Genomic DNA, 244,273 nt, shown 5'->3' on the forward strand with positions numbered 1-244,273 from the left:
AGGGAGGGGGAAATGTTTAAACTTCGCACCAGGTGGAAGCTTTCAAAGGTGTCCTCAAGCGCCACATTAAACCTCGACCTGTGTCTGCAAAATGACTAAAATTATACAGCTTATGTTGCATCTAACTTTGGATTACACCTCCCATCATATTGTTTTTCTACAAAAGGCATGATCCCGCAAGCCTGACCTTTAAGACGATATATATCAGGTCCCATGGCACTAAGTCTGATTCCCCTTCGTTTCCTGTGTTAAAGCCATGTGTTGAAGTCACGTCTAGAGGAGTTTTAGCAACTGACAAGCTTTTTCCAGCTTAGACTTCTCTAGGAAATTCTACAAAGTTAATACAAGGCACAAATGCACTGAGAGCATCAAACGATACTGTTGCGTCAGATCTTTTCAACATGTGGAGGAGGCCTCACACCACCTTCATACATCTGCGTTGAACTTGGTTGTTGCTGCAGAGTCCAAAAGAGGATATTTTGCGACAACAGCTAGCACTGGCCTCCAGGAAGTACTTACAAAAGTCTTACCAAGTGAGGCAGGAAGCAGAGAAACACTATCCTTTTTCCAGTTTGTCTCAAGATATTTAGACAATAGAGCTGACCTTCAACCAGTGGAGTGAAAGCTGACATCTCAGTTTTGAAATATAGGCACTAGTGGGGCTGGGGCAGAGATATTTTATGTTACCGCTGGGTTAAGGTTGTTACTGTACGACCTGGGTTGGGTCTAAAGGATGAGAGTGGGGGGGATTTGCTAAGGTGGATTTAAAAAAAGAAATCAAAATGATTTGGATCATGTAGAAGAATGTGAAGTCTGTCGATTCTGAGCCATTTCTGCTGCTGCCAATCTCAGTTCTTTGCCTGATGAAATTGAAAATACTCCATGTATTTTTTGGGGGGGAAGTGATTATCCAAACTGGTACATAAACTGAACAAAAGTAATATCATTTAAATGGCCTTTGCCAAGGCCTTATGCACTGGAATCAAAACGCTGGAGTTCAAATACCTTGTTGACTGCATGGCTAGTGAAGGGGAGACTTTGAATTGTAAAGATGAAGTGCACTAACTTTAATGCATTTGTCTGTTTTCTACTTCATGTGAATGCCCTGTGAAGTCTCACCTCCCATTTAAAAACACTACTTAATATTAGAAGGTAGTAATTAAACTGTATGCAACTTCTATCCCAGTATAAGGTTTAGTTACCAACCATTCCTCTGCTGATGTACAATCCCAAAAACTATCTCACACTTTTTTTATTTTGGTTTTCTGTGATTTGTTTGAAAGCAAGTGTCCTATTGAGGTTTGAGAAAGTATGCTGCATAAAGGCCTCTCCTCCTGCTGGAGTGGGCTTTTTAAGTTTTCAGTGCTTTACAACCCAAAAAACAATACTCTCTTTCTGACGGCACAAGCTGAGGCTACTGAAGCTTGAGCTTTAGTTTGAAAAACCCGGGTCACATTGAAATCTGGCCGTAAAAATATCAGTATTTGCCACGATCAACATTCAGAAGGAGCATAGTCAAAAATGCACAAATGTACAGATCCTGTGGGTGAGCTGTATTACTCTGATGATGTGTGTCAATGCTCGAAAGCCTTGGGGGAGGTGGGGGGGGGGGGGGAGAGGGTGATACTCACAGGCTTGAATGTAAGCTGCCAACGTTTAAGGTCTTTGAAAGATTGTTATGTTTTAAATCTTTCCTGGTTGCTTTTTTACATTTTGAATGACGGGGGAAAAGGTGAGAAGCAGCTTTCATTCAGCGACTGAACCACTGCGTTAGATGTTAGGCATGTTTGTGTGATTGTAAATAGCCTATTGTTGTTTATGTATTATTTACTGCAACCTGTCATCTTTGCTGGTTTTTCAATTGATCGCCATGGAGTTGATTTTTTTGTCTCGGAAGATGGCTGTCGTCTGGAATGTTCCACCTAACGAGGAGGGCGAGGGAGGAATGTGCCACATTGGCAGTTAAACAGGGGGGTTGTGTGGGGGGGGTTTCGGGGGTGGCTCAACAACACATGGACTCCCTCTCTCTCTCTCTACCTCTGGTGAGGACTTCGCTCCACTGTGGCAAATACAGAAGGACCCACTCTGGACTGAGGCCACAGGTGCCAAGAACACATAAGCACTTGTAGCACAACTGTGTCTTGTTTTGCTATTACAGTACAGATAGTTTTGATTTTTTCTACATTTCCTACAAAGAATATGGATAAAGTTTCTCTTTCTCCTGGATTGTATGTATCCCAAGCATATGTACAAGACATGACACCATAATGTATAATTCGTACCACGACCCACGGATAACTCTTGAGGTGGATATTTGCCAAAGGTGACAGTAACTGCTGCATTTTGATTTCTTTTGTGGCTTCTTTTTTTCCAACACCATCCTGTATTACTTGCTATTATTTGGGGAAAAATCCTTGCTACGTGCCATCTAATCAAGCAATAAATACAGACAGAAAAACCACAGAGTAATGGCATACTATCAAGAATGATTTTGTTTAAAACATGAAATGCTGCATTTCTGTTAAATCCCAACACTGTCCCAGTTAGTGGCATCACCACTCATCACATGGAGGCCTGAAGGGGGGTGTCTGATTGTAAAGTGTTTCAGTTTTTTGTATGTTTTCTTTACAAAGAGGTGTCAAAGATGTGTTTTTTTAAAACTTGAGGTTGAAGTACACGGGTGTACCTTTGCATATTTGTAAAGATGTCAATTGGAAAATGACCAGAGGGGGGGATAATGGATGCTAAAAGGTGAGCAGTTCGAGCAGGCGGGGAAAAGATGGCGTTGGCACACTCTGAAAGAGCACTCCGCTGCGAGTCTCTTAACTGAGCTTTTCATTTAAGCACCAAGACTTCCGGTTAACATGCACTGCAACTCCACTACCGCCACTCTGTCAGTACAAATTCAAAATAAATCAATCAAAACTCTCAAGCGTTTTTCTGAAATCTGTAAAGTTGTAAAGTATATTTGACTGTAAATAGCATCCGGGGGTCATTTTTACTCCTTTTGTAACAGAAACTGTGGGTTTAAATGATTGAAAGTATATATTTTCAAGATATTTACAGCACGTATAAAGAGATTCTAAAGTAGCGCAGGTGTCCTCATCTGTATTAACAATCCCGTACTCAGTATTAGCGTCTGCTTTCAGGGGGCTACATGGTCGGCCTCGTCCCCCGCGCCTGCTTGAACTCTCACTCTCAGCGTTTCTCTGTTAGCTCACGGCGCAGCAGCAGCAGCAGCAGCAGCCGTGGCCGTGAATATGAGCAGCTCCGGACTGAGCTATTAGTCAGAGCGAGCTGCTTTAACGCAAAGGGCTCTCTCTGCCCTGGAGCCGTGTCATGGCTGTTGTCTGTTGCCAGGAAACGGACCCGCACAAAGCACAGCAGGGGATTGATATGCAGCAGCACTGAGTAAAGGGGGGGCAGGTCAACCAGCCGTCCATGATAGAGGAATGGCAGAAGGAATTGATAGATAGCTGGGGTTAGGAAGAGTGGGGGGTTAAATCGTGAAACTTTGATAGCCTGGAGCTAGCAGAAGGGGAGGAATCTGAGGCCCTAAGGTATGTAAATAGAGCAGAAAGAAAATAGTGCCAGGGGCCCAATGGGTTATATGAAAGGGACAATTTAAAGGCAGTCATGTACAGTAATAAGGTCAAGCATGGGGCAGATTTTGAGGTTACCGTGGAGACAGTGAGGCATGTCAGTTGTCCGCCCGACCTCGGTGAGGCTGCATCTGTTTTTAATCGGGGTCTATTAGCTGTCCGGTCCCCTCTCTGCCATTCCTTTGAACGACTGCTGTATTACCACACCGGGATTATTATTATTATTATTGTGATTATGAATTTACCCTTTCTTTTATACTGACAAACCCCTGGAACACTGTATAGATGTGAAGATGGGATTTCCTGCATTATGACGACGATTGAAACATGGATGTACATATATTGTATCAATTAAACCTGATGATGCATTAAGCTTTTATACGTTGCCACGGTGAACTGATTCTTTCTTCCAGTGCAAAGGATTACGTATAGGATTCATAAAGGTAATGATTGGATTCAAAGTGATCTAAGTGCTGTGAGGATGTGTGCCGCAGGGTCTACTTACACATCTCACCGTCGCCATGGCAGCAAGGGGGAAGCTCATGCTGTTGCCCTTGACAACTGGAGTCTTCAGAGGGACCCTCGGCTACTGTTGATGGCACAGGTCATCAGTCAGCCAGATGAACATGATCATAAGCTCATTCGGTTCCTGAAAAAGAAACAACAACAACAACAACACAGTAACATTTAGGGAATAGAATGAGGTCATACCACAATGGTTTCCAGTCATGCATTTATTTCCTACCATTTAATATAAAGTAGAGGATGACAGGCATCATGTTACAAGGACCGCTATACCCTTTTAACCGCTGAAATAAACACAAATTGAAATAAAGAAATGCATGTGCGAGTACACTTTGTAGACAATGATGTAAGAGATATTTAATTATTTTACTTCAATGAAAACAGAATTTAAGATTGTTAAAAATACTAACAAGCTAAAACAATAAGATTTTAGCCTTTGCAGAACATTGACATGCACTAAAACCTATATAACACACTGCAGGAAAGGGAAAACCCCAAGGAGCATAATAAGGCCCCTTTAAAAATATATCATAATAATAATAAGCTTTATTTGTATGGCATAATTCATGCACGAGGTGCTTCAACAAGGCACACATTTGTTGGATTTTGTTTTTAATAATCAAATACTACATTAGAAAAAGGAGCGGAGCAAAATGTGCAATAATAGCATCTGAGTTGTAGTGGAGTAGAAGTAGTATAAAATAGATACAGTGCAACATTATTCGTTTTGGTTTAAACTCCATATTTTCTTTGAGCACCACTACTCCAGAGTGCCCTCTAGAATTTGCAAATACCAGTCTCACTCAACCCATCTCAAAAGGGAGGGGGGGGGGTGCACTCTTAAACTACAGAACAATGAGAATAGAGGGCCAGATTTCCATAACACTGTCTGCTTCTCTGGCTCTGCGCTGCTCATACTGACCCGGTGAGAAAAAGCTTCCTTCACATCAGCGCCCGGAGAACACATTGCTGTCAGCTGCTTCCACACAGTGCGACTGAAGGGGAAAAGGTACTAGAAGACTGTGAACACATGAGAACTGTTGGCGGATCCTTTGAATTAACGAGGTGACAATTTAAATACGTAATAGGGTTGAGGCTTTGTTAAACGCGTCACAAGGTGCCTGATTGTGCATAGACACATTTTGTAGTCGTAAAGGGTCTTAATTGGACAGATAAAAGGGGCCGAAAGATTCTCTCTGAGGCTGCCAGAGACAAGGAAACTCGGCCAGTGTGCCTGGAAGCCGGTGACATGAGAGCATTTGTGGAATGTGTGTGTGTGTGTGTGTGTGACAGCTAGGAGTAGACAAAGGGGAGAATGGGCTGGAGCTAAGTGAGTGGATAAAAGATGAGCTGGAGGGAGAGAGGCGCTGGGTGCACATGGCTGAGCAAAATTAGATCCTCTGCTTTGAATCAGCTGAATGCTACTTAACAACAAAAAATGAAGATTATTATTAGAGAAAGAGACCCTGAAAATATTCCAATGGTTTTAAAATAATACAATATCTGTTAAATCCACATAACAAATGTTTTCACTCAGAATTCCTCTTTAATCATTAATTGCCAATAAAGGTTGACAGGATTATAGAAAGGAGTCTATTAATTAAACTCATTTGTAATTAAATTCAATTATGCTGCTTTAATTGTGCTATGAATCAGCTAATACGAGCATCAGCTCTAAAATGCTTTCAAATGTAAAATGCAAATGATTCTGAAGAGTTCATTGAGCATGACTGTTTGATAAAAAAAACCTGCATAAAGGAAACTGGAAGAGGAAAGTCACTGGGTTTAATCGAATGCGAACTTCCTGTCAGAAGGAAGCAATGTTTATTCAGCACAAAGAAAGCATTCAAATAATAAATACAAGATCGTTTCCACAGTAAAGAACACACTACACTATTAAAAATGACATTAACAGCCAATTTTATGAACTTATAAATATCAAGCACCCTCAAACGTAGGGCTTCACCTTGGCAACGAGGCAGAGGAAAGAAAGTGTCGGTCTCAATAAGAGAGTGTGAAAACCGAGGAGGAGGAGAAGAGACATTTTTATTTTTGCAGGATGGAGGAGAGCGATCCAGTCTCCTGCCGTTGCCCCCGGATACGGATAGAGTGAACGCAAGAACTGGGAGCAGGAAAGAGCTGCAGCTGCCTGGTTTCCATAGCGATGTGGATGCAGGACAAGCAAAAAACATTAGGAGAGAGAGAGCCTACGAGAGGGAGATGTGGAACAAGACACTCAGAAAAAGGCAGGCAAGTGTAACGAGAGGGGAAGGGAGCAGAGGGAGACATGGGAATCAGGGCGGTGGGTTCCTCAAAGAGAAGCAGAGGGAGACATAGCAGGGATGTTGAGCTCAGACATGGATCCCCAAGACTTTCCACTGGAGAGCGCCACCTTCAGGGGGACCTGGAAAACACACACACACACACACACACACACACACAAATAGGGAAAGGTGCCAGTGTGTCGATAAACACGTGTAGATGTCGTTCACAGTGACCTATATTGATTTTCACTCACATAATTATCCTTATGGAAGAGCAGCCACACATACAGAGGGTGATTTTTAAACAACTGAGTAACTATCTGTTTTATTGTAAAAGTACTCAGTAGGATTTTGGAGTCTTAAATAAAGAAATCCTGTGTGAGAATGTGATACATTGCACTAGATAAAGCTGTGTTTTCAATCACAATACTTAAAAAAAAGACCCATATCTATTTTCAGAACAGTGTTTATGTGTTATAATAATAAGAATGAAAATGAAAACAGTAGACACCGGTATAAAATATCAGTGAATGATTTTAATTTCATGTTCCATTGTCTCACCTTCAGATGGACTCCTAGATGGTCTATGTGCTGCAGGGACTCCATGGTGTTCCTCACCAGAGCTGCACACAAAGTAAACACATGAATAAATGACTTCAACAGTGTGCATAGCTGTTGAATTGTGGGTAATGTAGGCACAAAAGCATGCAAAACGTAAAAAAAATAAAGATGATTTCTCTGGTTCCGCTGCATCAATGGATATTTAATAAAGTGGTGGACTCCTCTCTAAACTGTTACATTGACATGTGTTTACTAGTTATTTATTCACCTGCAAACTGCTCCACCTGGGCTTCCTCCACTTCATACAGAAGCTCATCATGGAGCTGTGCTACCAGCCTACAAAAAAATACATCAACACAACAATTACTTCAACTATTTCTAATAATGAGGCAACTTCATCAACATGCCACCACGAGGGCTTCAACTAAGTCCTCTAATTTGCATCCTCCACCCTGAGACCCTTTAATTCTTGGCTCCAAGTGTGTTTACTCTGGCTCACTGTTTAGAGTGTTACAGCAGTCACTTGAGAAAACGCTACAAATTGAATTTGGATGGTGAACTAGTGGATGTTGTTTATGTGTTTTGGCATGAGAGACCCAGTCAGTTGTTCTTCATTAACATAGCAATGGCTCTGAGCGGATCCAGAAGTGACCACAGTGTGGATAGCCAGTGTTTACTTTGCTGCTGTAGTCAAGGAAACATGCTAGATATGACATGGTGGTGATGGCTCGTAATGCCAGCGTCTTCGGTCGGTGGCGGCTCGTTGAGGTGGTTGTACCTGGCGGAGAGCGAGCTGGAGGAGGAGACCAGGTTGAAGATTCGGATCATGGCAATCTTACAGAGATCAGCAGCAGAACCTGAAGAAAAACATATCAGGTAAACATCATAGTAAGTATTGCACAGGCCTGGACTCCAGGATACTCTGCAACTTCTATAGGTGCACCATCGAGAGTATCCTGACTGGCTGCATCACCGCCTGGTATGGCAGTTGCACCGCCCTCAACAGTAAGACTCTACAGAGGGTGGTGAAAACTGCTCAGCACATCACCAGGACGGAGCTGCCATCCATGGAGGACCTCTACACCCAGCGGTGTAGGAAGAAGGCCGGTAGGATATTAAAGGACCCCCATCACCCCAGCAACAATCTGATCTGTCTGCTGCCGTCTGGCAGACGGTACCGCGGCATCTGGACCAAGACCAGCAGACTCAGAGACGGTTTTATACCACAGGCTATAAGACTGCTGAACTCCTGAGCTCTGTGATGTCTACTCACATCTGTTTATAGTACATACATATATATATATATATATATATTATACACATCTGCCATACATATCTGTTTATAGTACACATATCTATATATTATACATATCTGCCATATACATCTGTTATACAGTGGGGCAAAAAAGTATTTAGTCAGCCACCAATTGTGCAAGTTCTCCCATTTAAAAAGATGAGAGAGGCCTGTAATTTTTATCATAGGTATACCTCAACTACGAGAGACAGAATGAGAAAAAAAAAATCCAGGAAATCACATTGTAGGATTTTTAATGAATTAATTTTCAAATGATTGTGGAAAATAAGTATTTGGTCAATAACAAAAGTTCATCTCAATACTTTGTTATATACCCTTTGTTGGCAATGACAGAGGTCAAACGTTTTCTGTAAGTCTTCACAAGGTTTTCACACACTGTTGCTGGTATTTTGGCCCATTCCTCCATGCAGATCTCCTCTAAAGCAGTGATGTTTTGGGGCTGTCGCTGGGAAACACGGACTTTCAACTCCCTCCAAAGATTTTCTATGGGGTTGAGATCTGGAGACTGGCTAGGCCACTCCAGGACCTTGAAATGCTTCTTACGAAGCCACTCCTTCGTTGCCCTGGCGGTGTGTTTGTGATCATTGTCATGCTGAAAGACCCAGCCACGCTTCATCTTCAGTGCCCTTGCTGATGGAAGGTTTTCACTCAAAATCTCACGATACATGGCCCCATTCATTCTTTCCTTTACACGGATCAGTCGTCCTGGTCCCTTTGCAGAAAAACAGCCCCAAAGCATGATGTTTCCACCCCCATGCTTCACAGTAGGTATGGTGTTCTTTGGATGCAACTCTGCATTCTTTCTCCTCCAAACACAACGAGTTGAGTTTTTACCAAAAGGTTCTATTTTGGTTTCATCTGACCATATGACATTCTCCCAATCCTCTTCTGGATCATCCAAATGCCCTCTAGCAAACTTCAGACGGTCCTGGACATGTACTGGCTTAAGCAGGGGGACACGTCTGGAACTGCAGGATTTAAGTCCCTGATGGCGTAGTGTGTTACTGATGGTAGCCTCTGTTACTTTGGTCCCAGCTCTCTGCAGGTCATTCACTAGGTCCCCCCGTGTGGTTCTGGGATTTTTGCTCACCGTTCTTGTGATCATTTTGACCCCACGGGGTGAGATCTTGTGTGGAGCCCCAGATCAAGGGAGATTAGCAGTGGTCTTGTATGTCTTCCATTTTCTAATAATTGCTCCCACAGTTGATTTCTTCACACCAAGCTGCTTACCTATTGCGGATTCAGTTTTCCGAGTGGAGGACAGAGGAGCCTCTTAAAGAAGAAGTTACAGGTCTGTGAGAGCCAGAAATCTTGCTTGTTTGTAGGTGACCAAATACTTATTTTACCGAGGAATTTAACAATTAATTCTTTAAAAATCCTACAATGTGATTTCCTGGATTGTTTCTCATATTCTGTCTCTCATAGTTGAAGTGTACCTATGATAAAAATTACAGGCCTCTCTCATCTTTTTAAATGGGAGAACTTGCACAATTGGTGGCTGACTAAATACTTTTTTGCCCCACTGTACGTAATATATGCATCTGTCCATACCTCCTCATTCAACAGTGTAAAGTGTTTAAATACTCTCAATGTATTCCACATATGTATATATTTCACATCCTCAAATCTTTATTGTTGTTACTGTAAATATTCTTCTCTCTTTTTGCACTATTTTATTTCTCTTATTGCACCATGTATGTTGAGTTGTTGGAGGAGCATGGGACATAAGATTTTCATTGCCAACATATACGTTGTATATGCTGTGCATATGACCAATAAAACCTTGAAACCTTGAAACCTGTCAACCATCCTACCTTGGACCACAAAGTTGACAGCCTGCCTCTCAGCCTGCATCCGGATGCCCCAATCCGGGGAATGGACGTTAGGGAGGGTCCGCCGTCGACCCATGATGGAGAGCACGTAGCCTAATCAAGCAAAAATATTAAAAGTCATTATTCTGAGCACTTGTAAAACAATATTAAGAAAATCCATCCTCAACTTCGACATTTTACCATCTTATGTTCGATAAAGTCAGTTAAAGCAGAATGGCAAGCAAAAGCAGACCTCAACGCAACGATACTGATGCCATTGCCGAGGCATTGCTGGAGAAGCAGCGAAGCTACTTCAGAGCCGCGTCTTGCTCGGATTCAACAGGTGGGGATCGACAACGACGAGAAGCTAACTGCTATTCAAACACAGCTAGCATCTCTTACTGCAAGCCTTGGCTCTATCAGGTCTGATGTGGACAACCTAAAAACTACCGTGGAAAGCAACTCAAGCGTACTTGATAGTCATGGCCATGCTTTTCAAGAGCTGGAGGCGAAGCTAGCTGATATGGAGGACAGAAACCGAAGGTGCAATATTCGTGTCATTGGTTTGAAAGAGGGGCTAGAAGGCTCTAATGCTATTCAATATCTTTCGCGCTCCTTGTCTGAGTGGTTCCCACAGCCTTTTTGATAATGGGTGATCTTTCATTTTTAATTTGGAATTGTGGTGGACTGAATGCCCCTCATAAACGAGCAAGCTCTCTGGGCTTACTAAAAAAGAGAAATGTTGACATTGCATTATTACAGGAGACGCATTTGCTACAGACTGACACCGGCCGTTTAGCCAATAGATTCTATCACACAATTGCATCTTCCTCAGCGAGCACAAAAACAAAAGGAGTAGCCATTGTTGTCAAATGAAATCTCCCACTTAAATTTCTGTCCTCTTGGTCGGATGATACAGTCAGGATTGTGATCTCCACCATAGAATTCAATACTAGGAAAATTGCTCTAGTGTCGGCTTATGCGCCTAATGTTTTTGATGCCAACTTCTATAATACGCTCACCAATCAAATGTTGGAGTTAACGGACTACTCTTTTATTGTTGGTGCGGATTTCAATGCTGTTTGGGACCCACAGATTGATCGGTCGAACGCAAAGGCCACAGGGGAGCAGGCTCAGTCCACAAATGCTCTGAAATCATGGGCCAACAGCTTGGGGCTTATAGATATTTGGCGTGTAGTTAACCCCACCTGTAAGGATTACTCCTTTTTCTCAGGTAGACACAAATCTTTTTCTAGAATAGATTTTCTTTTTGCATCCCCTCATTTATTTAACTCAATTGATAAAGCGGTGCTACTCCCAATGGCACTATCTGACCATAAAGGGGTCCTCTGCTCCACCACCCATAGGCTGACTGTCTCGACGTGCTGTGAGATGGCGTTACTCCATCTAAATGATTCTGCTTGCAATTCAATCATCCCTGCTAACATCCCCATTGTTAAACAGTTTAAATACTTAGGTATTGAGGTTTTCAGCAGTCAGCAGTATCTAAATTTATTTGGAATGGCAAACGGCCGAGACTTAAAAAGTCTACTCTGCAGAGGAGGAAAGAGGATGGTGGTCTTTCAGTTCCCAATTTCAAACTTTATTTTTGGTCCTTTGCGTTAAGGCCTCTCCTTACATGGTTCGACCCAGATACCTCTGTGTGCTGGCGTGCTTTAGAAAGTGCTATGACAGAACCATGGTCACTCCATGACGTTCTTTTTGCCAATATCTCTAATAAACAGTGCCAGCTGCGCTTTGGCCCCATTATCTCTCATCTTATCAAAACCTGGAGATTGGTTGAAACATATTGCCATATACCATGCAATTGCGGACACTTTCGCCACTATTCAACAATAAAGCACTCCTGATTGGTGGGAGGCCTATAACAGCGCCACATTGGGAACAGAGCGGGGTTCATTATCTGGCTATGACTGGCTTGTTACCTTTTTCCGATTTACAAAATTCATTCAGTCTACCACGTTCCTCATTTTTCTTTTACCTTCAATTAAGATCAGCACTCAAGGCATATGGTGTCCCCTGGCAGAGATCTTTGCCCATCCATCCTATCCGGAAATTATTTACAATGCAGCAAAAAACCAGGGGTATGGTATCCAAGCTTTATCAGTTTTTGGTGATACCTGGCCGCTTCAGCCTTCCTATTGAGAGGATCTGGGAACGCGATTGCCCAGACCTGGACATTGATCTCGACTGGCATGATGTATGGTCTAACATTCCAGAAATATCACGCAATCCAGACCATCAGCAGATTCACTACAATTTAATTCATAGGACATATCTCACGCCTGTGAAAATGCATCACATGAAAGTAATTACCAGTCCGTTATGCACTTTCTGTCCACTAAAAGCTCAAGGTACATATCTTCACATGTTCTGGGAATGCTCTCCTGTTTGTCAGTTATCTGCCTTGATTAATGATACTGTACCTGTAACTATCAGTGTCTTGATTCTAAATGATTTGTCAGTGCTTCAGCTCTCTAAAATTCAAAAGCGTGCTACATTTCCCGGACTTACAGCCGCTAAGAGAATGATTGCCATCCGTTGGAAACCACCTCATGACTTGTCTATTCGAACATGGACCCTTTCCTTTTTGGATGTCATATATATGGAGATCTCTACAGCTCGTATAAAAGGAGCATCAGAAAAGACTTTGGGCACTTGGCTCAACATTGCAGAGTCTTTGAAAATATGCTGTAGATGTGTGCTATAGCCTTCTTACTTCTATTTGCACATATGGTTGGTCCCTTATGTCTTATTATATGTCTGTTCCTCCGTCAATGTTATTTGTTTGTTTGTTTGTTTATGTGTGTGCTTGTGTATGTCTGTTTCTATATGTCTTATTAGTAAGCTGCAGACATCATTCTTACTGTTGTGTTTTATTATGTCTCCCTCCCCTTTCCTTCTTCCCTCCCTGTGTGTTTTTTGGTCCTGGGACACCTAAAGGGACAACTAAAGGATGACGATCAAATTAAAAAAGTGACTTCCAGTTACCTCTTTCCACCCCATTCTCCCTCCCTCGTTCCAGTGCCGTGAAACAAAGAGTTCTTCTGAAAATCGGGTTTTGAAATGTAACTAAAAAATAAAATACGATCCGATCTGAGGTGTCCCAAGACAGTGATCAGGTGGATTTATTTCATCCTGCTATTTTCTTGCCTAAGACCCGTAATCAAACATACAGATAGATGTGTAAAATCTCCTGTTTCTGAACCATCTCGATCTTTCCAGACACGTGAGTCTTCCATGACGACACGCCGAGCAGAACCAAAGCTGCAGAGAGCCATTTATGAAAAATCATTTGTTGATGCAGCATTATAGGTGGTAGCAGCTTTTACATGAGCAAACACCCACCCATACACGAGGGTCACACACACACACACACACACATTCACATGACTCACTTACAAAAGCAGGAGAGAAACAACCTCACATTCCCCGTACAGTCCCACAAACACACGTTAGAAGAATGCATACACATTATCAAATGAAGGTATGCTAAACACACACACACACACACGCTCCCGCACTTACACACATGGTGGACCAGTACATTCCACCAGCTGGACAATGGAGCGGGCTTTGCGGCTTAATCCCTCTAGTATCCCTTACTATGAGGAACGCCATGAAGCCTGAATGACTCTCTTCCCAGAACACACACACACACACACACACACACACACACACACACACAGAGGAAATGAGCGCAAACACAAAAGCCTCCACTCGAGTTGACCCATGACACGCGTGCGTATGACCTTTTTCCACCAGGAATGTGACCCCCGTCCTGGGGCCCGATGACAGGTGTACTTTGTGTCATGTTGATTCTGCGGACAGGTATGTGACTCCCAGAGGAATGTGGGTGCTTTTCAAACACAGTCATTGACACTGTGGTGTAAAGGCCCGGTGCTTTTCAAGTTCAAACCGTGTAGAGAGTGGAATTTTATTGTGTGCCGGGCAGCAGCTATAGACACTGGGATGGGGAGACAATTAAACTGCGATATTTAAAAAGGTTTGGTGGTGTATCTTGAAATATTTTCCCCAAATTTTTATGTAAAACTAATCAAATGAACCTTTTTTAAACCAATCAGGATTGGGAAACATCTAAATAGAAATGGGATGACAGTTTGGCTCCCAGCTTTTTATTTAAATATGTTTATTTTTTGTAAACTTTAATATTTAAAAGAGGCTGATGTGTACAGGTGGTAAACAATACATTACATATCATCACCTTTTAGGGCTGGAATGGTGCACTTATTGGTAAAAACATCCTTATTTACAGCATTTTATTTAGAGTATGAACTATTTTTATCTCCGTTTTGGTCTCCATCAACTCCTGGTTCCTAACTTCTATTATATAAAAGTAATTTGTAAGATTTGAAACCAAGACATTGAAGGCCTTTGAGTTTGATGATGTAATTCATAACAATACAGTGCAGGGGCTTTTCTAGAAAGATATAGTATGAGGTGATACTGTGGCGCTGATCTTGATCCATCAAGTAGAGAGAAAGTTCATGTATGTCTCAGGAGCCAGGAATGAAAATAAGGAACTATCACTCGCAAATACCCTTAATAAAAATGGTTTTGTCTGAGATGTCCACATGGATCAGTGCTGCTGCCATTTGTGCAGAGCATTCTCCATGACAGAGCATGAGAGGCTACAGCCAAACCAAGCCTGCCAGCACCGCCATGTGCCGTTGAAATATCTACATGCGTGAACCACTTGACAGGATGTGCGAGTGTGTGCACCTCAGATCTAGGCTTCCCTGTGTCTGCTGTGGCCTTCACAAGATGTTGTTATCTGTGTGATTCCCCGTTGTTTAGCCTCCTTGCCTTGTTTTTTTTTAATCCCAGGCAGTCTTCAGAAGTGAAGGTACTGCATTCATCCCGAGAGCTTTGATGAAATGTGCATGACGTTAGGAACCAGGGGACAGGTTAACCCAGAGAGGAGGCTTTATCTCATTGTAATATCAAGCTACAAGCTCAGATTCATAAAAGCGTGGCAAAGTCAGCTATGTCTATGAAGTTATTTATTGTAGTTTGTATAATAACAAATGTTCCTGTTTTAGTCCTTATCTTTGTCCCATTCCTTTCTTTATGACTTCTTCTGCGGTTACATCGTCTTATCTTCGCCCCCTGCTGTTCCACCCACACTCATCCTGACCTCCCCAGCTCTTGTTGCCCTTTCAGATACTTTTCCAACCAAGGTGACAGTAGCTGAGGCTGCACTGCACTGCTCGACTCGTCTCTGCCAGCATCGAGCAACATGAAGAAAATAACTGCTGTATCAGATCTGTAGTCTCAGAGAAGTGCAGAGCCCAGGCGAGTGTTAATCCCTGCTCCCTGAGTCCCTGCCAGGGGATACGGTATTCTGCCTCCCAGCCAACACAGGTTAAAGAGGACTACTTTATCGATCCGCTACTGCACCTTTCTGCTGTGGCATTAGGGGGGGGAGTCTAAAGGAAGATAAATATGAAGACAGTGATTGGACAAGGGAGAGTAATAGGGAGACAGACAGGAGCATGGAAAGAAAGAGAGACAGACTGAAGGACAGCGAGACAAAGAGTGTGGGACAAGCCAGGCAGATAAATCCTGTAGCCGTCTCCAAATGGGAGGATCACCATGGTGATGAGCTGAATTAAAGCAGACTGTGTTGCGCAACATGGCTTCCATGGTGATCAGAGCGCAGAGTTTTGGGGAAAATAAGTCCATTAAAGAGCTCCGATTTTCGAGCAGACACAGGAGAAGGAGTAGGGTGCTTCACCGGTGATAGGTTGCCGTGGATGATACAGCACCTTTCTGTTTTTGGGGTTGAAGGTGTTGCCTCTTACCGGGACCTAAATCTGGCAGCAAAACAATGCTATTTTGCAACACACTTAGTGATGTCAATCGATTAAAAATGTAATGAGCTAGACTCAACTAAATCTGTGATCAACATACAAGATTAAGTATTATGGGGTCGTGATTAACTTGCCCTTCCACTAACATGTAATTAATAGTAACATCTGCACTTGAACTACAGGAGGAAGTTGGGGTGAAACTTGGTAATGCAATGTACTTTTTTTTGTTCAATTGTTAGGGTTTCAAGATTACTGGAGATTGTAACGGGTTCAGGTTGAAAGCCTTACTTATTATACAAGATAAGAGGAATAAAGACATAGTTTAGTATGCAGAAACAGACTGAGAAGGTAGAGTCTGCACACTCCTTAGTGCTGACACGAATGGCTCTTTCTGCTCATTTGTTTGGGGGTGTACACTGTGATCACCAGTTAGCTTTTAAAGTGCTTTCATTAGGGAGGGAAGGATAGATACAGTTAAAATGGGATTAGAAACCAAGAAAAGTCTTACATAGGCCTGAGTCTGACCTCCTCTCATATCCTCCTGTCGACATTGGGCTCATGTACCGAGTGCAGCGAGGGTTAAAGTGCAGACTTTACACTATTTTCTGTGAGCGTGTCGAAGTCTCAGGTGTGCTGCGTTTGCAGATCAGTCTGAATATAAATACACTGTCCCGTCACCCCAGCCCCCCCCCCCCCACATCCACCTCAAGTATTGACCCACGGCAGTTTGTCTCTTTCCTGCCAATTCAAGCACATCTTCTTCTTCTTCCTTCTCCTTGGCAAGACTAATCCATGGAGAGCGTGGGGTATGTGTGTACCCATAACAAAAAAAAATGCAACTACATTTCAAAAGTGCAGGCCCTTAAAGTGACACACACATTTCTTTTATATAATTCTGGTGACATAACATTTGCTTTACATTAACCCCTATTTTCCCTTAACTTAACTCTGACTTTGATACAGTATCTCTCTTACAGTACAGGAGCATTAACACCTTTTTAAGAGTTAATTCTTCTTATGGGAGGCACAGTGGGAATGTGATTGTACACACACCTCGTTTGTGGCACAGCTGGATGGTCCTCTGGATGAAGGCCTGCACTTCTCTGTAGCTCTGCAGGAAACTGTCCTGGAAGCGGCTGGCCTGCTCAGCGCTCACCCCGAGGATCCCTGACAGTCGCTCACGACCTGCGGAGAGCAACATATCACCAACTTATATTTAACTATGCACAGTAACATCAGTTAAAAATGGAGACATTAATACCATACAGATCACAGGAACAGTATGATTCAGTTTCTTTTTTAGCCTCGATGATTCATTGTTCACTTCATATTTTTATACACTCCTCACATTTATTGTCACTAGTGTTACTACAGCTTGCTAAAAAAGTTGGCAATATCTGCTGTATGCTAAAGGCTGAAGGACTAGCGTTCATTTTGGGATTTTATTGACAAAACTTTTGGACATTAACCCTTCGTGACACAGCAATGTCTTGTTCTTTATTGTTAACACTGGTTTAACACTTCAAAATGAGATATTAGATGTGACTAAGTGAGCCTAAGAGGGGCTGGTAGTTACCTGAATCAAGCAAGCTGTTCCCCCTATTTCCACTTTTGTGCTGTGCTAAGCTAGCTGGTGGCTCATGGTAGCTTTTTATTTTCTGTACAGACATGAGTGGCATTTATCGTCACATCCAACTCTCGAAAGTAAGGCGGTCAAGTATAATTTCCCCAAATGTCGAACTTTTCCTTTAATATCAAAGCTCTGTGATGACCTTACTGCTGGAGACCTTGAGCTAACAAAAATAACAAAAGCTCTATTTAAATGGAGCAAACTCCAGCTTCATCATGGCTGATTGGAAGAGTCTAGAACGAGATCAGAGGAGCGACTGGATCAAGGGGGTGAAAGACAGAGAGAAAAAGTAGATCCAAAAGAAGGGTATTAGAGGACAAGATAAAAAGAGGGTGAGGGAAAGGATCAGGGGAAGACTGCAAATGTGTGTGTGTGTGTGTGTGTGTGTGTGTGTGTGTGTGTGTGTGTGTGTGGATGTGTGAAGGTTAGCAGAGGGAATCGTTATGATTACGGCTATGTCAAACAAAATGTTACTCGTGTAGCAACCGAACATCCTTCAGAATTGATGATGGGTTGACCTTTATTTCTCATTTCTAGATGTTGACTTTGGGAATGTCGCCAGATTCATTGGCAGCAGCTTCACCCTTGGAAAGTCAGGCTCACCAAATGTATTCGCGACGGTCAGATCTGTCGCTTTACCTGTCCCTGGAACAAGTCATGACAATCAAGGCCCCTCAGCAATGTGGCTGGTTACGTCTGTTCTTATTCGTGTTGAGCTGGAAGTCACTGAGTTTAAAATGCAAATACTTCATGCAACCGGGACAATGAGGATGATTAGTAGATGCCGGTGAGCACTCCATATGCCATTTGTTCTTGCTGAACGAGGTCAGTTCAGCGAGGGACCTTTAACCTTCATTACTGAAGCTCCCTGCACTCCTCCGACCGTACCCCCATTCATCTCAGCTGTCAGTTAGCCCTCTTTCCTTTCTACTTCTACTACCACTGCAACCCTCGCATCAGTTCTTCACATTTCCTGCACTCGGTCTTCTAAATTAAACATTTCCTTCTTCAAAAAGGCCGCTGGTATTTGTTAAACAGTATCAACAGAATGTGGAAAAGCAACAGCCTGGGCGCCATGTCAAAGAAGTTTCTAGTAACAGAGATTTCTACTGAAATGATGATGAGCTAACTGACTAGCCCAGACCCGTCCTGTTTTGTAAAGTCCCTTGAACTTCAAGAGTGGATTGATTGTCACTGTAGCGCACGTGAGGCAAACATGAAATGCCGGAAATGTGAGTTGCACAGAGGGCTTTGTCAATTGGGCAAGAAGATAAAATTGACAAACATTGCGGTAGCTTTACGTTGCTGGAAACAGCTCTAAGCGAGTTATGCGGTGAGGTTTGCTTTCTTAAATTTGAGAGTGGTGACATCTAATGTTGGCTATTATACAAGACTGATGTTTAGTGAAACTAATTACAAAACCGTACCAAAAACATTCAGTCACGTCTTGGGTTAACCCGGGTGTTTTTTTGCTACTATAATGTTGCTAAAACTGAACCAGGTAAGCTATAGTTTAATCAAAGAGTACAAATTCTTGCCTGCTTTTACAAGTTGGGTTTCTTCTTTAATAATGGATGACCATACATTTGGATTGTATGGACTTAATAGATGAATGCTTCTTTAAGCATTATTAAAAGGTCACTGAAGTCCTAACCTGAATGTGTTTAACCAGATGTAACAAATGAGGAACTTAAGCTAACCTGTCTTTTCTATTTCCTCCTCTTTTTGTTCCCACTGGGGTTTACACCTCCCTCTCTCTCACCTCCTTCATCCTCTCCTCCAACATCATCAGGTTGGTCTTTTTTATTTGTTGACCCATTTGTGTGTGTGTGTGTGTGTGTGTGTGTGTGTTGGTGTGTGCGCGCGCTTGACTCCACAGCCACACCGCTCTGCCCCTCCTCCCTGGCCTGATTATAGTCTTGCCGGAGAAAGCTTCCTTTTTAGTATTTGGTATCCATGGCAACGCATCCACCCACACTGATCAGGAGCTCCCTCCTTTCCTTTCCTCGTTCCTCTCACCAAGCCCCGCCCACTCCTCCCTCTTCCCCTTTCCCCTACATTGCCATCAACTCCCCCACCTCCCCCGTTTTTTTCTTCCTCTCCTCTTAGCCTACATTTCCTGTCTCCGCGTGAGGCTCCTCGTTCACATCTCTGTACTTTCTCTGCATTTTTTACCGACCTTTAGCTTTATGAGTTGACCCCACATGCATCCCATGCCCCCCCTTCTTTCTCATATGGATAGCTTTTATACGTTTGCTGTTGAGGTTATTTGACTCCTTCATCAATGTGTGTCTGACTGCATCTTATGTTTGTTTTCCCCTGCTGAGTCCTGAAGTAGAAATACAGCAGAACAAATCACAACCAGAACGTCCTTAATCAGAATGTTTTCAAGCGATTGCATGAATCAATCTTAAGTGAAAAATGGCAACATGCCCCCATAAACACTTCAGTGTCACTTACTGCTGATTTGTTAATTAAATCCAATGTATTTTCTTCTTCAGGGAGTTAATGTCCTGTTTTTATAACACACCTTGTCGGGGACAGCGTAATGTCAAAAACATAAAGCTGACACGGCAGAATTCATCAGGAGACTTCTCCTCTAACCATGGGATAAACCATATTTAGTATAAGTAATTGATATCTACAACATCGATTCTACATTTATTTATTGCTTAATGCTTGTTAGGGTTTAAATATGGGCTACCTCTAACATCATGGCACTATAAAGACATCAGAACTGATAGTTAGTGCTTTCTTTTAAGCTGTCTACCAGGAATACAGCCCAGCTCCTGATCATTGTTGTAGTAAGTGAACCCTGTTTCCCCGCAGTGAGTGCGATCACTATGTGGGTGACTTCCTGTGACCATATGGTGCCCTGTCCTTACATTTGGCTCAAACACAGTCAAACAATAACAGACACACCTCGGTTATATAAGCTTTGAGAAAACTGCGCATGAAATACAACCAAAGATCCGGTTTCTTAAAGTTTGATAAAACATTAATTTTTACTAAAATAGAAAAATCTGATCTTTTACATTTTTTTAAAAGATGAAACTATTTATAGTTTTTAGATTTCTTTTCATATGAAAATACCAAGCCCTTCATGTACAGCAGAACAGTTCTGTAAAAATCAATACAATATAATGAACTGTAAACAGGCTTTGAACTGATTCTGTATTCTGGTTTAAGAGCAGTTTTGACAAAAGCTGCCAAAGCCAGAAAAAACGTTTAATATACCGCTTACAAACTTTAGTCAGCCCAGCGGCTTTTTCCCACCAGACCAGAGCAGAAGCTGGTGGTGTGTGTTGTGTGAGCCTCTGGACAAAAAGCTAAAACTCTTAATAAGCAATTCAATTGGCCCCTGGCAATACAACCTGCTGGAGAGTGCAGACTTCCAGTAAAACCTCTTTATCAACAAGGGGAAGCACCAATGCTCATGTTAACACGGTCACGTTTATCAGCATTTTAAATCCACTTCAATGATTCGCTATACGAAACATCCACCACACATCCACTGGTGTGTGTGAAACATAAATGGGCCACATGGGTGTATTATACATTCATCTTTCTTGCTCCCTTTTTCTATTTTTATCTTCATTATCTTCCCCCATCCCTGTCCGCGCAGGGGAATCGGGAATGTGGAGCGGCAGCATGAAAGAAATGCTGTCGCAGCAGATATCCTTTTGAGGGAAGACGATGCAAATCTGGTGCAAAAATCACATCCTTCTGATACTGTAATCCCTCCTCCTCCTCCTCTTTCACTTTTGTCTCTAAATGATCTCCTCTGCTAATGCATTTACCCCCTTCACACTATGAGCCGGCCGCTTACTGACAATTAGAGCCATTGTTTTGTCATTTTGAAACACTAGAGGTCAATTGTCCAGTTGATATGGATGGATATCAGTGTGTTCATTATTACCACCCAGTGAGAGTATGCCTGTGTGTGTGTGTGTGTGTGTGTGTGTGTGTGTGTGTGTGTGTGTGTGTGTGTGTGTGTGTGTGTGTGTGTGTGTGTGTGTGTGTGTGTGTGTGTGTGTGTGTGTGTGTGTGTGTGTGTGTGTGTGTGTGTGTGTGTGTGTGTGTGTGTGTGTGTGTGTGTGTGTGCTCACCTGCCCCGTAAACAACAGAGTAGACAATGCGTTTGGTGTGTTCCCGATCCTCAGAAGTCACCTCACCCTCACTCACCCCCTTCCTGTGTGACAAAGATAGAAAGATAGTGTGTGATTCAATACTATCAGGGTCTTGATATTGTTTAAGGGTAAACAAGATGGTGAAGAGATGTGTTTGATGCACTAACATCGGGGTTCGAACCCGGCCTGGGACTATCTGTCTATAAAATAAAGGCACTGGTTGCCCCCAAAAAAACCAAAAATCTGAGAATAAATTGATGGTACATCCAACAAAATTGTGTTTTTAAAGAGGGAAATATCTGAATATGCACCATTTGGTCAATTTTTGATACTGATTAAAGACCCTCTAGCTATTTTTTCTACACACAAATACGACCCTGAGGAATTACAACCAATACAAGTATAATGAGTGGGCATGTGTCCTCTGTTTCCTCTGGATGCTGATCAACTTAAAGAAGGTTTAAGTACAAGGCAGAAAAGTGACAGAGAGGGAGGACAGCAGAAAATTCCTGTTAAGAACAAAAAATGAAGTAAAAAGAAAGCCTGTGAGGAGGTATAAAAGGACATGAAGTAGTAGAAGAGGGACTACAGTAAAGAACAGAGGCAGACAGACAGTTATGTAATGTGACTTGTAGACTGCCGTAGTGCTGGGGGTCAGACTGGGTGGGATCACACGTCTGCACAGAAGCCTTTCTGGAGGGGAACTGCCACTGCCGATCATTGTTCAGAGACATGCTCTCTGAAAAATTACAACTGCTGCTATGAGACTCCAGCTTTTCACTGTGTGTAGACATGAGACTCAGGATAAGGCCTCCTAAACGTGAGGCAATTACACTTTGAATTCCTCCTGTTAAATGACAGGTTGTGGTAAAACACAGGTCATCCTTCACCTCCAGTGGAGGACTCACAGGAAGGTGTTTCCCTCCAGGGTGCATCTGGTTGATGGGTATCAGTACTGGATTTTCACTGCCACCTGCTGGAAAGGCATTCATCTACTGGAGACTTCTTTCTCTTTGTCTTAACCTGCCCACTGTTTTTTGACATGCAACAGTTTGAAATGTCATGCCATGAAAGCTTGAATCAGTCGGAGTAGTCTATGTTCTTTCATGCTAAAAGGTTTTATGAAACAAAGTATAATATTTACAAGAAGGTTTGAAAAAAATGTGAGTATATGATAACATTTTGCCACAGACATCACTTTACCAAAGCTTGTAGGGGAGTAAGCTAAAGCTAAGCTGTTGCAATTAAAGCTTCAAAATAAAGTCTGTGAGTTCTAAAGACCCATCAAGAATAAAGTTTGTAGTAGGCAGACTGTCTCTCGGTTCACAGATCATTAATACATCTGTTTACATTTCTTACACTCTGACCATTTCAAAAGGGTTTCCAACCAGAGTAACAGATGGCAGGGCAATTGGACAAGGAAAGGTGAGGAAAGATGGAGTGGAATACAGTGATGAAAAAGGAGGGGGGAATGGGAATGAGAGGGGAGAACAAGAAAGGGCAAGATAAAACCTATTAACAATTAACAGAAAAGGCAGAAGAATGAAATCTAAGACAATAACAGAGAGAAAGAGGACGTTTTTCTCACAGAGCTCCAGTTAACTGGTTTAAAAGGTGAAAGAGATTTAATGAAAGAGTCACAATGTGAGCCTTCAAAGAGCTGTTAATATGCACCCTATATCCAGGTAATCCACTTAACCAGCTGCCCTCTGACACACACTCGACGGAGATGGATGACAGGAGTAAAGCTGGGACACATCACACACAGGAAAAAACAAGACAGTGTAGTGTGTGTGTACAAACACACTGGCATCAAGAGAAACACTTCAAAAGTGTGACAATGAAACGGACCAACCCAGGGGTGTCTTGCCCATGTAGTCCAGGTAGTCATAGCAACAAGGTTATTAGAGTTTGAAGGGAAGGAGACAGGACAAGGGAGAACGAGAGGGAGGAGAAGAGGAACCCTGCAGAGCATCAACACTCACCTTGGCAAAGAGATCAGGGGGATTGTGTGTGTGTGGGGTGTGTGTGTGTGTGTGTGTGTGTGTGTTTGACCTACCACTGAGAGGCCAACATAGTAAAGACGTCGGCCTGCGGGTCGGTGAAAATGCGGAGCAGCTCGGGGTCGGAGGAGAGGTGGGCCAGGAGGCGCAGCTCCACCTGGCAGAAGTCTGACACACAGAACACACACACATATATATATAAACTACAGGTGGGAATCACATAAGAATCAGAATCCCTTTATCCGTTCCACTGAGGGGAAATTTAAAGCTTGGGTCCCCACGATGCGATACGTTGCGACACTTAAGCCACGATACGCTAGTATTGCGACTCTACGATATGCTAAGTATTGCGATACAATACATTGCGATATGGCGCATTTCCGATTTACTTCTCTGCTGACTCCACTTCTGAAATTCTGAAAAAGTCAAAATTCTGACCTTTGAGTTTTACTGCACAAACACCACGAGGGAATACAATTATAAACACACACCTTTTTGATGACACATTAGTTGAATGTCCCACTAAATGTGTGCTGAGCTAAGCTAATAAGCTAGACGTACAGACATCAAATTAGTTTTCCAATCTTGTAGCTGTCTGCAAGCAACACTGTATCTTCTGCACCTCATTTCCTCTGATCTCCTGCGAATGCATCACGGTGATCGGACAACACGTTCTGACTTACTCTGCTTTTACATTTGCCATAATTTGAATGTAATATGCTGCTTCCGCCTCGCTGTAAGCCCATGCCGCTATTACACTGTGGCATGTAAAGCCGGGTTATAATTGAAAAGTCACGTTCCATGAAAGCACATAACTGCTGGTGTTTAACTTTGATGCGAGTCTTCACAGAGACCTGAGGACAGTGTGAAAGTAAATGTAGCACCTACCGACTAAGCCTCGAGGAATGGTGATACATTTCTTATCCCTTTTACAGAATTCCTACTCAGCCACACAACCGGGTCATTAAAAAAATAAAATAATAACAGTTATTGTCAGCAATTACAGAAATAGGATGCATTTGTTTGTTGATGTTTGTTGGTAACTAAGATTTTTTCTGGGGAACATATATATCCCAAAATGTATGGGTCTATTATGGACTACACACACACACAAGAAAAAATGAAGAGCTGAACTTCTTCTTTAAAATAAATCAAATTCATTCATCTATCCATCCAAAAAACTCAAATAAATGATAAGAGTTAAAACAGCAGAGGTCCAAAGGGACTGCATGGCTGACACAATTTCAGCACAGTAAAGTTGGACAGACAGAAAAACACGGCGTCCAAAGCGGCCTCTGAGACTGTATCATCTTAGAAATTTGCCCGAGGCACTTACATAAGCCGTGAGATAACCAGAGGCTATAAAAGACTAACACTGACCGACAGGAAAGGAAAAACATCTTCAAAATAAGCAGACTCTGTCTCACCTAAGTGCGCATTATAGTACACAGACAGACAGCCGAAGACTCAGATATTGACAGATAGAGAAGATGCACTCTTTCCAGATCTACAATGAAACATCCCTCCATATATAATCACACACACACTCTTATATTCACAGCAGAAGCACATCCCATTATGCCCGTTTCACCCATCTCCTCCTCTGCTCGGCTGCTTCAAAATCAAATTAAATCGGGCAGAACACGAGGAAAAACGACTGCAAATGGACCATGGGAAGTGAGAGGTTTTCTCCCGGTGAGGTTGAAGCTACCGGCTGTAATAGGCATCCACTAATGTGGGAAGAGAGAGAGAGAGAGATGAAGGACTGGATCATGGGATTGTAAGAGGGAAACGGATGCAGTAATATAGCTGTTGTTATGTTTCTATTAATTGAGATAAATCGGGCAATTTACCACAGATTTCAGGGTCTATGATTCAACTAAAAAGGGAAGGAAAGTCCAGTTAATGCAGGTTAGTGAACAGTGAACATTATCTAGCGTTTAACCCAGGACAGAAAAAGAGAGATGGGAAGGTGAGCAATGGCCAAAAAGAGATTTGGTTGTGATGAGGTGAGGAAGGGTGTTTCTAAAGATATCCTCCCATCAATGTTTTATGAGTCAGATCACATTTCCTCCAGGCATGGCTGGCGGCTCAAGAAACATACGGCTGACCAGGAAGTGTGTGTGTGAGAGAGAGAGCTAGATGGTTTTATGCGTGATAGAAATAGAATCCAGGAAGACAGGAAGAAAGATAATGTGTGTGTAATAAAAAGAGAGTAATGATATTGGATTACACATCTGAAATTGAGTTAGCGTGTACTGTGAGCGTGTTCTCAAATGCCACCTTCGAGCAGAGATAGTCTCCGTGATCAGAATAAAACCGGCCACAATCAAGAATCCTTTCATTGATCCATACAGGAATAGCTTCAACCTGCAGTCACTTCCTCTGCAGATTAACCCCTGAGGAGACACACGACAGGTATCGCTTTTCATAGATAGAATAGATAGATAGAATCGGAGGATGAAACCCTCTTTATTAGTCACATACATGCACACAGCAGAGCACACACAGTGAAATTGGTCCTCTGCATTTAACCCATCCTAGTGCTAGGAGCAGTGGGCAGCTATTGTGCAGCGCCCGGGGAGCAATGGGGAGGGGGGATTGGAGATGTCCAGTGCCTTGCTCAAGGGCACCACAGCAGGGCCTAGGAGGTGAACTGGGACCTCTCCAAGTAGCAGTCCACTTTCCATATTTCAAGTCTGTTTGGGGACTTGAACCGGCGACCCTACGATTCCCAGTCCAAGCCCCTACTGACTTGGCCACTGCTGGACAAATACATGATGTCAGTTATGAGTATGGGCTATTTTAACTTCCATAACATGTTTTCCCTCAGGATGGATGGGAGAAATTCACCAAAAGTTTGCTTAAGAAAATGCCCTTTTTCCATATTCAAACAACAGTTTAGAAAAACAAAAACATATTCTTAATAAAAGTAATCATCCGGTTAAGTTTCATGGTGATATACATCTATATATATATTCCCCCCCATTCATCATTAGTGCCCGTTTCACTAGAATTTGTTGGGTTTTCTCTCTGAGCCATAAATATCTACTCACATTAAAAAAACTTTCTAAATGTGTTCCTCTTTTATATTCTGGATGTTTTAAAAAGAGGGGGTTTGTTCATGTATCATAACCTGACTTATATACACATTTTATCCCTAAAAAGGTGGCCGAAGAGCCTTTATTTTTTCATTCAAAGAGATATACAAAATAAACAAGCATTTTGAACGTGGCTTTGTCCAATGTCCACATTTCCGTCCTAGGAATTCGAGCAAATGAGCATTTATTTAATAAGGTGAAAAACATTGCCTTCATGTAAGTAATCCACTGGGGAACTTTTGTTTGCTCACTAATTACCTGCAGTTTCTCCTCTTAAACTGGATCAGATTTGTTTGCATTTCTGTCTTTATACTTAAAGGATACAGATGAGAATATATCAATTTAGAGGCTAGACTAAGTCAGAATAATTAGTATATTAACTATGAATTATCTTAATGCCCGCTTCTGCTGTCTGCTCCCTTTAATACAATTGTTAATCATTATAATGTGTACATCTGTAGCTCGTGCAGCACTCAACATTAAATGAATCCCTTTGGGCTCTGGCAACTTTTGATAGATATTTGTAGTTACTTTTATAAAGCAATAAATTAAAGGTGCATTTGTTTATCTGTAATGAAACACTTATTAGTCGTAGCTCTAACGAAGCACAGGGCAGAGGGCCATGTATTACTTGAGAGTAGTGGTATTAGAAACAATAAACAAACTGGTACTATCTCCCGCAGTAGGACAGCATACTAACACACAGAGGGGACTAAAGCCGTGCCTCATCCATATTTAATGGCAACACCCACAGAACCCTGAGCAGCCCTCAGTGACGCTCTGCAGTACAGCACAGAATGAAAGATATGCATGGCAGCTTAAGAGCTCAGCTCAAACCCGCACACTGGGAATATCTAATGCTCCCTGTGGGCTGCGGTTGGTCTAGAGAGGCTTTCAGGGAGGAAGATTGGCCTGCATACAGCGGGGCGATCTAGGGATTTAGGTTGAACTGTATTGTGGGAGTTAGAGTTTACTAGGATAAATGTTTACCTTATACTTTAAAGATTAAACCCAGGAGGACGAGAGGAGGTTTTAAGCTGGGAAAAAGTGGTTTGTCCCAATCTCAACAGACTGACTGTCACACAGAGGTAAAGGAAAACATTCCAGCCTTCTGCGATAACACTTTGCAAAACCTCACCAGGAGCTGGCAGAGAACTCACTGCTACAGAGTTTGAGTTTCTCCTTCCTAATGAACAAGTTGCCATTTTCTGTATATCTGTAAATGCTATATTATTCTATGTACATACAGTACGTCTATGCTCCTGTAGTATACGCCTATATTCCTGCTACTGCAGTATTTCAGACTTTTTTAGAACATTGTAATTATCCAGAATATTTGATATGGTTTGTATTTGATATAAGATTCCACTTTGTAAGTATTTGTATTTTAATCATTTCCAAAATTGGGATCAATAAAGTATCTATCTATCTTTCTCAGGAGGTCATTTCTCTAAAGCTACCGCTAATAGACCTTTTTATTTACTGTTGTTAGAATGCTTTTTTATGGGTCAAAATTCATTGGCTCATATCTCCTGGCACAGAATAAACTCTCCAAACTGACCGCTGTTATGACAACAAAGGGCCTTATGTAACTGCTGGAAACACCATTGTTGGGCTACCTTCACATTTAGATAACAGGATCATTTTGTTAGCATGTGTGTCATCAAAATGCTAGGAGGCATACATACAATCATTTGCCATTTTGGATGCTGCACACAACCACTGCTTTCTCAAATGTGTTATTTTGTAATATGGACTAGGGATGGAAAAATAAAGTAACTGAACTCACAGGCGGGATGAGGGAATTAGGACTGTCTTTGTTCTCATTTTGGCTACCCTCTCTCTACTCAAGCCCCCACACACTAGCAGACTTCTCCCTAAAGAAAATAACTGAGTTGCAATTGCTTACTTAAACAAACAAACACAAATTCGGCACAGGCAGGTTGTGGGAGGAGAGGGAGGCTGCTCAACGTGCTGTAAGAACGGTTTGTTTTATCTCCAGTAAAACAGATAGTCGCACATTGTTCACTAAGCCATTATTTGGATTCTTTGGAGGGCTTCAATGGAAAGTTCAGCTCTGGAATGATTAAAACTTTACACAGCATAATAGGTCATAGTTTTTAATAGATGGACTGAATATATTTTATATTTTTGAACAATATTTATTTCACAATGCAGCCTCAAATTCCCAGTTTTCAGAAAGCTGTTACTTTGAGGTATATAACCCTCAAAGTAACATGAATGAGAAAAGTAATTGTACATTATTTCATCTAATTCTTAACATTGTAAAACATATTTTTTATAAATCAATTGTTCAGGGTTAGGGTTAGAACACTTTAAAGTTTGTACACAGCCAATGCCTCTGACACGTTTTATTTTAAGAAATTATAAATGATGTCTGCATTTGTGCAATATGTTCTTGTTATTTCCCATAGGACAATTCCACCTTGAATATTTAGATAACTTTGCAACCCTAGTCACTCACACACACACACACACACACACACACACACATACACCAGAAACAATAATGGTTTTTGACATGCCTCTGAGCTGAACTCTTTCTAGGGACACTGAAAAGTAATGGTTGACACAGACACAGACACAGACACACACACACACCAGTTTGGGAAGGACATCGAAAGGACACAAAGGGGGTGACTGGGGGAAGACTCCCGAGGAGGGGTTGTTTCCATGGCAACCTGGCCTAAGAGCATGTGTGTGCGAGTGTGTGTTGTCCTGCAGGTTATCGTGTGTGTTTGCGCCTTCCTACGCCTGTTGTGTGTGTACATGTGGGATCCTCACTCTGATCCTGCTGCTGTCCTCCTGCTAACCCTGGTTTATCTGTCGGGGGTTATGTAAGTGTGCCACACTGTCAGGGCCAGCAGACACCCAGTATTTCCCACAAAGCTCTTCCAGGCTGACAGTGTCCCAGCAAGCTCTCCCCTCTGTCTGCACAGCGTGGACTCGTTTTACACCCCGAAGTGACCTTGTGATGCCAGGGACTCAGCGTAAGAGGGTTTTCAGAGATACAAACTTAAAAGGCCAAATCGGAGCAGAGGGAAACACAATTCTTAGAGGCTTGTTAAATGAGTTTTATTCAGACTCTCGTTACTTTGAATTAAAAGGGGTTGCAGAAGCAAATCACAGTGCTGTATGAAAGACCTCAAAGATTATGACTGTACATTATTTATTGTCCTACCTGCAGCCAGAAAGGTCCATCCTTCTTGAGGAATGAACATTGCCCGGGGATGAACAGTCACAACCTCCTCCTCCTTTCCTGAGGGGACCAAACACAGAGCCCTGAGGAACTCCTCAGCACATCAACCCCTCACCGCAAAGAGCGAACTACTTTCAATGTGAAAACTGTCTTCTCTGTACTTGTTTATGTCATTTGAATGATTCTAACAACAAAACCCAGTCTCAAATGATGGAAATACAATGTTCCTGATCTATTTGTTTACTTTAAATGTATGTGTATTGTGATTCTTACTGTGATAATACAATTGAAATTTAATAAAAAACAAACTGAATTGTATTAAAAAGATATAGTTATTAATAACAACGACACACAATAATCTACACACAATTACCTTATCACACATAAGGTCACGCCTTAGTAATTGCTCTATCACTTTTCAATTCTGCTATGAGAAACGCTGGTTAGAGGCCAGACAGAATTTAAATTAAATCGACCTTCCATAAATACGCAGAGCATCTCATCATGTGGCATAGGGACATCTTTCACAGCACATTTTTAGTTTAATGTGTCAGCCAGACATACAAACTAAACAGTAATTTACTTCTAATATTTTGTCTGTGTCTTTGTGTTTGACATAGAGCCACAGAAACACAGGCAGTGAGTGGCAAGGGACTTAGCAGAGCAATAACGGGATCCAACACCGCATCTGACTTAATGAGGACATAAGTTATGAAGCCACAACGCTCCATTTAAAGGCAAATCAGAATCCAATCGGGATCAGTCCACCACTGCACTCTCTGATCTGACGAGATGGACTGAAGTGCTGACTTTAGTGCGGGAGAAATGATGGGTAACAATGAAGCATCGGATCCCTCGTCAGCATGGGGGAAATACAACCACAGCAGGACATGCACACACACGCATACATGCTGACACTGAAAAAGGGGCCACACACACACACACACACACACACACACACACACACACACACACACACACACACACACACACACACACACACACACACACACACACACACACACAGTAATTCAAATGGGATAAGGGCCTCACCTGTCTCCTCAAGACACAAAGTGATAGGGATATTGGTTAAGGGAAAGAAGGGATGATATAAGGGATATAGGAGGGACAGAGAGTAGATGATTTGATGACAAGAAGCTTTGTGAATCTGAGTAAGTGAGGAGCAGAGGTGCTGATGTTAGCACTTCTGAATCACTCAGAGAGAAGAAGGGACATAAATAGAGCTATGAAGCTGAATGTGGCATCAGTGGCAGTGACTGACAGCAGAATAACTGCTCAGTCCAACACATAGAAAGTGGCATCATCCATCCTTTATGGTGTGGCCTGCTGGGGCAGCAGCATCTCGGCTGCTGACAGGAAGCGACTGAACAGACTAACAAAGAAGGCCATCTCTGTCCTGGGGAGTCCTCTGGACACTGTGGAGGTGGTGGGAGACAGGAGAATTGCAGCCAAGCTGTCCTCCCTGCTGGACAATGTGTCCCACCCTCTCCAGGACACCCTGTCCGCACTGTGCAGCTCCTTCAGTGACAGGCTGCTGCACCCATTCTGTCTCACAGAGAAATACCGCAGGTCCTTCCTTCCTGCAGCGGTCCGACTTAAATACATACAACAACAAAAAACTGACTAGTGCAAAAACAATGTATGTGCAATATATAAACATAAATATGCCATTATCAATAACTGTGCAATGTTTACCTGGCTGCTATATCTCCTTCAGGATGTGTATTTTGTAAATTGTGTGTTTTTCTTTATCTTGATATTTTTTTTAAAGCATATTTTCTTTTGTAAAGCTGTCTTTGGCTCTGTTGCTGCTGTAGCAAATTTAAATGTCCCCTCTGTGGGACGAATAAAGGGATTCTGATTCTGATATTGTATATTTTCAAAGCAATGTACAAAAAGGGAGTCTTGCACCAAATATACATTCCCTCAACCTTATTTTTATTCAGATTTATTCATAGTCCATTTTTTCCATTTTCAAAGGATAGCTATCAAAAAGATGCATTACATACCTATAAACGCAATGGGAGTGGTAAAGGGGAGAATGCTACACGTCTCAGAAAGCTATTTGGACCCTGAAGATAAGACAGGAAAAATAAATAGTTGAATATAAAGTGAAGGAGGTTCCGTGACTTAAATAAAATGGCAAAATTGTGTCTCCCGTTTGAAATATTGCACTAATTTTTATCTCTTTTATATCAAGATGTCAGTGTTTAAGCTCATTTTATTTTCTATGAAATTTACATGGTGCCTGACACCATACAATTTCATCATTATATAATTGATGTTGAAAAAAAAATGAAGCGTCAGGCTGTTTTCCAAAAGCGTCTGTGTGGCAGTTTTAATGTGTATTAAATGATGACTGTGCAACCACGGGAAAGGGGTGGTAATTAAATCTTTAAGCTAAAGGAGAAGGGATGACGGGAGGAAATAATCAAATCCAAGATTGCTAAATTAATGCTCGTGTCCATATGGATAATGTTTCTCCAGGGCTGTCTTTGAGAAAAAATATCCTCGTCATGAAAGTAAACAAAGATATTACACGGCACTGTATGTGATTTTGCGTATGTGATCACGTAAGAACAGCTGTTCATTTTCTCAGACGCGCTGCTTTAATTCTCCCAATGAATCTTGGGACTTTGTTAAATTACCATTTTGCATATTTTCCTTTCCTCATCAAACTGGCATAAGATTATACCAGGGGAGGGATAAACAATTTACAGTTTTAATAAAACCCGTTATCTTTTTTAATCTAGCTTAAGTGCCACTTTCACAGATGTAAACATTTATGTGGCAACCAAAACAAAAAAGAAGAAAATGTTGCTTTGATTCAAATGTATTTTTGCGTAATCAAATAGTGCTGTATAGGCCAAACGTAAAATATGTCAAAACGTAAATTAACTGTGTAATTAAGACTGTGCTCACTTTAATATAATCCTCAAATGAAATGGATGCAACACACATCAAGTATATATCATAAGTCCAAGACAACACAAACACGGAGACGCTTTTAGTGACTGTGACAGTGACTTTTATCCTCCTCATAAAGCCTCTTTATTAGCTGACTGCTCATCCGTTTTTGTATGCCCTGAGAAATGTCTCCCTCGCCCACACACACGCCCACACACACACACACACACGCCCACGCCCACACACACACACACCCTCTCGACATTTATCGCTGCCTTATTTTCAAGAACATGTGGGAGGTGTGTGTGTGTGTTAATGAGAGTTTGTGAACTTTACCTTCTATGTACTGCTGCTTGGTGAAGTGAAGGGGCTGTCTTGGTAGGGCCTGGAAGTTCTAGTTTGGGGGAAAAAAACATTTGTTAGGCATGGGTTATTTAGGAAAAAGTGATCATTTTGAAAAAGTAATCAGACATTTGTAGTCGACATTTAGAAACATTTTCAGAAATTTGAAAAAAAGTCAGATCTTTTAGGAAAAAACTGATAATTTTGAAGAAAAAGTCAAAAATTGGAGAAGAAAAATGTAAAGTTTGAAAAGGAAATCAAAAGGAAAAGAAATGTGGAAACAAAAAGTGTGTGAATGATTAGGGCCACATGAAAAAGGAGTTAGAATAAGGAGAAAATAGTGGGACATTTTAAAAAGTCAGATTTTTTAGGAAAAAGTGATCATTTTGAAAAAAGAATCGGACATTTGAAAAGAAAATCAAAGGAAAGAAGATTGGGAGACAAAAAGTGTGAATTTTTAAAAGATGATGATTAGGGCCGCATGAAGGAGGAGTTAGAATAATGTGAAAATAAACAGTATACAGTATGTTAGTGCCTGGTTAATGCTGCTTTTCCACTTAGACGTGCTTCATCAAACAAACTACAATAAACCAAAGCAATAAATGTGTTCCATGATTCATCTACAAAAGAGAATGTTGTTGTTTCTCCTCATTGAACCTCTGGAGAATCCCCCCTATGTGCAATCAGCAGGAACCCTGTGGAGCATGTGTTGCCACTGGCTGCTTTTGTTGGCTGACATTAAGAAAAACAGAAAGCCATCCTGGGCCTGCAGCCAACACTACAGATCTTTCACTTTTTCAGACACACGCCTTAAAATAGTTCCAGCCTGACGCTCGCTGGGCTCCCGGCCCACCCTGCATCGACCCACTGAGTAATCGAAGACGATACCGATAAAGACACACATAGAAAATTACACGTATGCAGTTTTTTCCGCCTTAAGGAGGAAAACACGAAAGGTGATAAAGCATGTCAGTGTGTAAAGGAGGCGAGAAAAAAAGAGACTCAGCAGTTTCATTTTAATCCCTGTTAATCCCAGTATATCCACCCTTCAGACACACACACACACACACACACACACACAAAGAGGCATGAGGTGTGTGGGTGTGTAAGGAGGATGTTAAAGGTTATCATCAAGGACATAAAGGACATGTAAATCAGTGTACAAGGAAACACACAACATGGTAAGGGGGAACGATAAAGTACACACACACACCGATAGAAATAAATGTTTCCCATCATGGTCAGAATTTAAATGATGTGGTTGGTTTGACCCTATGGTGAGTGTGTATACTTGTGTGTGTGAGAGAGACAACAGTTCTCTGCTTTCACCACTCATTCATTATTCACTAGAGGGAGAGAGAGAGAGGGGGGACTGCAGTGGCAGGGTGTGGACATCAGAGTCCAGGCACCAGTCTCTCACACACACACCCACAAACACAGGTCCAGCTATGGAGCTCGTACAACTACCGTGCACGGGGAACCTGCAGTCAGTGTGTGTCTTGGGGAAGAGGGAATGGCAAAAGGTGAAAGTAATTACAACTGTGTGTGTGTGTGACAGGTGATTCAGGGTGTCGGATGCGAATGTCAGCTTTCCCAAAGTGTTGCAGTGATGACAGCATAAATCAGCGCTAACAGGATGCAAAGCACAGGGATTTGATTGAATGACTGTCAGCATGATAGACACTCCTTTATTCCCAAGGTACACAGATTATACACACTTCTATTGCGAAAGATAATAATTCATACACACATATGCAGGACAGACACACTAAATAACTTCAAAGGGAAAGACCGGCTCTGATGTTCTGGTCCGATTTGCGTCACACTGATCATAACTCCCTCCTGAATAATAATGAGTTAAGGCTACATATCATCCACACGGCTGAAGTACCGTTGTATTTTTTGTTAATAGCTTTTGTTTGTGCCCCTTCATTTTGAATATTCTTTGTTAAACCTCGAGAGGCTTTTAAAGAGAGTCAGATATGTGAAAAGAGAGATTGGAAGAAGCGATCAAAGAGATGCAACCAGACAGGCGTGAGAACACGAGATAAAAAGGAGCAGGAGGGGAATCAAAGAGTTAAAGGGCACAACATGCGTCAATGCAGCCTGAGAGAGTGAGAGCGAGAGGGAAAGACGTTGAATGAGAAATTGTAAAATATGAAATAGCCCTGGGTCAGCTTGTTCTGTTCAGTGCTGACCACACAGTTGAAAATGCACGCCAGACCACAATATTCACGTACGGGAGCAACACATGCACGCAGTCCGTTTTATATAAAAATGCAACATAAGTGTAAACAGTAACAGCCAGCCCTGCGCAGTGTGTGCTCCCTGAGTCATTATCACCCTGACTGTGTCACGAAGAAAGGAGAAAGAGTCCATTAGTGGACGCTGTGCCAGTACAGACACACATTGCCACTTGTTTCATTTTGTCCTCTAAATGTCTAAAACCATAGATACCAAGTAATAGATGAAAGAATAGATGTGACATGTTCTTATAGCTTGCCATGTGACTGTGTAGAATCAATCAAAAATACAACGATGTGATATCATTTTTGAGGGAACCCCTGCAATGCTATCTTCCGAGTCTTCCTACAAAAAGAACCACATCAATGCCAACCACTTGGTTTAGTTATGACATAGTTTGTTGTATTGTTGTATATCTGTGGCTCTCACACTGTGCTGCACAAACAGATTCACTGCTCTGGCACAGGACAGGCCCAATTAAATGCCAGCTGAGGATGTTGTTCCTCCTCTAATTAAATCAGCGTGTAAGAATTATACAGAGTTACTTGAAATGCTTTACCCTCTGTTGCTCATGTACAAAAACACACACATCAATAGTTGAAAATGTGCCACATGCTTGTGTTTTCCTTCTTCTCGGCTCACTGACTCTGAACGGGCCTCCTAACAATGCAGATGTGCTGTTTTTCGTGCTGTCTTTCCTCTGTTGAAACAGTGAGCAGCGTCCCTTTTATCCTAATAACAACCCTGGTGTTCTTTAAAGACCCCGGCGTGTCCTTAAATGGGCTCATAATAGCCTGATAATGAACCTGCAGTGGGTCTGCACGGACCCCAACAGAGCCTCACAATGACACTTGTTGCCAAACCACCTGTTGGGGGGCTCATGTTTTTAGATTAGCATTGGTTTAAATATTCATGATAGCTTTGCAGGAAGGATGCAGATCAGTAAACAGTCACTTTCAAGTATGTATATCCCCAATAATGAGCGGCTGCTGCTTGTCAAGCAATGTTTAATACATTATTCAATATGCTCTGCACAGTATGTGTATTTTATGGACCAATAAGTTAGTTATGGAAGACTTTCAGATCACACCAGAGTGAACATTTGAACACATTGCTTTCAAAATGAGTTGGATTCCTGTTAACCTCTTAGCAGCAGGGTGACAGAGTGAATGTTTAGACCATTCCGCGTTTAGATTTATTACAAAATTGCATCTTAACTAGCAAAATGCAGCTATTAAGGCAGTCCCAGTTGTTGATTTTGGACTAAGACGTTGCTTTAGCGTGGTATGGGACACCAAGAGCCCAGTCCATGATGGCAGGTCCACAGAGCACAGGTTGGAGCCGAACACATTAGTGCATCCTGGCTCTAATTACACACAGATTGCCAGCAGAAAATTGAATGAAAGGCACATTTTCCTGCGCCGCTATAAACGTAAATGTTTTCCACAGAGACAGAGTCCCAGAGGTACACTGCCTTGTTAAACAGATGGGGACCACTGAATCACTGTGCTGGTGCGGGGTAAATTAATCACTTTGTACCCGGTTTAATGACTCGTCACGGTGCACATAAACACACGCATGTCTGTATGCACACACAAACACACTCACCAAAATCCATCTTGTGAGTTTGAAGAGAGAGACATCATCACCACATGGCCGTAAAACCCATCGGCCTATTCAAGGAGGGTAACAGACTGTGCCGTACAGGCCCCCAGGAAGTGATGCGGGCATTGATGCTCATTTTTCGGCACTTCCCGAAAGTTGGTAATGCCCATCGTGTCAGTCCTATGACGTCATTCAGGCCCAAAAAAACTTTTTCGCATTGACTTGAATAGCCCTTATTTTATATCATTATGACTTGAAAGTGAACGGGCCCTGCCTCCAACACTATATCCTATAATAGTATGTCGCTGTCCCTGTGAACTCTAGCATTGCTCCCAATAGCAGTGTTGAGAAAGCCAGTTTATCACACAGTGGCCCTGACTGACGTGTGGATTTATATCGGAGCAGATACGGGTCTCTAACAGCGCTGTCCATGGCAGGTTAACGTAGCCCCTAAGCATCTGTGATTTTACCCAAATGTCAGCGTCATTATAAACCCAGACTTCAGTCTATAAATGGATGTGAGCTGCAGTCTAACAGCTGAACTCTCATTAATGTTATAGTTTTGCACTGAACTGGGATGAAATAGGATGTTATTGTGGATCATAGTAAGAAACCCTGAAAATAAGTTAATGTGGTGATTATCTATTATAAGGAGCGTCCTCAGACGAGGGTCTCACAAGCCATCCTGGTAGAGAATACTGAAATAGAGCCAAATCAAAAATAATAAAGGGTTATAAAGTCAGTAAGAAACAGCTCCTACCAGTGATGCAATGACAAATGTCTAAGGTGAATAGTTAAAGCATATTTTGATCCTGGATCACAATTATTTTTCGTGAGTAATCATGACATCAAAAATCTGAAATGCTGTTATTGTCCGATGCCAATGGTGCACCTTAATCTGTGAACCAAACATTTTTAAACCATCATTTTGAGAGATTTGGGTATTTAGATTAGATGTTGTCACTTATACAAATGTTCTATCGTACAGCAAGGCAAACACACACTCATTGGTATAACTGTGAATATTAAGTCCTCCAAACAGATATCCAAACTACTCTCTTCCTCGTCCCCCTGTCTGCCCCACACATGGGTAACTATGTGTATCCAACTGCACGTGCAATAGTGTGTGTCTGTGTATACTCTATGCATCAGAGTGTGTTTAAGGCTGCCCAGGAGTCAGCAGAGAACACACACTTCAGTGAAGTGCTTAGATCAGCCTGGGGAAGGCTTGAACTGCAAAACATTTAATGACTAAATGCAAAGCAGTCTTAAAGGAACATTAGACCAGCCCTGAAGGAACACCAGTTGGCAGTTTGGGAACAGATGCAGCGGCCCAATTATACCAAAACATGAATAATGCAATAAAGCAGTGTACTTATATATATATATCTTATATTTGTCCTACACTACAATAGATCTGTTTAGAGAAAACACTGTGGCGTATTCTTAAGATAAGTTAATCAACATAAAAAGGTAAAAATCCCGTACTTGGATTAAAAGGTGTGTGTATTGCTGTGGGAGGAAGTAAACAGGAAAACAGGTGAAGAATAAAGAGAAATTGACACAAAAATATTAAAGAAAAGTCCAAATTTAGACAGGAACTCCAGCCCTTTACACCACAAAAGCAACAATGGTTCAAAGCCCTAAGCCGACAGCTGAACCGTGTTGGCATCTTTGCAGGAGTCAGTGAACGCCGCACACTTGTGGGTGGTATGAATGTATGAATCTCTGAACACCATAAAAGGCTCTTGCTGAGCAGTGCAGGGAGGAATAAAGAGAGTGGATGATACGGGGCGGAGTGCTGCATCAGGGAGCCAGCAATCTGAATGCTGCTTCATCTCTTTGGTGCTACAGAGGAAGTTAAATCTCATTTGTCCTCGTTGCTTTCACTACTACACTTCAGAGGGATGGGGAAAGAATGAGCAGAAATGCCGCATCATGTAGAGAAGAAGAGAAAAAGGACTGTAGGAGGGAGAGGAGGGAGCTGATATTTTTGCCTCCAGCAGGTAAAAACCTGGCTCCACTTTCCCACCGCAGCGAGAATCACTTCCTGCAGCGTTATAAACTCAGCAGCAGCTTTTTAGCTGTCCCGCTTTAATCCACACTCCCCTTTGTTACTGCAGTGTGGCTTCACCTCAATTGAACCCACACCAGATGAAAGTGAAACCCCTCTGCAGCACTTCTCATTTGAATATGTATGTGTGTGTACATGGACTGTGTGTGTGTGTGTGTGTGTGTGTGTGTGTGTGTGTGTGTGTGTGTGTGTGTGTGTGTGTGTGTGTGTGTGTGTGTGTGTGTGTGTGTTGGGTGAGGTCCCTTTGACCCAAAAGTATGAAATGCAGTTTCCCCCTTCACAGCAGCGGGATGAGGCGTGTTAGCGGCCCCTGAGTGAGTCTTAAATGAACTATTCCACTCCAAATAATGACAAGAATAATCTTGAGGGAACTTCATTTATATGCTAGAGTAATAAGGAAAAAAAATAGAGGGAGTTTACTCTCCTCACTCCTCCATAAACTCCATACATCACAGGCAAAACTGAAGCTTAAATAAATATTATCCAGCACATTTTTCTTTGCGGGTCACTTTACTAATTATTGCTGGGCTTTTTCTAAGCATTCCTTCATTATGAATTAATGCGTCAAACTCATTAGATACTCTACTGATAGATATTTTCAAGGTGCTTAAAGAGGGTTAACAAGAAAATAAAAATACAAATCTAGTGAATATGAATTAAAGCTAGCATTTCAAATGTTTTATACACTGATTTCAAGCTTTAGACGACTGGAACTAGATGTTTTGTTTGTATGTTGTTTTATATTAGTTGTTTTGTATGATCACACTCTGAATGAAAGCAATATGCAATATACTATAAGAGCACAATCTATGATCAGAGATGGACCAGAGAAGCCACACACACACACACACACACACACACACATACACACACACACACACACACACACGCACACACACAGCCAGATAAAAGCATCCACACACTTCATGCGATGCTCAGCCAAACAGCAGAGGCAACAGAGCTGTGTTAAATCACAGCGGCCCGACGGTCCCATATTTCATTCAGCAGCAGTTTAATCAATTCAATGTGTAGCTCACACCGGCCGCAGATCGCTAAGTGAGATTAGAAAAGTTCAATGTCTGCACGCTTACATATACGTGTGTGTGTGTGTGTGTGTGTGTGTGATGGCAGTGCTCAGAGACAGAAGCAGCAGAGCCTGACAGCGAGGTGATGTCCAAATGAGCTATCGACCGATCACACTGAGGCGAGGGACCGAGGGAGCAAGGGAGGGAGCGAAACAGGAGTATTCTTCAGTGTCTGTGTTTCACTGCATGTACGTTTTATTTCAATGTAATGTTGTTACTGGCTGATACTTTATCGCTGTTACAACATGGCTGTAAAAAAAACCCGTGCGTTAAACACTTTTTACAATGTTATTAGTGGCTGCTCCTCCATAACAGCCGCTGCTTTGCAAACAGCCTGCCGTTCAGCACCACGGATAGCTCCAGTATCTGAACATTGCTGACAGAACAAGCAGGGCAGCTCGAGCCACTACACCACCCTGTAGTGTCAGGATGAAAGAAAGGAAGCCAGAGGGAGATGTGTTTGATGGCAGTCAGGTCAAACTTACTGGGTGCTTGGATGAGATTCTCCCTGTCACCACGCTGGTCTGGTACCACGTCGAGGAAACGTAGTTCTGATTGAGAATAACCAAGAAAGGGTAACATTAATAAACAGGACACTAAAATTGACGACTACAACATGTTACGACGCAGAAAGGAATACGCTTCATTGAGTCAGCTGTGTGATGAGTAATGTTTCTGTATAGCTGATTCCTATCCATCTCAGCTACAACAACAACAGCTGCGATCCTCATTGCCATCATCGCTCTGATTCCGCTTTTGGACCCACGAGCATCAACAATGCCATGCGACTGTTCGACTTCCAAGCTGCTTTGTGGACTGAAGGGACAGTTGGTGCAATAAGCAGGACCTACATGCATGTCATATTAGTGTGTTGCCTTTTGTAAAGTCGCTTACAATCCTGAATATAAAGGGAAGCTTCTGATTTTACATCTAAATCTACAGTTTGGGGGAGGGTTCAATCTATAGTATGAAAATAAAATCGCATGAAGTAATTTGGAGCTCGAACGGTAGCTATGATAGGTTGTTGCCACATTTTGGTTCCCCGTCATAACACCATGGTTCATTTCCGGGGTTTTTTCAATCTATTTGTTTCAGTCAGCAGCACCCTCCTCTTGCTCTGTCCGAACGACCTCCAAATGAATCAGCACTGTCTGAAGCCAGGGCAGCTCCAGAGACAGCCAGACGGACTCATTTGCAGAGTAGAGAGCACTCACCTCGGTAAACACAAGCTGCTACTTCCATGCAGAGGCGATAGAAGCTCATGTGGAGAGGCAGACAGACACAGAGCTGCATCTCTACTCTGCCAATTCAGTACAGCAGCGGCATGACACACCATAGTTTGAGAGCAGAGAGATGTCTTATACTCTGGCAGTGGTTGTGAAAGATCCTGACATTCTTTGACATTGTGATTAAGTTCAAATTGTAGATATTATATTGCTTCAGAACTGCTAGAGGCTCACCTTGCTCATCATGCAGGAGAGAATCCCATCGACAAAAGTGGACTTGATTTTGTGAACCTGGGGAGTACAAGGCAGACAGCTGTTACCTGAACACCAAGGGGAAGACTTGAAGATGCTCCACTGCATATTGGATATTTTTAGACTGTAACAACACTTTTTTTGGACAGATCAATGAAAAAGGCAACACTAACCTGTCTGTACTCTAGAATGATCTTTGGCAGAGGGTGGAGGTCCTGAAGCTGCAACAACTGCAGAAAAGAAACAGGATGAGAACAAAAACTGATATTCAACTGTTGTTCATTTTGTCATTTACACTCCGTCTACAGATATGTACGGATCTTTATTTTTTATAGAGCAATCAATCAAATCTTCTTATCTGTTTGTGTGTGACATACTGCAGCCTCTGATGTTGACTGCTGCCGTTTGTTGATGGTCTTGGGAAGCTTCTTGTTTTCGCAGCGCTCGTGGAGGCACAGCTTCTCAAACAGGACCTTGAAACATTGGAAATCCATTGAGACGTACACACAACCAAGGAAGACACACATACAGACGTGTGCATACATACAGCTCATGGATACCAACACAGAAGCACAGTAAAGACAGATGGAAATGTCCTCTATATTGTTAGCAAAAAGCATACATCACTAAAGGTACACACTGTTCGTAGTTGAGTGTTGCTGGTGACCAGGAATATTTGCCCTGCTGCTCGGTGGGCCTCCTGCTCCAGGTGCTTCATCTTAGCCTGACAGACAAAGTAAGACAAAGAGATAAAGAAGAAAAAGAGAAACAGAGAGGGAGAAGAGGATCACATTTAATCATGGTATCAGTCATTTTGTCTGATGGATCATTTATTAACTGCAAACTAAAGGGTCCCTAGAGATACTCCCTCTGGGATTTTAGTCTTCACAGATACATATAACACACTATACAACGCACTACAGAGAAGCATAATCGGGCCTCTTTAAGGGTTCTTTTGAGTGACATACAGGCTCTGTATGCACAACAAACAACCAATCACAATCATCTGTGATTATCTAACAACCAGGGCAGAGAAAAACACTGAGGAGTAAATGCTGTTGACCAGATACAGGAACTTTGTTGTTAATTAAACACAGTTTGCAGGTGAGGGATGAACCCTGCTGTAAAGAGAGTTGTTTAAAACAGAACTAGCTTCTCCTTCCTTCCCTTGGCCAAAGACAACGCACTGTTCATCTGCTTTATACAGCCATCCATCACACAGCAAGCGCATTAGGATGCCCCACAGACAAACCAACAAACAGCATTAGCTAAAACTGTCACACACCCACAATCTAATCCATATGTGCATCATCCAGATACAAACGATCACTGTTACACACACACACACACACACACACACACACACACACACACACACACACACACACACACACAGCGCCGGAAAGCATTTATATAATGACTGCTGTGACAATCCAGACAAACTTTGTTTCTGAGGATGGTCGACACAGGCAGCATGTTCAACGCAGCGAGGGAGAGGAAGTTAAGGGGGGAGAGAAAAAAGAGAGGCAACCACAGAGGATAAGAAAGTAAGAGAAGAAGGGAATTAAGAGGCACTTGGGATCGGAGAGGGTAAAAGGTAGAGGATAAATAGGAGAGGCTATGTCACAGAAATGTAAAGATAATGAGGGAGAAGAGAGGGGGGGGGGTGAGTTAAAAGAATCCCTGCTCATAAAATATTCAACCTAAACATGAACATTTAGGTTTTTCTGCCACTGGGGGTGACACCCTCACACCAGCAGCTCATTACAACTCTGACTGAAGAGGAAAACACTTCTTAACAACTTGACAGAGCGAGGGGAGAGAGAAACATGGAGGCGAGCAGGAAAACCAAAGGGGAAGAGGGGAGGTGGGGTGATGAAATGAGAGACCACAGACAGAAAGAGGAAAAGAGAAGAGGACAGAGGAAATTAGAGGGTTCAGAAAGTGTTGAAACGCGGTACAAATACTTCAGTGGCGAGGCACTTGAGAAAAGGAAGTGTCGTGGCGGGACCTTGAAGTGATAAAAAACGGCTTTTAAAACAAACACACATCACTCAGAGGAGGGAGACAGAACTTGACAGCTTGATGGGCAAAGGCGGGAGATGTGACAATGGAGGAAAGAGCAATAAAGGAGAGGATGGTGGAGAGACAAGACGGAGGAAAAGAAAGGGAAGAGGAAGAGCTGTAAAACCCGTATACAAAATTCCAAAAGATGTACTTCTTTCTGTTGCTCTTAGCCAAGGGCAGGCTCCAGACGGCCTCATTAATATTGGATGCGAGCCCCTTAGTGCTTTGTTTGATACACACACACACACACACACACACACACACACACACACACACACACACACACACACACACACACACACACACACACACACACACACACACACACACACACACACACACACACACACACACACACACACACACACACACACACACACACACACACACACACACACACACACACACACACACACACACACACACACACACACACACACACAGACAGTAGGGCAATATTTTGGATTAATCACGGCATCAAAATGTGGACTTTGCACTTTGATCGTTCTCCCTAATGGAGGATCTGATTTGAATGGTGATGTCTGAGAAAGAGAGACAGACAGGTTTAGTAAGTGACGTTTGTCCTTCACAGTTTGCTAACGCCGACTGAAATGTGCATGTTGGTAAGATGCACGCTGACAGAATCCTGTGTTTGCTGCTCAGACAGGTGTACTGAGGAGAAAATAAATCCAACGCGACAGAGTGGGGACACGCAGGCGCAGGTTACAAGAAAACACCAGCACACAACTCTGCAGCAGTGTGCAAAAACTTCCTCAGTGTGTGTGTGTGTGTGTGTGTGTGTGTGTGTGTGTGTGTGTGTGTGTGTGTGTTGGCAGAGGCAGACAGTGATGCTCCTTCCCGCAGCACAGCCAGCCTCCTGAAGGGAAAACACACACACTCTTCGTCCTATTTATAGTCACACAACAAGATACAAAAACACTCTTCCTGCACGACAACACCCCTGCTGGCACTAGCAAGAAGTTCTAATTCATCGGAATCATGTGTGTATTCCAAAGCAGGCATGTGAGTGTTTTTGTCTTAGTATGCCTATGATCACGCTCATATGTGGACCTCAGATTAGTTTTATCTCCATATGTAAACAAGACAGATCCCCGGAGGATGTCCACCGACTACATCGCTCATCGTACCCAGAAGTAGAAATGATATTTTTCTTTCCTTCTCATGCTCTTCAGCTTTTTGTTGGTAATTTTTTTCCCTGAGATCTCTCCCGTGTCTCATATCCGCCCACTGTTTTGCTCCCATTTGTATTAAAACAGCAGCTGTCTGAGGTGATGTAGAAGCTGTCTACTGCACTGTGATTCAGCAAGAAGTCTCTAAATGCAATCAGCAGAGTTGTTGAACATCATACCTAGACACAGGCGGGCCTGAACTACATTTCCAAGGAAGCTATTCCATTAAGTTTGTTTGGTAGGTTATATAACTCAAACGTATTTCCCCTTCAAACAATAATCTTTTCTACATAAAAGATTCTTATTTCATAACTGCCTTTTAAAGCAAAGTTATCCTTTATTTTAGGTTGTCATTTCTATGCTGTGCCTCTCCTGTGACATGTCTCCACGCTTTAATGTTCAGAAAGCTCCTTATTATTCTCATACTGCCTGTGCTGCAGCACCTCTTTTCACCCTCTGTCTGAAAACAGAGCCCAGTTTGCTCTGATTGGTGAGCTGGCCGGCTGTTGTAAATGGTCAACTGTTTAGAATGTCTCACCCCTTAGCCTATCATTTACAATGTGCTGGAGGTAGTGATGTCACTATGTTGATGAAGTAAAAAAAAAAAGGGTCCTTTAAGATTTGTGGAATGACTAAGGGTTATCTCTCCACAGTTTTCTTGTGTTTCATTCTGTCTGTATGAAGAGCAGGACTGGGCAGCTGCAGGACTACAGCATTACAAGGACGTGTGTTAAAGGCAAAAGGAATGAGTTAAAATATGCCTGGTTTTCTTTAAACACACTGAGCAGAATTTCTGGTGGGATATTAATATTCACCAGGAGTAAAATGTGGATAGCTCCTGGCTGTGAGAGATGCTTTTGTCTACTCTACAACTTTTTTTAAATGGCTGCTGGCATCGTAGTCAAACTGTTCTGCTCGATTATTTTATGACACATACTTTAAAATACACTGGCCATAATATTTAGTGCCGCGTCTTACCCCCAGCAGGTCTGAAGTTCTCTTCAGAGCTTCTTTGTCCACGTGGATACGATGGCTCTCCATGGCTAAGAAAACACGAAGGTATTTACTGCTCCACAGACCAGTAGTTCTGGCTTCTACTAATTACTATGACCGTAGAACAGGGACAGCTATACAACTGAATTTAGGCAGCAAATTAGAGGATTTATTCATAATCATTCTTAATAAGTAATATAAAATGAAGGTTGATATAAAACTGTTTTTTCAAGTATTCGCTCAGAGTCTACTTAGCATGAGAAAGTGGGATCACCTGCGAGAACAGAGATCATGTTCAGCTCCAAGTCTGAGTACAGCTCCCACAGGCCCTGGCTCTGAACACACAGACAGTCACTCAGGTAATGTGTTGTGCATATGAACTATATGTGTGGGGTGTGTGTGCACATAGACTGACCTGTAGTTTAAAGCATAGCTCCATGTTGAGCCAGTGGAGCGAATAGAGACCTGAGATGACCTGAGAAACCTGAGACAGACAGACACACAGAGAAAGTTTGTGTGTGGGGAGGGACGTACTCAGTTTGCTTCTACACGATGATGTAGTCGATTTTCTTTTTATTGTGTCCAGGGAAGAATAGGCAGTCCAGGCACCAGAGAAAGAGTGATGACATGGAGTTTAAACTGTGAGACCTTTGACGACACAGTTTTAAGCACTTGTCATTGCCTTGACTGACCTTCTTGGTACCCAGAGCCGGTGTTGTGTGCAGTCTTTTGCTGTGTTTATTGAGAAGGTCCTGGAAACATGAGGCAGGATTTTCAGGGTCCAGAAGCCACCCTGACACCTGTGGGTCCTGGATGCGACATCCTGCCACTAGAGAGAAGACAGCTCTTTATAATATTAAGCATAATGAACATATGGTGACCTGATGAAAGATTGATTAAGCTGAAGTCCTTGTTTATGCTGATGCAATTACAAAGCAGTGTTTTGAAGCAGGAGTAATATATTGGAACTACTTGTATTTCGATGTGTGTATGTGCATTTATGTGTGTGTTCTGCCTTGTTTCCCGCTGAGGTCTCGTCTGTAGAACTGCAGCGCTGTACGGAGCAGATCCTTGGCCTTATAGCACACCACCAGTTGAGATCTTGCTAGCACCTGTAGCAGCATATCTCTACAGGAAACACACCTGTTTTAAAAGTAGGAAAACACTAACATAAATAACAGGTATCGTTCATACAAACACACACACCTGGTAAACAGCTCCTGGCTCTGGTGTGTGTGTTGCTGAGCCCAAGCAGGTGTGTGTTCTAGTTTTAAGTAGACCAGGCTGTCGTTTGGCGCCAGCGAGTCCTCCGGGTTGCTGCGTGCGAGGCTGTTCTTCATCAGGATGAGGAGGCCACACACTTCTGGAGTGAGCTTCTATCTCGAGCATCAGAGAGGGGAATTACCATTAGCAAAGAGTTAATGAAGCGGTCAGCCACAAGGGGGATCAGTTCACACTAATCTGATAACAACAGGGACGGATACTCGGTAAAATATCACCTAGCTCTATAGACCTCAAGTATTCCAAAAATCTCCTCCATTTTCCTGCAGTTTTGCTTACCTGTTCTGGGTCTAACTGAGTTGTTCCGTCTCGATACACCAAGGTCAGCACCAGCGCCTCGCTCTTCCTCCCCTCCTCTAGCATTTGCATCCTTTCGTCTGGGTTCATCTTCCCAGAATCCTTTACTCTGGGGTCAGATGCCAGGGTCGCAGTCACACAGCTAGCTTTGGAAAGGGTGGGTGGCTCGTTAACGTCAGCCTGGTCATGGGATATCTTTGGCCCGTTCTGTTTGGCCCGCTTGTACTTGAGTTCTTTGCAGGGCTCAGAGGGGGGGGTTTGTTTGGAAGCAATCCTAGCTATTTCACGGCACCTTTCTGCCACCTTACTCTGCCGAATTTGTTGAGTTTTCTTCAGGGCATGTGGGTTTCCTGTTTTATGTGAAGAGCTTGCTTCAGTCTCTGGTTCTGTGGCTACAGCTGGAGGTTCACGGAGAGAGGTCCCGGCTCTTTTCAGCTCTTGTACTCCTTCTTTTCCTGCCTTTTCATGTGAGGAATGAGGTGGCTCCCATTTTGGAGGACGCTTGGTGGGATGGATTTTAGGAGAAGGGTCAACACATTGGTGTTCATGTTTCCTCTTTAAAGGGAAGGAAGGAATCAAGGGAAGGTGACGTGAATGGGAAGTAGGCAGATGGCTAGATGAGGCCAAGTCCTGCACTGAGGAGGAGTTTTGTCCTGCAGAACCAACACTTTCCGAGGGCAGAACATGGCTCCCTCTGACATCTCCATTAGCCGCCTGCACATCAGAAAGGGTGAGCAGTGTGCAGTCAGTCGGAACAGAGGAGAGAATAAGAACAGATTCAGATGGACTTATTCTGCAACTTGTAAACAGACTCTGTCTCACTTGCTAGCTTTGTTACAGAGGACAAATCAATGATTAACAGCAAATCAGTGTGGGGAAGTCAGCAGAATTAGGTTAAATGTTCTAGTCGCGCATAATAAGCGGCGTAGATTGCATCCCTTATCTAATTACACCCCTTTAACGTTTAGATCTTGTTGGATTATACAGGAATTTGTGAAAGATGGCGAGCAACACAAAGAGAAGCAGGGAAACAGATGAAAAGGGGAGGATATGTGGGGAGGACTGCTGCTCTCACTCAGCCACCAGCGCTGTGTCCCAGACAAAAACAAAGACAGGCCAGACAGTACGGTTTGTCTGACAGTCTGCCTCAAGTGGTGTCACTCTCAATCATTCACACATTAGTAAACAAAAAAAACTTGTGCAGGCAGGATGACAAAGAATATTTCATTATATCCAATTTGATTTGAGAGGGTTTAATGAATTATCTGTTTACATGTGTGAAAGCAGTAAATATGGTCTGTGCTGTGTATAAGTAAGGTTAGGGTTAGGAGGTGCAAGTGATAGGAGGTGAAAATAATTAATAAATATAGCTTGATTTGATAGGAACGCAGGGTAAATGTGAATTACAAAATGTATGTCATAAAAAAGGTAGAATCCCATAGAGGAAAATGGGGAAGGGGAGGGATTATGGAACAAACTGAGAAAGAGGGACAGGTTTTTTGAGTCCCATCTCCCAAAAGCCAACCTTCACCTTCAGATAACCTTTCCAGCATCTTAAAAAACATCTCAATTATTCATAGCTCCCATCTCTATTTATGCAAGAGCCCTGTTGGTGTGCACATGCACTTGCTATTCTTTGAAAGCTCGGGTTAGTGAAGTTCTGAGGGCTTTCTAACACCATGTATGTTGGCAGTGGCCTTGGTACGTGAGGACTTCCTGTGATTCAGCTCCCTGAGGAGAGTCTTCCTCATTTCCCTGTAAACACAACCCGTTTTCCTGCTGACAGAGTCATGACCCCCCCCCCCAGGGTGGTGTGCTACAGGATATAGATAGAAAAACGGAGGCAGGCCGCAGCCCGTAGCCTAGTGCAGGAAAGAGTGAATGGATCGCTGTGTTTGCTGCTGATTGTAGCATTATAGTCCTGCACCTTTTTCTTCTCAGCCCCTCTGTCCCCCCCCCCCCCACACTTTAACAACACATTTGGGAGCTATCAACGTGCCGACGGCACACAGCTTCACACCAGCCAGATAGAGGTCTACGTGCATCGGGGAAATAGAAGCCTAATCCCCGTTAAAAGCAGCTATTTAAATTTCTGGACTTTTTATGCTGTACACTTGCTGTGTTGGGATTACAGAGGGAGAGTGGGAAACGGATGAAAACAGGGAAATAGAAGGATTTTTGAATTGAAAGACAAGTAAAAAAGTCTGCAAAACGGAGCTTAAATGTTTCCCCAATTAAAATATTGACGCAAAGGGGAAAAAATGACTTTCATCTCCCATGTATATAAGTAGGGTTTTAAGCATCGCTGTCATGCAATACATAGTTGGTTATATATCAGATTTTCTCCATAGAGTCTCACATGTACATTGTCATGGTGCAGGTGGTTCCCAATGAGACATGGAGTTCTGAACTTCGACCTTCTTGGTCCACAGTCCTGTGACAGCATTGGCGTGGAGGACATTTCTTCCTCTACAGGAGAAGAGGTAAGAGCATTTCTATCCCATCATCATTTTTCAGACACATCCTCAATCAATGACCCCACTGTTATGTAAGCATGTGTTTAACTAAGCATGTGTGGGCGCTTACACAGAGTGTGACACCTCAGCAGTGTTTGACAGGACAAGGTCAGCCAACACCAGCCGTCCTGGTTTGTTACAACACTACTTGTTTGCGAGGGCGCTGTTCAGTGTGTGTCAGTGTGAGTTGACTCAGCATTATCTCAGCAGCTGAGACTCAAGCTACCTTGCTGCGGCTGTAATGTGAGCCGACACACAACATCCCTGAGCAGTGCTCTGACAACACCAGCCATGAAAGAAAGATGGCTGAAGAGTTTGATGCAACCTCAAACACTTCAGCATCCCCTGTTCTGGTTTGTCTAAACAGTCAGAAAATTAACTGTGAATTGAACACACTTGACTTTAACTTAAGTTTTAGACATTTAAAGACGTGTTAACTAATTAACTGGTCCTCATTTATATAACACAGTCCCATTAGTCTGATAATACATTTTAATCATTGTTTGAGTATCTCCCCTTAAAATAGGTAGTGATAACCCTTCCTTTTTCCTGTTGAAAAGAACCAATGACATGGCAAATTCTTAGTGCAACTAGTTCATAATTCAAAACACAATTTGTTATGGGGAGGCCTTCACTTGTGCAACTGATTCAAGTACTGACAAAATAAAGTATTCTAGCACCACCTAGTGGTGATTAGTTGAAATACACTTTAGTCAGAAATTCATCACAGAACCTCTCACGTGTTTAGTGTTTACTGTTTTCTGAAATGATCTTAAAGCTAAAACTAAATATGTACCTTCTCAGTCCCCATAATAACTGTGTAACACAGAAGTATTCCTTTCAGAACAACTTGGAAACTAACAGCCTTACCAATCATGCATTTACCTGCAGATGAACTCTCATTTTGGCAGTCCACAGGTGGCTTCAGAGTCTCATGTCTGACCTCCCCGTGCTCTACCCCAGGCATCTCACTGTCTGTCTCACCCAGCCTATCTGTCGTTTGGACCTCAGAACAATGGCGCTGCTCTGTCTCCATCTTATCTTCATTGCTTGTGGCAATTCCCTCCCTGTGCATTTCCACACTGACCTCCATCACATCTATTCTTTCTGTGTTTCTCTCCAGGTTATCAGAGGTGGTGCCCCCCAGGACTAATTTGTGGGGCTCACACAGCATCAGTGGGTTTTCTGTGCAGTGTTTCTGTGCTGTTGCAGTTCCTGCCTGGGGCTTTTTAGCTTGGCAGTGGCTCACATTGTGTTCTCCCCCATCTAAATCTACTGAAATCTTTTTGGGGCTGCTAGGGTGAAATCCCAGTGACACCTCTTTGTCCTCCCCGTCAGCTGGATGTTCAGCTTCAGTGATTTCAGGTGTATTAACGCTAAGCTCAAAGTCATTATCTTCCTTCTGCCAGGACGTTGCATCGTCAGAATAACAATGGAGCCTTTTGTCCGTGTGACTTGCAAACACTAAGTTCAAATGCATCTCTACGGTAGCATTCTCATTGGTTCCAGAGGGTAGAAGGCCTTCCTTTTCATTGGCTGATACTTTCTTATTTGGCAGGGATGGTTCTATGTGTCTTGTCTCTTCACATGTTACTTCTTCCTGCATTTCATGTCCTACGTCTGACATTTGCATCATATTTTCCAAATCCACTACTTCCATGACCTCTTCAGTGGGGGGGGGTAGAGGGAGTCTCCACTCTGCTCGGCTGTCCAAAGATACAGTGTGTTCTAGCTTCTTTCTGAGGACTTGCCAGCTGTGTGCATTGTAGTTTTCCCCTTTTGTTTCTTCATGTATTTTAAAGCAGGAAGAAACCTTATGAAAAGCTGGCTCTCTTTTCTGGCTATTAGGGGGCTCGGTTGTGGCAAACAAAGCCTCATCAGGATCCTCCTTTTCGGGAGAAAGATTTTGGATGAAAGGCAGCCTGATTTCTTTGGCAGCACTATGAAAGAAAAGTACAAAATGCATAATTCATTCTTTTCACTCCCAAAATCAGCAACAGAGGAGCATTAAGGAGCGCTTAACTTTGGGATTCTCTTAACCTCTGATCAAAGCGTGTTATATGCACACATACATCAACTTTCATAAGTTTGACACTAACCACATTTTCCTGGCTATACTTACTTCCTCCATGCTGTAGCTTGATGGTCACCAGGTCTCTCTGGAGTTTGGAGGGACAGGGTGTACGGGCCTCTATGGGAGAGGGATGCTGCCGTCTCCTCACGCTGAGGGAATGACAGAGCCTGACTGGATAGGCCAGCGGGAGGTTCAGAGGTTTTTCTGTGGTAATGAATCTGCGAGTGCCGATAATAGGCTTCAGGCCGAGACGTCTGCCTTTGGAAGGAGGAATCCCAGCAGGGGGCGGAACAGGAGGGGGGCAGGGAGTCTGTCGTCTGCGAGTACTGATAACAGGCCGAGGACTGAGAGCTCTGTCTCTGATTGGAGGTTTCATGGTATGGAGTGGAAGTGGGGGACCCATGGGGCCTAGAGCAAGGACTGAATCATAACCATTGCATTAAGTACTTTAAGGATTAAATATATTATCCAATCGCAATTCATTTTTAAACATTACCTATTGCAGAACAGTCCCACATGATTTACTTTCCTTTGTATGGTTCAAAATCCTTTTTTACCCTTTTTATACTAATAAACTGCTGGTCTCGTTGCAGACTGGGTGCAGGTGCTTTTCAACAATCGGCTCAGCATCATTACAATTTAAAATAAGAAATGACTTAAATATATACTCTCACTTAAGTGCTTTTTTGGAATATATGCGTAGCTTCTCGTTAACCGACGTACCCGTCTGTGCTTGTCTCTCTGCTGTCTTCCTGACTCGTGCTCCAGCTGCTCCCCTGGCTGTTGCTATAGCTCGCCACTATTACATGCACAACAAAAGGAGAATACTATAAACTTTCTGGGGTATCAATATATTTAGCATTAAATAATAGATATACAATCTATACTTGACTTGCCTGACCTGTGAAAAAGAGGCTAAAATTGGGAAACAGAAATCTTTACATGTTTTTGACATATCGTACTGCCACAATCTTAAGTAAGATATTGTACACTGAAGCCCTGACTGACCCTGCCTGTGATGGGAGGAGCTCTGGTTGCGTCTGGCTGTGTGTAGACTCTGGGCCCTCAGAACAGCCAGGATCTTCTGGGCGTCCAAAGACAGAGGCCCCGAGTACAACCTGTTGCTAGACAGCTCCATCTCCTGTCAGAATGCCTGCTACTCCTTTCTTCCGCCTGACGATATCTGACTCTTACGAAGGGGAGAGTTATACATCAGTTACAAACAGCCCTGCTATGAACTAGCATCTCAAGAACACAGCTTACCCTCCAGACCAGGAATAACCTTAAAAAATAATAATTCCTCTATAAAGATAACATACTTTATTTATGGCAAAAATAGCAGTTTTAGAACACAAGACGACAAGACATATGATTATTTTACATAAAAACAAGTTGAAAGAAACACATTCAAATGCATCCCATTATAAGCAGCATTGCTCATATTTATCTAAACATTTCCCAAGTTGGGTTTTGTCCCAAAAATAAAGACTCAAAGGACTGATCTTCGTTTCTTCCACAAACCAAGTGAAGGTGTATATTTTGCAGGTGAACAGAGTATCTTCAAGCGTTATAACACAGCTAGACTCGTTCAGCACAGGAACTGCACTAAGAGGTAGAGGTGGATATAACGCTCCTTATTCATTCTGCCCTGCTTTACTGTTGCCCTCTCTTCGTAGCCATTTTGTCCTCCAGTTCTTCCACTACTTTCTGCAGCAGTCGGGGATCCAAGTGGAAGTAGATGTACAACTCCCTCTCTCGCCTGAGGAGGGCATTGCGCTCCAGCTGAGAGCGCTTGGCTTTAGTCTCCCCAATGATTTCTTGCATTAAATGCTGCAAATTCTGCAGCTGAGACTCGGCTTCCACAAGCTTCACCGTCAGCTCCTGTAGGGACAAAGCAGAAGGATGAGATATAAAGACATAAATAGCAACAGGTTAGGTTAGCACCTATTTGAATCTATAAAACATAAGGAATTATTCAAATAAAGTAAATTATTGAGATATGTCTTTATGCTAAAACTCACAGATGACCAAAATATTGCATCAATATAAAGTATCATGCAACAGTCCACCGCCCGAGAGCCACTTATCACTCAGTGCTTTCATACCCAACGTGGTTTTATGTGAAGTGAAAAGGAATAAACATATTGTGCAACCAGCTTCCCTCACCAAAAGTGATGAGTAATTTAAAATTCTGCTGACTCAACTCAAGGATTTCTTTTTGAAATGTTCGCTTTACCAAGATGGCAGAAGATAAAAAGGAAAGACACCCACCTGTGCGTTGGGACAGAGAAGCTCCTGATCAGCTGTGGCCCTAGGACGTACCTGCGGCCCTAAGAGCAGCTGCTGGAGCTCTGTGTACATGGCCCTGTGGAGCGCCTCACAGTCGCCATAGAGACGAGCTGCCGTGTAGTACTGCTCACGCCCGGCGCCAGCTAGAGCGTCTCGGGTCACTTGGAGGTTGCCCGTGAGGTCACGAGCAGAGTGGTCCAATGCGTCATATGTCCGAAAAGGCTCAGATCGACCGTGCTCTGAATCATGGTCAAGGACCTGGAGCAACCTGAGGAGAGAAATTCACACAACACTGAATTATATTCCAAAGCGAATCATTTAAAGAAAAACAACAAAAGAATATCACAGGCACAATGCTGTTGGTGTGTGAATATTCCCATTCAAATAACATCCACTAAAGTACATTAGCAATAAAAAACACTTACATAAAGTTTTTCCTGCTTTTCTTTTGCCTTTTTAGTTAAGACAGGAGGGATTAAAAAAATACTACATAATTCTAAAAGACCTACAAATAAAATGCTGTTTACATCATCAGTTCTAAAACAGCACATAACAGCTGGATTCTTCTTACCTGCTGAAGGCTGCATCCTTGCAGCTGATGATGGGGTTGGGCCGGGGATTAATAGCCAGGTCAGGGTGGGCAAGGGACTCAGTTCTGAGGGTTGCCGCTTCACCTTCCCTTACAAATCTGCTGTTTATTTCTCCGAGCTGCTTAAGACACGTCCTCCACCTCCTCAACTCCATCTCCTGACCCAGGAGCACCAGGTCAAAGGAGGCCTTCTGGCGGAGCAGATAGTCTCGTACCTAGGAGGGCAAATGTACATGTAGTTTTCCTAGGGATGTTATTTCTTGTTTAAACATTGACTTAGTATGACAGGTAGATGTTACGGTGGTTTCAGGTCTTGATTATAAAAATTAATATCCCTGATTATTGACAGGGATCACATTTTACTCTGTGTTTTATAATGTGTTCAGTTGCAGGTCTTCAGTTAATTTAATTCTGTGTGTATAGTTTTTGTATGCAAAAGCTGCTATATAAATAAAGTGATTATTTTTAGATTATCATTCTTTGATCAGTAAAAAAGTCACTCTTAAAGGGTTACTCAAGCACCTTGTTTTTCATTCAAATTATTTACAACAAGACCATTTTATTCTCAGTGGCAGGAGCAAAGCTGATTGGTCACTATCCCTGCCCCCTGAGAAATACATGTGATTACAGAAAAACTGACCTGATCCTGTCTGGATGTGTAGTAGTCCTGCCGGGCTAGTTGCAGAGCCAGGTCTCCCCTCACTACCGGAACATTAAGCAGCCTCGCTGACTCTCTGAGGGCAGCAGGTACTGGTCCTTGGAGCAGAGCCTCCAACTCTGCCTCTACCGCCTGCAGCTCCTTCCTGGACACTACCTCGCGGACATGCAGGGAGGAGGAACTGGAAATACTCTGGCAGAGTGAGGACATGGATATAAAAGAGAACTTGAGACAGAAAGCAGGTACAGCAAATACCAAACACTGTGAGAACTGTGAAAGTGTTTGCAGAAGGAAATAAAACACAAAATAACAGCTAACCTTGGTATGAGAGGACTTCTCAGAAAGCCAGTCCAGCCCAGCCTCGACGCTCTTCTCTTCTGCCGTGGCCTGCATCAGTTGGTGCTGGGCCACAACATGAGCCCACTGAAGTCTGGCCATCTCTGTCCTCCTGCGCTCCACCACTCGCTCCTCCATCTCCTTCCCCTTGTGCTCATTCTCTTTGTCTTCTCCATCTTCACAAGAACTGAGGTCAAGAACCTGGAAGCGCTCAGAGCAAGAAGTCTCAACAATGTCAGAGATGCCCTGAAAGAATTGCTTCCGAGTAAAGGCAGCTAGTGTTTTAGTGTTGAGCTCCTCCTGGTGTAGGTAGGGATCTAGGGGCAGTTGGGAGAGGAGGACAGTGGGGCTCTTGGAAGTGTTTGATGAGGCCTTTAATTCCCCTTTATCTTTTTGCGTTGCCTCTGGCTGAACTGGAAGATATGACGCAAGCTTTGTAACCTCATCGGTTAGGTTTTGTAGTAGGGCATTCGTGTCGGCATTCTCAGCTCCAATGGCAGCACTGGCCTCCTTTAGTTTACAGGCAGCACGCTCCAGCTCTGCAGAAAGACGTAGGTCAACATCTGCACGGGAGGTGCAAACGAGCTGCAGCCGGTTGTACCGCCGTTGCTTCAGCTCTTTCTCTTTACGCAGTGCCTGGAGCTCTGCCTCCAAATCCTCTGTAGCCAGATCCCCCTCACATGCAAACACGGACGATGATGATGAAGAAGATGGGCCTAAGATGTTTGCACTACTCCCATCCGAAGGTCCAATGGTTTTAAGGACTTCGCCCAAGGCTGCATCATCCAAAAATGGCTTGCCAGACTTCTGCAGCTCCTGGATAGCATGTGCCTCCTCTGTGGTGAGAACATTGCTCTGGTTGAGGGTCCGACAGACAAAGCGCAAGAAGTGAAGGTTCTCCGGGGCGCAGTCAAACAGCCAGTCGAAGTCAGAAGCCTTCAGTGATGACGCAGCAGGATAACCTAGACGGCCCACAGCCTCCACAAACTGGCTACCATTTAACATGTTGGATTACAGATCTATGGCGCCCCTTTTTATTGTACTAGTCAGTCAAACAGCAGCAAGATGTGGATTGTGGAGGATTAGGAAGACCAATAGGAAGAGAGTTAAAGAAAAGCATGTTCATGATCGTACTGTGTATTTAAACCCTTGAATCATTTCCAAACATGCAGCATTCTGACCAAGTGAAACATTGAGAGTACAGATAAATAGTGGCATTTTAAATCAATAATATCACCCGAAATAGTAGTGTAAAACCTCACAATTCAACAACACCACAAAATATTGTCCAATTCTTAAATAAAACTGAAATTACAATTTTCATTGAAAAAAAGATTCAAGATAGATGTATTGCTGAAGAAGTCTGGATTAATATTAGTTTAAATATTTCTACTACCACAGTCCAACAGTGACAGTCCCTTGTTAACAACGAACGTTATATTTTAAAAACGTTTTATCGCAAATCTTCAGCACAAGAAACGTTTCAGTACCATTACCACTGACTCTAAATATGTGTCCAAAAATAAGCTGCAGTCGACCGTAAAGGAAAGCTTCATACGTTTCTAACAACATTAAACAGTTGTAAGTCTCTTCTTAAAAAAAAATGTGTGTATTTGTTAAAACAGAGATGTTTTAAAGCTGAAAATAGGAAATATTCGCCTCTCATCTGGTGAGAGAATCATAGGCACATCCGTCACAACAGTTAGCTTAGCATAAGTAGCTAAACAGTGTCAGCACTTTAGCCAGTAAATGCCTAGAAAGTAGGTATAGCTAACATGCTAACTACCATGTTAATTGGCACATTGGTTGAGCGCAGTATATTAATAAAGTAATCTTTACAATAAAAGTCTAATTTGTCTAACAACAACTTACAATTTTATTCAGAAATCCCTCTTAGTTAGCATCCCGTTGAATCCTCGCGCCACACATCCAAACTGACTGCACGTACACACGCAAGGACAACGTAACGTTCTGCGTCACACGTTAGAGGTTGTGTCAAACATCCAACCAATCAGCCTAAAGGATGAAGCACATCTCCCGCCTCCTCTCCTCTAACGCTTTCACAAAACCGCCGCTGCTTGCCTTGTTCCTTTCCTCTGTGTGAGTTCACTTCTTCTTCTGCGATTACTTCGTTGAGAGTTACTTTTGGTGAGTGAAATAAAATAACGTTGATAGGACTGTGTAATAACCATAGACGGTATATTTATATATGTATCTATCTAAATCCTCAAACTATCTTGATTACATGCTAATATGGGTACTTCAGTAAGTAAATATAGAGCAGACTGCAAGCTCACTGCTGGAAGTTAATTTCTCACTTATGAGCTTGTAATGTTATATTATTTATACATTATTTTCTGGGTGTTAGTGTTATCTTACTGCCTGCTCATTTGTTTGATCACATACTTACTTTACTTATGCCTTCTTCCAACCGTATTAAAAACAGAATCATTGTTTTCAGGGAGGATGTAATTCCAAGAAAATGTCAGGTCAAGAATGTGGTTGAGTAAAAGGAGAGCATGATTGGATATGCTTCTTCCTGGTTTTTTTAAATAATGGTTCATAAATCTGTCTTCATAAATAACACACAACATGTACACACCCAGGATAACATGACTTTGCAATTTGTGCTGCCGTAATAACAATAAAACAAGATTTGATCGGTTCTGAATAACTGTGACTGTCTGCATCTGTTCTATCCCTCACAGCTGACCCAAACAAAGAATCATGGTCCAAGCTAAGACTTGGATCCTGATCAAGCACTTTGACGGCTTCCCGAAGGACAGCGACTTTGAGCTCAAGGTGGAGGAGCTCCCTGCGCCAAAAGATGGAGGTAAGTTATTGTTTCTTAACCCAAACAAATTCAAACTCTGTTTCCGTTTCATGTCAAACATTAAAACAGTTCAAATGAGTCAGTATGAACTTGGTGGAGTCACATACAGAATTGGAAAACATCTGTTCATTATTACACTTGTTTTTCATCAATGTCTCTTTTTGCTTCAGAGGTGCTTTTGGAAGCAGTGTTTCTCAGTGTGGACCCATACATGAGGTGAGTGGATAATAAGAGAGAAAGAAATAACTTTGTAAGCAGCACTCTCTTTAACAAATCATCCATTAATCCATAAATGCAACTATACCGAATCTAATAATGTGATGTTTTTCCAGGCCGTTCAGTAGGGTTCGCATGAATGAAGGCGATGTGATGATTGGAACTCAAGTGGCCAAGTAAAGAACACATACACACACACACACACACACACACACACACACACACACACACACACACACACACACACACACACACACACACACACACACACACACACACATACACAAAGAGGAATGTCTTTAATCTATCTAGATGTACTGTGCATGCCCCGATGTTAATCGAAACAGAACCTACACCTGCTAATAATTACTGAAGCCTTTGATTTACGGAGACTAAAAAGCGAAAGCGGATAAATAAATGTTCATGGCTAAGCCTTATACACACAATCTGTTACCGTGGAAATGTTTTTGTGCTGATAAACATGCAGAATAAACTACTCGGTGACCGAACTTTCCAAACAACATCAAAATGATCTGTTTTACACGCATGTGGTACGCATTTTCGTAACCAAAGTGTGTAAAAAAACATCTGACAGATGGTTTGATGTCATGACATTGTGTAGGATACCACGACACAGTATACGTATTTGTCATTTTTAAAGTATTTGATCTTGTGTCATCCATATGGCTTTAGGCAACTTTGTTAGTGTTCAAACTTCAAAAAAGCCCAGTGACACACTCTTAATTGACACAAGCTTTCTTTCTTTCTTCTTCTTTTTCTGTAGAGTGGTTCAAAGTAATAACTCAGCATTTCCTGTGGGAAGCCATGTTGTTGGTCGTTGTGGCTGGAGAAGCCACACAGTCTGTGACGGGACGAACCTCATTCCCATCATGCCAGAGTGGCCGCAAGACGTCTCCTTGTCTCTGGCTCTGGGTGCCATCGGCATGCCAGGGTAAGAAATTGATAGATTTCACATCTCGCAGGCATTTATGACAGTTTTATGGACATCTGGACGGCTGTCGGAGTATAAAAAACTGGTTCACACAAAACACAATGCCTACTTTTAAAAGTGATTTAGTAGCTGAAAGGGAAAGGTTGTTTTGGACTTCTCTTATCTGTGAACAAAGACCTGACCATCCCTGAGTAAATGTTACATTAGACTGCTTATCTGGGAAAGTATTGCCATTTCTCTGGTAATGTTTAAGATAGAGTGAGAGACTCTCAGTTTAGCAGAACAGCTGCATGTTGTCTGTCTTCAATAAAGTAAATGTGTCAGGCTCCAGATGTTTTGTCCTGCTGGTGAGATGAAGTCATCTTATAAGCACTGATGACCTTGGCGTGGAAACTAAGAGTTTACACTGCGAAGGTCAAACAGGCTTTTCTGTGACGCTGAAGCGTAAACATTTCGTCACTGTTTTCAGATTTGTGTTAGTTTTACTCTTCCTTGTCATTTCAAGATTGACGGCTCTGTACGGGATAGAGGAAGTTCTGGGACTCCAGAAGGGCGAAACCCTGCTGGTGAATGCTGCAGCGGGGGCCGTGGGCTCCGTGGTGGGCCAGATTGCTAAAATCAAGGGCTGTAAGGTGGTGGGTTCAGCAGGGTCTGATGCCAAGGTGGCTTTCCTCAAAGAACTGGGCTTTGACGAGGCCTTCAACTACAAGACTGTTGGCTCCATGGAGGAGGCACTGAAGAAAGCTTCACCAGACGGATATGACTGCTTCTTCGAAAACGTAAGCAGTCGTGGTGTGCTTCATATTTATGCCCTGCTGTCTCTGTTTGTCACATTTTACAGCTCACTTTAGCAATGTTGCTTAAGTGTTTAAATGGTAGTCTTTGCTTTAGGTTGGAGGACCTTCCTCAAGTGTTGCCTTGCAGCAGATGAAGAACTTTGGAAGAATTGCTGTGTGTGGAGCTATTTCCACGTACAATGACTCCACCCCCCAAACAGGTTGGTACTTCCCTGCTCATTTCTCCTTTAATTTTCTTAAGGAAGAGAAAGGCAGTTCAAACTGTGCTTGAACAAAAACTGCACATACATGAATCAGGGTTTGTACTTTGTATCAGGTTCTGGAAGTCCTTACATTTTAACATGGTGTTCTCGAAGTCTGTGAAATGGCTTGACGTTTTAATAGAAGAGACCTTTAAGACATTAAGAAACATGTCAGTTTGTTGTGTTTTCCTTTCATTTGTCATCCCTTCTGTAGAACACTGTAACATATTAGTTTAGGTGTTTGTTTTTTTTAGCACCGTAACACCTGAAAAGCTTGATTTAAAAAGTGCATATTTTCACTTTGGAAAGTCTTGGAACCTTATCAGATGAATTAGTTTACCCTTTAGTTTATTAGTTTATATAGGGGCTTGGACCGGGAATCGTAGGGTCTCCGGTTCAAGTCCCCGAACAGACTTGAAATATGGAAAGTGGACTGCTACTTGGAGAGGTCCCAGTTCACCTCCTGGGCCCTGCTGTGGTGCCCTTAAGCAAGGCACCGGACACCTCCAATCCCCCCTCCCCATTGCTCCCCAGGCGCTGCACAATAGCTGCCGACTGCTCCTAGTACTAGGATGGGTTAAATGCAGAGGACCAATTTCACTGTGTGTGCTCTGCTGTGTGCATGTATGTGACTAATAAAGAGGGTTTCATCCTCCGATTCTATCACTAGGGGGCGATATTGCGCTACTGAAATTTGAGAGATGTGTAAAGAGAGTCTTGATCAAATTGTTTTTTTTTCTTTAATCATTTTTGTCTCTCTCTTAGGTCCATTCCCCCACCTGACCATGATCGTTAAGCAGCTAAAGATGGAGGGCTTCATGCAGAACAGGTGGGAGCACAAGCAACCCGAGTCCCTCAAGAGGCTGATCGGATGGTTGAAAGAGGTTAGTGTCTGAAAACAAGTTATGATATTAGATCTAATTCAGAATTGTTCATGTGTGTCTTTGTTATTAGGGTTGCCTGTGTATCTGCTTCAGTGTCATTTATGTAATCTATTTATTTATTCTGCATCCACAGGGCAAACTGCAGTCTCGGGAGCACATCACAAAGGGCTTTGAAAAGATGCCAGCTGCTTTCATGGGCATACTGCGGGGAGAAAACGTCGGCAAGGCTATCGTCGCAGTCTGATGTGGAGCAAAGAAGAAGAATTATTATATTTACTGAAACATGACTAAAGGATTCATACATGAAGGATTTATCGAGCCTACTAAAAAATGTGATAAATAGCATGTGAGTTAAGACTGAAAACATACGTCCTTTAAAGTTCCAACACTAGGTATTTTCATTAATATTAAGAAACATTATGTTGGTTATACATGTTGTGCTGATTCTGATTTAAAGAATAAAGACAAAATAAAACAAAAGGAAAAGTTACTTTAAAGATTCCGGATACTGCCATGGAACCTACAGAGTTCATTAGAATGTAACAGTGGAAACACAGACACACTAAAGATAAAAGATGACATTGTTTTTCAACAGGATAAGAGATGTAGTACCTGCGCCAAGTCCACCAAGAGTATTTCTTTGAACACTGAGAGACAATCACATAGGTTTTAGCCTATGTGGCAGGAAACAAAGAGATAGCAGAAAGACAGACAGATATGGGACAAAGGTTTTCCATTAAATAAATAGCAGGGTTTAAAACAATTGATTAGTTCATTTATTTTAAGATTCTACGACTGCATTGAGCATGTCTTTCTTATATGCCCCTACACAGTAACACACTAGCCGTGATTAATAATAACACATTTTCAAAGTTTTGACAATTAGCTCTGTTTTTGAGTGTACTCGGACAAGACTTGTAGATCTGCTGCTGCGTTAGTACGTTATTGTAGTGCTTTTATACCAATCTATGTTGTATTTAGTGAGAGCTTGTGTAAAGGTAATACAAATTAGATGAGGGTGTTTTGGGCTTTATTTTGCAGACTAGTACCTATCCAGTGTAATTCTAGTCCAAATGTATGCATGTCCTGCACTTGAAGACTGAGAAGAATAGAATAAAAGCAGTTGAAGACGTGATCTCCTTTCAATCCTAAAATGAGTGCATTGTACATAATAGAGCAGACTTTGTTAGCCCTCAGCTGCCAAGTGCAGCTTTTTATTTGATCAGGAAATACGTCGTATTTTTAGACCCTAATTAGAATTTCATAAGCTTGTGATGGTAATGAGAGCCACAGCTCCATGGTAACATGCATGGGCTGCTGTTGGTCCGGTAGAAAAGCACAACGTTTCCTCAACTCGGTGTAATATTTGGAGTTGTATACCTACAGGATTATGGGTTTTTGCCTTAGAATGCACCAGGACCCTATGGGCCAATTCCAAAATTGCACTTAGCAAAAATGTGCTTTATGCCGAGTTGAATTCTCCAGCTACTACACATTCTATTGTGATGCTTAAAAATGTAATTTCCAACAAAAGTAAAATATTAACAAGGACTGACTTTTTCAACACCACTTCGAAATTTGGAAAGTGAACCACTTGATGTCTCTCAGACAATCATGTATAACAGCACATGATTTGGATTTAACAAAGTTACTGATCTTTATTGTTTAAGGATTTTTTTTGTTTCGTGAACATTCACCACATTAAAAGCTTTGTATGCCATGTCTCTTTACTGGTTAGACTCAATGCATCTTTTTTCCCTTACTCATCAGTCTGGTCCAGACATTAATGCTATTGTTTATACTTCTACAATGAAGTGGTGAACATGTACTTTTAAGAAGATATCCTAAAAAAAAAAGCACTTTTCCAAAACATTTTATTGTAATGTTGCCTATAGGCCTATATGTACTAAACGTATTTTCTAACAAAATTAGAAAATATATTTAATAACAGTGTTGTTCACCACATGTTGGGAAAGGGCAGAAGAAAAATAATCTATAGAGATTACGGAAATTCACGTACAGACACTGAAATTGCGCTGCTCTGACTTCAGTCGTTTACGGTAAAAGAATTTGTCAAGTCATTGTGACTTGAATTACTGTAACACCACTTTTTCTGCAATTAATAAAACCATTATAATACACAGGAGATACATGTTACGTATAATCAATACTGTATTATTACTAATTAATACAATAGTAAACGGGTACTGTGGTTTACAGCGTACTCTGTAGCCTATGTTTTGTCTAAAGTCAGCTTTATCTCTAAATTGACTGTTCATCCAAAGGATTACAAAACACCCTTTAAGAGTTTTACATTGACCTGGAGACAAAATGTTACATTCTTCTATTCAATCAATGATTCAATCACAAACAAGCTGATACTGTTAACACCCAACAGCCAGAGCCAACAGCGCATGACATTTGGGCATAAAGAAACCACAATGGAAAACGTTACGTCGCTGGCAACTTCAAAATAAGAGTCTTTCTTATAAACAGTTCTGCAAAACCAATACAAATTTAAAACATTGAGTATTTTTTTATTTCATGCTACTTCATTATTATACTCCACTACAATTTGGAAGCCAATATATAATTTGTTACTACATTTGTTTGACAAAATGTGTTATTTAGAGATTCAGATTATGAATTAAAACTAAATATGAATACAAAATGACTGTAGTTTGTATACATTTACTTACTTTATTCTTCACTACATTTGTTGACAAAATGAATGACCCGATGTGACAATGATGACTACTTTTATTTTTATAGTACTTCCGCCGTGTTGTGGACTTTAGTCGTGCAGCTTGACGCAGTGACATAAAACCGCGGCGTGTCTTCTGGAGTAAGGGATTCCCAAACCGTTGCTTGATCATCTCGAACGCGCTACAGCTATCATGGGGGTTATCATAATTGAGAATCTGGTAAGTTCGTTTTGCTCTGCAGCTTTTAATATCGACATTTGAATATTTAAGTCACATTGTATAATAAATACATAGTGGATTCATTTGAGCTCATTCCTCGGTACTGTGCCTTTTTCTCTTCTCCCGTTGCACATTCTCCACATTCGTTTTTTTTAATAGGTTATTTTTAAAGAACGATTCGTTGGTTAAAAAAAACTCGCCTTAATAATGCTTTAATGGAGTTGGATGTACGGTAATGGCAACAACGTAACCGGATGAATCAGCGTGAATAACGTAAACCGCCACCATGTGTGCTTCTGTTACTCTGCACCATGGATGTATAAAGAGAACGCTGGGGACTTTTACCAATAAGTACGCCGGGACAATGAAGCAACATTTCGTAGTGGCCAATGAGCGGTACTACATTTTCTCCTGCCTGTGCATGACGTCATTGGGCCCGGAATACCTTTTCCCATTGATTTAATTTGCCGTCTGTAATTCTGAGGATAGTTTTTTTTTTTACTTAAACAACCACCGATTAAGGACACTTTTACAGCCCTTTTTTCAACCATTATGATGTAAAAGTTTTGAAAGGCGCGAAAAGCCTCATTTCAGAGTTATTTTCCCTCTCCATAACTGGGTCGAGAGCTTGAGATCCGGAGGTGGAATTTAAGTGAAACTCAACTGCGCATGCTCTATGGGCCCACATACGGGTACTTTTCGCTCTTTTTGGCTTCATGCGTCACTTAACAACCCTCATGGGAATGGACGGTTTGTCCAGTCTCGTTATACATATTTTCAGAAACAAGCGGTTATGCCCGTAGCAAGTATCTGACTGAGTGGTTGTTTAAGAGACGTTGGATGTGATCATTTTAAGTGTTTTATTTGGGGGTGGAGATGCTAAAACTGTAACAACTTGTAGCTACCGTATATACTGTTTCACGTTGTATGGCGGGGCGTCCACACAGCAGGCCGTTCATGGAGTGGGTTGGGATGGGTGGGTTATGCTAATGTCCTTTACACATACTTTATTTCCGGGGTCGCACAGGTGACAAAAACTCGTTGAGCAACCTGCCAGTTTTCATAGTGTTAGCCTTTATAAAAAACTAAAGGTTTTTATAAAGCTCTGATATCGTAGTTAAAGTAATTGTTCGGTTCCTTTTAAAGGGAAGAGTCTTACTATATTAACTGTGTGGCGGGAATATTGTGATTATTTTAACTGATATTGTAATTGGGGATATAAAAGAAGGCTATCAGAATGGTGTTTTTGCCAAAAATATAACGATAATAAAAATAAAGTATTATTAAGAAACGATTTAGCATTAAGAAGAAGAAAATAGAGATATTTATACCACGTATAAATATACAAAATAACATAAAAATACTTAGGGCAATGAATATGTGACTATGTATGAAAATATACAGTTTATTATATTTTAATATTTGTCTATACTTTTTTTGCCTGTAGGAAACGCATATGTGTTATGCTATCACACACAGGAAGTGGCAGCTTTCTAATGGAATGTTGAGTTTTGCAGTAACAGCATATAACGCTGACCATGAGACTAATAGCCAGCAGAAAGTGAAAGTGCACATCAATAGTGCACAAAGTAGTTTCCAAACTGCACCAAGGCATGAATCCATTACGGTTTGATCAAACCAAGTTTCAAATCTGTGTTTCTTTTCCGTAGGAGCATTTCAATGCTGAACTGAAGAAGGCTGGAGACAAGCTGGTGGTGGTGGACTTCACAGCCACCTGGTGTGGGCCCTGCAAAATGATTGGCCCAGAATTCCATGTAAGTAGATCATTTTGACACCCAAGTCCTGTACAAGCCATAGTTTTAATTATTTTAGAGGGCTTACACAAGGAGAACCAAAGTAATAAACTCTATGACGTTTTTTTTCCATATGCTGTATTGGTCACTTGCCTAAGTCCGTAGACAAATGATTATGAGGTTTATATTTAGATACAGCCCTTGCCCGAGGGACGCATGTCGCTCTAGGACAGCATCTCTTGTTGCTCTGGGCAACATTTTTTCAAGCTGTTTCCAACCTTAAGTAGGGATATGCCTGCTTCACTAGGCAGCATATGGGTGGCTGAACTAAAGATAACCATGATTTAAAAGAAATGAATCATTTATTCTCTCACAATCACATTGAATTGTTTATTAATGCTCATTGTTTGACACTTTCAGAATCAGTCAACTCTTGCTGAGAATGCGAACGTGGTTTTCCTGCAGGTGGACGTGGATGATGCTGATGTAAGCTTCTTTATTTTCAATTGAGATTTCAGTCTAAAGCACCATTAAGTTTATTACAGCTGCCGCTAGTACAGTGATCCACAACAAAGCAGCACGAGCGATCAAACAGGGCAGCTAGTAAACACCGTTCCTGGTTCATCAGGGTATTATAGAAGTTGAACAATATCCAGTATGTTAACCACATCTGTAACAGGAATTATAAAGAAAGGTCTGGTCTTGTGGGTGAGAGAAGGATTATCCAAATTGTTCTTTGACTGGTTGTGTTTGGGGGGGGGTTACCATGTCATTAATACTCCAAGCAATGTGGGCTATTCTTGAAATCCTATTCACCGGGCCATGTGGAACCACAGCTGGCTCATGTGACTGATGTTTTTCTGTCTCGACCAAAATGAAATGATAATTGTTGATAATTGCTTTTTAAGATGGTCAGTAACAATCACTCAGCCTTCTACACTAACAGCATCCCTAAAGATGCAGAACCGTTTTGGCAGTATGATCGTTGTGGCTTAATTTTTATTGGCGCAAAACCAAACAATTACCATAACAAGTGTTTATGTTCCCTTAGCTCAATCCATCTAACTGTCCTGGTTTTTGTTATTTTCAGGAAGTGAGTTCGTTTTGCAAGATCGGCTGCATGCCCACATTCCAATATTACAAGAATGGAACAAAGGTAAGCGTTAGAAACTACAGCAAGTATTGACATATTATCACTTTTGTCAAATCAAAATAAGTGTTAGTGTAAACATTCTTTATTGGTATAAATGCTCTTTCTTCATTAGATAGTCGCTAACTTTGTATGTGCTAGTCAGTTAATCTGAGCGTTGATCCGGAAAAGGCAGGTTTTAAATGGCCGGTACAAGAGATTTCAGCCTTTTTCTCCATGTAATGAAACATTTGATGAAGTAATGAAGGTATCATTGTGTTTTGAATCAAACAGTCTTTAATCCTCATGTCTGTACCATCTTTCAGGTGGACGAGTTCTCTGGTGCCAACAAAGATTCAATGCTCCAGAAACTGAAAGCTTTGAGGACATAGACCTCCACCGAGCAATCCACACACACATCTTCATTGTATAAAAACCACAGAAACCAATAATTGCCCTCTGTACATGTTAGAGAAATTCCAGTTTCACGTAATGTAAGACATCCATTACGTCTTCTATTCCTCACGGTATAGGACATAATAATTTATTCCACTCATCATGCCTTGTTGACTGTAGTACTGTTGATTAAGTGTACGTAATATCTGAAGTCTATTTGAAACATGATGACAACTTTTAATTCTATTTTATATGAGATTGGCTTGGCTCCTGACTAACTCTGGAACTTTCTTTATATGTTGTGTTAAAGGTGGATTTAATAAATAAATAAATGATAAGTTAAAGGATTTTTTAAACTAGTTTTCTGATTCATATTTAAATGCATCAAACACTATTTTTTCCTTTTAATAATAAAGAATTGGATTCATGTTAAGGTATTTTATGCTCTGAGCATACGTTTATTGATTTATTAATAGATTTGGCTCCCTGAGCTAGCCACATTTTGTTGGTTTACTATCTGTTCTCAAATACATAACAGACATTTCCAAATTCTGGAATGACCCACATGTCAGCTAAACATAACTGATTGCCTAAGACTGTCCAAATCCAACAGTTTTACAGTAGCATAGTGGCTAAACTAGCGTCAATATAGCAAACATTAGCAGGTGTAGCATAGCGTCTGTAAAAGAGCCTCAACGAGCAATGCAAAATGCTGTGAATGGCTCCATTTAAAAAAAAAAAAATTAAAAAAAAGCAACGTTCATATTTCGCCTTTTGATTAATATGGTGTTGAACGTTCAAAACAAGAAAAAAAAGACTTATTCTGTAAGTGTCTGCCATTTTTCGTGGGCCAGCAGAGGTCAATGTTACCTCAGTCAACAGCGTTTAAAAACTGTTTGGCTAAGATGGGAAAAAACTTATTTTACAAAAATGTTGACTTTTTCCAACCCAGTTGAAATGTAATCACACCCAATACCGCTTGAAAAAAACATTGACTCATCAGAGCGTCACCCTTGGCATTTTCATCCCACAAAAATATAAATTGGACAGCAGGCAGTCATTTCAGAGGGCATATTTTTCTAAGTAGGTTAATGAAAAATACACCCACGAACAAAGGTGGGAGAAGTACTCAGATCTTGTACCTGAGTAAAAGTCGATATACAAGAGTGTAGGAGTACTCTGTTGCAGTAAAAGTCCTGCATTCAAAATGTTACTCAAGTAAGAGTACAAAAGTATTAGCATCAAAATATACTTAAAGTACCAAAAGTAAAAGTACTCATTATTCAGATCGGTCCATTTCAGAATAATATATCTGATATGTTTTATAATTATTGATCATTAAACTGTTCTCAAAGCTGGTAAAGGTGCAGCTAGTGTTAATGACTGTGTATACTGCAGGGTAGCTGCTGAATTGACTCCAGGTTTAACTGAACTCTGATTGAAGTGTTGATTATATTTCACAACATTAATCCAAATCTGTAAAGTAACTAAAGATATTGAATGGATGTAGTGGAGTAAAAGCACTCTATTTACCTTAAAGTACAAAGTCTCTCCAAAGTGTACTTGAGTGCAGTACCTGAGGACGTTTACTTTGTAACTTTACACCTCTGTCCATGACGCAGTCGCGCAGAGCTACGTTGATGCAGAAGTGGGCGTGGTTTGAAGAACCTCAAACGCGTCAAGTTATTGGAGTTCCCAGACTTTAGTCTTCGGCTCATCAGATCAAAGCACACTCACTCTACAGCCATCATGGGGATTCAAAACATCAGCACTTTGGTACGTTTTGTATTGTTTTTCAGCTTTTATTGTTAAGTTTTGTTAAACAGCTGCTGATTCCTGATTGAGCAACATTCCCACTAAGTTCTTAATTCTTCAACTTCCGCATGTTTCCAGCTTCAAAAAACATTCTAATATTCAGCTATTTTAGGACATATTATATTTTACAAAACGTTTAAAAATATTCAGCTTTTCTAAAACATGCAACTCTTTTACCCTTTTGCCGTTTTAGATTGTATAGTGGGTGTCTATGGGACTGGTTCTTCAGGGCTAGTGTGCGTGACGTCACTTAAAGTGTAGAGAGTCTTTAGAATCGTCTGAAAAATATTCCCAAACTTCCCTCATTACCATAATATGCACACATTTCACAATTATTTGAGCGCGCCATCATGGTGAAATTTGTCAGATCTTTTAGAAAAGAAGTGATCATTTTGAAATAATAGTCTGAAATTCAAAAAAGTCGAAATTTGGAAAAAGATCAGAAGTTTGAAAAGAAAATCAAAAGGAAAAAAAATTGGGAGACAAAAAGTGTTCATTTTTAAAAGAATATGATTGGGGCCACATGAAGAAGGAGTCAGCACCATTTGAAAATAGTGGGACTTTTTTAAAAGTCTAAAATTAGAAAAAAAAGGCAGATTTCTTTTAGGAAAAAGTGATCATTTTTAGAAGAAATAATCAAATGTGTAAAAGTCAACATTTTCAGCAATACAGTTATTGAATGTTGAGTTTGCAGTTGCCATTGACAACTCAATTTGAGTTGTTAGTCCTATATTTCAAATATGTTTTCATTTTCTGTAGGAGGAGTTCACTAAGGCCCTGAAGGAGGCTGGAGACAAGCTGGTGGTGGTGGACTTCACAGCCAGCTGGTGTGGCCCCTGCAAAAATATTAGCCCATTATTTAAGGTAAGATGGTGGTTTTGGCACTTGCATCTTGTACAAGCCATAGTCTGATTATTTTAGAAAGATAGACAGTGAATTGAACTGAATGGAGAGAACAGTAATCCTTTCTAAAGTCTAGTAAAGTCAGAAATGTTACGTGGCTATGTCTGTGGATTAAGTATTAAGACACAGTGGTTGCAGCTTTAGTGGAAAGCGTTTTTTTAGTATGTTATTTTAATTTTAAGGAAGCCCCTCCCTGAATTATGCATGCCCCCCCCAGGGCAGCTCGGGCAACATTCTTTAAGTAGGGAAGAGTCTGCCAAACAGGATATTTTGATGGCTGCACATAGCGTTATAGAACCAAGATGTGAAGGAACAGTGTGCATCAATTCCTTCTTCTCTGCTGATCACATTGCAGCAGCTTTTCTGTCTCCATTAATGCTCATTGGGCGACTCTCTTTCAGGAGCAGGCGGATCTTCCTGTGAACGCTAACGTGGTTTTCTTGGTGGTGGATGTGGATAAAGCTGCGGTAAGTGCAATCATTTCAGACATGTTTAAGCCTGAAGAACCAGTAGGTGATACCTCACCTGTCGGGTGCTTCACACATATGGCTTGCCTGTTATTTTCAACCAGGGCGTAGCAGTGAGTTGTCGATCCATCCTTCTGACACTTTGAATTTTGCTTTTTTCAGGATGTTGCTGAAAAATGCGGCATCACTGCCATGCCCACATTCTTTTATTACAAGAATGGAACAAAGGTAAGCAAGAGAAGATACAGCAAATATTGAGGTTAACGTTTGTCTTTTAAAGTTTTAATGTTAGCATAAGCAAACGGTTTCCATCCTAGTGATCTATATTTGAATTCAAGCTGTCTCTGATCATTCTGTCTGTGCTGCATTAAGGTGGATGACCTCACTGGTGCCGACCCATTACAACTGGTTAGCAAACTGAGCGCTTTGAGGACGTAGATCTCCAGCGAGCAGTCCACACACACACTTCCTCATTGTATAAAAAACACAGTAGCCATGGCAACATGACAAACATGATTGGCTTTGCTACTGTGTTTCTTTGTAAGTGGTGTTCAAGGTGGATTTAATAAATAAAGAAATGAGTTACAGGAACTTTGCACTTTTCTGATTATCATGACTTGAACAAGAAGCACATGTGATGGTATTTTAAGCTTTAATAAAAATGTGAGAATAGTTTACACATACATTGGACAATCACATCAATAGTTTTTACACATCGTACAAGTATATAGCAGCATATGTTTAATACTGTTGAGTCTCTATATGAAAAAATACAGCTTTATTTTACAAAATGGTTCTTGCTTCGCCTTTGCAGAGAGATGAGAATGAATGTGACTCGGTTTACTTTACAAGGACTCCCTTCATTGGACGATTCACATGTGATAGTATCCTGATTTCCTTTTCCTGCAAAGAGAAGCAGAGCGGTTTTTATTTGCTTTAAACATTTAGAACTGTTGTTAATTGGCCTGAAGGCACTCCGGTTAGTTTTCACACACAACGTTAAACTTTCTGATTGGTTAATCACCTGGAGCAGTCGTGCCCGCTCCACCCTGGACTGCAGTGACATCTGTTGGGCCTGATGCACCTGCCGCCATTCAGACAAGGCGATGAACACACAGCTGTGGACACACACACTCATAAGTCACAGCACAACAAGTAGCACTTATGCTCCCAGTATGTGGGCAGGTTCACTCACATCCGCCTAAACATGTGAAACATGGCTGACTCACCACTGTGACAGCGTGTGCCCGTCCACCCAGAGGGACACTCGCACTGGTAGGGGGCCACGCAGCGGCCACCATTCAGGCACGGCAGGATGCAGATAGCTGTCATTAGAGAGGGGAGGATGTCATTTAAGGACTCCTCTCTGTGGACGAGCAGTTTACACTTTCATTTCAATGTACAAACATATTCCCTCTCCTGTCAGTAGTTTCAAACCTTTTGTCTGGGCCGACAGAAACCTTTCAATTTACTGGAAATATTATAAGCCAAACATTCTCACTTTGTAAAGCTGGAATGATCTGGATTTAACTCTAGTTGTGTTAATCATATTGCCATATCAGTCAAAAGTAATAGCAACTCATTGTATATCTTGGGATCATTCACAGCAGGATTCCTCTGTATTTGCCTGATTGTGTGTTTTGATTTGAGCTCATTCCCACACCTTTACCACGTGTTGAGTGAGCAAGCAAGAGGCTAATCACTGTCCTACAGCGTTGTTGTTAAAACCTCCCCTCAGCCCGTGATCTCTGGTCTGTCGAAACCTGCTTAGCAAGACGGTTGGATTCCGTGTTAGTCTGAGTCGAGACAAACAGTTGAATGGTGAGTAAACACTTACGCTCCTCACAGAGGCGGCCCATCCAGCCCTCGGGGCAGGAGCAGGTGTTTGGCCGCTGACACACACCTCCGTTCTGGCAGTGCAACCAACACACCGCTGGAACACACACACAGTGTATGTCTTTACACAATAAAGAGGCATTTGTTTACTTCACGTACAGTAGACAACCTCCTTCAAGTGTCTGCATAACAAAGGAGATATTCAGTCCCTTTCTGGGAATGAGAGGAAATAATTGTTTCTACATCCTCATGCACGCATTAGAACAGCAGCAGCGTTAACAGTGCAGGAACTCAGCAGCTGGTTGGGAAAGGAGAGCCTGGATCCAGCCCTTCTTTTCATATTTGTAAAACATGCGTGAGGCCATTTCATACATGTCAATCTGCAGCTTCTTTCTCCAGCTGATGAACACGGACGGAGGTGTGTGATCTCTATGGATGTGTACCATTAGTTCCTTCCTTTATACTTTTCCAAGGATGAAGCTAATTCCCCTCCACCTGCCGCCCCACACATTTCAGGGATATTTGGTCCGTCTTGTTCTGCTTGTGGATCCTCTTTGAGAAGAAGCGTCTATGTGTTTTTTATTCTCATTTTAAATCTGATCTAGGTCATCTGAGCCTATTGCCAGTCTAGAGATGTGTCTGTTTTACTTCCTGTTTATTGTTTTCTCACTAAGCAGATGAGACACGGTTTATCCTTTCTTTACTGGGCTGGATCCAGACTATAGATATGAATCATATATGAATCTCTCAGTCACATGTGAGAGTGCTGTGTCCAGCCTTCAAAGGGAGTTTTAAGTTGGTGTTGTATGAGGCATTGTCTAAAGCCAGTTTAGAGAAGTAGACAGGAGAATCAGCACCAAAGCAAGGCTGTGTGGTGGTGCGGACGGAGGCAGCAACAAAACATAATTTCTAGCAACTTAAAGAAAGGCCGTCCTAGACAAAATCAATGTAAGTTTAAGTGTCAAATATACAGAGAATTTTTCACTGCTCTTATCAGCTCTACATTTTATAATTAGGATGGAGAACTTAGGTGCTTTTATCTCCATCTCTTCTCCGAGCCGACCTTCCACCCAGCTCTTCCATCCGAAGCCACCGGACTCGTTAAAACAAAACTATATTTCAGGTTTTTTCAATAGAGTCTGGTAGCTTGTAAATGGTGCCAGTGCCACTCAATATCTAATGTCTGTTTCTCCAAAGGATGGGCGTGATCCCCATCTACTACCTCAGAAGAACCTCATACAACCCCACCTCAAAACCTCCCAACTACCCCTTTGACTGGGAAGGAGGAAAGGCATACTGTTCTCATGCAAGTGGCGTCAGTAGCCATTAGGGGACAGAGAGAGCATATCCTTCAGAAAATCCTAGAAGTTTAGGATGAGCAGGAGCGGTCCATATGAGGATTAAAAAGAAGGGAAGCAGCACGGCCGTGTGTTGCAGAAGTGGACAGAGAGAGGAAGCAGGAAGTGTCCCGGAGGCGCTCTCTCTCTACCTCTGCATGTGGGAGGCGGCGTCCAGGTGCCGTTCTCCAGACACCTGCTCCTCCCGACGCCCTCCATGGCGTAGCCACCAAAACACGAGTACACTGCCACGTCCCCGAACTGGAACACCGCCCCCCGCACCACCCCATGGGCCACGTGGAGTGGGGGGCCACAGGACACCCCTGCACAACAGCCCAGAAGGGACGACCCACGAGTTACTCACTGCACGCTTTCTGTCCTCTCTGTCTGGAGGTAAAGATGATCGCTTCCTCTACTGAAAGACCCTAACAGCTGATAAGATCAGTCTTCAGTTTGAGCGAAGAGGCCATTTGAAGTAAACAGGGAGTGGACAAAATAAAAGAAACACCTTAGAGTGCTGAACAAAAGCAGCTTATTCTTTCTCTGGAGACAGTCAGAAGAGGAAATAAAAACTGATGCCTCCCAAAGTTCCTCTTTCATGAAGAAAACTTTCCTCCATCATTATCTTTTCGTCGCCTTGTCACAGAATCTTCAATCAAACAGATATTTGCTCTGAACCTTAGTCGGTGTCTGCAAGATGAGCCTCCAGAAATAGGGACAGGTCTTACTTAATGTATTATAAGGTGTTGCTGTTATTTTGTCTACCCCTTTCAAATCTGTAAAACACTAATGAGGAAATTGTGTCCATTGAAGGAAATCGAGCGGTGTTTTCTATACCCCTCATTACCTGTGAAGACAATGAATTTCATGCAAAGCATCCGGGTGTGTCTGACACTTCAGTGATCCACCTTTCATCATACATGCATACAGGACAACAAACAGCACGCAAACACAAACAACGAGCCATAGCAACAGACGCAGCATTGTGATGCATATTCAGGGCGTAAGAAAGATCAGAGGATTATGGGACAAAGGTTGCCATAGCAGCCACCGAGGAGCCTGTCATTAGCCCAGCGTAGAGGAGACCGTCACGGTGTTTGATGCACTGCTGTTTGTTTCCATTAGAGCTCAGAGACAGAAATCAGAGCCATGATGCTTCCACAGGCAGCCGGCAGCATGCAGGTGGAGACGAACACAAGGGGAGCATGCAGACGTGTGCAAATATAAAACACACAACTTCTATTCGATTAACTCAGGAATTACGATGCGGTTTGCTAGTTGGAGTACATATCGTTATCCTCATGACATTTCATTGATTTCACGGTGCATGTTTAAATCACATGATCTCAATCTCAGACTGAGTAAGGAAAAGCAAAACAATACACATTTAAAGTACAATAAAGTGCAAATCAAGTAATAAAATAGCTTTCAAAGATATATTAAATATGAGTAAAACAGAATTCAATGTAGAAAATATGCAATGGATATTCAGCAATCTAATATCTGTCAGTATTTATGTTTCACAAATAGAATTGAAATGAAACAAATAACGTTTTATTTGCATTTTTCCCAAAGAGGACATGCACAACGGTTCCCCTTCAAACGAGATACGTACTCTCACACACGGCGCTGATGGGGCTCCAGGTCTGGTCCGGCCTGCAGGTGACGGTGCCGCTGCCTCTGACCTGCTGACCTTTGGGACAGGGGACGCGCACCGACTGTCCCACGTGAAACTCCTGCGGGGCCCCGTCCCTGCTGTCCCCCCTCCAGCCTGGAGGAACCGGGCAAGACTTGGCTGCAAGGAACAGGTATGAAATGATCGATGAATCAATGTTCGTCCGATTGACACACGGGACGCGGTTGCATGACGTGCTGTAGGATTTCTATATGTTTCTGAGGTGATGTAACATATCAACGAACATACAAAGAGATGTATACAATGGGCCTAACACATATTTAAATGCAACAATACTTTGGATTATACACAACATTATTTATAAATTAACTTCTTCGGTGGATTTGAATAATACATTTCCACACATCCTTATGTAAGAGTCTAGAAATATGTCTTATTGACCATTTTGTCACTGGCTTTGTTGTGAAACAGATAGGGAAACTCAATGCTGTGAGTGTTTGCTCGCATTGTGAGATCTAAGTGTGGTAATCGTTTGCTAAGTTTGTGTAAGCTAACTGATGCAACAGTGATTGCGTTGTCAAGCTGTTAAGTCAAACAACAGGAAACCAGAGTGGGGTGCAGGAAGACAGTCATTAAGTCCTATCGAATCAGTCGCTTTGCATGAGTGTTTCTCACGTTGGCAGGTGGGGAACGTGGTGCTCCAGGCGTTGCCCCCCATACACACCACCAGAGAGTCTCCCACCAGACTGTAGCCCTGATCACACAGGACCTCCACAGCGCGCCCTGAGTTCAGGCTGTGCTCCAGCACTTTGCCGTGCAGCACCTCCCTCGGGCTGTCGCAGCCGTTGGCCACTGACAGGAGAGAAGAGTGTGGAGACGTAAATCATGACACAGGAAGAGAAACGGTACTCTAGTAAACTCGGGACGTAGGTAGAGCTGTCAAAAAACTACTTTTTGTTTATTTGTTTTGCTGTGTATATTGGATTTCAGTTCAGTCGTTAAGTTCACTCAAAATCACAAATAAATATGTAGAAGTTGAAGAAAAGTTGAAAGAGTGTATAAGGTAGTTTCTGTATTGTTAATACATACATTAAATGGTGGGTTGGAGTTGAAATTCATGTTTAAAATAGTGGGAAACGAGGGAGCTGTTTGTCACAATATTAAAATGTGTACTAAGTAATTAGATCCTCGAAGATGACTTTCATTGGACGCCAAAACAACACTTCACTTTTGATTTATTGCTCAGAGGCCGGCCTTCATACCTTCACATGTGGGCGACGGCAGGCTCCACGTGCCGTTGGCCAGACAGGTGAGAGCCTTTTGGCCGACCAGCTGCAGGCCGGCTCCACACACATAGCTGGCATTGTGCAGGTGAGTGTCGCCTGTCGTCTGGACCTGAGCATGTTGTACTGTGGGGGGGGGCCCACAGGACTGTGCTGAGGAGATAATAGACAAGCATAAACCTGTCAAAGGTGTGTACTTAAAAACAGGTTTAAGAACATTCTGAGGAAGTCTGCTCACACAGTCTTTGTTAAGATCAATATTTCCTGAAGTATGTAGGTTTTTAGGAATGCTTGCAGGACTTCAGGTGTTGCCTTGAGACACAACTCATGAAACATTACTAAAAATATATGCATTTTTGTGCACATCTGCAATGTTTGTGTGTGTGTGGGGGGGGGGGGGGGGGGGAGAGTCCTGTCTTTGTAGGTGTCAATACTCTTGAGGTGTGACTTTTTAGCAATAGGATTAAATATTTGACATTCTTCAAGACACTTCCTTGTCGTGCCGTGTTAACAAACCTACCAACACACACTGGCTGGGTGCCACTCCATGTTCTGTCTCCCTGGCAGGTCCGGATCGAGTCTCCCTGTGAAAAGAGGAACACGATGTAAAGAAACAGGAACTGAAGGAGACCTAAACACAGCAAAGTGTGGAAATATCGATCCCCGGAGAAGCAAGAAACATGACCCATGATCCTGAAACAATGAAGCTTCTTTTATTTGACAAAGCTGCTATTACAGTCAGCAGTTTGAGTAACAAGCACTCATTGAGGGGAGCATTCAATAGCAGAAGCGAGATGGATGTGAGCGCACAACAAATAGTGACTCAGCTCCTTCTGTTTTCCCTGTAACCGCACACTCCATAGATTGCTGAGGAGAAGTCATGTGACTTTCTGTAATCTGATTTTCGCCTCAGCTCAGTCTGGTGATTAAATTCCCATTAAAGGAGAGGAAGAGTAAGGCCCTTGTTTTATTACAGGGGATGACTCGGCACAAAGCAACCATTTAACTCTATACAAATCACAAGTTTTTAGGAGTTAAAAACATTTTGAAAATATACTTTAAGGTTTTAAAGTTTCACAGGAAAGAAAAATCTTTTTCTGTTCATTTCCATAGTTGTGTTTTTTCTTTGCTTTGTGATGCTTTTTCCACTCCCCTAAACCTGGCCTGATGAGCAGTACCTTCATGTCAAAGCCAGGCAGGCACGAGTACATGACGAAGTCTCCGTAGTTGTAGCTGTCCCCCTCTGTGATGCCCTGGAGAAGAGGGGGGGGTTTCTCACAAAACACCAGCTCGCAGGACACTGAGGAGATGCTCGGAGCCCAGCTTCCACCCAGCTGATCACACAATACAGACACGAGAGGAGAGGGAAGCACTTCATTATTTTCTAATTGACAGAGGAAACGAGCAGAGACAGAGTTGTGCAAAGCTTGTAATTCAAGCAAACTGATATCTGCCTTTCTCGAGAGAAAAAGCTTTTTAGAAAATGAGGAACTTCTTTTCATGCACATCAAGTGCCAGAAGGATCTTGTTAATGATTATTCAACCAGGAAGTCATTTTGAGATCAGAGATCTAATAGCTGACCAACATGTTTCCTTACCAGACACTCAGCTGATGCTGCCCCCTGCAAGTGGAGCCCAGCAGGGCAGGAGAGGGCGATGGTGCCCCCCACCGGAGTGAGCTCCTTCCCAGTGATTATCAGATGGGGGATGGAGAAGTTGGCGGGCAGCGGGCAGGGGGCGGGGCTGCACCGGACGCTGTGTTTGGACCAGGTGCCGTCGCTCTGGCAGGACAGCGAAGCGGTCTGCGAGGACAACGTGAAGCCGTCCTCACAGCTGGAGGGGGGGAGAATGAAGACAGGGAAAGAAAATAGTAGAAAGAGATTTGGAAAAACGTGTTAACACAAACAGAGCTTTGCACGGTGGGGGCTGCCGTTAGAGTAATCATCCCGGTGTCTACCTGTATGTGACCTGGTTTGGGAAGGTGAAGGCGCCTCCCTCCACCTGAGCGTGGGCTACAGCTGGAGGTGTTCCGCAGCTCATCGGCTCACAGCTGATTCTGGGTTGCCCCCACCTGCCGTCCCTTCCACAGGAGAGGTGTGGAAAGCCCTTCGGCTGGTAGCCGGGGCGACACCGGTATATGACAGTGTCTGTGAAGGTGTTGCTGCCGCCCTGCAGTACAGCGTTGGGCACTGTCGGCGGGGCAACATTGCACCTCCCCCGGCCACACACAGGCACGCCGGGGCTCCACACCCCCCCCTTCTCACACACCGCCAGAGGGGGACCCAGCAGCTTGTAGCCTTCGTCGCACTGAAAGAGCACTCGGTCTCCGCAGGCACGGTCCTGACCCTGAACCACCCCGGATTTCAATGTGGGGGGGGCACAGACGCAGGGCCGACACTGGGGCACCTTGCCCACCCAGGACCCCCGAGCGGAGCACCGCAGGATGGGGTCCCCGGACACCTCGTAGCCATCGAAGCAGACGTACTCCACCACGTCGTCGTAGTGGAAGCTGGAGCCGTTCAGGAAGCCGTGGCTGATGTCCTCTGGTGGATCACAGCTGATGACGTCGCAGCGAGGGGGGGGTTTGTCCCAGAGTCCATCTGACTGACAAATGTGTGCCGGATCTCCGTTAAGTGTGTATCCCTCATCGCATTCATAAGTTACCTTGCTGTCTACGCCGTAATCTGAGCCCAGCACCCGCCCGTTGGGGATTGGTGAGGGTTTGCTGCAGCGGGCGGGTACACAGGTCGGGGACTCGTGGCTCCAGGAGCCGTCAGCTTGACAGACACTGACTGATTTACCTTTCAGGATGAACCCGGGCCGACAGCTCAGCTCTATCTCTTGGTTATAGCTGTACTGCTCTCCTCTGAAGGTAATATCTCTGGGGACTGTAGGAGGACCACAGGACACTGGCTCACAGCGAGGCTTCTCTCCCTTCCACCTCCCATCCGACCCACAGGCCATCGTGTCAATACCCTTTAGAACGAACCCAGCACTGCACTCGTACTTTAAGACTTCGGGATACACAAAAGCTCCCTGCGCTGAGCCACTGGCAATAGCTCCGGGGTCACCGCAGGAGACCGGCCGACAAACCGGGGCGTCATGAGTCCACAGCCGAGCAGACACACACTGCCTCACAGCCTCCCCCTCCAGCTCATACCCTTCCTCACAGCTGTACCTGACCATGCTGCCGAAGGACGAGTCGGTCACATTCACCCAACCGTGCTCCGGACTCTGTGGTTTCTCGCACTCTGCCGGGGTACAGGAAGGAGCCGTGCCGTTCCAACCTCCGTCCTCCAGACACACCAGCCTGGTGGGGGTTGTTAGGTCATATCCTTTGTGGCAAAGGTACTCGATAAACGTCCCGTGGAGGAAGCTCAGGTCCATGGGTGAGGCTGATGTGTCTCTAGAAGAAGCATCAGAGGGTCCTGACACCCTGATATACTGCCCAAAGTCAATGTGAGGAGGCAGGCCGCAGTCGGAGGGCACGCAGAGCGGGACAGAGGACGACCAGCCAGACTCCTCACAGGTCAGGTGGTCCTGGCCCACAAGCTGGAAGCCGGGGAAGCAGCTGTAGAAAATAGTGACGCCAAAACTGTGATCCTGCCCCTCTACGAATCCATTCTCAATAGGTTGGGGGGGGTTGCACGCTATCTGCACACAAGCAGGGGGCTCGATGTCCCACTCCCCACTGGACAGGCACGTCACCGTCTCCGGGCCTTGGAGGCGGTAACCACGGCGACAGGAGTACATGGCACTGTGACCAAACTGTAGCTTGGTATAGACTACCTTTCCGTTGACTATCTGTTTGGGGACTGAGCATTCGATTGGGCGGCAGGAGGGCACGCCTCCTAACCATAGCCCCTTCTCCCCGCAGAGGACAGTGGAGTTCCCCGCCAGATGGTACCCAGTCTTGCAGCTGTACAGCGCCTTGCTGAGGTACATCAGACCCTGGACGTCAACAATGCCGTTAGAAATCTCCAGCGGCTGAGGGCACTCCACTGGGATGCACTCTGGGTAAGGACTGCTCCACTGGCCACTGGCTAGGCAGGAAACTGAGCCTTCCTTCCTCAGAGTGAAGCCGTCCATGCAGGTGTAGCTCACCACGGAACCAAAAGGGAGCGGGGGGGAGGGGGAGGAAGGGCCACCGAACGACACTTCGGGCGGGGAACCGCAGAACACCTGCTTACACAGGGGAAACGTCTCATTCCACTCCTGGGACGGGGTGCAGCGGAGGATCCGGGCTCCCTCCAGGACGTAGCCATCCTCGCAGGACAACTCCACCGTCCCTGACTCAGGGTCCAGGCCCTTCAGGACCAGGTGGTTCTCCTCCAGTGGCGGCTCGGGACACTGAACCGGCGAGCAGCGAGGACGCCTGGACTTGTCCCACCTGCCGTACTTCAGACAGGTCCATGTGGCGTCCCCGGCCAGCTCGTAACCCTCGTCACACACGTACTGCACTTTCCGGCCCACCTGGAAATCGGACCCCTGGTAATGTCCGTGAACGATGCTGGGGGGAGGGTCACAGGTCAGGAGGATACAGGCGGGGAGGTCGTTGTTGGACCACTGGCGGTTTGCCTGGCAGATTCTCTCTGGGCGACCAATCAGTCTGAATCCTGCATTACAGGCGTACGTCACCTTGCTGTTGAAGGTGACTCGACCTCTGACCTTTGGGGTCATAGACAAAGGGAGGTATTATTAAACATTTGAATATTATTCCCTATAAGAAAGGAATCATTTTAAAGGGATAAAGAGAAATTTAGTGGTAAAACTTTAATTAAGGACTGTATTGTTTTATTGATTCCTTTCTTAATTTTTTTTGGTTGTCAATAAATTAATAAAAAATACTAGGACAAAATGAAAAAGCCAAAGTTCTGACTTATCTATTATCTTATCTGAGCATAAAAGAAGTATGTGTCTCACCTGAATATATCCATTCTTAAGTGTAGGATGGGGGGGGCAGGTGACAGGTACACAGGAAGGCAGAGCCCCCCCCCACTCTCCATCGGCCTTGCAGGTCCTCCTCTTCTCCCCTCGGATCATGAAGCCTTTGTCGCAGCTGTACGCCACCACCGCTCCAAAGTTGTTGGTCCCGATCACATAGCCCCGGTCGATGCTCTCGGGCTTGGAGCACCTCACCGGGACGCAACCGATATCGAACGGGGAGGGCTCCCACTGCCCCCCCATCATACACCTCAGCGTGGCCGTGGTGTTGAGCATGAAGCCCTCTTCACATTTGTAGCTCACCTCGGTGTTGCTGGCGTATTTGGGTTTATTGACTGAATCTAGAATAGAGTGGGGGAGATCCGCCGGACGCAGGCAGAAGTTTGCGATACAGCGGGGGGCCTGCATGCCATCGGGGGGGGCCCAAACACCCTGAGCGTTACACACCATCCTGGAGTTGTTGCCGGCGGTGTACCCGTCGGTGCAGTAGTAGTTGGCGGTGTCTCCGAACAGCTGGTGGCTCTCGTAGGGCTCGGCGTGGGCAATGGCGGGCGGGGGGCCACAGGAGCGGGGGACGCACTGGGCGGAGCTGTCACTCCAATCCCCGCTCGCCAAGCATTCTCTGGTCTCCGGGCCAATCAGAGTGTAGCTGTGGAGGAAAGATCAGGAAATAGCGAAGGAGGTGAGATTTGAACATTTCATGTGATTATGGTAATATTTGAATTTAGCTGTAAAATCTGCAAACAGAGGAACAAATAAATACTACGGTGAAGGAGTTCCTCAAAATGACTCTACTTTATTCCATGACTGTCAGCAACATTAACTGAGAAGACTTGAAGCACATTTACCCTTCTTTGCAGACATAGTGCACCTTGTTTCCCAGCTCAAAGTTCTCTCCTACAGTCACAGCGTCTTTCAGGGTGGGGGGCTCCACACACAGGACGTTCACACAGCGGGGGGTGGGCCGGCTCCACTCTCCTGTCGCTTCACACACCACCTCCATGGAGCCCTGTGATCTTCGCAGGAACACACAGTATTCAGTTCACACACTCACTCCACTGCAATCAGAGAGTCACAGAGATGGATGCAGGACACTTTGTGATGACAGGTTACACAGAGCATCAAATGGAGCCCACAGTTTAAATTTAGGTCCCATCTGCACTGTGGTACTGCAGTGTGTAAAGGAAGAACTATCACTTGATGCAATTGTACTTTAACTTCAGTTTTATTTCAACCTAAAGGAGACCAATTATGCTCATTTTCAGGTTTCTCTCTGGAGTGAAGTTTGGGATTTGCAGTCCATTTACATGCACTAAAACCTAAAAAACACACTACAGGAAAGAAACGCGTATCAGAGCCCCTTTAATTATTCTAAGAAGTCATAAGGAATTGCTTTAAAACACTGATATAATGATACTGAACAGTGTGACTAACAGTAGTGTACTCATACCTGTATCCCTCAGCACAGGTGTATGTGACAGTGGACTTGTATGTGTTGGTGTTGAGGGTGTAGTCGGCGTTTTCCACATTTTGAGGCCCTCCGCAGGACACCGGGTGACACTCAGGCGGCGTCCCGCTCCACCTCAGACTAACGAGACACTGGAACTCATAGGGGATCTGAGGCAGGAAGCCATTGTTGCAGCTGAGAAGAAGGGAAACAACCAGAGGGGTTAATGGGAAACTACAAGCGTGTAATGTACACGTTTGTTATACCTTTTCCTCCTGTGATCAACACGGCGTTGTAGGGGATGCAAATGATACCTGAAAGTCACCTTGCTTCCATAGGTGAAGTTGTTTCCCGTCATAATGGAGTTCTCTGGGACGGAGGGCGGCGGGCAGGACAGAGCTGCAGGGCGACACACAGAGGATTAGGAATCATTGTAGAAAACATAATAGGACCAAACACTTCACAAGAAAGAACCTCTGTGCACATTTCCATAAGGAGAGACACGCTCACAGACGCCTGTCAGTGTTATTGATGGGGTGTAGATCAGATCTTGGCAGAGACTCCTTAATGCCACATTACATTGAATACTGATAAGATGAAAGAGGCACACAGGAAAGTGTTTAAATGGAAAGAAGCCAAGGTGGAGAGGCATTAGTCAATGAAGGGGTGCTTTAGTGATTACATTTTGCACTTCCATGAAATATAAGTCACAAGACAAACAGATAAAAAAGCTAAATCAAAGCTGCAACACTTCAGAATACAGGATTACACATTTCCCATAATGAGACCGCCCCTGCCTGGTAGATGCCCATGTATTTCAATATCCACCCCACATTACATGACTCAGGCTTCTCTGGAAAATCTCCAACTCATACAATACTGGATGTGTGTTTACTTCCCTAAAACCTGAATGCTATCGCCACACATTGGGTGTGCACTCTAATGCAAGGACATGAGACGGCCTGTGACACAAAAGAAAAGAGTGCTTGCAGAGAGCATCCTGCAGCTGCTTTGTATAGTTCAGAAGATATGTATTACAGTGTTTCCTTTAACTGTGATCCCTTCACTTTCGACATGACTGTCAACAGCCAAAGTGGTCCGACTGTAGCAGGTCTGAACCGCCTGCAGGCCTTTCTGCCAGCTGAACAGTGGGGAAAAAAGAAAGCTGCTTCTATAATCTCCCTTTTGTTGTTTACTTTTTTGCATTTTCATTTACTTAATAACTTAGAAATCCAGCTTCTGTCACGTTGGGTTGTAGCTGTGAGTACTTCTGCTTTCTGAATAATAATGAAAGACTGCGGTTAAACCTTTGTCGTTTCCTTTGGGTCTTACTCATATCCTTTTGGCTCCATTAGCTGATGCTTTGCTTAGGAAACTCCTTTGTAATAGTGAAAAAAAAGAAGTTGTTTGATAGCTATAATAGTAGGACTCTCTTCCTTTTAACCTTTATGTGACGTTAGGTATATAAAGTCACTATGTGTCTATTTACTGAGATATGCAAGCAAAACTTTGAGGTACAATGCATAACAAGAACAAAATATTCAATACATTGCACTTAATGACAATTATGTTTCTCTATACTTTTGGAAAAAGCTTTCCCCAAAACAGCAGGCCAATGTAGTTGATCATCAACTGTTACTCTTGCAGGATAAAGTATGTATCTGCTGTGACTTGTTTCAGCTTGCAGCAGGATGATGCATGCATTATGAGGCATAACACGACCACTGAACACCTCACCTCTGCAGTACGGGACAGCATCGTCCCAGCTTCCTGTCTCCAGGCAGAGGAGGCGGGACGAGCCGATCATCTCGTAGCCGTTCTCGCAGCCATAGACGACCTCACCGCCCATCAGAAAGTTGCTGCCTTCTCTGTGACCAAAATCTGGAGTCCCCGGGTCCATACATTTCACTGGCGCTGGAGGGACACACACCATTTTATACATGGACAGGTGAGAGTGTCAACGTGTCTCTAACTCTGACATGATTGCTTGTGGACCTGCGTCTCGTTACCTGTGCAGTTCTTGCCGTCTCCAGTGTACGGGCGGAGGCAGGTGCACGTGTAGGAGCCGTCTGTGTTCTGACAGCTAGCGTGTTCATCACAGTCAGATCCCAGAGCACACTCATCCACATCTGGACACACACACAGAAGAAGGTAGACGAATAAACAACAGGATTTTCTTTCCGATATATCGCTGATTTAAAAATGTTATGAATGAAGTACCGAGGCAGGCGGGTGGGTTTCCTCCCCACTTGCCACTGTTGCTGCAGTGCACCTTGGTGTCTCCCAGTAGGTAGAAGCCAGCGTTACACTGGTAGACCACTGAGCTGCCGGCCTGGAAGTCTGTCCCCTGTAACAAGCCATTCTCCAGGGGACGAGGGGCCCCACAGGACACTCCTGCAAAACACAGAGGAATATTATAGAGGAACTAACTTTAAAAGGCTCTCAAGCTGCCTACCATAATACCAAATCCAGCAGATGGTATACAGTAGATTCGTTTTGTTCTTTTTCTGAACAAACTTAGAGAAATTGCTTAGTTTTCTCATCATCCATTCAGGAAAGACAGTGAGAAAACATATGGTATTTACAATTCAAATACAGCCCCTTACGTTCACATCTGGGCAGAGGATGGCTCCACTCTCCTTTGTTCTGGCACTGCAGCACGGGCTCCCCCTGCAGGTAGAAGCCGGGATCACAGGACAGCTGCACCTGGGCCCCAGGACTCACCTCCACCGTGGAGACGTGCAGGTGGGGCACTGCGTTCTCCAGCTTGGGGCAATCTGGAGGGGTTTTAGGTATAGTAACTTAAACATTTTATTCCAAAACATTGTGCTCATCCACTACAGGGATATATTTGAAATTGAGGACATGGCTTTCAATAAAATCTGCCTAAATCTAAATGTTATGAGTGTATTTATTTCTGGTTAAAAAAAAGGTCATAAAAATCAGGTTGGGATTTACCCACACAATTGGTCATAATAAGGTCCTCAAATATCTGTCCAACAGGCTAAATCACAATCACGACAAGAGGCAACACATCTGATCTTCTTTCGGATCCAAAACATCACTAGATAAAAACATATAAGTAACTTTATCATTAATGGTAATATGTAAAGCCTCTCTCACCAGCACAGAACACACTGCTGAGGTTTACTTTGACTCGGCCCACCACTCCGCTGAGGAAGTCGGGCCAGGCGAAGACGTTCCCTCTGTGCGACACATGGGAGGCGGGACAGTTGCTGGACAGGACCTTTATCTACAGGAGAGAGGAGGGGAGGATCAGAAGGTACAAAATAAGAAAAAGTCAGATTCACAATTGCATTAATATTCACCCAGATGATTTCATGTACCTGTTGAGGTGTGAGGACACGGTCCCAGATGTTGAGCTGGCTGAGTGAGCCGACAAAGGATTCAACGGGGTTGAAGCCCTCGCCTCTCTGATCCTGATCCTGACCTAACACAAGTGCCCCACCGCCTACAGGACACATGTTAGAGGTCAGAGGTTACACACAACTCACCAAGAAACTATACTAGAGTTGCTATGAACATGAGAAGCTACAACAATCCAGATTTGTACAGAAACAAACATCGTTTTATTGGAGAAATGATTGCCGAATGTGAGGAGGTCGAGGATAGCACTACACCTGGGATAGTGGTGCCGACTGACAGGCCTTTGCCTCCGTCCGAGGGCTTCCCGTTGATGTAGATTCTCCAGTCACCGTCCCAGCTCCTCCAGGACACCCCGATGTGGTACCACTGACCCGTGTTCACTGCGGGACAGTCCGTGATCCGCTCCTTACCGTTCACATACAGCACCCAGCTGTAAGGAGGGAGGGGAAATGAGGTGCAGATTTAGAAGCACATACATATAAGATGCAGGGTTTAGGCATATAGAGTTAAATACAGATGTAATAAATGTTATAGAAGATTTAATAAACAAGAAAGAAAACATTAGTAGAAAAAAGGTAGGAGGTTTCTCTAGGAAAGGAACAAAAAAAGAGGCACACAGGATAGTCATTTATCATTTGTACACGTCACTGACCCGTTGTAGTCTATGAGAAGGAAAGCGTTGTCGCTGCCCTCCACAGCGTAGGAGACAGGCGTGCCATAGTTGGTGGTGTCCGAGGACCTCATCCAGAAGGTGCAGGTGATCTCTGTCAGCGCGGGCATCCCTCCATCCATCATTACATAACCGTGGATACCAGACACCTCAAAGTCCAGGTTGAAGGCCGGGGACATTTCTGAACATAAAAGCAGTGAATAAACATTTTGATTTGAGCAAATTATTGATGTTTGTGCTTTACATGACTGTTCTCGTCCTCCGGTATCAGTTAGTCGTACAAAAATACAGCATCTCCACGGTGATGTGCCATCTGTCCTATAGTACCTGTCTCACACCTGGTTCCGTTGAACCCAGGGAGGCAGCGGCACGTGAAGGAGCCGATGCCGTCCATGCAGCTGGCCCCGTTCACACAGGGGTTCGGGTCGCACTCGTCCACGTCCACCTCGCACAGGTAACCACGGTAACCCTCCACACACTGACACCTGAGAGAGGGCGGGAAGACACGGTACATTTACGTTTATCGCACGGAGCTGAAATGAAGTGCTTATCAGTAAATGAGTCACACATGCATATAGCTTCTTCCCATCAGAATTGTTAATACCTGAAGTTGTTCACAGCATCCAGACACGAGCCTCCGTTCAGACAGGGGGCGCTGTAACAATCATCGACGTTGATCTCGCAGCGATCCCCCGAGAAACCGACCGCACAGTTACAGGCGTATCCCCCCGTCAGGTCATCACACACACCTTCGTTCATGCAGGGGCTGGAGAGGCACTCGTCTATTTCCAGCTCACAGCGAGATCCTACGGGAAAGACAGAAAGCAGCAGGTGTGAACCAAAAGTGTACAAGAGTATTGATCTGTTATGCTGAGGAACTGACTCCCTACCTGTGAAGCCGCTGGCACAGCTGCAGGTGAACTTGTTGACCTCGTCCACACACACTCCTTCATTGAGACAGGGAGAGGAGAGACACTCGTTCACCTCCGCCTCGCACAGAAAGCCTGACACAGATGGGGTTGAAAAATGTAAAGTCAATAACAGATAGAGTATAAGCACAAAGGTTGCATGTTTTGTCTGCTGGAATCACTCAGTTTCCTGCTGCATAGGATAAAAAATGTAGAACAGTCAAGGTAAAACGACAAGAGCTTCTACTCAAGCTCACATTTCTTTTGAAAAACCTTTGAGAATCTCTCTTATCAATTAAGACTTTTCCCCTCAATGATCCCTTACCTAAATAGCCCTGCTTGCACTGACACTGGAAGTCTCCCATCCCGTCTTTACACAGGCCTCCGTTCTGGCACGGAGTCGAGTCGCACTCATCTATGTCGATCTCACACTTGGCACCTGGGAGAGAAATATCAGAGGCACTGTCAAACACTCATAAAACCGTGGTTGCAATTAATGTCAAACGAGAGTTACAGCTTAACACTGTCCACAAAGCAACAGGGGAGATGGGAGATATAACCAACGCTGCAATTATCGTCTTTGTCCTACTGTCAAATCAAGTTGTTGATACATAAACATCCCCCCAGGTGATTCTCTGTTTACCTGTGAAGCCGGCCATGCAGGTGCAGACGTATCCCGCCCCCACCTCCTCACATGTGCCCTTATTCTGACAGGGATTCAGGAAGCATTCGTGGAAAACCTGCAGGAACAGCCAATCAGAAAGGTCCGTCATACTTTTGGTTTTGAATATTCCTTATATTTTCAGTTTTATTAGTAATGTTTAATGCTGTTTTTTTTAATGCATTTTTGATTTCTTCTGCACATGTGTGCTGGTTCAGGTTCTCTAGATTAATATTCCATTTCATACTTGACTCTTTAATAATACCTTTAAAGAATATCTGGATACTTGCGGCTTCAAACTAAGCATCAAATTTCTGTCCAATACGTTTTTTCCTCATAAATGTTCTCAGAATTAATTGCATTATGTAACTAGAATGCTGAAATTTTGAGTTAAAAGCTGTTTTATCAATGAAAATTATCTAAATTAATTAGCAATTAACCATACACTGCCCGGCCAAAACAAAGGTCACTAATATTGGTTGGACCGCCTTTAGCTTTGATTACAGCACGCATTCGCTGTGGCATCGTTTCCACAAGCTTCTGCAACGTCACAACATTTATTTCTGTCTTGCATTAATTTTTCGCCAAGATCTTGTATTGATGACGGGAGATTCGGACCACTGCAAAGTCTTATCCAGCACATCCCAAAGATTCTCCATCGGGTTCAGGTCTGGACTCTGTGGTGGCCAATCCATGTGTGAAAATGATGTCTCATGCTCCCTGAACCACTCTTTCACAATTTGAGCCCGATGGATCCTGGCATTGTCATCTTGGAACATGCCCGTGCCATCAGGGAAGAAAAAATCCATTGATGGAATAACCTGGTCCTTCAGTTTATTCAGGTAGTCAGCTGACCTCATTCTTTGGGCACATTGCTGAACCTAGACCAGACCAACTGCAGCAACCCCAGGTCATAGCACTGCCCCCACAGGCTTGTGACCTTTTTTTTGGCCGGGCAGTGTATAGTCATTCCAATGTATCATAAACAAATACTGCTCATATGATCTCACAGGCAGTGGTACTAATTTGCTTATCTGTATCTATAACTTGTGTAAATACAGGTGTCTTATGATGGATTTCAAACATCAGAGACCTATAAGGATGATGGGAAAATATCCTTACGTGACGCCCAGTTAAAGACGACTAACCTGACTGCTTGCCTGGTAGTCCTCGATGACCTCCACCTCTGGAGCCGCAGTCACGCTCTCCTCTTTAGGAAGAAAACTGGAGCCAAAACCTGATGATGAAACCGGGAGAAAAAACAGGCAATGAAAGCTCAGATGAGTCGGAAAAAACCAACCGAGTATCTTTCCCTTCGCTACCAGACGGTTTTGATCTGTTTGAACAAAAGCCTGTATTCTTATAGATCCTGGCAGCAGGTCCTAACCACTGCTCATTCCCACACTCCAGGCATGCAGTGACTCATTTCCAACTGCAATAAAGTCATTTTGTTTCCATTTTCCCCCGTACTGACACGTGCGGTAATTGTTCTCCTCTTGGATTGATCAATCACAACATGGGTCAGACAACTCGAGTGATGGCAACAAATATTGAAAGTGTAGGAAAGCTGTCACCGAGACACTGAACAGTCCCTGTTACTGCCAACTCTCTGCTGACTTCACTTGGCATTTCCTGTAGAATCATCATTTATTTTACATGGCAACACAACACGGCAGAAGGGTGTTGAAATAGAAGTATGCCGTGAGAAAATCTGCAAATACGCCAACAATAATGAAATGAAATGAGTCATTATTGGAATAACATTGTCAAACCAGATAATCTGCGTCCATCTTGACACCTCCAGAAAAGAGGAGTCAAATAAAGTACAGTTTTTGGCAAGTTGATCTCCTGTATAATAATGCTGAATAAATCATCTGAATTACAATGTATTTTTCCGCAGGACAGCAACGGGGATTTCCTTCTGGATTTGTGGAGGGCATGTGTGTGTGTGTGTGTGTGTGTGTGTGTGTGTGGGTCTGTGTGTGTGTGTGTCTGAGGGTTTGTGATTCTTGTGGTTCCTCACTGGAGCAGTGCTGTATGGTGTTGGCACCGGTCACGGTGGTGGTTCCATAGAAGGGGCAGGAGAGGCAGTACGAGCGGCCGTGCTCGGGCTGGTAGTAATCTCTGGGACACGGGTAACAGGGAACCAGACCGGTACGGGAGAAATGCCCGGCCGAACAGGGGACTGCATGAGAGGAGACCAGAGCATATCAGATCAGAGGAGAGAAAAATAGCACAATTTACCAAAACATTTTCAAAAAAGTGACATTAATAAGTTGAAAAGTGTAGTTTTTTCCTATTTCAACTGGGAAACTTAAGTGGCAGAAACATTCACAGTTTCCAGTTTTATCATCCAACTTTAAAGGGCAAACACTTGAAATTCCAAGTTGGAATTGCCTTTCTGATATAATTGCACATGAATGGCAAATACCAGGAGACACGTTTTTGCGTAGCGGCTGGAAATATATTTGTTTATGTTACCTAGCAGCGTTTAGAGAAACTAAAGAATGATTAAGGCTTCCCAAAGTTAAAACAGGCAGGTTGATAGGACATTAAGGGAGTGCACTCCACACTGTCGGGCTGCATCACCTCCGCACTCCATCTCGTCCACGGCTCCTCTGGTGACGGTGGAGGTCTCGTCGGGACAGACCAGACACTCCCTGGCGCCGTATCCGGGCTGGAAGGAGCCTAGCGGGCAGGACTCGCAGATCTCCAAGCCATTCAGGGAGTTACTACCTGGCTTACACTGCCCTGCAAACACATGGTGAGCAGTATTCAGACACGGGAAAATATGAATGGGAAAGGGACAGTACAGATAGAGAGGGAAAAGTGGACTAACATTTCAAATAAAGATGCGATAAATACAAATGAAATGAATGAAAGGTTCACATCGGGAAAATAAGTAGCAGCATGATAAAGGTAAATAAAACATATACAACTAATAAAAAAGCAGCAAGATAAACTTAGTATATAGTAAAAGAAACATGTAAATCAAGCAGCATTTGTGACTCATTGTCACTTTTATCCTGCATGTGACGCGAAAAGAGCATGATAGCTGCCTCGCTGTAACAATTGATCAGTTTTTGGGTATTCAAATGAACAGATGCCATCAAGTTATTTGTAAACGCAGTGTTGACTTGAGCTCTGACAGCGTGTCAGCCTCTTACCTTTGCACTCAGCGACGCTGCGGGAGTGCAGGTAGGCGGTGGAGGTTCCCTCGGGGCAGGACTTACACTCCAGCTGCCCCTCCTGGTCCTGGTAGGAGCCAAGCCAGCAGCTCTCACACTCGTGATACTCCAGAGAGAAGTAGGTTCCCACCGGACATTGGACTGGAGAAGAATAAAGGATATGACAAACACAACACTTTTAAATATGATGAATTCTGGCGATGAGTTCTCCTTCCTCACCGCACATCCTGCCTTTGAGCACGGAGCCCGGCCGGCAGAACAGGGAGGGTTTCTTGCTCTCCAGAGATTTGGGATCAGCCACGATCATCTCTGAGGAAACGTGGAAACTGGACAGCGGCTGCCTGGCCAGCGTTCGCTTCAGACGGTTGGTCAGTTGCTCCAGGGTCCGCAGGAGTTTCTTCTGATTGGCCACCTCGATTGAGTCGTTCCTCGACAGGGGCAGAGGGATGCTTGCTGGGAGAACGGACAAAGTTTAAAGAACAACTCATAGTATTGAATATTAAGATATAAAATGAGAGTAAAACACAAAAAAGCACAGCATATAACATTTCATCTACCTGTGATGTTGAAGTAGATCTGGATCTTCTGGTCTCGGGTGGGTCCTCTGATCCTACGGTGCCTCTTGCTGCGCTGGTGGTATTGCATGCTGCTGTCTTGCTGCGGCTTGGCGAGCTGCCGGCTGCCCGTGGCAAAGCCTGATTCAAAGTAGGCGTAATCCTGGGCGCCTTGAGGACCCCAGCTGTTGCTCCAACCCCCTGGTGCTGATGGAGAGGGCAGGGAAATAGAAGAATGATGAGCTAAAATGATGCTTCCAATAAAATATGAGGGTTTATTTTTGGCTTGACATCTTACTTATAGAAAATCCATTCTCATAGTCGTAGTTGTACTCGAGACAGTGACCCTGGGACAACACCTCCAGCTTGCATGTGACGTCACCGCTGCTGCAAATATTGGGAAGCTTTGGAGAAGAAGAAAACATCATGTATTTAAGAGATGATTTAAAGTAGATAAACGTGTCTGTGTGTGTGAATATTTCCTCACCATGCCTCCCAGTTTGCTCTTGAACTCCCCAGTGAAGGACTTGACCAGGTCCACATCGTCACAGCGAGACGCTTTGAACAGCATCTCAAAGGGTTTGACTCCATTGTTTGCAACGCGGTTCACTGGGAGGACAGAAAGGGAATTAAAGCACATGTGCACATACAGAGCACCAAATATTCAGACAGGAAGTCTCACAATACACGTGCTGTGCTTACATGAGCAGTCGGGTCGGTCTGGAGAGTAGGGCGGCTCCCACACACCGTTGTAGGCGCAGAGGTAGCTGTGCACTGCATCCTGGGTAAAGCTGTAGCCCTCTTTACACTGGAGAGTACAGTTAACGCCATCCTCTTCTTCAGAGCAGATGAACTCTCCATTCACCGGGACGTACGGCTGCTCACAGGTCGTCCCTGGCACAAACAAGTCCAAACTCAAGGTATAATCTGCACGATTGCTTCATTATTATGAAACTATGCATTCTTTTCTTGTGATGAGAAAATGACCAATCCAACAAAACTCAAAAGCAAAACAAATGACGGACTATACTGCAGAGGAAAACAGTAAATCGAGAGAAAACTGCAAAAAAAAAGTGAAGAAAAATATGAATGACGACAAAAAGGGTTAATATTTTCAGATATTACACACAAAAAACTACATTTATACAACACAATTTGATTTAAAACACCACAGTGGGGTCTGTCAGCTCTGTACCTTGCACAGTCACAGTGATGTTGCATGTGCGGCTGTTTCCTGCTGCATCAGTCGCTGTGTACTGCACCAGAGTCTCTCCTACTGGGAACTCAGAGCCTGGAGTGTGGGTGCTGGACACTGTGAGGCGACCCCCTGACACACACATGCAGATTACACAGAAACATCATTTTTTGTAGTTTGAGTCAAAACTGCTACTCCAGCTGGCCTGCAGAGGGCAGTCTTGGTCTTACTCCATAATGAGTCACTCAGTAAGCCATACTAATGTAAAACAATGATATATTTACACCATGTCTGGGCATCACACAGCTGCAGAAAAATCCAGCTCCTGGGATTGTAGTTGGAAATTTGCTATAGTCTGGTTGGCTTAAAAAAAACTGAATGTGAACAGGTTGATGGATTGATCTTTGGGAGAAGAAGCGATGATGAGAGGAGTGTACAAGTGTATGAGTGTGTTCGTGTGTGAGAGAGAGAGATGCAGAAAAGATTTCAAGAAAGAAGGTGGGAAAACTGAGTGATTGACCTTTTCTTCTCCTCCAACTCCATTAAGGGTGGCGGAGACTTTTCGGACAGGGCTGACACACGTCTGGCCGCCTGGAGTCTGGTGTCTCCCCTTATATATAGCCTGTGTTTGTGTGTGTGTGTGTGTGTGTGTGTGTGTGTGTGTGTGTGTGTGTGTGTGTGTGTGTGTGTGTGTGTGTGTGTGTGTGTGTGTGTGTGTGTCTACCAAGTCGCAACTATATATAGCACTGGCATCAGGGTGTGGGCCTGGAAAAACAAAACACTGACGTCGAAGCAGCGCTGGGCTGACGTTGTGCGACCACAGCAGCCTGTTATTACAGTGTGTGTGTGTGTGTGTGTGTGTGTGTGTGTGTGTGTGTGTGTGTGTGTGTGTGTGTGTGTGTGTGTGTGTGTGTGTGTGTGTGTGTGTGTGTGTGTGTGTGTGTGTGTGTGTGTGATGGTGGTGCACCTCTGCAGACAGGTGGGGAGTGAGAAGTTAGGGGTACTGTATGTACTGTAGGTACATGCCTGCCTACACACAAACACATATGTGGAGGGTTTGTGTGTGTGTGTGTGTGTGTGTGTGTGTGTGTGTGTGTGTGTGTGTGTGTGTGTGTGTGTGTGTGTGTGTGTGTGTGTGTGTGTGTGTGTGTGTGTGTGTGTGTGATGGTGGTGCACCTCTGCAGACAGGTGGGGAGTGAGAAGTTAGGGGTACTGTATGTACTGTAGGTACATGCCTGCCTACACACAAACACATATGTGGAGGGTTTGTGTGTGTGTGTGTGTGTGTGTGTGTGTGTGTGTGTGTGTGTGTGTGTGTGTGTGTGTGTGTGTGTGTCTGTGTGTGTCTGTGTCTATCTGTCTGTGTGTATCTGTGTGTCGGTGTGTGTGTGTGTGTGTGTGTGTGTGTGTGTGTGTGTGTGTAGCCAGAGCCAGTGAATTACATGGGCCTAGCTGTGGGCTGGAACCAAGGAGCAGTCTGGTTTGTTGTCTGTCACCACCGAGGCTGTTTGGGTACAGCGAGAGTGCCAGGAGAGAGTCAGCCGGCTCTACGATATTGACTCTATTTGGCCTCGATGCTTTATAGGATCACGCTACATGCCTCAGTTACACAGAGTGAGCTCAGCAGGTTGAAAAGAGAGACTGATGGGTTGTGTATTAAATCCTCACGACAGCCAGTAACTGAATTGCCTTTATTGCATATTAATCAATGTCATCATGTTCAGTGATTAAAACTTGAACTGGTTTGAATCTTTGATAGAGTTGGTAGGCAAATATGGAAGGTATAAGTGGGAAGTAATTGTTGAGGTCATTTTATTGTTTGTATTGATTTATTTCCCCTTTTTCAGACAAATGTGTATAATTTTACTACACTGCACTTATCAAAGGCTCAGTAATTACCAGACACGTCATTAAATATATTGCATTCTGTCAGTTTCCACCTCCTTAGCATTCAAATGAATTACACTTGCTTTAATAGTGTTCTTTCACCCAAGTTTTATTGAAGGCGGGACTTCTAGATGTAATAAGTTGCTGTACTACCGTGAAGAAGATGAATACTACGGGCCAAACCTCTACTGGCTATGAAAGGGGAACTAAATAAAGTGTCAACTATCTATCATGTCTTGCAGTCACTCGGACTAAGAAAAGAAAATGACGTTTGACTCCTGGATGTGTCAAGTACCCATAATTATTCCATTGACAGACTGAAAAATGGTTGGAAAGAGAACTAATTCTCAGAAAAGAGCAAAAACACCTGCCTCTCTCTGCTGAATCCATCTGTTTGATCATTAACAACATTAACAGCCGCTGTAAAAACGTTCTCTCTATCTCTCTTTTAAAAGCAGATGCACAAATGATGCTTTCGTGCGCACAATAACGATCCATCCTCGCGCTATTAGACCATATGTCCGGTGTCTCTCGTCATCAATCACACACACGCACACATGAGCCTTTTTCCAGTCGCCCTAACGGAAAAGATCCTGTTTAACCATCATCAGTGGAGAGGGAGAGGGCAGAGCGGAGGGGAACAGAGGAGCAAGAGAGTAAACCATCTCCGGAGCAGGCGTCTGAGAACCAGACATACCTGAGTTGTCGGAAAACTGCGGCACCTCCCAAACGACCGCCGTCTCCGTGTCTGCGGCCTGGACGGTGGGCGGGGACCTGCACCTGTCAATCACCGGAGGCTCCGTATCTACAGAGATATACGAGGTTGTTAAGGACCAGAAGGAGAACACACAATAAAAAAAACAGCACACTTGTGGACGTATTGATAGCAGTCTGTCGCTTACAGCTAAGGAAATCTAAGTCCTGCTTCAGCACATAAACACACAACCGCTCCAGAGATTGGGATGGATTACCGGAGCTTTGAGCGCTGCACTGCGATGTGACTTCTCTTGATGTCAGAGGGCACGAGTCAAACACATGTCTCTCATAAAAAGCTACAACGTTCCCCCCACCATAATAACATGTGGGAATGTTCACGCTACCATGCTAGAGGTTTTCCCCCCCGACTGCTGTGATTAGCGAGCGGTTGACACGGTACGCCCCTGTTTCTCACTCCCCGAGGAAACCCTGTTTGACACCTAGTGGGGGTGCATGGTCTCCCTTAGTGCTGAATGTCAATTCAATCACAGTTTTTCAATGAATTACAGGAAAAAGGTGCAACTGGTTTGAACTTTACAAAGTTTCAGCTGAACTTGTGCCATGCTCGTACCTGTTTCTATGTTAGAAGTTAAATATTTAAACCGATATTCACACTCCAGCTGATTTAATAGATTCTTCTTGCTCTAACATGTGACACAGTCCGGTTAATTTCTTCTCACCTTTTAGCTATTAACGCCCTTTGGCTAACATACACTCTAGTCTTCTGACATACGTGGCGGTTGTGGGCGGCATTTATACAAACAGTGGCACCAGATGAAGAACCTTCTTTCCCTTGAACTTCAACTCTTAAGTTAGAATTAATCAGAAGGGCCATGGACAAAACAAATGTTGTATCAGCCATCTGAAACATATCATACACAAAGAAGCTCAGCTGTGTGTACATTAGCCAGCGTCGAGACAGAAACGTAGAAACGCCAAAGCGCTGATGTCACAGTTATTGAGGAGACGCCTCGATTCAGACGAGATGTTTGGATGGCTTTAAAGACACTGTGTGCGTAGAGCATCTTTTAAGTTATTCCATATATTGGTTGGGGGGGGGGGGGGACTCACCCATGACAGTGGCGGTGAAGGAGCAGTTGGCCTGGTTCCCCGAGCGGTCCGTCCCAATGTAGGTGATGGTTTCCTGACCAATGGGGAGCAGCTGAGGAGGAGTGTAAACCGGCTTACCTGTACCACCACCTGAACGAGGGAGAGGGATTAAAAGATATAAAAAACAGACTCAAAACCGTGAGTTAACTCAGTGGTTAAGTTCATCCTAAACAGTACATCGTGTATGTAGGATAAATAACCTTTACTTAAAGTATGAGCCTCTCTGTTATTCCCCTGTAGTTTAAGCAAACAAAAGCAATGTACTCCGAGACTATCAGGTAAAAAATGAAAGGAGTGCTTCTAAATCCTACCTCTTCTTTAGAGTTGTCGGTAGCAGTCGGGATGTTCCACCTGACGACGGCGGTGCCGCGCCGCTCATCCGTCCCTGCGACAATGTTGTCGGGGCACTGGATCGCTGGTGGCTCAGTATCTGAAGAGACGTGGGGGGAAAATATACATTTTAGAGGAAGGAGAGAATGTGAGATTAAAATAGTGCAGATGTTCACCCCATCACCCCATCACACCCTGCACTGTACACACTGACCGCAATCTGCTTCTTGTTATCACTGAGGAAGTAATTGTGTGACGTCATCTGACCTCTTTAATTACAACACACTCATTCCTGAACCAGAGGGAGAGTGCACCGCTGTCATTGATGATACATTAATACTGCAGGTGGTTTTAACCATCCCTTATCTGTGTTCATACATGAAGGTTAATGGAGACTTCAGTGAAATGATGTGACACGTGCTTTATGTCGTTGTCAAAACACTCGGGCTCACGGCAAACGAATCTCCCTGTGAGATATATGAAGTTTCTTTTGTCTTGACACACAGCTAAACAACAGACACTCACTTTTTGGGGGAAATACACCAACAAGGATCTATAAATGGCAATTAAGTTGCTGTTTAAGGGATGCTTTCACATAAACCTATAGGTATAACTTGCTTCAACCAACATATTCAATAACTCTGGTCCTAAAAAGCAGCAAAGAGGCTGTAACTTTTCCTTGGCTTTTTATGGAAAATCTGAGCAACCTTTACTGCATGAATGACAATCTGACTGTATCCAACCCTCTTTAAAGTGGGTAGTCTGTGTTATTTATTGGCTATGATGCCCTTACAAACTATAAACTGAATTAAATGCTAGGTACAGTTAACATCAATGGGACAGAAGTAACATTGAGAACAGATTTGCAAGGTCCAAAACAAGCAGGAAGAGTCAGACTGCAAGAATAAGTACAATTCACGTGGCAACTAAGCAGCCATCATGACCCTTGGATGAGATATTGTGTTCTCCTACAGCAGGTTGTGACACTGGGAATGCAGTTCAACTCAGTCCAAGCCTGCAGCAACTGAGCAGAGTCCTCCACAGATTGGCAGTGGTCATGCCTGTAGAGTTTTGTAAGAGAGCTGCTTCCATCTGGCCCTGATGACCCATCCACTTAGGCATCCGTCTCTGCTAAACACGAACACACTCAGCTGCGATCGGCTCCATTCATGTTCATAACAAGGGAGGAAAATTTCACTCGGGGTGTCATCATCATGAAGTGAGAGGCGAGAGGAGCCAGGAGTTTACAAAGAGCACTCTGTAGTCATTTATCGAAGTGTGTCACCTATATTCCGGCACTCCCATCTTGCTTCTATCTCATGTACATGTTTCTTTTACTATCTCCTTCCCGTGCCCTTCCTTCAGCTCCTTTGTGCCTGAGGGGATCAGAGAGACTCTTCTCTTCTTTGCCACCTCATTATGAAACACCTACAGATGACTCATCCTCCCCTCTCTGCTGCCTGTTCGCCCTAACTCTCCATCCGTTTTCATCTTTATGACACCCCTTCCCCTCCTTAACGAAAGCAGGTCCTTCATTAGCGGACTTTCTCCTCAAGGAAATGAGGGGATTGAGGACGTTCGAGTGGAGCCGCACCACCTGTTTCACCTGCAAGGCATCTGGAGGCCTGCGGTCCATTATAATGATCTCAAGGCTGGGTGGAGAGGGGAGACACGAGAGCTCGGACATGGTATGGTTTGAGTTAGTTATCCGAGGCTCCCTTCAAAACGGGGTTAGCACCGTTCTCACCGTTAACAAAGCTGAGGAAAATGCAGAGAATGGATGGAAAATGGAAAGGTTTCTCCGTCCAAGTTTCCTGCTGTTTTCTTTTATTATATTCCTGTTCTGTATCTTTCATTTGGCTCTTTTAACAACCCCTCTGTTTCTGCCCTGCAAAAGTCCTTCAGTCTAAGAGTGGAATTCACTGTAGTGTTAGTTAGGAGGGAAAACTAAAACGGCCATAACTACCAAGTGAATTACTAAATCGCTTGTCTATAGGAGTGTTGGGAAGCATTTCTCTGTAGTTTTTATTTCATTTAGAGGGATTTCCAGTCTTTCTGCTAAGCTTATAGTTAGAAAACTCTCCATCGACACCGGTTTGAGTTTCGATAACCACGATGCATGTATTTATTATTCTTGGAAGAATGGAAGTCTTCATCACATACAGCAATGGTATCTTATCTAATCTTCTAGGACGTCAAACATCCTGTCATATACATGGACCTCTGTTATCACGCGCACTTCTGTATCGTTGAAAGAGCACATTCAGTATTTTCCCAACACTTATCAACTACATTTGGGTTAATTGTTGAGCCCTAATTAGCAAATATCCCAAAATATTGAACTATTGCTTTTAATTAACCCCATCCTAATTAAACAAACGAGACTAATTGGTGAGAACAGCTTAACCTAAACTCCATTATCCGGCCTCTGCCTACCCAGGTCTTGACCTTTGACCTATAACACGCACACGCACACACACACACACACACACACACACACACACACACACACACACACACACACACACACACACACACACACACACACACACACACACACACACACACACACACACACACACACACACACACACACACACACACACAGTTACCTGTACAGACGGCTTTATGGACATTAGCAGTCCAGTTCCCGGAGCCCATGCACACCGCCTTCCTGTTCCCCTGGAGACTGTAACCTGGTCGACAGGTGAGCAGGCAGGCGAAGCCCGGCAACACGGCCCTCTTCCCGCAGGCGGGCGGTGACAGCAAGATGTTCTTTAGGGTCGCGATGAGCGGGCAACGCACCTCTGGAGAGAGAGGGGGGGACACCAAGAGATGATGGAGTTTGTTTTGTCCCGGAGAAAAATAAAGCAGTCAAACTGGATTCACGTCATCATCTTGTTTCTCCAGAACTACGCTGAGCTGAAATGCCATAATCAGTATATCAGATATATTGAGTATTAAAAGATATTGCGCAGGCAAGAGAGAACAGAACATGCATGATCACAACCGTGTTTCCTGTGTTCCTACCCACATGTGATTAAAATCTTACTTTCAGCTGGCTCCGATATAAACGCCAACAATAAAACTACTTTCAGGGGCTGTCCGTCAAAAACTGGCACTACAACACCAAGGATCTGGTCGGAAATGAACCAAAGAAAGAACAAACCACAGGACTCCTACTGGAGGCTTTTTGGGATGAGGGCCAGTGTGGCTTTCACTTGATGATGGATAGATCTGATTCTCTAGTTTCATTGGCGCTAGCTGCAGGAGCTATAAAGGGGAACCTCACTGAGATTCAACATGGGAGATTTCAATCAGATGAACAAAGTATCTCAGGGCAGCGGTCCCTTTACACGACAGCACAAACAAAAGCTTCTTTCTGCGTCAAAAAGATAATGACAAACAAGCTGTGACTCACACAGATTGTGGGTAGAGAGACGGTCGTTATCGATAAACAGAGATTTTCTGAGTTTTGAAATAGAGCAGCTAGCTGGTTGGCTGGAAGTGAGTCAGTATGGGGCCGGAGGTTTGTGGCTAAACACTCTCACACTCGCTTTTTTGTGTGTTGTTGTGCCTGACCTGGGTGCTCTCTGTGGCGGGCATGAGTGTGTGCAACTATTTTGACTTAACGATCAGTTGTGGAGTGTGTGGGTACGTTTGTGTGCGTGTGTATAAGCAGTGATTGTAGTTGCATGATGAGAAAGCAGATGTTTCTTTCTCTGGGGATGTAGTGTGGCTCTGTAGATACACTTCACCACTGTGTGTGTGTGATTGTATGTTCTCATGTGTGTTTACATGTGTATGTAAAACCACGTTTTTGCAGGACATAGAAAGAGCCATATCCTGTGTTATTTTAGAGTCGGTAATTTGATAAACCATCTTTCTGTTCTGTTCTGTTACAGCAGCAAAGGCTAAAGACACTATGAGCTTAAAGTGAAATCCAAATATGTACTGCTACAGATAGCTGGTGTGTTTGAGGGAATGCAGGACTGGACGATTTATCATATAAAGCAAAATATATAAACAAATAAGAAAAGAAAAGAAAAAGCTTTCTGAATTTATTTGACAAATGGCAGACAGACAGGTGTTGCAGGTGGACAGACAACATGAACAACAATATCTGGGTGTTATACTGCAGAGGTGTGGGGTGATGAAGGCTTACCCACACACCGAGGTTGGGGTCCGCTCCACTGGGAGTTGGCCTGGCAGGTGAGTCTGGTCTCTCCCTCGAGACGGTAGCCTCGCTCACAGCCCACCTGACACTCGGCCCTGCGGGAGGAGCCGCCATCGGCGCACCTCAGGGAGCCGTGCTGGGGCCTGGTGAGGGGCGGGCAGGAGCGGACTGCAGGGAGAAATAAATAAATATAAGAGTCTAATTTTTGAGTTTGGACTGCTGGGTTTCTTTGGGAGTTTTCCCCTGTCCAATGTGAGGGTCTAACAACAGAGGGAGTCGTATTCATATTAATTTTATAGGTTTTGTATAAACTGTAACTGTTAAATATGTCCCAATCACATAAACGCTCAAAAACACTACTTCAAATCAGCAATATCCTCATCTATATGCTTCTTTAAGACGACTAAAACAAACACAGCTGACTGTATGTAATCTGCAAACGCTTGACAAGATAAATATAGTGTAGCTTCTCAAGACAGGTACTGTATATACTGTAAATCACGAGAGGATGAGAAGGCAGTAAATCAGCTGCAGGAATGTACAGCACAATTATCATCATCGTCTACAACTTGGGACCTATCATTTAACCCAAAAGTCCCTATGAAATACCAGAAAAGAGCCCTGGTGTGTGCCTGTTCTGAGTTATGTTGAGGTCTACAGAAAGGGTGTGTAGTGTGTTATTTCTCATCACCAGCCATAGACAGACAGGCGGGTTCAGAGGAGACCCCCTCCCTCAGGGCTCAACTGGCTGGGAGGTCCAACAGTTTGTGGCAAAGACGAGACTCGGTGTAACACATACAAGCAGACATATGCACACACACTCAGAAAAATATATACCCAAAAGCCACTGCTATAAATCTTCCACACACACCCTTGAATATTCAGTGTCTTGGTATTTCTATGACTCACGCTTTTGCCGGCGTTCTGGTAAAACTGCAATTTTCCTTATTAATCTCTTGACCTCTCCAACTCCCTTTTCCTTTCTTGAACTCCTGGTGTAAAACCTTCCTTTTCTTAAATCCTTAAATCCTTTTGGTCTTATCAACATCTTAATCGGTTTTAGTAGGTTTACACATTCGAGGAATTTGCTTTGGTCCTTGAAATCTCTGTTCCTCTTTCTGACTGAATCCTCCTCACTGTACCTTCTCCCTCTCCACATCTGGCCCGGCAGAGCAGAAGTCTCCCAGTAAATGTTGATACCTTGCTCAGCATAAACACACATGATCTCAATTCAGGGAATAAGAATTTTGCGCCACACACAGACTCCTTCTCACTTCTACAACTCATATGCTTCATCTCCATTTCTCCATCTAATGCTATATAAATGTTTTTGAAGATTTGAGCATCGAAAGGGAGGGGCAGGTTCTCAGGGCTACGATGGACTTCCCACGTTAATCAGAAATCGTATGAGACGTGTGGTGTGGAGGAACCACTCGTTTTGTGTATTCACTGCTAAGGTCAAGAGCATCACGTTGTATATATGATACTGTTTGCGTTAAAGAAAATACACGGTTTACATTACTATATAATCACAATTTGCAAAAAGCATGTGATCTGAGTAATTTATACATTTTGGAGATATAATTGCAGCTATTATTTTAATCGAAAACCTACTTTGAAATATACCTGATTCTGATTATCTTGAATTTAAACTGCAAGCAAAATAAGGTCACGGTTTGGCAGCAGTTTTATTAATCAGTTTATCTTTTTTTATTATTATTTTTCGAGCAAAAAACACTCAAAAAATCTGGTCCATGCTTCGTGGATTTAATATCTTTTTACATTATAGCAGATTAAATATGTCTGGGTTTTGGACAGGCAGTTTGACCAACAAACAACTTTCAGAATTTGTGGTGTTTATATTAATATTTATGAATAATAAAATATTTGGTAGATTAATGACTAATTTAAATAATTGTCAGGGAAACAAATAACAGGCCGTGTGGATACGTCTTAAATTATTTAACTCCCTTTTTCAGAGGCAGCTAGTGAAAAGAAACTCCTCCATCTGTGTTGATTGTTATGTTATCACCATGTATGTTTCCTCCTCCTCCTCCTCACCTCTGCAGCTGGGGGGTGTCCCAGACCATGAGCCGTCCGCCTGGCACAGTCTGATGCCGGTTCCCTGGAGGTCAAACTCTGGCTGGCAGCGCACACCGCAGGCCGCGTCAAAGTGGTTGTTGCACACATTCTGGATGAAAAAGCCATTTTCTGGAGGAGAGAGCGCCGGACAGTACACCACTGGGAGAAGAGAGAGTTACACTGAAGATAAAACAGGACGACGTATCAAAGCAAACAGAAACGATGCTGGTGGGAATTGCTGACACAGGGGAAAGTTAATGTTCCTAACAAAGCATGAAAGCGAAAAATCACGGGTTGTCAAACATCACCTCCCAAATCCACAGAGGGAGGGAAAGCACAATGAGTCCGTGAAGCTGTTGATTAATGATGATCGCCGTGTTCGATGAACTGGTGTGTGGAAATCACTGGCTCGCTCTTCAAGGAATTTTGGGGGGGGGGTGATAAAATTACTGGAATCAGATATTACCAGATACTGACCGCATATTTCTGTGGAATAATGTGTCTCGGTTGCAGTTGATTCATCTTCATCTAGCACCACATTTTCTCTATGCCTATTGGCCAAAAATAACCCGTATTTCTGCCTTAAAGAGGCGCGTTTGTTCACATGTTAAAACGTTTATAAAGCGTTTATCATTAGAAACATGACTGTGCGACGACACAGCGGCCTACTGCCTGGTTTGACTTCGTTGTTTGGCGTTTTGGGTGAGGTGAAGAGTCCAGTGTGCACTCGGAAGACGTGTTTTTTTAGATATTACTCTTTGGAATATTATCTGAAAATAGGATTAATAATTTCTCTATTTTTTTCGACTTCTTGAATTCACAAACTGGCTTCCCTTGTGCGTAGATAACTGAGGAAACTTCTACTGAATAGGTGACTGGAAATCTTTTGGAGGGAACTTTGTTTGGACATAGGGTTGGAATGGAGCACGGTCATGCTGAGTCGTTTAGCAATATCACATTTCTTCTCCCTAATGAGGGATGCATTTGAACTCCTGACAGGGCGTCTTTAACATGAGGCTAAATTAAATATATCTGATCAGTTCCTCTCACCCTGGCAGGTCATGCCTATTGGCTGATAGCCCGGCTTGCAGACGCAGTCGCTGACGGAGGTGCTGCCGGGCCTGGAGGTGTGCTGGGGGTCGGGGCAGGAGAGGCAGGTGCTCAGGCCTCCTGGTGTTCCCTCTGGTTTATAGGTGCCTGGTGGACACGCTGGAGGGGGGAGAGGAGAAAGGAAAATGGTTAGAAACACATCTGGATGTAAACATTGGATGTTAGACATGTATAAATGAACATTTAGGGGCTACCAATCGGAGGCTCAGATCCGAAGCCCCAGCAGTGATCTATCAAAGTGTCCTTTGGTAAGATACCTGACCCCAGTTTGCTCCTGTTGCCATGTGTAAGGTATGGAAGTGTATGTGAGATGCTTTGTATAAAAGCTGAGCTAAATTCCCACATTTTAATGCAAGAAGAGCTAACAAAGCTAACAATGAAAAACAGCTCTACAGATTTATTGGGAGATTTTGATCTGGACGTGTAGTGGTGGAAAACATGGCGAAAATTACAGCATGATCTCACTGGCCTGGTCAGAAAGACAAATTCATTCCAGCATCTTAATGAGTGCAGGCAGGGAGAGCGGTCTTGTTTCTCTGAAGACGAGTTTACTACAATACAGAGAAATGCAACAATCAAAGGAAGGTTTATGAGCCTCTCGGACCAGCTCACATGTTAGCACACATGGGCTACGTTAGGAAAGCCTTTTGATCACCTGCACACACTCGCACACACACAGACATAATAGAGTGTGTTTCCTATTAGCATCACCTGAGTCCCGTCAGAGGACATGCTGTAAAGATGAAGCACCAGAGGTCACGAAAAGGTCCTCCAACATTCTTTCATCCTCCATCAATCAGCTTCATCGCTCGCCATGCAGGAGTGAAAATGAAGGACTGAATCCATCACATGGTCTTATCGGGGGTTAAAGGTTACGTTCACATGGGATTCTTTAAAAAATGACGGATTAAACCTTTGATAAGTGATTTACTTTAATAGATCCAGTGACGTCTACTTCTGATATCCAGTGATCTCAGCTACTTTGAATTAGTTCCAAAACTCAGATAATGATTATTTCTAATAAGATATTATGGGCCTTATCAGCCGATACACAGCTGTTTTCACACAAGCAATTTGCTGGTAATTCCCATAATTCACAGCCATTATTGCAGCTCTTTGAGGGGAAAGCTTTATCAGTTGCGACTTTCTTCCGTGGTGTTTATGTTTCTGTGTTTCCAAACCACATTAAACAGGAGCTTTTCAACCAAACAAATTACAGTCACTCACACTGCAGTCATTATTTACGTCTGATTCACCCCGACTGGTTTCGCACCACTTCGTACAGTCCACTCATGTTCATGTGGATGTTGCATGCATGATGAAACATGATGAAGTGTTGAATAATCTCTGACATTTTAGCTCAATAAAGACCAGTTCTGCTAAATCTGATTTTCAGAAAAGAGATATGATGACATAATGACATTGTTTTTTCATGAAGGCTGTAGTTGTTCTGTGCTAAGCTATCATTGTTTGTTAAAACCACAAACGGGTTTCATTTCTATAGAGAAGTCAAAAATAGAAAGCTAACACTCATCTGTTTAAATGCATTGAGTCACAGAAGCTAGTAGAACAGAGGCTAGACAGGAAGTGACATCATGACTTCATCTTGCGGTCTACCTTGTAATTCGACTACATCGGTTTACTGAACAAATTACTGCTAAACCAGAGACTGACAGATGTATGTATTAAATGGTATTCATTTGTGAACAGATTGCAGCTCTTAACGGCATGACATCATACCGTATTCGAGCGAATCCAAATGTTGTTAGCGATAATTGGAAAAACAATCCGGCAGTATTTAGTGAAGCAGTTTCCAAATCATAACAGGCTACAGAGGAACCTTCAGCCGGCTGCTTCAGACTCTTTAATTGGGTGTTGTGCTCTTTAAATGAGAAAAATCATAAACTTTCTCGACCCACACCCACACACTTCATTTAAGCAACATTTTAAATTATGAATACAACTTTTATCCACATGGGATATCGTTGAGACAGTAGTTTTAAGGCTAAGTTGTAAGCTTTAATGCTATTTCAGGACATGAAAGTTACAATTTCACATTATATCAGTGTCTTTTTTGGCCTCAGTTCAGCAGTTTACTGTCCAGGCTAAAGTAAACTGTGAGTTTATGTTGAATTACAGGCCTGTCTGTGCAGTCGGTGCAACAGAGAATCCACAGTACTAATATTCTTAACAAGTCGTTTAGTCACCGCAAAGCCAGAGGCCAGGTGTGAATTTCCACTGCTGAGCTAATGCCAGCGTCCCCCCACCCCCCTTTCCTCAACAACAGGTCAGCCAGGAGATGTTAACAAACTGTAAAGCAGGGGCTCGCTACTGGCACTAAAACACACCCAGTAACCCACATCAAACAAACACAGAAACACATTTATACATACATATATATGTGTGTGTGTGTGTGTGTGTGTGTGTGTGTGTGTGTGTGTGTGTGTGTGTGTGTGTGTGTGTGTGTGTGTGTGTGTGTGTGTGTGCGCATGCATGTGCGTGTGTTTGATAACAAAACCATGTGACGCAACTTCTCCATAGTGTGCCCTTTAACTCAGAGGAGGCATGTCACATAAGACGCCTGAAGGGCAGCTCAAAGTGTCCGTTCTGTTCCTGTTTTACAGCTTCATTTGAGGTTTACAGGAAGCCCTTTTTTTTTTTTTTACTGTGGAGCGTAATTCACCCGGAGCGCAACAGTGGAAATACTGTATTGAATATATATAAAACGTTTCAGATCCTGGCGGTTTGAAATGTACACAGACAGATAAATGGTCACACGCAGAGTTCAGAAAGAGCAGAGGGAAGGATGGACAGGAAGAGATTAAATGACAAAGGAAGCCATGAATCTAAAATAAAAAAGGAAAAACTGGAAGGTGAATGAGAAGAAACCCGTGGGAATTTCCTTCCAAATGTATCTGTGACTAGAGCCAAACTTCAGACCCCAAACTGGAACTAATTGTGTTTGGACCCCGCACCAGTCTGGTTTCAGGTCCATGGATAAACTGCCTATGGCTGTGGAGTCAACTCGGCTGCTCTGTACCTTTCATTTAGACAGGAAGTGGAGCGTCAGCGGGCCAGAGGACCGTAAAACAGAAAGAGCCTGCTGTGTCTGGGCGGCTCGGTACCATATGGAGAAGCAGCCGGTCAAAGGGAACTACTGTATGTGACGATGTTAGGGAAGGAGAGAGCCAGCCGCTGTGATCATTAGGATATTTATTTTAAAGTTGAAGCAATATTTGAGGGACTGTAACTAATAATGTATCATAACATCACTGGCTTTCATACTTTCCCATTTTTATAATGATGGAAAGGATTCGGAAATGAACAAGGTAGACATTTTATTTTAAGAAAAGATGGGTGATTACATAAACAGAGGTATTTAAAAACTATTTAGGATTTTTAATGAGGCATATCTGTATCTTTATCTGACTTTGTTTTTTTACCTTATTTTGAACCTATAATACATCTATGGTATGCTAGTAGCGGCTAGTCTATTAGCCTGAAACAGAGACTATGATAAAAAGCTACCTTCTTTCCAACTCCACACCCACAGAATTCTTGATTTTCTGACCTAAATGATAGTGACTTCTTTTTAGGCATAACAACATCTTTTACATAAATGTAGAAGTACTCCAAAACATGTAAACCTTGCAAATATTTCCCAGACAGTAATAATTCCAATCTTTACTTTTGAATTAGCTGTCACAAACATTTCCAACACAATGAATATAAGAATACCTTCTCTCAGGATTAAATAGGGAGTCGACAAACCCATGGAGGCCAGTTCATCTGTTAAGTCCTCTCTCTAATATGAAGCAAGTCATTGAAACTGGCGGACACGTCGAGTCCGGGAGCCAGAGTTAGTATCACATGAGAGTCTCTGGGGGGAGGCTGGGTTCGATTAGCCAGGCCTAAAAACAGACTGGGAGGAAACGATGAAAGGAGCTCCAGAGGGAGAAAACATCTGCCTCCTCCTCAGCCACAACGACAAACAGAGAGAGGGTTTTTTTTTTAATCTGAAAGGGACATATTCTCACAATATAGTCGGACAAAATCCACAAACACATGCTTTAAAACTCCCATGACGATCCATACGCTTTACATACACACTCTGCTTCCCACATGCTAACTTGAACATAGGCTACTAAAACCTTAAAATATCACAGATGTTTTTAAAGTTTGAGCTTTTGAAAATGAAACAATGATGACGAATAAAGTCTTGTACACATTTCCCAAACAATGCTTTTTTTAATACTCTGCTATGGTGAGCATTTAAAGTCTATTTTTATCTCTTTATCTTCTCTGTGCCAAACCAAAATACAGTCTTCAAACGATTTCTGGTTTAGATCGGATAAAATCTGATCAAAGAATAACTTAACAAGCCTCAGCATACGACCAGAAAGTCGATGACTTTATCCAACATAAATGTCCTGTTGGAAACCCTCTTTTTGTTCTACATTAAACAATGTAGACACATTCAGATGCAGGAAAGATAACTGTCACTGACACAAGCAGCTGAAATGATGGGCATTGTGTGTTCTAAAAGTAAAACAATTGTCTGCTTTTCCTTTTAAAATTTCAGACGCTGTGACCTAATTCTGTCCGTCTTCAAAGTCAAACGATGGAGTGCAAAGGGAGTGCAGCAAGATTACAAATGGGCTGTTACATCTGGACACAGGTCTGGACACTTGTGGCCGAAGGCTCTCACACCAGAAATGTTGTTAAGTTTTGCCTTAAGATTCCGGGGTATGTCTCTGAGAAAACAATGTTCACATGCGAGGAAACTTTGAGACTTCCCGAGCTTGAGGTGCAATAATAGACAATTCAAATTTATAGTCTGGTCTTTTATACGTCAGAGGCAGCGAGCTCTATAGGCTTCTCATGCAAAGTTCACTTGGACCCCCACATTCGTTAGACTGTTGGTTGCCTAAGTGACAAGCAACAATAACAAAGCAGCACCAACATCTGTCCACCATTCACAATATGATCAACATTGTTTCCCGTGTTTCAGGACTCATGACCTCCAGATGAATCTGTGAGGTCCTGTTGTACCAAGAAGCTACCGTGTGAAAAATGAGGGCCAAACTAAATGTTTTGTTGATGAGAAAATCCATCCTCGCTAAAACGTCCCTTAGCACTGAAACCATTCCAGTTCTAATAAAAAGACTATTTCACATATTCATCATGAAACAGGAAGCTTTTAGCAGCAGGTTTCAGACTTTAAATCCACTGAGACTGTCCGTCATCCCACAGGCAGCTGTCACCTGGTCTAGTCACGTGTCTCTGTTTGCAGGGACCAGAGTCGCCGGAGTTTTCCGACCTCAACACACGGGTCACCTGTAGTCAAAATAAAGTTTGGGAATCCCATCTCCGTGAAATGCCAGGAAGGATGCTCTAAATCACATCCACAGAGTCCGGTCTGCTCTCCAGCTGGATTGTGGAGTGTGTGTGTGGGGGGGAGGGGGGTTATGCACAGCTGTCCACCTACACAGCCTCCATCTGGGAGGGGAAACGGACCTCCATAGACTCCTGGATCCCAAGAATTTCCTGCGATGAGATGCAAGGCAATCTTTGGAGAAGGAAACTGAGGAAGTCAAGTCGTCGTTTTCCTGCTCATTATTCCATCCTCATCCCAGAGGGAGAATGACCTCAGTGAAATTGCTAGATACCTCTTCTGGATTCCTAAGGAAAGGGAGAGCTCGCTTATTACAGACTCGGGGAACACTGAGATCCAACGGGAGGACGAGGCAAACCGCTCAACAACTGTACAAACACAGGTCGGTCCCTTAGCCTGGTGTGCGTGATTACAGATGTCAGTGTGTGTGATAAAAGACTGCGGTGTGATCTCAGTTCACCCGGGACAACGGAGCAAAACATACGTCAACGTTTTGATTGTGTTTACTGTTTTTATTTCATATTCACCAAATTCCAAAGACGTATTATCAGACGTACAGCGCATGGATGTGCAAAAAACACACCACCACATGCTCATGTACATAATACACACACACACACACACACACACACACACACACACACACACACACACACACACACACACACACACACACACACACACACACACACACACACACACACACACACACACACACACACACACACACACACACACACACACACACACACACACACACACACACACACACACTCTACTACAGATGTAGGCCCATCCAGTTTGAATGCGATGTACACATGCTAATCCAAATGAGCATTTGTGTCAGGACAGGAGCTGATTGGTGGGTCAGAGAGCCAGAGAAAAATGGAATAGAGACAGATGCTCTTCTTCCGGAAAGCTGGCAGCTGCCGACTTCCTCCATCCTTAGCCTGTGACCTTTGACGTAGCGTGTGTCCCTCCTCATCACCTCCCACCAACTGGAGGGATTCAGGAAGATCAGAAAGTGAAAGGAAGTAGGAGGGGAGCGCTGAAGAGGGTCGGTGAAGATATCCAGAGACGGATGGGGGTCACAGAGAGGGACAAACATGTTAGATTTGAAGAAAGGGCAAAGGCCTTGAAAAACACACTGGAGAGAAGCACTTAGGAAGGAGAAAGTCAGTCCACCTTGAATTCCCACGGGCGCATTTGTCAGTTTAAATTATGTGCGAGGGAGAAATGGAGGGCGTAAAGAAGTCGAAATATTTTAAGTGCCTTAAGTCGAGGCATTGAAGTTTGGTTGTAGTTCTTCACCTCCTAACAATGTGCTCTTTGTCAACACTGTGTGAAGTGTGTGGCTCACAAAATGAAACATTTTACAAGCGTTCAGAAGGTAAACAACATTATTATCCCTGGCTACAGTGTGAGGTCATAAGGGAGTCATTATTATCGATGTTGTTTATGAATGCTTTCTACAGTGTTGTACATGGTGTCGTTAAGCAGAGCCTGACGTTATTATTCTAGTATTATATCTCTAATATATAAATATATATATATATATATATATTACCTTTTATCAAAGCTGTCCAGCATTAGAGGCAGATTTCTGAGTGTTGAATCCCATTATATCAACACGATGTACCAAATAACCCCAAATCATCCACAAAATGCAAAACAAACTCTCATGTTTATTTAAGATATCCATAATGTGAGCTCTTCCTAATTACATTTGCTGCTGTGTGATTGATTGTTGATACAGTAAGTGCATCAATTAACTATCAGACTATATCATAATTCCACAAAAGTGTTCCTTATAAAGTCTTGAGTGAAAAACATTAGTAGAGACTTAAAATCATCAACACTTTGCTAACTGATACATCAGAAAACAAAAGTAAACTATCACCTTATCATTACAAATCAAATTTGCGATTAAAATAATCATTTTGTACTAGAAAAGACTTCCTAAAGATGACATAAGCGTCAAAAGAACGACTGCCGGTGGAGTATATCGGTGCTGAGAGTTTGTGTTTCCAGTCCTGAAGCTAGGAATGAGATCACAGAAAGAGGTGTTCCTGCTCGGCTCTGTGAACCATCATGAGGTGTGGTGCACCTGTTGACATGCTACAGTAGCTGGAGAGAGGCTCTGATATATGGAGGGGAGAGGGGAGGCACTGAAGGGGACTCCTGGAAGAAAGCAGGTGGAAAATAAAAAGACAAATTGGCGCAGGATGGAAAGAGAGACGGAGTGTTAATGACACAGTGAGGTAGTGCTTCACATCGGGCTGTTTCACGGCTCCTTGTTTTTCATGCTCTCCTGCAGAGGAGGGTCCCATTAGGCCCAGTTTACAGCTCCTCTTCTTCCTTCGCTCCTTCATCTCTGTCTCTCATTTTTAAATCACACACATGCACAGAGCGACCGAACGCAAGTCATCTCTGCTTTACAACATCCCTGACCTACAAACACGGCAGCAGTAGTCATCAATTAAGGCTTTTTACAGACCTATATGTGTCGTTTAATGAGCCGAGGGAGGGGGGAGCGGGGCTCAAACATGTGGCGTTGAAGGAGGGGATGAAATGGATTTCAACGCTGCCTCTACGGATGTATACGGCTCTGAAGATAAAACTTCAAACAGCAAGTGACATGAAAGACTGCCGGACAACACCTGAGGGCAGACTCTTTAAAAAGCAGGAAAATAAAAAGCCTTTCCACGTAGTTTTGCTCAGCTTCTGTTTGCTTTATTCCATGCCTTCTCAATATTATATTTCACTTGTTCAAGGACTTTAATTTTCATAGTTTTTACCGTCGCTTCTGTCTGATGTCACAAAACTGCGCTCAAAAAGGCCTGGTTCAGATCTGGGATGTCATGAGTTATTTCTCTGTTATCTACTGCTTTTACATTTCCAACTTCCATGTTTTATTCCCATTTCCAGTTGTATGTGTCTGTCTTGTTTACATAATATTTCCGAATCTCTCATGATAAATTAAAAGTTGTAAATCACTTGTGTGCCATATAAATATCCCCCCCAGTATCCCCTTCCTCTTTGTCTGGCACTGAGCCAGTCTGATCTTAGCTCAGTGACTGAAAGCTCTCCATCCATCCACCACTAAAGACGCATGGCTCCAGGGTAAGGAATCCCCCTCCCACACTCCCTCCCTCCCTCCCTCCCTCTGGTCACCAGAGGAAAACACAAACTTACATGCAATCAGTTTAGGCGATTAATGGGGGTCCGGGTAGTTGTGGTATTTAACCTTACTCTGTTGTCCTCAGGAAATCCGAAAGCATTTGCCTCCCCCCTGGCTCATAACTGAGCCAACATGTTGAGCAACTGAAGCTTTTTCTTTTGGCCAAAGGAACATTAAGGAACAAGGACTTGGATGGAGTGAGGCACTCTGTGCAGCAGCAGACAGTCTGCTGCGGTTATTGATGCTGTGGGGATTCAGATTTGTGTAGTTGGAGGAAATAAAAAGTCTTTATACGCAGGTTTATGTAACATGTCAGACGAGTCGGCCAAATCCCCTGCTCTGGTAGAAATATATTTACTTTTAAAAAGTTAAAATTACGACGACTGAGCAAACAGAAGGGCAGAGTCAGGTCTGCTGGCAGTGGGGCTAATGACCTTCTGGTAAATAACAAGGTAAACTGCTGGCTGGAGTCAATGAAATGCACTGTAAATATTCATCGTCCCCAGATGTTTTATCTCAATGTGTTTGACCTCCTGAGTGCCATCATCAGGGCCACATTTTAACCAGAAAACATCAACATTCAATGGGCAGTTTGCCAGGACAAACTAGTTCCTACTGTCGGCAATAAACGCCTTCAGTGCCTCATTTGGCCTTTCGTCCCGCACTGTAGCACCTTCGGGACAAACGCTCCATTTGGAAATCAACACTGGAAGCAAAACCTTAATTTCATTGTTTTTCGCGTGGTCACTTTAATCCTAACGGGAGCCAAAGCAACATTTAAAACTGATTTAACTTCATGAGCAAATAAATCAAACGATAATTCATATGGCAAACGAAAGGGGCACTTAAACGAGAATTAAATTACAATAAATTAAGGAGAAGACATTTATTTGTTCTACTACTGACACTCTTAATCCTATCCTATGTTTACAAAGGGCTAGACGTCTTAATATAAGAGCCACTAGATTTACTTTACTTTCTTAACACAGATCTTAATCTAATCCGTAACAGATAGCATTAATGTACTGTGGGTAAACATCCCTGTGATTTAAAGCTCTCTGCTGTAATCTGTCCTGACTACAGGGTGTAGTGTCTGCTCCCTCTCAGGTGATATAAGCAGGCCTTGCTCCGCAACGTGGCCAGGCATCTGGTGTGTGTCAGCGCGTTGAATGTGGTGCATTTTAATGGGTCAAAGGTGTCTGCACGCAAAGCATGCCGCAAACATGTGGCCGTGTGTTGATCCCTGCACACTGTATACTTGTGCATAACCGAGAAGAGCTGCAGGGATGGCGATAACCGCCGACACAAAATATTTACGCTGGAGACCTCCGCACGAGGGGGGGAGGCGAGGGAAAGAGGAAGAAAATAAATAAGGATTGCAACATTCCTCCCATTGCAACACTTTCACTCGGTGAATTCCACCTCTCTCTTTGTCATTTTAATCCCTTCATCTGATTTATGTCCACCTCGAGGTTTCCCCTCCCGGGATCTCTCGGCCATTCACATTGAGACCACAAATATTTACAGAGAAGCTGCAGCCAGTGCCTCGCTACAAACAGAAATGGGATGTCTTATGTGTTCAGGGTCGAGCTGAAGCTCACTGCTGACACGCGTCTCCAGGATCCAGAGGCTTTTAAATCAGCTAAATATTGTAAATATTGAGCAACTCTTCCAGTATCAACTCAGAGGAGGATGAGTTCTTTTGCACAATTCCAGTCAGCAGCTCATATCTTGATCTTTTCAAGCGTTTCCTCGAATCCCTATCGAGGACATTCATCAAAAAAACTAAGAATTGTGAATATTTTTGTGAAACTCTGACACAAACTTTGGGAAATGAGGCTTTAACTTTCACGAGAAAAATAAACAATAGTCAACAAAAGGAGCATCAAAGGTCATTCTTGAACACAGAGAAAGTGTTTGGCCCTCACTTGCTTAACGTCGTGACTTGGACTGAGTTACCACAGAATAGATTAGGAAAGATACGGACAGAGGAAAACAGAAAGGCCATATATTGTAATATATATTTAAATCAAAACTTGCTGCAAACCTTTTTCATAACTTCTCACCTGGCTTTATCTTTATTTCTCCTTCCCCTTTTCCTGCCATGCTTTCTTGCTGTCTGTGCTCTCCTTCACCCCCAAACAGAGGCATCCTCAGCAGAACAAAGCCTGTGCTGCTGACACCACGGTAACACAGTCCAGACCTGCTGTCACTCTCTCAGGCTGCAGGAGAGGCTGATAAGGCACAATGTGTGACAGGAGGAAAGCATGTTTCCCTCCTGCACCCCCATTTCTCTCACTATCCACTTCCCCATTCCTCCGGTGATCCTCGGTGATGCAGATATCGAGAGCTTGGGATTGGAATTTGGGTTGGAGACAGAGATGTCCTGTCAGAGTCGACAGAGTTCATCCTCAGTTTCTATCTGCTGGGATTCCTGTCGTGTTTTGTGGAAGAGGCTGTTTCACTTGGCTGTCGACAGATTCATAAACAACACCGCTGAGCACTGTGGGGATTTGGAGAGTGTTTCCAACCAAGCCAACGATAATAATAATCCTCTCACAGGCCCAAGGTTCGCTTATACTGCCTTCAGATGTGTCAGAGGCTGTTAAACGTGAGGATAGAGAGTCCAACGAGAATAAAAAACTGCTCCAAACTGTGAGTCTAGACAACGAGACCACCTGAAGTCACACACCCCGCATCGAGCAGCGTCTCGCTCTGGCAGTGTGTGTCTGCCACTCAAGAGCCCTGACGCAGACGGAGTACCCATAATTCACCAAACACCTTTGTGTTGAGCCAAGTCCGTTGAGGTTAAAGCAACAGAGGCTGGATTCTTCTGAAACAGCGGGAGTCTGTCGGGTTTGCATGTATGTTTCTTGGTTACTCTCGCCACAAATCTAATTGCTTTTGGAGCCACTGCTGCTTCAAAAGAGCCTCCTGAGTTATTAGAGAGTAAAACCTTCAATAAATGGAGTGTTCAAAAACATATGTTAGGCTATTTCGCACCACTTAACCAAACCAAAACTGCCGAACACGGCTCAGCCTGCCAAGCATTCGCTCAGCTCACTGCGGGTAGATGTCAGCAGTATATCACCAGGATTCAAACTCGTTGACAATCAATATTCCACAACAAACTAGCCAGCTCCTCTCCCACGAGACATTCCTATACGAGTGAGAGACAGACGGAGGAAGCCTTGTTCAGTTGCGGTCGCAGCGCCTCGCTGTGTCCTTCCTTCCTGGAGCTGCTGAGTCTGCGCTCTGCTATTAATTAAGCCATTAAAAAAGATTAATAAGCAAAGTGGGGCTCCAGTCTCGACAACATCTGATGAGGATTAGGGAGGCGATGACCCCAATGCCCTTTTCATTGACTCTCACTTTTTGAATCCTCCCTTTCTCGTCTCTCTGGGACTTTTTAAACTCTAATCCTAATTATTTTAACTTGTCTGTCACTCACATGGCTTCATCCCTCTTGTCCCATAATCTGATTCTGGAATGAAACTATGTGGGTACAGAGAGGAAGACCTAGAGGGCCAACGGGATCCTTGCCCATTGTTTCCTTTCATTAGATCAAGATTTCTGTTTCCTCTACAAACCTTTCCTCTTCTTCTGAGTCTCTGAGGTGCGATGTCTGAAGGACTGAACTTGAACACAGCAGTAACTCAAACTCTCTCTCTCACTGGCCGGTGAATCTGCGAGCCGTTCTTCTCTCCAACAATCACACAGACCACTCAGCTGCTCTGTGGCTTTGGTGATTGCATATCGAGTAAAAATAATGTATCAACCCTTAACCTCGCGCTTGAATGACGGAGACCACCTGCATCAGATTGCATCATGGCGCTGTTTAACTTGGACATGTAACGGGCCAGGGGCTCGACATTCAGAAGACAAATGAACGTGTCGTTACACGGACCGCTGGCGAGGGTTTTTAATTTGACCGTCTGCAGTGTTGGAATGATTGAAGCAACTCAAGCAAAACACATTTAATGCAGATCATCCATCAAATCCACGGAGGACATTTCAGAAGAAGTGAAGGCTGAATTTAAGGGTTTCTCCTCACAAAGAAGAGTCACTGCCGCACCATTTCCACTCAGCAAAGTCATGTTCTGGGGATTGATACAGATGATTATCTCTGATTGCAGCCGTCCTCCCAATCGACTGAAGGAGAACACAAGAAATGTCCCTGAATTTTAAGTTGATGTTTTGTGTCTTTTTTTGCCTTTATTGAGGATTTACAGGAAGATGGGAGGACAGCATGCTTAGTGCAGATTCAACACAAATGTCCCTAAAATGTCTTAGAATTGTTTTAATCACCGTGGAGTTAATTAAATAATGTTAAGTAAAACATTCAGAGACTTGAGAAGAGATTAGTGTGAAAGAAAGCCCTCCTTTATCCCATGTGTTCACTCTTACAGAAAGTCTGTCATTTTAAATCTACATCATTTCACATCATTTAAATGTCAGCTTGATTTAAAGTTCATGGATCTGTGCAGTTTCCCAAACCCAGGGAATGATTCCACATGTGTGTAAGCCACATTAATGTATGCATAGACATGCCTGCGATTGAAAGATTAACTTTTTACTGCATTACATGAACACACGAGTGCAACTACTACTGACGTAAGGGTGCAACAATAACACAGTAAGTCCTAAAGCCCCAACGTTCACAATAATCAGAAGCAGGAACAGAACAACAGAAGAGGGACGTAGGAACAGAGTAATAGAGCTGTTTTACAATGATAGCAGCATGTTGGTGCATGTGTAGAAGAAAGAAAAGGATGTAAGACACAAAGACGTCTCAGTCCTCCACCTCTGCAGTGGATTAAGGGTCTGTTGATAGTGATCTGCCCTGTGGACAGCTTACACTGCCTGAAGTGGACAGGCTGCTTGTTTAACTTTCACTCACAGTGAGCTCCTCGTGATCTGGAGGAGACGCTGACAGGTAAAGGAGACGAGGACAAGATGAAGAGAACGTGAAAGGAACTCCAAATAACTATCTCTAAGGCAAACAGGGCAGAAGCAAAGTCATCAGGTGGTTTAAAGTAGAAAGACTATTACTGGGTTGGTTGTTAGACTGTTTCAGCGGGCTCAGTATCACTCTAGGCCCGCTTGTTGCACTTCATGGCCTCTCCCCAAAAACCACAAAAGTCTTCATAAGGGTGCGCTTGCTCTCCCTACTTTAATAGCCACATAGCTGATTATTTTAAATTGGAAATCCAACCGGGTGAGCTGCATTCATCCAGAAAAAACAAAGTGTTTCAGGGATGAAATGTGAGAGAAATACACAGGAAACCTTTTCCCCACTTCTCTCTTGGTGCTGGCAACTAGTCTCTATTTGTCTATTTTAGTTTTGTGTCTAATTTCTACCTATTTCTCTAACCCTATGCACACATTTGATATGATTTGCCTCTTACATATTATGATTGATCTCCTATAGGTTAAACTTGGACTCTTCTTTGGGTAGGAGCAATGTGCAGATACACTATTCCCCCTTAAATGCTTGCAAGGCCTTCAAGATCATTTTGAATCACTCCATCCTCTGTTCGAATAAAAGGTACATTGACTGAGAAATTCTAACATGGTGACAGCAGAGAGGGAAACTACTTTTCTTAAGGGTTCTGAGAGTATCTGAGATAGAGGTAAGGCTGGTAAGATGCAGCGGCATCCGTCTGTCCGTGTGTCCTACCTGTGCACTCGTGCTGCAGCCCCTTGCCGTAGTATCCCTTCTCGCAGATGCAGTCGTACTGTCCGGTGTGTGTGCCGCACTTACAGCTGGCCATCAGGTCGCAGCAGTCCCTGCCGGTGTCGCACAGAGAGGAGCAGCGCGACAGATCCTCCTGGATGTAGCTTCCTGTCGGGAGGTCTGCGGGAGGAGGACACACAAAGGGAAGGGTGCATAAAGAAACAGATTTCACCACCTGGCAGTCAGACCGTTTACCTAAGGAGTTTGGTTGCTACAGTTAAGGGGTGGGGGGGGTTCTGGCACATGTACTTGCAAGGTGCATGATTAAGGGAAAGCAATTTTAAAGGGTTTACAACGTGCGTAATATTAAAGTATATTGGCAGGCTCCGTACACTATGCTATAAAGACTAAATTAAAACGTACTTCTGACACAAGAAATAAGGGCAGAAAATGAACACCTAAGCCACAGAAATGAATAAACTTTAAGCTGACTTAAAGCAAACAGCCTTTACCTTATTCCCCCAGCAAATCAATTCCTCCAAAACAGAGAGACTTATTTTTCATTTCTACATTTCAGCCTGTCCCCCTTGTTTCTTTTTAACGGCGAGAGCAGGAAGACAGAGAGGTCCATAGAGGAAGAGAGGGGGGACGTCTCTAGCGTCATTTCTGCAATTTGATCCATGGCCAGTCAGAGTGTCTCAACATGTGGCTCAGAGTTTGAAACGTGTGTGTGTGTGTGTGTGTGTGTGTGCTGAGGCGCTGGTCAGACTTCAAGACAGACGGACCGGAGGCTGGGCAGATAGTGAAGTGTGTGTGTTGGCTTTCGTTCTCACTAGCTTATCCCCACGCTGTCTCACTGATCTTTTCTGCTGCACCTACTGTCTGGGATTTCAGAAGCCGCCTGAGCAGGATTTATAGCTTTCTAGACACTCGGAGCTGTGATATTTACGGTGATATTTTAGGTTTTAAAGCCATGACGGAATCCCACTTTTCGCCAAATTGTGGGAAATCCCTCGTCAAGTGTGGGAGAGGGGCCTCGCTCTGTGTGGAAGTGGATCTTAATGGCTGTTGGCGGTACATAACAGAGAGACCATGTGAAATATAAGTTGTCAGATTTAGAATTATTATCTGCTGCCTCTAAGTAAACATTGAGTTTAAGGGTAAATCCTTCACATGATGATGATGATGATGATGATGGGAGGCTTCAAGGACATAAAGAGTAGCCAAGGTCCCGTCAACTTCTGTTTACAAAAACACAGTTTAATAATACTCATAAATAAGGTAGAATCAAGAAGTAAATCTCTGAAAGATCTTGGTTTTTATGTGTTGCACCATACCAAAGAAATAACACCTGGAATGTTCAAAACTGTATTTTATCTGAGAATCTAAGGCTTCATAACACCAAGAAAGAACACTTAATCTTGTCTTTATTCCCAGCTAAACATGCAATAGCTGTCTGTGTGGAAAAAACCATAAAAAACCCTCTCTTGATGTCTTGCCTTAGAGAAATGAACCCTTTTTTATTGAAGGAAACCATGATAACCTTTATACCATATGAGGAAAAGTTAGTCGAGATAGAAAGATAGAATCGGAGGATGAAACTCTCTTTATTAGTCACATACATGCACACCGCAGAGCACACACAGTGAAATTTGTCCTCTGCATTTAACCCATCCTAGTACTAGGAGCAGTGGGCAGCTATCGTGCAGCGCCCGGGGAGCAATGGGGAGGGGGGATTGGAGGTGTCCGGTGCCTTGCTCAAGGGGCACCACAGCAGGGCCTATGAGGTGAACTGGGACCTCTCCAAGTAGCAGTCCACTTTCCATATTTCAAGTCTGTTTGGGGACTTGAACCGGCGACCCTACGATTCCCAGTCCAAGCCCCTACTGACTGGGCCACTGCTGGACCAAGGTACAGTAGCATGGCGGATATGACCATTAGGTAAACATTTTCCGTTTACCAACTTTGTGACAATTTCACAGGGTATGAATGTCATTTTAAATGGTCTTTTATAAATATTATTCACTACTCACATTTATATATTTCCTTATAGGACAATAATGTATTTATTACTTCAAGTTTTTATACTTTTTCCCCAGTTGTATTACTATCATTTGTAGTTATTTTTACGGGGTGGGGTTTACATTTGCATATGTATTTTGCTGGAAAAAGCAACAAAGCCATCCCCATCTGTCTGTCATACCTTCATGCAGTGCACGTCGAGCCAGGGCCTCGAACTCTTCAAAGTTGTGCACCAGGTAGCAGTGCTGCTCCTTGGGGGGTGAGGCCATGTCGTGGAGCTCCCTGATGTTTCCCTGCCAGATTCCCAGGGTGAAGATCTCCACGCCACGTTCCCTCAGAGCTGCCGCCACCGGACGGGGGTCCCCACCGTTAGAGTATCCATCGGTGATCAGGAAAATGACCTTGGAGGCGTTAGCACGGGAGTGACGGAGGATTTGCTGTAAGAGGAGGAAAACAGACTCATTATGGGAAGGATTTATAAATGAAATTGGTCTTAAAACCACTTCTCATGTTGGTTAAACATCGGAGGATCGTAGACGCTGTACTCAAACAATATTTAGCTGACGAGCAAGACAACATCCTTGTTAGTGTAACCATGCTGTTAGTGTTTTCCAAAGGCTGACCATTCACACACATCCTGTCGCTCCGCCTGCCAACATCCCTCCAGCTTTAGTGACATGACTAAACTGAATAACGAAGAAGAACGTCACACACGACCACTAAAAACAGCCCTCAATTCTAGGGTTCCTCAAAACCCTACATCAGCAAGAGGGCCCGATGAGAGGAGGGACAGAGCTCTACAATTGTAATTATTTCTCCTACAGAGTCTGCAGCTGCCTGCCAGTGGTCTCAAACCACCGGAGAACACTGGGCACACCGAGCTGTGTCCGCCCCAGACACCGGCTTCAGTTCCCAAACTAACTTTAGCTGGCGTTTACAATCCCCCACGTACAATTAGGCGGGACATTAAAGTCAGAAACATATCTTTACTTTCTCTAGAGTGAAAGAGAGAAACACAACAGGACCATCTGCTGGCTTCTCCGCGGAGGCTGACAATGCCTAGGTTTGTTGTGAGGGTGTTTCAAATGAGGTGGATAAAACCATGTGGATGACAGGAAATAGAAGTCAAGGTAAAGAGGAAATAAAAGCACGAAAGAGCCAGGATGAAGTCAGTGGGGCTGATATCTGTTTCTTACTAAAAGCTTAAAAGCTCATGAGTAAATCCTGGAGGATTACAGGGAAACAAAGGATGTGTGTCGGGAGAAGGTGGATGTTTTTCTGTCTTCTGAGTCCAAAAATATTTAGCTACACATGACAGACTGTAAAATATGTGAGGTAAAGCGAGAGGAGACACGCAAGGGTGTGACCGGGGAGGGACACAGAGAAAGAGAAAGATCTGCTCTTTATTGTCTAATTGGCCAAACTTCAAGCGGCTCTGGCAGGAGTGGCGTAATTACAGAGCCTGTGAAGCGAGGGAGTAAAAGGACGATGGCGGGAGAAAAGAGGAGAGGGAGAGCCCGGTTTCTCTGATCCTCAAAAGGTTCCCAGCATGCGGGAAGTTTGCTACGGCTGCTCCAAGCTGTCGAGATGTTTGTGTTTCATAACAACAGAGAACAAGTCGGTGTGTTCACAATATAGCCGTCTGCTCCTCATGTGTTAATATTGAGTTTTTGAGTGTTTTAAGTTGCTGTTACATCTTTTATTAGGCGACTACTCAAGTGCTTTTGGGTCACGGTGGTTTCTGCCTTAGCCATGAGTCAGTGGCTGGTGTTAGCGACTGCGGAGATGCCACCAAGCGAAGCATACGCATGCATGCCCACTAATAACACCCTCCCCATTTGCCCCGACATACTTTAGGTCAGAGTATTAACATAAAGGCGACCGCGGGAGCCAGTATGCGGAAAGGGGGCTGCCTCTCAGTGTTACAAAAAAAAAATCTGAAATATTTTGTTTTTTTTTAAAGTTGAAATTTGGAGAAAAAAATCAGAGGTTTGAAAAAAAAAATCAAAAGCTAAAGCATGTGGGAGACAAAAACTGTGATTCTTTAAAAAGAAGATGATTAGGGTCACATGAAAAACGAGTTAGAATAAAGAGAAAACAGTGGGACATTTTAAAAGTCGAGAAATTTGAACAAAAAGTCTAGAAGAAAGTCAGAAATAAAAAGGAAAAAAAATGGGAGACAAAAAGTTTCACTCTCTGCGTGCACCTTATTGGTCGAGGCATGCAAAGCACACAGTCAGTCATCGCTAAAAAAAAAAACACTCTAGATGACCTAACTATTTCTGATGGGTCGAATGTAGTGATCGGAAACAAATACAGCGTCTCCTGCTTATTTAAGCTATTCAACTCATGCCGTACATGTGTGCAACGAGCCCTCCTCAAACAGCTGTATGTCAGCTTGAGGCTTCACTACGCTCTACATCCTATGCATTTCTTCAATTACGCACTTGGCAGACACATCAATGCCGATGCAGGTCCAAGGAAGAGATAACAAGCCGGCAGCAATGGGACCGTTAAAGTGTGTCTGGTTTGGAGCCGATGATATCTGTCAAAGCAGCGGTGATAGCGGGGGAGCAACAGGCCTTCAGGGGATTAGCGGTAAGAGCGGCGAATATATCTCCAAAACGCCTCGAACTTTGGCAAGAAGCAACAGCGCGGGAGACAGCAGAGGTGATGGTGATTTTATACAGTAGAATCATATACAGTAAGCTTCACTGTTTCAAAACCTTTTACATCATCTATTTAATCTACATAGTTTCATTTGGGGTTTTCCTGTAGTGTGTTCTATAGTTTGTGTGCATGTAAATGGTCGGCAAAGGCTAAAAGTCGGCCAGCTAACCAATCAGAGCAGACTGGGCTCTGGTGTCAGACAGAGGGTGAAAAGAGGTGTTGCAGCACAGGCAGTATGAGAAAAATAAAGAGCTTTTAAACGTTAAAGCATGGAGACATATCACAACTAGCTGTGTTATTTTTAACCATTATTTAAGAATCAAATGGAGAAAGGATGGGAGAAAAAAAATATCAATAAAGAGTTTTCAAAACTCAGAGCCTCAGAGATGTGGTTATTTGACCAAGTTGGACGAAGACATAAAAGTGAAACAGGTTATCAAAACTCAGCCATATGTGGGATACCCTCCACTGATGAACCACCAATAAACATAAATGATATAAATAAATCCATCCGTCCACTGATGAAGAGCTGGATCCATATTCTGCCCGCCTCTCCAAACAGATGCTGGTGTGATTAGCTCTTCAAAAGGAGGCACCTCGTTGCACTTGGCAGGAGAGCCTAGGAAACCTTTCCACACCTTGAGGGGCTGACGGTGGTGCCAAGGTACCCCAGCTGCTAATCAAAGGCTTATATATGCATGGCAGCTATGCTGAATGCTAAATGAGGAATAGCCCTCCCCCCCCCCCACTGCCACCGCCACCACCAACCATCTCCACCGCACTGCTGGCCTCACATCAGCCCCTCCTGTGACTTTGATCCGAGGCTGAACCCACCTGGCTCTGAGGGAAGCTGCTAATGATCGGTCTCTTACTCAAATATTGTGTATCCAGTTCTTCCCACAGGATTTTACTTCCCTTAAGATCCACTTTTCCCAAAACTTTATTCGCAGGCATACCAATGCGATAACAAAAAAATGCATCCGTTTGGGGAAAGCTGTCTCCCCCATCGGTCGGAAGTGATTGTTTTGACAGGCTATCTGCTCTTGGCCTGGGTGGTAAGAATAACAACAACATCTCTGCAGGGGAGCAGAGCAACGTGCACACACAACCAGACTCACCAGACTGCACTTTGGCTTTATGGAGCAACATCTCAGGGACACATACTTTGGATATTTGACAGCTTGCAAAGATCATTTATTTCCTGTTCGAATCGGTGATATGCCCTGAACTTTTGTCCCATGAACATCTTGTTTTGTTCCTTCAGTGCTTCACAAGAATAGAAAACATATAGTAAGTGGCTTCTGGTTCAAAAACATCTTTCTTAGGTGCGGTTGGATCACAATTTAAAGGCAAATTAATGTGGAAATGTTTGGACATCAGAGCTTAATAAGTATTTTCTTAAATATGTTGTATTTAGAAACATTTGCCCTTCAGCTTAGAGTCAATTTGTTCCACACTTCATGACATATTATGTCTTTTTCACAAACTTCCCCTGCTCTCGTCTTGCTCAGTGGGAAGACTGACACAGTGAGGAGGCAAGGGGCCACCCAGGATGCCGCTGTATATTATACTTTACATATCATAAAGCAAAGCTCTTCAGGAAAGGTTTTAACCTCATCTGCTACCTCTCAGTGTGTCAGACACGATTCAGAACAGCGTGTTGTATAAATCTACCTGTAGAGACTTGAAGGTTGCGTCAGACTCAGCAGATAGTCCATTTCATAAATGTCAGGTCATCTTTTTTATTTTGGCAAAGAATATAAAAGGTAACCTGCCAACACAAGTTTCTAAACTCTCTCATTCTGCTTCATTTGACTCTCAGGATTTAGGATTGGCTGCCAAGAAGCTTTGCCCTCAGAGGACATGCTGAGAAATCAAACCTGTAGCTCTTTGTGTTAGAAGGGCAGTCAAGATCATGCAAGATCATCTGCACTGTTACAAGAAGCTTATTGATACACACAGTATACTGTTTATGGATAAATAAAAGGAGTACAATATACAGGGCTCAACTTAGCCAAGTTGGGAAAATCCAGCAACTCACAAGGAACTGACAAGTGGATATAATGAATCAATGCACCTTTTTTCCTGCAGCATATGATGGAGGAAGTGAGTGCCTTCTCTTCTGGCATTAGAAGCTGAGGTCTCTCTTCTATTCTGCAGTTTACACCATTAACCCCGATACGTGGAAAATAAAGAGACATCCACACAAACAAGTCACCATGTCAGGCTGACCCTCCGAGGAAAGGTCAGAGAAGTAATAAACCAGACAGAAGTCGGAGTGTTTCCGTTTGCTACACGTTTGGGACATCTTACACCAGATGCATGCACTAAAATATATCAGATCTCAATGTACACATCTCCTGTGATGCCCTCTGCACATCACTCAACCCCACATGGCGTCCCATCCCAGAGAAAGGATGGATCTGTAGTTCAGGAATAGACTCAAAAAGCAGCAGAGAGGATCATTCATCAATCACTTTGCTTAAAGTGCAGTTTACCCAAACCACAGAAGATGTTTTTGGATAATTGTAAACCTGGGGTGTAGTTGGCAAAATTGAAGGGATGGAGAACTATTCCAAGAAGAGGAGAGCCATTACAGGAAATCGCTCCCACTTACTTCGCACTAAGTAACGATTTTAAAGTCCTCACTAGCGGCCGCCTGTGTAATCTGGTTTTCTAAATAAGCCCAAATTGAGGCCAGTTTGGCGAATAAGCGCCACGGCATCCAGAGTGTCGGAGAAGAGAGTGCGGACAGCCGGTTAATTGCCAGGCAAATTTTCTGTCACAACATCATTTATCAACCTCAAAAACTCAACCAGGAGAGGAGAGACACCGGAAAGAGGAGGAGAGGAGCTGATTCCACCGTGTGATGCCAGGGGGAAAAGGCTGTCTTGGCTGGCAAATGAGAAACCAATTCAATTATCTCCCCACCGATATCCGTGTTGTTCTGGCGGAGAGAAGCGCTGAGAGAAACACTTAAGGCGCTGACCGTGTTCCAATCGGACACGGCATTCTGGGTAATTGGCCAAGGAGAGTTGGTTTGATTGAGTGGGAGGAAGAATAACAAGAGCAGCTTCGGTCCGAGTGCCAGTTGGACGACGGCGAGGTCGGACTGGTTTGGCAATCTGCTTCATGTCATGTACCCCGGGTTATTTATATTCATTGGATTTTGTTTTCTGTGTTCCGAGAGTGTGTTTGCCACTTTCAATATTTGAATGGTATTTTTCGTCCCTCCCGTATCAGCCTGTGTTTTTTTTACGGGGATCATATTATTGCACATCTGACCTCATCAGTTATATGTGACATTCAAAGAATATCGTTTGGTTTCCAGGCACATTTCATCATGATGTGTTTTCTTGCTGCCCGTTTGCTCAATATTTTACACATGTGAAACTACCTTAAGTGATACTGTGTCTTCGTGCCTCTTTAACTTTGGGACGCACAAGATTAGTGGGACTCATTCTTGAAAAAATGTACTGCTCAGCATCCGTCCTGCTAGTGGGGTGAGATATCTTCTAAATGAAAGATATATGGAACCTAAATAAACTCAAATAAACTTTGCAACTTACATAACTAGAAATTGTTGCAAGAGAAGGCTAATAGAGCAGACTCAATCACAAGTTTTTGCCCAGGTCTTTAAAGAAAATATCTAAATTCTAATTGATATTATTCATTGATACGGTGCTGTGATAGACTTTCTTCCCCTGCCGTTTTTGGATGTAATCATCGTTAGCAAGCAGCTGGTGAGAGGGTCTTTTGAGGCTGTTGTTAGGAGAGGAACTGCCTGCTTTCTGGAATATCGATCAGTAGGTGACAGGTCAGCATCAAAAAACCAGATCCTTGATGTTGATCTTCTAAACAGTTTCGTTGCTATGTTAGAAATGACCTCCGTGAACCTGAAAATCCATTTTCAACAGAATTACGCTTTAAGATTGGAAGAAATCCCACAAGTTATGTCATCTGTGCGATTCATGAGCTCATTGCCTCACCGAGCAGAGAGCGGCCATCTCTAAGGCACAGAGTTAATTTCTGAAATAAACAGAGGCAACATTGTGGTGCAGCGCGATCCTTGTCTCGACTCCAGACTGCCGTGTTGAAAGTGCTTATACACAGGGAATCATTTTTGGAGACTGGCTTAAAGCATCCATGAAAATGTATCAAATCACGTCTCAGACCGCACTGTGGACACAGACGCAGAGTTTCCCTTTATTTTGTTGACGGTTGTTGCTGTAGTTGCATATTTCTCTCATGTTCCCCTCTCTCCTCTTTATTCTCCCGAGGGGTTTATTAGTCTTGGCACCAGCTGCAGGCGGAGATTTCCTCTGATAGAGCGGGGAGTTGGAGAGACGTCGGTGTTTGTGCTACATATTAATGTAGAGGTTTGGATTTATTGGCTTGGCCCTGGCTGATAAGTCATATTAGACCTCACAGCATCAAATGGGAGCGCGAGCTGGGAGATCGTTTGAGGGACGACGCATTTTGGGATCGTTTACACTCGGCCGTGGATTCCTACAAAAGCTCATCATAAATCAAGAGAAATGTGGAAACACTAACGAAAAACTAAAAACAGCGATTAAATACTCTGTTGCTGGGAAACACCTGCATTTAGAGAATTAAAACTGATTATATTTGTATGCTTTTTGTATTCTTGTCGGTTGGATGATCAGCATCGGGTCCTGGGGGAAGATTTTCTCGCCAACACGGGGAATTTCAAACTGATTAAAATTGAGGCGAGTGTATGTTTGGTCTTTATATTTGGGTAACTACCTGGAACGAGGTTCCTTACCGAGGCTGGAAACACAAAAAATAGACGCAGAAAACTAAAATACTGCACGATGAGAGCCGGAGAATAGGAGAGAATTTACATAAAAAAGCAGGAAAAACAAAAGACAACAGGATGTGGTTTCACATACATGAACCAATTACCTACTTATAGTGGTCCAAACAAACAGAGACAGTCAGACCGACTTGTGCACACTCATTCACCAAAGCAAACAACCAAATGGAATCTGGCACTTTCACCATCTAACCTCAACATTGCAAGTGCTTTACTAATAGACCCACACGCCTGAGCTCATAAAAACATGTTATTTAGTTTGCCGCTACCATCTCATTGAAATACTTTTGGTTGCTTAAGGTGCCAAGGTATGAGGCTTTTGGTAAATCCTAATCTCAAGATGCCAAAGTAAATCCTTGTGCTTAAAGACTTCGTGTGATTTGAGTCTTAATTCCGTTGTGTGAGGAAGAAGAAAAGTTCAAGTGCACTCATCAAACCCAATAAAGTATTTTATAGAAAATGCACGCTCGTCATTCAACATCAGGAGCCAACTGATGCATCAGCAGGGCAGATGTTCACTCATTTTAGATGCTGCACAGAAATAGCAAATACTTTATCCACGAGTGAGCATTGGCAAGTCTATTTTTTAACTGGAACATTTTCTAAAGTGTTCATTGTTGAGAGTGGAAACACCAGAACATTTCACCACACGGTAGGTACATTGAGTAACTGTTATTACTCACTACAAGAGTAAGACTTTGATCTGATCAGAAGCTATAGATGCTACTAATTTGACTTTGTGATGAGATTTATTTGTCAGCTTCTGATTGAGAATCATCTTTTAAACTCAACTTTTGAGTTAACATGGACAAGAAATACCAAAAATGCAACATCCTCAATACAACTAGGATACTCCATCTAATGAGGGAAATCATCTCAATATTGGTCCCCCCCAAAAAATGTTCAGGCTTTATTCTCAATACACAGAAAGGTTTCATCCAAAGAATCCATCCCAGAGAAAAGCACGATGGTTTCCACAGCACGGTGGCCTAGTGGAAACCCACTCTTTCCAGTGACCTCAGGAACCCGCAGGTTCCTAATGATATTCCTCGTTAATGCGGCGTTTAAATGCCGTCCAAAGAAACCGCTGACGGACAGTTCCTCCTCTCTGACCTTTGACCCCCCCCCCCCCCCGAGTATTATTCTTCAAAGCCTCGTCACCACTTCTTTCTGAACCATTTCCCTCTGTACCTCTACATCTCAAACACCCCACCCCCCGCTTTCTCACACACACACACACACACACACACACACACACACACACACACACACACACACACACACACACACACACACACACACACACACACACACACACACACACACACACACACACACACACACACACACACACACACACACACACACACACACACACACACACAGCTGGTGTCAGCAGCACCTATCAATTGCCTAGCGGTATTTTAAGTAAGCGGGAATCTGTCAGTGTGTGTGTGTGTGTGTGTGTGTGTGTGTGTGTGTGTGTGTGTGTAAATGCACGCTCAGTGGAAAGAACAGAGTGTGAGGTTCAGAGAGTGAGCAAAGTGTGTGAAGGAAAGTGTGTTCAGAAGCAGTGTGTGTGTGTGTGTGTGTGTGTGTGTGTGTGTGTGTGTGTGTGTGTGTGTGTGTGTGTGTGTGTGTGTGTGTGTGTGTGTGTGTGTGTGTGTGCATCTGATTGACCAGAGAGTGTAACTATGGAGATATCTCGATTGTGCAATGAGCCGCAAAGCTCATGAAGGGAGTTTTGGGGATGAAATGTAAAACTAAAATATAAATTAGATGCATTTCCATTATTTAAACACACTGTGCAAAGTGTGACGTACTTAGCATCCACTACTGCAGCCTGAGCGTTCACTGAAAGAGACATTCACGGGACAATAAAGTCAACCAATTAAAAGTTTTAAAGAAGATAATCAAAGTGTGTGTGATTTATATCCAAAGGGGGATGAAGAGGTGAAATAAAACTCCCTGAGTCTCCACTTTGCAGGTCTGTTTTGTAGACAGGACCTACACTCCTCCTCCCTGCACTCATTAAATTGAAACCCTCATCTCAGGGGACCAATTATCTGTCGGGGTAACGCACAAGCAATGACGCTGTGACGGATGCATGGGTCCGCTGCGGAAAGGTCTGAAATTACACTTGTGCCGTCGAGGGGATTTACTGACATCTGTGTTTTACGCAGCCGGGAAGTGTAAGGATTGCCCACTCCAGTGCTGAGCTCATTCCAGTTTCTTTAAAAGAACAAGGTGCCGTAGGTAATTGTGACAAGCAGCAAGAGACACATTTATTCAGCGCCTGTGTTGAAGGACGAAGCGCTGTGTGGTAATTTCCCCTCTGGCAACGTATCTGATTCATACACTAAGAGAAAACTGGAGACGTAAGGACAATGATCATTTGGTGAGGAAACATTTGACATTTCCATCCTCCTCTCTCGCATTTTAAATAAGTATTGTTGTACTGCAGCTTCAGGCGACAGTGCCTTACACAAGATAGATCATACGCATCTTTTGAGAGGAGTACAGAAACAAAATCGGTATTGGAAACATGCTAGGACAAAGCAATGACTTTTTGAATCCAAATCTATCCAGTGAAACAAAGAGAGATCCGTCCATAAATCATATAAACTTGCTCGAGCACACACTCACATTGCACGCAGACACACAAACACACATCCGCTCCCTGTTGTTTCCACTGGCCTCACCACCTCATTTTTATTCTCATTCTTTATCTAACTAAAGAAAAGCCCCGTCATTTGCCCACAACAGATGTAGTTGATGGCCGAGTGGGACACTGTGCACAACATCGAAGTCAGCTCCTGCAGTATTGAGTGGCGACAAACAGAAAAGAAACAGAGAGAGACAGATGGACAAATCACCTGATGCTGGGGAGACAGTGACAGGCAGTGATTCAAACAGCAGTCCAAAAAGACTAAAGAAGCTTTTCCGCAGAAACCAAACTGCTTTATCACCAATAACTGCAACGATTTATACCCTTCGGCAAAGTCTAGAATAACAAAAACTGATTGTACATCATGCTGTCCAAAAACACCGCAATGACTTACATATTGATGCACGCAAATAGCCTTTCATTTCAAATTGATCTAAATCCACAAGCGGCTGCTGGCTTATTTAGGAGCGCTCCCACAGGCAGCAAATGTTTCAACACTGAAATGTACTGTAGGAATATGTGGGGGACAACCAGGGGATTTTCTTTTGTATGTGATTAACCTAAAGACGCTGAACTGCTGATCTTCTAAAGGAAGACCTGAAGCTGAGGACGGATAAAAGAAGATGAAGGATAAAGCTCTTCCACATGGCTGCTGCAGTACAGATGGGAGCAGGACGCCTGCAGAGTTGTTGGAGGAAACTGGTGACCTTTCGCTGGCCTACGGTACCGAAAAGTCTCTCTGTCAAATTGAAGGGGTTTGCTCCAAATGAGAAATCCAGTGTTTGGAATAACTACGGGTTGGACGAAAATATTCAAACTGTGGTGCAATTAGACAGAATGCACATTGCATTTTTCAAGCTTTAATTACTTCCATCATAGAGGTCAGGCTGGGAAATTAAGCGTGAATGAAAGCAGCTGGGAGAACTCCAGAGAGATATCTGCAAGCCTCCAGTTTTCTGACAGGTTGCACATATTTGGTCAGCCTCTAGTGGGCCTTTCTGCACTATAGTGAAGACTGTTGACCTCAGCTGACCTCTCAGTGCGCACATCGCTGCACTACTTGTCTGTCTGTCAGCACTCGTCAGCCACAGATATGTGACTTTAAGAGAACTCAAAGGGTCCGGAGTTATCAATACATGTTGACAGCTGCTGGAGGCATCAGGAGAAAACACATCAGTCCAACATGTCTTCAGAAAATGCTAATATTCTACATTTCAATAGTCTGATGAGAAACAGGTGCATTCATGCTTTGAATATTGATTGGAATTAGATCAGGGTCAAGTTGGATTTGTGCTTTTTGTCTGAGGTGGGTTAAATGCTTGAACTGTTTCTGTGAGACGTCAGTAAATGAGGAGGCCTCGGGGTCTATTCAGACGTCCAGAGGTCGGAAAGTAGACCCCTGTGTGTGGAAAATATTCCGTATCCATTTCAGAGAGGAGAGCAGGGGTGAACGGAGTGTGACGGGAGGAAGAACAGGCCACCGTAAAGCAAGAAAGGCAAATATTGTCTCTGCGATTGGACACAGTGAGACGCAGTGAGACAGCTCAAACACTGTATAAGGCAGACTGCAGTCATGGATACTTAGTTATGCAAACATTTATAGTTAAAACAGCAATAACTGATGAATAATTAACCCATCCAGCCGTTACTGAGCAACATTCTGATTCATTTGGAGTCTTTCTTTTCGGCGAGTTGCAAATGTGAGTCTATAATTTACTGTTTTTTGTTGTGTTTATGTTCTCCACCAACTTCTGAGGAGAGTCTCTTGCTCTTTGGCTTCTCAAAGCTCCACTCTAGTCACCGTCTAGTTATTAACTGTGTCAGGTAAAGGGCATGTTTGTCTAACCTAAAGATATTACATTCACAATCAAAAGAGAAAAGCGGAAAATACTCATTCATATGTTTTAGGGGAACAGTCATTCTGAAAGAACTTTTCCAAACAGAGGTATTACTGACGACAAAACAGGAAAAAGAGCAGCTCTGTAAAAGCGCTTTGTAAGGGAAATACTCAAATATTTGAGGTTAATGAAAGAAGAATGGAGGCCCAGCTCCCAGGAATAAAGCATTTCTTCCTCAATGTTTTCTAAGGAAAGTCTTACTCATTCCGTCTTAAAACTTAAAATGTGTTCCTAGTTGTTGCTGATACTATTCTTAATGTTGAGAAATGGATTTTAGTCAAGCCTCTGATGCATGTTTCATCTTCCAAGACAAGACCAATTCTGCTCCTCCAGCCCTTATCTTCTTTCGGGGGAAAAAAGCAACGTGTGTTATTTCAAAGTCTCACTTTCCTGTCCTGATGAATCACAGATACACGCGGGGCTATAAACAGTGATGGCTGGCCCACTGCAGACTGAGACAATGTCAAATGTGTTGTCTGGTGTCTGTGGACGGTTCCTGTCTGGCCTCTCTGTTCTATCAGAGCTTTTCTGGCTGGAAGGTGAGTCTGCTCCATCTCTCCGTCTCATGTATCCTTACAAGAGACCCTTGGATAGAGGAGGAGGTGGAGGAGATGAAGAGGGAAGGAGCCGACGGACTGAGGGGAGTAAATGATTAAGGCTGAGATGGCGGGAAGTGGCGGTTGCACAGACAGGAAACAGAGACTTTTCTTATCTTGTTATCACGGCTGAGTCCAGATCAAAGAGATGCACCTTGCTTTCATTTGTTGCAGTGGGCACACGTTTGGGAAATACTTTATTCTCTAGGTGTAAAAGTAGCTCTAAGTGTCCCTTCCTGCTTTCTTATTGGGAGAGTTCTGCTGGTGAGAATCCCCTGCCTTGTTTAAATGGTCCCCTGTGACTCAGCCGTAGAATGAAAAAGTGCTCCAGTGAGCAAATATATTTTCTTAAAAAGCAAAAGCCCCTGAAGTCACCCGTCAGATACAACATTTTCCAGCATTAAGGTGATGGATGGTGTTCCTTTTCCCATCTTAATTTGCTGCACTCTACTTCTCATTATTGGTTATTCAGAAATTCAGGCCAAAACTCAGACTTTTAAACATTAAGTGTGTGTGCACTTAAGACGACCAAGAATGTACAGGATCTGTTAAGTACGTCTCCAGAGGCCAAATATAAGCAACTCGCACAAGCCTCATTTAATCTAATAGACAATGTTTTGAAAAACAATACCGCATTTTGGAGCTTTAATGCGTCAAAGCGCAGGAAGGTGACGTTACCCCTCCTGACACTGCTGGGGAGGTCTGCGGCTCTGATGGAAAGGCATGAAAATGGGAAAAAGAATGGTAGAATAATCGCTGACCCACTGGAATGAGACGGGGGGGGGGGGGGCTCACAAACCCCGCAATATTTGTTTCCCTTACTGTGGTCTGGCGAAGCTCAATGAGAAAAGGCATCATGTCACGCTGAGCCATATGAAGTGTGATTGACAAGTGTTCCGCTTTTTCTGAAATACCAACCTGGACTATTTGTACATTTCTCAGGCCAAATGTGGGCTTTTGTTCAAGATTTCTAAGTGGAAAAACATGGCGGCTACGAAAATATGTCAAATTTCTGCTAAACTATCCAGCAAAATGTGCTTTTTGAATAATACGAGTTGAGAGTGTGTTGTTGCATCGATGCTTGACTTAAAATCTACAGGCTATTGAAAAATAAAATACTGTTTACCAGGCACTCAAATGAAAACTCACAGCTCAGCAAACTTTCAGATTTGGCCGGGTTCCAACTGTTGCCTCAATTAATTCTCGTGGATTTTTGCAGGATAGGAATCATGCAGGACAAAAAACTGGACTTAAAAGTGTAGACCTCTCAGTTAAAGTCAAAAGCACAACGTCCATAAATGCAAACACATGCACTCTCATGCACGCACTCCGGTTTACAGTCCATAACCTCTCTGAATAATATGATGACTACTCTGTAAAGACAAGCAGCTGGTCCACACACACTCTGTGATTGGAGTGTGTTTTCTTAAGTTAGCGTTGCACATGAGGCATCATCGGAGGAAACAGAGGAAAAATAACCCAGTCCAACTTATTCAGATTTCAGTGGCAGAAACAAACTGGCAGAGCAAAAAAAGCTCCTTTTATTAAGTGGCTAACTCCTGTTAACTACTCTGAAGTCTGTTCTGAGCTGGACTCATGCTAACTGTCAGGTAAAACCATTACTGTGAAAAACCTCCAGAAACAGACACATTCTTTCTATCGATCCCTCGACCCGGGGCTTTTTCCCCTCTATTCTCTACTTTTTCCTGTCATTGTTCCATCTCTCTCCCACTCCTCTTCACACGCTGCCCATCTGTCTGTGTCTGTGAGTCTGACACAGTGAAGTCGCCAAGTCCAGTTCAGCGCTCTGTGCCAAGCCGGCCTGCCTGCAGAGAGCAGGGGGGGGGGGGGTTATCTGGCAAAGCATGGCAACCCAGCAGAGAAAATTCATGATGAATAACAAGCAATGGCGAGGATTTTTAACTAGCTATTACAGATACAGTCTTTTTCTCTCCTTGTGTTTTTATAGCCGCACTCGTGTCCAAAGCGAGCCATTTAGAACTGCAACAATGGAAAAAGCCATAACTCCTGGATCAACAGGATTACTAGCAACCAATAGAATAAAATGAAAGGCTTTGGGCTGCATTCCCTTAAAGATATTTGGTCATGTAAAAGGCAAATGCATGGAAAATAAATTAGAGCAGAGTTAAAACTGAGCAGGAAAATGGATTGGCTTTTTCAGGGCAATTACAGTGAGAAGAGGGGAGTATGATTCAGTTGGGAGGGGGGGGGGGGACGTGAACTACTTCTGTCTCAGGTAGAGTACTGCAGTGGAAACATCTACAGGAGGTAATCCATCAGCTCCTTAGTACGGCGGTGATGAAAGAGCAGGAAATCTACAGCATGGTGAGTGATGTCATCAGTTAGCAGGTTATCGTGTCAGCTTGAAGAGAGCCTGAAGTGATGCGGCGTGGATCATTATGACAGAGGGCTGCACTCTTGAAAAACTCATCGTCTAGCGCATCTACCGTCATCTACCGTCATTTCAAATGCAGAATGATGAGCTGGTTTAGATCAGGGAAGTGAAAAGAGACAAGAGCTGGGTATCAAAATCACCGTCGTGCTTACCGATTGAAAAATTGTCCAACCTTCAGTATTCCCTGAACCAATTCCCTGACAGAGTTACAGTGTCTGTAACCCGCTTCCTAATTGGAATCTAGGGGGCTGAATATGACAGTTTTAGTGTAATTGGTCTTTACGGAGATGGGCTAACTAAGCAGTGTAAGAACCTCTCTCAAGCGCTTTCCGTTATTCTAATACATTTCAAGCCTAAACACGAGTACGAAATGATCAACGCCTTCAGGTTCATTTCTACAATGTGACAGGTAAGCTTTTTTGCCACACCTTGAAGTGTTGCCATTCAGAACAACTTCAAATGTGGCCGGACGACACATTGCAACACATTCTAAAGCCAAATATCATACCATAAAAGAGCTAGAACAGTCAGTTATTTAACTGTCACCAGCATAAGCCACTCTACCCACTACAGACATACACACTGCTTTCTAGAAAGGGTGTTCGACATTAAATAGAACATTGTAGATCAAGTCTGAAAGTCCTGAATCAGAGATTACTTTGGACCCTAGACATATTGATTCTTTAGAGGTTTACTTTAATATGCATTGATCAGACAGACAGACAGACAGACAGACAGACAGACAGACAGACAGACAGACAGACAGACAGACAGACAGACAGACAGACAGACAGACAGACAGACAGACAGACAGACAGACAGACAGACAGACAGACAGACAGACGGACGGGGCTCAGAGTGAGACAGAAGAGGAGTGCTGGAGGAGAGCCCTGTCTCTACATGCACGTCTGGTGGAAAATGTCTCTGTTAATGGATCCCAGCTCTCTACAGCACTTAAAGCCGCCAAGACCAGCCAAGGGGAATAAAATATGGCATTATTATTATTATACTGCAATTATCAATTATCCTTTCTCTCTAACTCTCACTGTCTCTGCACACACATCACACACCCTAACACACACGTGTCTAACGTTGCCTCAGATGGATACACGGTAGCACAAATAACACTAATTGCGTGCACCTAAACACGGCCAAATTCCCAAATTCAACACTCTTCTCCAGTTCGGTCCGCCCCTGAAGACAGGAGGATATGCACTTTGTAGATTAGTGTTAGCAGACCCATCCTTTATGCGGCTAATGGAAACAGACGACATACGCCCCTTTCACTTTTTCCAGTGCGATTCAGACGGATGATAAAATAATGCAGGCGATAAATCACAGACAGGCCTGGGTTTCTCTTTTTTCTTCAAACCATCACTTCCTGTTGTGAAAACGCAGTAAACGTCAGACTGAATCCATCAGGTGTGGGCTGCTTTCTGCTGTTTCTCCGTCTGTATCTGCTAAGCTCATCTATCTTTCCAGGGAGACTCTGGAAGGCTGCACGTAGCTCTCTCATTACTCATACACCAGACTCGTACTACGCAGATGCCATACTGGAAAGAAATAAGGCAGTGTTTGCCGACTATGATAAGTGAGTAACAGAATGCAATACAATCTTTTGTTTGAATCAATAACAGTGTTTAGAAGTTAAGAGCCTGAGCAGAGGTTGCCCTGCTTAATTCTTAAGCCCCCTTTGGCAGCTTCAGACCACTACATCACTTGATAAATCACCAAAAACATTCAGAGTGTTTGTGAATAATGATAAAGTCACTAAAGCTCCCCCAGAAAGCCTTTTCTTGGTATTGTTGTGGATTTAAGCAGCTGGGAAGCAGCCAGCGGTCTCCTTATCAGCACTTAAGTAAAGAGGGCGAGTTGGAGAGCCGTCCTGAGGGCCAAGCATCCAGCTGGAGGACACGGTCCGGTGTTATTGGCTCTCAACAGGATGGATGTGAGGGAAATCCTGCCAAAACTCAGCTTACCTAGACCTACCTCTATGACTGTAAAATTGGCCCCATGTGATTTTTTTTATTATCTACGATGCACTTATGGAAAGTTAGTGGGGTAGCATAAAAGTAATACAGGTTTTAAACCTAAAGATCAACCTATTTACTGCCAAGTTGCGGCGCATAAGCAAATCTGAAGTCTATCTGTCTTTTTTGAAGGATTAAATCACCATTTTTTGTTTCATAAAACTGTTTGTTTTCGAGGCACAACAAGAAAAAACTAAATAGCAAAACATCGGCAATGGCCAAAATTGCTACTCTATCACCGCAAAACTGATGATTATACGCCATATGATCATTACTGATAGGATGTGGTATTGTGCATCAAACCTTTCATTCAACACCCCCTCCCCTGCACAGCAACACGCTCTGCTATCTATCAGCTGTTGCATGAGTCAGGAGGGTTTCTGACTTCAGTGCACCCAGTCATAACACCTATAATGTGTTTTTGTCAGAAAGCCATGGTGTAATCCATTTGTCCTTCCATCTGTGTGGACGCAACAACCATCAGCAGACTGTCAGCAGGATAACAGGACCCAGCAGCATCTGAGTCCTGTCCTGTGTGTATTTCTAGCTGAAGGCAGATCTGAGGCTGAGCGAGGTGTTTACACGGGGCCAGACCCGATACCACCAACACGGCTTTTACAGCTGGGCTGTTTGGACTTGACGGATGAACTGTGCCATATGTCCTCGCCTCGGTGCATGTGTGTGTGACTGTGTATGTGCGCTGCTGGGTGTCAGGCAGCTCAAATCAACAAACCATAAACAAGCTAACATATTGACCCCCCTGTGACCTTGGGTAACCCCAAATCCCTGCCTGTACAACACATTCACACTTACAACCTGTACTGCCAGGAGGAATAACTCAGTAAAGGAGTATTTGACAAAACATTATCAGCAATAATGAAGTCATTTTATACCATTAGCTATAAGTGAAGTCAAATTCCCCCAGAAGGCTTGATCCAAACCACATTGACCACATTTCAGAGAGCAACCAACAACTTCTTGCTTACCTGTGTGTGTGTGTCGTGCTACTTGCTCCACTTTCTAACCTACTCATGGGTTGCTTCATGCATGCATCAGCTGTGTCTGTGCATGCATGTGCTCAATCTTAATGGTATTTTTATCACTGGAAACTCCTGAACACTTGCAGAGCGGCTTCCCCTCGCTGACTGCTGCTGTGTAATTTAGAGGAAGCAGGAGCCTCGGCAGCAAGGCTACGCATGGCCTCATTAATATCAACCTTTGTAATCCCCAAACACACACACACAGACACACACACAGACACACACACACACACACCGTCCGTAAGAAGTAAAACATATAAGTATCAATTTATGAACAAATTTGAAGGCATTTTTTATCAAGAATGTCAGAAATCAAACTCAGACTAAAAAGTGTTTTTTTGGTGTGTGTGTGTGTGACCTTTTTTTCATAATTAGACATTGTGTAGAGAAGCCTGGAAAAAGGTGGAGGGAGAGGGATATGAAATGCAATATTTCACTTCATCTAAACAAAGGCTGCAACCAATTACTTTCTGCATAGCTGTTTAGTCTCTGAAATGATATCAGAGGTCAAGGGAGGAAAGAAATCCAGAGATTCAAACTATACCAAAGGTAGGTGGGCTGGTGTGACACACACACACACACACACACACACACACACACACACACACACACACACACACACACACACACACACACACACACACACACACACACACACACACACACACACACACACACACACACACACACACACACACTTTTTTATCACTTCCTCTTGACTCACCGCTGCCCTCTGGAAGGCTCCTTTGGTGTAGGTGCCCCCCCCTCTGTAGTTGATAGCCGGGATCTCCTTGTTGAACAACGAACACTTGTGCTGGTGGGACTTGGGCGCCGAGATGTGATCCACCCTCGTCACCACGTGGGTCTTGGATGAGAAGGTCACCAACGCCACCCTCGTGTCCTCCTGCGCCACGGGGAAGTCGGACAGCATCTTGCGTATGAACCTCAGCTCGCTCAGGAAGTTGTTGGCCCCCACGCTGGATGACTCGTCCACCAGGAAGACCATGTCCAGGCAGGAGCTCTTCTCTCGCAGGTCGCGGACGTTCTGCTTGAACGCCTGGCCGAGGCGCTCCACTTTGCTCTCGGCGCTCTCCGACAGGTTGCCGGATGTTGAAGAGGAAGAGGTCAGCGGGGGCATCTGACGGGATCTGCGGGACTGTTGTTGGGCGCTGGTCAATACGTCCAGGATGAACAAGACCAAAAGGCAAGAAGTCCATAATGGTGTTAAAGAGTACCTTTGAGGAAACATAGTGACAGTCAGTCCAACACCTGCACAGTGGAAATGCTCTGAAGAGAAGAAAAAGGAAACGTGGATCCTGTTTGGAAGAATTCAGAGGATTTAAATATGTACTATGTCAGCGTCCAGGAACATAGCAGACAGCAACAGTTCAGTGCAAAAGTTCCTCAAAAGCATTGCTGAAGGAGATGAGGATTCTTTGCTTTTCCTTCAAAATAAGCACATATCCATCTGCTTCTTTTCCTCTCCAGTGGAAGAAAACTCAGATCCTGTCTGGAAAAATATTTAAGCTTGCTCGTGAGGTATGTGCCTGCCTGTCTGCAACAACAAATCTGGCTTTTCCTTTCTTTTTCTGCAGTAGATGTGTTTTTTAAAAAGCTTGTTCAGAGTCTGCATGTGTTCCTGCCTCTCCTGTCTGTGTGTCAATCTGTGCATCAGATCCAGAAACACCCCCGAGCCCCTTCAGTCGTCTTCAGTCCCAGAGTGCTGCCCTTCAGCTCCCGTTTTTCCTACGTGACACTCCTGCCTGCACCGTCAGCCAAGCTGTGAATGCTTGCTCCCCTCTTCTCCCCAAATCATTTAAAAAAAACACATGGGAGGAGGAGGAGGACGGAGGGAAAAAAGTTGGGAGACAGAGAGAGGCTGAGGGGAAAAAAGGGGGCCGTCCAGTCGAGGCTGTGAAGTCATTTTTTTCCTCTTCATCTCTCCTCCTCCTTTCCTCTCACCTCCCCCCTCTCTCCCCTATCTCTTTCTCTCACCCTCCCCCTTCTCTCTGTCTTTCTCTCCCCTGTATCTGACAGTGGACTGAGGTTGGATGTCAGTGCAGCACCTCGCCTGTCAACTTGTCAACATTCCCAAAATGCAGGAATGGCCGCTTGATCTAGTCCATGTGCTCGCACCGTGCGCCTTGAGGTAACGTCTCGATGAGATCAAACAGAGTGAGGGTGAAAGATGGGGCGAAGGGAGGAAACATTAGTCTGTTTAAAATCTCTGATTAGATTTAAGGAACAGGGTTTGGAGAGTTCGGAGATGGTGTGAAATCTCAAACCTGGATACAAAACTGTCAAATCATGACTCTTTCAGCTGCTCTCTTTCCTCTCCCTATCTCGTTTTGTGTTTTTGGCAAAGAAATAAAATATTCTTTTAAAGATGTATTCTTGCACCACAGGGATTCACACACTGTGCGGTTTCTCTGCGTCTCTTCGGTCTCGTCTCGTCTCTCCCTGTTTCTCCTTCTCTCTGAGCTGTCGTGTTTTCCTTCAGTGATTTTATCTGTAACCAAAACAAAAGTAGCCCGTGTTACAGAGGCACACTGCGCCTATTAAACCGGAGGCCTTTAGATTTACAGCAGAGAGCCCGGCTTCCAAAGGAGCTGCGGAGGTTCATGGAGAGGAAACAAGATGGGATATATGAGAAATAGAAGTGAGGGGGATTGAGAAAGTGAAAAATGAATATATAACATGGCAAAAGGTGTATCTGAATGTAGAACATCTCCTTTTGAAACCTACAATCACCTTCTTTTGGATGATTTCTGGACCATTTTGGTCAGATTTCAAACATCTTTTGTGTTTATTTGACATGGTGTAGAGACGAGAGTGATATGAAATGCAAGACTTCCCTTCATCTTAACAAAAGCTGCAACCAATTATCTTCTAGATTAATTGTTTAGTCTATGAAATGACACAAGAGGTCCAGGGGGAGGAAAAGAAAGCCAGATATTCAAACTATAGAAAGGTAGGTGGGCTGGTGTGTCTGCATACTTCTGGCCGTTAAGTGTATGAAAAGAAAGGAAACCATCAAACAGATAAGACAGATAACATGAAGAAATAAAGAAATGGGGAGTAATAGGAGGCGACGGTAACAATAACAAATGTGAGAGTTGACAGAGGTTGTGTGTGTGTGTCTTATACATTGAGCCACAGTGACACACAGCTCAGTGTTTATTAGCCTGTATAAGCCAGGCTTCCTCAGTCCCTCTCATTAAACGACACTGGAAACTTCTGCAAAGAGAGTGGAATAGAAAGTAGCGTCATGCCGGACGGATAAACTGATTGACACGCAGAAATATAGAGGCTAAAAACACACACACATGCTGATAGAGACACACACTCTGGCTCCCACACATGCTGAAAGGGGGATGAGCACAGCTGTGACTTCCTGCTTTTTGGCACTGGAGACCCATCACCAGACTTTCGTGGGGGTCTCAGGGGAGAGGAGGCTTGTGAATGTGTTTTGATGGGGGGTTGTGTGTTGGTTGCACTGAATACTGAAGCAAAAAAGTCCTCTATGTACTGTACAACACTTCTGCAGCGTTATCTGTACATTTTCATTACAGTTTGACTAACTTCTATTATGTTTATAGATCAAAAATAACATTTCTAACACAGAAACTGAAGACTTTTTTAGGATTCAGTTTTATAATCTAAACAACTTCAGGGTTAAAATGTTCCCAAGAGATGCGGCCACCCTTTTTGAAGAGTCTAAACCGTTTAAAATCTAAATAAAGCAGTGAAAACTGTCATTGCTGAGAGGTATAAAATTAAACAAAGTACAAAAAAGACAGAACAAATAAGCTTGCTCATTCAGTCTGCCGCAGATCAAATTTAATGTCTGCCTTTCTTAAATTCCACACAATTTAAGGCCCTTTTTTTAGATGTGGACTTTCAAAAACAAAAATTAAGACTTGTTTCTAAGGATTTGTGGGAAGCGTGTAAACACGGGATGAAGGATGTGTGCAAAGTTTCACATGCTATGTGTGCAATTGTACAAAAGCAATGAAATATTGGACAAAACACAACAAGAAATGGAATATAACAGTGCAATTGAGAAGGAAAGGGAATAGTTTTCCTGGTGGTTTTGCCTCTGAGGATGTAGAGCTGTCTCTTGCTCACAAACACTTTGGTAAAAATACAATATAGCAAAATGCAGTGTGGCTAAATTGCGTGATCTATATAGTCTATAAAGATTAAAATATGTCCAACAACAATAGGCGGTCTGACACTGAACCTCAGCTGTTAAGACACTTACTTTTTCGTTCTTCCACACGCTTCTTGTCTTTCTTTTTCCTCTGTAAAAGAAGAAAAAGAGGTCAAGAATGGTACAAAGACTGCGCATATCAATTCACACACTTGTACTCTCTCTCATACACACTCACACGTGATCTCTCACCTGTGTGTGATCACCTGAAAGCAGACTGGAGAAGCATTAACAGTAGCTACAGGTGATAACACATTCCTCATATTTCTTGGCATTTCTGGCCTAGAGGATGAAGAACTTATCTCAGAAGCCTTTCCAAAACATTCCTTCACTGCTCAGTTTGATTTAAAATCAGGTTTAATTTGGTTCCTGTGTGATCTCAGGGAAAATAATACTCCGAACTGGATCCACACATTGGGCTGCCTACATTAAGTGGATTTAAGCTGAAGCTAGGTATTATGTAATGTGTATTGATGTGTCAAGGATTGTACATGTTTCCATTGCTCGTATAACTTTTGGTAATTTAGATTTGCTTATTTTCTCAGGTTCCCTGCTTAATTTAAAGTATTTGGGTTTGTGTCTGCTGTCAAAACAAGACGTTTGATAGGGTTACTTGGGGTTTCAATTGTATGGCATTTAGTACACCAAAACATTGATAGGAAAAAAACAGACAGATAAATGTAATGTTTACATATTTTAATCTTCATTTCGCTTGTTGTTATTGTTGTTGTTGTCAATCCAAATTGTGGTGTCTTTGGACCTCGCTGTGTATTTGAACTACAACTGTGAACTACAATTCCCATGAGAGGACGCAGCTGCAAGAAGTCGCACAGGTGAGCTCGATTTGTATCGATTTGCTAAGTAATTAGCAGCTTCGTCCTCCTTTTGTCTAACTTTAACCATGTTTAATCTATTGTAACACTCATGTTAGTCGCACAGTTTGGTTCACAGTGGGCTATACTTCACAATGTGTCCCTCATTTGCTTGGAAACTGAAAAATTAAACAGCAAAGCGGCCAATTACGTCATTTACAGGATGAGAAGCAGTGTCTAGCTTGTTAGCTAAACTGGTATTGCCTTTGCAGGGTAACATACTGGGAGGGGATACTTTATAATTGTATTCAAGGCTTATGTCATGATTTGGAAATGTTACAGAGTTTGTAAATCAACCTAAAAGGAGCCACAACAGACATTAAACAACAAAGCGTTCACTCTTTATCGAGCCCGTTTACCGCATTTTGTTAGCTTAACAGTGTTAATTAGCTCGTTAATTAGCTTAGCAGCACCATGCTAATGTACACTCCACAGAGCCTGTTTAACCGCCTGTACTTTAAATGAACTATGAATGGAAAACTAAACCGCTTCGATACGTTTTTTCATGTGTTTTTATCAGTATAAATGTTAATTAAGGGCTGACTCACCGTTAACTCACACAAGAACCACTTTTTCCAGTCAGCCGTTGCACTGAGGTAACACTGCCCTCTACAGGCGGGTGCATGTCATTACAGCACAGGTGTGTGGCGTATGCTGTGACGTATTGAGGCCGCTAGATGGCGCACTAATATAAAACCTGTGTTAGGGCTTATATGAAGAAAGATGTGACTATTTATTTATCAAGAGTCATTTAAATACCTTTAAGGCACTTATTTTCCGTCAATAACATTGAATGGTACGAGTACAGTATACATCAAATAAAAAGTGGGTTTTTTAACCTTAAGATATTTGCCTTTATCTTTCAATTAGTCCAACATTACTGATGTATAAAATCCTGTATTAAAAGAAAATGCACTCAAGCTAAATTACATACAGTATATACGCATTGTGTGTCTTTATGAGTGGACTATCATCACTTGAATGATGTTGTAGCTGCTCGATTTGGAGCTATTTCTAACTACTATATTTTATTTTTGCTCTATATGGGCCAACTCAGAGGATAGTCATTTTTCTAATTTAATAACTGGAACAACTTATTCATGTTTTTCAATAAAATATTTGGGATTTACATAAGTAGTGGACTTGCAGTATATATGTATATCAAGTTTATTTACATACATTGTTTTTGATTGAAAATAAGCATAAAGGACCAACATTTTATTCCAGTTAATTTGACTAACGAGTTCTGCAGTGTATATTATCACACTCTAATGTTGTTATGATCAGTGAGAGTGAGTGTCTGTTATGAGTATGCACGGTTAAGGGAGTGTTCACCAAAAGAGGGAGGTCACATGACTCACATCTGCTGAATGCCAGTTATCATGTTTTGCTCTGCTTGGTAGTTTTACAAATGAACTCAGCAGATTGTCCGTGCTATTTTGCAAGAGTTAGGGCTTCTCTTGTCTGTGACATTTCATTTCCCCGTTGGTGACAGCATTTCTTTTCGTAGACATATTCTGCTCATTTCCAGGTTAATATTTGCATTTGTGCCTCTACTATCACCACATTTGAGCTTTGAGGCTTTCTTTTTCTTGCTATTTTTAAAGCTCTTTAAAGTCTTGGCAGGTTGTATCCCTCAATTGGATTTGGGCTAATCCTACAATTGTTTTGTTGTTCATTTTTAACTTGATTCATAATATCCTTAGCTTGCACCTTTTAAAGACTGCGTTGAAATGTGTCTATGTTTGTTCGTCCTAATAATCCTCGGAAGTTTGTTGTCCTTGAACAGCTGCACAGAGATCCACTTCTCACTTCTTTTATGTACTTCCTCTTTTGGATATTTTATGTTTCATAGCTTTGCAACCGATTGCCCACTAGGGACAAATAATGTCAGCACTGATTGATTGAGAATAGACAAAATATGTCCATAACAGGACATGAACAATCCCCTTTGAAGCATTTTTATTCTCAAGCGCTCAGAATGAAAGAAATTAATAAGAGCAGCTTTTCACCACATGTGAATCTGTTCGAAAACAGCTTGGATTTACGCCTTTTTGCCATCAATAAATCTCTACTGACAGATGTGGACGGTCAAGCCTGACTCAGGGATTGACAGCAGCTTGGTGTGTGAGCTCTGCAGAGACGTCCAGAATATCAATACGTCTGCATGATCAGAATGCAGCGTGCATCTTATGAAGCTGTGTATTAATTTAGATCTGTGTGTTTGTGGATGTGATATAAAGCTGTGTCAGTGGAAAAAAGTAATGGCTTTATGTTTAGCTGAGACTATTTATAGACTGGGCTGCACTCACAGGCAGCATAAATATTTTATAAATCCAACCAGCCTGCAAGAAAGTGACGTCCTTGGAGTAGAAAAATCGACCACAAACACACTAGCAGATTTATCATCCTTTACTGAACACACACACACCACGATTTAAAGCTGTACCAGTCATGTGATCTTCTCATAGTGCAGAAAGTATTGGGGTTTTTGTAGCCATCAAGGTCACCAAAATCAATACACAAAATATTTCAATTTCAGATATTTTTTCTTGTCACCCAGGATTGGATCAGTGGCCATTGTTCTTTAAGATTGCTGCTAGTTATCAATCATTCAGCCATCAGACAGAATCAACCCTGAAATCTAATTAAAGCATGTAAATGAGAAGGTATTTGCATTCATAACAGGCCCTCGGGCATGCAAATATGTTGTCTAACTTTTAATGTTCCCTGCCTCGCATTCACACAGCCGCTGGAGAGACTATTTGTTATGTTACTTACCACTTGGCATGTATATGTAATACAAAGACAGATAAATGCACAAAAACACACACACTAAGAGGTTAGAGAGACAGAAAGGAAGCGTCTTCGTGGGAAAGGTCCACAAAGAAGAAATGTGTCAGATTCTACACCTTCACAGGAGTGATATATCATGTAATATACACACACACACACACACACACACACACACACACACACACACACACACACACACCAACAAATGCAGTTAGCATACCAACTCCCATTCAGCCTATACTGTGAGATGTGTGTCTTTATTTTTACAGAAAAAGCTAAAAACAAGGTCATATTCTTAGCTTTTTTACCTCATCTCACCATCTTCCTCAGCTGAGTCAATAACGTGTCCTTTCAAACAGAGCTCACTGTTGCCACATATGCTTTGATGAAGCCCTCCTGAACTATGTCAGCATAATGGAGGGTTTATTAGTCGTAAAATGTACCAAACATGAGTTGACTCAACGGGATGCTTACCTCCAAATATGCACCGTGTAAGATTCAAGATACTTTATTGTCATATATATAAGTTGAAATACTTAGACTACATTTTCACATACGTTCACAAAGGATCTTAAAGTCCTCATCAGACATTTACAGTTTCTGTTCTGTCGAGAAACCAAATTGCTCCTAAAATAAATCCTCGCAGACAACTTTTGTGGCACCTGAGGGTCATCAAAGCTCCACACTGTCAGAACCACTTCTATCTTTCGTTCTGTCTGTTTCCTATTTCTTTTTTTGGGGGGGGGAGAAAGGAGACAGTAGACAAAAGGAGAAAAAGAGGAATAAACAATAAGAGCAGAAAGAGGGGAGGGAGATCCTATAATATATGGAGGTATAGGCAGGGTAGGGAGGGTGGGGAGTAAGATGAGGAGTTAATTTCTTCAGGCAGTGTAAACTGGATTCAGCCAGACTTCCATACAAAAAACAGCCCCGTTCAGACACTGCTGACGGTAGGGGGCTAGAAAGTTAAAAAGAGGATACTGTATGTGCTGTCTCATGAGAAACTCTCAAATCCTAGTTTTTACCCGTGCAAAGTGTCTCTCGCTCCTCACGCTGAGAGAGGAAGTTGTGTTTTGGAGGAACTTGAAAACACACTCAGCTGCGGGCTCAGCGGATAACTGCTCTTTCAAATCCTTTGTTCTTCTTAAGGATTGTCTACTGCTAGTTTCAAATTGTGAGGAATAAAATTAAGTACACAATACATTTGAAATCTGTGTTGTTGTTGTTGTTGTTGTTGTTGTTTTTGTCTATACTGTGTTTTCTTACTTACTTAACTGGTTGTTTTCATACACCCCCAGCATATCTTTAAAAGGAAGTGTTCCCGTCATGATCAGATGAAGTATTAAACAGATGTTCTTTGTCCCAGTGGGACCCCCTGCCATAATGGGAATGATGATTCTGAAAAGTCAACAGTTATATTAAGCATCAGGGTAAACAAAGAGACGGATAAGACACATTAGGTGAGTCAGCTGTTGTGCGGCAGAGGTGTCAGCGCGAGACGGGCGATAACACCAGAGGCAGGCAAGTTCAGACCCGCACAGGCACAGACGTAAAAAGAGATCCGAAATCATGAGGATGTAACATCTTTTTATTTAGAAATGGCTTTAGTTCATCAGAGGTGAATTTCCTGAAGGAACAGGAAAAGGAACGACAGCAAAGTAAGAATAATGACAACAACCCTGGTAATGGATTCCTTTTTCCTAGAAAGGCACTCAACCCCTGCCAAGGCTGTGTCCCCAATTGAGAAGCAATGCATGTAGCCGGCCCTTGATGCCGAGCAACTCCAAAATAAAATATGTTCTTCCTTGGTCAATGTTTGACATTTCCACCATGAAATTTGGGCCAGTACTTTTTCCTAGTACTGCCTTAAAAACAGACAAACAAACCCACAAACCAAACCGTAAACACAGCCCCCCTGGTGGGTGTAAATCATGATGTGTGCTGCTTTAAGGAGAGTCGAGTGTTCATTGATGAAAACCAAGAAAATCCTGAAACGGAACATTAAAAAAAACACAGCTATGGTCCTTTTTTAAATGTGGTATTTGAATGTTAATTCAATCCGTTCCCAAGCTTTAAATGACACCTTGAACTTCTTTTCACATTAAAATACACATTCTTATGATTTGAAAGTGTATCACTGCTCAACAATAACAGCTGTTACAAAACATCTCCCCTTCCCCTCATTGATGTTCATTTGTATTTCCTGATATAGACTCTATCTTCAGCGATACCAAAAGGGAATGAGTTTGTTTAGGGGGTGATCTCCGCATGAGCTCTCGAACACATTGTCCAAATAACTCATATGTTTCTGGGGACATGGTAAACACAAGGCTCGGATTACCCTCCCCACTCCCATGCTCACACGCCCCCTCTCCCCATTTGTCCTCCTCCTCCAGCCCTTCAATCACTTCTTTCTACTACCTCTTTGTACTCTCTTCGGTATTTCCTCCAACTCTCGCTATAAATTCACACATTCCTCTCTTTCTCGAAGAAGTCATCTTCACTTTCACAAACCTTTTTCCTCCCCCCTCTGACCACCCCTTCTCCATCCCCTCTCTCTGTTTGTCTTCCCCCGTCTTGAGTAACCCCATCTTATGTTTCTGTCAATAAATGTTTTTAGATATAGGGATAAGAATAAACAGTATGTCATACTACCCACCCGACATGCCACTGAATGAACATGTGCTGTCTCTGCACGGGAAGACAATTCTTGGAAGACGGTGGGCGGGACACAACCTCACCGGCGTCATCGCTCCTAATATGGTGTCAACATGCAAAGCAAAGTGCTGACATGGTCAAAAACATGCTGAAATAAACATGCATGTACAGTGCACTGAGGGTCTTAATATGCACTAATCAACATGTATGTTTAATATCGTGAAGTTTCATTATTTAGAATCAGAAACAGGTTAACTAACATGTGTATTTTGTGCACACATAAACACAGTTAAAGAAGATCAATGGTTAGAAAAACAACCACAAACTATTAGAACATTAAGTTATATAGAAAATGATTTGCATAAATACATATACCAAAGAACTATGTTCAGTATACCATGTACAAAGAGGAAGCTTGTTTACAAATGTGCAAAATATTCAGATTTAAGTATTAAACATGATAAGAAGGAGGGCCGAAACGCTTGTTATTCCCTTTACTTGGGTCTTATATGGGTTTTTTTGTGGGCTCTGTGCCATGAAAGAGGGATGTGTTTGTTATTATAAGGTAACACTATGTTCCCTGAGACAAATAGGATTTTTTTTTTGTGGTTATGATTCAATGGCTACGCCTCCTGCTCCACCTCTTTCTCTTCCTTCTCCTCCTCCTCATAATATCATCCTTAAGCTGGATTTGAGCGCACAGAACATACTGCTTTGTTCTCCTGTACTCAAATTACGGACAGGATCATTTTGTCACACGGTGTTTTATTGTGTGTGCAAATCTGCAACCTGTTTCTCCAGAAGAAGTTAAACACAGGTGGGTAATTACATTTAATGTTACCAAACAGAAATTGCTGTCAATCAATGTGCAGAGGCTGAGTTAAATTAAATAAAGGAAGCAAAACAATAAGAGGAAACCCTGAAAGGCATTAACAACTTCTGCCATTAAAACCATCTCAGTCCAACAATAGCTCTGACCCTTTCATCAAACGTTCATGATGGGGAAGCAACACCTCCCTGATTAAATGTGTAAGTGATTAACAGCTCTCTGCACTGATCAGATTTCCCAAATCAAACATCAGACATTAATTACCTTAAATTTCCTTTGTCCTGATCTTTGTCTTATTCAGCTGGTTTCTGTTTGGCAGAACAACATTTGGAGTGAACAGGGAAATGGTATGGGACATTAAAGCATTAATAGATGAAAAGAAAACTACATTTCCCATTAGGGACTGTTCCAAAAAAAAAAGGGGGGGGGGGGGTCAGAAAACGGGCAGGGAATGTTTTTTAATTTAGATTTTATTTTATTCCTCATATCATTTTATTACATTTTTATTCAATAGATATTACAATATATCTTGCATCTTAATACATTTTGTCATCTGTTCTTTCAAAATAAACCAAACAATGATGATCTTATTCTTACATTACGTATTCGTGTCTTGTAGCAAATAATTGTAAGTCCTCCAAATTAGTTTGACGATATATTTATCTCCACGACTTCTTGAAAATCGTGTTTTCATTCTTCCTTTGGGAATTCATAATAACATTATTGCCTTTCTTGTGAAAGAGATAAGAGCACGCCCTTGATTCTGTATAATTGTGTCACTTTCTGATACAAAAACCACCTACTGTCAGATCCTGGTGGTTATTATTGTAACAGGTTACTGTAAAAGGAAACCTTAGTGTTCTGACATGTTGACTGTGTGAGAGTTGTCGGTAAGCAGAGAACCGAGGAGCTCAGTGCATTAGTGAGATGAGTCTGGCCCGTTTCCAGGTTCTGTTCCCTGGGTTTATCAGGAGGGATGTCTGCGTAATTCTACTCCCACATCTGTTTTCGGCAAGAATCCAGTACTGTGTCATTCTTGGTTTTAACTAGCAGTAATCTATCCTCTTTCATCTCTTTTAATTGGCTTTTGCATCTGACCAAAGTGAGATTTGGACAGTTTAGGGCCTTAAAAAATGTTTTTGGACTTAATCTAAGTCTTCATCACATGATAACTATGCAGAAATTCCCAAAAATGAACAAGGTCTGATGTGCTGATTCAGAAAATATCTTGATTGGGAGAGCAGAGTACGGGAACTAGGTGAACTAACCACAATTTGGACTTATGAAACACACACTCCTGTTTGTCAAGTCAAACACACAACTGGAGCCTGATGCTGGTTAGCTTAGCTTAGCATAAACTGTGGAACTGAGATGAAAAAGCTGGCCAGGCTCTTTCCGAAATAACAAAATCCTAAATTGCTTTACAAACATCGATATCTTCTGTCAGTTAGAAGAACATCTTTAGTTTCAAGGATCCTGAAAATTAACGTATCTTATTTTACCACCAATCTAATTGCGTCTATTTTAAGTAAATTCGATCCTCTTGCTATCGTCTCAGTGAGCCTATCTTAATGGAAACTTCCCAAATCAAACATAGATTCTGCTTTTAAAAGTGTCTTGACGTATCTGTGGTGTACCAGCCATCACTGTTGGTGTTATGGTCCAGTCCTTGTTGGTCCCTGCATCTCCCTGCCTGGAACCACAGCCATTACCTCCGTGTTTGCATGTTATTGTTCCAATTTTCCAGCCACTGAGCAGCAAACCACCTGAAATAGCAGGGTTACTCATTTACAGCCTTATCTGGAGAATCTCCATGCCTATCACCACCCAATCTGTCACATGCCAGAGAGGCTGTGTGTGTGTGTGTGTGTGTGTGTGTGTGTGTGTGTGTGTGTGTGTGTGTGTGTGTGTGTGTGTGTGTGTGTGTGTGTGTGTGTGTGTGTGTGTGTGTGTGTGTGTGTGTGTGTGTGTGTGTGTGTGTGTGTGTGTGTGTGTGTGTGTGTGTGTGGACATATGGACATATGGACATATGTTATGTATGTTTTCAGAGGATTACGTCAACCTCCATGTGATGGAAAGGTGGAATGTGTGTGTGAAAGGTGATGACCGGAAGTAAGGCTTCAGAGGTGGATCCAGTTATCAAATCTGCATTTTAGAAACATCATCACTCAAATTAAGGTGATTTAAACCGCATATATGAGGCTGAGAAAATAGGTGTGGGAATACAGGTATTGTTTGTGTCCCACGTGCACGTGCCCCACACACAGCTGTGCAAAAGTGGGTGCCGTTATCAGAGAACAGGTCCAGAGTCAGCTTTACACTGATAAACTCCCAGTAACAGCTGACTCGGAACATGCCTGTGAAGTTCAAACCACATGCCATTTCTGCAATAGCTGAAAAAAAGCCTCCCTCTGTCCCGTTCTCAAATCTGACAAAGGATTCTCAGATATGAGTTCCTGAATCTGCATCCTATTTGCTCTCCATTAGAATTCATATAGCATAGCATAAAAAAGTGGATGAAATTGCCATGCCTAGAGCCATGTTGCTAGCCTAGCTAAGCTAATTGGAAGGCGCAACTTAAACCCCAGTTGTTGCTCAATTTAAAATCCATTATTTGGGAGTACACTGACTGTACTGTAGGTGCAACATACTGTAAAATGAGTCCTGCTTTAGCTTCACGCTAACTTCCCATCTTTTCTCTGCACCTTGCTCTTTGTCAAACATCTCCTGGTGTTTAGCATAAACTCCCGAGTCTTATCTCTTTTTGCTCCAAAGGTCCAGCAAGCTAATCTACACACACACACACACACACACACACACACACACACACACACACACACACACACACACACACACACACACACACACACACACACACACACACACACACACACACACACACACAGTGTTCTGTTACCATTCGCGCCAGTTTGTTAGCATTTTAGCCATTTTAGCAAAAGTTAGCCTGTTTGTACAAGTTCGATTCGTACAAACTTAATACACATGTCCTCTGTATTTCTGCTGTAAACTGTTAGCAGACTGGGGAGATGTATTAATATTTTATTTTTTATACACTGATTGGAGTATTTTTTGCAACTCAACAGCCAATCTCACCTTTTCTTGTTCAAACAAAAGTAATATGGTCCATTTCCCAAAGCTGTTACCTATTTATTATATCAAAGCCATTTATCCTTTAATTAGACAGTGGCACAATAAGAAGCAGTCTAATCTAATCAAGCAGATAATGCAAATGGAGGCTGTTTGGATGCAATCAACTATCACAACCAAATCAATAACAGACATTAGGATTACAAAAGCCTTCCTTTAGGTGTATTGATCTGCAGAGAATGGTGAGACGTTCCTGAAATCAGGTAAAAACTGGCAACAATAAAACGTATTTAGACTTACTTTAAGATATGTTTTTATTTGGACTTTGGTGTAACTGTGTTCATAGAGGAATTTCCATCATCCTTTCTCTTATAAAATACACTGTTACTGCATTCAATTGTTTAATTCCACTAATTAACAGTAGACTAAAAGAGCACAACTACAGTATTTCATTTTCAAATTTCAGTATTTCTCTGGTTTAATCTTGCCATACAGTTAGAGTGACCATCACACAATATGAGGAAGCTTTGAAAGGGATCTTTGACCCTCATATCAGCTACGTCAAAACCCCAAAACCAGGCTGCATTTGCTGACTGATTTAGAAAAGATCCTTGCAGGTGCTGCACACCAGCAAAATGTCAACACTGGCCCACTGGCCAGTTTCCTAATGGTCAAGCATGTGTACTGTGTGTGAGCAGTGTGTGCACCTTCCTGCCTCACTGACCAGGTACACTTAGAGTCAGAACCAATGTTGCACAGGGGAAGACAAAAACAGGAGTCTGGTTACAGATGTAGTGTAGTCCGAGTCTTTTGAGGTGATTCAGGTGACCTTGTTTTACCCACTTAGCCGAGCACAACACTGGCTCTCTCAGTTTTTCGGAGATTAGTAGTTATGTAACTCCTGCTTTTGTTCAGCGCTCACTATCATGAGCCAACAGTTGTTCAGGATACTCCAGGGTCTCTCAGGTTAATCTGAGGTTTCCTATGAAATCACAGATGCTGATAAAGCTAAATGTGTCTGACATGAACTGAAGGACTAGGGTTCAAGGCCCCTCGCCCTGCCAGCTGGAGCAGCCTTGAGCAAAATGTAGTTAGTAACTGCTGTATTCTATATCCAGTGAACCTCAAAGGTAGATGTAATCCAAGGGAGTAATAAACTATAATTCAAGTATACTAAGTATATACTTCCATGTTGACATGATTGTTGTCCTAGAAGTGTGCTATTTTCAATTTATTTGGTATAATAATATGTATATCATAAATGCTTTAGGAAATACTGAATGCATTTAAGGTCTGCTATTTGGAGACACCATTAAGATGCAACCAAATCAACTTAAATACACATTTTTTTGCTAATGGTTACTTTAAAAATGTACTTTTTATTTACTCAAAGTACATTTAAATCACCTTTTTGGATAACCATTTAAAAAAAGTAGTGATTACCTAAAAATGTTGTACTCCTAAGTAGGCTAGTGTCTCAAGATAGTACAGTAGAAGTACTGGCTCATACCTTAGGCATACCAAAAATATATACTATACTATCAGAATGGGTGGGGAGATAGTGGTTGTATATGGATGGAAACACATCAGCAGTCTTGCATCATGTAGTGACATCTCGCTGGGCTAAATATAGACTCTGGGCACTGCTGCATCTTGAATAATAAGTGTGAATGAACGAGAAACCTCTGTGCGTCTGTGTGTAACTGAATAAGACAGAAGAGGAAGTGGTTACGAGCACGAGAAAGACAGAGGAAGGCATATGCAACCCCAGCTGCCATATTTGGGGATTTCTGTCAGTGGCATATGTACAGTGGAGCAGCAGCCACAGCAGCAGGAGTGAATTTGTAGGAACAGCTGATGTTTGGGGAGGGAGATGGGAGGTGGTAAGTTCTTGGTGGAGAGGCAGAAGGAGGAAAAACAAGTCCTGCGTTTGGAGTAAGTGCCGGTTTGGGAGGGGGTGTGGCTCTGAAAGAGGCGGTGCTACAGTACTATATGAAGGACCCCATGTATATTTACTTGAATACAATCTCCTGTCCAAGCCAAACACAGGTCGTATGTGTATGAGGCTGCTTTGGTGAAGCGTCACGTTGCGAGCAAATAGGATGTCTTTACAGCTCACACCTGGAACAAGGAAGCACTGAGAGTTTTTTTATTTTTATTTTTTTTATTACATATTTTTTGTTCTTTTCCTGCTGTTTCAGAAACAAAGCCGTTATTTCCTTGTGTTACTTTATAGGGATGTCATTGGAATATGCGCTTTTGGCTCAATAATCGGATTTAGTTTGGGAGCTGTAGTGCAACCTGTGCAGGCAGGAAGCTAATATTTAGCACTACATATATTGCACTTTTTTTTCTAGATCTGCTCACCTTTTTGTCACAAGTTGCTGACGGCGAAATAACTTTCCTCATCAGATAAGTGCGGCACGTCTTACGTGGTTTTACGCACACACGATACGCTTGAGCTCCAGTCGAGACAAGCTTAAACTGGTGTGTGCTGCATAAGAAGATTAAAATATAACCCAAAATATAAACCTCCAGCCATCAAAATGACGGACGGTGCAAGACAGAGGAGCAGCACGTCGAGCTCTGCAAAGGATGCTGCCGCTGAGGAGTCGGGAGGTGGAGTGGCGCTCAAGAAGGAAATCGGACTTGTGAGCGCCTGCGGAATCATCGTTGGTGAGTGATCAGTCCTCCAATTCTGCCATATGGTGCTACCCCTTGTCTAAATCACCCCCAAGCTTCAATTTCCCTTCAATGTTGCCTTTGCAGTTAATTTGTGCGTCTTGGAAAGTATACAAAAGTGTGTTTGCTAGTGAGGGATGTAAAGAGACAGATGGAGAAAATGCAAATAAGGAGTGGGGGCTGTCACCTGTGTTCCAGTGCCTGATTGTGATGATCAGGGGTGTAAAAGCTGCCCTGGGATAAGATTCCACCATTGATGAGTTTATGATGAACGTGTGGGTGTTTCTAGATAAGGATGCTATATACTTACACAGAGAAAGTGCAGTTGTGCAACGTTGACAAGTAGTAGTAGTTAAAGTGTAGCGTGTGCTAACTCTCCGTTATGATCTCCCTAACTTGATACACACACGACCTTAAAGGGCACACACTTGTTTCTTTGCAACTCTTCAAAAATTCCAGCCACCCCCCCTTCAGTGTTTAATCAGTCATTAGATGTCATCATTTCTTTGTAGCCTGGCCAGGGATGGTGATGTCGTCACCCTTACTCAGCTCTGATGCTGGAGGATTAGGCCCATTCCGAGCGATTTGTAGACTCACATGACTGATGTGGACACAGTGTGATGGCAGGCTGGCAGCACCTGGACAGCAATAAATTAGTCTAAAGCACCAGAGATAAAATCTTAAAAGACATCCAACTAATGATACAAATGAAGCCTTGCTTTGCATGTCAAAGGTGGTACTAACATTTCATTTCTTATGTAGCTCTGGAGGGAGCTTTGTGAAGAGGAAATAGCCTGTGTGGTATCATTAGGGTTCATTTGATTTGCATTGTGGGAAATGAAGTAGCCAGAGTTTCTCAGTCTCTCAAGCCTCTCAGTTTTGTGGAATTTCGATTTCTTAAGCACTTGCGCTAAATCGGTACCCTATTAATACATTAATTGTTTCAGTTCGACTTTGTACCAGGGCTGAAAGAATGAGACAGATTTGTGCAATACCTGAACTGCAGGAGGACAATATTTTTTTATTCCAGATTTAAGAAAAACATCTTTCTTTCATCAAATCCTCTAACTATGCACCACTTGATCAATAATCCAACACCTTTTCCAATGAGATCTTGGGGTAAATGACACAGATGCAGTATAGGAGGGCTGTACAGAGGCCAGTCCGAAAGAGGATAATTCAATACACACGAAAAAAGCAGCAGAAATAACACCATCGGGAGACAGATGGGGCGATAAAAGCGCATGCAGGGGCGATATATGGCACAGGTTGTCCAGGTGAGAGTGTGTGTGGTCTTTGGATGACCTTGGCAGCGTGAAGAAAAAGGGTGGGGATGACTCATTCGCTCATGCGTTTCTATGGTAACGGGATGAAAGACGGGAGAGTGAGAGTGTCTGCACATAGGAAGTCCCGAGAGAAAGACAAGACAGGAGCTGGGGAAAAGGGGAGGATGAGGGGAGAGATGAAGAGCAACATTGGCGTTAATGTGCTGTTTCCAAGGCTTTGTAACTTACTCCCTAAATCCTTGAGGTTTTACAGTCGTGGCCTCATTTGAACTCCGCTTTAAGTAGCTCAGTTTACATTAAGCTAAACCAACTCAATTTACACTTTCACACCTTTCTAAGATCTGAGATGTTTGAGAATGTGAATCCACCCAAAATGTTCTCTGTTGCCCCACACTTGATCGTATCTTTACAACAACACGTAGATAATATAATGGATGGCTACGGCTGTCCCTTCATCAGCCGCAGATTAAGAAACATGTTGGCAGCCACTCATGCCATCTTAGAGAAGGATTTCTTTTACAGCCGAACAGAGTCCACACCGTGCAGATTTCGTCCTTGACCGAGTCACTCATTCATGCCCATCTGCTCTCATTATCATGTGCGGGAGAGAGTCCAGCTCAGGAGACTCCTCTGATCCTCTGGTTGCGAACATGCCCCGCTGGGTTTCCATGAAAAGGGGGCTGAGCACACGAAGATATCAAACGTTTTTTATGGCCTATTGTACTGTACAGGCATTTATCACTCACACACACAAATTCAGCGCGTGCAAAGCCAGGAACTGGGATAAGAAGTGTACTTTTGGCCACTTGGAAAGACAGGCCCCACCCTGATAATGCTGTTTTATTAGCTCGCCTGGCTTAGCCGCGTCTGAGCTCCAGTCTCTGCTCTGTAATTTAATTACTCCACAGATTCACTTTTATTAATCATTGAGCTCAGTTTTATTCCATCGCTGCAGCTTTTATGTTTAAGACGAACGATCAGAAGTCTTGATGACACCAAAGCCTCCTCTTTCTCGTAAATTGCTTCCATGTTGCAAATTGCTTTAGTGTACACACACACACATGCATGTGCACGGGTCCTGCGGAGTCTGTGAGTGTCTGGCTGAAGGCCAAGCAGCAGGTTGCCCCAGCTTGGTGGCTGTTTGAACAAGGATTTAACGGCGGGTGGAAATGCAAGAACTAATCATAGAGGGCTTTATAAAGTCTGATCAGGGTTTTATCATAATGCCGCACAAACACTCTCATGCTTGTTGAAAATCATAGCATGCTGACACGGGTGTGAGCGATGAAAGATGATGCAGTTTTGTCTATGGCGAAATGTACATCCTATAGTGTGCTACATCCTTACATTTTTAGACTAATTGTGAATGTGATCTGCAGATCAAATTAATGTAAATGTCTTTAAGTTGACCAGATAGTAACGAAAAACAGCAATTAAATAGAAATACGAGAGAGTACATAGGATCTAACAGAGCCCCAGAGCTGTAAAACACTTTGAAAGTATAAATTGTGTGAAGTCTGAAGGGGAGCCTCAGCCTGTTTCTGTAAGGAGGCATCAAACAAAGTCAGAGAGGAACAGAAATGTGCTCACAGAGCATGTCTGAGACCAAGCCCCGTCCTTTGTGAAACAACTATCCGATGACAAAGGAGAATATCAAAATATCCTGTGCTAAAAGAGGCTGCAGACATTTGTAAAAAGACCCAGGAATAAGATACAGCTGTGATGCACATTTCTAAAATCCATGAGAGGTTTAAAGTTTCAGACTTTTAGTTCTCTGCTTCTCAAACAAGGCCTGACTTAAAGTCAAAAAGAGTTTGTTTTTTCTGTTCCCTCTGTCTGTGTGGAGTCAAAAGTATGTAAGAATGAGCACAAGAACAGGAAACCTGAGGCGATTCCACACAGTCAGCATGTCTCACATGCCTAATGATGCACATGACACAACATTTGCTTACCCGTATAAAAGCAAAGCCTTACGCAAAACTCCAAATATTGACTTGTTTAATCCAGAGCCAGCATTGTACCTTTATCTGCTTCGGCAAACTTTATGTGGCAGAAGTATAGCAGGGAGTTTGCCACTGAGGAAAGTGCTGAGTTTGTGCATAGCTGTTGTTTTTTCCTATGTCAAAGGTCATGCACTGAAGACCCCAGCAGCCATTAAGATGTCAACATCAAGAGTGTGTGATGCTATGTCACCTGCAGCTGGAGTTACATAAGTGACCCAGACACTCCCTCTGATGCATATGGATTCTGTTAAACCCATAGTATGCCGTCATACTTCTGACATATGTGGGCATTTTGGTTTAGATTGAACCGATCTGAGAAAGCAGATAGAGTTTGAAGTCTTTTCCCTTGGGGGATTGATGCTGCTACTACATTTCAATGTGTTTTTCTGCAGTTAACAAGGATTATTTTATTAGGACCTAATCTGTGGATTTAATACCTTAATGATTTTAGAGCCCTAAAGATGCAATGGAATCCAGATGTGCATGTCTAATAGCTAAAACCCTAAAGATGTTCCAGAGAGTAGAGCATTTGAAGAGTATAAGACTAATAAAGGCAGCAAATCATCCAAATGAGAAGCAGAAACCAGCAATTTTTTGTATTATTTCATTTTAAAATATGTTAAACACCCCTTTTATGTTGTCCCACCTGTCTGCATATACAGCTGCAAGTTATATATTGTAGTTTACTGGAAGTTGTAGCAAGATAAAATGCAATCCCTGCACTTTTTCTACTCTGCAGGCAGAATGTCCTTCATATCTTTGACTTTTGTACTGCAAAAGGCCACTCCTATCATCCAGTTATGATTCAAAACCTTCAACCTTTTACTCTTTTTATGGGATGCTGCATTAAAGTTCAGTAAACCCACTGATTGGAGGCTCGTTAACTCGGCTTTGTTGTAGCCTTATCGAACATTAGGGAATGTACGGCGACTTCTTTTGTACCAGAATCCAAACTCCTCCATCTTTCAGCTCTGATTTAAAATCCCAGGCACACTGATGCTCATTGGATCTGTCAGGGCATTATTCCCCCCACCCCTGTCATCCCTCCTTCCTCTTTGCACTCTTTCACCCCACATCTACTAATAACTCTGTGCCAAGTCAGCAGATTACAAGTGTGCCTGATAGCAGCGACTTTATCACTTTTAAAATTGATTAACACGTTGTAATTGTTGTTTATTCTTGAGATCAAAAACAGTTTGTGGTTTTGTGCAATAACTATTTGATTATGGTTAACAGTCGGCAGAGGGATTTCCTGGAGGTTTGTTGCCTCAGGCAGGTTGCCAGGTTTGGTACCATTTGTCTGCCGAGGTCACTTGTAGGTTTCTGATTTTGTTTAAATGAAACTAACAAGAAAAAAGTACTTTAGAGATGGTGGAGAGCGCAACTTTGATATTTCGTAACAGTTAGGCCAGCTGTTTCCCCGTTTCTAGTTTTTATGCAAATCTAAGCACATTTCCTTGTTGTTCTGACTCATTAAATCTACAGTTGTGAGTCTTGCAAGAGACACGTTTCTTTAACTTTAACACAGAAGATGCGGAAATGTTGTCATTTGTATTCACCAAAGTGGGTGAAGCACCAAAATACTGCAGCCTACACTTCCCATAATGCTACTGGATGGCATGTTTTTAACTCCCTGACTCATGAATGCCACCATTTTTCTGAAATCTGAAATCCAGGCTGTTTTAACATGACATAGTTGTACTTCCCATGAAAACTAAACTGATTTTAATTGTGAAATCCCCCTCTAAATGCATACGAAATAACATAAAACTTGCTTTAAACACAACAGCTTCTCAAAACCTGTTTTTAATCCGCTCTGTAACCTGACACTTCTCCTCTCTCCCCTTCAACAGGTAACATTATCGGCTCAGGTATCTTTGTCAGTCCGAAGGGAGTGATGGAGAATGCCAGCTCCGTGGGCGTGGCCCTCATCGTCTGGATCGTCACGGGGGTCATCACGGCCATCGGGGCGCTGTGCTACGCCGAGCTGGGCGTCACCATCCCCAAATCGGGAGGAGACTACTCCTACGTCAAGGACATCTTCGGAGGGTTGGCAGGGTGAGACATCATCATGTACTTACAGTTAGAGGCGTTCAGGTGTACTGTATTTTCCTACAGCCTTTTAAGGTGGGATGTGAGTCAGTAAGGGGATACATCAAAGCAGGCTGACATATAACAGTATTAAGCAGAGGTTTGTGACAGCGGGCGATATACAGGAAACTGTGTGTGGTTTATTTAGGGTTTTTTTATTTCACATTTAGAGATTTAGATCTGTTTGTCTCCCCCTGAACACCACGCGGCGTTTTGAGGATTAAGTGTACCATTAGCATTAGAAAGACACTGTTTTCATCATAATTTACAGTTCATTTCAGTCAGAATTATTAGAAATGGTGGATGTTTTTGTGGTCACTGAGGTTTGATTAACCCCCAGGTCAAACTGCTGTCTAATATGTTTATGAGCCGTCTTTTTAAAAGAAGCGGCCTCTAAAATAATTCAAGTTAATTTCACATGGATTTAGGCGAGCATACCAACATGTCTGGATTCTTCTCCTCATCCCGGTGGATAAGTCTGCTCATTCAGGTCAGACTTCTTGATCCAAAAGGGGGGTCTTTGCTTTTTAAACCTGAAGCAAATACTGACTCGGATGTTTGAACAGTAGATGCTCAGACAGTCAAAAGGACTCAGACAGTCTGCTGTGTGGTTTTTATCATCTCATACATTTCCTCCATTGATCCATAAAGGGTTAGCTTTAAGATTAGCACTCCCTATAGTAAACTGTTTGGGAACCACGCTAGGTTGATTTCTAAGAAAAACAATACTGTGTGTTCGTGTAGATTTCACACACTGTGCCTTTGTCCAGACTGTAAACACAGATTAGACCATTGTTTTTTGTCAACTATCACAAGGATACATATTATCGGGGTATTTTGGGAGAGGAATTCAAGCAGACAAAACAGCCAATCATTGTTTTCGTCCCTTTGTACAGTAGCTATCAATACACGCCGGCTAGGATAAATAAACCGTGATCAAGCGTTGTTTGTCTTCTGTTGTCATTCTGCTTTCATCCCTATGTGTTCAATTTGGACCTGTGTGTGTGGGGGGTGGGGGGGGGAGTAGGTATGTGCGCTGTATAGGTCGGTAAAGGAAATAGTTACATCACTTTGTCACTGTTGGACGATGGGGATTTCCAAGAATAAGGAAAGAGCTCGTAAAGTTGTACTCAAACATGACTTGAATGGACGTTTCATGTACAAAACCCTTTGTTCTGTCAGACATTATGTGTGTATAAACTAATATAGATGTCACAGATGTCAGGGATTCGTTGTGTAAAATTGGTTAGAGCGGGATTGCGATAAAGGGCTGTATAAAGATAAATAAAACGCCTTATAATGCTTCTAAATCCTCTATTTGTTCCAAATCTGAAGGACTAATATAGTATTTAGAAAGATAATGATCATACATACATATTTAATAATGAATAGTATTATAATTTGATGTAGCGAAGTAAAAAAAGTACAATAACTCCCCTTGGAAGTGTCGTAAAACAGGCAAAACATGTTCAAAAGAAGATATGCTAAATGTAATTTTTCCCGCTTTTATCTAAATCGAGTTGTCAGCCTGCATTAAATATACATTTTTATTTTAAACACACACACACACACACACACACACACACACACACACACACACACACACACACACACACACTTGCATTCCACTGACACACAATCCCGTTAACTCAGTCAGGTGTAATGATCCCTCTGTAAGCTTTCAGGGAATTTTGTGGAAAATCCACTCGTCCTGCTGCACTCAGCTAAACCCTCATCATCTCCCACGTCTCACCTCATTCCCCCGCCACCTCACTCCCTCGTTTTCACCCCCATTCATTTGTGAAGCTCCAGCGACCAATCTGTGTCACTATTGACGCGGCTTGCATCAGTGTGTGACACATCCTGCCAGTTCCTAACACATTGAACACAACTGACTAATATCAGTCATCCCTTAACGGCTCCAAGCTGACATGTTAACAGCTGTGGGTTTAAACAGAATTACGGAAGGTTTTCGGTTCTGTCATTAAACTTAATTGTTGAGGGAATTACATGTGATAATTACTGGAAATGAATGCACAGAGCTGATAGCTGGTATGAGATCAGACTCTCCGTAAGAGAATGGGTTTTCCCCTTTGATTTGTCATGAGAATTGAAAAAAAATTGTCTGACAAAAAGCAAAAAATACCCCTCATGATTTCCTATAGTCCAAAGTGACATCTTAAAATAGTTGAATACTCTGAAAAAACCCAAAGATTTACAATTTTAAATGATAAAAAAGTCATATATAAGAGAGGCTGGAACCAGATCTTTTGTTTAGAAGTGTTTTGCTTTATAATTCACTCAAACGATCGATTGATTATTAAACATAATGAGTGATTTATGAGCTGTTGATCCATAAATCATTGTTTCTGTGCTATATCTCTCCATGTTATTCATCCCGTATCAAAACATATCGACTGAAGGGATCAAAAGAGTTAATTCCAAGGCTAATAAAGGTCAAGCAAATAAAGTCGACCCAAAATAAAGTGCTTTGAATGGGACTCAGTAAATGGAAGGATGTGTATGTTCCTTTGTGATGTGTTTCCTCCTCTTTACCCCCCCTACTGTTTCTCCCATGCTTCAGTGTTTGTGACCTTTTGTGACTCCCTGTTTTCTCTCAGGTTCCTGCGTCTTTGGATCGCCGTGCTGGTGATCTACCCTACCAATCAGGCCGTGATCGCGCTGACGTTCTCCAACTACGTCCTGCAGCCCCTCTTCCCCACCTGCTTCCCGCCCGAGAGCGGCCTGCGTCTGCTGGCTGCCGTTTGCCTCTGTGAGTAATACAGATGTTGAGGCCAAGCTAGGCAAGAACATAACAATTCAGTCCCTGTCATCCACAATACAGGTTGTTGGTGAAGGCTACGTCCAAATAATTTCCTGTCTTTTTGGTTTTCCTGTATGGCAACACTCTTACAAATCTGTCTCTGGTGGATAAATGAGTAGCAAGTGACCCATGAAAGGAATAGTTTGCTTTGTCACGGAGAATGAGATCAGCATATTTACAGGACAGCGATAAAATATCCATGAGTTACAACTCAACAAGGGATGTTCCCTTCTTAGATTGTTTCATTTAAATAGTTTTGACTTGTTTCGAAGAGGGAAAACAATACAGTATTTCAAGTAAAAAGGAGTCTCAGAAAAGTAACAGTTTTTTGTGTAGCAGAATATATTTTTGTCACTGACAAAAGTTCATTTGTTTTCTGCCAGCTGCTAATAACAACTACAGCATTATTATTATTATAATATATTGGTTCCTTAAGAACTGAATTTCTAGGAATTTACACTTTGGCTTTCAAATATAAGAGACATTTTCTCTTTCCCCTTTAAAATATCATGCCGAAGCTGCTTTCTGCTCAACGGTTTTGATTGTACAAAGATAAGAGGGTGCAAGTAGCCTAAAGAAATAGAAAGAAAGACTCAAAGTTCAGTTTTGAGTGTGCATGTTGAGACAGGCTGACATGTTGAAAAACTGCCAAGGGATCAAAGATTGAAATGAAATGAAAAAAGTGCAAAGAACTAATCAGTTTTCTGAAACAGAAGTAAGACAGGTAAACACACTGAACGTATTTACTGAACAAATTCAATCAGTTTCATCCTCAAGCTTTTTATCATTTGCAAGTTATTCAAAGCAGACTGATGGCTGAATTTTGTCCGAGTTTACCCATTTTTTCCCTGAAGCTCTTCCGTCGTTCAGAGGTCATCCAATACAGGATAACATAGCCGCTAGAGACATGTTAGCACTGAGCAGTGAATCTGTAGAGACAAACGGATGAATGTGTTGTTGCTGACATGACACTGGTCCATTCAAATCCCTCAGTTCACACGCACTGGCCAAATACTGCAGGCAGCCTTCAGATAGAGAGACAGACAGCTCTGGACTCTGGAGGAGAGTGTGTGTATTGTGTGTGTGTGTGTTTGTGCATTGCTGGGAACTTTGCAGAGGATAACAGAACAACACTGTTCTCTTCTCACCTGTCGAAGAAATGTCCTGTGATTACTTTTACAGAGGAATAATGACCCACATTTGCAGAAGGAAAACAAACTTGTCCTTTGTTTATTTTTGTACATTTTTCCCACAAAACATGGCTGAGTTAAAATAGAAACGAGTTGTTGGGCAGGTGGTTAGGGTCAGAGTTCTTCCGTGTTTTCTCTTCCTCAAACTGATCTCCAAAGGTTTTTTTTACCACGAGTTTGGAAAGGCCGCCTTGTGACATGCTGTTCACTGGCAGATGGGCTCAGTTGGCCGCCCTGTTTGGCTCGACATAGTGGAAATCGCACTTTCTAAAGGCATTCACAACAACACACACATTTGTACACAGCGAGCCAAGAGACCCACTACTTAATGAGCTCCGCCGAAGAAAGAAATGGTGTTAGTCGGTCAGCAGGATATCCATAAAACATTGCAATACATTTCATGCGTCATGTTGAAAAAAACTGAGTGCAAATGTAGCAAATTTGGTAAAGTTAAGATGAGATTTGCTGGAAGATATTAGAGTTTTGAACAAAATCCAAGATGGCAGAAAATCTCCTTAGGTTAAAAAAATCTTGCCGTCTATTTGACTTTAGCATTATACATCAGTACAACCTGTTACTTGTACATGAATTTGCACCTGACTTTCTACCAGATTTCTTAAAACCTGCTGGCGTGTTTCTGAGAATTTCTGCTTACCGAGACACAAACATGGTAATAACACGTTTAAAGCCATCTGAAGCCTGTCGTTGTTAGGAGGACTGGAACTGTTGGCCTCTTTTTTACCTGTCTTTTATCCCACTTACCTAACCGCCTGAAGCAAAAGTAACTCAGTTCTGACATGAACTGCTAGCAGTCATAAGTCTGGTTTGTTTCCAGATGGTAGAATTAAGTCCATTTGACAGATGTTGTTGTTGTCGGGCAGTTTTCATTACTGAGTCTTTGCGATGTTTCCACCTTGTTTTGCTGTTGTTGTTGTTGTTGTTGTTGAGGAGTAAAAGTGGGTGAGAGGTTAGCCGTTTTCCTAAACTCTGATGTCATTGTTGTTGTTGTTCTGAGATTTCCTAAGTCTGACCCCTGGGAAATTATTATATAATATGTAGGATATATATATAGGACATATTTACCCAACAATCCAGTCCAGATTTAATGACCGAACCAGATCCCGCCGGTCACTGGCAGCCGCTTCAATGTACAAAGGTGTACCATTTCAAAAACAGGCGGCGGGATTCTCCCTGGGGTCCGTCTGCAGAGTGCAAGGTCATAACTCTGTCATGTTTTCCAGCAAGCTTGTGGTTAACTCAGCACGTTTCCATACCGGATTTTGTGTACACAGCTTACGGACAGCTGAGCAGTCCCCCTCATCCTGCCGAATGTGTCCTCAGGTGTTTACTCGCAGCCTGTTAGTCAGCAGAAAGGATTAGGAAGGGACACATGGTTCTTTGAACCACTCAGTGTGTTTTCAGGGATGGGTCAGTTGTATTTAGTTTACTATGTGCGTGTGTAGGCTAGACAAATCAAGTCATAAGCTGGTGTGTTTGGAGTTTCTCATTTCCTATTTTTGGCGGGAGATGTAAAAGCAGCACGCTCTGCAGCCCATTTCTAGTAACAATGCAGGATGTTTAACTCACAACTTACACCCTCTCCCCCTCTTTGAACACCCAGGAACTAACCACAAAACAACAAAACACGTCTCTACAACTTCATACAGACCCATGCATGTCTGATCGTGTGCATCTGCTTTTGTTTCCTGCAGTGGCAGCTCTGCTCAGACTCATTTAATTTGATCAACTTAATCCCTGAAAGTCAAACAGGCCTATTATTTAATGGCACCCTATTGGCCTGAACCCACTGGCCTGTTGTACCCAGCAGCACATATTAAATCCAATGTCTTTGTCCGTAATTTGAAGTGAGGTTAATGGCATATTCCAAATATGTTTGGTGCTTTTTTTATGCAAAATAAGTGGAGTTTGCCATAAAACATTATAAAAAATAAACGTGAAGGCGTATCCCAAAAAATATCTTTGTCTCATTATAAGATTATAATTAAAGAGGTGGAACAATACCTGCTGTACTTCAGAAGAACGAAAGCTGGCGCAGGTAAGACGTTGGGTGTACTATAAGAGATAACAGGTAACGTTCAATGCCATGATGCAGGGTCAAAGGTCATGCAGTGTTAGGATGTCAAGACACGTACCACAAGTGTGCAGCTTTTGATCTTTACACACACGCTGTCCTGTTATCAGCTCACTTTCTCTCAAGAAGACTGCACGGTTATTGACCTGTATTTAACTGTCTTGCAGGTTTATAAGTGATGTATAAGTGATAAGAGAAATACTACTACAACAATGAAGTTCCTTTACAAGATCAATAAAAAAAACACATAAACCTTTATCTGTGACTTAACTTCATAACATAATCATTTACCAACCTTCAGGGACATGACTTATGGGGATTTTGAGAAGCTTTTAAGAGGAAAATAACCAGAAAACTGGAATTTAAGATGTAAAATGATCACTAACTTTGTGTTTTACTGTGTTTTATCCAGTGCTGTTGACCTGGGTGAACTGCTCCAGTGTGAGGTGGGCCACCAGAGTGCAGGACATCTTCACCGCCGGCAAGCTGCTGGCCCTCGCCCTCATCATCATCATGGGTTTCGTGCAGATCTGCAAGGGTAAGCTCCCTGAATGTCTCTAATATGTCTGCCGTCCCTCCTGTAAAAGTCACACTTGCAGTCACCGGGGACAGTTTAGACTCCCCGTGGATCTGCCGAGGTCAGTGAGTTTTCCGGGGCCCCTTTGGGTTAAAACTCACATTGCTTATATCCGCTCGCCTGTGTGGGTTTGCTGACACAACAATGCTGAGGGACGGTTATTACAGGGGCCACAGAAAGTAGGCCCCCTGAAACAACACAACGAGGGTTTCCGTGCGAGTGTTTGAAGTTAAAAGAAGTGGCGGGGTATGTGAGAGTAGAAATATTTGAATGCTCTATGAAAACATGCTTTAAGAAGGGATTTCAGGGAAAAATGTAATGACAAAGGAGAAAGGAGGAAGAAAGCCACTTCACAGGGATGGAGCAGAATGTCTTTTGCAACCTGTTTACACACACTGATGGAATTAGATGATGGTGTCCAGCTGGGTTTCCCTCACAACAAGCACAACAAATAACTGATTTACTTACCCCCAAAGCAAAGAAACATCCTGCAATTTTAAGAAACAGACGTACTTCGTTTCATAGAAATATACTAAAGGCACAGAGAAAACCTGAAATAAATATAAAAGTGGATGTTCTGATGTTCTAAAATCCTCCTGCACCAAACTAAAATGTGTCTATCTGTTCATCTTCTCCTCCCGTAGGAGAGTACTACTGGTTGGAGCCAGCCAATGCCTTCGAGCCTTTCCAGGAGTATGATGTGGGTTTGATAGCGTTAGCCTTCCTACAAGGCTCCTTTGCCTACGGAGGGTGGAACTTCCTGAACTACGTCACAGAGGAGCTGGTGGACCCCTATGTGTAAGACACTTCATTAGGCTTCTCATGTCTTTAGGAATATTTTGAAAACCACCTTCCCACAGAACAGAGCCCCTCGCAGCTATTTCTCTTATTAGCAGATGCATTCCAAATTAGCTTCCAAGTTTTTCCTTAAGCTCTTTGAAATGTATTCAACTTAGCATGGGATAAATTCTCCACATCATCCCCAGTGCTGCTGCCTTAGAAACATTTCAAGTCCAATTGAATGGTTTATTTCTTCATTTCCTCTGCATTCTCTGTCTTCTCATCAATCCCATGTTGTTTTTAATAACCTTGGCATCCATTAATACGTCTGCCCTAAGGTAACATGTTTAATTTCCTGCTTCGAATTGCCCCCCAATGTACCTGCTTCTCTTCCCCTTTCAACCCATTCTGTCTTCTTAACCTGGCTGTTTCTATTGTCCAGAAATCTTCCCCGCGCCATCTTCATCTCCATCCCCCTGGTGACCTTCGTTTACGTCTTTGCCAACATCGCCTACGTCACGGCCATGAGTCCCGCGGAGCTGCTCGCCTCAAATGCTGTTGCCGTGGTGAGTATCTTGAAGCATGATGTAGTAAAGGTGGTCCTGTAACTTCCTTCAAACACCTATGTAGGAGAAGGACGCCCTCTAGTGAGATAAATGTGTTTGTTGATACTGTTTGACCCTCATTCATGGGATTATAGTGATGAAATAAGCATCTAACCATCCTCTGTGTGTCTGCTTTACCCCCTTCCTTTCATCCAACCTCAATCCTAGACGTTTGGTGAGAAGCTGCTGGGAGTCATGTCGTGGATCATGCCCATCTCTGTGGCTCTCTCCACCTTCGGAGGAGTCAACGGTTCCCTCTTCACCTCTTCAAGGTGAGTTAGTCCCATTAAAACTTTCAATGTATTAGTTATAGCAATTTTAAGATAAATATAAGTCATACGCTCCAAATTGAACCCTTCTTCCTTATGTTTTATCCCTCCAATGCCTTTCGTGTATTTTATTTTCATTGTGTAACATGTGCATGTGTGTACGACTTCAATTCTGTAGATGAATTTAATTAAATACTTGTTACTTCTCACAGATTGTTCTTCGCTGGAGCCAGAGAGGGCCACCTCCCCAGTCTGCTGGCCATGATCCATGTGAAACGCTGCACTCCCATCCCTGCTTTGCTCTTCACTGTGAGTACCGCCCTCACCACCACACTAGTTTTTATATTATCTTCTGCACCTAAACACTGAAGCTGCAGATAAACCGCATACTCCCTGTTTTCTAAACCCTCCTTCTTCTTCTTCTTCTTCTTGTTCTTCTTCTTCTTCTTCTTCTTCTTCTTCTTCTTCTTCTACCTCAGTGCCTGTCAACCCTGCTTATGCTGTGCACCAGTGACATGTACACCCTCATCAATTATGTGGGCTTCATCAACTACCTCTTCTACGGAGTCACTGTTGCCGGGCAGATTGTCCTGCGATTCACACAGCCCAACATGCACCGACCAATCAAGGTGTGTAGATGTTATGGTTTTGCCACATTTAAGCTTTGTCTATTAAATATATAAACTGACAGAAATAATAAATGATGGTCTCTACGTAAGTGTAACACTTTATTTCTTTGTTGACTCTTCCAGATCAGCCTAATCTGGCCGGTTATTTACCTCGTCTTCTGGGCCTTCCTGCTCATCTTCTCTCTTTATTCCGAACCCGTTGTGTGTGGCATCGGCCTGGCCATCATGCTGACTGGCGTCCCCGTCTATTTCCTGGGAGTCTACTGGGACAAAAAGCCACAGTGCTTTGATACCTTTGTTGGTGAGTTAGCTTTATCACAGGCTGTGACTGGTTGCTTTGTTTTCTACCCATGTAGAAATGTGTTTCATTATTAAAGCCAAAAATGTATTATATCTAATTGGGCAAGACTGCAGAAAAAGTCAACAATTTGGCACATTTCAGAGACCTTAGCTTAGCATAAGGACTAGAAGCTTGAGTTATGGAAACAGCCATGCCAGCTGTTTCCAAAATAGATACCTGTACCCACCTCTAAAGCCATAACCAGCACTCAAACAGCAATGTATAAACGACAAATTTGCGTGTTGGACTAAGTCATTTGGTGTAGCAAGCATATTTCTAAACAGTCTTTGGTCTTTATGCTCAGCTAAGCTAATTGCCTCCTGGTTCTCCTCTCACACTGAATTGATCAAAATAAAAAAAGATAGTATTCTTTTCATCATACATTACTGCCCCTGTCCTTAAACTCTTTGTCACTCTCTTTTTCCAGATAAGATGACATACTTGGGCCAGAAGTTCTGCGTAGTTGTTTACCCTGCCATGGGTAAAAGTATTGCGAGCGGAGAGGAAGGAGAGGAAATGAAGGAAGCCAGGTCTCCTCTGTCCAAGGAGGATGGAGACAACCACAAATCAGAGGACTGCTAAAGTCTTTATCTCCCACCTGCCCCAGATAAACAGACATTTGCAGACGCATTCGTGTGTGTGTGTGTGCGTGCATACACAAACACACACGCAGACATACACTACATATAGTGGGTTTACTGATCAACACGTTGTCTTTAATATTTGGTTTTGTACCAATCAATCATTTTGTGCCAAATATAACATGAGGTATTTAGAGTGTTTTGACCTCAAACTTTTCTGTCTGCGGGTCCTTCAAAAGTGCAATAAAGAAAGGTTAGCACCTTACAACTCCTCAATACATGCTTAAACACACATTTGTTTTCATCATCATCATCATCATCATCATCATCCCACTTCTTCTTTCCACACTCCCGGCACACTCCTACTGTAAGAGCATCATATATTTTTATTTTTTATCAAAAGACTCTTACTCCACTGTGATGGCTAAGAAAAAAACCTACTTTTTTTTTTCAGGGTTTTGTTCTTTTTTTTTTGCCACATTGTAAATGTTGCTCCGTCATCCATTGAACACACCAAAGCTGTATTTTTAATTGTCAAAGCAGAAAATCAGATTCAGATCAAGTCATTTCATGTTGTGAAGTGCAGTAAGTGCAGTGTTTCGTTTTTTAAAGTGACTTTGATTCCGAATAGTTTCTTCTTCTCTTTTTTGTAATTGTGATCATTGTTTGTATCAGATGTTCTTATGTTAGTTTTAATATGTTAATTTTGTTGATATTCTTTTTTTTTTCTATTCAACATCATATAGATTTGGGCCTATTTTTTGTACTCTTGTGGAGGTGTACACCTGAAAGCTGATGTGTGATCTGTACATTGTATTTGTTCATGGTGCACAGGTTTTTTTAATTGCCTTAATTAGAACATAGACATGACATGTAAAGATGGATTATTCTCATACCTGAGGGTAGTTCTTCATGTTTATGGAAGTAACAAAAATGTGGAATTATGTACGGCCACTACACTGATAATTTACCCGTTCCAACTGCAACTCTAGCAAGGAAAAAGACAACAAGAAAGAATAAATAGGCAAGACATGATATTGTTCACTGACACATTTGAGTGGTTAATGTGAAATCCCTACACCGACACATGTGAATGCCTGCGTGAATATCAGTTTAAAAGAGGCATCGATTGTCTTATGGAAGAAGTGTTTGTGTAGCTTGCCACTTAGCTGCGTTTAAATCCTTTTTATTTAGCATTGCTTATTAGAGCTTTACATACGAATTTTTTTAATTCATATAATCCACTAAGAGATTTTAGTGCAATATTAATATAGGGAGCACCAGCAGAGACTAAACGCACCCCTGAATGAACCCATTCTGTGTTGTCTGGTGATTATGTATCTTTACTTATGCTTTATATTATAGTTCCAACACACCTAAACACGTCATGTACTCTTGTGTCTTCAGACTGTAATCTGTTAAGTGTCTCAGGGCGTCCCCACTGCCTTCTGCTTTAAATCCACTGCCTAAAAACCTCCGGACCGTAAAAAACTTAACAGACCTAACTGAATAAAATCCAGTCTGTTAGTGCTACATATGTGTACTGGTGCGTTTAGATATTTATTTCCTCAGGAGTCTTAATTTTACAACCAAATCCCCCCCCCAAAAAGTAATATGAATAATCATGTCAGAAAAGATGTATCAAGAACGTGTCGTTAAAGTTGGGCCAGTATTGTGTAGGTTTCTCTTGTTGAACTGTGAGGAGAACAGGGTGTCTCTACAAGGACAAGGATTGTGTTTGTGCCTGTATTGTGTATTAACAGTATACACAGATGTCATGACAGTCTGTATATTGTCTCTTAGTAAATAAAAACCACTGACTACGTTTTGAATTTGTAATTCAGGGCCTTATTCTCTATAAAAGTTCTCTGTCTGTCTCCTAATTCAGTTTTTTTAATCATTTCTTAGAATGTGATTTAATTCTTATCACCTCGTTTTTAATTTACAACACAAACTTTCTTAACAAGATCCTTTCCCTACACAAATAATCCTTTCCTCAGATATCAAACGCTGCGACTTAATGTGACACAGCAATGTCATATTAGAGCTTCACCTGCTTGTTTGAGGCTTAAAATCTATTTTCTGTTTTGACTCGTCTAATTTTCTATGCTCAAGTTTCCCTTAACAGCTGCAACCTCAACTTCTTCTAACCACTAATGTATACAGCTAATACAAGCGTTTTTTCTCGTAGAAGAACACCATTGATAAGAATTTAATTACTAAATGATTTTGCATACATATTGGTCTTTAATTGAAGGTGCTGTTTACAGTCTACCTACCATCCTGAGAGCCATGTCTCTACTTTCTGTTTAAAACTTTAATGTACATATTGGTGGTGTGACTGAAATAAAAGTATCACACTTTGCAATTCTTCTTTGCGCAGTTGTTTTTAACATTTTAAATGACTTTATGAAGACACAGAATGGCTAAAGTGAGGCATTTTCAGCTTTTAAGTACTTTTATTTTACTGAAAATGAATCCACAGCAACGGTCCATGTCACTCGATTCTGTAGTCGGGTCTAATTGTGCTGACGCAGCACTCCCAAAACAAAACATTGCTTATCTGAGCCAACAAACCTTATCCATGTAAACTGGGGCCATTGTCAGACAAGACCATAGTTGGTATTTTTCTTCTCTTCCTTTTTGCAATAGAAAAATGTGCAAATCAGCAAAAAAAAAATAGCTCTTAACAAATTAGATTTACATGAAAATGATGTATATAAAATGACTTTAGATATGCTCATAAACTCAGTAGACTCAAATTATTAAGCAAATTGAGTTGGGGCAATTTGTTTCAAACATAATAAAACATGGATGAAAAAGTAAACCTTAGTTTGTGTCACAATCTAGAAATGACCGCAATCCAGGGCCGTGGGTTTGCTTGGAGCATCTGTATATGTTATGTTTATTTTGTCATCAGTGGGCGAAAGACAGACTGCGGACTGAGGGTGACAACACAGTTTTGTGTTGCAGCAGTAAATCTTTAACCACAGCGTTGTTTCAGTCTGACTGTGCCTTTATATGTGGAGTGTCTCCCCATTGTAATGTAACAGAGGGGAAAGTGTTGGCAACCAACACATTTTTGTCTGTTGGTACGTGTTTGCCTCAACCTCAGCGCTTTCTACAAATGAGTGTTGCCTTCAATGCCGCCATGTGACTCTGTAGAACTGCATGTCTTAGGTGTATCCGATCATTGTAGGCACAAGGCAGGTTTCAAAGTGATGACTACAATGCAGTCTTCGATTGTAGGCTTCTGGGGAAGTGTAGCAGCTGTCCTCCTCGCAGAGCAAGTACAAGATGGAGAACGGAGCCTCCTTGGATTTTATAGTCTGCTGCTGTTTTCTCATCGTTCCTGGGGATAAAAAAAAAGGGGATGCAGTTCAGCAGAAATTATTTTATCAAAAACAGGTCCTAGAAATATAGTAACATTCTAGGTTAGTCTGGATGTTAATAGGTAATAGTGCATTTGTTCAAGACTAATTTCCACTGCAGATTAGTATTTGATGCATAGGAAGCTATACTAGTTTTGTGGTTTACATCAAATCAAATCTTTGGATATTGAAGAAAAAAGTCATCTTTATCTTACATCTGTTTCCCACTGTAGATTAACCTCTGCTGCTGTGGAGGGATCCCTTCTTTCTCCTCCACCCTTTCTTTAATCCGCTCCACCTGCAAGGAAATGAATGTAAACATGTATAAACACACACATGCAGTTATCACATATGACGAAATAAAAGATCATTATATACCTTATCTGTAGGCTCTATGTCAATCTCTATCTCTTTGCCAGTGAGTGTCTGAGATACAAATGTAAAATAAAGGTTATGTTTAGAAATTGAACTGGACACAACGCAGTAATTTCAACAAATGTTCAGCTAGCTGTTTAACCGGGATATGCCTTACCTTTACTTTAATCAGCATTTTGTTCACTTGTTTTGATCAAATAAGCAGGAGCAGAACAAGAAGATGTGATACGGAATGAGTATTTTTGGGAGGAAACTCGTCATTCATTCCCTTCCACAAATGAAATGGGTGTTTCCTGTGTTGTACACTCAGAATGACTCATCCTTCTTGTCTGAATGTCGACAGTTCCACATCAACTTGATTTCCGTCGTCGCATTTCTTTTATCTACCGCCAAAAAGTCACAAAATTAGCCCTACAAAATGTCTAACACTAGCGTAAGTACCGGCCTCATTAAATCATCATAACATTTGTTTAATAAACACCTAAAACAACAGTTACGACAATAGCCCAACTTGGCGTAAAGCGAGTCTCATGTTTGTAGTTCCTTAGCTCGTCACCGCCTACTAGATAAAGCCCTTAAAAACTACAACAAGGCTGTCAGTTGGTGTGCGTCGTCGAAAGGCTTCCTGCGTACACAGTGGGGAAAAAACAGCGGTACAGACAAACCAACCATACTTTCCTGAAGGTAAATGCTTTATTTTTGCTACACATGAAGGTACACATAGACTTTATATTGTAAATAATTTGTGCTTAATTGAAAAGTTTGCAATGCTAATTAAGTGAATACACTTTGTACACTTATTATCACCGATGTAGCATAGCTAACCTTGGAGTTTGGGGCTACAGAAGCAACGCTGTCCTTATCTTTGTGGTGTGTGTGATTGACTGTCTTTCAGCATTATGAAAATGCTAAAACGATTACAGTATCAGTGGTAGTTACATGTTTTAATCATTGTGCTTTTCATATTGGAGGATTTTAGCATGTTATGTGTTACTTCCATACCCTTACTTTAACACTATGCCTGTAGTTAGTGTATGAAACTTAGTGAGCATATGTGGGTGAATAAGGAGAGGAAAAGTGTGTGTTAAAAATCAAGAAAAGACACAGTACAAGCCAGTTACCCATAACTATGTCCTCCTTCTCTTTCACAGATTCACATTCTTGCTGAATTCCAGTTTTTGGGGTTAAACAACCTGCAAATCCTGTTTCCAAAATGCCTCGCATTGAGAATGACATCAAGCTGGACTTCAAGGATGTGCTCCTCCGTCCAAAGCGCAGTACACTAAAGTCAAGGAGCGAGGTAGGTTTTGTGGGGGTTTTTTTCTCCCTAAGTGAAACCAGTGTATCATTGCTCCAATAAATGGTTTCCTATTCGAGCATTCGAGTATTCAGTATAAGTACACTGATGTTTCATTGCTCTTGTTTTTCGCAGGTAGACCTCATGCGGAGCTACACTTTCAAGAACTCCAAGGGCAGCTACAGAGGGATCCCCATCATCGCTGCAAACATGGACACCGTGGGGACCTTTGAGATGGCCCTGGCTTTGCACAAGGTAAGCATCACATAGAATTTGTAGTACTAGTTTTTTTTACAAATGGCTTCATACAGCACATTCATCATGTAATCTTGTCAATGTTGTTGAAGAAAGGTAGTTGTTTCGTGTGAAAAACAGATGTCTAACATAGTTTTAATAAAACTATACATAGATCATGATATGCTGAATGTGCAGTACTAGAGCTCACACAGTACATAGTAATGAAGTGCTGAATTCATAGCAGAGGTGTTATCCAACATAAAGCAGGCTTTCTCTCTCTCTGGCTCTAGCAGCTTCCGACCAGCACATTTGTGAAAACTCATGTCAGAAATTAATTCACGAATGTAAATTGTAAATAAACTCTATGTTACAAACGCAGGCTGATAAATAAAGACTGGCCAAGACTTTCCTTGTTTCCTTTTCCAGAGTAATGATAATGAATAATGAATGCCTTATGAGTCAGTTCAGAATGTTGAAAAAAACCAAGCTATTCTTTAATTAAACTGCCTTGTTTTCTTTTTCCCTCTAGTTCACTCTCTTCACTACGGTTCACAAACATTACTCCGTGGATGACTGGGCGGAATTTGCAAAAAATAATCCTGAATGCCTGCAGGTACCAAAAGTGTGACCTATGATGTACCACTTTGGGATATTAATTACTGCCAGTATTAAGTCTCTCTTCTCTGTCTATCTCCAAGAATGTAGCAGTGAGCACCGGGACCGGGGAAGGAGACTTTGACAAGATTTCAGCCGTCTTGGCAGCGGTGCCACAGCTGCAATATATCTGTGTAGACGTCGCTAACGGCTACTCTGAACACTTTGTTAACTTTGTCAAGGACGTTAGGGATAAGTTCCCCTCTCATATAATAATGGTCAGTAAATGTGCGGCTGTAAACTGCGTTATGTGCAAACAGAATTGACGTAAAAACAATTACACTTTTTTCTGTTTCTATTGTATTTTGGTCAGGCAGGAAATGTGGTGACAGGAGAGATGGTGGAGGAGCTGATCCTGGCTGGTGCTGACATCATCAAAGTAGGCATCGGACCAGGTAATCACAGCATAACATTTCCACAGCTAGGTGTTATTTTTTTCATATTAAATTAGCTTTCACATACCTTACTGAATGGGGAAGATTTGGCAACAATATGTTTCCTGTGAGTCATTTCTCACCCCTGTGTCTTGGTGTTCAGGCTCTGTGTGTACCACCCGCAAGAAGACCGGGGTGGGCTACCCTCAGCTCAGCGCTGTGATTGAGTGTGCAGATGCAGCCCATGGCCTGGGTGGCCACATCATCTCTGTGAGAGACTCTCTTCTCTTAGAACACAGGGATTTAATACATAGAGCAGGGGTGTCCAAACTACAGCCCGGGGGCCAAATGCGGCCCGCAGGCCATTTTGAATCGGCCCTCAGCTAATTCTAGAAGTATAATGCAATATGGCCCACAAGTTAAACTTTGGCTTGTCTTATATTGTACTTCTCAAATATATATGTTGAAATATATTAATGAGCCCAATTTTCAAATAAATTTAGTGATTTAAAATTTAAAATATTTTATAACAAATCCTAGTTTATAATAAAAAACCCCAGTAACTTATTTCTATAACAAGCTTGAAATGTAACCTTCATATGTACTCTTATTATCAGCAATCTGAGGCTTCTGTTTTAAGGAATGAACTGCCAACTGAATAAATGAAACCCTAAAGACAGATGGGATGTGGGCTGTTTTTTCCTTAAACCATTTTCAAGTATCGCGCATTATTCACCTACATTTGATTTGCTTTGCTAACTTATAACTTAACTTATGAGGCGATATTCAACTCTATAAGTGGCCCAGCTATCCGTATATTTTTCTGTATGTGGCCCTCGGTGAAAAAAGTTTGGACACCCCTGCCATAGAGTGTATATGAAGATCATACACAGTCTGTGATCTAATGATGATTTCTACACAGTTGTTGAGGAATCTGAGAGTGTAGAATTGCTTGTCATTTTGACAAAGAGGTTTCTTCGCATTTTAACTGAGAGTTCTTCCTCATTTCCAACTCACGTTTGGTGCCAGTACCTTTTCTATGTTGTGTTTTCCCATAAGGTTAGTGGCACATAAGAGAAGGTGAGATTCAATTTTTTTTTACAGCTTTACAGCTAGCCTGGCTCTGTAGGTGATTAGCAAAACTGTGCATATTTCCTTGGTTGAAGTACGATATTCTTAACTAACTTTAGGCAAATAAATACTTAATTTATGATAAAAAACTATCAATGATTCATCTCTTCTCTTCCTTGAGTAGTGCAGCTTGTTAGGTGTGCATTTCACCCTGAGAGCCTTATCTTTTGTTCTACATGCAGCCGTGATAAACACAAATCCGCACTTATAACATTCTCTTGTCGCAGGATGGGGGATGTACTTGCCCAGGAGATGTCTCAAAGGCTTTCGGAGCTGGAGCGGACTTTGTGATGTTGGGCGGTATGCTCGCCGGCCACTCAGAAAGCGGGGGAGAGGTTATCGAGAAAAATGGCAAGAAATACAAGCTGTTCTATGGGATGAGCTCCGACACGGCAATGAGGAAGCATGCAGGAGGCGTGGCTGAATACAGGTCTGAGTTATGATGTCACTCTCTTCTGTGTTTGTGGGCGTACTGCTCTGTGGATAACCTCTGTTTGTTTCCGCCTGCAGAGCGTCAGAGGGGAAGACAGTGGAAGTTCTTTACAAGGGTCCGGTGGATGTGACAATACGGGACGTCCTGGGGGGGGTCCGCTCCACCTGCACCTACGTTGGGGCAGGCAAACTGAAGGAGCTGAGCCGCAGGACCACCTTCATCAGGGTCACCGAGCAGCTAAACACCGTCTTCGGCAACGACAGCTGAATATCCAGCTGGATCCGGCTGCAGATCCAAGTCGAAGTCTGCAACACTGCCTGTCTGAAGATATGTAACCAGACATGAATATTAATACTGTCCTTGTTTTTATTACATCAGCTAAGGTTTAATGCAATTCATTATATTGGTTTGTACTGTGACAAGAACAGAAAGTCGCTTTAGACTCAATGTTACTTTTTTCATACGGGCTACAAAGCTAAAGCAGTTAGCTTCTTAGCAGGTCCGCTATCTCATCATTCCAATGCAACGGTCCTTAATTGCTTTTTTTATGCAAATCTATAGCAAGTTTTCATTCCGTGCCGAAATCAGAATGTAAGCCTTTGTCACACACGCATATATAAAAAATATAGCAAACAATGTCGTAAATTATTTTGAAAGTACAAAATATTTATGCTAGTTTTTATTATAATAAAACATACTTTTAGAAATTAATCATTCCTTTTTTTTGCACTTTATTTGTCATTTTAAAGTCAAATATTAAATGAAGATATTGTTTCATCGATATAATCACAAAGTTAGTTAAAAAACTAGGTAAATTACATTTTGGGAGAATTTAAATCTGGACCTGGGTCTGGATATGCTGAATGGTAGACCACAGTACTATATACATTAATCAGTCATTCCTTTTAAGTTTCACACCATGAGTGTGTAGTTACTCCTACATTATCTGTGTTTTACCTTTTTTTATTGTCACATTGGTGTTAAAATGTCCAATTTGTTTTCAAATAAACTTGTCTTAATCAGTCAATAAAAGCATTCCACACCTTACATCTTTTTCTATGGCTTTATTATTGATCGGTTCATCCACAAATCACAACGTTTGAAGGGTACAAAATACCAAAATTACTTTTCATTTTGCATGCAGTGTGAGATAACTGTAAAATGCGAGCACAAGGACACATCCAACACCTGTAGAGGGAGACAAACACCTTAAACTGGCAGGCAGTAAAAGTAGAAACATAACCATCATTGTTGAGGACACTCCCAAATCACACTGCCATGGAGACAGCTGAAGATCACATTGCCTACCATGTGTACGTTGTTTACTATAAAGCATCCGAGCATATATAAGCAGATATTTGCACTTCTGAGCTCTGTATAATGAGCAGCGTTTTCCCACCCATTACAGAAACTCACAAACCACCTCTGTGATGCAAGTGCTACCAATAAGTGCTCCACAGGAACACCTATCATAAAGAGAGTAGTATTGCCTTCCATCACAGTATTGTTTATTGTTATAGCTGTAGGCCTTCCCACATGTGCATAGCCATGGGTTCTGTTGGATATTTGGGGCGTTTTTGTTTCCTACTTTTACAAAGGGTGCCAGCTCCCAGTTGCTGGGGATCGCCTTTATTGTTATTATTTCTTCCCTCTGGTGCTGTCCAGTTCTGCTGAAGAAGGACAGCGAGGAGGCAACAAAGTTCCAATACACTTCCACTGCTTCAGGGCGTGGTGCCTCATCTCCACTTTGTGTGAGTATTGCAGAGAAAACGTCTGTGTTTTTTCCGTTTCTCTGGTTCTGGTCGGTGTCTGCAGCCCTGTGAAACTGACTGACGCATCAGAAGAATCCTCATTCTCTGTTGTGAGAGAGCTGAGCTTACCATCTTGGCAGCACAGACCATAGACCGGTCCATTCAGTAAGTCTTTAGCAGACTGTTTGTCACATAAACCAACAGTCCAGTCAGAGTCCTGGGAAAAACTGACCATCCACCTCTGGAAGTTTGGAGTTGGCAGGGTGCTACCGATCAGAAGAGTGGCAGCACATTGCTCTTGCGAACTGCTGTTGAAAACCTTCCTTTTGTCTTTGGAAAGTGACATGCCACGGCCGAAAATCTGGGGGTCAAAGATCAGGTCTGAACCAGTAGCAATGAGCTCCTGATGGTTCTCTGGGTCAACCAGGGTCAACAGGGATCCCCAGAAGTGGCTGGCTTGCTTCACCATTTTTTCACCATTCTCTCTTATCTCCTGAACCAGTTTGTCTCGGTCACTGCCAGGCTCCAACCCTTTTCTCAGATCCGCAGCCTTGGCCTTCTCCACATCCTGATGCACCTGAGAATACATCTGCAGGAATCTGAAGGTGTCCTTCTCCGTCTGTGCTGCTTGTATGCTGCTCTTGCTGGTTTTGATGGACACCATACGGGCAGAGACTGAACTCTGGACGCTGGTCAGGGCGATATCACGCAGGCTGGTCACAGCTTCAACGAGACGCACACTGGAGCCACTAATTTTCTCTCTTTCACTCTTCTCCCACTTCTCCAAACTCACATTCACATCATCGGTTTTCACCAGTAGACCCTGCTGCTCTGCGTTCAGCTTCTCTGTGAGCTCCTTGTGGGCCGTGGTGAACGTCTTCATGTTGTGAATGCGGTGCTGGTCTTCAATGGCGCAGGAAACACACACACAGGTCATGTCATCCAAGCAGTAGTACTCCAGGAGTTTGCCATGTTGGGGGCATTTAGTAGTACCAGATAACGCCATTGGTTCGGTCAGAGGATGGGTTTGTAGTAACACAGGAGTGGTCAGATGGATCTGGAGGTGCTGGACACACATGGAGATCTCACATTTCATGCAGGTCTTCCGTGCTGGTTTCCTGTCCTCCTCTGTGCACATGTCGCAGAGGATAACTTGAACGTCCTTTGGTAGATTGTCAGACATGTTTTCAGCAGCAAGAAGTCTTGAAAAAATCGAATGAAATATGACTTTGCTCGAATGCTCACATCAGCGTTGCACAACAGTTTCGATTTCTAATAAAGGAAACCAGACCAGAGGGAGGAGCATAGACTGTAACTCTGGAGGGTGGAGTTGGACTGACTTGCCTGAAGCCTTTTGTGAGAGTGTTAGGTTTCATTTTACACATTACAAATGAGCAACACCAATAGGAGTTGGTATTTATTTTTGAATTGCCAACACACACTGGTGTAATTTTTTGTTCCTGTAAAAGACTGTGAATGTTAACAAAGTCAACTTCAGATACAGGACTTATCAGCCCATTTTCATCGAGCACAATATTACATAACTCATTTCCATTTTCTTGATTTCTATTTGTTTTTTGAATATCTATACGTGCAACTTTATTGCATGTGTTATAATTATTACTGAAATCTTTGCATTGAGAGCACAGTATATACATTTTATCCCTTACCACATTGAGCAAATGAAACAAACAATGAAATTACTATCTGGTAAAGATAGCTGGAAATGTAATTGTACATAATTAATACTGAAATGTGATGATGTGGGCTACAGACAACAACATGGATTACCATTACTGAAGTTCACAAAGCATTTCTGTGATGTGTGGGGGACCGATAACTGCCCCACAAACACATGTGGCCTGGGAAACCTTTGGGTAAATTTGCCCGCCACAATTGTATGCATCATCGGTCTCATTGTAAAGCCTCCCACATGAGCATCTCCATTGCTTTTGGCAATGTTGTCGAATTGAAAGAGAATATGCCTCGTGTGGTCTTGCTCTTAAATGTTCTAAGACCTTCTGTGATTCTTCTACTTCCAAGCAAACAAAAGGGTTTAGGTACGGGCTTACAGGACTCACTGTTATTGTGACTATTTTCCTTCTCTGGTATTGGCTGACACTGAAGAACGTTAAGTTAGGAAAGTCAAACACCACTTCCACTTTTTGCGGCCGGGCCAATGGGTTTGCTGTATTGTTACCTGAAGGGTCAACCGCCTGACTGAAAACGTGCTGGTTGTTCCAAGAATAAGAAGATTTATTGATCCCCCGTCTGTTAGTTTTAGTCCTCATTACATACCGCTCATTATACTGTGTCGTGAGAAAGCTGAGCTGGTTACCTTTGCAGCACAGGGCATAGACTTCTCTATCTGTCAACGCCTTTGCGTTATTTTTGTCACATAAACCAATGGTCCAGTCACAGTGTTCCGAAAGGCTGGTCACCCATCCCTCAAAGTTTTCACCGGACTGTATACCTTGAATGGGAAACATGCAGGTAGAGCTTCCCCCCAGCCAATTACTGTAGAAAACCTTCTTTTTGTCTTCGGACAGAGACATGCCAGGGCCCAGATTCTTTTGGTCAAATATCAGGTCAGATTTAGTAGCAACGAGCTCCTGATGGTTCTCTGGGTCAACCAGGATGACCAGGGATCCCCAGAAGTGGCTGGCTTGCTTCACAATTTTTTCACCATTCTCTCTTATCTCCTTAACCAGTTTGTCTCGGTCACTGCCAGGCTCCAACCCTTTTCTCAGATCCGCAGCCATGGCCTTCTCCACATCCTGATGCACCTGAGAATACATCTGCAGGAATCTGAAGGTGTCCTTCTCCGTCTGTGCTGCTTGCATGCTGCTCTTGCTGGTTTTGATGGACACCATACGGGCAGAGACTGAACTCTGGACGCTGATCAGGGCGATATCACGCAGGCTGGTCACAGCTTCAATGAGACGCACACTGGAGCCACTAATTTTCTCTCTTTCACTCTTCTCCCACTTTCCCAGATTCACATAATCTTCACTAGTTTTCACCAGTAAACCCTGCTGCTCTACATTGAGCTTCTCTTTGAGCTCTTTGTGGGCCGTGGAGAACGTCTTCATGTTGTGAAGGTGGTGCTGGTCTTCAATGGCGCAGGAAACACACACACAGGTCATGTCATCCAAGCAGTAGTACTCCAAGAGCTTGCCATGTTGGGGGCATTTAGTACTGTTTAAGCCTGAGTGCTCCAAGGCCAGTGGTTCGGTCAGAGGGTGTGTTTGAAGTAACACACGAGAGGTCAGGTGGGTTTGGAGGTGCTGGACACACATGGAGATCTCACATTTCATGCAGGTCTTCCGTGCTGGTTTCCTGTCCTCCTCTGGGCACATGTCGCAGAGGATAACGTTTGGATTCTTTTTTAGATTGTCAGACATGTTTTCAAAATGCCTGTTGAATTTAATGCCCAGGGTGCCCTTGTAAACAAACAAAAAATATCTTTAGAATATGTATTGTCAATAAATCCTCAAATTTCCTTGCTGGTTCCTCAGAGTCTGGTGTGTGAGCTTGAGCGTCTTTTAATCAAAAGAAACTGACGTTAGTGTGCACTTAAATGCCTCTCTTATAGCCGAGGTATCTTTGCCCTTTAAATCATAAAAAGGGTTACATTTCCTTATACCTTATCAGTCAAAAAGAACAATAATTACCTACAGAAAGAATCAACGCCCATTCGCCACATACACCCAGCTCAAACTAATGCAGTGAAAGGAATCCTGCTCTGTTTCTAATATGAAACTTTTTTCATATCAGTCATGGTATAATTAATATGACTACAGTCTAAAATCATATTCTGAACGTTATTGAAAAAAAATCAACCAATCTTTACGGAATTTATTTCAGGGCTGTCATAGGCCTCAAAATATACTTTAACTACCAAAAGTAAGTACTTGTAATGCAAAACAGCCATTTTAAGCACTGGATATGTTTAAATGATTTATTTATTATTATTTACTTATCACTAATTCATGTGTTAATCACTTGAGTGTTGCATTTGGTAAAGGTGAGGTTTATTTTAATGACTGTATACATTACTGGATAACTTAACCTATAATATATAATATGTGTTTATTTATATTTTGTACTAATAACATAAATCTGCAAAGTATCTAAATATGTTAAACAAATGTAGTGGAATAAAAAGTACAACATTTGCCTACAAAGTGTAATGAATTAAAAGTATTAGATAGCACAATGTGAAAATACTCAAGTAAAGTACAAGTACCTCACATTTAAGTACAGTACTTGAGTAAATGTACACTACAGCACTGTTTATAATCTAGTTTAAACATCCAATTTGATAGATGAACCATGAGGATGCAAACAAACCAACGTCACCAGCTAAACCGTCAGCTAAGCTAGTTAATGTTTAACGTTATTTATCTAACTGTTGCTATCGCTGCCACCGACAAACGGTCAAAGTCGACGGTTATAACGTTTCTGTGTGTTACCATGGATACAGTTAACCTAAGGTGAATCGAAATAAATGACTTCAAGCGTAAATATAGCATGCTAGCTACATTTAGCTAACTAGTTCACATTGTTCACCCCAAATAAGGTTCAATAAACACCACTCATGACGTTATTCCTTTTGGTGTTATCTGGCCAATGAGGTGGAAAGTAACTAAGTACATTTACTCAAGTACATTACTTAACTGCAGTTGGAGGTACTTGTACTTTACTTTTCATTTTCTGCTAATGTATACTTCTACTCATTTTGGCAGCAAATGTTGTTCTTTTTACTAACTAAATGTATTTGAAAGCATTTGACTTTTTCAATTAAATCAAGTAATACACTGTGATGCACTATAATGGATGGAAATACCTGGCAGTATAAACAATAATAATGTTATGTGATCCTTTAACTGCAAATGTAATATGATAGACACATAATGCATTGCTAATTATAATAATTATAAAAGTGATATAATGTTGTTTTTTTTTTTAAATGGCAACTTAATGGATGATGATAACTCTTTCTGTTTGTCTGCTCTTTACAGGAGTCATCCCGACAGATGTGAAAGATGAGGCAGAAAGTTGATGGAGGTTCACAGCTCATACAAAAGACACCCAGCGCTCCTGGGGAGACTTTATCAGAAATAAACGTTGACCCGATGGCTTTCAAAATAAACCAGAGCAGTGTAGTGCGTCTCCCCCTGGTCTCTGACAATCAGAGGCTTATATGGGTGCACTCCAATGAGGTAAACCTACAGCCGGATGGTGCAGAAGAGCTGGGAAAAGCCTTGGACCAGTTTCCATACCTGACGCAGAAACAGACAGCTACACTGGCACTGTGCTGCTCCCTGCACCCAGACCAGGTGAGGGTGTGGTTCATGGTACAGCGGCTCCGCTATGGCATCAGCTGTGAATTTAGAGACATCAGCAAGGTCCGGAGGCAGTTCAAGTAAAGTTGGGGGAGGCAGAGCTGCAAAACAGGAAGGAGGAACAGAAAAAGGATGGAGAAGAAAATAAGGAATGTAAAACACCTGATGGGAAGAAGGGAGAAGAGGTTAGGGACGAACAGGTAGCGAGTGAGGGAAGGATAAGGGTTGGAAATGCGAAGGCTGATGAACCATTGGAGAGAGAAATGACGCAGGAGCAGCGAATGAAGAAAGACCAGGATGGAGAAGTAGAAGAAAAGTCTCGGAAGAAGCGGAAAAGGAAGAAGGTGACAGACGAAGTGGAAATTAAAAAAAACGCAGACTTACTTTTTCAGGTTTTTATTATTAATACAACAATTAAATTAAGTAATACACTGTGATGCACTGTTATGGACGGAATAATAAAACACAATAATGTTATGTGATCCTTTAACTGCAAATGTAATATGATAGACACATAATGCATTGCTAATTGTAATAATTATAAAAGTGATATGTTTTTTTTTTTCAAAAATGGCAACTTAATGGATGATGATAACTTTTTCTGTTTGTCTGCTCTTTACAGGAGTCATCCCGACAGATGTGAAAGATGATTCAGAAAGTTGATTGAGGTTCACAGCTCATACAAAAGACACCCAGCGCTCCTGGGGAGACTTATCAGAAATAAACGTTGACCCGATGGCTTTCAAAATAAACCAGAGCAGTGTAGTATGTGTCTCCCCCTGGTCTCTGACAATCAGAGGCTTATATGGGTGCACTCCAATGAGGTAAACCTACAGCCAGGTGGTGCAGAAGAGCTGGAAAAGGCCTTGGACCAGTTTCCATAGATGACACAGAAACAGACAGCTACACTGGCACTGTGCTGCTCCCTGCACCCAGACCAGGTGAGGGTGTGGTTCATGGTACAGGGGCTCCGAGGTGGAAATTTAAAAAACGACGCAAGGGGTAGAGTATATTGTGGAGAGCAAAAGAAGCACACATAGTGAGTGTCAGAAGCCCACTCAGTTGGAGATAACTCTTTTTACCAGACGAAAGAACAAGCCAAAAGCAAACACGTATGTCCCTAAAAGTGGGGTACCCAATGAGACACAGTATGGAATGCCCCTGCTCATCCCCTTGGTTCAAACTCAGGCCTTCAACATGCCTCCTCTCCCTGACAACCAGACAGGACCACTGAAAAAAGATGACACAACTCCTTCTACCTCAAATAATTAAAAAAAACGTAGAAAAGCCACTGTGAGGAGGAGTCAGAAACGCAGACGCAAACAGAGTCAACAATCACCAGCGGCGTCGATGATAAACTGAAGATCATGTTGCTCGATAATCGAAACACATGCACACTTCCCACTCATGTGGAACTCAAAACAGAGACAAAGACGCAGACTCAGTTGAAGAGGATGAAGGAGGCTTTCACCGAGTGCCAGTATCCAGACATTGAGGAATACAACAGGCTGGCTCTGTTGGTCGGAATCCCGTGCTACAAGTTGATTCAGTGGTACAGAGGCATATGCCCACCCGCCCATCACCCAGTTTTGGTTGGGATGTACTGTATGTTTTTTCCATTTGTACTGTTTTTATTGTTCAAGTAATAAAGTTCTGTTGTTTGAACACGACTCTTGTTGTCATTAGTTACATCAAAACACTCGTGAACTGACAGAACGAACAACAACTGAACAGCGGCTGCAGGGCTCCAGACTGCGACCAAATTTGAGAGTGTGCGACTGAATTTTACATCTGGTCGCACATGTCAATGAATCCGGCACATTTTGCAGGTCGAGTGTGAGAAGGATAGGGAATGTGTGGAGGGGGAGGGTCTGACAGATAATCGAGTGCGCGTAAACGTCTGTGGAGGAGTCTTATCAAAGATGTCACAACCTGCTATGTGCATCTGAAATATGAGCAAGCAAACTATTGACTCTTTCGACCTGCGGCTAGTGTGCCAGGGCAAGCGCCACAGCCAACAGTGTCACAATCGGATGATGATTCAGAAGTTAGTCTGGCGAAAAAGGTCCGAACCCATACTTTTCGGGAAGAGTGGCTGCAAGAATTCAGCTGGTTGAGGTACAGTAAGGAGACGAACTCCATGAACTGCGAATGTTGCAGTCGCTACCCCAGAACTGCGGGGAACACGAAGTTTGCCGACTGCAGGCACTTCGCAGTTTAAATAAAATACTCTAGTTAAACACAATCTTAGCCTCAAGCATAGAGTATGCCAAGACATGTTAATAAATGAAAAAGCAACGCCGGCTGCTTTTAGAAGACAAGAGGCTGTAAATAATACCGCAGATGAGGCGGAAATGATGCTGAAATTTAACACGGCCTACTTTATTGCTAAAGAGGAACTACCCTTCACCAAATTCAAAAGCCAATTACAAGGGCTGGCCTTCTGAGCCTCCTAGTGGAACACAGGAGGATCTGCTCTAAGTAAAGGCACAAGTTGTTCGGGCCTGCTTGTTCTAGTGAAATGTTATTGGCCAGTGCCGCTAATGTTTACATACATTTGTTAAGTACTGTGCACTGAGCACTTTTTTTATTCTGTGAATATATTTTTTTGTCAAGACAGCGATGGTGCTGTCGGTTTACCCTCTATGTTGCATCTTCAAAAGTATAATAAAAAATAAAACGTGACACTGAATTTGAAACAGCACATTGTGGTAATTCCTTCATCTATTATCAAAGTATTTATTACTAATACAGTGAAATTTAGTAGAAATGTGAATATTTGGTTAGCATGTTGATTTAGGGTGTGTGCTCCTAAAATGTCTGGTTGTGCCCCTAACATTTTCAGTTGGGGGCCACAGTGCTCCTAGTGAAAAAAGTTAGTCTGGATTCCTGGGCTGTAATCTCAGAGCAAATAGAAAAAAAGTTACCAAATTACCAAAAATAAAGGAGAATTCTAGAATATTATGTGAAATATATTGCACAAAAAATAGAAAAACAGCTGACACATATTCTCATGTTATCCAGCTACATTCAGAAAGCTTCCTCTTGCTAGTATAGGCCTTTACGCTTGAAAGATCCCTATATATTCAACAATATTATCTGTCCAAGTTGCCCTATGATACCTCTAAGCAGGTCAGTTCCAGCTGGCTTTGTACTCTGTCCTCTGTGGCTGCCAGAGCTCAGCACCTTCGATAATGCGACGGATCATGGTGGCGGAAGTGATAAGCAGGTGTCCTGCGGCGTGTAGGAGGGTGGAGGCCACACGCAGGGCTTCTCTGAAAAAACAAGGTACCGTTTCATCAGTATGGTCCTGTTTCACGGACATTGCCCTCGTTTTGAACTTTGATCATGCTTTTTTCCTTCTCAACCAAGCAGATTTGATCTATGTCAAAGTATTTTTAATATATTATTGCGAGGGAGAAGGTCTGTTTTTTTGCTGCTTAATACTGCTACTCTTTTACCTTTCAGAGAGAAACACTGCAGTGATTTTTTCCTGCATGGCTAGTTAGGCTTACCTGATGATTTTCTTGGGCCCCAGACACTCAAAGTTAGCACTCACAGAGTACAGGCCTTGGAAAGTGGCGTTCACATTCAGAGAGCCAAAGACATCCTTTGGACTAATCCTGTACAGGTCAAAGGTCACACGAGCTATGTCTCTCCCGGTCCGGCGCTTGACGTTGTCTTGAGATTTGCGCACAACCGCACCCTGGGGGGGGGGGGGGGATCAGAGCACATATATTAAAAGGAGACTAATAAAAGTATAGGGTTTACAATAAATAACATTTGGCTTATTTCCTCAAACATACCGGTTGTGGTCTCCATGTCTGTCCAGGCTCCAGGGCCATGAGCATGATGTTGTCGGGCAGGGTCATGAGAAATTCGTTGGAGTCTACCTCAGTGCCGTCCTCTTCACATGCCAGAGACAGAGACACTGCAGACAGGGACAGCAGCAGGGCCTGACAGACCTACAGCACAGATTCAAGCTGTATTAATGTGCACTAAAGAAACAAAAAGTATACTTCCTTTTGTATTGACAGTTAAATTAATTAGCTGGACTCTCATATATGAAGCTGTTTGAGCCACATTTATAGTCAGATGGAAACCATTTCCTGTTACCTTTCAACTCCAATTGGGGCCACTCAATTAGCCAGCAGCTAAACATATAATAACTACCCTGGTTGAACGATTTTGGAAAATAACCTAATTGCGATTTTTTTCCTCAATATTGCAATTGCGATTTAATATGCGATTATTTTTTCAAGGTCCTCTTCTCATGTATTTTTCAACAAACACAAGCAATAAATCAATCGTGATTACAATCGTGAACCTCGTGAGGTAGCAACAGTAGCGAGGCACGTTCTGCACAATACCTGACGTTTCGCAGCATCTTCCTTTTTAAAGCCAAAATAATTCCACACAACTGACGTGTTCTTCATCTACATGTCACAAATCTTCTCTTAACACCTTAACTTTAGTGCAGCCTTGACTCACAAGTGATCACATAGTTGACATCATCAAGGATTTGGGACGAGATAATTGTAGATTGTTGATTACTGACATTTAACGTGACAAGTAAGTACATTTTTAAGTTTTATGCTTCATTCAAATAACGTACATTTTTTTCAACGTTATCCTTTTTTTGTTTTATTTAATTTAATGTTTTTTTTCAATGTTTAGAACTGCCTTTAAAAAACATTTTCACACTTTTTAATGTTTTTCTCCTAACTTCTATTATATTTATATAATATCACATTTACTGCAAGCAGCTATACACCTATCTCCAGCGGCTCCTACCCTCTCTTTGAGCTCTTCCAGGGTCCCGGCTGTGGTGCCCTTCCTGGTCTCCCTGTTGTGACAACAAACTCTGAAAGGACGCTGAGGTGGGGACCACACTCGCTTGGTCACAGATCTGAGTATAAACAGATAAAAAGTTCATTAACCGAATTTACTTTGGATTTCACAACAGACATTTTGACAAGTCATAATCGGAAAATCACTAACAACATTAATGATGGCTCTTTTCTTTTTAAGTGTCACACTTTAAATCATGTCAGTGTTGAATAAAGCCTAAATAACATTAATCCATCATTAGTTATATTATCTACAGTTACGTTTATCACACTTTTACATGTCAAAATCTTCCTAAAATAGCGGACGACACTTTCATAATGAAGCTAAATGTCAAATTTCCCATTAAAACACATCTTAAAATTACAAACCAACAACTTTATTACTCTAATCACTCAAGTTACTTAAGTCTACAATAATTAATCCAACAGCAACATAATGTTTGGATTGTTAGTCGAGCAAAGGCGTTGTGAGGCCAATCATTACGATATCAACAGGCCAAAAGTAATGTTTTACTTACTTGATAAATGAAGATGTTGAGTCCATGTTTGTCACTTTCTTGTTGTCTCTTCACCTGGAGTATTCGTAAGCTGTTTTGGTGTAGCAGCTGGACTTTGTCCCAAACCTGGTGAAAACTCAGATAAAGGACAGTAAAGGGCAAAGTTCATGTTGCTTCATGTGTTTATTTGAGAGAGACATTTTTTCAACAAGCAAAGTTGTTACCCCTTTAGATAATAACTGATACTGGATCATTTCAGTTGAAGCCAATAATGATTTCTCAGTTCTGAAGATGTACTTGCTTCTTCGGTTGCATGCAGCATGGTGGCATCTGTTTGCATTTTTTGCTTCAGTGAGATGGGGCCAGGGGTTTCCAGAGCCCAACCTGATCTCATGACATCATGTAACAGTGATGTTTTGAGCATTGCTGACAAACGAGCTAATATTATAATAACATAAGTATATTAATTTACAGCCCAAAAAGTTACTGCAGATGAAGTATTTTCAAGAACAACAGTAACAGTATGAATTGTAGTTGAAATATAGCCAGTGATGCATGACGTCCACTTTAGTGGACAGAAGATTAATCAACATTTCCTCCAAACTATTTATGAATGATATGATTCCTTAGTTGATACCTGCAGAGAGCGCTTTCAATTAAAAGATTGGAAAGATATAGACAGGTGACTGGATCCATCTGGCTGTCTGTCGTCTATCTTGGTTTAGAGAAATGTATCATGCATTTACACTGACTTGCAACTGCGCTTGCACTGTAGTGGCTAATGTGCTAAATTTGAACCATAACTATTATTAAACATTAAATAAACAGATGGCAGCAACTCCTGCGGGATCAGCTACGTCATATCCTGTAAACATCGGGCTGTGCGCTTGTTTTAAACATAAGTGTTCGCGCGCGGACGGAGTTTCCTGTTCGAACCAATGTCTTTAATTAAAAATGCGCTAAACACCGCCAATCCGGCGCACCCGGGTGAACATTTGAAACCTTTGATATCGTTGCAATGAAGGCGGGAGCATGAGAAGCAGAACTTTAGAGAAGTGTTGCTAGCTGTTTGAGCGGGTGAACAAAAACAACAGGGATACCGATGTGTAACGATTACGACAGATACCTGAAGGAGTTGGAAAACAACACCTTAGAAGCATTTCCTGTGTAACGTCGCCCGGGTAAACTTTTATTTTTGTGGCAGCTTTGAAGCCGAATTTGAGAGTAATGTGCCAAAGTTGCTAAGCTAGTTAATAAACGTCAACCACACTAGCTTAAGCTAGCTTACACATTCATCACTATGGCTACAAGAAAAACGAAGGAAAATGGTAAGTGTTAATAGATGGAATACCGTTAACATGAATGTGAAACTGTCAATATTGTTGTTGCAGTGGAAGGGGACAATTTGGCAGCTGATGGGAGACCCTGCATTACCATCACCTGGGTTGTAGTCAGTACTGTAACATTGAGATCTGCAATCTATAGAGAAACTATGGATATTCTTCAAACCTGCCTCTTTAGTCAGATTAGTTGCAATGATTGTTGTCTCCTTTCTTTTGTTTACTGCACAGAGGCCAGCCTCCCTTTTGCTGCACTCCAGCTCCTGGCCCCTCCTGTGCGCCTGGTGTCTGCAGCCCTCTGGAAAGTGATGAAGCAGAGGGATGTGATGCAGTATGGGGTTGTGGAAGAATTTGTGACCTCAGCATGTGAGACTGTCCCCGGGCTGCTCACTGTGAGACACCAGGGCAAGCTGGCACTGGGGCTGAGAGGACGGGTGAGAATCTGATATGAGTCTTGCCTCTTTTATTCTTCTTTCCTATCTCTCTGACTATATTATTTTCCCTTTGGACACGTCATTGCCAAGTATTTATAAGTGTCCGTTTCCTGGGCTTAATGTACAGTTTATCACTTTGTTTTCAGTTAATCCTGGAACTCTGCTGCACACAGCCGGATAAAAAGGAGATAATGCCTCACCTGGAAAGGATCCGTGTTCCTGCTGCTCTGTCATCCACCTCTGCAACTACTAATGTAAATTACATTCGATTTCCAGACTCACTTCAAATTGCATTGCCATTTTTGTCACTGTAAACTGTTTGCAGGTTTTATACTAAAGAAAAATGTCATTATCTTTATGCTCCGTGGCCTATTGCTGCATTACAATTACAACAATGAATATTGGAGGTGTTGGCAGAATTAAAAGTTACACAAAAAGTTCAAATGTTGTTCTATTTTGTCTCCTAGAAGAGAGATTTAAAAATCACGAGTACGGTGGAAGGTTTCCAATCATTGGTTCACTCAATGCTAACAGACCCAACAATGAGGGAACGGTTCTTCATGGTGAGTCCCTTTTTTTTTATTGCTGTTGATGTCTGTAGGATTTGTCACAGCCAACATATCTTATTCTGTCTTCTAACAGGAGGAGTTTCCTGTGGATTATGGTCCACAGTTTGACCAGGAGCTGGAGAAGCTGCTTTGGGAGTTTTTGATCCGACTGGACCAGTTACTCCCAGTTCCCAACCTAGCTCAGGTAGTGGGTGCATCTGAGAACAGCCTTTCTTTTTCCATCACAAATTAAATGTATTTATGTATCTTTATCTGTACTCTTGTAAAAAGCCAACTAGGGACGGATATTTGGAAAACTAGTGACCATCTATTAATGCCTGCTAACACATTGTGATTCAAAGTAAAGTAGTTTTCAAAGAAATGGTTTATATTTTTGTAATTTGTCTCCAGACTGTGTCGTGGCTCAGTGAGACCCCCGCTGTCCTGGAGGAGTGTGCACAGGCAGCTACCCAACCCCAGCTCCTGCAGATCCTGCTCCAGCATCAGACCTGTCTGGGCCATCTGGAGTGTGCAGGTACATGAACATCACTTCTCAGGCCAGCTTAGATTTTTTGCTAGGATTTGGAGTTGTGTGATATTATAGAATTTATTGAATTTACATTGGAATCCATATTTAGGTTTTGGAAATCGAGCTGCTTATTTTGTCTGGTGTTTTAATTCATGACATAAAAACACAAGAATGAAAGCTATTCTATGCAGCCCTACTAGATAGGACAGTGAACTTCCATTTTTAATTCCCATGTTGTTTTTTTACAGCATCCCTCCCTCCAAACATGGGAGACTCCATCCTGACTTCACTCTCTCTGCCACCCTCTGGAAAAGTGCCTTCAAATTCTCCAACAGGAAGCACAAACTCTTTTTACCAGTCTTACAGCACACAGACAAGAGACAAATCCCCATTTATTACACCTGTTATCGGACTCATATCTAATGAAGACGTGCCATTTATGGTGAGGGCAAAGAGAGGGGAAGAGCGAGCAAAGAACGCAACAAACGAGCACTCAAAACCAAAAGAGAACTTCAGATTCACCGGGGTTAAACAGAAACCCAAGGACGATGGAGCGAAAAAGGGTGAAGAACAGGAGGAGAGGAAGAAAAGCAACGGAATGAAACGCAAGCAACCTGACATGAAAGAAAGTAAATCCGACGATGAGGAGGAGGAAATATTGGGCATGAACACATCTGGGAAAAAGAGGATAAGCAACAAGAAAAATGAGAGTGTAGTAGACGGAGCAGCCCTTGAGACCTGTATGAGGCAGCTGGGTGTCAAAATGCTGCCTGAAGATCCTTCTCTCAGCTCCCTTTTTGTCTCTTGTCTGAGGAGCCAACCCAGAGTTATTTTAGAAAAACTGTCGGTGACTCCTGCTGATGCTAACGGGGATAAATCCTCGTTTAAGACGTTGCAGAACCAGAGGATGAAGTCCCCAGTTAAAACTCCAACGCGCAAAAGCAACCTTACTCAGAAGCCTGGCTCGGATTGTCCCGGCCTGGACGATAAAGAGTAAGAGACGTCAACATTCAGTGCTCATGGTGTAGAGCACGGTTTAGTATTATGTCTAGAAGTGTTGCACGGTGCACCGGTACTAGAAAGGTATCGCGATACCCTGCCGTTAAAAACGCAACGATTCCCCAATTTCATTAGTACCGGTACTTTAAGAATGACATTGTTTGATTAAGAGCCGTATTTCCTGTGTGTGTTAGGCGCTCTGCTTCCACTCCTTGCAGCCTTGCCTGCAGTGCCTCCCCTCTCTCATGCACGCTCTAGCTGTCATATGATGTGACAAAACAAGAGTATAACTGCGAGTGCTATTGCCGATGCGCCTCGGCTTGGTGACAAAAAAGACGCACGAAACGAAGTTTGGAAGTATTTTGGTTACATCTCTGCTGAGGGAGAACACGCAGCTCTACATGATCACCGTCGCAGCTCCGCCCGTTGCGACGGGACCGGTGCACGGAGCAAAACACGTACTTTAAGTTAAAGACCTAACGCACTTAACTATCAACATCTGGAACTAGCCAAACTAGATAAATATCTCATTACTGGATCATTGACTGACTGGCTGTCAGGAAAGGGAGAGCGGGAGAGGGGTAAAGAGAGCACTCCGTTTATTTCTCCCGTGTTAAGTTAATGTAAACTTTTGAATAATGTAGTTCATCTACTATAAGTCGTTTGTTTGACAGATTTTTTTTCTCCAGGTTGGAAATAAAGCACAATAATGACATTTAGGACGGTTTCCCTTTTTTATTACGGTATCGAAGCGAAAACGTTGCTATCGTGACAACGCTAATGTCTAGTATGTATTGCAGAAGTTCAGCAGCTAGCTTAGAAATCATGTTAAATTCCATTATGTGTTTTGGATTTGTTAGCTCGCATTAACTATGTTATCTATGCCTTTTATTGTACCTTTTTTACATTTAATTATGAATGTGTTTGTCATTAAAACACATCCATGCAGTTACATGGCAGAACCAGACATTGTACATTGACTTTTAGATTGGACTAAATTGTACCGATATTGTCGATATTCCGTGATGTGAATATTCAATACTGATATAATAATAATAATAACTCGTTTATTTAGTCATGTTTATAACACATAATAATATTCCACATTATTTATGATTTTGTGCACTGACAAAATGCACAATCAATCAATCAAACGATGAATTTGACTGACAGCCTTTCTTATGTCTTTAGACTTCAATTCTACATGCCCCTAGCAAAGCAGATAAGCTAAATATTACTGTCTTTCTGCAGCAATTAAAACTGAATCGATAGCAAATATTAATTTACCAAATGGTTTAATGATATTGTTTCTACTCGACAGGAATCGCCCTGTATTGCCCAGCGTAATCAGCTCTCTCGCTCAGCAACGCAGTAACTCAGGTGATTAAAGACAATGTGACTTCTATGCAGGAAATACAACATTGAAATATCAACAATTGAAAAAGAACAAACAACACGTTAGTTTAACTGTGTTTCTTTTTTTGCGTTAAGGTACACCCGCCCGTCCTGGAGACACTGAGGACTATGTAGCTGATTCTGAAGATGAAGCAACGAAGAACTTCAAAGTTAGGGTATGTATTCCTAAACAACTGTAAGTCAGTCGTTCAATGAACAGTAAAAATCCTTAAGTGTCCAATTTAAGGAATTGTATACTTTTTTTGAAAAGAGCAGGTCTTTTAAGTCATTTATTTAGACAATTATTGTGTTTTCAGGTTAAAAGAAGATGATTAGGGCCGCATGAAAAAGGAGTTAGAATAAAGAGAAAATAGTGGGACGATTTTTTCGGAAATTTAAAAAAAGGGCAGATTTTTTTAGGAACAGGTACAATTTAGAAAAAAATTCAGAAATAAAAAATAAAAGTGATAATTTTGAAGAAATAGTCGGAAATTCCAATTTGGAGAAAAAAAATCTGAAGTTTGAAAAGAAAATCAAAAGGAAAAAAAGATTGGGAGACAAAAAGTGTGCCTTTTTTATAATACCATTGGTAATGACTAAAATGTTCAATTACAAAACCAGATCCAACATTCATTAACTTTAGGCTTTGAAGTTAACCAAACATTGGAGACACTGACAGTCATTCAAAAAAGATGGGAGTGGGAGTTATCTGAGAAAAGGAAAATACTGGTGCGATAAATATTTTTCTCACTTGAGTGCTGATATTTCCATCGTTGGTTTCTCCACCAGTGTTTCCTAACTGACCCTGTCTCCCTCAGCTGTTTACAAAGCGCTACTACAAGACCAAACACGGCACATATGTCCCCACTCTGAGGGAGTACTGGAAGCCCGGGATGACACAGCGGGACTTGTCGTCTGCTGGCGGTAAACGGAGACGATGAAATGGGACTATTAGTGCCAAGTTTGGTGGTCAGGTGGTTTTGAGCATGCAGCCACACTGACTGAAGAGCCAAAAATAAATCTGAATGCACCAGCCACTGAAGCTGACAACGTTTATTTAAGTCATCTCTTTCTCTTGGCTCAGGATGTCACTGAAGCTGAGTCAGATTTTTATTTAAATCAGTGGTGTGTCATCATGGGACACAAGCCTTAAAATGACTTATGACTGATTATGGGCACTTTTGAAGGAAAAGCTAAATGTGATGTTTGTTTGAATCGTTACCGTACAGTTTTGTTTGTAAAGAAAGGACAATTTCTGGATTATCCCCATTATATAAAGTCCTTTTGTAAAATATAATGAATGCAATATGTGATGTGAAAGTAATAAAAAAAACAGTTTAAAAAACGTTTCCACAACTGGGTTTATCCATAATATGTATATTAAGCAGCATTTGGCTATGGACCGAAGTTCATCATTTGTTTTATGATCTAAGATGTTATGCATTCCACCTTTTGTAGTGTTTTGTGTACTTCTCATACTTATTCTATCTGTTTTAACAAGTGTAAGTGATGTATTTCTCACAAAAAGCCATTTAAAGCTGCATTTGATATGAAAGGGAAGTATAAATACATTTATTATTTAAGCACTGATTCACGACATGATCACTGAAAGAACTTCCTTTTGAATTAATACATTTAGAATTTGTCAAATAAATGGTGAGGATGACTATTTATCACAACTATAAGAGTAGAAATCTTTCAGATTCAGAGAATATCACTATCATCACAGAGAAAACCTAACATCTTCAATTATTAGTTAAGGAATTGAATAGGCATATTAAATGAAGGTGTATAGGTTTATTCTGGCTGTGTCCACACCTCAGAAAAATTGAAAAGATAATCAAAACTCAATATATACACACACTTTATTGGCAATAGAGCTTCAGAGTCGGCAGCCTATCCCTCCGGTCACAGTGATGGTCTCTCCGGTGATGTAGGAGGCGTCTTCAGAGCACAAGAAGGCAATAACTCCACCGATCTCCTCTGGCTCTCCCACTCTATAGGGAGATAAACAGGGGAAAATATGAAATATGTTACTCGTGTATTGTCTGGCATGTTAGTGATAAATTCCCATGTGAGCATACCTTTTAATGCTCAGCTGCTTTTTGAACTCGTCCATGATGTCTTCGTTCACCCATAACTGCCACAAAAACAGTATTGTTATTATGGAGACTGAACAAAAAGTGCGATACAAAGAGGACTGTGTGTTTTCTCCTCACCGCCGAGCTGAATTTGGTTTTGATGACTCCTGGGGCCACGCAGTTGACTCTTATGTTACTCTGAGCCAGCTCAGGGGCCAGGGCCCGGGTCAGACCCAGCAGAGCTGTCTTACTCACACTGTAAGGGCCCAGGGCCTGCAGAGACAGAGACATTAATGCATGAAATGGAAATACTTGAATAAAGTACAAATACCTCAAATGTGTACTTAAATAGGCTTCAGTACTTAGTTACAATACCACTGACTCTCACTGACCTGCATCGGTTGGTATCCAGCCACAGATGACACAAACACTACATTTCCTCCTCTAAAAAGAGAAATACAGAGCATTTGTCAATAAAACATACATTTTTATAGTATTTATTTTTGTCTGGATCGTGTTTTAGTTCGTCACTCACCCCCTCTTCGTCATATGAGGCACCACCAACTTAGTCATGAGGAAGGCTGATTTGACATTTACAGACAGGATCTAGAAAGAAATGCAGAAATGATCCCATAACATATTCTGAATGTAAATCCTTTGAACAAATGAACCTCTCTTTTTGTGTGCACCTTGTCCCAAACGTCCTCAGTAGAGTCCATGATATTTCCGAAGAAAGGATTGACTGCTGCGTTAGATACCAGGATATCAATGCCACCACACTGATCCAGAGTCTGTTCCAAACACAGGCAGGATTATTAATCAGGTAAGAGCTGGATTCAATCACTGAAAGTCTCACGATTAATTAGTATGCATGGTTATTAGAATTTTAAAAATACTGACCATTTGAACCAGTTTCTCTCGGTCTTCTTCGTTGCCGACATTGCAGGTGGTCCCGGTCACTGTGATGCTCTGGCTCTGCAGCAGGGCCACAGCTTTGTCCACATTGGCCTGTCTCCGGCTGCTCACCACCACATGGGCTCCTCTCTTACCCAGAGCCTGAGCTGCAGCTAGGCCAATTCTGAAGAGGAGTCAGGGGTATGAGTGTTTGGGATGCATGATACAATACCTCAATCAAAAAGATTAGAATCAGTATGCTTACTGTGAAAGAATCTTGCTAATATAGCTGGTTATTAAAACAAAAAGTTAAGTTTTGTCTCTCTTTTTTACGCTAGAGGTCAATTCCAGCCGGGGCCGAAGCTCATAATGGCCAATGATTTTGGAAACAAGCCTGATGCATCTTTATTTGCTGGGCTTTCTCCATGAGATGACACATTTGTATAGATATTTAACATCAATTTGAATGTTGTTATTAACCTTTCAGTACCACTGCTTCACCAGGACAGTCAATAAATATTAACAAAGCCAGTTTCTACTAACTTTTTAGTGTGTTTGAGTGCAGTATAGACAAAACAAGAGTTAAGGAGCTTGTTCTTACCCATCTGTAGAGGCAGTGACTATGGCTACCTTTCCAGCAAGGCTACTTTGAGACATGTTCCTTCGGCCAGCAACAGGGTTGGTCCTAAGGCACCTGTATACACTCCTTAACATCACCTATGGACCGAGAATAGTAACTAATATTGTTATATGAAACACTGGGTATCTAGGGTAAAGGTCGTCTGGACTCTGACAGCAGTGGTGCAGTAGCTGACATGTAACAGTGAACGAAGTTGGGAAGCACTTTGTCACTAATTTAAATCAACAATACACTACAAGGTGAAAGGAAGCAATGATACAATACATGATCACTATTTAAATACAAGGCAAAATCAAGACATCTTAGTTCAAATGTATACTTTAACGCAGTGTGGGCTACAATAATCAACTAACGCAATTATGCAAAATGTTTAGGAGCGTTTTCTCACCCTGCAGGTCATGCAATACTGAGAATGAGCTTGTAATGTGGAAGAATTTCACAAAAGAGTATCAAAGTTTACTGCTTGGACCTTTGACTACCTACGATTTGTGCCTCATTCAGTGTTTTCCGGGGTGAAAGTGCCGCTGTCAAAATAAAAGCCTCCAGCAATAGCTGGTCTGCTCTTTAATTCGATTATACTTCCAAATCCGTCCAACAATGATGCAAATTGTTTAGGAGATGTTGGATTTTGTTGTAACATCCTGTGATAGTGGTGGCTTGTGACACATTTTTAGTTTTACCATCGTAGTTTTAGGCTCTGTGTCCAGTTACTAGTCGAATTCGGACGTCCCTAAATGCAACTGGAAAACTCCAGCCAATCACGCAGCTGCTGTGTTCCAAGCTGAGGATATCTAATAGATCTCACAGATGCCGGATAGGTCTAAAGCCTGCAGCGGACCCTCATGTGATGCTATGTAGATCAGTCACCTCGGAGGGGGCGGAGATAATGTTGTTGTCATCGCCGAATGGCCTCAGATTTTCACGCTTGAAAAGAAGTGATTTCACGTATGATAGACTGTACGTCGAAGCGAAGTTTACGGGCGAAAAGAAGCAAGGTACTTGTTTTATATTGGATGCTTTTGGTGCTAACATTGGCTGGTAAATAGGTTGTTTGTAGCGGTTTTTACCCGGCGGTGCTATTGTTGTTTTTAAGATGAAGTTTAGCGTTAGTAGCGCACGGCGATGAAGATAACCAGCGGTATCATTGCTAACAGCATCTGGCTAATGGTGGTAGGTAGGCCGCAAGAACACACCTAGCTTTACTGTAGCTTATTCCTTTCCTAATGATGTATAATTTAAACCTGGATAACTATAGAAAATGTATTTAAAGGCGAGTGGTCATGAAGCCCAGGGAAGTGAGCCGGCCGTTGAAGACAATATCTGGAATGGTCGTAGTGGCCAAACGGTGCTACTACAAGTTCAGTGACGTCATTTTGTCCCGAAAATACTTATCCCATTGACTTACATTGGGAAAGAGACGTCTGTAAATCAGCGTATACATTTTTTTGAGCTAAATAAACTCCCCAGCACGAACACTTAATAGCCTTTATTTGAAGCGTAAAGGTGTAAAAGTTGTGAAATGCGCTAAAAGCTGAATCCAGAGTTATTTTCTCACTCCAGTCATTTGACTGAGCCGAAGGCTTAAGGGGAACATCAGTGCGCATGCCCAGCAAGCAAAGGCCCCGGTTCATCCGGGTACTTTCTGAATCTACAGTCGCTCCAATTTGGGCTTCATGCGCCACTGAGCAACTCTCATAAGAATGAACGCTGTATCCACTTCTCTTTATACATCCATGGTGCACACCACTTATTTAGCTACAATGCTAAGCTAACCATAGCCTTCTCTTAGCGGATTGCATTCACGTTACTGGGCGTGGAAAGGAGAGACAGGTGTTGTCGCTGCCTGCCCACCTTTCATTGCACATGTGCCTCGCAACGTATGAGTAACCGTTTCGTTGTGTTATGAATGTGCCGTGAAGAAATTGTTTGTTACACCTATGCAGGGATCGTATGAAGGCAGAGACGACGAGGCGCCCGGACTTTAAAAATGTGTCGACCCCGGACTCAGCTGTGCTTCTGCACCGATTCTCTCCGGAGACCAACACATCCATGAGAACCAGATCCTGCTCTAAATGGACTATCCCGACTGAGTTATAGTTTCCCTGAGACACAACTGATAACTTTGCAACAATGTCTGTCTCCGTGAGTACAGTATTGGTCTCTTTTGTTTGTAGTCATTTGCATGAACTCTTGGGAATTACATGTACTCTTCCGATGGTAATGTACAAATGTGATCAAAACTAAATTCAGACTAAAAAATGCATGTTTTTACCTCTAAATGTTTATTATCTACTATATCTATTTATTTCATCTTGATCCTCATTGCCTCCATTACTGTTTTTAGGGGGGTCCCACATGGCTCAATAGAGCCCAGCTGTCCCCAGGGGGTTGGTTTTGAAAATGAAAGGGGGCCTGACTCTCTGGCTTTGCAATGGGCAATTAAATCCTAAACAGCAAGGGACAGATGTGACTCTTATCCCCTCCCCCTCCCTCTCATCCAGCTCATTACCATTTAAGCCCTTGTGTCCATCTGATCATTGATCCTCCCTGACTCCCCCCCCCCCCCCCCCATAATTATTGACACAGCTGTGAATTTTGAGTTCAGTCATGATTCTAGCTTTTATATTATTCATTTTTGTGCTTACCCATCCTCTTCCTGTCCCTCTTTATCCTTAAAGGACATTTTACGAGATCTTCCCTATTCACTCCTATTCACTCTTCATTCAATAGCCCTGAACAATCATCCTTTTTATACCCCTGACTTGGCATCGCCATTTCAATGTACTTGTTTGTTTGTGGTGTGCTGATGCGAGACACTAACTTGTGTGAATTAAAACCTACTTTCACTGGCCATTTGGTGTGTGAGATACTGAACAGGAGGGTGTGTGTTTATGTTCTCTACTCTTGTCTCGTCCTGTTTCTCAGACGGTTTTGGCAAAGGCGCTGTTTGACAACACGGCAGAGAGCCCGGAGGAGCTGGCTTTCCGGAAGGGCGACATACTGATGGTTCTTGAACAGGAGCAGGGTGGTGGGCCGGGTTGGTGGCTGTGCTCCTTGCATGGCAGACAGGGCATTGTCCCTGCCAACCGCCTTCGTCTCCTCCAGACCGCCCCACCACCAGGCTCTGATCCCCGTCGCGGCCCCGCTGAGGACTCGGTTTACCTTTCGCCTGTCCCTCCGCTGGCTCGTTCTGCTGTCAGCAGCAGTGCAGAAGACTTAGACGGAGTGTATCGGTCCCCTCCAGGCGCGGGTGAGGGACGAGTGGCTGGCTCGAGGCCAGGGGAGCTTCGCAGGGTCGACGGAGGGCGCCCGCGCTCGCAATCCAGCTCTGGCACGCGGCCCAGACCGGACTGGGATTTAGGGATCGGGGGACGTCCACGCTCACCCTCCCTGAGAGGACGAGGCACCGAAACATCAGGGACACTTTATCAGACTCCAGTCAGTCCCATGCCTTCTGCAGCCAGACAACCAGCAGCTCTCATGGCTTCAGAATCGGTGTACCTCGCCCCGACAGGAGTCCCAAGGGCTGCCGATGAACCAGAGGACACTACATATCTAGTTCCAAGAGAAACACTATCCACAGGACACTCAGATGACTGTTACTTGGTGCCAAAAGGTACGCCACTTGCAGGGGACGATGTTTACCAATCGCCAACAGGAGGAGTTTTGGGCACTGCGGTTTGCTCGAATGGCTCAAGTGGAACAACCGGTACACCCCAGCCTAAAGCTCTCATGGACTCACCTGAGATGTACCAAACACCCACGGCTGTTGGAACATGCCTTCACAGGACTCCAGCCACAGTTTTGGCCCATCAGCACCCTTCTCCAGTATCCCCTGCCCAAGCATCTCCTAGACCTTTGCTAAAGGGAGTTTTACCCAACCCCGCTGCAGCCAGGGGCAAGCCCGGCCTGGCCTGTCACCGGGGGTCTCCTATGCTGATCAGAGCAGGCCAAGTCAGGGTTTCCGGGTCGCCAAACTTCACCCGCAAACCCCCTCCACCAGCACCTCCAGTGAGGGGAGTCACCAGGAAAGATGCAGCACCGTCAGCTGATACTAACTCTGTCCCCAAACCCGCTGCTCAGGTCACTCCTGCAAGCATGCAGCACGAGGAAGACAAACGGGGGGGATTTCCTCCGAGTAAGGAGGAAAGAATGAATAACGGGCTGGAGAAAAGCAACAACTTGCAGAACAAAAAAGGAGAAAATCAGGATTCAGATGCTGTGGACGATCAGGTAGGTCATGATTAAAAGGCTTATTTGGGATGTTCAGCAGGTTTTGACATACTTTTTAATCGTAATTTCTCTGCTGTGAGAATGTGCATGTGGTCTGAGTTTTATTGTGTTTAAAAATATACACATTTCTGCCGAGACCTGCAACATAACTTGTTTTGGGGCATTTGTCGTCTTGGCAGATATATGATACCCCTCCCAGCGGCAGGTGGCAGCGTCCAGTCCCATCTTCCATTGGTGATGAGGACGATAATGGGATCTATGACACCCCACGCTGTCTCCCACCACAAGCGGATTCTGAGAATGAGGTAAATAAAATAAAATAATAATGATTCATTGATTGTGAGAAAAATAATCACCAAAGTTTTGACACAACAGATGATTGGTTAAAGTAACTTTTATGTTGGAGAATACTGTTTTCAGCTTTTACAATGTGGAGATTTCCTGCTTTTTCTTAGTTTTATATCATATTAAAGTTATATTTTTGGGTTTTGAATGACAAAACAGGACTATTAATGACAATACCTTGGACTTTAAGAAACAGCAATGTACTTTTTAAACTACTTGAATGAAATGAAGAGTTGAAATAAATGAATGAATTTATCGTAAAATAATCTGCAGATAAATCGAAACTGAAAATAGTTGCAGCCTCGTTTTTAAAGTCATTTCGCAACCGTTAACACAGGATATTCGGTAGTTTTGCTCCTACATGTGTATATGATTACGCAGCTCCTTTTGTTTCCTGACAGTCAAATGCCAATTCTGATGAACGGTATAATAATTGTGGAAGAATTAGCTGGGAACCGTGCTAAAAGGTTGAATTCATGTCTGTACAAGTGACACGATTCCCCACTGAGAGACGACTGTGAGATACCCGGTCCTCATTTCTTCCAACATTCCACCATCAGCGTGTCTCCCTGCCCCCCCCTCTTTCAAGGCGAGGCCACACCTGTCTCTCTCTACTGGGGGAGCCTGTCTATCCGGTCCGAGTTCTGCTGCTATTTTCTCTCAGTCACACCCGCCTGTCAGGGCCAGGCCAAGGCCGCAGCGGCACCCTGCCCCCAGTGGTCTCCCCTCTAATGTTGCCTAAATATGTCCACCAGCTGTTCTGATGTTTCCCTCTTTGCCTGGAGCTGCTGTATGTACTTTTAGCTGCTGAACACGACATGTGTCTGTGGTGACTCTATGACGCCACGTTCAGTCTGTTCATCCGAGCACGAGCTAGGTTCAAAAGAATTCAAGAGTCTTAACTCTCATTACCAAACATGTTGCTACGCGTGCATCAAGAGTGAAATCCTGGGGTGATGTCAACTTTCTTTTTGTCATTTATTCCACTTTTTTTCAAGGGAAACAAAAAGAAGTCTTCATTATGAAAGTACAATAACTGTTTCAAAGTCTTTTAGCCTTTGATTACACTTTCTTTGATTGAGCCCAAATTCAATTATACAAATTTACAAAACAACCTCTTGTTGGAAAGTCATTTGAAATGATAAAATGTTTCGAATTATGAAAAATATCTGTGTTCAAGGCCTTTTTTAGCGATAACAAAAAACGTGTACTTGCTTAACCCAAGAGAAACATTATTATTATATTAATGACATGAGAATGAGGAACATGAATAGGGCCATTAATGGGTATAAGGCTCTTGTTGCTGATTTGTCTTTCACAAAACGTGTAATAAAGTCGACTGATCCCTCATTGCCATGCATACGCTCTCCCAATAATAAAGTAAACAACACAATGTCTGAACATTTCCCCTCTCTTCCTTCCCTCGCAGGTCTATGACGTCCCCTCCATCACTCTGAATGTCTCTGACATCCAGCCTGAGGAAGTTGACGACGATGTCTACAGTGTCCCCACACTTCCTGGTATCCCTCTGGGCCCGGGAGACTCCACCCTCAGTCTCTCTGGAGACGACGTTGGACAGGTCTACCGTGTCCCCGGCCCGGAGAAACGAGCCAGCTATCAGAACCGGGACTCCTCTGAGCCGGACTGTGGCATATACGACATGCCTGCATTGACTACCGAAATCCTCGCTCACTCTCTGTCGTCCTCATCCACCTCCACCCGCCGCCTCTCTGTTTCGAGCAACGGATCAGGTGACGTGCAGTGGAGGGTCACGCTTTCCAACCTCGTCCACTCCGTGCTGAGCACCGCCTCCACGCTGTCGTCACGGGACCTGGCCACCTCGCTGGCTGAAATCCTCTCCACCTGGAAAGCATGTCACTCAGAAGATCCCCCCTCACCTCTCCAGCAGACGTGGGCTCGCCTCTCCGACCTCCTGCCGGCGTTATCCGCCATCGGCACCGCTCCTCCGTCCGAGGGGCTGCTGACGCTGGTCCAGCGCTCCCTGGAGGAGAGCGCCCTCCTCTTGCAGGCTCAGGGTCGACCACGTTTGCCTTCCCAGGATTCCCTGTCCCGCAGGCCGCTGCCCGCACTCCCAGTGCCTGATGGGAAGTCTTCAGGAGGCGGGATGGGCTCGCGCAAAGGAAGCTGGATCCAGGAGAGGCCTCTTCCCCCAACCCCTCAGCCAGCCTTCCCCTTGCCCCCCACTCAGTCCACGGTAACGCTGACGGTGGGCCCCGCGGATGAAGAAGATGACCCAAGCAATGAGTATGCAGGGATCGGATTAACCCCCATGCCGGCCCCTGTTCATACAGGGGACAGTGTGGGATACGTCAAACTGCAGGTCAGTGTTTATGATGAAACTAAAACAGTTTTCCAACATCAGTTCATTGATATAAATATTTAATTCCTACCATTTTTTTCTCAAAATATTTGTTTTGTGTTTTTTTTTATATACATTTTGACTTTTGGACTTTACAAGACCAAAGTTATTGGAAATGTTCAGCTCACAGAAGTCTTTGACAAACCAGCACAGCCACCACTGGCATCTAATTTAATGCTAATAAGTGTTGCATAACTGTGTTGCCAAACATACTAAAAATACTGTGTTTTAAAAGAATATATAGACATGCAAACATTTGTTTTTGAGTGTGAACAGTATGAGGGAAGCTTCAAATGTTACTTTTTGTGCTTAAACACATCAGTTGGTGTGCTGGTAACTATTCATACAAGTGTAGTTGTGTGGTTTGAATCCAGTCGAACAGGGTCTGTTATTATGTCTGCTGACATTCCTGACTTTTTCATCTGAAACCAGGGTAAACCTGAGCCCCTCCCTGATGTGCTGGGTGACAGCAGACACATAACCGCAGACCCAACCGTGAGTGTCCTCCCCTTTTTTTTGTTTTTTTACCTCCCTATATAACATCTGTAGATCCTACAGTCCAAAAGCTGCTGGGAAGTTTCCACACGCAGCAAGTCTGCACAGATAAGTCATTGATTCACCCTGAGCACACTGTTTACTAATGAGCGTGCTGACTCATTAATCCCACTTGCTGCAGCTCCTCGGCTCCTGATGTGGTGTTAACCCTTCCTTAGTCTACACTATGTTTACCCAACAACACCTGAGGTTATGTCACACAAACCCCTTGTGATTTATGTTTGGGTAATCTGTCTTTAGTTGATCTTCTGAAAACACAAGAGCCTGCAGTCAGAGATTTTGCTTGCATGCACTGAATTACAATCCTATATTGTTTTGTGTTATCTCTTTTTTCTCTTGTTTGAAGCTGAGGTCATGTTTTCTTATCACTCAAGTCTGCGTTTTTTTTCTACTCCTTGCAACATTCCTTGGTTTACACCATAGACGGCCAACAAGAGGTCACTTGTAATTCTTGACAGTCTTGCCTCACATGGAACGGAGGCTGTTGGACAATAAGTGACAGAAAGGCACAGTCATTCTTCTCAAGTCTCACTTGCTGACGTACTGTTTGTATTAGTGTCTGACTTTGTCTGGCTTTTAAGTTTCGTGTTGTACCGTCAAATGCATTTAAAAGCAAGTTACAAAACACAACCTTACACTATACAGTTATATACTGTTCAGAGAGGACTGCTTATGTTTGTTTAGCCCTGGTCTTCCTGAGATACACAGAATCCATATGGGCTCATGTGTCGATAGTTTTCTGGATTTATCAGTTGGTCAGTAAAGTGTCAGAAAAGTCCCGGGAAATGATCATTTAAATATCTCGTGTTGACTAAACAGTCCAAAACAAATTCATGTTCAGTTTACTATCATGCATGACGAAGAAAAGCATCAAATCCTCACACTCCAGAAACTGAAAGCATCAAATTTTTGGCATTCTTTGCTTCAAAGGTAACTGTAAAACTGTTTTCAATGATGGAAATAATTGGCTTATCAACAATGCAGGACGTAGCATTCAGTTAATGTGTAATTGTTGCAATGTTAAATCTGACAACTCGTCTAATTCATTTACCCTGTTTTGATATATCTGGGGATTCAAAGTGGGACATTTGTTGAAAAGTGCACTTAAAAATAATGAGTGCCAGCAGCATTTCTGGCTCTGTATGACTCCCTTACATACTGACACTTATTCCCTCTTTCTTGTTTCAGTTGACCCCTTCCCCCCCGCTCCCCGTGTCCCTTTCCTTGGGGGACTCGGAGCTGCTGTCCTTCTACTCGTCTCAGAGCCTGGCTCACCTCTCCTGCCTGGCGGACGCCATCGACGTGCTGTTCAGCAGCGTGCAGGGGAACCAGCCGCCCCGCATCTTCGTCGCCAGAGGGAAGAGTCTCATCGTGACGGCACACAAGCTGGTTTTTATCGGGGACACGCTCTCCCGCCTTCTCAGCTCTGCAGACCTCCGTGCCAAGGTATTAATTGGCATTCATATTGCTGTATTCTACATGACACCCATATTACACAATAATACACACATATAACTCTCATATTTCACCAATGTTACACCAGTATTACACCCTTATAATATCCATGTGACACCCATATTACATCGTTATTACACCTACTTTGCACAGCCTGTCAAATAACTGTTTCCCCCAGCATACAGAATGTTAAAAAAACCCTCTATTTTTGTGAAGTCATGAACGTTTAAGGATGAATACACAGAAAGATACTGCACTTTTTCTTGTTGGACATGTGAAATGGATCAAAATGGTGTTTTTTATTCATTTTTTTCCGGCTCCAGATCACAACCTCAGGGGGACGACTCTGTCAGGCCTTGAAGACCGTTGTCGTGGCCACAAAGGGAGCTGCACAAAACTACCCGTCAGTGCCCGCCACGCAGGAAATGGTGGACCGAGTCGCTGAGCTCTCCCAGCAGGCAGCTGGCTTCTCCACTCTGCTGCAGCGGCTGGCGGAAATATCTTCATGATATTCCGTATCAATCGCTTAAAAACAAACTTTGTTTACACTACACATATTTTTTCCCTCTTTGAAAACTGCCTTATTTGTTGTCGGACTCTTTCATTACCTTTTTTTTGTTTGTTTGTTGGTTTAAGTGGGATTGAAGCAAGCGAAGGAATACGCTTTGTGGTTGCTAAGGGTTGTGAGTGTTGGTCCTGTCATTCAAGTGTGTGTCGGTTTGCCTTTTGTTTATATACTGACCTCTGTGCTTTGATGCCAGGCACACTTGTGTTTTTGAGTGTTAACTTATTGAATATTTGAAGGCTTTGAGTGTCCGTGTGGACTGTTTATATTGGGAGCTTTGCTTTATTGTGTTTGCCATATTTTCTTCCCTTCACATGATAGCCATTTTCCTTCCTTCCTCTATTTATTCAGCCAGCCCCCCCTCTTCCATAAATAGCACAGAAGGAGGCCTTGCATCCTGTTTCTGGCCTACTTTTTTACTGTTAACCTGAAAGGCCTTTTGTGATGATCATTCTGAAGCTGTTGAAGCAGCCTATCGAGTGTTTCGGGCTTATTATGGAAGACATGGAATAGGGTGTGGAGTAGGAAGTCTGCCTCGCTTCCGTTGAGTCCGTGCAAGTGTGTGTTGTGTTTGTGAAGTACCCGTATCCACTACAAGGCAAAGATCACTACGGCTTGTAATCCACTCAATAAGGATAACAAGATAAATCTCTTAATACATGTTCAGTTTACATTCAAATTAAAAAAATCCTGTCTGACAGAGAGCGGATAAGAGTGAGTAAGGATAGCTGGGTGAGAAATTGCCTAATCCTGTTTTTTCCCACAGTCACATGGCAGCCTGGGAATGGATAAGAAACCAGTTGACCAAGCTAACCTGTCTGCACCCGTCTTGTTATGATCTGCATGCTCACCTCTCTTTGCTTTTCATGTTCATTTCCCATAAGATGCTCCCCCCTGTCAACAGTGCTTTCTCACATCTAGTAGTTTCAAATCAGGTGGAAACTCAGGCTGCGTATGATGCATATATATATTTCACTACATATAGAACTTTAACCATATCGCCCAGCTGAGGTAGAAACTGTGACATGAAGCATAGCACATTTTATTTAATTAATATGGGGGGTTTTTTGCATCTCAAATACAAAACACTTGCCTGTTTTCCATCTCAGACTATTGTACTTCAGTCTGACCTCAACCGTAATCATTTGTACCATATTGTTATGTTGCTGTGCACACAAACAGAAGCTGTGATGGATCATAAAGTAGACTGGAAGGTATAATGCTTACACTACAAATCTCAACTCTAGAAAGGTGCTTTTGGTAATACTTAAAATGGTTGGGATCTATCTTCTGTATTGTCAGTAATATTGCTTAAACTCACTTAATTTTCAGCTCCAAATCAGTATCAATGCATAACAGTTGTGTGGATCAGTTTAAATTATTCTGTGGAGAACATTTAAACTTCCTGCTTTTCGCAACTTCTCTGCTGCAGTGCCACCTTTTGGAGGTTTGAAGTATTGCTTGATGAAACCCTGCCTGCCAAAACAGGCTCTAAACTGTATGTCTGAAGAGAGCAAGTAACCTTTAGCAGTATAATTATTACTGTCAAATTTTATGTTATTTGCATTCAGTTTGCATGGCTTTAATTTGCTTACATTTTATATATGCACATCCTTTACCATGGGGTGATTTTACTGGGTAATTTACAACGAACTACAAGTTTTTTTCCCAGGAAAGTATGTTACATTACAGTTCCAATGTATGGCTCTATTTTCTTTTGTACGAGGAGGTTTTTTTTTTACACTATGTGAACTCATTTGAGTCTGTTACCGTGTTTACTGAGGTATAAAAGTGAATATTTGACTTTTCACCTATAGTAACACGCCTCTTTACTTTTAACACTACATTTGATGTCTGTCTTGTATTACCGTTCAGAATGCACAAATACATCTTTTGCAATTAAAATGTGTTTGGATTATTCATTGACGTATGGAATGTCAGAAACGTTACATTTGCATAGAGTACTTTTAAATGATATAAAATGGTTTTAAATGTGTGTGCTTCTCAAAGGTGTAGAAGTAAATGTTGTACTTGAGTAGAAGTACCACATTGTAACATTACTCTGTTACAAGTAAAAGTGCTGCATTCAAAATGTTACTCAAGTTAAAAACACAAAAGCATTAGCATCAATTATACAACTGATTCTTATGCAAATTGGTCCACTTGATCATAATTACTGATGCACATTTTCTAAGCAGGTAAAGGTGCAACTTTTAAACTTGTATTTAAGTACAATACTTGAGTACTTAGTTACTAACCACCTGGTTATCGACTTAAATTGTCAGTTTGCACAATTCTTCTTCTGTTATGATTCGGAAAAGCCGAGTGTTTCCGGAAACAGCCGAGCGGTGACGCCGAGCAGCAGCCGTAGCGACGCTTGTTGGAGTTTAGACAAGCGGAGGGGAGCAAAATGGCGGACGAGGATATAACGCTTGATGGAAAACCTCTACAATCGCTCCGGGTTGCGGATTTAAAAGCTGCTTTGGAGCAAAGAAACCTCCCCAAGAGCGGACAGAAAAATGCACTCGTTAAGCGACTTAAAGGGGTAAGTTTTCAATTGTTTTATGGCAGCCTGTCGAGTCTATCTAAGTTCAGTAGAGATGGTGGGGGTTAAGGCTTCAGAAGCGGGAATAAATAAACCGTCTAACACACGGTATTACACATGAACACCAGTTTCTGTTTTCGGTTATTTGTAACTGACAGTACCAGGAAACTATCCCACCGACCGAGTTCACAATACATGCGTTAGTACACTTAGTGCACCGTGTTGCACACAGTTGAACTGTGCACCTGTCAAGTCGAGGCCTAAACTGAGTGTAAGCAGCCGCACATAGTGTACAGTTCAGAAGCGTGCCCGCGCTCCGTGTGAGTGTGCCGGGGGCGCGCCTCGCCATGTAAACAAGGTTTTACGTGCTTCACCAACGAGTCATTTAGTTTTAACTTTTTATTCAACAGTGTTGTTTTGCACAATATATTCGACCAATGAGCCACCATAGGTTTAACCCTTTTAATCGTTTCCGTTTCCTTGGGGAAACAGTCATTTGACAGGCTCTGACCATGTCTGCTGACAGAGTGTTATGGGTGTACTTTTATTTACTTGGTATACTGCTCTTTTATAATATTTGTCAATTGTATTGTCGAGATGTAAGGCGTAGGTTGGATCTGTATTGGAAACTCTTTTTTTTAATTTATCACTCCACCTATGAACTATGGCATTAATAAAACAAAGACCTACATTACTTACAAATTTTCACTAACATTCAGCATGCTTTCTGAAATAATTTACATTTCCCATACTTTAAAACTATCAGTTTATCAAAACTAAGATAATAAATAAACCTTTGAATCTATCAAGTAACCAGATATATTACAAATCAACTTTAACAGTAGTGGGTATAAATGACCTGCCTTGCAAATAAACAACATCAATTATATGAGTTTTATAATAAAATAAAAAACTGGATTGGCAAGTTCATTACATACAGAAACGGATGCGGTATGCAACATTTTAATAATCCCACGTCTTTATTCCCTGCAGGCTCTGATGCTTGAAAATCTTCAGAAGTCGTCCTCCTCTCACAGTGGGCTGCAGCCCAACTCGCAGGTAAGAATAGATGTTAATATTTTAATGTGCAGACAATTTGAGCTCTGTTGAAAAGTATAACTAAGAGATCAAACCCTCCCTACAAAGAGAAAACGTTATTATAACAGCGTAATGAATAAACTGATGTTTGATGTATGTTATTTTGTTGTAGATCGGTGAGGAGATGAGCCAGAACAGCTTCATAAAACAGTACCTGGCTAAACAGCAGGAGCTCCTTCACCAGAGACTGGAGAGAGAGGCCCAGCAGGAGGATGCAGCAGACGGTAACATCAACATAAATCAGACGATAAACACGTGCTCTGTCTAAAATATTTGTACTGTTATTTTACGTGTGTTCATATAATCATAAATGTGTTAAACGATTAAACAATGATCCAATTAAGGATTTTTTTTTTTTTAATCCTTCAAAAGTTGTCTTGGGCTGTCAACCATAGGGGTGTGTGCCATTAATCCTCACACTGAGACTGACCTTTAACCCCTGCCTCGTGCTGTGTCCCTCTGACAGAAAGCTCAGCCGTGCAGGAGGAGGATGAAGACCATTCGGAGGACAATGACAGCTCCTCCTATGCCAGTAACAAGGTCAGTGACCTCCACGATTTGAATTGTCATAGAGGAAAGGATTTATCCCAAAGAACGAGACACACAAAGCTTCACATTGTAAAGATTTCTTTTCAGATAATGTTTTGGAAATCTAACTTTGGTAATCATATACTTGGCAATGACTTCCCCTTGCTTGGAGTTGCCCAAAACATGTTTGTGAGAAGATAGAACAAATATTGCCATCTTGGAGTTGATTTTTATTTGTTTCGTTGATAGAGACAGAGATGATATTGAACGTCAGTATTAAAAAAAGTTAGCAAGAATGATAATGTGTGCCCGTATTCCAGGTAACTCAAACAGAAACATTACAGAAGACAATATACAGTCACATATGTACCTAACACAAGGAGAAGAGACTAAATAAATTGTGTGCAATCCCTCAGTCTGACTCAAATATTTTTGCCCAGAAGAATCGCTCCATTCCCCCCAAGCCCTTAATGACCCGGGCAGAGGAGAGAGGGGGAGGAGATGCAGGGATGGTTCTCGGGATGATGGCGTGCAGCCCTGACATGGGCCCCGGTCCTACCCTCCACCCCCAGGAGTTCCTTGAGGCTCCAGGAGCTAGGATGCAGCGAGCCACCTTTCATCAGGGACACAAGGAGCCACCGGCCCCCTCTCCTCCCCGCGCCGTAGCCTCCCTGTCAGTGCGCGTACTGGGCCAGCCCGACCGCCAGGGGCTGCCCCCCGCCGTGCCGCGAGCCCAGGAGAAGGAGGGCACCGCACCGAGCGAACCAGGATCCGCTCACCCCGTCCTCCACCTCAGCCGATCCGCCGGAGTGTCAGGAGGAAGTCAGGCTCGCGAGGACAGCGATGATGACGACAGTGATGACGAGAGCGAGGATGACGAGGATTGGGGTCCTGGTCCCGGCGGCGCTCTGAGGGGAAACAGAGCCCCCCCCCAGCCGCAGCAGATGCCTCCCAGCTTCCCGTCAACAGTTGCCAGATCCAAACGCAAGCTCCAGCCTCCCCAGCACATCCCACCACCACAGGTACTCCACACACCAATGCAACTGCGCCACCCCACCCCACCTCCCTCTCCCCCCCCTGACCTGTTTCCCCTACCTGACACTCCCAAACAGAGCCCACCAGACACAGAGGACCAGGAAGGAGATAGGCCCGAGGCTTCACGTGGTCCCAGGGGGCCGCCTTTCCCACCTTCCACCATGCAGAGGCAAGACTCTGACTCAAGCTCTCGTTCCAGCAGTCCGGAGCCTTCTATGAAACGAAGGCCCGGGCCCCTCTCTCTGCTCGCACACAGGATGGACTCTGAGGGGGCTTTCCGTGCAGCAGAGGCCACCTCCGCTGTTGATTTGTCAGGAGAGGGGGCACACTCCACTGCCGGGTTTGCCAGTTTTGGTGATTCTCCGCTGAAAAGACTGGAGAGAAAGAGGCTCCAGGAGAACAGAGACATGGAGGAAGAAAGGCGACTGAAGGAGGAGAAAGATAGAGAACAACAGCAGGCGCTGGAGAGAGAAAGAATGAAGATACAAGAGCAGGAGAGAGAGAGGAAACGCCTGGAAGAAGAGAGGAAACACCTGGAAGAGGAGAAGAAGCGTGAAAACGAGAGAAAATGCCAGGAAGAGGAAAAGGAAAAAGAGAGGAAACGCCAGGAAGAGGAAAAGGAAAAAGAGAGGAAACGCCAGGAAGAGGAAAAGGAGAAAGAAAGGAAACGCCAGGAAGAGGAGAAGATAAGAGAGGACAAACAGGAGAAGGAGAAGAAACAGGAGACCGTCTACAAAGGCAGGGTGGCTGTGACTGAGGCCCAAGACTCAGGTTCCTCATCAGACTCCGACTCCTCTTCACATTCATCACAATCCTCCTCCTCCTCCGGGGTCAAAACCGGCCCTGCCAGACAGCTGAAGGTCAGTGATTCGAATGACATTTTTAGTTTTCTTAACATTATTTTAGTTTTAGTGTGTGTCTCTGGCTTTGATTGAGTTGCGCAGTAAAGCTTAATCATCTTTGGGCATTTTTAATATTGTTTACGTTTCAACAGAAACCAAACCAAGGACAAAAAGCAGAGGAGGAGAAAAAGGCTAATCTGAGTAAAGAGGCAGAGAAACAACACTTTTCAACAAGGTCAGTAACCAGTGATGAAATAAAGTTACCTTCAATGAAAACGGGAATTCACTTTTCCAATCATGTGTGGCTTTACACCAGCAGAAAATATGTTTTCATGAACCAAAATATAGCTTTCTATGTGCTGTTGCATACATTTCTCTTTGTTATTGATCAAAAATGATGTATGTCTAATCAATTCTGCTGTTATACATTTGTTTTTGTATTCTATTAACTTGGGTTGTACTAACAACTTGCAGTTTTACTTATTTGTTCTTTTGGTCCATTAAAGGCATAATAAATGTTCCAACATAAAGTATCAGTCGCACAGCTTTCAGGATGCTTTCAACATGTCTTAAAATGGACTCTGCTTTCAACACACCACATGCTTTCTCCCTCACACTCTTAATAAAAGCAGGTTGTATTTCTTGTCAGGCGTTCAGTAGGGCAGCCCTACAACCTGTCTTCTAATGCTACTTCTTGAAGTCCTTCTCAGCTTTTCTGCTTGTATTCTTCGTCTGACCTTTAAACTCTTTTTCATTCTTCTTCTTCTTTGGGTTTAATGGCTCTTTTTCATTCATTAACTTCCTTGCTTATTCAACACATTTTTTACTGAGTGCGACACGTTTTAGCCGAGCAGCTAACGGAGCTTTTATTTTGGTAATCCTTTACCGGAAGACATTCTTCTTCACTCGAGGAGACTTGACACTGGTCTCGCTAGCCAACATGGCCGACATGGCTGCATTGCATCCTTGATACCGACGCAGTGCACGGCTAATAAGCAGTAGTGAAAACCGCGACTGGATTTTTTTGGTCTTCTTCACCCTTTTCCACCCACTCCTGACCGGAATAACCTTTAGCGAAAGAGTGTCATTTTCTATCTTCCCCGGGGGGTTCCCTTTCAAGGCCGGTCTTAATGCTGTCCGAAGGCAACAAAAACGGGTAAGAGTGAGGCAGAGGGCGACTCAATGCTTTAGTAATTTCACCTCCTGAATACAGAAAACTATCGGGGTACATTAGCCGGTCTTAGCATGTCGTGATCTACCGGGGTACAGGCTGTACATTGCGATGCTGGTTAGCCTAGCAGCGCCTTCCCGCTGGTTAAATATCATGTCATCAGTTCATATTGGCCTGGTTATGAGTATGCATGTTCGCCCATGTGAGGAGCACCGGGGGTGGGACCGCCGGTCACAGCCTTTTGTTGAATGAAGGAGCAGGGATTTTCTTTTTTTTGGGTAGGGTAGGGGGTCTCCGTTCTCTACCTGAAATAGCTTCACATTGGAAGAGCACATTGATTAATAAATAATGGGCTCAGATGTCATGGTGTGGTGACGAGAGGCATCCAGACTGTGATTTCTCCACACCTTGACCTCAGCGTTTTCCATGATGGTCGTCAATGTAATTTTGATTATTTAAGAATTTATTTTTATTTCTTAATGATGATTTTGTTGTCAATTAAGAATAATTTAACGGCCACAATAAACATCTTGTTGTTTAGCCCACACAATATCTTTCTTTTTTTTTTGGTTTGTATGGCTGTAGCTGTTAATGATCTCACTTTTGTCAGGGGAGATCATTAAAGTAGACATCTGTTAGCTGTACAGTGAGTGTGAATGGACCCTTATGGTGTGATATCATTCTCCCAGCTGGCACCAGCATTCACAGTCCAGTCTCATGGGAGTCTGTTTTGATTGGTGACAATGTTTAAGTCAGCTTTGAGACCAGTTTTGTGATTAATACATGATTTGTGTATTTCTATTGCGCTACCATGAATATTAATTTGTGCATCGGGTCATACCTCAACGTACGTCACATTTTGTCAGGTTTCTGGTAAACCAGAGCTGTGCCTTTTTTAAATTGTGATCCATTGTGATATTGTTCCTCTGGATCATGCTGTACTTTTAACATATTTACCAAATCGTAAGAAAACAAAGGGCCTACAATGGCTTTTATTTGGAAAGAAAAAGCCAAGCAGCGTCACTCATTATTTCTTTTAGCGATCCTTTCATCAGCGCAGCCTGGCCTTTTCTACTTTCCTGATCCTGAGGGATTGGATTTCTAGTTGACATCTGTCTCCCTTTATGGCCTGGGTGCAGGTGTGTCTCTGGCCTTGCCCCAGAGAGAGAGAGAGAGACAGACACACAGACACACAGACACACACACACACACACACACACACACACACACACACACACACACACACACACACACACACACACACACACACACAGAAATTGACATCCATACCTCTTAGGGCGAATGAGGAGAGCCAGCATGGTGAGGAGGAGGGGGAAAATGCTGTTCTCCTGCCTGCACTCCCTACTGCCAATAAGTAATCTCCAGAGGAGGAGGAGAAAATGCTCTAGATTTTTATTAATACAGACCCTAACCTACAGGCCCTCCTCCTTCAACAACCAGTGGCTGTGTTAAATGTCATGAAGTAATATACATGACGTATTATACTATGTCAATTCTTTACCTTTTCTAGAATTGTTCTAGGGCATGGTTTTAATATTAATGCCTTTTTAAAAAATACAACTTTATTAAAACTACCTGCTGAAATAGTAAACTCTAGGGTTTGGGACAGCTGGACAGACCAAACTGGAAATTATAAGTATTTTAAAATGTAATATTAACTTCCTTTTTATGTGAAACTATACAACTCAAAGCGTCAAGTAACAAATCAAACAACAGATGAAGAGAGGATGCTGGAGGATGCGATCCTCCCACCTACAGGGGGCTGCAGGGTTTCTGTGTCATCACATGGAGGTTGATGGTGTAGCTAAAAATATCATGATGACTTCCACTTGTTTTTCTCCCTTAGATAACAGCAATAAAAACACTTAGAGAAGCTTTTGGCTGCGTTAGGTCTGACTCACAGTGACTACATAGCATACAAGGCTTTTATTGGCAGAGTTTTCTTTTCATGAATGACCCAGCAGGGATCAGATGAAGCCCACACACACAGGAGTCCGCTGTGAGTGTTTATCTTGGACTTTGAGGAGTGTTTGGGACCCTGGGTGTCAGTTAACTGGCGAGTTATTCATAGCAGGAGTGACCCAGATCACTGGCACTCTTCCTCAGTGTTTTCCCCTGTCTGGTCCTACTCATCATTTCGCCTCCTCTTACACGCTCTCTTTCATATTGGCTGGTCTCTAAAGCTCAGCTTGAAGACAATTTCTTTTCTTGGTCTGGCTTTTCTTAGACTATAACTGTTAGTTTGCTTTTAAATGTAAAGTGTTGGTAGAAAATGCCCACTACAAGGCCCTAATCCTATAAATCCGCTTTATGCTATCGTATTACTTTTTTTTGTCTAGCCAACATCCCAAAACCTAAACATATTATCATTAAATAAACCGTCTCCTCCTCCTGCAGGGAGGTGCCGGAGCCCAGCGCGGCCGCTGTGACGGAGGGGAAGCCGGACCCTGAGAGCTCCATGGCCCAGCAGCCGCCCTCCGGGGCCGAGGCAGAGAACAGCGAAGGCCGCATGGAGGAGGTAAGGTCACTCAGAGGGTGGGGGGGTGCCCGGGTCTCCGCTCTGTCCCCGACTAACCTGCATCCTCATTCATACAAAAGCATGTGTAGTTGGCAGCTAAGAGGGCTCGCTTGAAACCAACACAACCCCGATGTTTTTACAACCACTAATTCCTTTGAGTTTTTATCCTCCCGATTCTGGATCTTTGTACACTTTCTGCATCTGTTTAATCCATTAAATCCATTAAATGGAAACAAACGGGTTGGGTTGGATTTGGGTCCTGGGGTAAATGGAAATGAACTAATCCCATCCAGCAACTAGTATTCCATAACTGAGATGATCTCTCACGCACTTGCCTTGTCTGTCTGGAACCTACATTTCGATGTTTCTGTTGCTGTAATGCAAGCGTGGACCTCTTGCAGCAGACAGTGCATGCTTCCTACAGTCTGTATGTGTTATAGAGGTAGGAACTGAGTTAGAAACACATTTAACTCAAAGCGCTGACATACCAAGCCGATCAGCGATCGATGTTTAGCATCTCTGGTCAAACATTGAGCTTAGGATGTATCTGGAAATGCTTGCACCACTCGTCTCTAATAGACAGTTCAAGAGAAGAAACATTCAAAAACATACCAGCTAATCTTTACCCTCCTAGAAGCCACTGTTGCTGTTACATGTTCCCTTCCTACTTCTGCTTTTGAAAGCAGATTCTCAAAACCAGTAAATGATTTAACATTTCAGGCACGGAGGTCTTGAGTACCTCATTTACATTTTCTATTTTACTTCATTATCAGCATGCCTGTTTGTAGGTTTTATCCCCCCTTGGATTTGCATGAGTAGTGGCCCCTGACAGTGTGTGCAGAGATGCATCAGGGCTTGTTTCTGCGGTTCCTTTCACCCTGTTTCAATTCTCTCCGCTGTCTGGCTTGCTCCTCACACTGCCTCCCTCTCCGTCAGCCTCTTTTTATCCTTCACTCTCCCCTCTTTGTCCCCTTACTTTTCATCTTTTGCCTCTGTATCCCATCATGAACGCTTCTATCTCTCTCTCTCTCACTATATATATTTATGGTGTGATTGCTGTTTAAAACCCCATTGATTGCTTTGTTATGAAGGTGCCCATGCCTCTTCCATTGCCCCTAATGGTACCTGCTGCGTACTACTACTACCACCACCACCACCACCACCACCAACACCTCCTCCACACCTCCTACTCCTACAACTCCTGTCCCGCTATGCCCAAGTGCGTCGCTGGCACCTGAATTAGGCCCAGAGTCTGCAACCCCCATGGCATGAGTAAAGCCTGCACTCTAGCTGCACGAGACGTGCTGAGCCAGCAGGAACTGCAGCTCGCATCAGACCGATAGCAGTGGCAGCCATGGTAACTGCAGCAGCACACAGTTGCCATGGTAGCCCAGCCTCAGAACCGAGCTGGACTGTACCGCGCTGTCTGACGGTGATGATGAATGATGGCTTGAGGGAATGGGATGGTGTTTAACGCTCTGCATCACCTTTCCCATCGGCCTTTTTAAGGATAAACACATCTTCAAAGTGTTGTCCTCCAACTGCCACGCGTCTGTCCTTCAGAAGCCAGATGCAGCTCAGAGAAAACAACTCTTCAGCTCTCCAGTTTTGTTTTAAACCTTCACCTGGAATCCAACACTGCCCCCTGCCTGCGGGTGGAGTAATGACTTTGGACTGAGAACGCCTACAAAAACCCATGCAGTGATTAAGGCTTGAGCGTTACACACTCACTGTTTGGGGTCTGAAACTTGACAGCACACTGCAACTGAAAGAAACTGCTTGGAAATGATGATTTATGGGATTTTCTTCTGAGAAATTGTTGTGGATAAGACCACAAAGGACTATTACTCACACTATGATTGGTTAAGCTTGTGAGGCTGACAACCATCCTCGGCCTTGACAAGCTGGCCAGCCTTTTAAGGAGACTTCCATAACTTATCCTGCACCAAATCCCCAATGAAAAGAGACATATTACCCGAACTGTTACAGAGAATTTCAACGGACACGATGCCAAGGACCAGTTCTCACACACATTTATGCTGCATGTGACTTTGATCATCCCAATAAGAACTGGATATAATGAAGAGATCATCAACTCCCTCCTTCTGCAGCCTGGTGTGAACTCTAATGTGACCCAGTCGATGCTTTCAGATACGTGACTGCAGTCACCAAAATTGGACTCTTCCCTACACCCACAACTTCTCCGCTACATCATACGGGATTTCTGAGTGCTGAGCATCCATGCTTGCAAATGTACTTAAAATGATGTCGATCGTCCCTCTTATTTTGCCTTCGTACCTGGACAATCTTCTGGATTACTTTTTCCACTTTTTATTCTTCATGTGCTGTCAACGTGCCAAACCCAACAGTAGCAAAATCCTTTGTCTATGTAGACCTCATGAACTGATTACCAGAGCTTTTCGGATTCCCCTACAAAGGCTGTATATTGGAGAATATGGACAATGAAAGACTATAAACTCGAGCATCATACAATGGATTTTTTTTGTACCTCCCGTATCATGGACTTAAACAATGCCTCCCCCCCCCCCCCCCCCATCAGAACCCATCAATTTGAAACTCTTTGTTCCCTTAAAGACTGAAACGTGACTCTTTGATCAGCAGTCACTCGACAAAAGTCCTCCCCAGCCCCATTCAAGAGAAAAAAAGTCCAGTGATCACTTCCTGCCTGGTGGCTAATCTGCACACTCAAATCGAGCCCCGCCCTCACTCCTCTGCCATCTCTGATTGGATCCTTGTTGCCTAGATACAGTACACACTGTCGTGCGGTCGGGCCATAGTCGAGCCAGTAAGGAATCAGGTGTCAAGTGGTACCGGGAAATGACTTGTGATTATTCCTCTACTTAACTTTTAAAGTATTAACTGTAAACACAAACAATTAGAACATCTTTCCTCTTCATCTTTTTTTTGTAAATAAGAGGAATATTTTTTTCTTCTTGTAATTTAAAGTTTTTAACAGTCATGTACTGCAGTTTTAATTTGGTATTTTTAGATCTACACATGTCCTACACTGCTGGGCTGCAGTTGGGTGTTAATTATGGTAACATTTGTAGATGAACTGCAGCATCCAAAGTCCTGCTGACAGACCTTTGAGTCTCCAACACGCATCGCTCCACCTCTGCTCCACAGAACTCATCAGCAGCAACAGTATATACAAAGGTAGACCAGCAACCTTATAAAAACATAATATAAATCACATTTCACATGGGGTCTCGGTATTTTAATGTCCATCAGATTTTTTTTTTGCCCCAGATTAGCCTTTATTGGAAAGTGGCAGTATTTAAATGGGGACATGGAGGGGATTGAACCCGGGCCCAAGTACTGTTATCAGTGGCCCTTAGTGTTCATCTCCAGTTTGTTTATATTATTCTACATCAGCTCATGAAACTCTATAAAAAACAAGTCTGAAATCCACTTTTGGAATCTCGAAGGATTACACTTAGATTTTCTTCCCAAGTGGGTAGCCATTAGTGAAGTAAATGGCTCCATAAATATTACGGGGCTGGGAGCTTCATATGCACTCCAGTGAGGTTCACATTCACTACCCGGGGCAGGTTATATTGAAGTCACCTCACCTCTTCTACTGAAAGGAGGGGAATTACACGGGAATGTTGCAAAGTTACCTAATCCTCTCAAACACACCCGGCAGACATCATGTTGTAATAACTTACCGCTCTGAGATATGACCCAGTTTAAGTTCCATACAGGCCAACTCCATGTGCACACTATGCATTGTCTTTAGAGTCTCACACACACACACACACACACACACACACACATCACGGAGTAGTGTAATGATTTATGTATCTTTGAGCAGAGGTGGATGGCGGAAACGTGTCTGGAGTCTCTCTGTGTCGACCCAATGCTCTCTCCATACATAATGTGGTAGAGTTGGAGCCTCAAGGCCTCTGTTACTTTAACACCCCCCCTCCCAAGCCCCCACCCCTCCTCCACTTTTCCTGTTTCACCTCCTCTCTGTTGTTGCCTGTTTGCGTTTTGACTCTTGGTTCTCATCTCGCCCCGCACCCCTGGGGTCTCTATATGTTCTCTCTGTCTCTCTCTCTCTTTCCAGGGCACCAATCAGAAGGCTTTCGCTGCCCGTAAGATTTCCCTGACCAGTGAGTATACCAGTTACCTCTTCAGTGCTACATGAGAAACCACAGAAGCAAGAATGTAAAAGAAAATATCAAATTCTGAGCTTGGAATTGAAAAAATAATCAAATTGTAGTATTTCCTGTTAGAGTATTCGGCTCTGAGCGTGCGGTAACCTGTCACTGAAGTTGTGTGTAGCGAACGACCAATCATCGGCTACACGTTTTTCCCTCCTGCAGGCAGTAAGACGTCTCCAGCCGCCACAGATGGAGGAGCGGTGGATTGTGAGTCGGGGACGGCGGCGGGGAGGAAGAGGCGTTGGGGCTCCAGCACGGCCGTCACCACTAAGAAACCATCCATCAGCATCACCACCGACTCTCTGAAGGTACAGCATAGAAACCGGGGACAGGCAGGCGATAGATCCTATTCTACAGACTTAATTAAATATCTGTTTGGTACTGAAAACAAATCACACCATGATGATATTTCTTTGGTCTCTTATCTTCTCCGTCTGTGACCTTCAGTCGTTGATCCCGGACATCAAAGTGAAGGACGAGGCGGTGGTGGAGCTGCACCCAGAGGAGCTGCAGATGTCCGGGGATGAGGAGAGCCCAGACCCCAGCATGGAGGACCAGGACAAGGGCCTTAAGATCCGACGCACCGTCACACAGGTCAGGACAGACCGCTGTAAATCTACTGAAGCTAAACTTCAGGTTTCTGTGCAGTGTTAGAAATGCTGTTTTGGACATTCGTCTAACACTTTTATCCTCCCCAGGTCGTCCCAGGAGACGCCCAGGAAAACGGACAGACAAACGAAGAGGAAGAGGAGGTGGAGAAAACGGAGAAGGAAAAACAGCGCAGGACTTCCAGAGACAAAAGGAAGAACAGCGTTTCAGAGGAAGCCTCGGAAACACAGATGTCTGTCAAGCTTGAAGGAGAGGAGAAGAAAGGTGAGGCCTCGTCCAGCTTCTGTTGGTCCATCGTGGTTAATCAGTTTTATTTTACTAATCCGCCTCTTCTCCTGTTTCCCTCAGTGACCCCGAGCGACAGTCTGGTGCGTCGCTCCATCAGTCAACAGAAGTGCGGTGTATCCATCACCATCGACGACCCCGTCCGCGCAACCAGGCAACCCTCCCCGCCACACGGCAAAGTCTCAAAAATCATCCATGTGACCAACCTGGTGGGTTTTGTTACCGCAGAACATTACAGTATTTTATTCTTTTTAGCTTTTCACCACAAACTACAGTTGTGTGTAAGGAAATAGTTACAGAAAAATCTATTCCACATTTTTTATGAATGAGGCACACTGTGATGATGTCAGGGGTGACCACATCACTCCCATAATTAGAGTCAGAAACGCTCACCCAGGTATTACAGCTGCAGTAAAGTATCACCTCCAGTTTGCATGACTCAACAGACAACGACAAGCCCAGACATTACACATTTAATCACAGCATCTGCAGATTTTCTTTGTTGTTGCGTCATACGAGCTAAACTTGGATCAAAGGCTGCCAGATATCTGATGCCACCCGGCAGCACACATCTCAGGAACCACTTCCTGTGAAGGAGGATGATTGAGTCATGCCCCTTGTGTATCCCATAGGTGCGACCCTTCACCCTGGGCCAACTCAAAGAGCTGCTGAACAGGACGGGCAGCGTGCTGGAAGACGGCTTCTGGATCGACAAGATCAAGTCTCACTGCTTTGTCACAGTGAGTACAGACGAATTGGCATTTTGATATCGAGTGTGAAGACTTGTTTTGAACTTATATTTGTTCTAGAGTATGCTTAGTGTTTGAGTATTGTACAAGATGGAGTAAACCTTGCTTCATGCTATTCTGCTGGAGTATACCACTACAAACTGATGTCCTTCAGTATATGTGTTTTTACAGAAAGGCAGCTCAACCAATAGAAGCATTTACGTGATTCTTGTTCCCTTACTTGACCTCTGTGTCTTCCTGCAGGAGTCTTATTTTAGGCATCACTTTTAAGTGACTTTTCAGCCCGTTAACCTTTCCCTTCTGTCTTCATAGTACGGTTCCACAGAGGAGGCGCTCGCCACCAGAGCGGCCCTCCATGGGGTCAAATGGCCTTCGAGCAATCCCAAGGTCCTCAACGTTGACTTCAGTGAGCAGGATGAGGTAATTAACGGCTGGAATACCCATTTTTCTCTGCTTATCCCTGTGTTTAAACGGCGCAGAATGGAAGTAAGATGTCTATCAATTAATGGAGTGGAGAAATAGTTTTACTATCCAGGCTATTTCAGACAATATTACATGAGTATGATGTGCGGTTGCAGCTAGTGCTTATACATGCAGAATGAAATACTATGTAACAGGGTTTTAAGCTATGGAAGCATCTCGTTGTTTTAGTTTAAATGTACTTTAATTTGTCCCTAAATGTTCTCCACTCACCTAAAATGTCCCATCCTAACGTGTGTGTTTCCTGCAGCTGGACATTCACAAAGGCATCCTGAAGCCGGAGAGGGAGAAGGCCCACGCCGCCCCACAGAGTGTTCCTCAGAGCCGGCTGCCCCCCCTGATGCCTGAGCGAGACCACGAGCACGAACAAAACTCAGAATGGGACCGAGGCATGGGGGGAGTACGGGATCTGTGGGTGGAGCGGCAGAGGGAGATGGAGCGCCGGGAAAGAGCCCGCGGCGAGCGGGAATGGGACCGGGATAAGGTCCGGGAGTTCGCCAGGCCGGGAGACGACAGACCACGCTCTCGATCCAGAGAGAGGAGAAGGAGGGAGAGGGCCAAGAGCAAGGAGAGGAAGACAGAGAAGAAGGGTAACACTCACACTTGCGTGTGATTTTAAATGGAAGCTCAGAGAGAGTTATACTTCACAGGTTGAGTTGTTTCCTCTTTAACTGACCTCCCTCTGTTCTGTACCAAAGGAGACGAGCCTCCTGCAAAACTGCTGGACGACTTGTTCCTGAAGACCAAAGCAGCTCCTTGTATATACTGGCTTCCCCTCTCCGATGAGCAGGTTGGGATCTAACTCACTCATTTAAAACTTCTACAATTATCTGTGTGTTTCAATTACAAAATATTCTGCTTTGTGTCCACCAGGCGGCACACAGGCTTCTGGAGCGCACAGAGCGGCAGAAGGAGCGCGAACAACGGCGCAAGGAGCGGCAAGAGGAGATGGAGAAGAAGGCGGAGGAAGAAAGGGAGAGGCTGAAGGAGAGGCTGAAGGCTCGGGAGAAAGAAGGCAGCGGCGTTGCAGGGGCGAGCGGTGGAGCGGCCGGGCGAGGAGCAGAGCGAGAGAGGGAGCGCGGCCGTGACAGGGAGGCCGACAGGAAGCGGGATGGCAGCAACCGACCCAGTCGACCCTCTATAGGCGCTGGAGGTGGACGCCGCTCCCGTAGCAACCCCAGGGATAGAAGGCGCTGATCGCAGAGTGGCTGCAGGGACAGAAACGGAGAGAGAGAGGGACGAGGCGTAGCTAGGGACACAGCAGACAGGAAGGGTTTCCGCTCAGAGATTCATTTCTCTTTTTTCTCAAGTCCAGGACTCGTGTCTGCCCCTCGCTACCCGCCCCACCGTGCTTTAATTTGTCCACCTTGACGCCAGTGTTTTCTTCCACACACACACTTCTGCCATCTCACCCTCCCCCAACACGAGCACCAGCCCTTCGTCCGTGTCATTTTACAGAGAACTGTTTAGAGCGCGGTTAATCCAGCCCCTATTCGATTCTGTCTTCCAGAGTTACAGTCAGTAAGAGAGCGTTCCTCCTCTCCTGTAAAGCACAGAGGACGGGGCGCTTTTTTTTTGGCTCGCCTCAGCGTTTTGTCCCACTGAGGTCTGGGAGCCCGCCTCTTTATTTTAGTTCTGTGGGCGCACAGTTCCTTCCTCCTCAGAGCCCTGTAATAAAACAAGTCCAAAATAGATCCCCGACCTCCAGATATTTTCTAGGATCCGTTCTACTCTTGAGATATCCCTTCTTTTCTATTTGAAGTATACGACTAGGATTTGTTTTCTTAATGTTTAGGCATCATGTACATTTTTGCAGCCTTGGGCGGGTTGCGTTACCGCAGGTGATGTTTGTGCGAGTAATAACCTTCATCTCCCACGAAGATGCGACTGAAGTCTCAACACTGTAACCTAGAAACGCGTGCGATAGGAAGAGCTGTTATTTGTTGTGGTGTTTCCAGAGGACGTGCCCCAGTTTGTCTTTAGTGAATGTTTTTTGCAGCTGAGAAGAGGAGAGTAAGAAATAGTAAAGTGGTTTATTCTGTAATAATTACAGGAGGCTGATTCCCTGCACTGACGTTAGAAAATCCCTCCTCAGACCCTTCAATCATAAATATATTTAAAGAGGAGGTACACATAGAAAGTTTCCCTTCCAATAGAGTAATGGTTACAGTTTTAATATTTTTAATTTTCTGTTTTATTTCTGAGTGGTAAGATTTTGTTGCTTTTTTCCCCTCGAAGGTACTGAATGTACTGAGAATTTAAAAAACATAATAAATTTAAATTGGTTTTCAGCCTTTGTGTGGATGTTTCTTTATGGAAGTTTGTCATAATAAAGAAATCCAGCAGTGGCTCAGTAAGTACTGTAGGGGCTTGGACTGGGAATCGTAGGGTTGCCGGTTCAAGTCCCCGAACAGACTTGAAATATGGAAAGTGGACTGCTACTTGGAGAGGTCCCAGTTCACCTCCTAGGCCCTGCTGTGGTGCCCTTGAGCAAGGCACCGGACACCCCCAATCCCCCCTCCCCATTGCTCCCCGGGCGCTGCACAATAGCTGCCCACTGCTCCTAGAACTAGGATGGGTTAAATGCAGAGGACCAATTTCACTGTGTGTGCTCTGCTGTGTGCATGCATGTGACTAATAAAGAGGGTTTCATCCTCCCATTCTATCTATCTATCTAGAAATGTGACCCAATACGAGCAGGAACACCATTACCTGAACACAAATGAAAATATTTATTACAACATACAGAAATTACAGTAATGTTTTTCCCCAAATTTTACAGATTCACGTAACAAATCTTACAGTAAAGTCAAATTTAAGTGCAAAATGTTTGCTAGCGGTAATATATGTACAAAACAGTTTAGCAAAATCCCTTGTTCTTCTACAGCAAACAGTAGCCACATTGGGGTAAAAACAAAAAAAAGCAGTAGTTTTTTCCCCCGTTCCCTTATAACTATGGTACAGTAATCGTACAGCAGGAAGTACATGTGACAAAAAGATCTGATCCAGAAAAGTGAATCAGTGGAAATGTCTGGACATCAGCAGTTTCATCGTCAGGAAGAGACGCTCACTGAGCAAAAAGCACAGGAGAGTGACGGCATGTTAAGACCAGCTTGTTCAAACGCACCGCAGAGATCAGTGTGTGTTGAGGGGGGGAATGTTGTGTGTGTCGCACGCTCTGCTCATGTGACAGGAGTGGCAGAGGAGATGAGAGTCCAGAGGGAAGCACTGCGAGCCGGGCTTATCAGAGAGCTGCTTACCACACTCCTAAGGAGAGGGGGGTGGGGGGGGGGGACGCAGATAAGGATGGGAATGCACACAGGAAGTGAGGTCAGACATCAAGGCATTTCATAACAAAAGTCAGATCGGAAACGGGGACAAAACAAGCTGCAAAGATCCCTTACCTCACAGTGGTAGCACTCAAAGTGATAATCCTTGTTCATAGACACGACCCTGAGGATCTCTTCACTGCCCTGAGACACAAAACCAAACGTTTAATATGCTATAATCAAAGAACGAAGTCTGAGTCACAACACAAATGCTAGATGGGTTGCTTGAAAATAGTTCTCCTTTTTTCCATGTTTAAAAGTTTGCTTAGAAAACACTTACAGCTGACTAACTCACACAAAATGTTTAAGGTTAAAGACAAGTAATATGAAACTCCTCCAGCCAACAGTTGCATGTACAACACACACACACACACACACACACACACACATATTTACCTCAGTTGGTAAGATGGGTTGTAAACAGGCGGCGCACTTCGGGGCAAAAGTCCTGCAGGAACGACAGGAGAACGTTTATTTCGTGAGGACACCAGCAGCACAAACTCTGTCCGGTGTTCTCCTTAGCATGTAGTGTGTTATCTATATGTTTTTGTGCATGTAAATGGCCTGGACCGCCTCCGTTGAACTCCTTTGTTTACTTCCAAAACATCACCACGTCATCCTCGTGCTTCTATTGGCTAGCGCACCAACACACAGATCGTGATAAGCTAAGGGGCGGGACATCACTAAGCGGTTGACTAATCACAACAGAGCCGGCCAGCTAACCAATCAGAGCAGACTGGGCTCTGGTTTCAGACAGAGGGGGAAAAGAGGTGCTGCAGCACAGACAGTATGAGAAAAATAAAGAGCTTTCTGAACATTAGAGCATGAAAAAAGTAGAAGCACAAAATACAGATATGAACCTGAGTAAGAGCCGAATAGGGCCCTTTCATAAATCAAAGTAGAAGTCTCACTTGTTGTAGTCCGCCACGCAGTAGATGTTGCTTTGGTGGTCCACAGTGAAGGGGACCCCATCCAGAGCCTTGGAGCAAACCACGCAGCGGAAACAGCCGGGGTGGTACGAGTTCCCCAGAGCCTGCAGGATCTGAGGAGGGAAATGCAGATTTGGTCATTTGAGGTTTAATTGTAATGTTTTAAACCAGTTTTATTATTCAAATGTGTTATTCCAAATCCGACTGGCTGGGACTACAGCTTTTAAACAGTAGGTGTATGCTTTAGTTGACCTATTATTGATAAATTGGCCCTCCTTCACTTTTAGTTTCCAATCAGACCAGAAAAAAGTCAATGTGGGACATGGAAGTATTATTTGATTTTATATATTTCCAATTGAGGTCTGAGTTTCTTTCTCTTAAAACCTCAAATGTTTTGAAGTCTGAAACTCAAATGTGGTTCAAATGAAGCAGAAAACGATGGCTGTGGATCACACGCTCGCTGAAAGCTTTCTATTTATGTTATGGGTCTCATGCGGTTCAAATATGGGAAAAACCTTTCAAGATAAATCACTACAGAGCCATATTTTTGTGTTTATCAGAAAACCCAAGGCAAACATTCCTCTGCAAATCAGCCGTGGGAACCCGGAGAGGAACCAACAAAAAGATGTCACTGAATTTCTCAATCCTCTAGAGGGGGGGGGGGGGGGGGCATTCTGGGAAACATGGGACGCAAGTATGTTGAAGTTTCACAGGGCAGGGTACATTTTCTTAGATTGTAGCTTAAGTGGAGCACACACACACACACACACACACACACACACACACACACACACACACACACACACACACACACACACACACACACACACACACACACACACACACACACACACACACACACACACACACACACACACACACACACACACACACACACACACACACACACACACACACACACACACACACACACACACACCTGTTCCAGAATGAGGTGGCCACACACACTGCACTTCTCCGCATTAGCCTGGAATCCCGAAAACTGTAATTATAACAAAGAGATTAGCGAGAAAAATCAATCCTCTGACTCGGAATATGAGACTGTGTGTGTGTGTGTGTGTGTGTGTGTGTGTGTGTGTGTGTGTGTGTGTAGAAAGGATGACAAAACACGCCTTGACCTCAACTCTTACCATGTAATCCTCTTTACAGTACACAGAGCCACTGACATTGTAGAAGTCCTTGTTTCTCAGGGTGCGTCCTGCGTGAGGAGAGTTTGGAGAAGGTGTCGGTGATGGAAAATCATTAAATCCTTGTTGTGTTTGTGGGTGGGGGGCAGTGGGGGGTGGTGGGGGGGGCGGGCGGTACTCACCACAGGACACGCAGGTGAAGCAGCGTGTGTGATAGAGGCTATCCAGAGCCTGGCAGGCGTTATCCGCGCCGTACACGCCTTTCCCACACTTCACACAGGTTCCTGGCATCAAAAACAAGGGGAGGGGGGACACAACAAACATTCATTTAGTCGGGGAGTAAATCGCTCAGCGGCTCCTAACACTTGGTTTACGACGCATTCCAGGAGGATGTGTCTGAAATCCAACTCCACACAAAGTGTCAACACTTGTAAATCCTCTCGTTCGCACCACCTAGGGGATTTTCACACAGTTAAAACCCGGCTACCCATGCCCGCCTGTTTGCTCATCCAACGCTCTGTGATTAAAGGGAAACTCTGCCGGATCTGACTTGATGCCAGACTCTTTATTCTGGAGTTTTGCAGTAAAGACTTCCCTTTTAAAATTTGACTTTAAAAGCCCCCCTGATTGGAGCAATGTTGGAGATTAAACATGGTTGTTGTTGTTGTTGTTGCAGGATGTGAGCAGCCTAAATGACCCCGGGGTGAACGAGGAAGAAAATTACAAACGTTATCGCTTTTTCTTTTAAATCGTTATCCAATGGCAGATAATTGTTTTCACCCCATTTAAAGTGATTGAAACAGATGCTTATTTGCCACATTCTGACCCCATTATAAAGAAGAACACACCTTTCATCTCTGTTCTCATATATACGAACAAGCAGTTGGCCCCAGGAAAAGTAAATAAGCTTTTCTAGGTTGAAATAAGACAAAGAAAAACAACTTAAGGCTCTTACAGTTGACTTGCTTCTCTGTGTGTTTCTCAGTTTAGCCTAAGTACATGTTCAGGGCACTAAATGTAAAGTGGGAAAGTGCTGTGGTGGTCCGAGCTGCAGCCTTTTCCTGTGATCTATTTAGAGATCTGCCTGCGTTTTTTCCCCTTTCTTCTGTGGCTGAGGGAGTGCCACACAAATTGAGAATTCCTATACTTTAAGACGGCCCTTTCTGATATTTAGAAACAGGCACAAGTCTCTGCCAAAGCCAAAAACCAAAAAGGGAAACCAAGACGCAAAATCCCAGTTTCAAAATGAATGTGTGCGACTGAAGAATGTAAGGGCCTGGTGACTAAAAGAACATTTAAGGACTTTTTGGGGAGAAAAATTGAACGCTGATTCACCAAATGAAAATGAATAAAAGCCATAATAGTGAAATTTTGATATTTGAGCATATTCCCCTTTCTTTCAGTACTAAAAACTGACTTAAAAAAACACATTTTCTGGTGTTGTGGAACAAAATCATTAACAGGAATGATTTTCAACTGGTGTTCAAACGAAAAATCCCCAAATACCTTCATCGTTTCTTACTTTCTTTGGTGTACATCTTTCAATTTGACTTTCTTTTTAGTGCAATTAAAGCCTCTAACTGCATTATAGGTGTGTGTGTGTGTGTGTGTGTGTGTGTGTGTGTGTGTGTGTGTGTGTGTGTGTGTGTGTGTGTGTGTGTGTGCGTCTGTCTCCACGGCTCACAGCTCCTGACTTCTTCCTAATGGCTGAGTGGAGTACAGTATTGCATGTCCCCTCCGGGCGCACATACCTGAGCAGAAAAACAGGCTGCAGCACACCGCCCCTGCACACGCCAAGGCAGCATTACACACACTGGGACGCACACATGACTCACACACAGACACACAGACACACACACACACACTGTGTTACTGTGGCCTGAAGTCACTCAGGGAAAAACACACCCTGCCACAGAGAAACAATACACACACACACACACACACACACACACACACACACACACAGATCCTTAGCCCTAATCGTGTGTGACGCAGGGTAATGGTTGGAGACGGTTTATATGGAACCATGTAATTTGTGTTTTGAGCGTTACGGCAGAATTCTGCATTTTTAATAGCCGTGTTGCTACGCTGCTTTAGCCCATGCCCGCCACGGTGTTGCAAATTGGCAACGCCTGCCGGAAACATCAGCTGATTTTTCACCACAGGTGTGAATCTAAATCTATCTTTTCCTTTCTTCTCTTTAGCCAATCACCTGCCCGAATCAGTTTCTGAAGTTTCTCCTTTATGTTGTGCGTGCTACAACCCGGCATGTCCCTGCAGGTTCCCAGGTACCATCCACTCTTTCAACCATTAATCTGTGCGTCCATCCAGCCATACAAGCCTTTCATTGAGAGGAACCTGTGATCTGACACCAGGCGGCGGGGGGAGACACTAATAACACACCGAGGGAGGATACTGGGGGACCAAATTAAAGATGTGATTTGACAATTAGTGTTAAACGCATGTGATTTCTCCCTTTTCACAGTGTAGGCTGAATATAAGAAAAAAGGATCTCACCAAAGAACTCCTGCCGGCTCTCCACGCCCTCCCTCCCAGATCCACCTGGCTCCTCCTGAGGTTTGAGGGGCCCTCCGGCTGAGCAAGGCCCCACTGTCGAGCTGGGTTTGGAAAGAGCCAGGCCCTCCATGAGCCCCCCGCCCGCCAGAGCGTTATCTCTCAGCAGAAGTCGGGTGAGCTCTTCCTGGTACCGGGTGCCGGGCAGGTCTGAGTACCGGGCCCTGTCTCCCATCCCCTCTTTGCCTCTCACTTCCGCCTGCTGCTCGACCCACCACTCGGGGCCTGCCTGGAAGCACGCCGCACCTGGACTCCCAACAGCAGGTGGGTAGGAGTGTCGGCTGTCGTACGCCCCTGGACGCATCCCTCCCTCTAGGTATTGAGTCCAGGCCTCCACAGGGGTCACGCCGGCCCTGCCTGGACCTCCATACCCAGGGCCCCCGGACTGCATGGAGGGGGACTGCTGCTGCGGGGGGAATCCTCCAGAGGCCGAGTAGCGAGAGTCGTAGCCCAAACTGATGCCGCTGGTCCGGTTGCTGCTGCAGCGGCTCCCCATGGGGCTTCCTCCCCCGCCACCGCTGGCCGTGCTGGAGGCGAAGCTGGACCTGGGGCTGACCAACACAGACTCCTGCAGGCTGAACGAAGAGCATGGACTCAGGGTGGGTCCTGGAGGGTAGAAGAACCCCCCTCCACCTCCAGGAACATCAGAGCTGCGCTGTGGGGGGTGAGAGAGGGATGCAGGCCTGGGGTTCTCCCACAGTTCGCTTCCCGTGCTCAAGCGTTTGTAGATCAGAGCCTCCTGGAGAGAGAGGCGTTTGTGCCGCTCTGGCTCTGAGAGGTAGCCCGGTTCTGCCAGGCCACCTCCACAAGCTCTAGGAGCTGAACCATAGCCCATGGAGGCAGGGTACGGCGGGGGGGCGGAGAGAGGCGGCGGCTGGGAGAGGAGCTGCTGCCTTCTGACCAGCTGCTGGAGCTCAAGGGAGTAGCGCCGCTGGTTGAGGGACGTCTTGGAGCCATACGCTCCCAAGATGTCACACTCGGGGCCCAGGCCGGACTCCCTCCTCATGTGGAAGTCCACGCCTTCGCCCAGGTAGCAGGAAGCTCTCTGCTGAGGGGAGCGTCGCCTCAGTGGTGCCAAGGTGGAAGGGTGAAGCTGCTGCTCACCATCTTGAGGTATGGAGGAGGAAGTAGGCGTTGGGGTGAGGAGCTGAGAGGGAGGCATTCCCATCCCTCCTCCTCCTCCTCCTCCTCCTCCTCCTCCTCTCCCAGTCGCTGGAACACATGCGTCGCTTGTGGTTACAGAGGCAAGCGAGAACTGGCCGGGTCTGGAGGGCGAGGCAGAGTTGGGAGCTGGTGGCAGACCGTGGCCCCCCCCCACCGCCACCGCCACCAGAGCTGCCAGTGTTGGCGTTGCTGTTATTAGAGTTGTTGGCAGAGTCATGTTTTTTCTTTGAACTGTTGAATTTCACACTGCCCGAGTCTGTAAGCTTTAACTTCTCCAGTAACTTGCTGATCGGCCTGTCCATGATGGAGCCTTGTCGTGTTTTTACCTGTCTGGGCAAAGTCGCTCTTTATATTACAGATCAATGTGCTCAAATACAGTGTGGGTAGATAGACAACAAATTATGTTCAAGTAAATCTACAGTTTTCACTACGAAAAATGAAATGGCAGTCTCTTATTCTCACTAAGAAATAAAAAAAAACTGGCCTTTCAAAGAGGACCCTTATATACAAAACACAATAAATACAAAACAGATAAATAAGACTTTTAAGACATCTCAGGGTGTTACATGACTTAAGCCATCTAGTTGGCCCTCATGTGGAAAATCCACAGGCACAGGTAGGAGAATCCATTGGATTACTAGACAATTATTAATAGTTCAAGTCAACCCAGGCAGGAAATAGGAAAAACATACATCCAGGACACTTCGGCGTGACCTATGGTCGCGGAGGGCCTCCTTTGTGGACCCTCATGTGGCTCCACATCTGCATCTTCTCTATTAGTCAAAACTGTGGGAAATAACCTTCAGGAAAGTCGCTTTGATACCTCCAGTGCGGTGAGGGGGGTGTCTCTTGTTTGAATTTTCTTTTCTTTTTTCAGACACAAAGCGCAGAGGTTCAGCGGGATGCACACTTCATGTGGGTCCAGTGTAGACAGGAAAAGTAAATCCGTTTGTGCACAGAAAGTCGACTTCTGCCATTCATTTCGGGGCAAAATGTGCTCGGTAAAAACGTGTAAATACAATGTTTAACTTAAACGCAGGCAACAGGAAACACACACACACGGCTCTCGCTATATAGACCCCTCAGTCCGTCCGTCCATCCGGCTGCTTTTATCATTCCCGTGTTCAGAGCAGAAATCCCGTTGAAAGAGTAGCGGAGAAGTTTGCAGAGAGAGAAGGAAATGAAGGAACCCGGTTAAAGTTACATCCCATAGGACCGGAGCTAGACTAAACGACTTGTTTGAGATAAATAAAATCCCTCCCCGTGTGCATTGCTCAGTCGACAACTTTGTTTCTTTCTTTCTTCCCCCTAAATAATTACTTTCCTCCCCCTCTTTTTTTTTTTTGCCACTGTGTCAAGCTAGCTAAGGGGGCTAGAGATAGTTCTGGTTACAACTTTCAAAATAAACTCCTTACTTGCAACTGTTATATTTGAACGAAAACAAGAAAATCTTTCGATTCATGTTATGGCTTTATTTTTTATACAACATAACATATATTAATTCAGTGTATTATTAAGACACTATTTTATAATATGTGCCTCCTAAATGGTTATTTAAACCCGCAGATTGAAAGTGGCACTATATGTTGCTTTTATTTTGAAGGTGGAATAACTGAACAAATGTCACTTGGCGTAGTATCGCGAGGTTGAGCTTGACGCATTACTGCTCCTTTATCAGTCAGCGGCGGCTCGTTTCCCCCACAGGGCCGGAACACCTTTCAACCAGTCATGGCTGTTTCGTCATTCATACGCAAAACTCCCCCAGAGGATGTGCCCCCTCCGCCAATATTTAAAAAAGCTCTCTTAAAAATGACATTTAAGAGAAACATTGGTGTGGATTTTGAAGATTATGTTGGGAATATGCAGAAAATGTGCATTTATTACTTATTACTTGCTTTAAAGGAATGTGTTGATTGGTCTCCTGGAAAATAATTCACAGAAAAGCACTCATGTGTAAATGATTAATCATGTTATTATAATGGGACACCTCCATATCCATAAATGTACATTCAAGAAAGTTAATTCAAGACACCATGCCTTATTTGTTTTAACAATAAGTTGGTGGAAGTGTATTACCTTTGTTGGTACTTAGAAAGATGTAAACAATATTCTTTAACTACTCCAATGCGTTAATTTGCAACTTATATTTATGATGTTATATGCAAAAACCCTTTTTTACACAAAACATATGATCATCTTAATAAATAATAAAGCATGTTCAGCCCAACATCATATACAAAGTTAAAAAACTAGTTCCACGTCAACATTAGTATGCTTTCGACACAAAAACAGTAATAATACTACTATAAAATATATTAATATAACCCCATTATAGGGGTAATACTGCTTAATGTATAAGCAGCCCTTCAAATACATGACTTTTACTGGTTTACTAGGGTATTTTTTACATTGAGGTATTACTTCTATTGTTTTAAACATTTTCTATCATTTTTATTTTACATTTCATTTAAATCATGAAAAGAACTGCGTCGTTTAGGCAACGGAACTACTTTATTGTACCACCAGCCTGTGGAATGTGCGGAGGGACACGGCTGAGTGAGGCGGCTGGCGAATTTTTTCGGCGTGTCTGAGTTCTCCAAGGAAGATTCAGGGTAAACGTCCCACTGCTATTACAGGACTGACCAGCATTAGTCAGACCTGGTGTCCGGCCGTTTAGTGGCAGTTAACGGACACACCAAAACACAACAAACCCCGATAAAGTAACTTGTGTTTGTCCTGGCGTGTTTGAATAGGCAAACCGGCTTTTTTTGTGTGCCCTGGAGCCCCTTTCCATGGAGCCTTTCACGGGCCTTGCGGTTGAGCGAAGTCCCTGCAGCAGCCTCTGCAGACTTCTACCTCACAGGCTGCGAGTGGGGACTTGCCCTCAAAAGCTAACAGAGGAATTCTTCTGGGCTTAGCAGCGGAGCACTTCATACAAAAACAATACTTTGAAGAGCTGCGAAAAGCGGCAGGGCTCTGTCTGCATTTTCTGCTCCCCAGTCATGTCTACAGCCCATAATACTTCCATGAAATCCTATCATTCATCTAGCTCAATCGTTGCCCATTAGTGTGCATGGTGTAATTATTTCCTCAAAGGGAAGACATGCAAACACAACATTTAACATTAACACAGCTATGATCTGTTTCATTATTCCAACCTTTCAAGATTGATTTGAGTAATTACTTTATAGTCTATGCGAATTCCAAACATTTGCTTACATTGTCCTTATGTTGTCCTTTATATAATACAGGCTATTGCTGGAGGAGTCATTGTTGTTGTCACCCTACGTTCTATTTTAATTAAACAAGTTGTAAGTGTTAAAAAAACAAGTTATTTTTTAAGTTGAAAGACCCATTATAGAAAAGATGTTCTGTAAAAAATAAATAGGCTTTCTAATGTATTGTTTATGATTGAGCTTCACGTGTAAGTATTAACTTAACAGAATAATGTAGTTTATCCAAACCCCCAATTTAAGGTTTTAGAGGTGGACATTTGAAATAAATATTAAGGTAGTTTTGACTTGTTGTGCATCTTTAGCTCCCCCTGGTGGTCAACCCAGGAGAGTGCAGACAACATGGCGGCCCCCGTGAGGACATTGTGCTGTTCAGGTGAGTCGAGACAGAGGTTAATCACTAAATATGTTGTTTTAAAACCTGGTAAACTGTGAAGTTAAGCTTTGTTGCTGTAAATATCTTCTTGTACCAGTCTATCCCTTTCATACAGCTTGTTTATTGGATGCAACGCTCTAAATGTAGTAACAAGCATCAATGCTAACTGTGATGCTAACAGTTCTGTAATGCACACTCTTAAGATAGCAGCATTTATTCCACACGATGTAATTGGTGTTTATGATTATTCAGAGGTGACTTTAGAGGCTGTTTTGTTTCTGCACTTGTTCTTCAGTGCTGAGGCTTTCCAGCAGGCAGTTCAGCACAACATGCGGAGTCCAGGGTGGAGAGAAATGGAGGAAAGAGTAAGTGTACTGTTGACACTGATGCTGTGTGCCCCATTCCCTACTCTTGTTTTTAAGTAGGGTTTGACTATACAATTATACGGTAATTGCAAGTACTAAACTAGGAATGTGTACACGAGAAATGGCAATGCATAGTCATCAACATCATGTTGTACGTGCTGTTGTTGTATACTGGATATGCATCAGCATAGAGCAGACGTGTTGGTTTGGCAAACCCAATTCTGATCAATTCGACACTAATCTGTCCCTGACGAAATTAATTTCACCTGTGTTTTTCCTGCTATTAGTTTGTCTTTCTTTTGTCTCTTGTGGCAGATTTGATATAGTTGGCTTTATTTGTATTGTTTGTATTTTATTCTATTCTATGATATTTTCTGTGCGTACAACGTACAGGGTGCTGCAACTACATTTTATTGTCCATTACCGAATGGTAGGCTATAATGGCAATAGTACGTCCGTGAATACTTAAAGGGTACTCTGTCGTTATACCCATCAGTCTGTTTACTAGCGTAGTAATATGCAAGAACACAGTGGGTTTTATTGAGTGAGTAAATGAAAAGGAAAAAGCAAATGTATGTTTTAATTTTCTCCTCCTTTCTACTTGAATGATTTCTAATTTCATAATGTTTCTTTGCTTGCAGACATGGAATTTCTAAAAGTGGCACAGAATACGGCCCTCTGACAGATCTGCCTGATTGGTCGTTTGCAGGTATATAATTTATTTTAACCTAGCAACAGAGCTCACATAAGGAGGCAGTTAACAGTGATTCAGCCTTTCTGTTTCAGTGTGGGGTAATTTAGTTTACTTGGCATTGTTCTTATTTAATCTGGGATAATTTAGCTGAGTTAATTATAGAAATGCGACCATGTCGTGATGTGGTTGTTGTGTTTTCTTGTTCGTGTATCTGAACAGATGGCAGACCAGCTCCTCTGCTGAAGGGACAGCTGAGAAGAAAGCAGGAGAGGGAAGTTTTAGCGGTAAGTATCAACATATGTGCCTTTAAAAAAATAAAAATAGCATATCCCTATATACCTCTCTGTGTCACCTACATGCCTTTAACCCTGCTGTTTGTTTCTCACAGAGACGTATCGTGATGCTGGACTCGGAGGTGGACCGAGGCATTGAGAAGTGGAATGAAAAACAGGAAGCGGCCGAAAGAATGGAGGAGCACAAAAAGTCTCTATTACTGAAGCCTAAAGGGAAGTTGTTAATAAAGAAACAAACCAAAAATAGTTAGAAAACATATTATCATGGCAATCCGGTTGCCACATCCTTATTCTGAATGATATCAGTCTATTGAATATATTTATGAGGACTTTCTCATGCTTTGCAATTTGTGTTTTTCATGGATTTCTGCAATAAATGTTCTGATTTATACTTTAAATATTACTCTGTTATGTTATTGATTTACTCCTGAGTTAATGTCTCTCAGCTTCCACTAGAATGCAGCATTTCTCCTTTCTGTATTCACTTTCTAGACTCAAGCGCCATTTTGTCTGGTGTTGGGATCAGATGAGTTTTGTTGGGCTGGGGGAGGAAGGGAGGAGCAGTGGGGGGACCTAATGTCGCTCTGATTCAAGACCTTTTCGTATATGATTTAAAGAGCGAGGGGTTCACACCTTGGCCTGCTGTAGTAACTCAGTGTTATTACTCTAAATACATGACCGATGTGCGATCAAGACCACCTCGTGAAGCGGCTGTGTGATGTTTGTGTTGAGATCCACTCAAAAATTAATACTACTTTAGTTTCCAGCAAGATCTTGACCTTTCAAACTCTATAGCATCTTGTTTTTAATGTGGAATCCCTACCAGCATGGGGAAAAGTTCATTTTGCATGTGCCATTCTGCAGTGTCCTGGTGTCTGGAAAGATGGTCATCTTTCTGCAGCCAAGTCGGCAGAAAGTTGCATCCCACATAAAGCCTTACCTTCTGGTTTTAAACTCAAATGTTTAGCTCGGCGAATGCATAATCAAGCTACAGAAACACTGGCATTTAATTTGGAAAGCAGGAAGCATAAATCAGATGTAAACAATGGATACTTTTCGTCGTCTTTAGAGTGTCTTTGGGTAGGGGACTCCTTTCTAAAGCCTTACCACACTGATGACATTTTGCAGTGACTCTGAGCAGCTGTGCCTTTGTAAAGTAAGCATTCATTTAGTGTGACTTTGACTTATAAACAGACTATTTACAAAATGAGGTAATCTCCACTCTTGCCCTCGCTCTTGGTTTCTGCTCCCTTCCGCCTGGCTTTTCTCTCTCCCTCCATCTGCCTCTTTCCCTCCTCTCCCTCTTTGTCTTGTTGCAGACTTCAGCAAAGCCCCACTGTAATTAGGGCTGCTAGCCGCTGACTTGCAGATTCTTTTCTGTGGAGATGGGAGTCCCCCCCCCCCTCCTCCCCGTCCTCTTTTTGTCTTAACTTTTTCTTAGTTGAGTTTGTTGTGCTGCAGAAGTGTGAGTCGACGTTGACCAGGTCACAGTGGGTGTTAAAGAAATCTAAAGAAGTGTTTGTAAGTGGTTAACATGGCGACATTTTTCATTCACACGCACGTCCTCACACCTGCACCATCAAAGACCTCCGTCTGCACCCACAGTGAGAAATGTGACTCCTCATTCTTGATATTTTCTTTACATCCTGCTTTTTCTGTGAATGTCTTTTCTCCTCGACAGCCTCCCCACCGACTCCTCCCTTCTCCCCCCTTCCTCTGCTCCTCGTGTTGTTTTGGTTTTGGCGAAATGAGAACCAGATGTTGCTTATTGTGCAGAAGTCAGCAGTGGTGTAAAGTAACTAAGTACATTTACTCAAGTACTGCACCTAAGGTCAATTTTGAGAGGCCATTTTTTGCTACTGTTTACTTTTACTCCACTCCATGCAGTATACAAAGTCATTAAACCTAGCTGCACCTTTACCAGCTTTGATAACACTGTAGTGATCAATAAAAATAAAACATATCAGATATATTATTCTGAACTGAACCGATCTGTATAATGAGTACTTTTACTTTTGGTACTTTAAGTATATTTTGATGCTAATACTTTTGTACTCTTACTTGAGGAACATTGTTTACATTGTGGTACTTCTACTTTTACTGAAATACAAGATCTGAGTACTTCTCCCACCTTTGTAAGTCAGGGCTGGCGGGAGGAAGGGAGGGTGGGGGCTCTAGGTGAGGTCAGAGGATGAGATGTGTGGGTGCGTTTGTAGATTAGCTGACGGGCCTCTGTAGTTTCACCCGCAGACCAGAAACAGAGAGGGTTTCCTGGCAGATGGGGTTGCAGGAGGATGCTCATCGCCCCTCTGCAGAGTTGGGGGAGTTTGCGGAAGGTCTGATTCAGCAGCTCTGGTGCCAAAGACCGCTTCCTGACCTGGGTGTTCCTGCAGTGTGGGGCACCCTGTATATGTATATGTTAGACAGGCTGAACATTATGAACTGTGCATGAGAGCTGGCTCTGCAGGCTGCTGTTATCTTTGTTTGTCACCAGTTGGACTGACATGATTTCTTCTTTGATTTCAATGCAACCAAATTCATATTTTTTGGCATCAAGACAGATTATTTTCACCCAGTTTTATGTCAGTTTGGCGAAATGCTTCTGCTTGAGTGGGAGTTTGTTCTGTAGGAGATAAAGACTAGATTTGAAATATGCTGAGG

The 244,273-nt window shown here is 43.1% G+C and overlaps 19 protein-coding genes across 27 annotated transcripts; 10 read left to right on the top strand and 9 right to left on the bottom strand.

The window, feature by feature from the left end:
• Positions 1-6,438: 6,438 nt before the first annotated feature.
• On the bottom strand, positions 6,439-52,594 carry poln (polymerase (DNA directed) nu). The gene is made up of 24 exons (XM_063895309.1): positions 52,240-52,594; positions 51,003-51,266; positions 47,584-47,834; positions 47,230-47,399; positions 47,039-47,151; positions 46,716-46,852; positions 46,439-46,507; positions 46,298-46,358; positions 46,009-46,073; positions 42,414-42,497; positions 42,151-42,246; positions 41,947-42,003; positions 41,756-41,812; positions 40,781-40,846; positions 33,282-33,339; positions 30,000-30,077; positions 23,753-23,864; positions 21,673-21,755; positions 16,987-17,118; positions 10,082-10,192; positions 7,731-7,809; positions 7,221-7,288; positions 6,953-7,014; positions 6,439-6,531 (listed from the first exon to the last, which is right to left on the bottom strand). Exons 1-24 carry the CDS (start codon positions 52,592-52,594, stop codon positions 6,439-6,441), a joined length of 2,721 nt encoding a protein of 906 aa, XP_063751379.1.
• A 902-nt stretch (positions 52,595-53,496) lies between these two features.
• On the bottom strand, positions 53,497-58,127 carry haus3 (HAUS augmin-like complex, subunit 3). 2 transcript variants are annotated; one of them, XM_063895695.1, is made up of 6 exons: positions 57,936-58,127; positions 56,046-57,105; positions 55,710-55,919; positions 55,052-55,284; positions 54,514-54,748; positions 53,497-54,072 (listed from the first exon to the last, which is right to left on the bottom strand). In XM_063895695.1, exons 2-6 carry the CDS (start codon positions 57,066-57,068, stop codon positions 53,845-53,847), a joined length of 1,929 nt encoding a protein of 642 aa, XP_063751765.1. In that variant the 5' UTR covers positions 57,069-57,105; positions 57,936-58,127; the 3' UTR covers positions 53,497-53,844. The 2 variants fall into 2 exon arrangements, with proteins under 2 accessions (XP_063751765.1, XP_063751764.1); XM_063895694.1 differs by having other exon boundaries at positions 54,463-54,748.
• On the top strand, positions 58,091-63,717 carry LOC134872416 (prostaglandin reductase 1-like). 2 transcript variants are annotated; one of them, XM_063895697.1, is made up of 10 exons: positions 58,149-58,211; positions 58,525-58,564; positions 58,772-58,896; positions 59,067-59,112; positions 59,229-59,288; positions 59,897-60,064; positions 60,570-60,843; positions 60,956-61,061; positions 61,869-61,987; positions 62,121-63,717. In XM_063895697.1, the coding sequence occupies exons 3-10, from the start codon at positions 58,791-58,793 to the stop codon at positions 62,229-62,231; spliced, it is 990 nt and encodes a 329-aa protein (XP_063751767.1). In that variant the 5' UTR covers positions 58,149-58,211; positions 58,525-58,564; positions 58,772-58,790; the 3' UTR covers positions 62,232-63,717. The 2 variants fall into 2 exon arrangements, with proteins under 2 accessions (XP_063751766.1, XP_063751767.1); XM_063895696.1 differs by lacking the exon at positions 58,525-58,564 and having other exon boundaries at positions 58,091-58,211.
• Positions 63,718-64,756: 1,039 nt separating this feature from the next.
• LOC134871764 (thioredoxin-like) lies at positions 64,757-68,627 on the top strand. The gene is made up of 5 exons (XM_063894638.1): positions 64,757-64,911; positions 66,582-66,686; positions 67,086-67,151; positions 67,756-67,821; positions 68,121-68,627. Exons 1-5 carry the CDS (start codon positions 64,885-64,887, stop codon positions 68,184-68,186), a joined length of 330 nt encoding a protein of 109 aa, XP_063750708.1. The 5' UTR covers positions 64,757-64,884; the 3' UTR covers positions 68,187-68,627.
• A 1,096-nt stretch (positions 68,628-69,723) lies between these two features.
• Positions 69,724-71,966, top strand: LOC134871763 (thioredoxin-like). The gene is made up of 5 exons (XM_063894637.1): positions 69,724-69,966; positions 70,765-70,869; positions 71,310-71,375; positions 71,538-71,603; positions 71,748-71,966. The coding sequence occupies exons 1-5, from the start codon at positions 69,940-69,942 to the stop codon at positions 71,811-71,813; spliced, it is 330 nt and encodes a 109-aa protein (XP_063750707.1). The 5' UTR covers positions 69,724-69,939; the 3' UTR covers positions 71,814-71,966.
• Positions 71,967-72,010: 44 nt separating this feature from the next.
• Positions 72,011-141,946, bottom strand: svep1 (sushi, von Willebrand factor type A, EGF and pentraxin domain containing 1). 2 transcript variants are annotated; one of them, XM_063894636.1, is made up of 49 exons: positions 141,028-141,946; positions 122,330-122,585; positions 120,130-120,306; positions 105,814-105,972; positions 104,743-104,922; positions 102,670-102,849; positions 101,117-101,311; positions 98,473-98,604; positions 98,136-98,252; positions 97,006-97,113; positions 94,422-94,553; positions 93,929-94,120; positions 93,714-93,835; positions 93,525-93,630; positions 93,230-93,433; positions 92,892-93,125; positions 92,652-92,813; positions 92,074-92,235; positions 91,508-91,669; positions 90,633-90,721; positions 89,467-89,563; positions 89,149-89,262; positions 88,806-88,919; positions 88,520-88,721; positions 88,243-88,400; positions 87,898-88,096; positions 87,500-87,675; positions 87,206-87,330; positions 86,982-87,111; positions 86,465-86,635; positions 86,079-86,252; positions 85,868-85,987; positions 85,596-85,772; positions 84,173-84,257; positions 83,862-84,053; positions 83,260-83,427; positions 82,391-83,060; positions 79,425-82,135; positions 79,066-79,300; positions 78,646-78,801; positions 77,988-78,051; positions 77,447-77,620; positions 76,860-77,036; positions 76,164-76,343; positions 74,701-74,871; positions 73,213-73,308; positions 72,605-72,700; positions 72,400-72,493; positions 72,011-72,278 (listed from the first exon to the last, which is right to left on the bottom strand). In XM_063894636.1, exons 1-49 carry the CDS (start codon positions 141,550-141,552, stop codon positions 72,248-72,250), a joined length of 10,851 nt encoding a protein of 3,616 aa, XP_063750706.1. In that variant the 5' UTR covers positions 141,553-141,946; the 3' UTR covers positions 72,011-72,247. The 2 variants fall into 2 exon arrangements, with proteins under 2 accessions (XP_063750706.1, XP_063750705.1); XM_063894635.1 differs by lacking the exons at positions 74,701-74,871; positions 98,473-98,604; positions 101,117-101,311; ... (4 more) ...; positions 122,330-122,585; positions 141,028-141,946 and having other exon boundaries at positions 98,136-98,264.
• A 14,781-nt stretch (positions 141,947-156,727) lies between these two features.
• On the top strand, positions 156,728-174,560 carry slc7a8a (solute carrier family 7 member 8a). Its single transcript, XM_063895444.1, has 11 exons — positions 156,728-157,455; positions 162,604-162,808; positions 165,463-165,614; positions 169,360-169,485; positions 170,169-170,322; positions 170,747-170,870; positions 171,078-171,181; positions 171,391-171,487; positions 171,658-171,807; positions 171,931-172,108; positions 172,575-174,560. Exons 1-11 carry the CDS (start codon positions 157,326-157,328, stop codon positions 172,727-172,729), a joined length of 1,575 nt encoding a protein of 524 aa, XP_063751514.1. The 5' UTR covers positions 156,728-157,325; the 3' UTR covers positions 172,730-174,560.
• Positions 174,561-175,155: 595 nt separating this feature from the next.
• On the bottom strand, positions 175,156-176,914 carry nedd8 (NEDD8 ubiquitin like modifier). Its single transcript, XM_063895447.1, has 4 exons — positions 176,632-176,914; positions 176,478-176,525; positions 176,315-176,397; positions 175,156-176,080 (listed from the first exon to the last, which is right to left on the bottom strand). Exons 1-4 carry the CDS (start codon positions 176,647-176,649, stop codon positions 175,954-175,956), a joined length of 276 nt encoding a protein of 91 aa, XP_063751517.1. The 5' UTR covers positions 176,650-176,914; the 3' UTR covers positions 175,156-175,953.
• On the top strand, positions 176,829-181,647 carry gmpr2 (guanosine monophosphate reductase 2). The gene is made up of 9 exons (XM_063895446.1): positions 176,829-177,158; positions 177,626-177,774; positions 177,907-178,026; positions 178,538-178,621; positions 178,707-178,880; positions 178,976-179,057; positions 179,200-179,306; positions 180,395-180,597; positions 180,678-181,647. Exons 2-9 carry the CDS (start codon positions 177,688-177,690, stop codon positions 180,865-180,867), a joined length of 1,047 nt encoding a protein of 348 aa, XP_063751516.1. The 5' UTR covers positions 176,829-177,158; positions 177,626-177,687; the 3' UTR covers positions 180,868-181,647.
• A 487-nt stretch (positions 181,648-182,134) lies between these two features.
• LOC134872238 (tripartite motif-containing protein 16-like) lies at positions 182,135-183,534 on the bottom strand. Its single transcript, XM_063895445.1, has one exon. It carries the CDS (start codon positions 183,532-183,534, stop codon positions 182,239-182,241), a length of 1,296 nt encoding a protein of 431 aa, XP_063751515.1. The 3' UTR covers positions 182,135-182,238.
• Positions 183,535-184,144: 610 nt separating this feature from the next.
• Positions 184,145-185,889, bottom strand: LOC134872235 (B box and SPRY domain-containing protein-like). The gene has a single exon (XM_063895443.1). The coding sequence runs from the start codon at positions 185,753-185,755 to the stop codon at positions 184,145-184,147; it is 1,611 nt and encodes a 536-aa protein (XP_063751513.1). The 5' UTR covers positions 185,756-185,889.
• Positions 185,890-187,388: 1,499 nt separating this feature from the next.
• Positions 187,389-190,566, top strand: homezb (homeobox and leucine zipper encoding b). Its single transcript, XM_063895310.1, is given in 5 exon segments — positions 187,389-187,784; positions 187,787-188,055; positions 188,675-188,966; positions 188,969-189,299; positions 190,545-190,566. Coding segments are annotated over 5 exon segments (1,299 nt in total). The 5' UTR covers positions 187,389-187,399.
• On the bottom strand, positions 188,080-193,843 carry cideb (cell death inducing DFFA like effector b). Of its 3 annotated transcripts, XR_010166704.1 has the most exons (7): positions 193,271-193,843; positions 193,068-193,172; positions 192,494-192,608; positions 191,506-191,664; positions 191,215-191,405; positions 190,318-190,974; positions 188,080-190,280 (listed from the first exon to the last, which is right to left on the bottom strand). XR_010166704.1 is itself a non-coding variant. In XM_063894234.1 (6 exons), exons 2-6 carry the CDS (start codon positions 193,091-193,093, stop codon positions 190,833-190,835), a joined length of 633 nt encoding a protein of 210 aa, XP_063750304.1. In that variant the 5' UTR covers positions 193,094-193,172; positions 193,271-193,843; the 3' UTR covers positions 188,080-190,832. The 3 variants fall into 3 exon arrangements, 2 of the variants coding, with proteins under 2 accessions (XP_063750304.1, XP_063750305.1); XM_063894234.1 differs by having other exon boundaries at positions 188,080-190,974; XM_063894235.1 differs by having other exon boundaries at positions 188,080-190,974; positions 193,068-193,319.
• Positions 193,844-193,985: 142 nt separating this feature from the next.
• Positions 193,986-199,640, top strand: tinf2 (TERF1 (TRF1)-interacting nuclear factor 2). The gene is made up of 10 exons (XM_063895691.1): positions 193,986-194,374; positions 194,618-194,820; positions 194,967-195,074; positions 195,288-195,383; positions 195,463-195,573; positions 195,780-195,903; positions 196,146-196,890; positions 198,218-198,276; positions 198,388-198,467; positions 199,110-199,640. The coding sequence occupies exons 1-10, from the start codon at positions 194,347-194,349 to the stop codon at positions 199,230-199,232; spliced, it is 1,677 nt and encodes a 558-aa protein (XP_063751761.1). The 5' UTR covers positions 193,986-194,346; the 3' UTR covers positions 199,233-199,640.
• Positions 199,641-199,834: 194 nt separating this feature from the next.
• dhrs4 (dehydrogenase/reductase (SDR family) member 4) lies at positions 199,835-202,551 on the bottom strand. Its single transcript, XM_063895692.1, has 9 exons — positions 202,295-202,551; positions 201,868-201,983; positions 201,273-201,450; positions 201,062-201,163; positions 200,908-200,978; positions 200,765-200,816; positions 200,511-200,645; positions 200,376-200,431; positions 199,835-200,288 (listed from the first exon to the last, which is right to left on the bottom strand). The coding sequence occupies exons 1-9, from the start codon at positions 202,304-202,306 to the stop codon at positions 200,174-200,176; spliced, it is 837 nt and encodes a 278-aa protein (XP_063751762.1). The 5' UTR covers positions 202,307-202,551; the 3' UTR covers positions 199,835-200,173.
• Positions 202,552-202,766: 215 nt separating this feature from the next.
• efs (embryonal Fyn-associated substrate) lies at positions 202,767-213,344 on the top strand. 2 transcript variants are annotated; one of them, XM_063895836.1, is made up of 8 exons: positions 202,767-202,901; positions 203,850-204,048; positions 204,832-206,139; positions 206,319-206,444; positions 207,914-208,825; positions 209,297-209,359; positions 210,608-210,865; positions 211,198-213,344. In XM_063895836.1, exons 2-8 carry the CDS (start codon positions 204,037-204,039, stop codon positions 211,381-211,383), a joined length of 2,865 nt encoding a protein of 954 aa, XP_063751906.1. In that variant the 5' UTR covers positions 202,767-202,901; positions 203,850-204,036; the 3' UTR covers positions 211,384-213,344. The 2 variants fall into 2 exon arrangements, with proteins under 2 accessions (XP_063751906.1, XP_063751908.1); XM_063895838.1 differs by lacking the exon at positions 202,767-202,901 and having other exon boundaries at positions 203,755-204,048.
• Positions 213,345-213,830: 486 nt separating this feature from the next.
• Positions 213,831-229,798, top strand: acin1b (apoptotic chromatin condensation inducer 1b). Of its 3 annotated transcripts, XM_063894768.1 has the most exons (18): positions 213,831-213,984; positions 214,978-215,043; positions 215,195-215,306; positions 215,549-215,622; positions 216,051-216,632; positions 216,723-217,505; positions 217,640-217,722; positions 221,077-221,197; positions 225,288-225,333; positions 225,547-225,692; positions 225,832-225,978; positions 226,083-226,257; positions 226,342-226,487; positions 226,911-227,018; positions 227,340-227,447; positions 227,758-228,097; positions 228,206-228,297; positions 228,381-229,798. In XM_063894768.1, the coding sequence occupies exons 1-18, from the start codon at positions 213,850-213,852 to the stop codon at positions 228,702-228,704; spliced, it is 3,588 nt and encodes a 1,195-aa protein (XP_063750838.1). In that variant the 5' UTR covers positions 213,831-213,849; the 3' UTR covers positions 228,705-229,798. The 3 variants fall into 3 exon arrangements, with proteins under 3 accessions (XP_063750838.1, XP_063750836.1, XP_063750837.1); XM_063894766.1 differs by having other exon boundaries at positions 216,051-217,505; XM_063894767.1 differs by having other exon boundaries at positions 216,054-217,505.
• Positions 229,799-230,215: 417 nt separating this feature from the next.
• Positions 230,216-237,990, bottom strand: ajuba (ajuba LIM protein). Its single transcript, XM_063896246.1, is given in 9 exon segments — positions 230,216-230,774; positions 230,912-230,980; positions 231,233-231,284; positions 231,748-231,878; positions 232,706-232,768; positions 232,917-232,984; positions 233,096-233,197; positions 235,431-236,805; positions 236,807-237,990. Coding segments are annotated over 9 exon segments (2,139 nt in total). The 5' UTR covers positions 236,954-237,990; the 3' UTR covers positions 230,216-230,642.
• Positions 237,991-240,189: 2,199 nt separating this feature from the next.
• On the top strand, positions 240,190-242,010 carry mrpl52 (mitochondrial ribosomal protein L52). The gene is made up of 5 exons (XM_063895683.1): positions 240,190-240,260; positions 240,556-240,625; positions 241,267-241,334; positions 241,539-241,603; positions 241,708-242,010. Exons 1-5 carry the CDS (start codon positions 240,227-240,229, stop codon positions 241,861-241,863), a joined length of 393 nt encoding a protein of 130 aa, XP_063751753.1. The 5' UTR covers positions 240,190-240,226; the 3' UTR covers positions 241,864-242,010.
• The last annotated feature ends 2,263 nt before the right edge of the window (positions 242,011-244,273 follow it).

This window comes from Eleginops maclovinus, chromosome 11, assembly GCF_036324505.1.
Source record: "Eleginops maclovinus isolate JMC-PN-2008 ecotype Puerto Natales chromosome 11, JC_Emac_rtc_rv5, whole genome shotgun sequence".
Lineage (NCBI taxonomy): Eukaryota > Metazoa > Chordata > Actinopteri > Perciformes > Eleginopidae > Eleginops > Eleginops maclovinus.

What these genes read in the sequence shown, in the direction of transcription:
- poln (XM_063895309.1), bottom strand. Translation starts at nt 52,594, where the DNA reads ATGGGTCCCCCACTTCCACTCCATACCATGAAACCTCCAATCAGAGAC. An exon ending in CAAGCTACAGCATGGAGGAA is followed by an intron (nt 51,267 to 52,239) that starts GTAAGTATAGCC and finishes CCCACAAATTAG; the next exon opens with TCCTGGGGGGCACCACCTCT. An exon ending in GCAACACTCAACTACGAACA is followed by an intron (nt 42,247 to 42,413) that starts GTGTGTACCTTT and finishes CAATGTTTCAAG; the next exon opens with GTCCTGTTTGAGAAGCTGTG.
- haus3 (XM_063895694.1), bottom strand. Translation starts at nt 57,068, where the DNA reads ATGTTAAATGGTAGCCAGTTTGTGGAGGCTGTGGGCCGTCTAGGTTAT. An exon ending in AAGGATGCAGCCTTCAGCAG is followed by an intron (nt 54,749 to 55,051) that starts GTAAGAAGAATC and finishes TTCTCTCCTCAG; the next exon opens with GTTGCTCCAGGTCCTTGACC. An exon ending in TTCTCTGTCCCAACGCACAG is followed by an intron (nt 54,073 to 54,462) that starts GTGGGTGTCTTT and finishes TTGTCCCTACAG; the next exon opens with GAGCTGACGGTGAAGCTTGT.
- LOC134872416 (XM_063895696.1), top strand. Translation starts at nt 58,791, where the DNA reads ATGGTCCAAGCTAAGACTTGGATCCTGATCAAGCACTTTGACGGCTTC. An exon ending in AGTGTGGACCCATACATGAG is followed by an intron (nt 59,113 to 59,228) that starts GTGAGTGGATAA and finishes ATGTTTTTCCAG; the next exon opens with GCCGTTCAGTAGGGTTCGCA. An exon ending in ATTGGAACTCAAGTGGCCAA is followed by an intron (nt 59,289 to 59,896) that starts GTAAAGAACACA and finishes CTTTTTCTGTAG; the next exon opens with AGTGGTTCAAAGTAATAACT.
- LOC134871764 (XM_063894638.1), top strand. Translation starts at nt 64,885, where the DNA reads ATGGGGGTTATCATAATTGAGAATCTG. An exon ending in TTATCATAATTGAGAATCTG is followed by an intron (nt 64,912 to 66,581) that starts GTAAGTTCGTTT and finishes TCTTTTCCGTAG; the next exon opens with GAGCATTTCAATGCTGAACT. An exon ending in TGGACGTGGATGATGCTGAT is followed by an intron (nt 67,152 to 67,755) that starts GTAAGCTTCTTT and finishes TGTTATTTTCAG; the next exon opens with GAAGTGAGTTCGTTTTGCAA.
- LOC134871763 (XM_063894637.1), top strand. Translation starts at nt 69,940, where the DNA reads ATGGGGATTCAAAACATCAGCACTTTG. An exon ending in ATATTAGCCCATTATTTAAG is followed by an intron (nt 70,870 to 71,309) that starts GTAAGATGGTGG and finishes ACTCTCTTTCAG; the next exon opens with GAGCAGGCGGATCTTCCTGT. An exon ending in ATTACAAGAATGGAACAAAG is followed by an intron (nt 71,604 to 71,747) that starts GTAAGCAAGAGA and finishes TGCTGCATTAAG; the next exon opens with GTGGATGACCTCACTGGTGC.
- svep1 (XM_063894636.1), bottom strand. Translation starts at nt 141,552, where the DNA reads ATGTTTCCTCAAAGGTACTCTTTAACACCATTATGGACTTCTTGCCTT. An exon ending in AGAGCAAACTGGGAGGCATG is followed by an intron (nt 93,631 to 93,713) that starts GTGAGGAAATAT and finishes TCTTCTCCAAAG; the next exon opens with CTTCCCAATATTTGCAGCAG. An exon ending in CCAAACCAGGTCACATACAG is followed by an intron (nt 79,301 to 79,424) that starts GTAGACACCGGG and finishes CCCCCCCTCCAG; the next exon opens with CTGTGAGGACGGCTTCACGT.
- slc7a8a (XM_063895444.1), top strand. Translation starts at nt 157,326, where the DNA reads ATGACGGACGGTGCAAGACAGAGGAGCAGCACGTCGAGCTCTGCAAAG. An exon ending in ATCTTCGGAGGGTTGGCAGG is followed by an intron (nt 162,809 to 165,462) that starts GTGAGACATCAT and finishes GTTTTCTCTCAG; the next exon opens with GTTCCTGCGTCTTTGGATCG. An exon ending in GCTGGCTGCCGTTTGCCTCT is followed by an intron (nt 165,615 to 169,359) that starts GTGAGTAATACA and finishes TGTTTTATCCAG; the next exon opens with TGCTGTTGACCTGGGTGAAC.
- nedd8 (XM_063895447.1), bottom strand. An exon ending in ACATAGAGCCTACAGATAAG is followed by an intron (nt 176,398 to 176,477) that starts GTATATAATGAT and finishes ATTTCCTTGCAG; the next exon opens with GTGGAGCGGATTAAAGAAAG. An exon ending in ATCTACAGTGGGAAACAGAT is followed by an intron (nt 176,081 to 176,314) that starts GTAAGATAAAGA and finishes TTTTATCCCCAG; the next exon opens with GAACGATGAGAAAACAGCAG.
- gmpr2 (XM_063895446.1), top strand. Translation starts at nt 177,688, where the DNA reads ATGCCTCGCATTGAGAATGACATCAAGCTGGACTTCAAGGATGTGCTC. An exon ending in ATAATCCTGAATGCCTGCAG is followed by an intron (nt 178,622 to 178,706) that starts GTACCAAAAGTG and finishes TCTATCTCCAAG; the next exon opens with AATGTAGCAGTGAGCACCGG. An exon ending in GGAGGCGTGGCTGAATACAG is followed by an intron (nt 180,598 to 180,677) that starts GTCTGAGTTATG and finishes TTCCGCCTGCAG; the next exon opens with AGCGTCAGAGGGGAAGACAG.
- LOC134872238 (XM_063895445.1), bottom strand. Translation starts at nt 183,534, where the DNA reads ATGTCTGACAATCTACCAAAGGACGTTCAAGTTATCCTCTGCGACATG.
- LOC134872235 (XM_063895443.1), bottom strand. Translation starts at nt 185,755, where the DNA reads ATGTCTGACAATCTAAAAAAGAATCCAAACGTTATCCTCTGCGACATG.
- cideb (XM_063894234.1), bottom strand. Translation starts at nt 193,093, where the DNA reads ATGGACTCAACATCTTCATTTATCAA. An exon ending in TCAACATCTTCATTTATCAA is followed by an intron (nt 192,609 to 193,067) that starts GTAAGTAAAACA and finishes GTTTATACTCAG; the next exon opens with ATCTGTGACCAAGCGAGTGT. An exon ending in GGGCCCAAGAAAATCATCAG is followed by an intron (nt 190,975 to 191,214) that starts GTAAGCCTAACT and finishes TTGTTTTTTCAG; the next exon opens with AGAAGCCCTGCGTGTGGCCT.
- tinf2 (XM_063895691.1), top strand. Translation starts at nt 194,347, where the DNA reads ATGGCTACAAGAAAAACGAAGGAAAATG. An exon ending in AAGAAAAACGAAGGAAAATG is followed by an intron (nt 194,375 to 194,617) that starts GTAAGTGTTAAT and finishes TTTACTGCACAG; the next exon opens with AGGCCAGCCTCCCTTTTGCT. An exon ending in GGGCCATCTGGAGTGTGCAG is followed by an intron (nt 195,904 to 196,145) that starts GTACATGAACAT and finishes GTTTTTTTACAG; the next exon opens with CATCCCTCCCTCCAAACATG.
- dhrs4 (XM_063895692.1), bottom strand. An exon ending in GAGAGAAACTGGTTCAAATG is followed by an intron (nt 201,164 to 201,272) that starts GTCAGTATTTTT and finishes TGTTTGGAACAG; the next exon opens with ACTCTGGATCAGTGTGGTGG. An exon ending in CCTCATATGACGAAGAGGGG is followed by an intron (nt 200,817 to 200,907) that starts GTGAGTGACGAA and finishes TTCTCTTTTTAG; the next exon opens with AGGAGGAAATGTAGTGTTTG.
- efs (XM_063895836.1), top strand. An exon ending in CAGATGCTGTGGACGATCAG is followed by an intron (nt 206,140 to 206,318) that starts GTAGGTCATGAT and finishes TCGTCTTGGCAG; the next exon opens with ATATATGATACCCCTCCCAG. An exon ending in AAGCGGATTCTGAGAATGAG is followed by an intron (nt 206,445 to 207,913) that starts GTAAATAAAATA and finishes CTTCCCTCGCAG; the next exon opens with GTCTATGACGTCCCCTCCAT.
- acin1b (XM_063894766.1), top strand. Translation starts at nt 213,850, where the DNA reads ATGGCGGACGAGGATATAACGCTTGATGGAAAACCTCTACAATCGCTC. An exon ending in TCGTTAAGCGACTTAAAGGG is followed by an intron (nt 213,985 to 214,977) that starts GTAAGTTTTCAA and finishes TATTCCCTGCAG; the next exon opens with GCTCTGATGCTTGAAAATCT. An exon ending in CCGTAAGATTTCCCTGACCA is followed by an intron (nt 225,334 to 225,546) that starts GTGAGTATACCA and finishes TCCCTCCTGCAG; the next exon opens with GCAGTAAGACGTCTCCAGCC.
- mrpl52 (XM_063895683.1), top strand. Translation starts at nt 240,227, where the DNA reads ATGGCGGCCCCCGTGAGGACATTGTGCTGTTCAG. An exon ending in GAGGACATTGTGCTGTTCAG is followed by an intron (nt 240,261 to 240,555) that starts GTGAGTCGAGAC and finishes CTTGTTCTTCAG; the next exon opens with TGCTGAGGCTTTCCAGCAGG. An exon ending in GCCTGATTGGTCGTTTGCAG is followed by an intron (nt 241,335 to 241,538) that starts GTATATAATTTA and finishes GTATCTGAACAG; the next exon opens with ATGGCAGACCAGCTCCTCTG.